Genomic DNA, 288,358 nt, shown 5'->3' on the forward strand with positions numbered 1-288,358 from the left:
TTAAAAATATACAATCTGCAAGAAAGGATTACAAGATAAAGAAACAGGAAGTGATGCCCAATGCAAAGGAAGAGGAAAAAGCAAGCAAACAAACCAGAAAACATAAAGGAAGACCAGACTTTAAACCTACCAAACAAAGACTTTTTAAAATTGATCTTTAGTATTTTCAAGGTGATGGAGGAAAATACAGTGAAAGAACTAAAGGATATGAGGAATATAGTTGATATACTCAAGGAAGTGAAGGAAAATACACAGAAAAAACTACAGCAATTAAGGAAAATAATGAATGAACAATATGAGAAGCTCAATAATGACACAGGAATTTTAAAAAGGAAACAACAGAAGTACTGGAGTTGAAGACCACAATGAATGAAATGAAAAATTCCAAAGAGGGTTTCAAGAGCAGATTGGAGCTGGCAGAAGAAAGAATCAGCAAACTCAAAGACAAGATAGTTGAAATGAGTTAGGCTGAGGAGCAGAAAAGAGAATTCTAAAAAGTGGAAATAATCTGAGAGACCTGAAGGGTACTATAAAGTATACCATAATAGACATTATGGGAGTCCCAGAAGGAGAAGAAAGACAGAAAGGGGCAGAAAGAATATTCAAAGAAATAATAGCAGAATACTTGCCAAACTTAGCAAAAGACATGGATACACACATGCAAGAAGTCCAGAGAACACCAGATAAGATAAACTTGAACAGAAATATGTCCTGACACATACTGATCAAGAGTTTTAAGAGGTGCAAGAAAAAAGCAGTGTTATGTATAATGGATTACCAATTAGATTAAATGCTTATTTCTTGTCAGAAACCATAAGGCAAAAAGGCAATGGATTGCCTTAAAGGACCGAAAAGAAAACAGTGGCAAACCAAGAATTTTATATCTGGTGAAAGTTTCTTCAAAAATGAAGAAGTGATAAAGATATTTGTAGACAAACAAAACTGAACAAGTTCAACAGCACCAGGCCTGCCCTACAAACAACGCTAAAGGGAGTTCGTCAGACTGAAAGAGGTAGTGGTTCTAAGTGGCATAGAGAAATAAAGACTTCTGGCAAAGGTAACCATGTGGATAATTGTAGTATTAGTACTATTGTATTTTGGGGGATGTAACTCCACTTCTTACTCCTTACAGGTGTTAAAATGCAAAGGCATTAAAAGTAATCTATGGTATTGAAATACAATGTATGAAGATATAAGTGGTAAAAAGTACAAAAAAAGTGGGAGAGCCTAGGGCATTAAATAAGATTCTACAAAGGTTCCATGTGCTAGGATAACTTTCCAGAAAACTGCAACCTCCAGATGGGGTGCTAGACCAGATAAGTCCTGAAATGCAGAGGAGCCAGCCTCTTCAGAGCACCATCTAGTTCCATTCCTTTATCTCATATTATCAACAGCCCCTTCCAACATGAAAAAGTTGGAATAGTCATAGCCCAAATATCCCTAAAGAGTGGGAGAAAGATCAAAGTTGATAGTGGATTTAAACAGAGAAGGTAGGGTTTAACAAATAAGTATGATTGCTGAATCATTATATTGATTTTTTTTAGTCTCCGGTATCTTGCAGCAGCTAGAAGTAAAAACTTAAAATTGTGGATATACCATACCAAACTCTGAAATCTGTTCTACAACTAATGGTTGCGATGTGCTTTGAAATTTGTTGCTTTTTTTGATGTATATTATTTTTCAGAAAAAAGAAAAAAAGTTGATTGTGATGATAAAAAAAAATTTCTTCTAGCCTCAGTGTTCTGGAGCAGCAAGAAGGGAAAACCTGAGATGATGGAATGGTAGCCCAAGACAAACTCTGATATCTGTTCTGTAACTTCTTGTTGAAGTAGTTACTTTGAAAATGATTGCTTTTTTCTTTCTTTGCTTTGTATATATGTTATATTATACAACAAAAAATTTAAAAAAAAAGAGGACTCCTACCTCTTACACCATATACAAAAATGCACATACACACACGCAAAAAAAATCAACACAAAATAGACCAAAGATGTAAATATAAGAGCTAGAACTATAAAACTCCTAGAAAAAAGAATAGGGAAGGATGTTGTGTTAGGCAACGTTTTCTTAGACTTTATATCCAAACACAAGCAACAAAAATAAAAACAGATCATTTGGACCTCATCAAAATTAAAAATATTTGCACATCAAAGGACTTTATGATTAAAATAAAGTAATAATCTACACAATGGGAGAAAGTACCTGGAAACCATATATCCAATAAGGGTTTAACGTCCATAATATATAAAGAAATCCTGCAAGTCAACAACAAAAAGATAAATACCCTTATGGGAAAAAAAGGGTAATAAACAGATAAATTTGGATAAACGTCTCCAAAGAAGATATTTTTTTCCAAAGAGAATATTTAAATGACAAAATAGCACATAAAAAGATGCTTAACATCATTAGCCATTAGAGAAATGCAAATTAAAACCACAAAAAGATACCATTTCACATCCACTAGAATGGCTACTACTAAAAAAAAAATGCAGAAAATTACATGTTGAAGAGGATGTGGAGAAATAGGAATACTTATTCATTGTTTGTGGGAATGAGAAATGGTGCAGCTGCTATGGAAGACAGGTTGGCAATTTCCAGAAAGTTAAGTATTAAAAAACAAGCAAACAAAAAAGAAAAGTAAAAAAAAAAGGAAAAGAAAGTTAAGTATAGACTTACCATATGACTCAGCAATCCCACTTCTATGTATATATGCAAAACAATTGACACAAGGACTAAAACAGATATTTGCAGACCAATGTTCATAGCATCATTATTCACAATTGCCAAAAGATGGAAACAACCCACATGTCTATCAACTGATGAATGGATAAATAAAATGTGGTATATATACACACAATGGATTATTATTCATCTGTAAAAAGGAACGAAGTCCTGATGTATGCTACAATACAGATGAACCTTGAAGGCAATATGCTTAGTGAAAGAAGCCGGATACAAAAGAAAAAAATCACATGATCTCACTGAGAGAAATAATTATAATAAGCAAATTCAGTGTCCAAATTTAGACTATGGGTTATCCAGACCTGGTGGGGTAGGGAATAGGGAATTAAGGCTTAAATTGTACAGAATTTCTATTCAGGAAGATGCAAAGTTTTAGTGATAGATGGTGCTAATGGTGGCACAACATTGTGAATGTAATTAACAGCACTGAATTATATATTTGAATGTGGTAAAAGGGAAAATTGTAGGTGTGGTAGTTAGATTCAGTTGTCAGCTTGGCCAGGTGAAGTGCCTAGATCTATTGCTGTGGACATGAGCCAATGGTATGTGAACCTCATCTGTTGCTGATTACATCTGCAGTCAGCTAGGAGGCATGCCCACTGCAATGAATGATGTTTGATTTAATTGGTTGGTGCTTAAATGAGAGAGCTCAACATAGCACAGCCTAAGCAGCTCAGCATACCTCATCTCAGCACTCTCAACTCAGCCCAGGCCTTTGGGGATGCAGAAAGGGAATCACTCTGGGGAAAGTTGTTGGAACCCAGAGACCTGGAGAGAAAGCCAGCAGAGATCACCCTGTGCCTTCCCACATAAGAAAGAACCTCAGTAGAAAGTTAGCTGCCTTTCCTCTGAAGAACTAATGAAATAAATCCCCTTTAGTTAAAAGCCAATCCATCTCTGGTGTGTTGCATTCTGACAGCTAGAAAACTAGAACAGATTTTGTTACTGGAGAGTGGGATGCTGCTGCAGTTTGCAAATACCAGATATATTGGAAAGGTTTTTTGGATGGCTAAGGGAAAGATTTTGGAGGAACTGTGAAGCGAATGATGGAGAAGTCCTGGAGTGCTTGAAGAGACTGTTGGTGTAAATGGAACCACTGCCAATCTGGACAAAGTGGGACACAAAGGGATAAATTGGAGTATGCAGAGTGAGAACCATGGAAGCTCAGGTCTAAAGCCAAGGAACCTCGGCCAGGAGAGTGGACCCACCCATATACATGGAGAGGGTGAGTTTGCCCTGAGGGCAGAGGACGTCTCCCATTTCATTAAAATGGAAGAGTTGTGCCACTTCAGGCCTTGGAAAAAGTATAGCACGCTCCTTGGGGACTGGGGAGAGCCTGGCTGCCACCACATGGAGGGGTTCAGCATGTGCCCTGGAAATGGCAGAGAGCCCAGGGGTGGTCCCGGTGCCAGGAAAGGGTGGAGCCAAGAAAAAGGTGGTCTCCTCAGTGTTCCCCAAGGTTGATTTGGAAAGAGGCAGGCCACTGCATAGGCCCTTGGAAAGGGTGAGACTGCCACTTTCTAAAGCTGAAGGATAAATGACTTTCAAACTTCAAAATCTAGTGGTGTTTGCGCTGCAGGTTTTCCTTCCAGTTTCTCCCTGTGGATCCTGTGACTGTCCCTATTTTGCATATTGGCACCAGATATCTTATTTGGAGATTCATAGGTCCACAGCTAGAAGAGACCTTTTAAGATGATGTGTGTAGTTGCCAAGTTGACATGTGTTAGTTAGATTCAGTTGTCAACTTGGCCAGGTGAATGTGCTTAGATCCATTTCTATTGACATGAACCAATGGTACGTGAACCTCATCTGTTGCTGATTACATCTGCAGTCGGCTAGGAGGTGTGCCTGCTGCAATGAATGATGTTTGACTTAATTGGCTGGTGCTTAAGTGAGAGAGCTCAACATAGCACAGCCCAAGCAGCTCAGTATACCTCATCTCGGCATAGGCCTTTGGAGATGCAGAAAGAAATCACCCCAGGGAAAGTTGTTGGAACCCAGAGGCCTGGAGAGAAGGCCAGCAGAGATCACCCTGTGCCTTCCCACATAAAAAAGAACCTCAGTTGAAAGTTAGCTGCCTTTCTTCTGAAGAACTAATGAAATAAATCACCTTTTATTAAAAGCCAATCTGTCTCTGGTGTGTTGCATTCTGGCAGCTAGCAAACTAGAACAGTAGGTTTTATGTAATATTATTAGAATAGAAATTTTTTTTAAAAATCCATGGGATTGTACAGCACTAACAGTGAACTCTATGGTAAACCATGAACTAAAAGTTAATAGTATAATTATAAAAATGTACTTTCATCAATTGCAACAAATGTACCACACTGTTGCAAGGTGTTAATAATAGGATAGCATGGGGAGCCCTCTGTTTTATGAATGATTTTTATGTAAACCCACAAATTCTCTAATTAAAAAAATCCTTGTATGAGTAAAAAACATCAAAAATAAAAGATAAATAAACTTGAAAATATATTGAACACACATAATGTAAGAATTTGGGAACTTTATATAATACACGGAAGTGAGAGAGGTGAAATCAAGACCTGATAGCTGAAGCCTCCAAGCTGGATATCAAGTGGTTTTTCTGAATAAAATCACTGATTTTATTTTGTTTTTTATTGATTTTTTCTTTTTTTCCTTTTGCTCATCAAAAATCACAGATTTTTAAAAAGACATTATTGTAGCTTGTAATACTTAGAATGTCCTTATGATTTCTTTACAAAGCACTGCAGGCTTAACTACCAAAGATGTCAGAAGTAAAATGAAAAAATTAGGCAGGCAAAGATGAAGCAGAAAAACGTTTAAAAATCTGCAGTTGCAGGTTAAATTCAGATAGCTGCCTCATACTTTTTATCTTATATCTTATGTTTTTAAATCAATAAAAATTCATTTACATGTGTACCAGGGGAAGGTTATCAGAAGCACAAACTTGGTGTCAAAGTTGGATCCAAATTCCCACTCTGTCATTTATTGGCTGTGTGATTTTGGCAAATTACGTATACTATCTCATACTCAATTTTTTTCAGTAAAATGGGAAAGTTTTCACCCACTTCACAGTAAGACATATATATTTTTATACACGTTTGTAAAATGCCTGTAGTAATTGACCAATTAATGGAAGCTTAAACATTAAAGAGTTTCATTTTTCATAACATTAAAAAAGATTAGAAGATTTACTACTATGTGATAGGACATTAGTTAAATTCCTAGCTATGATTTTAGCAATTCTGATAGGCTCTGCCTATGGATAAAACTTGGGTTAGAATTTAAATGTCACCACTGAATCTTTAAATTTCTGTAGGAAACTAATTCTGATTTGTCATTTAGAAATGTCAATCCAATTTCCATGCATTTGGGTTCACTGCTTCCCCTCTGACTTAAAAAGAAAATGGCAAACTGAAAGTTATTTATTTGTTTTTCATGATTCTACTCAAATCATTTGGAATATCTGCTTTCTATCTTCTCATTCATTCCAAAATTCTCTCAAACAATCTTGAAATATACAGTAACTTTTAGCTTGCTTTTCCCAATTCAATGATCAGCTCCAGAAATACAGTATTGAGATACAAATACTCAAATACAAATACAACTAGCAAGCATATAGACATTCTACAACTAATCATTGAAAAAGCACTTTAAAACTAAATTTAATTTCCTTAAGCAGCGATAATATAATTGATTTTAACAGTTCCAAAAATCAGCAAGATCCCTAGTACTCAGCAAACATGCTGTCTTTGATAATATTTTGGCGATGTTCATACTGAACAAAAAGCTTTGTGCAAGTGGGAAAAATACCTTAGTGTCATTATCGGAAGTCTTTTTTTTTTTAACCCAAAGAAAAATAACAAGAAAGCACAACAGAAACATGATAGCTTTAGTTTCAAGAGCTGTTTTTGTCTCAAAATGGAAGAAAATCTGTAGGTTTACCCACAGTTGACAGATCTCCATCATTTAGAAATGAGGGCAAAGGTATCTGGTGAAATGTGATTTCAATGAGTAGCTTGAGGCATCCAACAAAATATTCTGACTTTACAGCATCTCCTTCAAAGTATGCTGTGGAAGTGAGAATTTTTTTCCACAAAAGACAAAACCAATCACTGTACAAAACCAACATGGTTAGGTTGAAAGTATCAGCAACATCTGTGAATTTCTCCGCAAACCCATCAGGAGAAACAGGAGGTAATTTAACAACCAAATAAGCAAAGTAAATGACTCTACAGAGAACTCCTTTATAGAGGATGGGCTATGGGGGTTGGTGCAATCAAATTATTCAAGCTATCCCACTGAGTTTACAGTTTTCTTTTCCAAATAGAATGCCTGCCTTTGTGGCTGCTGCTATTACTACCTATTCTGAATGTCCCGTACTTCCTATCACCCATCTGCTGCTCAGAGCAGGTGTCTTCACATTATCCAAATACATTATGAATTTGCACAGCATCTCATCTTTGCTCCTGCTGTTTCCTCTTTCTGGAATGACTAGCACCTATTCCTTCCCCTGGAGACAACGTACTCATTCTTCCAAGTCCAGCTCATAATGTTATCTCCCCTCGGAAGGCTCTCTAGACACACTGCCTCCTGCAAGTCCATTACTGAACAGTTAGTCTTTTACTTGTATAGCTCCCCCCTTAAAATGTGGGTTTCCCAAGATGAAGCACCATGCCTCTGTCTTCACAAAAAGTTCCCACTAAATGCTCATTGAATGAATAAAAGTGAAGATGAAGGGGAACCCTGACATGGATTTAAGAAAGCATTTAAAGGAGTTAAAAGCATTAACAGAAATGTTGACCCCTCTTTTCATCCCAAGGTTTAGAAATCGTCTCCTTACTTTTTTGCTCATTGCAAATCTGATTTTTTAATTTAAAATTTAATGAAAAATTCTTTAATTTAATAAATGATTTCAAAATGTGCAAAGAAATGATTGGCAAATGCTGTTACTCTCTCTCTCTCTCTTTTCTACAACCATTGTTAAGAGACCAAAGAAAAGACCTATAAAAATACCTGAAGAGCTGAACTCAGCAAGTAGTCCTGCCAATCTAAAAAGTGAATTATAGTTAACATTATGTGTCCTATAAATATTCCAATCCTACACTCTGAAAATACCAGCCCTCTGGTTAGATTAGAAAAATCCTGAAATAATTGCTTAATTCTTCACTATTATATGCCATTTCAAATAAACTAAGATTTATATAATCTCTATTAACTCCCAAATGAGCATTGGGATAACTGTGAGTCATAGGAATGAACACTGGATGTGGAGTCTGAAGGTCTGTAATATCCATTTACCAGTGGAGGAACTTGGGTAGGCCACTTCACCTCTCTAAGACTCCCTTCCTTCAATGTGATAGCAAGTCTTTATATTAGTACTCAAGTTGTGGTTCAGCTGTAAATATCAAATCAGGTAATATTTATGAAAGCAGTTGATATCATATAGGTATTGCTATTAATTATACTTGCAAATAAACCATGTTTTACACCAGGCTGATTGCAAAGATCTCTGTGCTCCAAATCTACTTTAGGTTTTTACTTGGGATGTAGTTTCCTTCTTACATTTTACAGTCAGTACACCAAGTCTTCAATTTACAAGGTATCGCTCTCAGTACAAGTGCCCTTTAAGAGCCAGAAAGTAGAAAATCTACCCTGCTTTCCCCTAAATTCTCTCTTCTATCTGAGTTAATACCAGGTTGAAGAAGAAGAACTTTCCCTGGAGTGGTGAACCCGCCCTGCTGACACCAATGCAGTTCGCTTCTCAAATAGAAATCACTTCCAATAATGATATTTAAATAAAAAAGATCATTTGCATGGCCATTTTCACTTATTGTTGCATGTTTATTTGTGATTTATTTGACTGAGCAGGTTGCAAAACTGCAACATTAACAAAAAAGAGTTAGTGAATTACATGAGTCTATCATTATATAACACTTGTAACTATCAGGACATGTTCAATAAAGATGCAGTTATATGGAATCCCCAAATCTTAGTGGCTTGTAACAGTCCACGGTTTACTTCTCACTCTTGCAGCATGTCCAACCCAGGTCTGCAGTGTCTCTGCTCATTACAGACACCCAAGGACTGGACTACTGTATCAGCTCCTATTTTGAACAAGGCTAGTCATCGCTCTGAAAATGAAATTCCTGATCCAGAACCACATAAGTTACTTTTCACAAGTCATTGGCCAGAACAAGTCACATGGCCCCACACCCAACCATAAGGGGTAAGCAGTGCCATCCTACAAGCACCTGCAAGGGAAGACAGCAGAAATATTTTTTAAAGCTTACCCCAGTACTTAGAGCATAACCTTACATTGGTATCAGCTATATAAGTATAGAGTGAATGAAATTATTTATTCTTTGCATAACAAGGATATATTTTTGAGATATTAAACCAGCATACTTTGCTTTTCAAGTCTCTAGTTATCCCATGGCCTCCCCTCCCATTAATTAATAGCACTCAGAATCTCTAGGGAGGACAGATGTTGTCTGCATATGAGCCTAAATATGACTTATTTGTGTAGGTAGCATGGCAGTCATTTTGAAAGCCGACTTTCTTACAAAAGGGTTTTCTGCCCTCCAAAAGCCAACACTCATGGACCTGGATCATAGCCTTTTATTATCACTTAGAGGAGTTAGCATAAGAACTTAGTGCAACACGAAAGACAGGGGTGTAAACAATAAAATGTATCACATTGCAGCATTTCTTATAAGTAAAGCATGCCATGGAAATGTAGATGAAAAGGCAGTTAGTTCTGTCATGATCGGGGAGGTAGTATATTTGGGTAAATTTTCATAGAGAAGATGATATTTGAGCTAACTTAAAAAGAAAGCATCTTTGCTCATGATGTTTCTCCTGTAGAATGCTTTGTTGCTGCCTGGATATTGCAGGATAAAGGATGCTTTGGAAGGAGAGATGCAGAGGCATTGTAAGAAATTGCATTCCAAGTAGAAGAAAAATCACAGTGAAAACACAGGTAATATTTTGTAAAGTATTGGCAATTTTAGTGAAAAGTACTTTATAGGAAAAACAATAAGAGATATAGCTAGAAGGAAAGTTAGGACTAGATTGTGAGAGCCATTATCTGCTAAAGGAATTATAGGAGGGTTTTGCTGCAGGCTGAGATATAATTAGATTTTTATTTTAGGCCAATAAGTTACACTGTAAGTATGAAAGCAAAGAAAATATAAGGCTTTTGCAATCACCTGGTCAAAAGATAAGGAAGATTTGAAACCAGGGTAGCAGAACAAGAGTAGAAAAGAAGGAATGTGTTTGAGAGATAACCAAAGGTAACTAGACCTGGATTGAATAGAAGAGGTGAAGGAGAAAACAGAAACAAAGAGAATTAAAAAGTACCCTGGGGTTTCCATCTTGGAAGTCTGGGTGGCTGGCAATCTAACTAATAAAGACAGAGGACAGAAGGAGAACAAGACTTGGAGGGGGGTGGTAGGATCATACCAAGGTATGGTGCATTTGAGTTGCCTCTGGGGTGTTCAGAAAGATCTGTCTAATAAAGAGCTAGACACGCAAAAACTAGTAATGTGCTTTTCCAACTCTATAGCATCTAGGACACACATCTTTGAGGAAGAAGCTATCAACCAGGTACTCCTCCCACATTTGATTTGCAGGGGAGTAAAAAGAACATACCTTGAGGAATCAGTTCTGGCAAGAATAGTGGCACCAGCTATTTGGTGTACATAATTTATGGGGGAGCACTTATTTTCCACTCCCCATGTTTCCTTCCAAATGTGATAAACATCACACTTCTGACTTCTCACTGTTTCTTCACTGCCTCCATCCCAGGGGAGGTAGAATGTTCATTCTGACTGGTAAATTTGGGAGAGGTAAAGTAGGCATGCTGAGTTCCTCTTTTCCTCTTGGGTGTGAGTCTGTCCACAAGTCCCATGAGTTCTCCATGGCTTCTCCTTGGGCAGGTTCTGTTCTTGGTGGGGAGGCCTGCCCTGGCATGATGGTAATTGAGTGGGTAAATCATCCTGATTCTGGGGTTTAATTTATAAGCTCATTTGGCTCTCACATTAAGCTCTCTACTCCAACTTAGCTATTACCAAATAAAAATAGTTATTCCCCAAGAGCCACTTCTTGGTTTTACTTTTTCAGAAATAAGATGTATAGAAGAGATCGTATTTATTGGGCCACTTTGAGATTGCATTCATAGATTCTGTGCATAGATAAGCAGTGGGTTTTTATTCCAGGAGTAGCAGCAATTGGGTCTCTAGTCCTACAAGATAATATTTGTATTGATCCTCGCTGAATGATCTTCAAAACTGATCCATGACCTTCTTGGGAATTCTGTAAGCTAAAAATATAACTTTAATATGTCTTTTCTGCATATAGTAGTTGTAAATGGATTTGCAGCTAAGCCCCTCACCAATACACATAACACAGTAATTTAGAGTGCCAAAACCATGCTCACTGTTTTTAGAGTAGATAAATGGTGAGTTGCATGAATTTTCTTTGAGGGTACAGGACATGGGGACAGGGATGGAATAGAGCTAAGGATATCATGTCCTGGGGAGAGAATCCCTTTAGTATCAATACAAGTTGATTGACAGCTATAGCCTATAAAGAAAATGGGTAATGCCAATTACTGACATTATGATACAGTTCCATGAATTATTTTCCAAAACTCTTTGGGCAGATACTTCATGTCATGGTCAGGTTCATATGTCAACTTGACCAAGTGGTGGTATCTGGTGGTGATAGCTTGTTGTTTGTTTAGTCAAGCAAGCACTAGGCTGTTGTTATGAGGGCACTTCATGGACTTAAATCATGACCATCTTGGCAGCATCCACAGCTGATTGCATCAGCTAAGGGGAGTGTCTTCTCTAATGAGTGACCCTTAATCTAATCACCAGAAGGCTTTTATGGAGGACTCTGAAGAGATAATCATTCTTTCAGCTTCAGCCAGCCAGTCTCTCCTGGGAGTTCATTGAGCACCTTCATAAGAACTGCTGGCTTGTGGCCTGCCCTTTAGACCTTGGACTCTTACATCCCCACAGTTACATGAGACATTTTCATAAAATTTATGTTTGCAGATATCTCCTGCTGATTCTGTTTCTCTTGAGAAACCTAGCTCAAATACACTTTAAAATTAAGATTTTCTTTTTATTTATTTGAGCAAGCTAATGGGGAATATATGCCATATGTTATCCTTTGACCCCAGCAGGGTCAAGGGCAAAATCTATAATTGAACATCACACTAAGTGGAATAAAGATTATAAATAGACTCATGTCAGTTTACTTTGCTGCTGAGTTGTGTCATCAAACTTTTGAAAAATACTTGCAGTTTTCCAAAGTTTGGGATTTTGGGAATTGTGTTTAAGAAATGGTGTACCTATGATAAGTTTTTCTCACCTCTACACAGTAAGCAAGTTGCTGACCTTGATTTCATTTCCCAAGTAAGCTTTCCTACTGGTAGGAGAATGAGATGAAAAGCTAATAACAGTGATCCAATAGTTTGGCAATAATATTTACCAGAGTAAATTTATGTCTTTGGTTCCTATCTTGACATTAAAGAATACATCTATTTGACTGTCTCCTGGACATCTCTAATGTATATCTAAAGGCTTAGAACATTTAACATAACCAAAATTGAATTTTGGGTTTTCTTCTCACCTGTTCATCTCACAACCTTTCCCATCACAATAAGAACATCATCACCCATCCAGTTGCCCAGGCAAAAACTACAGGGCCCAACCCTGATTTCTCCCTTTTGTCCTATAGTGGGTTTGTGTTATACTTTGAAAAATTGTCCTCTTTCCAAAATTATTCTTAAAATTCCCACTTCATCTTTCTCCTTATTTATCCCACTGGAACTCAAGTCAATCATCAACAAAATCCTCTCTCTCCTCAACCACTTCTGTGTATGTTGTCTTCACCTTTGTGGATCTCTTCTGAGGATCTGCCTTACCCGCAGCCCTCTGAGGCAGTGACTTTATTCTCTCCTATAAACTTCATGCCACTGGGTCTTGAGGCTACGGTGACACCCTCCATGCTCCACAAGGCTGCCTCCAAGTCACCCTCTCTCCCACTTCCCTAAAACTCCCTAGGTTTGAATTTTATGTCATTGGATAATACTTTCTCTGCCCCCATTTCTCCTCCTTGTGGCCACCATTCATTGTTCCCTGGGACATTCTCCATAATTCCTTGAAATTTTTAGTTCCTCTTTTACTATTTGGTCTCTGTACAATAGTCCTGTCATAATTCAATATGCACACAAATAATCCTTCTAATGTGCTCTCAGTTCCTTGACCTTCCTCTCCTATGATTTTCTTGTCTTTTATCCTACTCAAGAATTCACTTCCATGGCTCTATTCTTGACCTTGTCATAACCATTAACTGGAAGCCTTTCTATTCCTTGACCATCATCCTCTGTCTTTCTAGACTGTTCTCTCTAGTAGTCTTACTCCAACAATCCTTTGACCCCTCCCGCCCCCCAGGACCTTCAACCCATCTATCTTACCACCACCTCTCACTGTCTCTCTTTCTCTCACATCTCTACTTTCCTCCTTGCCTGGCTTAAATTCCATGATCTATTCACTATCAGCACTTCCTTGCACATACTGTTAACCTCCTTGCTCCTCTCTTGCTTAGTTATACTTACTTGGCTGAGCCACAATCCTGGATGTGAGTAGAATAGGAATTCCAAAGTACACAAGGCACATATTGGAAAAACTGAAAGGAGTTACAGACTTGTCAATAGTAATAGTGGGAGACTTCAATACACCACTCTCTGCTATAGACAGAACAACCACACAGATATCAATAAGGAAATAGAGAACCTAAACAGTAAGATAAATGAACTAGATCTAATAGACATGTATAGAGCATTACATCCCAAAACACCAGGATACACATTCTTTTCTAGTGCACACGGAATGTTCTCCAGGATAGACCATATACTGGGACATAAACTGAGTCTGTGTAAATTTAACAAGATTGAAATTATTCAAAGAATTTTCTCTTATCACAATGGAATAAAGTTGGAAATTAATAATCAGTGGATCAAGGAAGAAATTGCTAGAGAAATCAGTAAATATCTGGAACTGAATGATAATGAGAATATAACACATAAAAACTTATGGGATGCGGCAAAGACAGTGCTGAGAGGGATATAACATAATACAGTACATTAACAAATCAAAAGGGAAAAAAATCACATGACATATTGATTGATGCTGAAAAAGCATTCACCAAAATCCAGCATACTTTCCTGATAAAAACATTTGCAAAGTTAGGCATTGAAGAAAATTTTTTCAATATCAGTTAAAGGGCATATATGAAAAACTCATAGCCAGCATCATACTTAACAGTAAGAAATTGAAAGCATTCCCCTTGAGATCAGGGATGAGACAAGGATGCTCATTGTCACCACTATTATTCAACATTGTATTAGAAGTACTAGCTGGAGCAATTGGACAGGAGAAAGAAATAAAAGGGATCCAAATAGGAAGGGAAGAAGTAGAACTTTATTATTTACAGATAACATGATCCTATACTTAGAAAATCCTGAGAAATCTACACTAAAACTATTTGAGCTAATAAATTCAACAAAGTGGCAGGATACAAGATTAATGTACAAAAATCAGTAATGTTTCTGTACACAAGCAATGACTTATCTGAGGTGACAACTAAGGAAAAAATTCCATTCAGAATAGCAACCAGAAGAATTAGGTGTCTAGGAATAAGCCTAACCAGATGTGTCAAGGACTTATACACAGAAAATTACAAAAAATTGCTAAAATAAATTTAAAAATGGTGTAAATTGATGGAAAGATATTCCATGCTCATGGATAAGAAGGTTGAATATTGTCAAGATGTCAATCTTACCCAAACTGACCTACAGATTCAATGCAATATCAATAAAAATTTCAACAACCTACTTTGAAGACTTGGAAAAACTGGTTATCAACTTTATATGGAAGGGAAAGAAATCCTGAATAGTTAAAGATATCCTAAAAAAGAAAAGAAGAGCAAACTGGGAGGTCTATCACTTCCTGACATTAAATCTTACTATAAAGCCACAGTGGTCAAAACAGCATCATATCGGCACAAAGACAGAAGTACTGACCACTGGAATTGAATCAAGAGTGCAGAGACTGACCATCAAATTTATGGACATTTGATCTTCAGTAAGACCTCCAAAGCCACTGAATTGGGATAGAATAGTCTTGTCAATAAATGAGTATGGGAGAACTGGATTTCAATAGCCAAAGAATGAAAGCGGACCCCTACCTTAAACCCTATACAAAAATTAATTCAAAATGGATTAAAGACCTAAATGTGAGAGCCAGTACCATAAAACTTCTTAAAAGAAATGTAGGGAAGTATCTCTAAGATCTAGTAGCAGGAGGTAGCTTCTTAAACTTTACACCTAAAGCACAAGCTGTGAAAGAAAAAAATAGGCAAATGGGAACTCCTTAAGATCAAGAGCTTCTCTGTCTGAAAGGACTTTGTTTAAAAAGTGAAGAGATAGTCAACTCAATGGGAGAAAATATTTGGAAATATCAGATAAAAGCTTGATATCCTGTGTACATCAAGAAATATATATGCATATCAGATAAAAGCTTGATATCCTGTGTACATCAAGAAATATATATGCATATCAGATAAAAGCTTGATATCCTGTGTACATAAAGAAATTATACAGTTCACCAACAAAAGAGTAAACAACCCACTTATAAAATGGACAGAGGATATCAATAGGCACTTTTCTGAAGAGCAAATGGCTAAAATACACATGAAGAACTGCTCATCTTCATTGGCTATAAGGGAAATGAAAATTAAGATGACAATGAGATATCATCTCACACCCACAAGAATGGTTGCTATTAAACAAACAGGAAACTATAAATGTTGGAGAGGATGCAGAGAAATTGGAACACTTCTTCACTGTTGGTTGGAATGTAAAATGATTCAGCTGCTGTGGAAATCAGTTTGGCAATTCCTCAGAAAACTAAATATTGAGTTGTCCTATGACCTGGCAATACCAATACTCAGTATATACCCAGTAAAGTTGAGGGCAGTGACACAAACAGACATTTGCACACTAATGTCCATAGTGGCACTATTCACAATTGCCAAGAGATGGAAACAATCCAGGTGCTCATCAACAGACAAGCAGATAAACAAAATATGATATATACATACGATGGAATATTATGCAGCATTTAGACAAAATGGTGTTCCGAAACATATGACAACATGGATGAATCTTGAGGACATAATGCTGAGTGAAATAAGTCAGACCCAAAAGGACAGATACTATATGATTCCATTATTATGACTCTGATAAAGCTGCCAGTGTTTTGGAGCAGCTAGAAAGAAAAATCTGAGTTGAGGGCGTGGTAGCCCATGACAAACTCTGGGAACTGTTCTGTAGCTGCCTATTGAAGTGTGCTTTGAAAATTATTGCCTTTTTTTTCTTTGTATATGTATGTCATATTTTACAACTAAAAAAATGGTTAAAAAAAGACTATAGGCAGTTATAGTAACTGTTTATAAAGCAAATTCCTGAAATAAAAAATTTGAAAATATTTAGTAACATAGCTCACTACTATAGCAAACATACACAGTTTTATAGTTAATCAAATGGTATTTAAGATATCGTTTAATATTTATAATTCAAGTAACTCTGATATCTGTATTTATAGATTTTTTTCCTTCCTTGCTTTAATTTTAAATTGGTTTATGAAGCATATTGTATAAATAGGCTTTACGACAATTACTTAGGTTTTTTTTCAAAATATGCCTATGGATAAGCTAAGTAAGATATCCATTTTAGGTGATTAAGATTTCCATATGTTAATTATAAAAATATTTGTATATTCATATTTTCCTGAAATCAGGAAAATATTTAGCAACATAGCAATGCAGATATTTGTAAGAACTTTCTACTTGGTATTTTGAGAACATTCACAGTTTTGGCAGCTTATCAAATGGTATCTATGTTAGTGCTTAATACTTAGAATTTAAGAACTTTGCTATCTGATTTTTTTCTTGTTGTCTTATTTTAAATTAGTTTATGAAACTTACTGTGCAAACACAGGTTTTTACAATGATTATGTGGATACCTTATTTAAATATGCCCTTGGTTAAGCTAAAAAAACAGAAACAAACAAACAAACAAAAACATGAGACTAGATGAAATTGTTCAATAAATGAATAAGAAAAAGAAACAATTTGAGGACTGCAAGAGGTAAGCCTTGGGCACTCCAGCATTGAAGGACCAGTGGAATCAGCAAAGAACAGTGGCCAGAGGGACAGCAGAGGAAATCCAAGAGCGTTGGCTATCTTAAAAATCAAGTGAAAAGGTATTTCAAGAATGAGAGTAGTCAGCTAATTCAAATGCTGATGATCAAACTTTCTTTAGGTTATTCTGCAACAAATAAGCACCAAGTCTCAGTGGCTTGCATTAACAAGGGTTACTTCTCTTTCATATTAATATTGTCTGTATGGCAGATATAGCTCCAATCTAAAGTATTTTGTAATTGCATATCTGCTTAATTCCAGGATCAAGGCTGGAGGAGCACCCCCCATCTGGGACATTCCATTTTCATGACAAAGGGAAAAGGATGAACTGGGAGAAACCACAAGATGCTCTGAAATGTCTGCTTTGAGTTGAGTTCCCGATACTGCTCCCCTCTGCTGTGGGAAAAACTTGGTCACTGTAAGGGGAGACTGGGAACATAGCCCAGCCATGTGCACAGAAGAACAGAAAGATTTTGATGAATAATTGTCAGTTTCTGCTCTTTATACAGATTAATTATTTTTGATGATAACTTTTTAGCGATCTCTTTTTTCTTGCTGTTATATCAAAATCTTTAAGTTTTTGTATACTGAGTTTGCTTACAGTAACCTTGATAAACTCTTCACCTTGTAATTTATTTATCTTTAATCTTCACCTTGTAATTTATTTATAGTTTTTTTCAATTTCTTACATACAGAATCATCTCAACTACAAACAAAAATTGATTTTTTTTTTTCCTTATCCAATCCTTGTTTCTTTCCTCCCTTACTCTGCTGACCAGGACTTCTGCTATAATGGTGAAAAGAACTGGTGAAAGCAATAATTTCATCGTGTTCTTGATCTCTAGGGAAAAGTCCTCAACATTTCAACTCTAAGTTTTTTTTGTTCTGTTTTGTTTTTCAGATGTTCTTTATCAGAGTAAGGGAGTACTCTTCTATAACTAAGCTAAGAGCTATATCATGGATAAATGTCAAATTATATCAATTGCTTTTCTGCATCTCTTGAAATGAGGGCAATTTTTCACTTTTAATCAATTATTATGGTGATTTACATCGATTTTCTAATGTTAAACTGATGGAATATTCTTACGAAAACTCACTTGGTCATATTGTATTATAGTTTTTAAATATTACTAGAATTGTCTTACTTATAATTTCCATCTATATTTATAAGTAAAATTGGACTATAATTTTCTGTATGTCTTTCTCAAATTTTCATGTGAAAATTACACTGACTTTCTAACATCTCTTGGAATGTCCCCCACCCTTTTTCTATTCTGTGCAATACTCAGTGTAAGATTTTAATTATTTTATTAAGTTCATTACTTTTATCTAAAGAATAATTTATCTACAATAAAACTCACAGTTTTAATTGTACAAGTCTATGATTTTTGCCAAATGTATACTGTATAAGCACTATCCTAATCAAGACACAGATCATTTCCATCTTGCCAGAAGGGTCTTTTGCGTTTCTGTGTAGTCAATCTCCAACCCGAGCCCTGCTCCAGGGCACCACTGATCTGATTTCTATTACCCTGGGTAAGACTGGCCTGTCCTAGTGGTTCACATAAATGGAACCACACAGTATATACACTTCTTTCACTGAGCATGATGTTGAAGGAGGTGAGTTCTTCCAGGATTTCTTGCAGGAGGTTTTTGTAGGGGCCACACCAAAGCCATATTGCAAACGAGAAGGAAGTATCCATATGGAACAAGTTGTGTGTGTGAGTCAGATCTTTAAACTTTGATTCTTCCACCTCAGAGTGCAGAAGGGTTGGAGACCGAATCCGACCCCCACAAAGCCGTGGTCAAGCCCCACCCCAGCTCCTATGGGTGTGAACCCATTTTGAAAGAGGACCTTTAAAGATGTTATTACCAAAGATAAGGCCAAATCCAATGAGGTAGGTCTTAATCCATTATGACCGGAGTCCTTTTAAGGAGATGTCTGAGCAAAAGAAGTAGAAAGTCAGAGGAGGAGATAGAAAGAGAGAGCTGGCTATGCAATGGAGGCCGAGAGAGAGCTACCACCAGATCGCTACAGACTTTGGAGAAAGCATGACCTGCTGATATCTTGATGTTGGACTTCAAGCCTCATCAAGGCCTGTTGTTTAACAGTGAGACAATGTTCTCCTGTTGTTCAAGCTAACGCATTTGGTGGTACTGTTATAGCAGTGCTGGCAACAGAACGGGACCCCTTTCCTTCATGCTGCCCCATGCTCTGACTCACTTCTTCGCACATGCTCCCCACCGCTGAGTCCAAGTCAGGTTCAAAAAAACTCACACCCACTGTGCCAAATAAAAAGGTGTTGCTTTTGTCCCTCAGAGTATAGCATCACTTTGGAGAAATAAGCTCTTCCAGCTAAAATCCACACCTGTGGGACATCCTGTCTCACCCATAGCAAGTGTTAGAGGGTACGTCTTCATATGCTGTGGTTTAAAGGAAGGGAGCTTAAGATGCAGTTTGTGGGTTTCCTTGTTGTTGTTGCTGTTTTCATTGTTACTTTTAGGTGATTTCTGCTAAGAGAAACTAAAAAAGCAGCACAAAGCAGTATGCTGCCATTTTAATACTAGAAGTCTAAACCTTAGTATCTTAGATTAAAGCTTGCTGTTCTTTCTTCCTGGAAAACCCTGTGGCCTCCATCCTTCCCCCTAAGTATTCAAATGGCTGAGCTTTACTCTCATTCAGGTTTTAACCTAAGTGGGTCTTTTTGTCTCACTAAGGCTTCCCTACATCCCCTGCACCCAATCTCCATCATATCAATCTATAGTACTTTCTTTGTAGCATTTATTGTTATCTGAAGTTATTATGTTCATTTATTGGTTTACTTGATTGTAATATCTTCTCGATTAGAATTTAAGCAATGCTTTGAAAGTTCCTGGTACCAAGAAGGATTTAATAAATATTTGTTGAACGAGTGGAATAAAAAAATTATAAATTGATCTTCTGCTTCATAAATCCTTCTCCTGCAAATATCTTTAACATAAATTGGTCTCTTAGAATCTGGTCTTTCTTGATAAATTTTAATTTAATCAAAACCATAAATATGCAAGGGGATCATATCTGTATAGGATCTGATGTTAATCTAAGAAGCCACCAGTCTGTCTCTCTCTTTTAGCCCAAAGTTGTACCTTGATGAAAATTTGAATCTGAGCAGAAACATATTTTAAGATCCTTCAATGGCAGTTATTTTCTGGGTGAATAAACTACCCATGGAGGAAATATTTTTCTGAAACTGTCTAAATTACGAATATGTACCTGTAGTAGGCAGAATGGCCCCCAAAAATGTCCATGCCATCATCTCCAGAGTGTGTATGTTACTCTACAAGTTGAAAGGGACTTTGCCAAAACCTTTGGGGCTGCAGACTTTAAAACAGGGAGGTTATTCTGAATTATCTAGGTGGACCCAATCTGATCACATACATCCTTAAAAGCACAGAACTTTCTTGAATTGAAGGTAGGAGATGTGACAGGAGAAGTCAGATTCCACGTGTGAGAGGGGCTGGAAATGGTGTTGCTGGCTTTGAGATGTAGGGTCCATGTGCAGGGTCCATGTGCAGAGAGAGGCTTCCAGGAAGGGTGGTGTTCTAGCTGACAGTCAGGAAGGAGGGAGGCTTCAGTTCTACAGCTGCAGGGCTCTGGGCTCTGCCAACAATCTGAATGGGCATGGGAGCAGATTCTTCCCAAAACCTCCCAACTGAAGCCGCACCTTTCTGAAACCTCTAGTAGAGAAACCATTGCGTCAACACAGACTTTGGACCTAGACAACTGTGAGATAAATTTGTGCTGTTTAAAGCTACTAAATATGTGGCAATTTGTTATGACAGCAATACAAAGCTAATGTAGCACCCCATCTGAAAATAATGATTACTTGACTCAACAATAACGGAGTAATTATCAAGTAATAACATTTTTCATTATCTTAGTATTGATTTTTATGGAGATGATTTGATTCCAGTTCTCTGAAAAGATATTCCGTTTAAAGTGAAACACTGGTTCTTTATTTTCATTTGAGAATATATTAAAGTCTTCTTATGATGTATAAGGACTCATTAAATCCACAGCTATTCAATTACTTTTGCATAAGTATGTAAGTGAATACATTCATAGACATGTAAATTTAGCGTGATTAATTGCATTCATTAATTCATTCACTTACCCAATATTTATTGAATGTACTATGTGCCAGATACTGTTCTAGTTGTTGGGAATACCACAGTAAACAAAACAGAAAAACAAGCTTATGTTTCAGAGAGGTGACCACGAAGGATGGAAGGAGGGGGGAAGGGAAGGAGAACACAGAGGAAATCTTAGGTATGCATGGATGGAGGGTGCTTTGGGGCTGCAGTTTTCAACAGAATGACCCTCAAACATCACTGAGAAGTGATGCTTCGGCAAGAACTGAAGGAGGCAAGGCAGCACAGCCTGCAGGGATGAAAGATGAGCATTCTAAGCAGAGGGTCAGCAAGTGCAAATGTCCTGTACATAAGTGTACTTGCCTGGCACATTAAAGAACAGGGAGGAGGCCAGTGTGGCTGGAGCTGAGACTGGGATGAGTCAGGGAGGTAGCTGGGGCATGGGGGCTGGGACAGATGGTGTAGTGCCTTGAAGCATTGCTCCATGAGTAAGGAGGGAGTCACTGGGCAGATGGAGCAGGGCAGAGGCATTTCCATTGTGAGCTTTAACGGGATCCCAATGGGTGCTTCCCAAACGTAGAAGCAGGAGCACCCTTTTGTATTCATACAAATGCATGCTTTACTGTCTACATCTGCACTTGTGTATAAACACGTACACACTGATAAAATCTTGCTTGTGGCAGATAAAAGCTTGACAGTTGTAGAACACTTCACTTAGCTTACTTGTTGTAGACATGTTATTTGTCCCTGTAAAACTGAACACACTGTGGAAAATCACTTGTATTTGTCCCTCTTGATATAATGAGATGTGTTACTCACAATATTGGTATTTGTGATCTATATGGCAAAGGAAGGGGAAAAATAAATTGCTCTGTGTTTATTACTTCACATACATGTTTTTCTCTTGCAGGGTTAGTAGATGGTTTTTTAAACCAATGTATGAGATTTAGTAATGAGTGTATTTTTCCTATGATCAGGTATTTCAAAGTTAAAATAAGTGTCTTATTAAAACAGAATTTACCTAAAACATGCTTCATATCTCTGATAATTTTGATGGTTACGTTTTAGAAAGCTCAAACGACTTTTTGTTTGTATTTTAAATTTGTCTCTGATTCACTATGAAATCCAAACATATTCTCACATCATAAATTTAGTTGGTGCTCTTTAAATATTTATTGAAGAACTAATTAGTTTCAGATCCTGAATAAACTCAGCTGATCACAGTGGAAGACAGGACCAGTTGCTGAAAATAACTGTGATGGTAAAGTGCTTACAGAGGAAACGCTATTTTGAACAGACCAATTTTCATCAAGAAAGGGTCCGTTAAGAGATATTCAGAACTATTCGGGAAGTGGGAAGGGTCGGAAAGACATTTTCCCCATTTTTTCCCCAGACTTCGGATTAGAAGAAAATAGTGGCTGTTTGAGAACATAATGGGGGATTGAAAATGCCTGAAGTTTTCACAGTTGTTCAAATCACAATTCAATTCTAATTCCAGCATCAGATGCAGTTAAAGCCTATTTTCCAACAACTTTTGAAAATTGCAACAAGTAACAATGCTCTTCTCAACAGAAAACTCTTATAACATGGGTTTTCTTATTGAAAGCAGAAAGGAACTCCCCACAAACACTCTTTATGAGCTACACTTTTTCTATTTTCTAGTGGAAATTATAACCACAGGTTACCATGCTTTCTTTCCTGTGTTTGAAAACCGCATGTGTTTTAGTGAAAACACTACAAAGAATAATGAAATGGAAGGCTTTAAGATGTAAGGTATCTGTCATTGGAAATGGAAATATCTTACTTACTGCTTCCTCTACTGCAATAAATTCTAGTAAGATGAAATTGTATTTTTGAATCAATCAATCTCAGTTAAACACAAGTCATGGTTAATTATCCAGAACAAAGAAAGTACACATATTTGTCAGAGCTGTCAGAGTTATTTTATACTTTATGGATTTTAAAGATTGAAAGGGGCGTTATCTAGTCTACTGCATGATTTTCCAGCTGAGGAAACCAAGGCTCAGAGAGATGTTGTAAGTTCCCCAAATCCACACAGCTTGTCAGTGGTGGAGTCCAAACTTTCACGGCTTAAATCTGTAAGCTTTCCACTGTATCAAACTGCCTCTAGTCTTACTATAGCAGATGATATTAGGAAAGAGCGCTGCACTGAGTGCTAACCAGGACCTTCCGATGTTTTATTTCAATTCACTCTTACCAGTGAGCTAGGTAACTGGGAGGAGAGGGCTGTTATGAAACTAATCGAGCACAGCCCCTGCCAACGGTCAGGAAGAACATGATGTGGTTCTTCACGGTGAGGGTCTGGGACAAAATGAATTAACATTTACATATCTCTACGAGCCTAGTTTGAAAGTCCCACCCCACCCCCCACCCCACCCCCACCCCCTCCGCCACCCCTATTTCTCTGACTTTCTCAGCAATAGGAGGAGTATCCCTGAGGACCACAGGCTGACCTAGTGCCAGCCCACTGTCACAGATGCATCTTGACACCTACAGGTGTCACGAACCAGGGCTGAAGGTGCAGCTGGGTCACGGTCAGTTGGAACCTGAAGGCCATTCTAGCCTGGCCCGCACGGACTCCAGTTCCGTCCGCTCCACTCTCTCACGTGGTGTCCCTCTCTGCTCACCACACAGCTGGCTTTTGGGGGACGAGCCGCTCCGAGTGGCTGCTCCTGGAAAGAGTCCTATTCCAATGCCTGTTTCTGGATTTGACAGTCTTAGTGACTCCTTTTTGTCGGGGCAATCGGTATTGGATGAAGAAGTACGCAAGAGGCAAGTCTGTTACTCGTAACAGAGGGTCTAACTCTCATGATAACCTGTCTTGTTTCATTTAGGCTCAGAGACTGAAGCACCGATCAGAACAGATCTTGGTGAACAAAGTGGATTATATGAAGCTAATAAAGGCTAAGCATTCTGCATTTTAGCAATATGTAATTTTCAAGAAAAATTTTCAGCTCCTTATGTAAATAGGTGCTATTAAATCTAGTTGAACAATATGGGAGACAAGTTGACAAACTCTCATCACCCAAACATTCCTTGAAATAATGCTTATTAATCCCTACAACTTCTGCCATTAAAACTTTATCTTGGGTGGTACAATGGTAGCTCAGTGGCAGAATTCTCACTTGCCATGCAGGAGACCTGGGTTCGATTCCCAGAGCCTGACCATGCCAAAACAAAAACAAAAGACCTTATCTTTACTTCAAATTAAAGTTTCCAGATGATTCTTTTTCACTTTTCTCTCTATATATTTTTATGGTTGTTATTTCATACTTTAATCTCCTAGACATGCTATCTCCCAAAAAGCAATGTTGAAAAGGTCAAAACCACTTATTTTATTTTGTGCAGTCTAAAAAAAAAGATTCCATTTAGGAATTATTATTAACCATCCTTGGTCCAAATTAGGATGCATTCTATTTTTAAAACATTTGAGCCTTTTATCCACTGACTAAAATGTGAAATTCAAACTTTTATTTACTGACAGTTTTCCTTTATAGAAAAATATTTTTTTTTATAATCTGCTCTGTACAAGGCATTGTGCTAGGAAATCAGGGGAAACATGCGGAAACACAAATCTGTGGCTGGAAAAGTGTCAATAGGCCACCACTCTAAGCAGGAGTGGCTTGGAGAGTGTTGTAGGAATTTCAAAGATGGGGGAGATGACTTTTTGAAAAGCTTTTATGAAAACAAGAGAGGAACCTGAAATCCTAGCAGTGAGAGGCAGAAAGGACTTGAGTTACTATCATATCTAAGGCCTTATTTAGCATAAGAAAAAGGGGATTCAGAAAATATTATCTGTTTGAGGTTACATTGTTGTTAAGCTAAATTTGTTGTCCTACTGAATAACACAGTGAAAGAGAGAGGAGAGAGAGAGAGAGAGAGAGAGAGAGAGAGAGAGAGAGAGAGAATGAGAAAGATGGAGAAAATGAACATCTCTGCTGTGTAATCCCCACTCATAGAACTCTTGAACTCTTGATGGACTCTCCATTACCTAGGAGATTGACACTACTTCTGGCCAGTCAGAAGATATATATATATATATATATATATATATATATATATATATATATATATATATATATATTTAATTTCTAGATAATCAAATTTATTGAAGTTGGTACATACAGAAAAGCACACAAATCACAAATGGACAGTTAGATGAATTTTTACTAAGTGAACATCCCTATGTAACCCCCTCCTACATCAAGAGATAAAACATCACCAAGGCACCATAAGCCTTCCTTATGGCTGCCCCTTCCCAGAGCGTCTGGAGGTGGTTTTGCCACCCGCCTCCCCAGATGGAATCACTGCTATCCTGACTTTCCATGCCATAAATTCTGTCCCTTTTTGAAATCATAGGGCATGTCTTCTCTTGTGCCTAGCTTCTTGCAATCAACATTGTGTTCATTGAGATTCGTTCATGCTATGGAGCATAACAATAGTTTGTTGATTTTCATTGTTGTGTTGTGTTCCATTGATTAAAATACCACAATTTCATTATCTAGTCTACAGTTGACAGGCACTTGGGTTGTTTCTCATTTTGGGCGATAATGAAGAGTGCAGCTGTGAATATGTTGTACTTGTCTTTTAGAGCATGTGCACACATTTCTGTTGGTTGTGTTGTACACTTCTGTGTGGAATGCTTTGGGTTGTGTGTGTGTGTAGGGTGTATGTTCAGCTTTCGTAGAAAATGCCAATTGGTTTTCCAAAGTCGCACTGGGTTTACAGGAGAATTCTGGTATCTCTACATCCTATAATGTACACAATGAGCTCACTTTCTCCAGGGGGTTACAAAGTGGATTGTGGGATTTTTAGAATTTTCTTTCATAGCTTAGAAATAAAAGAAAGAATTTAAGCTGGGAATCATGAAAGACATATCCATTATGTTCAAATGAAACTGCAAGAGAAAGAGAAAATTGTGCTCTGCAAAAAGGAAGCAGATGTAGAGGGTTTGGGTAAACCAATGCATGCAGACTAATTTTTAAAAATTTGGTTTAGTGCATTGACATTCTCTGAAACATTCAAAAAGCCATGTAGGACTTCAAGGACCTACATTTAAAGACTTTAAATCTATTTATTGTTTAGTTTCTTTAGTTCATGTTCTTACTATGTTCCTAAGAAAAAAAATGGAAGCTTGGGAAAAAGGTTGAAGTAGCTAGAACGTGCTGCACCTTGCTGAGTTTTGCCCAGAAGCCTTTTTAAGTTCTTAAGTTTTTAACTCTTTTTAAGTTCCCTTGGCAGATCAGGTCACATGATATAAAGGTTCAAGGGAACAACTGTCTTGTCTTTTGCTTGGATGAAACTTTCTTAGTGAGATTAAAATTTAACACACACTTCAGATGCCCCCTGCCAAATTTTGTAGCACACATATTTAATTACTTAATCCTGCAGTTCAGTATCAATTGCTTTAGTCTGACCAAAAACGCTTTTTCCTGTAGTTAAAGGCACATCACCCAACTAGTAACAGAGAGTTGGTGGTTTTTCTTTAACTCTACAGTGGAAACTGCTTAAAACAAGCTACATTTGAAGAAAAAAAAACGCTTTTAAAGTCATTCCATAGAGTTTTAAGGGCAGATTTTTAAACAGTATCATTATTCATTCTTTGAGGTATTTTTTTTGTGGGAGTAATCTTTGTTCCACAGTAAAAAGCAAAGTAACTAGTACTATTCAGAGCAAACAGAACATTCCAATCATCTGCCTAAAAATCATATTTGCAATTCCTTGAAAAGCAAAGTTTCAACAAATAAAGCAAAAATCAAGCAAATGATTTTTTTAATGATATTGTGGATTATAAACTATAAATTGTATAAGGTAGATACATTTCAGCTCAGTTTTAGGATATGTGATCACAGCCGCAATTAAGGCAAGATACGAAAGCATAAATAGTTAACTTTATCTTTTGCAATTATGAGCGATTTAACTGCCTTTCATAAAAATGTTTATATTTTCCAAATTTTCGTTGATGAGTGTTCATTATTCATAACCTGGAAAACCACTAAAAGTTATTTAAAAATAATTCCAAAAATTTCGCATAGATAAGAGAACGTAAACACACACACACACACACACACACACACACACACACATCAATGTTGACCATCTTTGGGTTGTAGAATTATGAGTAATTTTTCTCTTCTTACTTTTCCCCAATTTCTAGTTGTGTGTGTATGTGTGTGCATGTGTATATGAATGCATAACTTTTAAGTAATTTTTTTAGTTTTTAGAATTTTATTGCTTTTGTTTTTTTATTATTTGTTCTTTTTCGTTTTAAATGCATAACTTTTATAAAAGTAAAAACAAAGCATTATTTCTCAAAATCTGCATGTAGAATAAGACCCTTATATCTAATCTCTTGAGGTTGGCACACAAAATTCTTGGAGACAGTTTAGCATTGGCTCTGAATGTGACCTGCCTGGGTCCAAGTCCAAGATCTCTGCATCTGTGGACGCCGGGGGGTGGGGTGGGGGGTGGGGAAGGACCTTCCCCATTCACCCTGATTTTACCCTGAGAATTTAGAAACACAGTACAGGTTTATTTGTGTTAACTCATATTCACAATAAAACTGCATTGAAAATGTAAAACCCTTCACTGTCTGATTCAGATACTTTTAACAATTACAGTATCTTTATTGGCTGTGATGACTTTAAAAATCAGAGCCTATGGGATTTCAGAAGTCACAACTAAAAGAAGATGGTATTATTGTGTTTTGCTAATACCCTCACTAGTTTTTTTTTAATAAAAGGAGCATTTTCATGCTCAATTTCATTCTTTTAGGATGCAGTAATAATTGATGTTAAGGAACAAAATGATCCTTAGGATTAGATACTCTAAATATTTTGCATCATTAAGGATTAAATTTTATTTTATTTCATATGATTTTAACACCAAGTGGGCATTTTGATACATTGTAATTGGCCATCTATATATAGTTGTGTTAACTCTTTCAATATCAGAATACTCTATTAATCAAGACATGTTTAAACAAAACAATTCTTTTATTTTTCTAGGGATCAAGCTACAATTTTGGCTTAGATCTTGGTTCTGTGTGTAGATGGTAAAAAACATAGGTTTGGGGGTTAACCAGACTGGACTTCAAGCCCTGACCAACTAATTGGCCAGGTGACCTTGGCAAGTCATTCATTTAAATTCTCTAAGTTTTGGCTGTCTCACCTGTAAAATGGAACAGATATTACTCATCAGAAGGGATCGGTTGTAATAATCAAAGGCGATAATTGAAATAAGGTATTTAACCCCATAGTTACCCACATAGTAAAGGACAATAAATATTAACTAGTAGTTGTTTCACTCATTATCCCTTTGGGGGTCTCTTAAATATTGAAATGAACCCTACCTCTTCCAATTTGCCTAAGATTTAAAAATTAACATTGCCAAGCATTTATAATAAATATTTCAAATGGCTGAAAAATTTTAAATATCATATTATGAACATTTGTTCCTATTTTTTTTTTTTACCTGGGTAGGGTTTGCATTCACCTTCCGCATCCCTCTCAAGGTTTGGAAGAATTGACATCGATCTGATTACATCAGTAATCAAGGCCCAAGTGGGCCAGCTTTTGCTTCAGAATTGAGAGTGCTTTTCTGGCAATAACAACTTCTAACTTGTAATTTATCCTCTTTCCCACCTGAAACTCTAAAATTGGCTAGAACAACAACAAAACTCTCTTTCCTTCATTGAAACTGTGAGTTTAAAACACCTGATATATCTTCGCACTTTTGTCAGTTCGACCCACAGCTCCTAGGTTAGCTTTGACATTTTCTGAATAAATCTACTCTGGAGTTCACATGCAAGTTAGGTCTTTGTTTAGGGTCGCTCATCACCCTCTAATTCCATGTCAATTCCTGTGGAGACCCAGGTGGACCATTTTAAAAATAAACCGAAAGGCCTTTGGAAAACTTGACAGTCCAGTAGTCAGACTCCTCACAGAATGGTACGAACTGGTTTCCTCCAAGTTTCTGCAGAGATGGAAATGCCTTTGTTAAAAAAAGAAAGCGCTGTACTCAAATTGTCTAAGTTTAACATGTCCTATTTCTCCCCAATGAGCACCCTTCTCCAAAAGTGAGCTCAGAATAAGAACATTTTCGTTCTCATTTCCATCCTAAATTCTTCATGGAAGCTCAGTCTCACAGAAGGGTGCAAGAGGTGATCTCTTGGAGATAAAGCGTTAACTGCCAACTAGGTCCAAAAAAAAAAAAAATGCCAAGTGATGTCTCGGGCTTCTTTTTCCCTATGCCAAGATGAAGGAAAATGGGTTGAGGTAGCTCCAAGAACAAGATTTACAGGAGTTACTCATCCAAAGCGGGAATCACCTCACCCAGCTGAAGTAAGTTAAAGCAGATGCTCCACTGTCTGCACACAGCACCAATCCAGGAAACTTTAGAGCAGACACTGAAGGTGGGAAAGAAGTGCATTGAATGTAATGAGTGGGACCTCACCGCCCACATGCCATCCCCTCCAGGAAATGCCATTTCCTCTTCCAGGAAACAAAGGTGTAGAGAACTTTCAAGCAGCAACACTGTTTATAAAACAATGAGACTGTCTCATATAAAATAGTAATATCTTATAGCCTGGGAAAGGTAAAGGCTGGTCATAGGGTTATCCCTATGGGATGCTGGGGTCAAAAAGGTCAAGGAGTGTCCCTTCCACCTAACGTATACCAAGAACAGATTCAGACTTCTTTTCTTTCAGATGTGATTTTAAGCAAAAAAAAAAAAAAAAAAAATTCTCTTTTGGACATATAATAAATATCCAGCCTCAGAAAGATCCAGCCTTCAGGTTAATGGGTTTTTTAATTGTAAGATTATAGAATTAGGGTTTCATGGGTCTTCAGAGACCAATTGTCCAAAAGAGTGAAAGAGAGAGAAGCAGAAAACTGAGGATTTAGTCGGAAGAATGGTAGCATTATTTAACAGTGTTGGAGAGGGCCACTTCAGGAGTTAGACTGACCTGGGTTTGAGTCCTGGTTCTGGTATTTATTAATTGTGGGATCTCAGGAAAGTTACTTAATATTTCTAGGCCTCATTTTTCTCATCTGTAAAATAGACATTATCATCGTAATACCTAGCTCATAAATTGTGGTGAGGATTAAATCAAACAGTGCATCAAAAGTGCTGGTATATATATGTGCATACTCACCACACGTATGTTATCATCATCATCATCATTGTTACTTGAAACTTTTTAAAGCCACTACTATCGATGAAATTAAAAAGACATAAATTTCACTTGAACTGCTGTGAGTACTTATGCTCCTTCCATTCAATAAAAAATCCAGAAAGGGGGGAATGCCTGAGTTTACTATCAACACTGAGAGCCACTGAGAGTTTTACCCTCTCCTCCTTTCAAGGCATTAGGCTCCATTTAAGGATGGTTCCAGAAAAAGTCAGGAAGAAGGCATTCTGAACTAGCTAGGGAGGTTTCTCTTTTATAGTCTGCAGAGAGAAACTGGGCCTCACACCTTGCCCTGCCACCTTGGGATCAGCCAAAGATTCATTTTCTGGCCAATGTTCAATAGCAAATATTTAATGAGCACTCGCTATGCAGCAGACTCTGGTGGAATAGTGTGCTGGCTACTTGGGAGGTATGGTCTGCTCTCACACCACCTGGTTTGAGTCTTCCTGGAGGTAGCGGTCTTTATGTTATACGATCCCAGCTTGAGGGTCAATTCAGCAATACTGTTAGATCTTAATAAGTGAGGGAGGAGGCTATTAATAATTTTAATACCTCCTTAAAAGGTATGTTGTGTTTGCTTTGCTGGATTCACACAAATAAAGGAAAAGAATCAGCATCCCTGCCTTCCTCGCACAGCTCTGACACAGGGAACAATGTGGATTTAATCACCACCAAGCCTCTCTGGGCCTCAGTTTCTTCATCTGTAAATTGAAATTTGGGGACTATCTATATTTCAAGGTCCTTCTCAGCTTGGACATGCTTTACTTTCATGATCAGAAACCTGCTAATCCAAGGCTTGGCTTTTAAAAAATATGACTTTAAATTAAAAAAAAAAATCACTGTTTTATTTCTGAAACTAACCTCTTCTTAGTACATTATAACAACAAAAGCCTTAACCCGAGCAGTTTAATCATCTAGCATTATAATCGAAAGGAAACAACACTGGAATACTACTGGTAACCAGGCATAATTTTCTAAGGTGAATACAAACTTCATTCTGAGGAATACACAGGGAAAAACCACCCCACTATCATCATCATCTTTATCATCGTCATTTTAGTATTACCAAAAAGGCATAAAATTCCAAAGTTACAAATGTACCATAATGACAAGAAGTTATAGCTTCAAGGGATGTAAAGATGAAAGCAGTTGAACCTTGGAAATCGTATATTTAAAGACAGTTGATATACATCAAAATCAAAATCATAGATAGGAAATAATCAGAAAAGCTTGTCCACGGGACAGAATTGCACCTAAACCTCCTTAGGTAAGTAATTAAAAGAGAGAAAAAGTGTTCAGGAATCCTGTCTAGCGTGAAAACAGACCAACTTTTTTTTTCTACTGAATGACCTTATTCCTTCCCACTGCAAGGATAATTTTGATTTTTAAGTTCATTAGAAATAGAAAACATGCACCATCCGTCAACGCCTTTTCCTTACACTCAGAATATCGCTGAGGATCAGGCCCACCTCTGAGGCTTCCCTTGGGCATCACCACCACTGTCCCATCACGCCTGGTCCAGGTCCCTGGAGGCTTGCCAATATTCGAGTTAATCGTGGAGAAAGCAGTGTTAGGCAAGGAGTGAGAATGGAGGGGAGCGGAAAAGAGGAAGACAATAGGAAGAAAACAAAGAACTCAGTGATGCCAGCGTGGGACTGAGCGCAAGGGTTTAAGGGTGGGTGTTTCGGACTGCCCCCACACGGGGCCCTTTCGGGGTCCTGAAGGCTCTGCAGCGCGAGGCGCTCCCACTCGGGGCGCTCAGGCGCAGCGCCAGTCTACTCGCCGCCGCGGGGCAGCAGCACGGCCGCCGAGGAGCAGCACCACGGCCGCCGAGGAGCAGCACCGCCACCGCGCTCGGACCCCGCGGCGCAACGCGCAGCTGCCGGGCGGTCACCGACCAGGTAGGATCTCTCCGCGGTCCCAGGCTCGTTGCCTGCGCCTCTGAGTTGGGACTGCGGGCTCTAGAGGAGCGAAGGGAGTGAGAGACGGCCTGGGATCCGGCACGGAAGGGTCGAGAGCTGGGAGGTGCAAGGAGCGGGTGTGGGGAGGGGATGGCACACACAGCTCTCCTTTTGAGATGTTCCAGGAAGAGGGTTGAAGGCTGCGGGAAGCGGGAGTGAGAACGAAATTGAAAAGATGAAAAGAGAGCTCGATAAAAGAAAACTTTTTGTAATTGTTTTCTTTTGGTTTCTTGTATGTTGATTGCACAGGATGCTGCCAAATTAGGCTCGGCCCTTTGGAGGCCAATGAGTTTAGGGGATAGAGAGATGCCTCCTTCCTCCTTGCTTTTTCCCTCTCATTTGAACTGAGGAAGAGTGAGGAAAAGATCAAAAGTGTCCGTGTTCTTGGCAAAAATTTGTTAAGAGAGATATTTTATGGAGATATCAACCTGTCTTCAGAAAGGAATCACCAGTTTTCTTGGAATTTGTTAGAACAGGGGGCACTGAGCAGTTTCCAATACTCAGGTCTTAGTAAACCAAGCTTCTTTTCACACTTGGGGGTAAGCTGGGCTGGTCTTAGATCACTATATATATTTAAAAAAAAAAAATGTCTGAGTACTCAAACCTGTAATCTGAGTGAGAATGGTTCGCAGCCTTTGGAGCCAAATGTTAAAGTATAGTTAGAAACGTCTGTTTTGTTGGGTTTGTACCACTATCAGCATTGTGAGACTGACTGTTCATGCCAAAGCCTTAGGATTCAGAGGGGACAGTGCTTCCCCAGCATGAAAGAAAAGCCCAAATGCTGGTTCAACAGGGAGAGTCTGATTACTTCTGCCAGGAAAGCACCACAGAGCCTCCTTGTCCCCCTGTTGCTCTGCAAATATGCCGGCCCAATGTGATGCTAATAAAAGATTATTCAGTCACTGCGAGAGATGCTGTGGAGGGGGTTGGTGATATGAAGAGAAGAATGAGAACTCACTGAACTTTCTCGGTCACGGTGAAAATGAACCAGAAGCATAGTGTCCAGGTCTGCTAAGTTCCAGGTGCCTTTGCACATACCAAGCCTGTTGAATTGTTTTATGAAACGCCTACAGTCTCTGAGGAGTTTATCTCTCCTGGTATTTTGGACCTTTCTTTTAGCGAAGAGAATTCTAAAGCATTGGGATTCAAGGGGACTCTGTGAAAGAAACAAGAAATACAGCAGCTTGTCTGAGTTGTTGCTTTTTCCCTGCATTATTTTTTAAAACCCAGGGCCACCACTGGACATTTCCTGGCCAGGGGACCTTTTGTAGAAAGAGTCATGTATAATCTTGGATCCCAACCCTGTGAATCATCATGTTCATTTTTATTTATTTATTATTTTTTTACGTGAGCAGGCACCAGGAATTGAACGCGGGTCTCCGGCATGGCAGGCGAGAATTCTGCCACTGAGCCACTGTTGCCCCATGTTCATTTTTTTTTTAAAGTTTATTTCAGCGTAACTATGCTTGCAGAAATATACATCGCAGTTAATAGAATGCCATTTAAATTTAATTTATGCTATACAATTTGAAACAAAAACTTAGCACATGGTTTAAGATTTAAAAAAGAAAGGATTTTCAATCAGATTTTTTTTCATCTACTGCAAATGTATAAAAGATTCTATTGTCCCTCAAATGCTGCTATTAGAACCCTGAGAAATTTACCTTTGGTTTGCTTCAGAAAAATAACATACATCGCACTGTAAAAGTTTTAAAAATTGATGCAACAAAACATTGTTGTAATGTTTCAAGGCCAGCGTACAAACTTGTATATGTATATGGGGGAAGAGGAGTGGGTAGCTGTGTACACACAGTAAAACTGCAAAAGCTGTCTGATTTTGTTAATATTGACCGTCGATTGAAAATCTGCGCAAATCATGTTAATTTTTCCTGTCATTTGTAGCTCATGTAAAATGGCAGACTTACTGGGATGCTTAATCTCTTTTAAAAATGCTGTGTCTAGTGGGAAGGAGGAAGATACTTTTACTAATTTGGTTGCAAATTACTTCTGAAGTTTTTGTACAGCTGTTTAATGTCTCTCGAATATCAGTGCCATTGTTCGATGCAGGTGTCTGCCACAGAATGATCTTGTTAGTCCCTTTCTTCTGCTGATTGGATGTACATATATTTAAAGACACAGCATAGGAATATCTTCTAAAAACTTCAAAGCCTCAGCTGTGAAACTCTTCTGAGTTAGCAGTTAAATCTGAATTAAGATTTTTTTTTTTTTGGCTCTCATACTCTTTTATCTCTGATTTCAAGAGTAACCTGTGTTTGGCATCCCAGCTTTTGTTTCAGCCTGCTGCAGTTGTCTTCTAGACTTTCAAAGTGTGCATTTCCAGGGAGGGCTCTTGTTACCATCGGTTTGTCATGTTCACTTCCGCCATAGTCCTGTGCTATGGTGGCTCAGGGTGGCAGGTATCGCGAGGGCCGCTTCTACATTTATACCCTGCCAGCTTTACCTGTTCTCAACAGAAATGCTCTTAGTAAGTCTGCATTTAACATACAGGGTGCAAATACCAGAGCTTTGATTTCTCTCACTGATGTTTCATTTCTCTTTCAGTTATTGCAGGGATATTGCTAAATTATTCACACCTCAGTCCTCTTTATTGTCTCAAAGACCCTTTCAGCACTACCGTTCTATTTCTCCTGTTCGTAGTAAGTATTGGAGGGTCCCTTGAATAGCCCATTTGTCCTTGGCCATTTCTATAAAGGTTCCTCATTCAATTGTAATACATTCTTTCTCTTTTGTGGAAAAGACCGAATTCTTCTGTATAATGAATCAGATGTTTTATCTAAAATTCCCTGTGGGCTACGTTCAAGATTTTCTTTGGAGAGTGTGGGCTTATGGTACAAGTCTGTAGCTGGGATTCAGTAAACCTCCACGGGCAAATCTCCTTATAAGATTGAATTATAGGGCATTTGTCTTTCTTTAAAACAGGTATTAGAATTCGTACTTTCTGTTTTTAATGCACTTGGTATTTTAGAGTTACTGATTATGTTTTGTCCCCAAAATATTGTCCATGTGAACAAACCTATGTGACAATTTATTATCAATAAAAAGTTGAATATATCTGAATTCATTCAGGTGAGTTCTTTCTTGTAAGGTTCGATCTTTTGTTTCTTTTTTCCCCAGTGTTTCCCAAAGTCCTTTAGAATAATATTGTTAAGTGAGGAAATATTTCAGAGAACACAGGCATATCCAAATATCTATAATTTCATTTTCCCAATATTAAACCTGTAATTAAAAGCAGGGAAATTAGTCTAATGATGACATACATAGTATTAAAATCATTCATTGTGTTTCTGTCCATTATTTTACAACTTCAAGTGTCTCATTTTCAAGCAGCAATACATCTAGCTTTGCTTTTCCATGCCTGTTCTAGTTGGTAACATAGAAAACATAACTGAGAAACTCATAGGAAAACATGTTGTTGAACCAGAAAGGTGAATTTAAAATGTTCCCTTGTAACGATGGAAATATTTATTTTAATATGTCAAACAAAACATTTATACACAGTCAAATTAAGATTGTTCTGTCATCTAAACATATTGGGTTGAAATAAGAATCAGAGATTTCAGAAATTAGGAATAGTTGACCTGAGGTGAGAATCATAGCTAAGCTGATGCAGTAATAAAGATATTTCTTATTATCCTATTATCCACTCCTTTGCAAGCAGCATGTCCTTCGGCAGGTTGCTATAGGTTGATGTTATTTTGAATTGCACTAATGATAATAATAATTAAGCTAATAATAATTGTAGCCAACAGAAACAATAACAAATGGTTTATTGAGTAATTATTACTTACAATTTATGTGGCAAATATTATACTCAGATTTTTATTTATTTAAAAGAATTTTATCTGTTTACTTATTTAATAAGCATTGCAGTCTGATTTAGTCCTTACAAAGCCTTTATACATTAGATATCATTATTTGTATTATTACCCTCATTTTATAGGGGAGGAAACTGAGGTTCAAGAAAGGTGAAACACTTGTCCACATCATACCACTGGTAAGTGGTAGACTCAAGGCTCTTTCCAGATCTGTCTGACTATTGCTATAAACCATTTGCTGTCAACCACAGGGCAGTACTGGCTATCAATTAATTTTTATCAAATTATTTGGTGCCTGATGTCAGGAGTCTATGGGCTAATGTTACTCCTGAATGCACTGGGTCTTTTTTTCCTATCACACCTTCTGCCTAGATGCCTTTCGCTAATTCAGAATCATTGGAAGAATTATACTCTAGCAGCCCTGAAGGGCAGGAGAGATCCTAAAAGATAAACAAAATGTCCCTGTATTGGGATTGCCCCACCTACATGAAGGGTCTCATGATTTAGAGATGGGTATAGAGAATCAAGTAAATATAGCATTCATACTAATAACTCTTAGTGAGTGGGACAGACTCTTTGCAGAAGATGAGTTGAAGGTTTAATGATCTTTTGTGTATTATCAGCACAAGACAAATTCCCAGGACAGTGGAGAGAACAGAAAGGGAGAAGATTAGTCATTGATTCATCAGGCTTTCGTTGTCAGCCTCAGACCCACACATTGTACTGTATAACTCACTGAGTAGATGTAGTCAACTAAATAGGAAATTATAATGAAGTATAATGATTTCATCGTGAGCTAAGTAGTTATTTATCAGTTTATGATGCTATGGTGTAGAAATCTATTATATATGTATTTGTTTACTTCCCGTCTGTTTTCTCCTCTAGAATATAAGCTGTATGAGGGTTGAGATTTTTGTCTGTATCTATATCCCCAGCTGCTACAACAGGACCTGGCACATAGTGGTTCCTAAATAAATATTTGTGGAATGAATGCGAAAAAACCAGTGCCTGCTACACAGCCTGTTTCTATGTGTGTGGTTGTTATTGTTCAGAGACACTACAGAGGTCACCAGGCCAGATCATACAATGTCTGATAAGCAGGAGAATTGTACTTTGTCATCCAAAGTGGGACACTTTCGAGAGTGTAAGGGGATTCTTAGTTATCATTAATAGCTAGACTGAGGTAATCAGTGTAAAAACAGACTGTCCTATGCAAACTAGTATGTAGACTCAACCATTTTCAGTCATGTTAAACCCTTTCCTAAGAACAGGAAGAACTCTAATATCAACTCCATTCTAGTATCGCCAGCATTGCAGAGAGTCTTGACAGTCTGTATGATTTTTGCTGCAAATAAAAGAAAAGTGTTTTTTTTTTTCTTCCTTTCTAAGTTTTTGCTGAGGATACAACAGTTCTAATTACAGAAAATCTCAAAACAAGGAAACTAAATTTTCCAGTTGTTGATATTTCCAATGTGTGGTATACATCTCAGTGATCTTTCACTTACCCCCTTTCCCTCTGTACCCCAAGGTATATTGTCGCCAGACCAAACATCTGGGTTTAGCCTAAGAGGAAACCAAATCCCTGGAAGGCTTTGAAAGGCCTGTCTTGGGTTGTCACATAAGCTGAGTCCTGTAAGATGCCTGACTATTATCTCACCAAAGCACTTTTCCACAGAAGCTTCCTATCTCTTGGTTTTGAAGGTGAATGAGGTTTGGGCCAGTTTAACAATATTTTGTAAGAGCACAGATTTGAGGTCTTGAAAATAGAGATGCGAGGTTTGAATCCCACCTTCAGGTGGGGCCTTTGGTTCAAAGCCTCAGCTTCTTTCTTTGCCTGTTACACTGTGTTGCAGCGAGAATCTGGTAAAGTCATGGGAGTATGAATCTCAGTGGACTTGGCCATGACAAAGCAGTAGCCACAGTGTACCTGATGTGGTCCAGCCCTGCCAGCAACCCCTGGCCTTAACACTGATAATGTCAGTTGTTAAAAAGCTCTTTGGAGCTAGAGGCCTGGGTTTCACTCTGGCTCTGCCAGTGACCAGCTGCACAACCCTGGCTGAGTGAGCCTCACTGAGCCTCAGTTTCTTAGCTGTCATATGGGGAGAATAATGCCCCTCTCACAAGATTAGGACAAACACAAAACAAGAGAAGCCAGATGCTGCTTCTAGTGCTGGGCATAGACAGTGGTAATTTCTAAGCAGTGTTTGCATTCATTTCCAAGTGATACGTCTCCCCTTCCCCTCCTCTTTCAGTCACCCTGCAATGCTTCTGACTTACATAGGCTGGAAGCTTTATTTTTTCCAAGGATATTTGAATTTTGACAGAAATTGATGTGTCAATCTGAAGGAAATTGTGTGTTGTTGGACTCCCATGTTTTAATTTGTAAATGGGGAATGATTGCTTTTTTTAGTTTTTTTTCCATGATGATGGAACATTGTACCACCCAAAGACCTTCTCATCTTTACACCTTGCATTATTCAAAGCTTGAACCTTCTGCCTTATAAGATGTGCAGTAAATATTGCTCAGACCTCAGGACAGGACTTCTCTCTGGCCAGTCTGTCCCCATTCCCTTCTAATTGTATCTGCTATATACAGTCTGTATGGTGTACTCTCTTATAGTGTACTACCTACATTATCCGCTGTAGTGTTACGAAATAGTTAATAATGGTTAATAGCCAGTGTTTGGGAGGCAGATAGGCCTGGGTTCCAATCCAGACTTCAATTTTCTTAAGCAGTGTGACCTTGGGAAAGTTACTTAATCTCTCTGAGCCTCAGTTTCCTTATCCATGAAACTGTCATAATAAGCTACTATAGAACTGGCATAAAGAGTAAGTAAAATGTACAAATCATAGTAAGCAGTGAACAAAATTGTTTCTTTCTCTAAAGACCTGGTCCTTTTTTGAGACAGTCTAAAGTAGTATGATAGAGCTACGTAAATAAAACACAGGTTTGGAGAAGAGAAAATGGTTTAAAAAAAAATCAAAGGCAAGGGGAAGAGACCTAACCCACCATACTGGCCCATTGCTGCTTCTAGCGATTTCCCTTGTGATATGATTCTGCTCTACTTCTATATCCTAGACCATTTTAATGAGTTAGTTTTGGGGGCTTTGATCTTGTTTTTTACAAGCCAACACTCATGAGTTAAAAGTGCCAAGAGCAGACCTTTGAAATCCCTTGGCTAACTTATCCTTCTCCCCACCTCCTTCACCCTGACTTGTTCACGCTCTTTGGGTGCAATCAAGAGTATATGCCCAGGAAGTTGCCTGATGCCAAGGTATGGCTGAGTTTCCAAAGCAAAGCAAGTCCTGTGACTGGGTAGGTCAGCTTTCCTCAGTCCAAGTGCTGAAGAAGCTGAGTTTTCCATTAAAGAAAATGGAAATATTGGGAGAAGTTTTGGGGCTGTAGTTTTCCTTTTTGTGCTGTAGTCTTCCATGTTTTCTCATCTATGGTCCTTCTATATGTTTCCACTCTAGAAAAGCAGGCCCCTTACATAGTGTTTTTCAAATGGTAATACACAGTCCATTTGTGGTCATGAAATTAATTTATTGGGTTGTGACAAGCATGTCTTAAAAAATGAAAGGGACGAGAACAGAAAATACTGGAGTGGATTTCATGTAGTAAGGGGTAATTATTTAATGAACTTTTTATTGTGTGGCTTGGGGCATATTATAATCTATTTCTTACTTGAACATTTGAAGATCATAGATTTATGGCATTTAGTTTTCTGTATCTCTCCTTGAAGCCATGGAACCATATAAGTTTAGGGCTGGAAGGAGGAAGGAGGAATAAAAAGGAAAGTAAATTTTGTTGGGACCTGTGCTAAGTGTCCTGGATACGTTGTGTTGTTTCTCTTAAAGCCCTGTGTCATGGATGGTGTTTTAGTTTGCTAAAGCTGTCAGAATGCAATATACCAGAAATGGAATGGCTTTTTAAAAAGGAACTTATTAAGTTGCAAATTTACAGTTCTAAGGCCATAGAAATGTCCAAATTAAGACATCCAGAGAAAGTTACCTTAACCCCAAAGAAGGGGCTGATGAAGTTTGGGGTTTCTTTCTTAGCTAGGAAGGCAGATGGCAATGTCTCTAGCTTTCTCTCCTCATTTCATAAGGCTTCCCCAGAGGCATTTTCTTTCTGCATCTCCAGATATCTCTGGCTGTGTAGGCTGCCAGCACCTTCCAAAATTGCTCCCTCCTAAAGAACTCAAACAACTTCACCTTGAATGGGTGAAGTCATATCTTCATGGAAACTACCTAATTAAAATGTTACCACTCACAATTAGGTGGGTCGTATCTCCAAGGAAACAATAAAAAAGATTCCACCCAGCAATATTGAATGAGGATTGAAGAGCATGGCTTTTCTGGGGTACACAATTGCTCACATTTTAACAGATGAGATGCTGAGGTTCAGAGAAGTTAAGCGAATTGATCAAGGGTCACACAGAAAATTAGTAGCACAGAGTCCTGGTCTTTTGGCTCCTAATCTATTATTTTTATGCTTCTGTGGGTTGTATTCCAAAAGTTTTAATAAGTTGGTTGGGGAAGATATTTTCCCAGGGGAATAATGTTTCCTCACTTGCCATTTGTTTTCCTCATTTGCCAGGAAGCATATAAACTTTTGGCCCCTTAAAGAACTAGACTGGTTTCTAAGAAATAGAATTAATTGAATGGACTAGAGATTTGTCAACCTGAAGTAGAAAGAGATTAAAAATGACCACCTTTCCCTCTACTGAAGCTTTCCCTTTGCATTTCCTAGAAGCACAGGCATTGGCCTGTGAAGTGATGTGCTCCCTCAGTGTGATGTCACCAGGGCCAGGAAACCAACTGTCCACTCTTTTCCAATGTCTAGACGTAGACTGGTGGGTTCTATGAAAAAATTGTGCAGCTTTACAAATTCAGGATGCAGTACTTCCACAATTTCCAACTTCACCTAAGCTCTCAGGCTTTCCTGGCTACCAGGTCATTTGCCCTGATCAGCTCTCCATTGCTTTCTATTTCAGACCTTCTCCCTACCGCATCCCCTCACTCTCAGCAGATTGTCTTGCTTCCTGCTTCATTGAGAAAATGCAGGTTTTCCAGGTGGGAATCACCCTGACCTTGTGATCACAAGTCCACAAACCTAACTTTGTCCTTCTATCCTCTGGGTTTTCCCTCTTTTCACAATGGATAACGTGCCTCTCCCCTTGGCTCTGGAAGTCGTTGCTCCCTCATTCTCAGGAATTTTATTCTCTCTATTGTCTCGTCTCTTACCTTTATTTTCCTTCTCTCCAACGTTATAGCCGTTCTCACTGGTATAACATGTCCAAGTACCCCCCTTCTTTGAAAGGAAAGGCTGTCCTTTTGTGTCCCCTTCCAGCTTCTGCTTCCTTTCTTTCCTCCTCTTCACAACCTAAGTCCTTATAAAGTATTTCCTACACTTACTGTCTCTATTTCCTCACTCCACATGTCTCAGCTGGCAGACATCTGGTTTTGCCTCTACCATCCCTCAGTATCACCCCATCTCCAGACTTATTGCTAAATGCCAGCCTTACCTTATTTGACTTCTCTGCAGCAGTCCATGCTATCGAGCATCCCTGCATTATGGGGCATAGTCTTCCTTTGATCCCCATGGTTCCTGTCCTATTTTCCTTCCTCCTTCCTTCCCTGCACTTCCTTTGCAAGCCCCTACTCTTCTTTCTGTCGCATGGGCAACCTCATCCATCACTGGCTTTCCCTACTGTCTACTGCTTACCCAAATTCCTACTGGTCCTTTCCCTGATAGGTCACGTGTGCATCTAACATCTCATGTCCAAAACTGAACACATCCTCAACCCCTTCCTCTTTCCACAGATTTCCTCCTCTCTTTTCAGTATCTAGCAAAGGCAAAAACCAGGATTCCTCCTCCTTCACTTTTTTTTTACATGGGCAGGCATCAGGAATCGAACCCGGGTCCTCTGGCATGGCAGGCAAACATTCTTGCCTGCTGAGCCACCGTGGCCCGCCCCTCCTTCACTTCTTTAGCTCGTACAAATCGAATTCTATTAGTTCTTGCTCCTGCTTATCTCTTTATTCCACTGACTCCCACCCCCACTGCCTCTACCCTGTTTCCAAGTCACCAGCTATTCTCTTCTGGATTGCTGCTACCACCTCTGAACTCTTCTCTCTTACAAAGAAATGTTCTCACTGGAGCTGGAATAATCCTGCTAGAACCCAGATCCATACATGTCACTCGTCTGCTTTAAGTTCTTCAGTGGCTACCCAGTATTCTTGAAATGAAGCCCAGACTCCTTAACATGAATTAGAAGGTTCCAGTTGATCTACCTTCCCTTATCTCCCCATCCTCATCTCCTCACATCACATTGCAGTCAGACAGAGTCTATTTGAGTTCCTCACCAGTCCCACACTTCTCCTTGCCTCATGGAATGTTCTACTCGATCTCTGAATTCTTTTGCTAATTCTTTTGCTAATTCCTGTACATCTTTCAGTCCCCATTTTACACATCTTTTCCTCTAGAAAGTTTTCCTGTTGCTCCAAATCAGGATTTGGTTTCCTGCAGCATGTTCTCAAAGCGCATATGAAATAATCCACATTTAGTGTTTAGTATCCAGTGGCACATAGTAGCAAACAATAAAGGTTTGGTACATATTGCCACTGTTTGCTTACTTTTAGACTTCACCAATAAATTGCAAAATTCCATGAGGTCAGAATCCACACTCTGCTTCTTTTAGTATCTAGCATTTAGGCCCTGACACATAGCAGGTGCTCCATAATTATTAGTGAATAAATAATTAAGTCCTGAATTTTAGAACCTGTAATGCCTGAGGGACAGCATGCTAAAGGGTAGGAGAAAAAAAAATCCCAATTTAGTGATTTAAATGTGCGTAAGTAGAATCATTATCACCCTGGGGAGTATTTTTCTGTGGTCTCTGGAATTACTGTTTCTAGATAAATTTGAGAAAAAAATCAGAGCTGAAGGTGATAGGACATATTTTTTAAATGCTGGAAGGGGAAAAATTCCTAGCTCCCCTTTTTTGGTGAGCATTCTCCACTCCTGTCATCCCTATGGCTTTCGCTTTGCTGACCATTATAATTCCTGTAATAAAAGGGGAAAAAAGATAAAGAATGATCAAGAAATATAACATCAAAATATTTTAAAGTATTCTAGAAGCAAAAGCATTAGGCAGTAAGTAACCAATAAAATAGATATACCAGGGCCACGGTGGCTCAGCAGGCAAGAATGCTCGCCAGCCATGCCAGAGGACCCGGGTTCGATTCCTGGTTCCTGCCCATGTTAAAAAAAAAAAGATATACCAGAACCCAGAAATTATTTTGATAAAGAGAAAAGATTAAAAGATTGAAGAAGCAAAATAGTTTTAAATTAAATAGCAAAAGATTTTAAGAGTTTTTAACAACAGAATAAGTTACTCTTGAATTTTTGACAGCAGTTAAGAGTAAGAGTGGTAAAAAGCAAAAGGCTAAATTTGAAAATTAGAAGGATAAAAGTATGCCAAAAATAAAATAAGTATTAAAAGAAAAATACTTTTAAATAAAGAGATGGTAAGCTGTTTAGGAGACTAAGTTAAGTGGAATAAGCAAAAATACACAACTGAAAGAAAAAGCATAATTTTTAAAGACTAAAAATAAACCCCGCAGTCCCCGTGGCTATCAACAGATGAATGAATAAACAAAATGTGGTTTATCCATTCAATGAAATATTATTCAGCCACAAAAAGGAATGAAGCTCTGACACATGCTACAACATGGATAGACCTTGGAGACATTATACTGAGTGAAATGAGCTGGGCATAGAAGGACAATAATGCATAATTCTACTTATCTGAAGGATCAAGAATAGGCAAATTGACCATGGTTCAGTTTCCAAGCTTCTAAAACAAATACTATGCAACGAATTAGCTTAGACAATGGAAATTTATTGACTCACAGTTTTGAGGCAAAGAGAAGTCAAAAATCAAAGCATCATGAAGGCAATGCTTTCTCCTGGAAGACGGTGGCACTCTGGGGCTGGCTGCCGGGGTTTCTCCATCCTTGGCTTTTCTGTCCTGTGGCAATGTACATGGCAATCTCTCCTCACTTCTCCCTTCTCTTCCAGGTTCCATGACTTCCGGCTTCTGGTTACTCCCTCTTGCTTTTTCCCTCTCTGTGGCCATCCTTATAAGGCCTGCAGTAATAAGATTACGACCCATCCTGATTCAGTTGGGCCACACATCAACTGAAGTAACCTCATCAAAAGGTCCTATTTGTAAGGGTTCATACCTGCAGGACTGGATTAAGTTTAGGTACATGTTTTTCTGGGGTGCATAGCTCCAGGCTGCCACACAGAGGGACAGAAAGTAGATTAGAGGTTACTAGGGGCTAGGGAGAGGGGCAAAGGGGAATCACTGGTTAATGGGTACAGGGTTTCTCTTTGGGATGTTGAAAAACTTTGGTAAGGGATAGTGGTGATGGTAGCACGACATTGTGAAGGTAAGCAGTGCCACAGAATTGTACAATGAAGCTGGATTAAAATAGTAAATTTTATGTTATATATATGTGTTACCACGATAAAATTTTTAAAATAAAAGTAAATCCCAACAATAATAAAAGAAAATGGGCATTTAGTATGGGTTCCTGACAGCATGTAACCACACCTAAAACAGGTTAAAATGGATGCTTAGGTCTCTAGCTTTGTATCACAAAAATCCAATTTAAGGGTGGGCCACGGTGGCTCAGCAGGTAAGAATGCTTGCCTGCCATGCCCGAGGACCCAGGTTCGATTCCCAGTGCCTGCATATGTAAAAAAAAAAAAAAAAAAAAAAATTCAATTTAACTGCTATGGGATGTCCAGGACAGTTTTCAGAGTATACCTTGCTTCCTGAATGGCACTGTGTGTCAAGGAAAATGACTGTGAGCTATTTGTGATCTGTCCCTGCTAAGAAGTATCAGCATGGCCAAGTAAGCACAAGCAAAAGAGTTATTCTCTCTTCACTTGCAGAATAAGGGTGACGTTCTTTCTTTGTAAGACTCGGCATGCTCTGCATTGCCCCTGCTAGTAGGAAAGTAGATGGAATCATAAATGCCGAGGGCATGCCTACCTTGGTTCATGAAGACATCTTTTCAAATGGAACACCTGTGCCCTGTTCATGAAGTCCCTTTTCCAAACAGAATGCTGCTTATCTTTGCTACACATTCACCATTTTTTTAAAACTGTCCTTTCGGGTCATTTGCCTTTTCCATGTTGTTGATCATGTATTTACTTTTGCTCTAATGCTTCCTTATTTCTCCAAAGTGTTGCAGTTTCTATCCTGCTCATTACTGGTGCTCAGTAATGATATCGTCATTTCATTATCAGCACCTGAGTAAGCCTGTATATGGGCAGAGACCAGGGCTTATATTTCTTTTTCTTTCTTTAACCCTTGAAACAGAGTTCAGACTATAGCTTCAGTTCTGGAAGCTCACAAAGCCTCCCATAACATATTTTCCAGGAAATATCTTTTATTTCCTTCTAGTCTTGAATATAAATGCTTCTAAGCATAAATATCAAATTTTCAAGGCCTAATCATTAGTGTGAAGTGTACTGAGCACTCAGTCCTTGTCCATATTGTTAAGGTGAATGAAGGATTTGCTGACTATGGGTGGTTTTTAGGACCAGATACCCAGAAACCCTTTGGTGCGTTGACATCTGTCTAGCCAAGTCTCTTCACTCTGTTATTTGCTGCTCTCCTCTCCCCCATGTTCTATGGTGCCATTTCCTCCACCTCATTGTCATTTAATTTCCCTGCCTGTAAAAAGGGACATATGATAGTTGGCATAGAAGGGCATTAATGGATGTTTTTAGGAGGAAAGACTGAATGGAGGCTACAGAGCCTTTTGTGATATTCCTTTGGCTTTTGGCTTTCTCCCCATGATTGTGTCCATCCTTTAGAGCCTCCCACCCTTGTAGACAGATAGGGTCACAGACATGGGAATAGGAGATCAAAGGTCTGATTTCAGTTTTTCCACATTGGCCCTAAAAATGAATGAGTTGGATTGGAAGGTCCTAAGCCTGTAGCTGCTTTTCACGAATTCTTCATTGCCACACATGCTCCAGGTGGTTCAGAATTTCACCTGGGCAATGAGGGTGCCTGAGTATTGGTTAAGTGCCAAGGATTCTGGGTTGTGGTCCTTCCCTCTTACTTCCTGTTGAATAGCCTGTGTGATTAGAGAGTGTAACTAACAGTGCAACAAGAAACTTTTCCCTCAAAAGCTCAACCACCTAAACATGTAAGTCATTCAGCTACATTTAGCTTGGATTTGGGAAATTAAAATGTAGTATCTGGGAAATTAAAATGTAGCATCGTAACAATAAAATGACAGCAACACAACATTTTTCCTTCTGATGTGTTGGTGATGATGATAATGCTAGGAATGTTAGAACAATCCAGTCTTCTCAAAATATTGATTCTCAAACAAGAACAACTTGATTTCCTCAGGCCCCCCCCTTTTTTTTAATAGAATGATGAATAATAACCAAATGGAATTTGCTCTCCTCTATGAGTTGGAATTCTCTTAATTTCTGCATTAGACATTCAAAAAGAAAAATAGATTTGCAAGCATTTTATTTGGAACTTATTCAGGCTGTACTGAAGGGGTGATATCAGCAGTCACCATATATAAACACTTTCCTAAGACGAACTTGAATGATGCCAACCCCTACCTACAACTGAGTCACTCTAGATGGTTTTATAAAAACCCTTTTAATGTGGATGGAAATAATTCAGCAAGAAATAACTTGCATAATTCTGAATTCTAAACAGAGGCAGTGTAAGTATTTGCCAAAGGCATAAAACACAGAACTTTCAACTTCCTTCCTCAATTTAAATAAAAAGAAAGCGTTCCCTGTAGGGATTCAGTCCTAGTCCCTGGTGTTGAAATTAGTTACTATTTATAGTTCACTTGAGATCTAGGACTAAAAGTGCTTTGAAAGAGTAAAGCATCTGAAACAGTAGGAAAGTGCTTTTTGTCACTTATTAAAATTAAACAAATGCAACTTAGTTGACAAAAAAAATTGTTAATATTACTAAGCAGAAATTAACACATTGTTTTTAGAGATTAATGCAATAAAACTCATCCATTAACAATTTCCCACAGGCAGAGCTGACAGAGAGAAATGTCAAGACACAATGTCATATTTGAATTTTATTATTTCGATAGAAAATGAAAGAAGATCAAGCCCCCTTCTCTTCAGAGAATAGACGAGAAGAATTCACAGCAGAGAGAATATATTTGTGCAAGTGTACAAAATTAATATTTCCCTGGAAAAAATATTCTAGATATTTAAAAACAATACCAAGAAGATGATTAAATGATTAGTTCAAATACTGTTCTATTTCAAGACACTGCAATATAGCTATGAAGCCAAGGTATAAAAAATCATTAAAGTTTCTGCATGAAGCTTTCCATTTGTGAAGCACACATTTATTAAGGTATTTTGTCTTAATGTTACCAATAGGAAAGTTCAAACTGAATTCCAGAGAATTTTAATCTACATACCACATGTTCTTAATCTTTTGCAAAAGAGAATCAGAGGCTTACATTTTCTAAGCATCCCTCTATGAAAAGCTTGAGCACTAATCAGTTAACTATGAAATAGTCTTGAAATGGGATTTGGTGGTAAGCAATTAAGGATGTAGTACAATTTGGCATCTGTTGACAATGGTCCAATGGTAACTGCCCTGAAATTCTCAAGGCTGCAATTTATAATTTATTTGTCATGTGTTCATTTGACCAAGAGTATTGCTTTGGATAGTGACTGCTGTGTAACAAACCACCCCCAAACCAAATGGCTTCACGCCATTTTATTAGCTCATTATTCTGTGGATCTGGTATTTGGCGGTTCTGCTCCTCATGATGTCAGCTGCAGCTTGAGATTCCAGTCGAGTTTGAGATGACTTCACCCACGTATGGAATGCCTTAATGTGCATGACTGGAAAGTTGGGATTTCCTCCCCCCAATATGACTATCGAGCTTTTCTCCATGGTGGCTGGATCCTAAAAGCAAGTGTTTTGAGCACACAAAAGTGTAAGTTCCAGGGATTGGGTGGGGGTGGGGAATAGAGAGTTAATGCTTAATTGGTATGGAGTTTCTGTTTGGGGGTGATGGAAATGTTGGGATAATGGGTGGTAGTGAGGGCGGCCCACCATTGTGAATGTAATTGACACCACTAAATTATACAATTGAAAGTGGACGAAATGGAAAATTTTAGGTCATAGATACTTTACCATAATAAAATTTAAAGAAAATGTTCTAATCTCGTTAAAGCCCAAAGTTACCCAGCATCGCTTCTCTATTCTATTGATTGAAACAAGTCACAAGCCAGCCAAGATTCAAAGACAGGGACAACAGACTGCACCTCTTGGTGGGGGCATGACAGAGGGGCATTTCAGGACAGTAGGTGTGATGGGAGATGCTCCTGTAGCCGTCTTTTCAAACATAGCCCAGCACAAATATTTATGTTATTGATATGATCACATTTTCTAAAAATGACTTCATTTATGTTCTGAAATTGAGCCCCTGATCTCAATCTTCTCCTCTTCTGTTCACCTTATTGACAGATGGCTCTCTCAAAAAGTAGAAATCTAATTGTCACTCTCCACTTAAAACTCTACAACTGTTCCACATCACCTACAAAAATAAAATCCAGACCCTCAGCATTGCTTGCAGGGGCCTTCATGGATTGTCCCTTGGTGCCTCTCTAAACACATCCTACTTCAGCACCAAGGGTTTTAGGCGTCCTTCAGTGCTTTGTAGATCAAGTGTAATTGTGTTTCTACAGCTCCACTCCAGATCACATATTTGAAATGCACTTCTTCCCATCTGAATCGTCACTTTGCTAACCCCTCAGAGGTTATCTCTTCTGTGAAGACTTCCCCTGAGGCTGTGTTAAAAATTTCCTTCCAAATGTAAAATGTGCAGCTACTATGGAAGACAGTTTGGCAGTTCCTCAGAAAGTTAAGCATAGACTTCTCATATGACCTTGTAACCCCATGTCTAAGTATATACCCAGAAGACTTGAAAGAAGGGACTTGAGCAGATACATTTTTTAATATTTTTATTGATAATCTTAACACACAAGCATTCTATACATGGTGTATGTGCCAGTTGGAAGGGATGCATGTACCTAAGAAAAGCCATGTTTTGATCCTAATCCCATTTTATAAAGACAACCATTTCTTCTAATCCCTATTCAGTATTGTATGTTTGAAACTTTAATTAGATCATCTCCCTGGAGATGTGACTCAGTCAAGAGTGTTTGTTAAACTGGATTAGGTGGAGATGTGTCTCCACCCATTCCAGGTGGGCCTTGATTAGTTTACTGGAATTCTATAAAAGAGGAAACATTTTGGAGAAAATGAGAGATTCTGAGAGAGGAGAGAATGACATAGCCATGAGCAGCAAAGAGTCCACCAGCCAATGACCTTTGGAGAAGAAGAAGGAAAATGCCTTCTGGGGTGCTTCATGAAGCAGAAAACCAGGAGAGAAAGCTAGCAGTTGATGCTGTGTTTGCAATGTGCCTTTCCAGATCAAAGAGGAACCCTGAAGGTGTTTGCCATGTGCCTTTCCACTTGAGAGAGAAATCCTGAACTTCACCAGCCTTCTTAAAAACCAAGGTTATCTTTCCCTGGATGCCTTAGATTGGACATTTCTATATACTTATTTAATATTGGGACATTTTGTTGGCCTTAGAACTGTAAACTTGTAACTCATTAAATTCCCCTTTTTAAAAGCCATTCCGTTTCTGGTATATTGCATTCTGGCAGCTAGAAAACTAGAACAGTGTACAATCAGTAGCTCACAATATCATCACATAGTTGTGTATTCATCACCATGATCATTTTTTAGAACATTTGCATCACTCCAAAAAAAAAAAAGAAACAACTCATACTTAGCATACCTCTTACCCTTCCCTCTCATTGGCCACTAGTATTTCCATCTACCTAATTTATTTTAACCTTTGTCGCCCCTATTATTTATTTTTATCCATATTTTTTACTCATCTGCATGTACCCTAGATAAAGGAACATCAGACACAAGGTTTTCAACAATCACACAGTCACATTGTAAAAACTATATTGTTGTATAGTAATCTTCAAGAATCAAGGCTACTGGAACACAGTTGAGTAGATATTTTCACAGTGATGTTCATAGTGGCACTATTCACAATTGTGAAAAGATGGAAGCAATCCAAGTGTCCATCAATGAATGAATGAATAAATAAAATGTGTTATATACATACAATGGAATATTATTAAGCCATTGTGATGGTTTGTGTGATGGTTTGAAAGGATGTATGACCCCTAGAAAAGCTATGATTTTATCAAAATCCCATTTCATAAAGGTAGAACAATCTCTACTCAATACTGTATGTTTGAAACTGTAGTCAGATCATCATCCCTGGAGATGTGATTTAATCAAGAGTGGTTGTTAAGCTGAATTAGTGCGACCTGTCTCCACCCATTTGGGTGGGTCTTGATAAGTTTCTAGAGTCCTATAAAAGAGGAAACATTTTGGAGGATGAAGGAGATTCGGAGAGAGCAAGAATGCTGCAGCACCACGAAGCAAAGAGTCCACAGCCAGTGACCTTTGGAGATGAAGAAAGAAAATGCCTCCTGGGGAGCTTCATGAAACAGGAAGCCAGGAGATAAAGCTAGCAGATGACGCTGTGTTTGCCACAGGCCTTTCCAGATGAGCAAGAAACCCTGACCGAGTTCGCCATGTGCCTTCTCACTTAAGAGAAACCCTGAACTTCATCAGCCTTCTTGAACCAAGGTATCTTTCCCTGGATGCCTTTGATTGGAGATTTCTATAGACTTGTTGTAACTGGGACATTATCTTGGCCTTAGAGCTGTAAACTAGCAACTTATTAAATTCTCCTTTTTAAAAGCCATTCCATTTCTGGTATATTGCATTCAGGCAGTTAGCAAACTAGAACAGTTTGAAACTATGAATCCTAGAAAATCATATTCTTAAAGTTAACCCATTCCTGTGGGTGTGAACCTATTTTAAGACCTTTTGATTAGGTTTCCTCACTTAAGGCATGGCCCAGGGTGGGTCTTAATCCTTTCGTGGAGTCCTTGCTAAATGGACGGAGAGAGAGAGAGAGAGAGACCGAGAGACCTCAAAACTATAAGCTTGTAGCTAATGAATTCCCACTGTTAAATGCCAACCCAATTTGTAGTATCTGCTTTGAGTGGCTTTAGCTAAATGGAAAAGTCATTAAAAAGAAAGAAGCCCTGATATATATTTATGACAACATGGATGAATCTTGAAGACATCATGTTGAGTGAAATAAGCCAGAAACTAAAGAACAAATATTGTATCAGAATCTAGAATACAGGTTACCAAGGGCTGAGGTGGGAAAAAGGAATGGAGAGTTAATGCTTGATTGATGCAGAGTTTCTGTTTGGGGTGATAGAAGTTTTGGTAATGGATGTGGTGATGGTAGTAATATTGTAAATAACACCAGAATTTTATCTGAATGTAGTTGAAAGGGGAAATTTTCGGTGGCACATACATTACTAGAATAAAATTTGAAACAACAACCATAGGACTGGACCCAACACAAACAGTAAACCCTAATGTAAACTATGGGCTACAGTTAATAGTACACTTATAAGAATATTCTCTCATCAATCGTAACAAAGGTACCAATGTATGCAAAATGTTAATAATGGGGGGCAGGTCTGTGGGAACTCTGTACTTTACACATGATTATTCTGCAAATCACATCTTTTCTAAGAAGCAAAAAGAATAAAAAGTCCCTCCCCCGTTGCCATAGCATCCTGTCACATAGATGTCCCAGCATGTGTAATGGAGTAATGGCACGCCATCACTTCTCACCCACTACCCTGTGAGCCCCTTGAGGGAAGAGATCTGTCTCTATTTGTCTCTCCAGTTTAGAACTTGCCTTCAGCAGAGAGTTCCACATGTGACAAGTGCTTAGTAAATATTTATTGAACGTCATTGTCCATTTAGTACAAGCAAATGACAGAGACCAGAAAACCCCAAACAGGAAGAAGGCGTGGTATGATGAAAGGAGTCAGAGCAGTGGAGAGAGAGTAGTAGGGTAGAAACAAAGTGGTGGGTTCAAAACTGCAAAATCAGAGAATTAGATAAATGAAAGACAGTTTATCCAGTGTAGATGTAAGAGAGAGCAGGGCACATCTCATGGTTCAGAGAGAAGAAATAGTGAAAAGGTAAGTCTTCCTAACATCAGGACTGGCCATGAAGTATTCTCCTAGATATGGGAGAGGAGCAGCACAGTAAGGCTTTCTTGACCTGAAATCAAAAGTGGGAGAATCTATGTAAGACATAATCTCACACTTCCAGACACTGTGGAGCAACCTCCAGGTGATTGGTCTACCAAGGAGAGGAGAAGAGTGAGAAGTGAAGGGAAGTATGCTTCTTTCCTGGGAGGAGTGAAGAAATACTCCTAAATCCAAGCTATCACTCACCACACTTGATTGAGTATCTTTACTCAGGAGCCAAATTGACTAATAAGGTGAAAGTGAAACTGATTCTGTGTGCTTAACCCTATTCGACAAGGAAGCATAAAATGGCATTACTAGAAATGTGACATGATAGTGGCCCACAGCCAGCCAGGCAACACCCACCTTGAAGTAACCCATAGACATCTTTTGACAAAGTAACTATGGTGAAAGTAATCATTGTGGGAAAATAGTTCTTCCACTAAATACTGAAAGAAGAAAGTATAATCATCATTATTTTTACTCTATGGAATATTTTAGTATTAATTTATAACTAAAATACATTGAACTTCTTCTGTATGCCAGGTAATATTCTAATCACTTCACATCTATTAATGTATTTAATCCTTATAACAAGCTTTGAGGTAGGTCTTAAAAGCTTATGGATATTGAGAAAGCGAGGGGTAAAGGGTACGGTATGTATAATCTTTTTTTCTCTGTTATCGTTTTATTTTTTTTTCTGTTGTCTTTTTATTTTTTTTTCTAAATCGATGCAAATGTCTTAAGAAATGATGAATATGCAACTATGTGATGATATTAAGAATTACTGATTGTATATGTAGAATGGAATGATATCTTTATGTTTTGTTTGTTGTTAATTTTTTTTAATTAATTAAAAAAAAAAGTCTTATGGATAGGTCTTATTATCCTGATAGTAAAGATGAGGAAACTGAGGTTAAATGGCTTGTTGAAGGTCACCAGCTATTAAATGGCAGAGCTGGAATTTGCAAGTGCCCAAATTTGGCAGTATACTGTAATTACTGATTCATTTTTTAAAATATTACTTATCTCTCACAACTATGGCCAATTGAATTCGACAAGTGTGCCAAGTCCACTCAATGGGGAAAGACTAATCTCTTTAACTGTTCTAACTTGGAAAACTGGGCAGTCACATGGGAAACAATGAAAGTGGACCCCTAGCTCACATAACATACAAAAATTAACTCAAAATAGACCAAAGACTTAAGTATAAGAACTAAAACTATAAAAGTCTTAGAATAAAAGATAGGGGGGATATCTTCAGAACCTTTAATTAGGCAATAAAATCTAAGATTTTACACTGAAAGTACAGGCAACTAAAGAAAAAATATAAATTGGGCTTCATCAGAATTAAAGACTTTTGCGTTTCAAAGGACATTATCAAAAAAGTGAAAACTCAACCTACATATTAGGAGAATGTATTTAGGAACCATGTATCTGATAAGCATTTAATATCCAAAATATATAAAGAATTCCCATAACTCAAAAACGAAAAGACAAAACCCAATTTAAAAATAAGCAAAGTACTTAAGTAGACATTTTCCCAAAGAAGATACACAAATGGCCAATAAGAACATGAAAAGAAATTCAGCATCATTAGCCATAAGAGAAATGCAAATAAAAATCACAATGAAATACCATTTCACATCCACTAGGATGGCTATCGGTAAAAAAAAAAAAGGAAAATATAAGTGTTGGAGAGGAGATGGAAAAATGGAACTCTCGTTGATTGCTGGTGAGAATGTAAAATGATGTAGCTGTTTTCAAAAACAGTTTGGCAGTTCCTCAGAAAGTTAAGTACAAATTACCATATGACCCAAAAATCTCACATCTAGGTATATACCTAGAAGAATTGAAACCTGGGATGTGAACAGATAGTTGTACACCAATGCTCATAGCAGCATTATTTGCAGTAGCCAAAATGTCTAAACAACCCAAATATTCATCTACAGATGAATGGATAAAAAAAATTATCGTCTATACACACTATGAAATATTATTCAGCCAGGTCAGGCATCAAGATGAAATCCTGATGCATACTGCAATATTGTTGAGCCTTGAGACATCATGTGAAGTGAAATTATATAGACACTAAAGGACAAATATTGAATGATATCACTTAAGTGAAATAACAAGAATATGCAAATTCATAGAGACAGAAAGTAGAGTACAGGTTGCCAGGGGTAGTGGTAGAGGTGGCGAATAGAGAGTTAATGCTTATTGGGTACGGAGTTTCTGTTTGTGGTAATGGAAAAGTTTTGGAAATGTTTGATGGTGATGGTGGCACAACATTGTGAATGTGACAAATGGCGCTGAATTGCATACTTGAAAGTGGTTGATATGGGAAATTTTGTGTTGCATATGTGCTACCACAATAAAAGGATTTTTTAAAGTTTTTTTTAAAAATTACCTGTCATTAGTTTTAATTCTGAGTGAGGTGTTTAGTGACTTTCTTCCCTCTTTATGTCTCATCTTCCTTGTTTTGCTGCCCAGTATGGTACTCATTTTAGTGACAGGGAAAACAGTCACTCTGATTTTGCCTCAGGAGCTCTTCGTAGACCTAAAGTGCTTCATGGGTCCTTCCCCAGGGCACTCTCCACTGAGCCCTGCCTGGTCACCTCTGAATCCCAGGATCTGAAAATTCAGAGAGATCTTAGGACAGGCTCTATATTCTTTTGCTAATGCTCCTGGAATTCAATATACCAGAAGTGGAGTGGCTTATAAAAATGGAATGTATTACATTACAAGTTTACAGTTCTAGTGCCAAGAAAATTTCTAAACTATGGCACCAACAAGAGGTTACCTTCACTTAAGAAAGGCTGATGCCACTCAGAACACCTCTGTCAGCTGGGGAGGCACATGGCTGTCATCTACTGGTCCCTTGCTCCTGGGCTCTGCTGATTTCAGCCTCTGTTTCCTATGAGAGTTCCTCACTTGGCATCTGTGGGCCTTCACTTAGCTCCTCCAGGACACAACTCTGGGATCTGGGTTGCTTAGCATCTCATGGGAAGACATGGTGACGTCTGCTGGGTCTTGCATCTCCAAACATCTGGGTCTCATGTTGGCTTTGTCAGCTCTGAAGCAATTATTCTCCAAGAGTCTGCATTAGCTCAGCTATGTTGGCTCTGAACTTTCTCCAAAATGTTTCTTTTTTTACAAGATTCCAGTAAACTAATCAAGACCCACTTTGAATGAGTGGAATCACATCTCATCAAAAAGTCACACCCACAATTGGGCATGTCACATCTCCGTGGGGATAATCTAATCAAAAGTTTCTGCCCTACAGTATTGAATCAGGATTAAAAGAAACAGCTGCCCCACAAGATTGAATCAGGATTAAAACCTGGCTTTTCTGGGGTTCATAATACTTTCAAATTGGCACAGGCTCAGATACTGCATGGAACTCTCCTAAGTTTTTGTCTCTCTAGGGTAAGCTTGACAGGGAAGGAGGAGACTGCCACAGGGGTTTGCTTTGGGTTCCAGCACTGACTGAGTCATTTATAAGACTTCATCAAAGTGGAATGGCATGATGAGACCTGTAAGCAAAACTGGCCTTATTTGTCTGGTCCTCCTTTCTTCTTGATCTGTACCTCCATCCTACCTCTTCCCTGCCGTGCACTTTTCCTCGCCAATATATCCAGATACCAAATTCAGCATTCCATGCATTTTCTTTCTACTAGCTGTATTTCAAACCTAGATTATTGTAAATAAAAAAAATATGTTTTAAGTAAACCTAAAAAATATGCAACTTTACTTTAGAATCCCAATTCATTCTTTCCAGACCCTTCTTAATCTCACATCTCAAACTCTCATTACTCCTTCCTTGAACTTTTCTGCTTATCTTTATTTTTCTTTCCTGCATTCTTTTATGCCTTTAATACTACATTTAATAACACATTAAAAATGTGTTTACAGATTAAAAATGTCAAGTTCTATATACCTTTACACACACACACACATGCACACACATAATTAACTATATATTTACTGACTGTTGGAATTTACAAAGAGCTTTTGTGAAAAAAATTTGTTTAATTAAAATGAGTAAGCACTGCAGCCGGATTAACATTCTTTACTAATAACTTTGAAGTTTGAACCTCAACATTGTGAGTTATTCTGGGAATTAGAAAAATAATATACCCTGTTATACCTTGAGATACTTTTCAGAAAATGCCTAATATTCTCAAATCAGTAATAATTTTCACCTTAAATTTATTATGCTTTTGGTATACTATTTATTAACTGTTGTTTGGCAAATTCTTGAAGCACACGATTCCAAAATGTTCAAAAAGTTAGCTTTATTCGATAAAATGTTTTCTTTTGTCAATAGTTTGCCAGTATTTTTGAAAGAAAAGTTTTTTAATCTTGAAAAATTAACATTTGTCTGGTTTCCAAAATATAAACTAAAAAATATACTAGACTCTTTGTGTTTGAGCAAATAGATGATTTTCAGAGGTTGAGCAATTCATTGACAAGAAATATTAGCCTAGAAATTAAATAAATAGAAAAATTATAATAACCACAAAAATATAGACTATCATGGCACACTCATGTTATACTTTTTCAGGGACAGAACAAAGTATCCATGCCGCATATGGCTTCAATTTTAATCTTATCATCTTATCCATTATGAATTCATGTGCAACTTTCCCACTGGCAGCACTTTTATAGGACTTATAGATTCAGTCAAAGGAAGGGAAGAAGCTGTTAAAAAAAATGGGCACACTTCAGAGGAATTTTTCCTCTTGGAGCAGACTTCCCAGCAAATCAAGCCTGACTGTACTTAGAATGTCACTCTCCACATGATCAAAAAATATCCTCCGTTATGCTGCCAGCAAGTTTTCACTTCACTTTATTACAGTGCATGGAGTTCTGCCAATTAGAAGACCATTTTGTTTATGAAATACAGATCCTCTGAAAAATGTGAGTGCTGTTGAGAGTTCCTTCATACATTAGAAGTAGCTTAATCAGTTATTAAAAATGGGAATTTTTATGGCGAAGGAAAGACTGTGCTTTATTCAGTCAACAAATATTTATGAGCAAAGCACCGAATATGCCAGACATTGTTCAGGGAAGAAAGAGGCACTTGGACTCTGCCTTCAGGTAGCCTACTTTCTTTTGGAGGAGAAAAACTGTAAAATAAGATAAAAAGGCAACAGCCACAAATAAGATAGTCTTAGACAATGGCAAATACTATAAAGAAAAAATACAGAGAGTAAAGGACTGAAGCTACATATGAATTTCTGGAACCCAGCCTAGTCTTAGATTTGTAGATGGTTTCATTTTATGGAGAGTAAAGGAGAGAAAAATATCTGATAAGTACCCACTGCCACAAAACCATGACTGAAAACAATGGAATGGTCAAGACAAGTTGTCAGGTGGCATAGGTGTGTTCTGTCCTTCACTGGGTCCCAAAAGATGTCCAGTCCTTGTCTTCTCCATTCCTTCATGAGAGTGAAGGAACCACTGTGTGTCTTTGCCTGTTACAAGCCAGGCACTCAGTAAGTGGACAACTAATATATGTTTCTAGGTAGATATGGATAATGAATCTGACTGTTATTAAAATTCTTATTTATAATGAGTATTTATACACATTCTGACTGCTATAATTCTTATTAATAATGAGGATTTATACACATTTTTAAAATTCTTAACATTTTGTTGCCCATTATTGCAGTTTCAGCGGGTAGGCAAATGAGTAGAAGAAACCTCAAGAACTGGCTAATTAATTCCCACTCATGCAGCCCAGACCAGAAAGCTTTCACTTCCTCTCCAGCTTTTAACTTCCACATATGTCACTTCTGAAAGAACAGGCAGTGAGGATGCACTTGGTGCTCTCTTAATAATGCTTTTCTGAAAAAAGAACAGCCTTAGTTAATTTCTAAGTAGAATTCTTCTTTGCCCCCCTACCCCGCTTCTTACATCTTTAAGATAAAGCCTGTCCCCTAGGATTTTCCTCAAATCTTCAAAACAGAGATAAAAATAAATTTTTTTTGCAAGCTCCAGCAATCAGTAAATACATATTTAATTATGTTTGTGTATACAAGTATATAGAACTTGCCATTTTGAATCTGTTTAATATTATTAAATGTAGTATTAAGAAATAAAAGAATACATGAAAGAAAAATAAAGATAAGCGGGGGAAGTTCAAAGAAGGAGTAACGAGTTTGAGATTAATAAAGGTCTAGAAAGAATGAATTGGGATTCGAAAGTAAAATTTCTTATTTTTTAGGTTTGCTTACAATATGAATTCTATTTACAATAGTCTAGGTTTGAAATACAGCTATGGAATTTTTGCACTTAGGTATAAATATGTTATTCTGTCCAGACCTCTCATTTTAAAAGCAGGGAAACTGGGGTCAGAGAAGTTAAGCAGGATGTTTAAATCACACAGTGTTTTGGTGGTAGAGTCAAGACCAGACTGAAAGGCTCATTACTCCCAGATCATGCTCCTTCCCCTAAGCTCTGGGTCTAAAGCAATGTTAATAAATTCCAGTGATCTTCTATATCAACCTTAAAAATTTAACTTCAACCTAAAAATCATATTTCTGCTCCTGCATCAAGGTGACTATGTCCTAACAAGGAAAAGTACTTAGCCGCATAGATGACACTATTCCAGCAAGCAGCTTCCTTTAAACACATTGTACTCTCAAGGAGTCAGTGGAGTTGAAACTCCAAGCTTTCGGCTTCAATGTCACCTCCCAGATCTTCATGTTACGCCCATGATGTTTACTTGCTAAATCATCAGCTTCAGTTATTTACTCCATATCTTTTATCTCAGTTTTCTGGTTGCATTTTATCTATGTCATCTTTACCTTAGTTGAGCTAAAGCTGTGGTTTTTCTATTTAAATCAGTTGTGGGTTTCTGCATGTATCTCTTCCATGTGTTTAGTAAGCTTTTTTTTTTTAATTAGGCATATACGTCTGTTTTTGTCTTTATAGTTGTATGAGGAAAAATTTGTTTTGTTTAAGGTTCTTTTAAACACATTTAAAGCTATTTAGAACACACTTTAAGAAGCCAAAACACTTTTTAAGGTCTTGTTTAACTCCTACCGTTAGCTATAATTGATTCCTTTAAAGTTTGCCCACAGTTCAAAAAGTCATATGGCTCATGGGCCTGGACTTTATACTTTAAGCAAAGAGAGGTTGTTTTATGTTTTTTAAACAACAAAGAGACTTTTAGAAAGGCGACATTTGTGGCTAATGTGAAGGGAGAATGGACAGCGTAAAAAGACAAGAGGGTGGGTACTAATGAGGAAGGCATTACAATAATTTAGATGAAATATCCAAAGTTCTCAAGCAAAAAGACTGAAGAGAAGTGATCAAACACAAAAGAAGTAGCCAGATAAAATCTGTGTGACTTGCTGGATGGTTGGATATAGGCTATGAGGACAAAGGATAACTCATGGTTGATTCCAGTATTTATAGCTTGAAAGACTCAGCAGATGGTCATTCCTCTGATCAAGATACGAGTTAGAGGTGCAGCGTGAGCAGTGAGGAAAGGTAGAGTTTATATTTGCTTTGGTTGTACTTGAGGGACTGGTGGAATACCACTTAGAAAGATCCAGTACATAGATGGAAATATGAATTCTATTTACAATAGTCTAGGTTTGAAATACAGCTATGGAATTTTTGCACTTAGGTATAAATATGTTATTCTGTCCAGACCCCTCATTTTAAAAGCAGGGAAACTGGGGTCAGAGAAGTTAAGCAGGATGTTTAAATCACACAGTGTATTGGTGGTAGAGTCAAGACCAGACTGAAAGGCTCATTACTCCCAGATCATGCTCCTTTCCCTAAGCTCTGGGTCTAAAGCAATGTTAATAAATTCCAGTGATCTTCTATATCAACCTTAAAAATATGGAAATATGGGACTGTCTCAGTTTTCCAGGCTACTATGAAAAATACCATGGAATGAGCTGGCTTAAACAATAGGAATTTATTGTCTCGTGGCTTCAGAGGCTCAAAGTCTTGCTTACTCCTAAGGGTGATGGCATTCCGGCTGGCCATGGGCAATTCTTGCAGTTCCTCTGCTTGAGTCCTTGACTCACGTCACATGGCAGTGTCCTCTCCTTTCTCTTCTATTGACTCCCGGCTTCTGGCTCCTGCTTATGGCTTTCTCGCTCACTCGTTCAGAATCTTTTCTGCTTATAAAGGACTCCAATAATCCAGACTATTTAGTTGAGCCAGAAGCCAGGAGTCAATATGAGTCCCAACCTCATTTAGTTGAGCCACACCTTAATTTAAAACAACATCTTCAAGAGATCCAATCTACAGTGGATTCACAACCACAGGAATGAGAATCAATAACAAGTCTATATTGGGCTACTTAATCCAATCTACCACAGGATTGAAGGTGAGTACACTTTTGAAGTTATCATTAAGTAGAAGATCATTGAAGCTGTCAGAATGGGTGAGGCTGGCTGGAAAGGCCAGGTAGAAAAGAATAGTCAAAACCTTGACATATTCCTTGATAACCAATAGAATAAATTGAAGAGGGACCAAAGAGATGGAATGAGAGAGGAGGGAAGAAAGTAGTCAGAAGCATCAGAAGGCGGCCAAGCATAAACCAATGTATGTGGAAATTACCATGTCATACAGTGACCTTTGAGAGAGTAGAATGATCAGAGAGGTGGGTGGTGGAAGTGAGTAGAGGAAGTGAGGAAGGGAAGATGGTTCAGGAAGCTTGTGGTGAAGGAAAGGAGGTAGAGCCCTATCTGTGGGAGAAGGAACATTAGATGTTGCTAGAAGATGGAAAAAATGAACAGATTTGTAAATGGGAGTGGGAAGAGGTTGGAATCCCTAGAATGATAAGGGGTAAAGGAAAATAGCAATTCTGGGATGTGCACAGGAATACAATTGGAGGCCCGGCGTTGCTCAGGGAAGAATAGATGGAGAGAGAGAAGAGCCTAAACTCAAGGGCAGGAAGTTGGACAGATTTCTGTCTTGTGACTTCCATTTTCTGTTTAAAGTAGACAAGGTCCTCTGCGCAAGACAGAGAAGGCAGAGTAATAGTTTTTGAGACTTAAGGAGAATAAGCTTGGTACAGCCTGTATCAAAAACGAGAAAAGAAGGAAACGAGGAATGAGATAAAAATGTTAAGATAGTTAGCAAATTCAGTAATAGATCAAATGCTTACATTATTTGTTCCTTTTAAGGCATGCTTCATAAAGTAGGAAAAAAGGAGGGATTAACAAGAAAGCACTAATTCTTACTATAATGTTTTATAGATGGAGACCATTCTTAAAGCATACCCTATTTTTATTTTAAATCTACTCTATGGTGTCCACTTATAATACATTATTCCAATGCTACAAAATTGGTATACTCCTTATATGCTAATCCTTGTATTAGTATAATTGATATTTTCCTTAAAGTCACTCAAATTAGCTGCAGCCTTTAACATCCTTTGATGCTTATTTATAATATACATACACTTTAGGAGATACAATTTTCCTCCCTCCAGATGTCAAGCACAGAATTTTAGTTTGGTAAATTTTTTTTTCTGTTCAGCAGTCTGTTTCAGAGGCTTGCTTTATTCATTTGCACTTATGCAGTCTGAAATAGGAGTTCCTAAAAACAGCTTATATATTGTTCATTTAGAATGATGAGGTGTTTTTTACTACTCATCTTTCTATGCCAACAAATAACCACACTGCTTTATACCAGTTATGAGTGATAGAAACAGATCCTTATTTCTTAAGAGGAGATTCAGATGAGTCACTATCACATAAATGATTTTTCTTTCCCTGTGAAAGTAAATTCTAATAAGAGACTTATTGGAAGAATTGTCTAATATTACAATCATCTTCTAATCGCAACTTCCATTTTCAATTTCTGTGACCGGCCCAGCAAGGATTGTCAAGATTCCTACAGAAGGAAGAGTGAGATGAGATGTGCTCCTTCCCATAGCAACAAATAGTGACGTGGGCTTACCAGATAGCTTCTAAATTTAGGGCTACAGAGAGAAATGTCATCAGCCATTTACCCCAGCCCTGAAGCTAGCCAGTTCCCTCTAGCTATTGCTCAACCAAGCTATCAAAAAAAGGGAACCTTTTTCATATTGCCTTCCTTCCCCAAATTTCTCTCCCCAATGAAATTCCAGCAGCCCTTCAATTTCCAGCTCTGAGCCCCATTTCTCTTGGGATGTTACTGCTTCGGAGTTCTCCTGCTCCAGAACTGCAAGCTTCAGTAATCCATGTGGACATCAGTGCCACTGACCTATGTTTCTTTGTGTCTGAGTCCTGTGTCCCAGGGAGACTGTAATCTTGAGGACAATGATTGGGTTTTAAGTCATAGAATCACTAAATCTTACCATTTTACTGATGAGGAGATTGGACCAAGAGAGATGAAATAACTCTCTTAAGTCACACAAGTGAATTCAGCAGAGAGGTGGTTGAACTAGACATTTAAAAGGATGCAGAGGGAGATGGGGCCTTCTTCCCTGGAACTACTTGGATACCCCCTGCCTGCATTTGTTTCTGTGACTCTCTTCTTTTGCTGTCTCCATTGCTAACCGGGACCTTTCTGTCCAAGAGACTTTTCTCCATGCAAGATGCAATTCCATACTATTATGCATAATTAATAATAATTTGTATACATTTGATATTATCACATTTAAGGTCCTGCCTCCTAGAGATCACCTTGATTGAAGTTTCAAGTCTCAGATACTATTCAGTGGCATAATTGCACTCTTCGTTCATTCCTGCAGATTCACTAACCACAGCTGTTGCGCTGTGGATTTTGCTTGGTTCACTTTGAAAGCTGTCTTTTTACACTCTCTGGTGGGACCTTTACTGCTACATTTGCTTTTCTTATGTGATCTTCTCCTCATTGCCTTTTTAGAAGGGAAAGAAAGGTATAAAGAAGTTGGTTTGGTTACACTCACATGGGTCTTATAAAAAAACTTTGACAAGGAAAGGCAAAACCAATAACTTACAAGATTATAAATGTTAAAAAGCAATGTGACACTCTTTGCTAAAGATGAGCTGTGTAATTCTACTATTTTGTATATAATCTATAGAAACTCTTAAACATACATCCAAGGAGATAAGTACAAGAACATTTGCAGCAGCATAATTTATGAAAGCCAAACAACAACAACAAAAAACTTGAATGTATATCAACAAAAGAATAGATAGATAGATTGTGGTATATTCATTTCAGCAGAATATTATGGAACAGTGGTTCTCAAAACGTGATCTAGGGAACCTTAAAGATCCTCAACACCCTTGCAAATTCAAAATGGTTTCCATAGTACTAAGGCCAAGTCCCTCTTTTTCCTTTCACACTCATTCTGTACAGAGGCTGCAGCTGTATGATAGCAGCAGATTGAATGCAGAACCAAATAGAAGAATCCAGCTGTCTGGATGTAGGGATGTAAAGCAACCACTTTTCTCACAATTTTTTTTACCCTGGAAAATAAAAATAGATATAAATACCACTTAAAATCTTTCATTTATGTCAATATGAAATGGGCCTAATATTGATATTTTTAATTAATTACTAATTATTTTAGAATTTTCTCAGTCTTCATTTCTAATACGGTAAATATCACTGGGTATAATTTACATCAGCAGAGGCTCTTTGGAGTTTTTAAGAGGGGAAAGGAATCCTGACAAAAGATTTGCGAACCTCTGCTGTAGAGCAATGAAAATGAATAAACTGGACTACGTGTATCAGCAAGAATGATTCTCACAAACACGACAAATGGAGTTGCAGAAGAACACAAACAGTGATTTATATAGTGTTTCAAAACTACCAAAGCAGGCTGCATAGAGATGGTATATGTATAAAGAATTCCTGAATGTATATTACATGTACAAAAAATAGAATGAAAAACTCCAAATTCTAGACAGTAATTATCTTGGAGAGTAGTGGGGGTACGAAAACAGAATACAATCATTGTGGGGATGTTGGAGACTTAAATATATTGGTCATGTTTTCTTTTAAAATTTTTGTTGTGGGCAAAAAAGTGGCCATTAAATTATTTTTATATTTTTGTATGCCTGAAATATTTTTTAAAACAAATAGCTATAACAAGATTTTGTACGACCTAGAGATTTTCAGATTCCTTGTTACACTCTAGTTATCATAGAGAGTTTACTATTTCTGAATTCCTTAATTTAATACCTTGCTCAGTCTCCCTACTTCAGGCCAGCCTTTGATGTTGATTTATATTAGGCTCTGCACTTGCGGAATACCCTTTACTTCCTCTTCACCTACTGAATCCTACCTGAGGAGCTCTGATGAACCCCACTGTAAGGTGCCCAACTAAGAACTTCTTCCTGACACACTCAGAAACCACTCTAGGTAGCGCAGGTCTCTTGTGCCTTGAGAATTCAGTCATACTTATTTTGTGTGCAACTCTTTGTCCATTAATCATACAGAACCTTACATTGCTTCTTAATTGTCCAGAGGTGTTTGACCACCCCAACTAGAATTTAAGCTCTTGGAAGACATGAACCACTAAAACATATAATTGTTTATGTATGCCTTTTGCACAACTTTGCATATAATCAGCACTCTTGAAGTCTGGTGAATGAATGGATGGATGGATGGATGGATGCATGGATGCATGGATGCATGGATGCATGAATGCATGGATGGATCAGTGTGATTTTTAAGGTATAACTGACTGCAGTCATAATTAAGTATAAGGTCTATACAGAAGTACTATAGCTTTTGTTTCCCTATGCTTTACTTATTTATATTCCTTGCATCAAGCCCCACATTTCCTCTCCTCAACAACCCACCCTACTTCTACACGAAGCCTGGATAGAATGTGGAATGAGGTGGTCTTTACTCCCTTACCCTGTCCCCACTGCCACCTTCTTTGTTTTTGCTGTCCTTTTCATTTTAAGGGCTTTACCCTTCATTGATAGAGAAAAAACAGACTGCAGATAACAAAAATAATAAATATCAGAGCCTGTATAACATCATAAAAGTAATGCCTAGTATTTGATATTAGACATATCTGAGCTCAAATACTCACTACTCTACATACTAACTGGGAACCGTGGGACGCTCTACTTTAATCTTTTTAAACCTCAGTTGTCTCCTCTGTAAAATGGAATCAGAACATCAGAGCTTGTTGTGAGAATTTAAGGAGATGGTGAAAAAGTATGTAGAGTGCCCGGCACACTGCTTCAGCCCTTGGTAGGTAGGCTAAGTTATTTCCCTCACTTCCCTGTGTAAATTATAGGTTACATGAGAACCAGAGGCAAGAACTATGCCTTTCTCATTCTCATATTTCCATGCCACAGGTTACATGCTGTAAGTGCTCAATAATTATTATATTTAATTGAATTGGAGAATCTTATTTAGTAATTTAGACACCAGGTCCCAGAGTTCTAGCATTGTAAATATGGTCATCTCTTTCTCATTTCCTCACTACTCCCTCCCTTATAAAGCGATAATGTAAGGTGAATAATTGCAGACACCTTCACTTAGAGAAAAAAAAGACATTGTTGCTGAACTAATAATTGTGGGAATGGAGGTCTAATAGCCGAGGTGAGGGAGGAGGTTGATATGATAAATTCAGATACTGAATTTATCTGAGATAAATGAGTGAATCAAACTACAAAGTAAAGACCCAGTTTTTAGTTATCATGATGTATGTTATCATCTTTGGCCTAACTCAATTAGAGTTAGTCACTGTGTAGTTAATTATAGTACAGTTTCTTGCTAACAGTTTATTCAGTGGTCATTGTGCTATTAGAATGAACAATCTGGTACTTAAGATCACAGAGTGAGTGGGTCATTAAAAAGGCAATTCTGGATAATGAAGAACTTTGTGATGCTGAGGTTGATTTGGCAGGAAACACAAAGCCGTCCGTGAACTTTCCAGAATGGATGTCAAGTCACACGGATTAAACTTGGAACTGTGACTCTGCAATAAACAGTTTAACTACTTTCAGACTGATTTTCTCCACTGGCAAAATTTCCTAATGAAATTCACCCCACTTTCTCTCTTATTTTTACTTTTTTCATAGCAGCTTTATTTATTTATAATAGCCCAGACAACCCAAATGTCTGTGAACAGGGAAGGGATAAATAATTTCTGGTATATTTATGTAGTAGAATGCTGCATGGCAAGAAAAAAGAATGTGGTAATGAATACTGATAACTGGAACAGCATGGACATACCTCATAGACATTTTTTTCATCACATAGTTGTATATTCATCATCATGATCATTTCTTAGAACATCTGCATCAATTCAGAAAAAGCAATAAAAAGAAAATGGAAAAAAATTCATACGTACCATACCCCATACTTCTCCCCTTCACCGATCACCAGCATTTAAATCTACTAAATTTATTTTAACATTTGTTCATTTTCTCTTTTGAGTCTTAAAATGTTGTTTTACTCAAACCTCTTTCTAGTGTTCCTCAAAAGATGGTAACTTAATACACAAGATGTTTGTCTTGAGAATTTCTTCTTTCTTTAATACGGATGGATTACCCTACCCCCGCTTCTTAGCAGCAGTGCTCTCAGGGAGAAACACTGAGTTTTTAAAATCCTGCACTTTATTAAATGAACCTTGCCCATCTATACTGAGAAAACAATGAGTTAATATAGAAGATACAGAAGATAAATATAGAAGATAATATCAACTCTTTTGTTTTATTGTCTTGGGGAAAATTAGACTGGTAAGAGTTTACAATGCAGGATTTTTATGAAGCACATAAACTAATATAGGTTTGCTGATTTGCTTAAAATAAATATCTCTTCCTCTTTAAAAAATGGGTCTCAGAATGTTGTAGAAACATGCACTACTTGTTACAGGGAAGTCAACCCCATAATTGATTGAAAAACAAAAGAATGTTTTGTTTATGCTATATTAACCCTAGAAAGCAAAATAACTTGTAGATCTTACAGAGTTGGGTATCTGTATAAAAATGAAGAAGAAAAGGAGAAACATAATGAAAAACCAACTTTGTACTTTATATTTGTCATTTTATATGTATATATGTGTGTGTATATGTGTGTGTTTATAAAATTTATAATATCTTTACTTTTTTCCCAGGATCTTACCCATAAGGGTCACATAAAACCTTTCTAGAGGGCAAGGCAATTTAACAATTAGGCAGCAGTTGCTTTGGAGACAGAAGACAGCAGTGCTAGCTCTCTTGGGCAGAGGAGGTAAGGTGCAAAAGTGCTCAGATTTTTAGATAAGTCTCGCACATAGGTTAAAAAAGAAATTACCATGATATTGATAATTTTGCAGTCTTGCCCTTTTCCCAAAATATAAGCAGAGAGAGATTGTCACCTCTTTGTATTTCAGACACATTGTAAGAAAGGTAAGTGTGAAATAGTAAAATTTCTGGACCATGGAATTGTTTTAATTCCATTGTATTAACTTTTGAATATATGTAAATTAATTTAAATAGTTAAAAATAGTTCCTCCTAGGTAGTCTGAAATGCACCTGCCTTGAACAATAGAAGCAGACAGCGTGGGGTAGTGGAAAGGGCCTCCGGTGTTGAATCCTGGCTCCTTCCCTTTTTTACTACAAATTACCTTCAGCCCAGTTTCTTCCCTTGTAAAACAGGGCTAACAATTTCTACCTGGCAGAGCTGCTATGGACATTTTTTTTAGGTGGGTATAATGCATCTATATATACCCAGTAAATAATAGCTACCAATAATACTTCTTACTTGTATTTTCATTGTAAATATTTGCAACTTGTGCCCTTGAACGCATCCACTTAAGACTTAAAATAGTCTTTGTGACAGTGCTTAGCAAAATCTTCACCAAAATATATTTCCCAAAGGTACATTTTAATCTATCACTTCCTCTTGAAATTTAATACGTATTCCAAAGTAATCAGGGATGAGGAACGTACTGAATTAATGAATCGGTAGGTTTTGCTGTGGTACCCTAAGTGATATGATCAGTTTTATTTACCTGAGGGAAAAATGGCCACCTACTGTGAAGCTGCTTACAAGCCATCTGAAAAATGTATGACCCTCTTAGCCTTATGGGGTTAGAAGATATTTCTCCTCATAATTGGAAGGTCTGGCACCCTCTGCTATTTTCAGTCTTGAGAGCTGCCTACACAAAGCATCCATGAAACATAGTCGCTGTTAGGGATTGAATTGCATCCCCCAAAAAGAATATGTTGAAGTTCTAAACCCGGTACCTGTCCATGTGAACATATCTGGAAACAGGGTTTTTGCAGATGTAATCAAATTAAGACGAAGTCATGCTAAAGTAGTGTGGTCCATAAATCCAATATGACTGATGTTCCTATAAGAAGAGGGAAATTCAAGCAAACAGACAGACATCAGGAAGCGGCCATGTGAAGTTGGAGGCTGACCAGAATGATGTGTCTACAAGCCAAGAATCGTGTGGGGCTACCAGAAGCTGGAAGCAAAGAAGGAATCTTCAGAGGGAGTGTGGCTCTGTCACCACCTTGATTTTGGACTTCTGGCTTGCAAAACTGCAAGAGAATAATTTCAGTTGTTTTCAGCCATCCAATTTGGAGTGATCTGTTATGATAGTGTCAGGAAATTAAGATAGCCACTGTCGTGTAAGGCAGGAAAAAGGCACAAACTGAAACTGCCCTGTGCTTTGCCATGTGACAGAGGAGCCAAGGATTGCCAGCAGCCAGCCCAGAATGCCACGGTCTTGGGGAGACAGCATTGCATTGAAGATGCCTGGATTTGCACTTTCTCTTTATCTCAAAACAGATACTAGCAAAAAGCAGTGAAGACTTTTATTCTTCCTGGAGACAAGCTAGCTGTGATAAGCAAACATCTGAGCGACCATCAGGTGTCAGACACTTTGCTGAAGATACAGGATTCTAAGCTAATTAATAAGCATAATATGGGACATAACTCAGTGCTTGCGAGTTACTTGCTGATTTATGATTTGTAAAGAATTATGCATTGCACGGGAGTATTGTAATCCCAGTAAAACAACACCTGAAGTTCAGTAGCATTACTTTAATGTAACTTCCTTTATCTTTATGCCAAACCAAAGCATTTAGTTGCTGGCCCGTAACAGACTTCCAGCTGTGTTACCCCTTGGCTTGTGAGAGGAAATATTACTTGGCATAAAGAGTCCTGTAAGAAGAACAAAAAGACTCACATTCAGTCCCTAGCTTTGCTGTTTTCCAACCATGACGTTTTAAAATGTTTTTTCAACTTCAACTTCACATTGTTCACTTACAAAACACTGCACAAGGATGTCCGTATCATCTATAGAAATTAATACATAGTCTCTTTCATATAGTGTTGAATTATTCATATAGATTTTAAGTATTATTAATAGCGGAAAAATCCAATTCTAATTTATAGTCATGTGAGCATGATGTAAATACACTAAAACTATGTGCTATACTGTAGAGGTAATAAAAACTACAGAACCTATGAATTCACATTATAACAACTTTGTGAAACATATCACCTAATTATGTCATATTAATATTATAATTCCATATGCTTATAAAGGGGGGAAAAGAATGACTGAAGGGAAGGGACATGGGGAGAAAGCAGAGCCAAATTTCCAGATCTCCCCACATCTGTCCCTGCTCTGGTGGGAACAACTCTGCCCAGTGTCTCTCTTGAGAACAGCTCCGTGGTGCGTAGAGAGGCCCTGCCAAGGTGTCTGCTCTGCTAGGAGATAGTGTATTTGCTCAGTGATGACAGTGTTTAAATGCTTGGAGTGTGTGTTTGCTTTTCTTCTGTAACCACAAAAGAGCGGTTAGTTTCTCTCTAATAGGAAGGGGTGACAGAAATTGCTGTTGGCTTTAAAATGATGTATGAGCTCTTACTCTGAGCATGACCTCGGTGACTTTGGTCATGACAGATGTATTTCTTACTTTTTCCTCTTTCACCTCTTCCCCAACACGGCCCTTCCCCGTGTCATTTTTTCTCTTCAGATTGGAGTTAGAAAGAACACAGCTGAGGCTCAGCAGAAAGTGACAGGAAGCATGTGCTGCTGATGGAATAGTCCACCTGTGTGACTTTTTTTTCTTTCCTTTTTAAAAGTAAGTGCAGCAGGATGTGTGCACACCAATTACTGAGCACACAGCAGTACAGGAACCGCTGGGCCAACAATCATGACATCCAAGGACAGTGCCCATTCAAACAGCTGTGCTCTCCCCTGGAGGCTCCACTGAGCTGGCTGACTTCCAGCCCTGGACTCTTCTTTGGCCCTAGGAGAAGGAACTCTACCTAAGGGGAAGGACAAGTTGGCGGTGACGGAGTCCTCTAGCTTGGGGACCTTCCACACCCAAAGCAGAAAAAAATATTTTAAATTTTATTTTATTTAATTAGTAGAAACAATAAGAGGATGTGATCTTGATTTTGTCATTTCTTACAATGTAAGGGTCATATATTCCTAGAAATAGCTAAGGGAAGTTTGATGTAAGTAGCCCTTATTGCCTCCATTCTTTTAAAATAAGGAATTTGAAGTGCAAAACAGTTAGAGACTTCCTTAAAGTCAAGGTTAAACTGGTCTTCTGACTTTCTAGTGTGTGTGCCCCTGTACTACAGTCTGACATTGCAAAACAAGTGGGAGCATGTCCCTGGTAATCTAACTGCTGAAATAGCACCAGTTTGGCTTTTGTCTTAGAATGAAAGATGTTAGCTTTTAAGTTATAGGTGCTATATTATAGATTATTCCTATTTCCATGAATAATCTACAAAACACAAGAACCGGCCATATAACTAAAACCACAGTTCATCAACCCATGCATGCAGGGCTCCTGCCTATAGGGAACAGGGTGAAAAAGTATGCTTGCGTCCTTAACTTCAACTCAATAGCATAGAAATGCCTTTGTGCTCAGCATTTGAATAACTCTGTATACAAATCAGATACTATCCAAAGAAAACAATCATTTAAAATTTGAATGTGAAGACTTTTTGGAGAAAAGAGTAAAGAGTAGATATTACTTCACATGGAAAAGAGAAGGCTTGGAGGTGATATTAAAATGTAGCACCAATATATGAAAGATAATTGAAGAGAATCCTAACTAGCAATTTTCCAATCTTTACTCCGAAGAGGAAAATAGGTTTTTATTATAGAGGGAGAATTTCCATTTAGTAATAACATGAGTCAGCATAGGCTTGCTAGCAACATATCAAATTAAGATGATACTAAATTATTCAATTTTCACTTTTGTAGAGCTACCAAACCAGTGGATTACTCAACTGGTAAGAGAGCATTTTGATTTCAATAAGCTATTTAGCAGTATCTCGTAACAGTCTTGTTGAAAACATGAAAAATGCCTACCTAGTATCCAGGGAATACAAATCAATTTCAAATCCAGGGAAGAGGGATCTTTAATGGCAGGTCACAGAATTCTGAACTTCGTTCTGCCCTAGTCAGCATTTTTAGAAATAAATTATCCTGAATGGAGACTTTGAAGAAGGCCACATATACAGCTGGCAACACAAAACTGTTTGGGCCAAAAGAACACAGAACCAAAAATGATCAGACTGAAGGATAGACCAACAAACTGAGATCTAACCTCAGTAATCATAAAAGCCTTCATGTAGATTCAACAGCTTACCTGGTCCGAGGCAGGGTGGGGAAGAAGTGACATTAGAATGATTATGAAGAAAGGGATTCGGAGTTTTGGTTAACTACTATTTCTATGTGATACGACAGTAGAAAGCAGCGTTCACAAAAGGCAGTTCCCCATTATCCTGTGTAGATAAAACTCCAGTGTTGGATCATAGCACACTACTGTGTTGATCAGACAATATCTGGAGAGTATTAATTACCTCGGCATTTTTAAATGTGTATTTACAAACTTTATCATGTCTGTGCAAAGGTGACCAAGACGAGGGGTCTAGAATTGCTGACACACGAAAGAAATAAACAATGTGGGGACATTTACTACCAGAAAGAAAAGGCAGAAGAACCTGTTAGCTGTCTTTGACTAGCTGAAAGGCTCTTCTATGGAAAAGAGATAATGCTTATTTAGAGTAACCTTAGGGACTTCTGAAGAGGTAAATTTCTACTCAGTACAGAAAAGATCCTCTCTATATTTTTAAAATATTCAAAAGAAAAGAATGCTCTGACTATTCACAACATTGTCAAGAAATAACTCTTCATGCAAATTGCAGTTCAGAGTGTTGTACTATAGGATTAATTATCCTAAGGGTTAACAGATGTACTTATCAGTGTAGAAAAATCAACACGTGCTGCTGTTATTCACTGGTGAGTCCTAAAATTGTAGTGAAACAAAATATTAGAACCAACAGAAAGGAAATTAGGGCTCCAATGATCACATTCACTAATATTTCTTTCCTAGTCCTAGAGAACCATAGCTTGATATTTAGGCATGGCACTTTAAATTATTAAAAACAAGTTAAAATATTTCCTTTGTAAGACAGTGCAATGGTGGCTAAGTGGCAGAATTATTGCCTGCCATGGAAGAGCCAGGTTCAATTCCCGGAGCCTGCCTATGCAATATGTATATATATTTCCTTTATAGTTAGTTGGGAAATAGTTAAGTTACAAATTGATAGCCTAGAATCTGCAGTAGGAAGTTTAGTCTTGTTCCAACTCTCATTTTCCAGAGTCCATGATTCCGTGGGAAGAGAATGCTCTCTAAGATTCACCTCATCTCGGTGACATCAACGTGACATCGCAGCCAGAAGGACTTTCTCAGGTGTTCTAGTACTGGCTAGTGGGAAGGCATCTTGGTTTTAAAGAGCTTTATCCCGTGCCCTTCAGTCCTAGTCAGGCCTGTAGTGGATCTTTAAAAAAAAAAAATGTTGGCTTAACACTTCCCAATGGAACAGCTTCTATAAAATGGTTCACCTTTCTCAGCCAAGAGGTCATCCCTATCTAGTTGTCTTCTCCCTCTGATTGGGCAACAGCCCACTGCCCTTAGCTTACTAGAGGTCTAGTAAGGGAGTAAGTGGACTTGGTTGTAGAAAGTTTGGATCAGACTCTCATGTTCCTTTCCCTTTGATGGTCCTGCCGCCAAACTCATGGCTGCCCAAGAGGCTGAATAGCCATAACAGAGCACAGTAGGCCTTCACCCTCGCGCAGTAGGCTTGCCACAGGGGCACCATAGCAGTTAGGCAAGTGGAGAGGAGTTTCACAGGAACTGAAAGCAAAACTTTGGGGAAGCTAACAGAACTATGGGACCACTTTCTTCCTAGAGATGGATGCATATAGGAAAATACATACTCCCTTCCTTCTTCCTTCCCCTTCCTACTTTGCCCAAAGGCCAGATGTTCTATTGAGGTCACTTGTCCTTCATTCCTCTTCCATACCCAGGGAGGAAGCACTGCAGTGCTGAGACCTCCAAGGAGGAAGTGGGGAAGGGTAGCGGCACAGTGGAAGAGGAACCAGAAAAAGCAGTATTTACTCCCCTTGACCTGACTTTGCAAATACTGAAAAAGGAAAAGTATGGCTTAGGGGTGCATTTGTCTCTTTGAGGGGTGTAAAGAAGCATTAGATGAATAATACCTTTTAATCATCGTGTCTCTAGAGGAAAGACCAGCAGCAGGGAACTCAGTTGGAATCCAAAGCTGTTTGACAAAGCGCTGCATAACTCACTCAGTTAAATGTAATTAAAAATAATTACCTACAGCACAACACATAGCTGAGAGGAGATCAAGGAATTATTGGGCTTTCAGAACAGATCCAGAGAAAGCGGAGTGCATTTACAACCGACAGCTGTCAACTTAGCATCTATGAAACTTGAGTTCCAGTTTTCACACTGCAATGATATTAGCAGTGCAGCCTTAGACAACATCTTCACCTCTTTATAAACTGTGAAAAAGATATTAACTTGAGTATGTCACAATGCTGTGGCATTGAGATGCAAAAAAAAAAAAGATATGTGAAAGCACTTTGAATAAATGTAAGATTTTAGTATTCCTCATTTTCAACTCATTTCCTTTAAAAGTAAACTGAGGTATATAGTAACAAAATGCTTTATTGCTTTGAGTTCTTTTGGAATAAGATGCAATTTTTAAAAGCAAAGCAAAGAAAGGCAATCTGCAACTTTCCTACAGCCATTCAACCAATACCTGTTGGTGAAGAGCCAAGAAAAGTGTTCAGTTATCCAACTCCTTCCCCGGCCCCTGCCTTCCTCATCTCCTACCAATCCACCTGCCACCCCAGTGCACCCCAGATACCTGTCCCATATTTCTGTCCCTGAAACATACACACTTGTTCCTGCTTCAGCCATGCCACCCTCATGCCATCCTGAGCCCCTGAGCTTGAAAGATGGGAGACTTAGATTTAAGAGGGGTATTCCCAAGGTATTGTAGCTTTTTGCTTTGTTGTAAGGAGGAAAAGAGTGTGCATCCAGAGTAGAGCCTTTTTCATTTCTACAAGGTTTTCTTCTAGATAACAGATATGCTAGATGCATAAATGCTACCTTCTGCTACCTTCCCATAGTTCTTAACCAGGAAAACAAATTTGAATGTCATATTTTTAAGCCTCAGGAAAACTATTTGTGGCTAGAACTGGATATTGAAACCTAATGCCCATTTGGTTACCATCATCACATCTTCTTTTGTTCCTCTGAGAACAGAGAATTGGCTGACTAGTTTGAAGAAGGGAAAGGAGGAAGACGAAGATGAGGAGGAGGACAGAGAGAACTTTTTAGAGTACACTAATAAAAATTATATTTTGCTGTTAAGATAATTCTTTACCCTTCAGAAAACTTTTTCAGTTATATGTTAACTTGATTCTTACTAAAGTCTTATGAGGTGTAATATGGGTCAGGTTATTTGTTTGGCTGCTGTCACAGGGCCCCAAAGTAACAGTAGCCTCAACAAGTTAGTTTATGCTTCTCCCACCTGCAAGGGCTCAGAGAGCCCAAATATCGCCAAAGTGATTCAACTCCACCTCTTCCACGTTCCAACCAGTGGGAAGTGGGTGGGCCCCACCCACAAGATGCTTATGGCCCACTGGCCACATCCAGTTGCAAGGAAATGGAAGATAAACGTATCTGGGACAGCTCTCAGTCCCAGTGCAGGTGGTGAGGTTTGTGCCATAGGCTGCCCAGACCTTCTAATGCTGTTTGGTGGGAGACCACCAGTTGTATGCATTCCTTTTTACCACTCCTGTGGACTTCTTGCCTTCTAGCTCACCTTTCCTGGCATCACTGAGAACTCTCTCAGTGTCCTAGTCTCCAACCCACTCACCCTCACTAGTGTCTCCATTTATCAGAGAAAGGAGAGAAACAGGGAGGCAGACATCACCTGCAGGGTTAATTTTTATGCATAGACAGTCATCTCCCCACTGCTGAACCATCTTACTCAGGCCCTTAATTCTCCCTGGTCTAAGACTATTGGAAACTCACAATGGGAAAGGCAAGTGAGCTAAAGTTGAAGAAAGATCTGATCTCCTGCCCCTGCTCAGGAGGGAGGAGGAAAAGAGCCCGGATTCTACTGCCAAAGGCGCCCTAGGCTGCCCAAATGAGAGGTTTGGAGGCTTTTCCCAGGAAAACCATTGTAATCCATTGTAAATGGGTTCAGAGCACTATGTAATACTTTTTAAATGTACCTGTGTGGGGGATGCGAGGTTAGTTCAGTGGTAGAATTCTCACCTGCCATGCAGGAGACAGGGGTTCGATTCCCAGCCCATATACTTCCTAAACAAACAAAACAAAGAAACCAGCAAAGCAAACAAAATTCAACAAATGGTGCTGCAATAATGGACTCCTCAGATGGAAAAAGAATGAAATGTGACCCCACCATACAGCATACTAAAAAAAAGGTACCTATCGAATTCAGCAGCATGGGTAACATTTCTGGAAGGGTGGGGGTGGGTGGCAGGGAATGTGTTCCTGATCTAAATAAACTACTTATTAGTGAAACTGCATACCATTATTGTTTCCTAAATTCAGAAACTCTTGTTATGCTGAACCCAGCAAGACTGTAGGATTCTTGGAATCAAGAGCGATACTTAGATGTCTAAATACCCTCTTAGTCCTTTCTACCTACTTAAAACCCCAATCAATTGATGATAAGGGAAGGAGTGACTGGTTGAACTAGCAACAGCTGACAAAGCTGGGGAGCTGAATGGGTGGCACTATGAATGCAGGAACACAAGTGATACACTGAGACCAGGTACATTGAGGGGTTTGCAGTGGGAGGGGACTGGGTTTGGAATCAGAAGACTTGGGTACATCAATTACAAGATCTGTAGCCTTGAAGAAGGTGTCTAAACCTCTCCAGGCATCTATTTCTCCCTTCACTACTAATTCAAAATTATTAGGAGTGGAAAATGAATCAATTCACAAAATTATTAGGAGTGGAAAATGAATCAATTATGAAAAGCAATTTTCTTTTATTTGTTAATTGCACAGTAACGTTTTTGTAAACCTCCTGCAAATAACCATTAAAATCACCCAAAATCAATCTTGACTAGAGCTTGAGATATTATTGTTTGTATAGATTAGTGTGATGCCCCAATATATCTCAGAGTAATTTGGGCAGAGAATAAAAAAGTATTGGTAAAGCCCCCTCATAGGGACTTGGGAGAAAGAAGGAAATGTAAAACTTCCCCATCTGGGGAATTCCTGATACTCTCGCAAGCAGTGAGGACAAGCAATTCAATTGCTGAGCCCTCAATCTTGGGGCTTGCCCCTATAAAACTTATTCCTGAAAAGGAGAAGCTAAGCCTACTTATAATTACACCTAAGAGTCATCCCAGAGGACCTCTTTTGTTGCTCAGATGTGGCCTCTCTCTCTAAGCCGACATGGCAAGTGAACTCACTGTCCCCACCCCTCCAACATGGGACATGACTCCAAGGGTGTAAATCTCCCTGGCAATGTGGAATAGAGCTCCCAGGATGAGTGGGACCTGGCATCATGGAATTGAGAAAACCTTCTTGACCAAAAAGGGAAAGAGAGAAATGAGACAAAATAAAGTTTCAGTGACTGAGAGATTTCAAACAGAGTTGAGAGGCTATCCTGGAGGTTATTATTCTTATGCATTATATAGATATCCCTTTTTAGTTTATGCTATATTGAAGTGGCTAGAGGGAAATACCTGAAACTGTTGAACTGTGTTCCGGTAGCCTTGATTCTTGAAGACGACTGTATGTATAGCTTTTACAATGTGACCATATGATTGTGAAAATCTTGTGTCTGATACTCCCTTTATCCAGGGTATGGACAGATGAGCAAAAAAATTAAGGATAAAAAATAAATAATTGGGCGGGCCACAGTGGCTCAACAGGCAGAGTTCTCTAAATAAATAAATAATGGGGGGTTAAAGGGTAAAAAATTGGGTAGATTGAAATACTAGTGGTCCATGAGAGGGAGGAGTATGGAATGTATGAGTTTTTTCTTTTTATTTCTTTTTCTGGAGTGATGCAAATGTTCTAAGAATGATCATGATGATGAATGTGAAATTGTGAGCCACTGATCGTGTACTATGGACGAACTGTATGTGTGTGAAGACTTCTTAATAATAATAATTTAAAAAGAGCCGGAGACCCAGGTTTGATTCCTGGTGCCTGCCCATGTAAAACAAACAAACAAACCCAGAAGACTCCAATAGGTTAAAAACCTTGCATTACTAAATGATGCTGATCAAATATGGCTGCCCCCAAGAGGTTCTAACTGTACCAGGAGGGGACTCTTCCCACCCCCAGCGTGGATGTCAGTGATATCTCTGGGAATCGTGCCCTGAAAGAGTGCTTTTACTTGGTTTGTATAAGAACTCAAAGCATAAACCGAATTATTATAGTCATTATCAAAAGAGTGATTCTAATTCTGGTCTGATGATTCCTTTTCTGACTTCAATCTAAATTGTTTTCTATTTTTATACGTAGAAACTGTTTTAAGCTGGTCAAACACCCATAATCTAATCTCTACTCCTTCACCTATCAAAAATTTAATATTTAAGAAAAAGTTTGAAAGAACATAATAAATTGGTTTCTTTTTTTCTAAAAACAAACAAAAACACCCAAATCCAATTCACTCAGAGATGACATTTTGGTGTATTGTCTTCCAATTTTTTTCCCACTAAAATTTATACCTGTAAATTGATAAAGTTTTTAATGCATTCATATTACATATACTAAAATTACTACATCTCTTTCCAATTTGACCACATTCTTTATTTCAGTAAGTAAAACTAGTTATAAATTATTTAGCTGTAGTAATAAGCCATAATATATTTTAATAATATCTTATTTTTAGACTTTGAAGCTGTTTCCAGTTTTGCTATTCTTGCATGTACATCTTCATACACTTGCCTTATTAATTTTAAAGTTATTTGTTATATATGGCTCTCATAAAGATTGTACAGGTTCCATATTCAAATGATTATGCCCATATCTGTTTTAGAATTCACACTTTATGAAGGTAATACAGTGATACATTTTATATTATAAAATATACATCTGTGTGTTGGTATGGTATGATAACAGTTATGTTCAGTGTGATAAATAATCTCACATCAGTTTATGCCAGATTTTGCTGCAAAACTAGTATGCATCATAGAATAATTTTTTTTTCTATTTTCAGAGCTGTTTGGATTTTGAAATTGCAGACAAGGAATCATGGACCTATATTTCTTTTAGTTCTAGTGAAATTGAACTTTTTTCATGTTTTATTGGCCTTCTGTAAATTGCCTGCATTGGGGCTTTATCTATTTTTCGCTAGATGTTTTGTCCTCTTTTTGTTAATTTTTAGGAGCCATTCACATATTTGTCAGAGATCTTACTAAATATTTTTATAATGATGTTCCCATTTGTCATTTTTCCTATACTTTTGTTAAATTTTTAAACATACATACATTTTTATGTGAAATAGTCTCTAAATGTTTTCCTTTATGGCGCTTGCCTGTGGAAGCACATTTGCAAAGCCCTTCCAAAGAGATATGAGCATTAATCTATATTATCTTCTACTTTTAGTGGTTTAATGATTTTATTTCAACATTAATATCTTCAATCAATCTGAATTCATTTTGATGTTAACTATAAAGTAGGTTTGCACCCAGTTGGTATCATCCCATTTATTAAACATTCCTTCCTTTCCTCACTGACTTTAAATACCAACTTCATTATATGCATATTTGTATCTGTTTCCAGAGATTCTGTTTTGGTTGGGTGAGCACTTCAGTTCTTCTGCTGCCAATACCACACTATTTCCATGACTGTATTTTTATTTTAATATCTTTTAGGGTTAGCAACCTCTTCATTGTTCTCATCTTTGAAAAGTGATTTGTAAACTGTAAAGTCCTCCATGCTTTATTAGTTATTTGCCACTAATCTGCAAATAGATGCCTTGTTAAAATGAAGGTAATTCTAAAACTGTCTCCTTAAAAAAAAAAAGACATAACATATACATCCAGAAGAGGCAAGTTCTGTTCAGGGACTATTAGCGTAACATTTGCTATTAAAAATCTGAGGAACACAGTCCTCTGGGAAGATGGGGTGGGTCGTTGAAGGGGAATGAGAGAGAGAAAGGAAGGGAAATGTCATTCAAAGAGTAATTTTACATGCCATTGGCACAATTCAGTTCCAGAAAATATTAAAGATTAAAAAATAGAAAGTAAGCATAAAAACAAACACAAAAACAAAACTTTTGAGGCCTGTGCTGGTTTGAAAGTATTATGTACCCCAGAAAAGCCATCTTTTAATCTTGATCCAATCTTGTGGGGGGAGCTATTCTTTTAGTCCTGACACAATATTGTTTGGGAGCGGGGGGAGGACTTTTGATTAGATTTTCCCCATGGAGATGTAGCACATCCCGTTGTGGATTTGACTTTTGATTAGATGGAGACGTGGCTCCACCCATTTCAACTGGGTCTTGACTAGTTTACTGGAGTCATTTAAAAGAGGAAACATTTTGAAGAAAGCTCAGAGCAGATGCAAATGCTTGGAGAGCAGAAGCGGCAGAGCCAACATGAGACCCAGACAGTTGGAGATGCAGGGCCCAGCAGACGTCACCATATGCCTTCCCATGAGAAGCCAAGTGAGGCCAGAACCCAAAGTTGTGTCCTAGAAGAGCTAAATGAAGACCCACAGATGCCAAGTGAGGAACCCCCAAAGGAAACAGGTTGAAAGCAATGGAGCCCAGGAACAAGGCAACAGCAGATGCCAGCCATGCGCCTTCCCAGCTGACAGATGGCTGGCAGCCTTCATTGAGTGAAGGCACTGTGAAGCGAACCCAGGTCTCTGGCATAACAGGTGAGAACTCTGCATGCTGAGCCACCATGGCCCACCCTACTTATCTCATTTTAATATCTTCAATCACAAAGGCTGAATAGGGTATAAAAGCTTCTATGAGCTCTGAAAATCATTCATTTCAACGTACGGGTATTGAGACTCTCCTTTGTGCTGGAACTACAGAAATGAAGACAACTCGGACACTGTCTCAATGATATGGAAATGCCCCCTTGGTCTTTTCTTAACTGAATTAATCGTGTCAGTCACTTCAGATGTCTCTATACCAGGCATCAGTAACATGACTTGAGGAGATCTTTAATATTTTCTTATGCTTCTTTTCCAATATGGGTATCATTCTTTATTATCCACTGTATATGTAACCTAAAGTTTTTGGTTTTTTTTTTTAAGTTTTTTTTTTAACATGGGCAGGCAGCAGGAATCAAACCCGGGTCCTCTGGCATGGCAGGCAAGCATTCTTGCCTGCTAAGCCAGCGTGGCCCGCCCATAACCTTAAGTTTTTAATAAATGATTTACTCAGATAGGGTTCTAATAGATAGCATTGAATTGGTAGTTATTGCTACATATTACATTTTTCATCCATTCGTTTAAAAATATTTATTGTGTAATGACTTTGTGCCTAGAATGTGTCTGGGTACTGGAATATGTAGATGAGCAAGATAGAAAAGATTCCTATTTTCATAGAGTTTATATCTCATAAAGGGGCAGACAATGAACATAAAAAAAAATGAAGGTAATTATTCACTCCGCCTACCATCTACTCTAGAGAACAATTAAATTGCAATTATTAAATGCTGTGGTGTCTTCTTACAAGATTGTTGTTTATAAGAACAGGCTTATAAAGCAATGTCTCTGCCCACATAATAATAATCTTAATGGCTCACTAAAAAGTCACCGAGTAGAAGTTGGGCATTTGCAAGAGATATATACCCGGGGCCAAGTTCTTTTGTTTATTTACATTTTTTACAATTTTTTTTCCCCCGAAAGAAGCAAAATGTTTCATCTTTTCACATAACGTGTATAATGATTCTAGAAAAGCCCTCCCTGGAATGTAAACAAGGAGTAATTAGCTAGGTTTGCTGCTGAAGTGCTGGCCACCACGCTGAAGGCCTGGGCTCTTCAAAGTCAGCAAAATCGGTGCATGTCACAAATACTCAGTATGAGTGGGCCACGAGACCAACATCTGACTGCTAACTGCATTCACCTGAGCTCCAGATTCCTCATCTGCTATAGCAAAGACCGCGTGATTACTGAGGACCCTTTCAGCTTTCAAAGAGGAAAGAAAGGAACAGAACTGCAGATGTGTTCACTGGTTTATTCGTTCATAGTTGATGCGTCCATATGGTTATTCAAAACACACTTATAGTGATCATATTTTATGTCTATTCCTGTGCTACTCAGAGCTCCCAAATGAGAAGGGAATACAGGAAAGAGGGAGATAAATCCCCCCCACATCACCATAGTCCCTTCTGGTTGGGAGCTAGGCTTTGCTAAACTGGAGGAAATCATAGGAGAGAGGCATGGATTAAAATATTCTGGGCATCACCACATCTAGAATAGGGTTTCTCAACCTCGGCACTATGGACAATTTGGGCCGGGTAATACTATGTCATGAGGATTGCCTGGTACACTGTAGGATGTTTAGCAGCATCCCTGATTTCTACCTGCTAGATGCTAGTAGCACCTCTGACCCCAACTGTGACCACCAAAAGCATCTCTGGGCATTGCCAACTGTCCCTTGGAGCCAATATTGACCTGGCTGGAAAGCACTGATTTAGGACCTCCTAAAAGCCAGCACTTTGCCAGGTGCTGAGCAAATAAAGTTGGAAAAGGCCCAGGCCTGCCCTTATAGGGTTTACTCTAGTGCAGAGCTTCTCAACCTGGAGCTTGCAGCAGTGGCGTCATGGATGTACTCATACTCAGATGGCTGAGCTGCACCCCTAGAGTTTCTAATTGGGTGCATGGCTAATGAGTTTCAGGTGATGCTGAGGCTGCTGCTCCAGGGACTCCACTTTGAGAACAGAACCTCTGAGCTAGGGGACTCCCATCTTATAGAGTATCCAGTGCAGCAGCTATACGTTAGCTTAACACAGTAAAAAGAACGTTCCCTGAGAATCCGTGTAATTCATGGTTTTTATATTCAGAAACTAGGCTCAAATTGGGCTATAAAACCCACAATAAATCTAAAATATCAGGCAGGCTACGGTGGCTCAGCAGGCAGAGTTTTCGCCAGCCACGCCGGAGACCGGGTTTGATTCCCGGTGCCTGCCCATGCAAAAAAATAAAACCAAAAATGTCACAGGTAGACCAATAAGAAGAGACTCCCATAAGCTGGAACAATAACAATAGGTGATCCATTTTATAAATAAATTTGGTCTCATTCTGAATTAATACATTTCTAAGTTTATTAATGGGCTACTCTAAGGAACCTAAATATTTACCAATTCTACAGTTTCTTTGGATCCTAAGGCTCCAAACAATCTATTGCCAACAAGCTTTTGCCACCCACTTATCTGTAGGTTGCGGCCTTTTCTGGGTGCTGCACAGAGACCTAAACACACACATCCACCCTAGGTTATCTGACTCCCATTCTGCCTCCTTCGTTTCCCTCCCCTGGTTCACGCCATCCCTTCAGCTGCAGCATCCTTCGCCGGAAAGACACTGATCCCAGCTCTGTGTGTTCCCAGCACGTGGCCAGCCTATGATGTATTCTGCAGATACTGTTCTGTGCAAAGTTCTCAGTTCATTATGGACTGAATTTTGCTATTTCCGCTTGCTGTGGTGACACTACAAAATACTGTCTTTTCTTTAAGAAGTGTTACACACCTTCAAGAGGAAGTGGCATGTGGCGGTTCAAGCAGCACTCTGAGGACAGGGGTGTTTTTGCTACTGGAGTGCCATAGAGTGGCAGCTCAGTTTGTGTTTGTTGTTTTCTCTGTCTCTAAAGTGAAGTCCACATGACTGCCCATGACACTTACTTCCTTGGATACAAGGGCAGGAAACCAGAGCCCAGGCGCCCAGAGCCTCCTTCTCTGGCCCCCTCCAGCAGGTATGACCCCCTCACACACTCTGAGGTCCCAGGGCTCATTTAGAACAGGGACCACGTCACATTTTTTTATCCCAGCAGTTTTTTGTGTACAGAGTAGGTTTAACAAACGCTTGTTGAATGGTGGCAAGAAATAAATGTGGGGTGCCTTCATCTGTCTGGTGAGTTAGTTTAGGTGTGGTTTAGGGGTGTCAGATAATTTAATGAGCAGACCACCATAACATTTTCCCTAGGTAGAACGTCTAAGGATATTTTGGAAATGTCTCATGTGACAAAATTGTTAATTTTCCCACCAAACACTGTTAAAAGTCTTCTCTGTAAAACTTCATTTAATCCTCCATGGGCTCTATGAAGGGGTCTATTATTTATGGAAACATAGCCACAGGGAGATTAAGTACTTTGCCTAAGATTGTATACAATTGGTGAATGGTAGAGATGGCTTTTCTGCTACAGCAGTCCCATTTCTAGGCCTGTTATCCGTGCCACTCTACTGTGTCTCTAAGCATTTTGGTATACTGTGATGCAAAGAAAAGGATAATGGCAACCCCTGTCCAGGGACTTCAGCTTCCATTGTGGTGACTTTTGACCACAGTGCTCTTTACCTTGGCTCTGAGTTCACGCTGTCATTTCAGGGAGAAGTGATTTAGCCTGGTGCATTGGGAAGATTTCTAAGTATCCAGGTTAGAGCTACTCAGTTGATGAAACTGTACAGTCAGAGAAGATTGTGGTTTGTTTTGTTTTTATTGTAGTAAGATACTGTCCTTGGCTTGCCAGGCTGCTATGACAAGTACCATACAATGGCATGGCTATTAGCTCAGTCACAAAGACCACCCTTTCTCCTCAAAGTCTGTAGCATTCTGGTGTTGGCCTGCCGCAATCTTAGGACCCTCTGGCTTGCATTTCTGCCTCCCATCACATGGTGATCTCTCTCGATCCTTGTGTCTGCTCTCTGTGTTTCCCCTGACTTCCGGTTTCTGGCCCTTCTTTATAAGACCTCCGGTCATATGTACTAAAACCCACCCTGATTCAGTTGGCCACACCTAAATAGGACTTCTGAAGATCCTATTCACAAATGAGTTCTATACTCTGACTCACCTTTGCATATTTAAATAATACTGTTTACAAATGGTTTCCCACCCACAGGAATGTGGATTAAAATCAAGAGCATGTCCTTTCTCAGGGTACATATTCAATCTACCACAGATAGACATAACATAAAATTTACCATTTTAATGCATGCATTTCAGTGGCATTAAGTATACTCATGATGTCATGCAGTCATCATCAACACCACTTAGTTCCAGAACTTTCCATCACTCCTAACAGAAACCTCCATTCATCACACCCTCACCAGTAATTCCTCTGCCCCAGATCCTGGCAACCTCTAAGCTACTTTCTTTCTCTATGAATTTGCCTGCAAGTAGAATCATACAATAATTGTCCTTTTGTGTCTTGGCTTCTTTTACTCAGCATAATGTTTTCAGGATCCATCTATGCTGTAGCATGTATCACAATTTCAATTCTTTTCATGGCCAAATAATATTCCATTTTGCAGATTTGCCACATTATGTTTTTCTGTTCATTGTTGCTGAACATTTGACTGTTTCCACCTTGTGTCAATTGTATATGTTGTTGCTCTGAATAGTTGCAAAGATTATTTTTTGAGAGTAACTTTTGACTTAAGGAACAGAGTCATGGTTAAATTTGCTTCACATATGAGGCAACGTCTTTGTACTCAGTAAGTGTTTACCCTAATTTTGGTCAGAGAAATGGAGCAAGGAATCCAAATACTTTCCAGCTTTAGATGAAGCAGTTAGTTTTCTTCTAGATTTCGGCCCTAGAAATCCTCATGGATTCCAATCGCTAAAGACATAAAAGGTGAAAGCCTGGAAATAGAATAGCACAAACTGATGATATGCTGGGGAAATTACCCAAATAAACAGCCCTGACTCCACATCCAAAGAAAGCTGTGTTATTCCAAGATGCTCCAACTCTGTTTATATTACCCACTTTTTAACTCTCCAAATTATACCATGAGGAAGAAAGATCATTAAACCACAAGTACTAACAAACAGAAACATCAAATTAGTGCTTAAGATAATCATTATCTTCAGTAGTTAAGACAATTAAGCAAAAAGACAACATAGAGGCTGCTGAGAAAGCCTGAGCCTACGGTTATAATATATTGTTGTATTTAGGAGCTGTTAGAGCGTGTAAGGAAATCGTCACATTTGCACTTCCTCCCTGACCTAACCTTAAAGCAAAGTTTCTAACAAAAAATAATTGACAGGTTTCAAAGAACGCTTTGTAATCAGTCGGAACCAAGGCTCAAATCCAGGCTCTATGACTTCCGGGCTATGTGATTTTGGGCAAACTGCTTATTCTCCAACGGCCCAGTTTCCTTACTATAAAATGGAGGCAGTTTTACCTACCTCATAGGCTTGATGTGAAGATTTAACAATATAAGCCACTTAAAGCTCTTTGTACAATTCTGGGAATTGCAGAGGACCCAATAACTAGCCCCTCTAATATTTGCTTGTGTTTGGAACAAATTGAGAGAGGGATCAGGAAATGGAAATAAAAATATCAACTCAATTATTAATAAAGTTTGGACTGGTGGATGTGGCTAAAGTGTTCAACCAAACGGGTTGGTCACTGTTATCCATACTGACATGAGCAATGCTGGACCACAGCAGGCCTCCCCAGAGGCAGATCCTGCCACATCCTGCTAACCATTCTCGGAAAGTTGGCAGATCCCCCAAAAAGGGAGGAAGGGGCTCGGCTGGAAAGGCACAGTTTATGCCTCTGAAACTCACCCTTAGGATAAATCACCCCTGTTCCTACAGAGGGAGTGACTAGGGGGCATGGAAAGGCCAGGAGTATTAGCCCTGGTGAGCTCCTCTATTTGAAAACAGGGAGAGAAAATATGAACCTCCCACTAGCAAAAGGATTAGTAAGTGCTTATAAATGATAAGTACCTTTATCATCATCTTCTTCTTCATCACCACGTTATTCAGTTTTTCCCTCTTACTCTGCTTTCCCTTCTCTAGATTATATGGCTCAGACTTTTCAAAAACCCGCTCCCTTTATTCTCAACAACTGTCTGAATTTCTAAGAAATTTCAATTCTTTGCAGCTGAAAGTACAACATTTATATCTATAGGGCATTTTTTTCTCTCATGCAAAACTATTTTTTAATTTCTACATTTAGTCACTATCATTGTACACTCTAGGCATTCCTAGATTATACCATCTCAGTCTTTATCGTCTATCTTTCCTTCTGATTTCATTTGTGCCCCCAGCCCTCCTCCCTTTATCATTTTCACATTCAGCTTCATTCAGTGTTCTAACATTATTGTATTACAGTTACGTAGTATTGTGCTATCCATTTCTGAATTTTTACAATCAGTCCTGTTGCACAATCTGTGTCCCTTCAGCTCCAATTATCTACACTATTTCTATCTCCTGATGGACTCTGTTCTTAACTGAAATTCTCCAAGTTCATTCACTAATAGGAGTTCATATCAGTGAGACCATATGGTATTTGTCCTTTTGTTTCTGGTTAATCTCACTCAGCATAATGTCCTCAAGGTCCATCCATGTTGTTACATACTTCATAATTTTATTCTGTCTTACAGCTGCATATATATTCCATCATATGTATATAGCACAGCTTGTTTAGCCACTCATCTGTTGATGGACATTTGGGCTGTTTCTGTTTCTTGGCAATTGCAAATAATGCTGCTATAAACATTGATGTGCAATTGTTCATTTGTGTCTTTGCCCTCATGTCCTCTGAGTAGATACCTAGCAATGGTATTGCTGGATCATATGGCAATTCTATACTCATCTTCTACAGGGCATTTTTAAAAATCCTTTGGGTACGTATTCTAATTCTTAATTGGCTTTAAGAGATCAACCCTCTACTACACATCTCAAAGTTAACGGGTGTCCTAGTTGCTAGCTGCCAGAATGCAATATACCAGAAACGGAATGGCTTTTAAAAGGAGGAATTTAATGAGTTGCTAGTTTACAGTTCTAAGGCCAAGAAAATGTCCCAGTTAGAGTGAGTCTATAGAAATGTCCAATCAAAGGCATCCAGGGAAAGATACCTTGGTTCAAGAAGGCCGATGAAGTTCAGGGTTTCTCTCTCATCCGAGAAGGCACATGATGAACACGGTCATAGTTTCTCTTTCATCTGGAAAGGCACATGACGAACACGGTCAGGGTTCCTCTCTTATCTGGAAGGGCACATGGCAAACGGCATCATCTGCTAGTTTCTCTCCTGGCTTCCTGTTTCATGAAGCTCCCAGGAGGCATTTTTCTTCTTCATCTCCAAAGGTCACTGGCTGGTGGACTCTGTTTCTCGTGGCTGTGTCATTCTGCTCTGCTCTCTCTGAATCTCCTCATTCTCCAAAATGTTTCCTCTTTTATAGGACTCCAGAAACTTCTCAAGACCCACCCAAATGGGTGGAGACATGTTGTCACCTAATCCAGTTTAACAACCACTCTTGATTAAATCACATCTCCAGGGACATGATCTGATTACAGTTTCAAACATACAATATTGAATAGGGATTATTCTGCCTTTCAAAATGGGATTTTGATTAAAACATGGCTTTTCTAGGGGACATACATCCTTTCAAACCAGCACAACAGGTCTCACCTCGAACCCCCCATCTTCCATTCCTAACCAGCTGCCCCAGTATTCCCCATCTCAGCAAATGGTGTTGGCGCTCTGCCATTTGGGTTATCCTTGCTCCTCTCTTTCTCTGCACCTCACATATACTCCATTGGTGCCCTTGGCTGTGCCATCAGAATATATCCAGAATCCCAGCCACCCTCACTACTTACATGTCTGACACCTCAGTGCCCACCACCATCCACTCTTCATTGGAATTGTGAAGTAGCCCCCAAATGGTGTCCTTTTCTCTGCATATTCCCTGCCCCACAAAACAATCCTTAAGCAGTGTAAATAAGACCATGAAGCTCCTCTGAACTCAAAGCTCTGTCATAGTGCCTCCCCTTTACTCAAAGTTCTTACAGTGGCCTAAAAACAGTCTCCAGTGATCTCTTCAGCTTATCTTTTTCTACTCTACCCCTTGTTCACTCCACCATGGCCAGACTGATCTCCTTGCTGTTCCTAGAGCATGCCAGGCAAGGTCCTCCCTCAGACCCTTGCATTTGTTATTTCCTCATCCTGGAGTATCTGTACAGCTGGTTCCCATCCTTCAGATCTTTATTCAAAATCGTTCCACAGAGACCCTTCTTGATCAGCGAGACATTCCCTGCCTTCCCACTCCCCACCCAGCAGTCCCTGTCTCCACGCTCTGCTTTATTTGTCTACACAAGACGCCTTATCACCATCTGACTGATTACAAATTGTACTCATTTATTTTCTTGTCTGTTTCCCTGCCTGAAGATTTCTGCATGAGAAATGGGTTTTGTCTGTTTGGCTTATTGCAGCCACCCCAGCAACTAGATTACCTTGGCGTCTACTAGCCCTAATAAGTGTTTGTTGAACAAATGAATGAATGAAGGCGTGCATAGTCACTATAATAATAGAAATCGTAGTTACTATAATCACAGAAAATTAGGAAAAAGATAAATACCAAGCAGCTTGAAGAAGAAGGAGAGTATCCACAATTTGGATAATCATTTTTAAAGTTATGGTACATTGTTTAGCAACTAAAATAATAATAGACACTTATACAGCACTTACTACATGCTAGGTATTGTTCTAGATGTTTTCTGTATGTTAACTCCTTTAATCTGTACAATGCACTTAAGATATTTTTTAAACCTGTTTAACTATAGATAAAGTCACGATGTTGAGTTTGGTACAACATTTATTCTTTTCATTTACAAATGAGTTTGTTAAGATTAAGATGAGGGCAATTAGCACTTTGGCATAAAGAAGCAAAGGGTGCACCGGCTGAGGCCAGGCCCAATGGTTTTGTAGAGTGGGCAACATGGATCCATCCTCGCAGGCATCATCAGGGTGGCCATGTCATTTTTCACATAAACCAGAAAAAGAGCTCAAAGTATCCTTCAGAGGATGCCTATCAAAACTGAAGACAACTCAGAGACCTCAACACTCAGTGCCTATCTTTCTATAAAGAGGACCCCAAGCCCTGGCCCACAGCAAGCCAAGTGCCCCTTTGCCTCATCACACTCCCTTCCTGCTGAATCAGTAGGTCATCATCCTATTAAAATGACAGCCTGGCTATGAAACCATCATAACTAATTATTTCCTATTAAAATGACAGCCTGGCTATGAAACCATCATAACTAATTATTTCCTAAATTCTTTTCTCGCCTTTTCCTACCTACTTCTCAGTGGTTTTTTTTTCCCTTTACTCACCATTAAAAACTTTAAAATTTTCTTACTCCATGGGTACATCCCACAACCATGAGAAAGTGACAATTAAATTACATTGTTACAGTCTGTTGGTGTTTCAGTTGCAAAATGCTTATTTACCTATTTTGTCAATTTTATTCCATGCATCAGGTATTAATTTTGCTTCCTTATTTTGAAATCTTTAGTAATTAACTTTATTAATTGGATTTTCCATTCTCTTACCATTCTTTTCTTGTGCCTTCAGATCTAGATTTTTTTTAAAAGGCCTTTATTCTTCCTTATGTTTCCAAATCCAGAAAGTCACTCAGCATGAATCAAGAAGTAGTATTTGAAAAATGGGAAGATTGTGAACAGAATTGCCCAAGCTTAAGGCATGCTGTCTTAACTAAAATTTGAGTATAATCTCTTTGTTTCAATTTTCTGTTAAACACTGCTCACAGCTTTTGTGTGGGAAAGGGGGTTGGCTTCAAATGCCGATTTTGGTATCAGATCTGCTGTGTTCTTAATTCTCATCAGAATTAGGGAATTTGCCATCCTGTGCATTTATCAGGACAGGAATGCTCTTCAGCTGTAGATAAAATCGCTTAAATCTGCAATTCCCTGAGATTTCTTATAATTCCAAGGGTCTGTTGTACTCTGGGATGTCATCACCTCAGACTCCTCTCCCAACCCCCCCCCCCTCCTTTCTCAGACCTGGAAAAGAAGCTCAGCTCTCATCAGTTTTCACAATAAAAATCCAGTCATTCCAGTCATTTCCAAGTAAACAGATTTTACTGGAAATTTGACATTGAAAGGAGACCTCTGAAGAATAAGATCACCTTGGTTCCTGCATAGCATAGTGTTCTGCCTTCTCTGGTTTCCTCTCCCTCTCCTCCCCTCTGTTTCTTTCCCCTCCCCTTCCCTTCCCACTTCCAACGCTCTCCTGCACCCACTTGCTTCCTTCCTCCTTGCCCTAGGAAATTCCAAATTCTTCCTTCAGCTGCAGAGCTGCTTCCTGGCCTCCAGTGTCTACTGACAGTCAGGCTCAATGGAGAAAAGGCAGAAAAAAGACATTCACATTTTACCCCAAGAAATTTTCTAAGTATTTTTCCCAGCTATTATAGCTCCCACCCTGTGCTGGGGGAGCTCTTCAATGCCCCAGGCCTCCTTCTGCAACAGAGCCTTTGCCATGCTGTTTCCCTGACTAAAGCTCTCTGCTTCTACCCACCACACTCGTCACCTGCTCACTTTCAGTTCTCAGCTAAATGTCACTTCCTCCGAGAAGCTTTCCAAACCAACCTCTCGTCCAGGATAAGTTTTCTCTTTGTCATGTCCTCTCATAGCCCAAGGTATTGCTTTTTGATGGCACTTGTCTCTGATGTATAGTTGCACTTACCTTTGATGTGATTTTGTTGTTGATATCCAGCTTTCTCCCACACTGAAATCTTATGAAGACAAGGATTCCCTATTGTTTGCACCATTCAAATCCCTGTTCCTAGCATAATATCTAGGATATGGCCAGCACTTACATACATTTGTTGAATAATTGGATGAATGAATGAATGAAAGGAACAAGCAAATGCTGGTGGCAACTATAAATGTAAAAATAACTTCTCTGCCTCTTTACTTAGCAATAATTGGAGACATACTGATGCATCAACTGGGCTTTTCTTAGTGCATTCTATGTCTTCTGGTTTCTGTAGGGTTTATTATTGCCTCACTTTTTCCCCTTGTACTGTCAGTTTTCCTTTGGGACATTCCGTAGGAAAGAATTATCTGGAATTATCTAACGATAGGCCTTGAGAGCTGAGAAGGTCATATGTGCCCTCTGGTGTTTTCTACTATTTTTCTCTGGAGGATTTTACACGAGAGTCCCATTGCCTATGACTAACTCTTTTCTTTCCTTCTCTAATGCAGTCTACTGGTCCCAAGCTGATATTTACACAACTGCCTTAAAATCATTAGGATAGATAGCCCTCATGCTTATAGTCATCTAAAATCAGGTGCCCTAAATGCCTGCTGGAGATAACACAAAAGGTCTGCCGGCTGGTTCCAAGCAGGTCCTCCAGCACCTGGCTTTCCTGTCTAACGTGGCCCCTGTTCTAGTTTGCAAGCTGCTGGGATGCAGTATACCAGAAATGGAACAGCTTTTAAAAAAGGGGAATTTACTAAGTTGCACATTTACAGTTCTAAGGCTCCGAAAATGTCCAAATTAAAGCAAGGCTATAGAAATGTCTAATCTAAGTCATCCAGGGGAAGATACCTTGGTTCAAGAAAACTGATGAAGTTCAGGTTGTCTCTCTCAACTGGAAGAGCACGTGGCAAACATGGTGACATCTGCTGGCATTCTCTCCAGGCTTTTTGCTTCATGAAGCTCCCCTGGAGGTGTTTTCCTTCTTCATCTCCAAAGGTCTCTGGCTGCTTAGGCTCTCGTGACTTCATGTCTCTGAAGCTTTTTCCAAAATGGTTTCCTCTTAAAGGGCACCAGTAAGCAACCTTGCCTTGAATGGGTGGAGTCACATCTCCATCGAAACCTTCTAATCAAAAGTTACCACCCACAATTGGTGGGTCACATCTCCATGGGAACAATCAATATTCTCACCCAGCAATATTGAGTGAGGATTAAAAGACATTGCTTTTCTGGGGTTCACAACAGATTCAGCCCCCAAACTGAAAGTGAAGGTGAAATCTACATTTCCTTTTTTTTTTTTAATCACTTCTCATTTTACCTAATAGTTTAATAATTTTCTTTCCACATTTATGTGAGTTTTTATATTTTTTCATTTGTTCCCTCACCTCTCCTTCTCCCAAATTTGTCTCTGCAAATTTGCTGTTTCTGAACATCTATAAGTGACATCCTGCAATATTTGTCCTCATGGATTTGGCTTATCTCATTGAGGATGTTTTTAAGGGTCTTCCGTGTTGCATCAGATCTCAGAACTTCTATCTCTGAATAATAACCCACCCCTGCGTCTTTGAAGCTTCTCTTACATTTGTGTATTTTTGAGGTTAATTGAATCCCCTTCCTCTCTTATTTTTGTGTGAGCTCTCTGAGGGCAAGCACCGAGTTTTATTTATTTTTGAATCCTCCTCATCAAGAACAGTGACTGACTGGCACAGCTGATGAGTTCTCGATTTTTAAAAGGATATACTTTTTGCTTTCTACAATTTTCCTCATGTCTTCCTTCACAATCCAAAGAGGCTCTGCCAACTCCTTGTAGATGAAACTACCTCTACATTTGAGCCCTACAATTGCAGCAGCAGCAGCAGTAACCAATCTTAGCTCGTAAAGACTAGCGTGGAATAAAAATGCTGGGGAAACACACTACATCTCACCTGTTTTAACATCCTGCAGTTGGGCTGCCTCTGCCCTCGCCTGGCCAAGAAGCTTTGCCCTAGAGCTGTCACTGCCTGTGCTGCAGCAGCTCCCACGCACACCTTGAAATCAGGTTTCCTTTAAGAATCACAATGTTATAGGCATCGTACATCCACGACTAGGAGTCAAAGGTGATTTAGCAGCCCTGGAACTCTGAGTGGGAGTAAACATTTTAGGAATAACTTTATCATATGATTTCATGGTATATATTTTTAAATAAGTATACATTTTTAAAATATGCATACAGCAGTGATCCTAAAATCCATGTTGAACCAAGTCTAAAATAGCTTTCAATAAATATAAAATAAAAATGCTAAGTGCTAGCAAAGCATTGGGTTTCAGTTTAATCGATAGTATTTTATTTCTTTTATACACATAAAATGATGCATCAAGGGCGATTTAGTTTGGATAAACGATTGTATAAAAGTGAATGAGGTGAATATTTCACAGAATCTTGGAGTTTTCTCTTACAGGTAGACATTGTTATCCTTGTGTTACAGAGGGGCAGACTTGGGTTCAGTGGCCTTGGGTGTGTGCCTCTACTACTAAGAAGTCAATGTGTGGGTAGTTACAGAATTCTCAAGGACCCCACCCCTGGGCGGCTTCATGCAGGAGAGATGGAGTGTAAGTGAGGAGTTAGGAGCAGGAGAAGGGTCAAGACTGCCTGCCAACATTTTTACTTATAGAGCTTTGGGAGTAGAATTTCTCTAAACTGACATTTTGTGACCTTCAGTTAGAACTCCCTCAAGGACACCAAATGGAGAACTGATCTCAGATGAGGGAGAAAAGAAGCCAGTGAGTCCTTTTATTTTTATTTCTTCTCTTCTCATGCACTTAAAACAAGAGCGTCTGGGGCATCTCAGTCATACTTTTTCCATTTTATCTTTTGACACCGTAATCAAATGATTTTTAAGGCACTCATTGAGGAATTTGTTTAGAAATCAAAATTAGTTGTAATGGGGGTGCACAGATAGTTCAGTGGTAGAATTCTCACTTTCCATGAGGGAGACCCAGGTTCAGTTCCCAGCCCATGCACTCCAAAAAAAAAAAAAAATTCAACAAATGCTGCTGTGATAACAAGCTAGTCACATGGAAAAAAATGAAATGAAATGTGGCCCCCACTGCACAGCATACAAAAAAAAAAATCTAGTTGTAATGTAGTCTCCTTGACCACTAAAAATATAGTTAGTCCACACACTACAGAGAACACTGAATCAATGTAAAATGTACATGGGAGAATGGTTAAATTGGATTAGAATCTTTGGTGAAGAGTAATTTGGGTAGTGAATAAAAAAGTATTTACAAAACCCCCTCCAGGGACTGGGGAGAAAAGAAAAAATATTAAACTTCTCCATGTGGGGAATTCCTGACATTCTCACAAGCAGTGGGACAACCAATTCAATAGGCTGAGCCCTTGATCTTGGGGTTCCCACCTATGAAACTCATTCCTGCAAAGGAAAAGCTAAGCCTATTTATAATTATGCCTAAGAAAATACCCCCAGAGAACCTCCTTTATTGCTCAGATGTGGCCTCTCTCTCTAAGCCAACTTGGCAGGTAAACTTAGTGCCCTTCCCACTACGTAGACATGACTCCTAGGGGTGTAAATCTTCCTGGCAACATGGGACAGAAATCCTGGACTGAGCCAGGATCTGGCATCATGGGATTAAGAAAACCTTCTTGACCAAAAGGGGAAGAGAAAATTGAGACAAAATAAAGATTTAGTGGCTGGGCAATTTCAAACAAAGTTGAGAGATTATCCTGGAGGTTATTCTTATGCATTATATAGATATCCCTTTTTAGTTTATGGTGTGTTAGAGTGGCTGGAGGGAAGTACCTGAAACTTTTGAGCTCTACCCTTGATTCTTAACGATGACTGTATAACTATATAGCTTTTACAATGTGATTGTGTGATCGTGAAAATCTTGTGTCTGATGCTCCTTTTATCCAGGGTATGGAAAGATGAGTAAAAAAAAATATGGATAAAAAAATAAATAAATAATAGGAGGGGTTGTTAATTTGAAAGATGCTGGAATGTGATATGCCAAAACAGGAATGATGAGGGTTTTTTTTTGTTGTTGTTGTTGTTTTAGGAATAGTTTTTGAAAACGGGAATTAATAAGTTACAGGTTTATAGTTCTAGTCCTATAAAAATGTCCAAACTAAGGCATCCAGTAAAAGATACCTTAATTAAAGGAAGGCCAATGGGTCAGGAACACGTCTGTCAGCTGGGTAGTCACATGGCTGGCATCTGCTGGTCCCTTACTCTGGGCACCATGGATTTCACCTCTGTTCCTGTGGGGGGTCCTCATTTTGTATTTTGGGGACTGGCTTTCAACTCTTGGCTCTCTCCAGGTTCTGGCTTGCTTAGCATCTCATGGTGATGTCTGTTGGGCTCCAAGCATCTCCAAACATCCATGTCTCTGTTCTCTGAACTTAATGTTCTCCAAGCATCTATATCTACTCTCTCTGTTGTCTCTGAAGCTTCTGTTGTTTCTAACTCTCTTCAAAATGTTTCCTCTTTTAAAGGATTCCTCTTTTAAAGGATTAGTAAACTAATCAAGATTCACTGGAATGAATGGAGTCACATCTCCATCTAATCAAAAGATCACACCCACAACTGGGTCTTGTCACATCTCTGTGGAGATAATCTAATCAAAGGATTCCAACCTACAGTGTTTGAATCAAGACTAAACAAAATGGCTGCTCCCACATGATTGGTTCAGGATTAAACCACAGCTTTTCAGGGTGCAAGGGTGGTTCAATGGTAGAATGCTCACCTTACATGTGGGAGACCTGGGTTTGATGTCTCGACCATGCACCCCCCTAAAAAAAAAACATGGCTTTTCTGGGGTATATAATACTTTCAAACAGGCACAGGGGGATAAGAGGTAAAATAAATTGAGTAGATTGAAATACTAGTGATCAATGAGAGGGAGGGTTAAGGGGCATGATGTGTATGTGGTTTTGCTTTTTCCTTTTAATTTCTTTTTCTGGAGTGAGGCAATTGTTCTAAAAATGATCATGGTCATAGACACACAACTATGTGATGATATTGTGAACCATTGAGTGTACAGCATGCAGAGACTATATGTGTGTGAAGATTTCTCAATAAAAATATTTTTAAAGCAAAGAATTTTAGTGAATTTTAATTGAATAATAATTCTTGTGGCTTTTACTACAATTCTGCATCTCCTGCTCTCTCCCTCAAAAAACCCACAGCCAATCTCAAAAGTTACTTAAAACATCGTTTTTAAGTCAATATTTGGGACTCTGAAAAATACAGAAATCTTGTAATAATGATGTGTTACCAAGGTAGGCAATAGATATCTAGCATATGCATGGTAGTTCAGCTATAAGATGAGTTAAAGGATAACAGGAAGTCTAACCCCCCCTTAAACCTGTGTATGTGACTGTATGAACTCCGCAGTACACAATGAGGCATGACACACACTCATTGAGAGTCTGCCTCCTGCTATGGCTTAGAGGCATCTACAGGTACTAGAAGTGCAGGGAGAAGAGGCGTAGGTGGACACAGGAGCTGGAAGATGTGGAGCAACTGGGGCTGCTCATGCTCCCAGCTCTTGGTAAACCCACTCCCTCCTTACCCACCTCGTTCCCAGGATCCTCCTCAAACCCCTGCTCTGTGCCATATACAACCTTCTCATCCTCTAGCCTCCTAAATCTGGAGCACATATTTGGTCAGACTGGATTTTTAAAAACTCACTTTTCTAGCTGTCCTTTTGCTTTTCTACTTCTTTCTCTCTTTCTTCTTTCTCTCTTTCTGCTTCATGTCAGTAGCACGAATGGCAGCTTCCTGAGCTGAAGAAAAAATGACCAATATGCAAGCTCAGGGGACATTTGATTCCCAAATGACCCTGGTGAATGGCCTGTCCTGTGTAAGGTAGCCCTTCACATATGGAGGAGGCTGCCCATAGTTGCCCTCATCTGAGCTTGTGAATGGAGTGAATTTTGGAAGGAGACAAGTAAAAGTGAAAAGTAGATAAGAAAAAAAGCATGGAAGGTGATGCACTTAGAATACTCTTTGAGAGCTCTTAATTCAAACAACAGGCAGCAGGGGGCAATGGGATGGGATTTGGAATCTGAAAGCCTGGGTTCAAATTCTGGCACTCTAGTCAATGCTTCTTGACCATGGGCAAGACACTGAACCTCACTAAACTTCATCTGTAAGATGATAACATTGAAGTAATCATAAGATTTGTTCTCACTACATACCAGTTATTGGGAGAATCTAGAGATCATGTATGTGAAAGTGTCTTTAAATATTAATTACAATGATTAATGTCATGACAGTTTTTCATATCAGGCAAGTATCTAGAATACCTGTTCTGCCTAGTAGGATTTTTTAGACGGATTTCACGAGATAAAGCACTGTCAAGTTCTTTATAACAGTAAATGCTATTATAACTGTGTCAGTTTTTGTTGTTGCTATGGTATATGTCTAATCCAGAGCTTCACAAAATGTGTTCAAGGACCCATCTGCAGAAGAATCACCGAGATAGCTTTTTAAATCCAAATTCTTGGTCCACACCTCCATACCTACCAAATCAGATTCCCAGAAATAGAAGCACTAGGATCTGCATTTTCCTATGTTCTCTTCCACTGAAGTTGGACAGCAGCTAGTTTAGAAGTATCACTCTTGGATCTAACACTAAAATCTGATTTTCCACCAAAAGTTGTCCAGTGGACTCATTTAAGTTCAATAAATATCTGATTGTCTACTATATCCAATACTCAGTACTAAGCATTTTGGAGGATAAGCATGGTAATATATTTTAAATGACCACAAATTATTTCCAGGTCTCCTAATCAATAGGTAAACTTTATTTTTCCACCCCTTAAATGGAGACTGGCCTCTATATCTGCTTTGACCAACAGAGTATGGCAGAAGTGGTTTGTGTGAGTTCTGTGTGTGGCCCTCAAAAGGCCTTGCAGTTTCCTCTCTCACCCCCTGGGAACAGTACTGCCTTGTAAACATGCCCAGGATAGGTCCCCAGAGAATGAGAGACACCAAGGAGAAAAATGCTCAACTGCCCAGCCAGCCCAGCCATCTCAGTTCAGGGCTCAGATCTGAAAGAGCCCTGACACAATATGGAGCACGCATGAGCCATCCCAACTGAGCACAGCTTAAACGGTCAGCACAGAATTGTGAGCAAATAAATGACTGGTGTTTTAAGCCACTAAATTTTGGAGTAGTTTGTTATATACCACGTGTTCTAGTTTGTTAGCTGCTGGAATGAGATGTACCAGAAATGGAATGTCTTTTACAAGTGGAAATGTATTAAGTTGCAAGTTTGCAGTCCTAAGGCCATGAAATTGTTCCAACTAAAGCAGGTCTAAAAGAATGTACAAATTAAGGCACCAACAAGAGGTTACCTTCGCTCAAGAAAGGCCAGTGAAGTTCAGGGTTTCTCTCTCAAATGGAAAGGCACATGGCGAACATGGCAATGTCTGCTTGCTTCTTGTTTCATGAAACTCCCTTGGGGGCGTGTTCCTTCTTCATCTCCGAAGGTCTCTGGCTGCAAGGGCTCTTGTGGTTCTTGTCATTCTGTTGTGGCTCTGCACTCTCAGAATCTCAGACCTTTTCCAAAATGCTTCCTCTTTTAAAAGGTTCCAGTAAACTAATCAAAACCTACCTGGAATGGGTGGAGTCACAGCTCCCTCTAATCCAAGGTTAATATTGCCAGCTGGGCATGTCACATCTCTGTGGAGATAATCTAATCAAAGTTCCAGCCTACAATACTGAGTCGGGATTAAAAGATGCTGCCGCCACAAGATTGGGACAGGATTAAACATGGCTTTTCTAGGGTGCATAGTCCTTCCAGAACAGTACATCACGAAAGGTAAATGGAACAGATTAATAAAGTGCAGCTATTGGTAGGAACCTAAGTCCATGAATCCCTATTCAGCTAAATATATGCAGTCCTATAAGAAATAGATGTTACCCTTCTTTTGTTATTTTATTGTGGGAAAGAACAAGGAGAATTATTAGATCCAGTTGGGGAGTAGGAAAGAATTTCTGAATGAGGCAGTACATGTGTGAGGTCCTTGAGGGATGAGAAAGATTTTGAAAGATGGCAGTTGTACAGGGGTGGAGATGGATAGAGCATTCCTAACAGAGGGAAGGGAATAAACAGAGCCATGGAGATGGATAATCAGGGTGTATTCAGCAAACAGAGACAAGACCACATTGGCTGACACTTCTGCTGAGATGGGTTCATAAGATGTAGTATGATAAGGGCAAGTTGAAGCCAAACATGGAGGCATTTAAATAAGTTAAGTTATGACTTAATCCAACAAGGACTGGGACATGTTCTTGAGTATTAGTGTAATTTGATTAGAGCTATGTGTTAGTGGAACTATACACTCATGTCACACATTAAAATTATTGTCAGGATGTTTATAGTATTATTCCAGGTGCATTATTTTCTCTATTTCAGTATTTATTTAATTTTTACACTATTGTTCATTTTGGAGGGTCTTGTAGGAGAACAGCACTAGCTTTGCCAACAAATCATGATATATTACTAGTTCCAGCAGATGGTCTGATGTTAGCTTTGTGTTTCTTTCCTCACCACAGCCCATATTTTAGGGGTTATTTTAAAATATTATCTTCGGTTCTACTCATTATTTTAATTCACTTTGAGACCATATTTGTGGCTGAGAGGCTAATATTTAACCAGATTCGTTGTAATATATTACTTTCTTGAAGTCTAAGCAACTGGGTAATACAGTCTCTGATTATGCAATCTTTCACTAGCTACCATCTTTCTTCTGTGCACATCCCAAGGCAAGTTAATTTTTATTATAGGTGATTTTAACAGCAGAAGGTCATTTTATACAGCAGTCACTTTTACCTAAGAAATCTTTCTATATCATAAAGAAATGTAAAAGCCTTAAGTGTAGCCTAATTTCCCAAAAATTACCAAATTTTGGCTGAGCAGATGTATTCATAAAACCATTAAATGCTTTTTTTCATTCCCAAGTTTGCTATCGATTTATTTTTGTTCTCTCTTCTACATATTTAAGGTATTGATTTCATGATAAATTGTTGACTATTTTATTTTCAGGAGACACTCGCTCTGTCTCTGAGCCTTCAACTGCATCATAGCAATACAAATGCGGTTCAATATTTTTTTTTTTTGGTTTAAAAATGGAAATTTATTAGTTTATCATTTTGAGCCTTGGAAAATGTCCAAATCCATGCATCATCGAGGCAACATTTTCTCCCCAAGACTGTGGCTTTCTGAGACTCACAACTGGAAACCATTGTTCCTTAGCTTGCCGTATGGCAAGACGCATGATGTTTCCTGATTTCTTTCTTTTCTTCAAGGTTTCATCAACTTTGGAATTTTATACCTATGGCTTTTTTACCTCTCTCTGTCTGAATTTTATTCTCTTATAAAAGACTCCAGTAATAGATGAAAATCCATCCTGCTGAAGAAAGGACACAACTTAACTAAAGTAACCTCATCAAATTTAATACAAACAATTGTTCACAGGTGAAGGAATGGATTAGATTTAAGAATATTCTTTTTTTTTGCAGTACATACAGCTTCAAACCACTATCATGACTTAAAAAGCATATAACTGTTGAAGGTCAGCCTGGGGAAAATTACCTGGAACATAGAATATTGACCATTTTTCACCATCAAAGCCAGGATTGGACATGAAGTTATCCAAGACAAATCTGTGGAAACTTCTTATGTCTGATGGACATGATCTGAGACTATTTTATAGAAAGCCAATGAAAGTGTTGCAGGAGCTATGTAAAAAGAACCACTGGCAGTCAGAACAGAGAGGGACAGAGAAAGGACACATTGGAGTAAAAATAACTTCAAAGGTAGAATCATGGAGGCTGAGGTCTGAAGTCAAGAAGCTTCAGGCTAGGAGAGTAGACCCATCCAAGCATGTGGAGAGGGTGAGTTTACCCCAAAGGAGGAGGATGGGGAGTTTACCCCAAAGGAAGTTTACCCCAAAGGAAGTCATATGTATGACTGATATTTCTTTTTGGTGAATTAACCCTTTTATTAATATATAGTGTCTTTCTTTGTCCCTTATGATTTTTTTTTATTAATTAAAAAAAATAAACTAACACAACATTTAGAAATCATTCCATTCTACATATGCAATCAGTAATTCTTAATATCATCACATAGATGTATGATCATCATTTCTTAGTACATATGCATCGATTTAGAAAAATAAATAGCAAGACAACAGAAAAAGAAATAAAATGATAATATAGAGAAAAAATAAAAATAAAAATAAAAAATACAAAAAATATATAAGAAAAAAACACTATAGCTCAGATGCAGCTTCATTCAGTGTTTTAACATAATTACATTACAATTAGGTAGTATTGTGCTGTCCATTTTTTTTTTTAGAAATCATACCATTCTACATATGCAATCAGTAATTCTTAACATCATCACATAGATGCATGATCATCGTTTCTTAGTACATTTGCATCGGTTTAGAAGAACTAGCAATATAACCGAAAAAGATATAGAATGTTAATATAGAGAAAAATATAAAAGTAATAATAGTAAGAACAAAACAAAACAAAACAAAACAAAAACCTATAGCTCGGATGCAGCTTCATTCAGTGTTTTAACATGATTACTTTACAATTAGGTATTATTGTGCTGTCCATTTTTGAGTTTTTGTATCTAGTCCTATTGCACAGTCTGTATCCCATCAGCTCCAATTACCCATTATCTTACCCTGTTTCTAACTCCTGCTGAACTCTGTTACCAATGACATATTCCAAGTTTATTCTCGAGTGTCGATTCACATCATTGGGACCATACAGTATTTGTCCTTTAGTTTTTGGCTAGACTCACTCAGCATAATGTTCTCTAGGTCCATCCATGTTATTACATGCTTCATAAGTTTATCCTGCCTTAAAGCTGCATAATATTCCATCGTATGTATATACCACAGTTTGTTTAGCCACTCGTCTGTTGATGGACATTTTGGCTGTTTCCATCTCTTTGCAATTGTAAATAACGCTGCTATAAACATTGGTGTGCAAATGTCCGTTTGAGTTTTTGCCCTTAATTCCTTTGAGTAGATTCCCAGCAATGGTATTGCTGGGTCGTATGGCAATTCTATATTCAGCTTTTAGAGGAACCGCCAAACTGCCTTCCACAGTGGTTGCACCATTTGACATTCCCACCAACAGTGGATAAGTGTGCCTCTTTCACCGCATCCTCTCCAGCACTTGTCATTTTCTGTTTTGTTGATAATGGCCATTCTGGTGGGTGTGAGATGATATCTCATTGTGGTTTTGATTTGCATTTCTCTAATGGCCAGGGACATTGAGCATCTCTTCATGTGTCTTTTGGCCATTTGTATTTCCTCCTCTGAGAGGTGTCTATTCAAGTCTTTTTCCCATTTTGTAATTGGGTTGGCTGTCTTTTTGTTGTTGAGTTGAACAATCTCATTATAAATTCTGGATACTAGACCTTTATCTGATATGTCGTTTCCAAATATTGATTCCCATTGTGTAGGCTGTCTTTCTACTTTCTTGATGAAGTTCTTTGATGCACAAAAGTGTTTAATTTTGAGGAGTTCCCATTTATTTATTTCCTTCTTCAGTGCTCTTGCTTTAGGTTTAAGGTCCATAAAACTGCCTCCAATTGTAAGATTCATAAGATATCTCCCTACATTTTCCTCTAACTGTTTTATGGTCTTAGACATAATGTTTAGATCTTTGATCCATTTTGAGTTAACTTTTGTGTAGGGTGTGAGATATGGGTCTTCTTTCATTCTTTTGCATATGCATATCCAGTTCTCTAGGCACCATTTATTGAAGAGACTGTTCTGTCCCAGGTGAGTTGGTTTGACTGCCTTATCAAAGATCAAATGTCCATAGATGAGAGGGTCTATATCTGAGCACTCTATTTGATTCCATTGGTCGATATATCTATCTTTATGCCAATACCATGCTGTTTTGACCACTGTGGCTTCATAATATGCCTTAAAGTCAGGCAGTGCAAGACCTCCAGCTTTGTTTTTTTTCCTCAAAATGTTTTTAGCAATTCGGGGCACCCTGCCCTTCCAGATAAATTTGCTTATTGGTTTTTCATTTCTGAAAAATAAGTTGTTGGGATTTTGATTGGTATTGCATTGAATCTGTAAATCAATTTAGGTAGGATTGACATCTTAACTATATTTAGTCTTCCAATCCATGAACACGGTATGCCATTCCATCTATTTAGGTCTTCTGTGATTTCCTTTAGCAGTTTTTTGTAGTTTTCTTTATATAGGTTTTTTGTCTCTTTAGTTAAATTTATTCCTAGGTATTTTATTCTTTTAGTTGCAATTGTAAATGGGATTCGTTTCTTGATTTCCCCCTCCGCTTGTTCATTGCTAGTGTATAGAAAAGCTACAGATTTTTGAATGTTGATCTTGTAGACTGCTACTTTGCTGTACTCATTTATTAGCTCTAGTAGTTTTGTTGTGGATTTTTCCGGGTTTTCGACATATAGTATCATATCGTCTGCAAACAGAGAGAGTTTTACTTCTTCCTTTCCAATTTTGATGCCTTGTATTTCTTTTTCTTGTCTAATTGCTCTGGCTAGAACCTCCAACACAATGTTGAATAATAGTGGTGATAGTGGACATCCTTGTCTTGTTCCTGATCTTAGAGGGAAAGTTTTCAATTTTTCCCCATTGAGGATGATATTAGCTGTGGGTTTTTCATATATTCCCTCTATCATTTTAAGGAAGTTCCCTTGTATTCCTATCCTTTGAAGTGTTTTCAACAGGAAAGGATGTTGAATCTTGTCAAATTCCTTCTCCGCATCAATTGAGATGATCATGTGATTTTTCTGCTTTGATTTGTTGATATGGTGTATTACATTAATTGATTTTCTTATGTTGAACCATCCTTGCATACCTGGGATGAATCCTACTTGGTCATGATGTATAATTCTTTTAATGTGTTGTTGGATACGATTTGCTAGAATTTTATTGAGGATTTTTGCATCTATATTCATTAGAGAGATTGGCCTGTAGTTTTCTTTTTTTGTAATATCTTTGCCTGGTTTTGGTATGAGGGTGATGTTGGCTTCATAGAATGAATTAGGTAGTTTTCCCTCCGCTTCGATTTTTTTGAAGAGTTTGAGGAGAGTTGGTACTAATTCTTTCTGGAATGTTTGATAGAATTCAGATGTGAAGCTGTCTGGTCCTGGACTTTTCTTTTTAGGAAGCTTTTGAATGACTAATTCAATTTCTTGTGATTGGTTTGTTGAGGTCATCTATGTCTTCTTGAGTCAAAGTTGGTTGTTCATGTCTTTCCAGGAACCCGTCCATTTCCTCTAAATTGTTGTATTTATTAGCGTAAAGTTGTTCATAGTATCCTGTTATTACCTCCTTTATTTCTGTGAGGTCAGTAGTTATGTCTCCTCTTCCATTTCTGATCTTATTTATTTGCATCCTCTCTCTTCTTCTTTTTGTCAATCTTGCTAAGGGCCCATCAATCTTATTGATTTTCTCATAGAACCAACTTCTGGCCTTATTGATTTTCTCTATTGTTTTCATGTTTTCAATTTCATTTATTTCTGCTCTAATCTTTGTTATTTCTTTCCTTTTGCTTGCTTTGGGATTAGTTTGCTGTTCTTTCTCCAGTTCTTCCAAATGGATAGTTAATTCCTGAATTTTTGCCTTTTCTTCTTTTCTGATATAGGCATTTAGGGCAATAAATTTCCCTCTTAGCACTGCCTTTGCTGCGTCCCATAAGTTTTGATATGCTTTGTTTTCATTTTCATTTGCCTCGAGGTATTTGCTAATTTCTCTAGCAATTTCTTCTTTGACCCACTCGTTGTTTAGGAGTGTGTTGTTGAGCTTCCACGTATTTGTGAATTTTCTGGCACTCCGCCTATTACTGATTTCCAACTTCATTCCTTTATGATCCGAGAAAGTGTTGTGTATGATTTCAATCTTTTTAAATTTGTTAAGACTTGCTTTGTGACCCATCATATGGTCTATCTTTGAGAATGATCCATGAGCACTTGAGAAAAAGGTGTATCCTGCTGTTGTGGGATGTAATGTCCTATAAATGTCTGTTAAGTCTAGCTCATTTATAGTAATATTCAGATTCTCTATTTCTTTATTGATCCTCTGTCTAGATGTTCTGTCCATTGATGAGAGTGGTGAATTGAAGTCTCCACCTATTACGGTATATGAGTCTATTTCCCTTTTCAGAGTTTGCAGTGTATTCCTCACGTATTTTGGGGCATTCTGGTTCGGTGCGTAAATATTTATGATTGTTATGTCTTCTTGTTTAATTGTTCCTTTTATTAGTATATAGTGTCCTTCTTTGTCTCTTTTAACTGTTTTACATTTGAAGTCTAATTTGTTGGATATTAGTATAGCCACTCCTGCTCTTTTCTGGTTGTTATTTGCATGAAATATCTTTTCCCAACCTTTCACTTTCAACCTATGTTTATCTTTGGGTCTAAGATGTGTTTCCTGTAGACAGCATATAGAAGGATCCTGTTTTTTAATCCATTCTGCCAATCTATGTCTTTTGATTGGGGAATTCAGTCCATTGACATTTAGTGTTATTACTGTTTGGATAATATTTTCCTCTAACATTTTGCCTTTTGTATTATATATATCATATCTGATTTTCCTTCTTTCTACACTCTTCTCCATACCTCTCTCTTCTGTCTTTTTGTATCTGACTCTAGTGCTCCCTTTAGTATTTCTTGCAGAGCTGGTCTCTTGGTCACAAATTCTCTCAGTGACTTTTTGTCTGAGAATATTTTAATTTCTCCCTCATTTTTGAAGGATAATTTTGCTGGATATAGGAGTCTTGGTTGGCAGTTTTTCTCTTTTAGTAATTTAAATATATCATCCCACTGTCTTCTAGCTTCCATGGTTTCTGCTGAGAAATCTACACAAAGTCTTATTGGGTTTCCCTTGTATGTGATGGATTGTTTTTCTCTTGCTGCTTTCAAGATCCTCTCTTTCTCTTTGACCTCTGACATTCTAACTAGTAAGTGTCTTGGAGAACGCCTATTTGGGTCTAATCTCTTTGGGGTGCGCTGCGTTTCTTGGATCTGTAATTTTAGGTCTTTCATAAGAGTTGGGAAATTTTCAGTGATAATTTCTTCCATTAGTTTTTCTCCTCCTTTTCCCTTCTCTTCTCCTTCTGGGACACCCACAACACATATATTTGTGCGGTTCATATTGTCCTTGAGTTCCCTGATACCCTGTTCAAATTTTTCCATTCTTTTCCCGATAGATTCTGTTTCTTTTTGGAATTCAGATGTTCCATCCTCCAAATCACTAATTCTATCTTCTGTCTCTTTAAATCTATCATTGTAGGTATCCATTGTTTTTTCCATCTTTTCTACTTTATCCTTCACTTCCATAAGTTCTGTGATTTGTTTTTTCAGTTTTTCTATTTCTTCTTTATGTTCAGCCCATGTCCTCTTCATATCCTCCCTCAATTTATCGATTTCATTTTTGAAGAGGTTTTCCATTTCTGTTCGTATATTCAGCATTAGTTGTCTCAGCTCTTGTATCTCATTTGAACTATTGGTTTGTTCCTTTGACTGGGCCATAGTCTCAATATTCTGAGCGTGGACAGTTATCTTCTGCTGCTGGCGTCTGGGCATTTAGTCAGATTTCCCTGGGTGTCGGACCCAACAAAGTTGTAAGATTTTTCTGTGAAATCTCTGGGTTCTGTTTTTCTTATCCTGCCCAGTAGGTGGCGCTCGTGGCACACGTTTGTCTCAAGTGTTTGGAATGGATCCCCCTGGTTACCGATCTCCGCCCCTGGGGATTTCCGATCCAATTCTCTCCGTTGGTTCAGGGGCCGCACGAGGTGGGGGCGTCAGCTGCCGCGGCTTGAGGGGACCCAGTGGCTGGTCTCCGGCCACAGCAGGCCCGGGGAATTCACCACCGGACCAGGAATCTGCCCGCGGGGGTGTGGGGGCCACCGCGGCTTGTATAGCCCTCTGATCTGAGACTCGTAGCCGTGGACTCGAAGCCGAGACTCGAAGCCGCCCGCAAAAGAGGGGCGCCGGCCCCCTCGGCTTGGGAAACTTGCCTCTCCGAGACTCTCAGCCGGCCCGGGAAGGGGGGAGGGAGTAGCTCCGACCACCGCAGCTGCCGCTGCTCGGGAAATCGCGCGCCGCTCGGGGATCTCACCGCAGCCGAGTCTCGCAGTCAGACTAGCCAGTCCAGACTGGGATACACTGTATGTCCATTCCCTGCCGTAGCCCCGGGAGCTCTTCTGCACTGTTTCAGTTCACCTAGTAGTTGCTTTGGAGGAAGAGGAACTAAGACGCACATACCTTACTAAGCCGCCATCTTGGAACCGGTTCAATATTTTTTCAAGTATTTATATGCGTTTTTATTTCACTTGCTGCGGAGGATGAGAACTTGTGATACTTTTCAGATGATGCGAGTCTAGAACACTTTTGCTGCTTTCTGTTGGTGTAGAATTAGCCCCCATCATTTTTGTTATGCTCAGTGACCCTTCCGACTGAAAGTGCTTGGTGGATTTGAATTGCAGCAGGCAGGGCAGCCTAAGAAAGTGGATGACCCAAAGACTAGTACATCAGGAGACCAGCATTCTCTGTTAAGCACTCCACTGAGTTTGTGTGATCTTAAACTCCTAGCTGAGCAATTACACCTCATCATCTACCTGCGTCCCAGCTGCATGCTGGAGACAAACAAGATCATCCTTAAGCATTGAGCCCATCAAAGCAAAGCTTCTTTACAAATGTAAAGTGCATATTATGATGATATTTTGCAGCAGCGATAGCAAAAGTATGGAAGATTGGGCAGACATAACTGATAGTCTGTTGTGATAAGTGCCAGAATTAAGATGACTGTATTAGAGGGTAAAAGTACTATACAAGAGATGGATGTAGGGTTTTATGGGCGTTTGGTAGCTGAGCACAAAGGAAGGTCACATAATTCAGCCTAGATACGCTACTAAAAGGCTAGTTCAACTCTCCTCCTGCTCTTTTAAGTACAAACCAATAAAGTCAATAAGGTCCATTACAAAATGTACCAGGGTAGTAATAGTAATAATAACTAACATTTATCAGTAGTTTACCCTGGGCCAGCCATCTTTAAGCACCTTCCCTGCTTTGCCCATTGAATCCTCAGATCCCTTTGAGATGGGAAAAATTATCATCATTTTCCAAAGAAAACAAAGCTTAGAGAGGTGAAATAACTCCAGCAGTTGGGCTTGTAATGACATTGATCCCCTGCCTATAACGAGGTGGGGTTATTTCCTTGGCCATTGACCTCCTCAATCACTGTCTGTTGCTTGACAGACTCTGAGTATATCCTTGCAAATAAAAGACATGTATGATGACAAAGAGAGTACATAAAAGGTTGCTTTTGAAACGTAGTTCACATCGCAAAAATGCCACAAGCAGCCACTATACATTGGACAGGGGCCTTGGCCCTTGGAACTACAAAGGTGATTAGAACTGAGACCTGAACTCAGACTCCACCATCTCCTTAGGGGAGGTAAACAGGAACCCACACAATACAACAGTGAAAGTGGAAAAGAGTAGTGTGAGCACAGACACTCAGACTCTTCCTCCATCCCAAAAGTTGATGGAAATGACCCACAGAATGTGACAACAGAAAAAATCCTTTTTCCCAACTGAGGACCACGAAAGTATGGTGGACCAAGAAACTGTGGATTTCTACTAGGGCGAAATAGATTGCCAATGAGGACACAGGAACCTTCTACAGTTTGAGTCACAAACCCCTCTTCTGAGTATGTTGTAGTATCTCAAGAATTAAGTACGAGAAATCCTGGTGGGGTCCTACTGAGTCCCCCAGATTTGAGAGCTGAGAGCTAAAGAGAAAGACAGAGAGTCACAAGAGCCACTCCACTCAAGCATCAGAAATGGCAGTGGCACAATAGGCAGCTACCTGGCAGGGGGTCCCTGAGGGACGGCCAAGTGCATCCCATCCAGATGGGTTGGAGAGAGCAAGAAGAAAGTCTTCAGAGAGGATGTGGAGACTGGGCAGGAATTTGATAGACAAGGTAATGGGGATTGGGCAAGCGGATGGCAGATGGTGTCAGTTGGAAGGCATCATAGGGAGAGGGGACAGTGTTACTAAAAGGACAGAGACTTAGAGAAGCTGCAGGAGCTCTGCATGGTCATAAGAAAGAACATTGGAACTGCAACAACCAAGAATGCGAGGGCACCAGGACTGGAGACAGAGAGGCAGGGTAAGTTGCTGTGATGGGTCAAGCCAGATATTGCAGAACTAAAAGGTGGTAATGAAGGAGGGAGGGAAAAGGCAGGAGATGGGGCAGGTCTAAGAATGCTAAGCCAGGAGTCGTGAAACCAGTCACCAACTTTAAGGAACAAGAGAAGGAACAGATTGTAAAGGGAAGTTGGTGGCCCAACGAGTTGAAGACCCCTTGGAGATCCCCAACAAGCAGTTGAATATATGAGTTTAGAGCTCAGGGGAGAGGTCTGTGGACCCTCCTTCCCCTGCCCCAGGGGGACAGCCTGGCCAGTCCTCTTCTTAGGGACCCATTGTTCATTGTAAATTGTGGGGCTACCATGACCAAGAGGGAAAGATGAGACTGTAGGAAATTTGCAGCCCACAGGGAGACAGGTGGGACGGCAGATTCACAAGCTCAGTCCTGATACATGTTATTCCAGCACAAATATTTTTGTACGCAAGGAATTCTCCTTTCTATTTTAGCACTCAGGGAAATCCCCCTTCTCCCTTACCATTAGTTCTGAGCACGGAAAAAACAGCCCACAAAATCTTAATTTCATCCTTGTGGGCAAAAAAGCACTTACTAAGCATCCTTTGGTTTCCTTATATATATGTACACACACATATATCTTATATCTTATATATCCTTGTATATATATATGTATACACACACATATATCTTCAAAAGAATTGTGGAAATGCACACACCAAGAAGCACTATAAAGGTGTCTGATTCCTGTTATCCTTGCCAGCATTAGATAAAAGTGGTTCAAAAATATTTGCTGATTTCACAGGTAAAAGAAATATTGTTTCGTTTGATATTTTGTTTTTCTTATTCTTTATTATTATAGCTTAAATTAAGACTTGAATATTGATCCTCAAAGAAAAAATGTTATCAAGGTCTAATGTCAATTATTTTACTTATTTATGAAATACTTTTTCTCAGCTGTTTTCACCTAAATGCAAAATTTCAGCAGTTTAAATATCACAGAGTAAAAGCTGTTTTTCTAAGGTTCTATTTCTTTTTCATAATTTGAGACTTTTGATTCCTTCAAGATCTGTAATTAATCTTTTATTATGTTAATTCTCAGTTTTCTAATGTATATTATTTGTATTTTAACTACATAGCCTCTGGAGCTATAATCCATGCCTCATAATGCCAATAGCATATATATACATATATGGATATGGATTTGTGTGTGTTTAAATTGTCATAAAGCAAAATTGTTTTGGGGGTACAATTCTGTGAAGATGCTTAACCATCAACATGATAAAGCTATAGAACAGCTACATTTCCCCAAAACATGGCCCATGCTTTCCCTTTATAATCATTCCCTACCCCAGCCACTTGTAACCACTCAATTATTCTCCATCACTCTAGTTTTGTCTTTTCAAGACTGTCTTATAAATGAAATTACACAGTACTTGTTTTGTTTTGTAGTTCTTGAATTGCTCACAGGCCAAACATTTTCCCATGTAACCCACTGCAGTTATGCTTTTGTGTTTTGAATGGTTTGGTGTTATTGCCAGTTCTTTACTTGGGTTGTTGTGAGTGTTTTGTTTATTCTTACGAATTTGTAAAACTTATTATATAATAATGATTTTAATTCATCTATTGCATTTGACGCAGCTATTTCTTTTGTTGGGTCCTTGCCCTTAAAGCTTGGTACTGTTTTTTTGTTTGTTTGTTTGTTTTTAATGTATAAAGTCTTACAAATAGTAATATCATCTGATCCAATAATACTAGGGTATTTCTAGTGATCTAGTCTAATGTAATATTCCCAAACATAAAAAAGTCTTAAAGGGATGCTGCTCATCCCATCATATCTAGTATGGAGAAACTGGGAATCAGTCTAAATGTATAATGATTAGTGTTTAGTAAGGCAGATCATGGAGCTGACCCTCAACAGAACGTTATGTAAGAATAAAAGGATGCTTATAGAAATGACATAAGTTGGAATATGTTTATGATAAAATGTCAAATTAAAAAGCTAGATTTGCCCATGTATACCATATGGTCACAGTGTGTAAAACAAAAACAAAACACAGCAGCATGAAACCTGCTCTTCAAAATACTAGAGGAAAGACATCAAAATGGTAACTGATTTTCTTTCATTAGTGGAATATGGAGATTTTTCACCAATTCTGTGTATTTTCTTCATTTTTTTTTTTTTTTGGGTATGGTCAGGCACCGGAAATCGAACCCAGTCTCCAACATGGCAGGCGATAACTCTACCTGCTGAGCCACCGTGGCCTGTCCTCTTCATTTTTTAATAGTGATCACTTATTACTGCTACAAGAAGGAGAAAGATTATGAGTAATTCAGGAGTAAAAATGTGCCCCTGAGTTTGAGGCTTTATTAAATGTTGTGTGATGTTAACCACCAAATGCCAATTCTTTCTTCTAGGATGTCAAAATGCATATCAGATCTTATCACTGACTAGAAGTTTAGGAGAGCTAGTGACTTAGGTATCAAACAGACATGCACTGGGTAAATCATAAAAATGCTATGTGTGAAGTAATAGTACAGATAAACTGCTAAAATAGCAAGTGAGCATTTGGGTTGCTAATTATATAGAAAACCAGCTTATGTCCAAGCAAGACCTCGGGGAGGAGGAGAGTTTCATTGCAACTTTCTTGTGTACTATAATAGAAACCCTGGCAACCCTAGAAGTTTCTGTCTATTCCTCCGACAGCTTTTCCTGTTGCATGCTGTTCTGCTATCACTTGATCAGAAATCCAGCCTGGGAATAGCAGAACAACGTGTGGCTAAAGGTTAGAGAAGATATAACTCAGGCTTTGTGAGTCACTGAGCCCTCCAGCACTTAAAGCGGATTTGATTGCTTACCTTTACTTGTATTGAGGAAATTTTCAAAAACCCATACAAGTAAATGCTCCCACAAATAAGGATAGCTCTCAGTGAGTTTTCCTGGCTAGTCAAGGAATATAGACTTGTCTGGAAAATCTGTGTGACCCAGGAAAGAGGGGCTTTCCATGAATTTCTCTTAGAGAACTGCCAGCCATTAACCTGGCTTCTGCCCTTGATTTCCAAATTCAGATAGTGAAGGCTTCCCCATCCCCCCCTCCCCCACCAAAGTCAAATCTGGAAGTCATCTAGGGCTAATTCATCAGTGTGACATATACAGAATGTATTTCAGAAACTAACACCCAACAAATCACGATGTTTACATAACCATTTCCTTTAACTAAACCTTCCAAATTCTGCCGGAAACTAAAACTTTTTCTCAGTACCCATGAACTTAGCAGTAGAGGTCAAGAGCCCTTATCGCTCTGTATGTCCAAAAACTACCCAAAGAGCCCCAGAATTCCAGAGGACTGGAGATATCTTATGGCTTTTCCAGATTAGGTATTACAGACCCAAAAAGTCCAGTTGGGTTAATGCTCGTCACTTCTGGGTTTCTATTATTCTAAATAATTTTCTTTCTTTATAACAAAGATAGAAAAGACAGCTAATGCTTTGTTCTTGTCATCTTTGGTTTATGGAAGAAAGTTTGGGAAAGCTCATGAGAAGGAAATAGTTCAAGAAGGGAGAGGAAGCAAGGAAGTAACCTTTTCACCAAATACCAGATAATAGTTTCAAAATAACGGAGCCTCAGGGAAAAGTAGGTTAAGAAATAAAAGGATGAAGGTGATTAGTTAAAGTAAGTGGACAGAGCACACAAAGATGAGGAGAGGCAGATGGAGAATCAGACTAGATCCCCAGATTTGTCACCAACACTACAATAATTCTCATTTAAGTCTCTAGGAAAGCATAATTATTAGTAAATTGGAATTTATGAAGTACTTCATTTATCTTAGAGGATAAACACTGTTTAACGGTGATCATTGATTTAGGGCTTTTTAAGTGACTCATAAAGTTCAAAGGCTTATGTTTATTAATATACAAATGTCTGTGAAGAGAGCAGACCTTTGTGAAAACATCTAAAGTAAATAAAGATCAGCTGCTAAACGCCTAGAGCCAATTCCATTACACACATAAATAGACCATGGAAGAATTTTGCGGTGTCATATTTAACTGGTGTCACTGAAATAGACTCACTCTTTCTAAACTCATTTTCTTGTTACTCTCTGTTGTTTCCTGAGCACAACTGTAATTAACAGAAGAAATAAAAATATATGTTGGAAAAACCAGTAAATAGAACTCCATAAGATTAAGAACGGAATGAACTCTTTAGTTAATCCTAACTGACGAGGTTGAATGCAGATTTTCCAGAAAGCCTTGCACGGCAAATCAGTCTGTGGTTTTGGGTGAGTCTGACAGTACTCGGCAGAAGGGGAAGTAAACGTGTTTGCTCAAATGGATAATTGAACCATTTGAGGCTCTGGCTGTGGATGATAAAGCCCTGGTTACGTGGGAATGGGATGGCAAAAAAAAAAATAACTTATCTTAAAGCTCCCAAGTAGCGTTTGTCTTCTGTTATTTTCCAGAGAGAAGCCATGTCGCCATTTCTTCGAATTGGCTTGTCCAACTTTGACTGTGGGTCCTGTCAGCCATGTCAGGGAGAGGCTGTTAATCCTTACTGTGCTGTGCTTGTCAAAGAATTTGTTGAATCAGGTAAGCTTGAGTGGGTTTTCCAGGTGGGGGAGAAGAAGGAAAATCCTGCCATGAGCTAGGAACCCAGGCCAGCAGTGACCTTCCAGGACCTTCAAATTGGCTCAACCCAATTTGACAGTTCAGGAAACAGGTGCCCAGAGAAGCAGAGTGTTTCCTACAGGGCACTTTGGTTAAGTGATGACTCTGAATCTGAACCAGGTCTCCTGATACCCACTCAACCTCTTGTCCTATTCCACTGTGCCATTTTTGCCAGCATAAGCAAAGAAAAGGAGCGAGGCTCACTGAGAAAGTTATCTGAGGCATTAAGAGGAAAAAACATTTGCTAATGAGCTAGAGTAGAACATGGGACCTGTTTGCTAAGCCTGTATTTTAGGCGATTATGGGTAGGTGAAGTCTGCAGAACTCGAGGATCAAGTGTAAAGACCAATGGCTGCTTCTTTTGCTAAGCTTAGGTGAATGTTACAAAGAATATATCATTGGCCACTAGAAACCAAATTTCAGAAAACATACTTTTGCATCTGCTAAGACCCTGGATGAATAAAAAAATAATCATGTTTTGCCAAATTTAAATACACATAAGCAGTTCATGGAGAGAGGGAAAAGTGACAGCCATCTAAGATTCCTTTGTGGATTTAGAATAAATTAAAATAATACTATCGTATCAGGAATCTTTCCATGGTCTCTTTGACTGACTTCCATCTTCTTTTGATACCTCCCCCTGGACTTTAAGATTTTTATGTTCTCTCCAAAGGAAAGGTAAGAGAAAGTATATATCCTAAGACTTTCCCAGCCTCACTACCTTTCTCCATTTCCCTATCTACATTTCTTAGTTTAGCAGCTACTTTGAAGAGAACAATGATTATCATTGATGCAGTTTTGCAGTGTATATAGGGAGCATCACAGTTCATTTATGCAAAAAAAAATTTACAGTACCTACTGTGAGGATGCTGGGGCTAGAGCAGAAGGGAGTAAAGAAAGAGAAAATCAACAAAACCAAATAGAAGTCCCTTCCCTTTAGAACTTGTGTTATAACATCTGACTTTAGGAAGGCAAGCAGTAATCAAAAATCGAGGGCAGAGGGAATGTGTATTACTTTACATAGGGCAGTCCTAAAAGGTCTTTGATGGCCTATAAGGGGTGACATTTGCAGATCCAAGGTGACCCTGGCTCAGCATTGGAGAATCTTCATCTAGATATTTACAGGTCAGAATTTCTGAGGTTCAAAATCCCATTTGCTTTTTTCCTCCTCTTAAAAGACTTTTTGCTTCCTGGATGACTTCATCTTTCCAGCTGCTCTCAGAGCTTCAAAGCTGAGACTGTCTGAAGCATTCTGATTTCTCTCCTTCGCAGACTTCTCTCCCATTCAGTTAAAAGTGAGAAGGCCACTTGCTCCCAGTCTAAAACCTTTCAAATGTCACAGAAATCTTTGAAGTGTAAAATGTTGGAGTTTTTCAAAGCCGCTTTGACTTAATGGGCCTCCTGGTTCCAGTACTCTTTACCACCACAGGTATCACTGACATTTGCCTCCTGAGAGCTTTTTTTCCCCCCATTTGGCCTTGCTTTTGAACTTGGTCTAATCAGTCATGTGGATCAGGAGATCTTGTCAGAAAAGAAGAAAACTTTGTTTATCCAAAAGGTTAGCTTGTGGAGTTTTGGAGATACTGGTTTTGTTCTGAAAAAGAATCACTCTGAATATTATAATTCATGTAATATAATTCAAGTATAATTCATTGATAGACCCTAAACAACTTTTATTCCCGGAGGCATAGGGCTATATTTTCCATGGTGAGTCAATAGAATGGAGACTAAACAGAACAAGTGCTATCGAAACTGCAAAACTCCCTCTCCAAATAAGTAGGATCCTGGATTCTAGTCCTCCTTTTTTTGGTAATTACAAATTTCATGAATAAAAGGGTAAGAAAAATGCCTTGTGGTGAGGACTTTTGCCGTTTGGGGGCTACCAAAGGAAATTGCGACAAGGGGAGGCTGCAGGAAATAAAATTCATGAAGCTCATTAATGTGGCCATCCTCAATCTTTTATCAAAGCTTTACTAAGCCATAAAAATATTTATCTCCCTGTTCCACATTTCACTATGTCATAGTTTATATCTCTAACAGCCAGGTTCACCTAAAATTTGAAGTTTTAACTGACTCAACTCCTGTTATACTCAAGTAACTATTAACAAATGTTCCATGCCTATTCTGTTTCAACTTTGTACAAGGGAGGGAGGGAATAAACATAAAACCCCACTATCATTCCCCACCCACACCCAACTGTGTAATAAACTCCATGCCCTCAGGAGTTAGAACAGCCTTATTTCCTTGCTTTAAGTGGATTTTCCCTTTTGCTTTATCAACATCTTTGAATTATTAAATCTGCCACTTAAATTGCTTATTATCACAAGAAACAAACACTCAAGCTACAGTTTTCAGGTTCTGCGATGATTAAAGAATAAACACCAGAGAAAATCCAGCATGAATGATAGACATAAGGAAGGACTTAATCTCACCAGTAAAGTCTTATCAAATCATCTGGCATCTTCTGGGGAGGTTTCCCTTATACTGGTAATCCTGTCTGTGGTTATCTTTACTAACCATTTTCAGGTTGCCCACCTGCTTCCCTGGACCTGGAGTGCTCCAGCCCTTTGTTGGTCAACCACTCTGAGTCACTTGTCAGTTTGGGTAAAGGTGCATGGTATCTAAAAAAATGCTGTAATCTCATTTGAGAAATAGAAGGAAATAATGGCTCATTATTTTTGAAAGGCTATTGCCTCTTAGTGCATTTACGTCAAATGGAAAAAAAATTAAATCTTTTTTAAAAGTTTATTCATTATAAGCCTCAAAATAGGATGTTGTGTCTTTCAGATGAGCACAGGTAGTTAGGTTATTGACTGTTCCTTACCAGAGGCAGTGGAATTAATAACACCTGTGATCAACCCTGTATAGATTACAAAGAAGGATCTCAAAAGGCATAACAGTTTAAAATGTGTAAGAATAGGATCTGTTATCCTACCCTACCAAATACATCAAGTTTGGCCTCCTGAGTTCTTTTTATTTGTTCAGATGTTCACTCCCAAAGTGAAACCAACTAATCATTGACTAGGAAAAGAACACTGCCAGTCAAAGGCAGAGCTCAAGATTTGTGTTGCTTGAGATTATCCAGTGACTATTAAGTGTCACTTACATCTAAGGGTCACTAATATGTAGACCTCGGAACCGTCTCATTCTGTCCTTAATTGCCTTTAATTGTTGTGTGCATTATTTTGTTTATCCAACAGAATTATGTATCCTAGAAAGCAGAGCAACTGGGTGCTACCTTTGGGTTCACGTGAGTTATTTTCCAGAGCTGGCTAAAGGAGTGATAAGAAACTGTCTTTCTGTTCATAGAGAATGGGCAGATGTATATACAGAAAAAACCAACCATGTACCCTCCCTGGGACAGCACATTCGACGCCCATATCAACAAGGGAAGGGTGATGCAAATCATTGTGAAGGGAAAAAATGTGGACCTGATATCTGAAACTACCGTTGAGCTCTACTCCCTGGCTGAAAGATGCAGGAAAAACAATGGGAGGACAGAAATATGGGTAAATATCATGAGCTTTATTTAAATTATAAGTGCTATTAAATAACAAGCACCATGTTTGTGTTACCAGGAAAAAGGCAGTGGATTATTTTGCCCAAGGCATTCAAATGACCAATTCCTGAGACATCGGGGTTTCAAGTACAGAAAAAGTTTATTATTAGGTATATAGCAGGAGATCAGATGGACTATCAACCAAAAATCCATCTCCCTGAACTGCAGTACTTCTGATAGTTTTGTAGAATTAAAAGATGGGCAGGCTTTAAGATAATGAGCACAGCTGGCCCAGATGGTGCAATTAGAGCTGATCCAATTATTGAGCATGTGCAGATGATTACGTACGTAGTCATAGAACATGTGTAAAAAATGGCAGTGGTATAGGTGACTTGTAGGTTAAAGTCTAAGCTACTGTGCTTGTTAGGTGTGCCCATCTTGGTTAGATCCAGTCTTGGTTATCAAGATAATTTTGAACATGAGGTGGGTTAGTTCTGGGCTGATCCAAGACCCTGCATTGATAAATATTAGGGGCTCTCTTTAGTGATTACAAGGCTCTAAATCTGAAAAACTGGATAAATGGGTACAAATTAAGGTTAGTCACAAGGTTTTTACAATCACAGTGGCAGAAGATAAAGGCTATACAATCATTATCAGAGATCAAGACAGCTGGATTATAATTTAGAAACTTCAGATATTTCCTTCTGTCTACTCCAAAAAAAAAAAAAAAAGGAATATCTATATAATGCTTCAGTAATCAGAATCATCCCTTAAATCCCAATTTCTTGGTTATATTTGCTGAAGATTAGTTCGAAAGTTGTCAGTGTCATCCTAAAGATAAATTATACTAGTCTTGAGTAAACAGACTCCCAGACACTTACTCACTGATAATGAGCATTGACTATGGAGTGTATTTGCATATTGAAAGGTCCCTTAAGCTGTGAAAATCTGTCATTGATTAATACCTGCTAAGGTACTTTCGGAAAATATCACAAATACCGCTTAGTTGGGAACTTAACAGTTATCTGTTTTATCAAGGGATCAGAATGTGAGAGGATAGAGCAAAAACCCAATTATTCAACAATGTTTTGATCTTTGTTTTCCATGTTTTGTCAATCTGTATACACTTTCTTCAGCCACAATGTTTACAAATAGCCTACTTTGTATTAAGAAGTGCTTCATGTACAAACTACAGTAGCATACCAGGTTTTTGAAAACTTAGATTTTAACTCTGTTTCAATAGCAAATGTTGAGAAATGATAAAAGGAAGCATAAAATATGAAAAATTGGGGGAGATGAAAATCTATGGGGCTCAAAAGGAAAGAGAATAGAGCAGTAATAACTATGCTTTTATATGATCTGAAACCCAAAACAGTGTTTTCAAAGGTTTATATCACTTATGCAATGGAGAGTATCTTCATTTCACCATCTTTCAGAGATTACCCATTTTGCTGTGTACTCTTTACAACCCCAAATTTTAAGAAATCCACTGAAAGATTTTCAAGTCATAGCTTTCAAAATAGGGATGATATAAGCCTAAGAATACAATTTGGTGTTTGTTCTGTGATTTTGACCTCAAAGGAAAAAAAGCATAACCCAAACAACAATTTTTTAGGAGAGTATATAAACTTTTGCTCGTGTTATTAAAGTAATCTTTAAAGTGAAATATATGCCAAGATAAAAAAGGTTCCCATACTTTGGTATGGGTAATTTGGTTTAGTAGAATCTATTGAGCACTCTGAGCTCAGCTTGGGAAAGGGATCACTGTTAGCAAAGCTCTTCTTGGCTTGCTGCTTAAACAAGTAGGAAGAGGTTAAATGATTGGATAATGTCACAGAATTTACTCAAACCATGTAAATGGAAAGGGCGAAGCTTGATAGAGTCTGAAGTAAGGGAGTATTTCAATAGGTTAGAAAGAAGAGATAAGCTAGAGAAAGCCTCCTCAGCCCCTACTCCAGGCACCAATTATTTTCTGCTCTATACTTAATTTCTGGGAAAAAAAAAAAAAAGAGTCACAAAATCCCTAAATTTTAAATAGCAACTTTCTCAACTAATGAAAGGATAACCTGTTTTTTAATCCTTGTCTTAGACTTCATTGATATACAGATTGCTTTTCTATTTATATCTTTTAAAGTTGCATTTGATTTCTTGCCTAGGCTTTCGCCGATTTTATTCTTCATACTTTTTGCTTTGTGTTCTCGAGTTATTTGCATGAGTACTTGGTTGAGTTTAGATCCTTAAATGGTTACTTCTTAGCTTACTTTTATTTTATAGTAAGGGCCACAATTGTTTTTGAACTTATACTTTTAATTGCTTCTACTGAAATTTTTTTTAATTCGTTTTTCCATTTTCACATATATTTTTATCAAATTTGCCTTTCACCACCATAGACACCATCTTATTTCTAGACACCATATTGAGATCTGCCCCCATCCTTTGCCACCGTCTTGACTATTTGTTGGCATAGTTATCTCCTATTCATTCTCAAAAAGGTGATGGAATATGACTTTCTACCCTGCATAGTTTTTCTAGTAGCTAATTAGTTAAATTTCCTCCATGATCACTAACTCCAAAATATTGATAACTTTATGACTACCTGTTATCAATTTTCTGCTCTACCTTTGGGAATGAATCCCTTTCTGTTCTTGTTCCCTCCTGCTATCCACTTACTGCTTTCACCTCCTGCTTTTCCACTTACTCCAGGAGCTAGAGAACAGCGGAGTGTGTGTTTGATGTCAGAAGCACTTCTCTTTTTATTAATCTGTATAAGCTTGTATGGGAATTTGTAGTTGACCTGGCCAAGCACTGCAAGCTTATCACAGAATACCAGTCGTAGTGATGCTGTGATGGAGGTATTGCTTTCATTCCAGTTTCTCAGAGAGCTCAGCAAGATTAAGTGACTTGCATGACGTTGCACAATCAGTAAATTATTGAGCTGTGATTCGAATTAAATCTCGTATTCAACAGGACCCTTATTGTGACTTCTCAGTTATTCTAATTGGCTCATGGCTGTAATTATCCATCATGACCTTCAATTCCTTCTCTTCTTTTTACTTTATTAATGATGTTTTTACGGTTTTAGTACGTTAGTGATAGTACCCATGTTGTCTTAGATTTGCCCTTTTCCCCCTTAATTCACATAACATGATATCCTACACCATACCTGAAAATGTCACTTCATTCTGGTTTGACATAATCCTGCTGAAATATATTTTGATCCCCTCCCAGATCATTCTAATTAAAATGTCCTAAAGTAGATAATCCAGTACTTTCCCAAGGAATCTTTCCTTGTGAAAGAAAAGACCACTCCTACTTAATACCCTGACTAGCATAAATGACATCCCACCTGGAAGGAAGAAGCTTATTTGGAGGAAGCCACACTCTTCCTTTCCCAAAGCCCTACTTTTTCCCCAGCTGAGCTAGTAACAGAGTCTTTGTGATCCTTTGTAAAGCTAAGATTTGAAGCTGCCCTCTTAGAACTCTTCAGATAAGCAGCCCAGCAGGGCAAGCAAACCAAATAGAATTGCTTTAGAATGTTCTTTCTTCCATCTGTATTTTGATCTCCAAGTAAAATTAATGCCTCAATGAAATGTTTCAAATATGAGCAAGGGCTGTATCCATGGATGCTGGGTTATCTTCTTGGAAATGGAGTATGAGTAAAGAGAGAGGGAACAGTGATTGGATTCTATACTGGAAGTCTCCTGTCAGTCATTAGACTAGCAGTTATTATGTCATGAAACTCAGCGTTTTTGTTTTTTTTTTCACTCTGACTGATATCTCTTTCCTTCTCTCAACCAGCTAGAACTGAAACCTCAAGGCCGAATGCTAATGAACGCAAGATACTTTCTGGAAATGAGTGGCAAGTGACATTTCTTCTTCCTGTTTGGGGGTGAGGAGGGCATGTCCCTTCTTCTCGTGTGTAACTTATTTGGCTTTTGCAATATAAAAGAAAAGCATTAAGGGAAAATGGAAGCAGCAGGGTTTTTCAGAAAATTCCCAGTCATAGGCTTGGTATAAATTGGAAATACTATCTCGGTTAGTATAGGTACTAGTATAGTATAGATAGAAATGCTATCTGGGTCAGGTAAACAGAAATATAAAACATGCATTGCGTTATTTTCAAATTGTGTGAAGCCTAGTGGTCAGTGCTTTTATAGACTGTCTTTATCATAGTTTGGGAATTTAATGTAAATACAGAGGGCCCTGTTTATGTGCAGCTATGTGCAGATACAATGTATGTGTATAAATGAGCTGATAGAACAAGCTATCACACTAACAATAGAGGACAAAATAAACAATAAACAAATAAATATTTCCCATGAAACTCATGGCAAATGCTAGTGGTAAATCACCTCAAATCCTTTTAGAAACAAGGGAGGTTATAAAAAAATGCATTGCAAAAAAGTTTCGGTTCCATGTCACAGACTGGCTTATGGCACTGAAGTTGTAGTCAAGCAGAGAATGCTTGGTGCCTGTGACAGCCTGTCAATTCCTCATGCTGCATTTATATTCTGAATGTTGAAATGCTGCTTGAATGAATTAAATGTTACTTCTCCTAAAATCCTAAACCCTAGAATCACATACGAGCTTACCGGTGAGAAACTGATTTCATTCTTTCTTAAATGAGTTTTACTGCCAAGAAGCAAGTTTTAGTTTAGAGATTAATTGTGCTTTCCAAATTTTTGCTTAAAACATGGAATTCCTCTGGGTTCTGATTCAAACAAATACAATGAAAATATATATATTATTAGGTAATCAAGGTAGCTTGCCAAATATTCGATATCAAGAAATTGCTCGTTTTTCAAGTGTAATAATGGTATCATGGTTATCTTTTCAAAACTAAGTCTATCTTCTTTACAGATATATACTGAAATATATATAGTACAATAATATGTTATTGGAGATTTGCTTCAAAATAATCCATTGGCAGGAGGCAGGGGAAGTGAATGGGGAAGTATTGGATATTGACTGCAATATCTTCTCCACTTTAGCATGTATTTGAAATTTTCTGTAAGAATGATTTTTTAAAAAGAAAGAAAAAAGGTCTTTAGGAAGAGGGGTCAGTCTGAACCTTTTTCTTCTTTTTCCTCTTGGAAGTTCTAGATAGGTGGTATGTGTGCTTGAAATGTTTTTGAGTTAACTAAATGAGAGAGTGTGTGATTGTAAAGCGTCTAAATGACTGGGTTTACATAAAACTGAAAGTGTTGGTCTAAATGACAATGCAAATAATGTTTAATGGGAAAGTGTACTTTTCCCATCTGTTTAAAAAAATGGCCCCATGTGGATTGAAAAGTACTCCAACCGAAGTCTTTTTGGTAAATAATTTAAATATCTCTGCTTTGAAAAATAGGTCCATCGATATTCATATTATGAAACTTAAATTTCCTATTAGAATGAGAGAGAAAATTCAGATAGAACCAAACCAGTGAGTTTTCACGAAGAGTGATTGCACAAGCTGGGGAACTGTTTAAAGAATTTTTGAAGTATATGAAAGTTTCTTATCTAAACTCAAATTGAGACTTTATCTTTAAATTTTTATATATCAAAAATACCCTAATTTTCAACAAGTATTCTGGAATAAACTGACTAAAACTTCCTTATTCGTGACACGAAGAAAGGTGCAGGATGCCATTCAATTTTAAGGATATTTATTATTATTATTATTCTATTAGAAGAGTTCTCTGAAGGACTCAAAAAAGTCAAACATGAATTCTTATAGCAGGAAACTTAAGCCAAGATTGAGAGAAGTAGGCAGGCCATGGTGGCTCAGCCGGCAAGAATGCTCGCCTGCCATGCCAGAGGACCGGGGTTCGATTCCCAGTGCCTGCCCATGTAAAAAAAAAAAGAAGTTTGGGAGAAGTGGCTGAGCTTAAATGATTAGAGAATAATTCAATTCTAAGTCATATAAATACTAGTTAACCAAGATATTACCGTGGACTGCATTTATTCCATAAAATTCCATAGCGTGGGCATTAAAGGATAGATAGAGTTGAATTGTGCTGAGAAGAAAAGAGTCTTCTAGAAGGAAGAGCAAATATATGATGTGGGCTCTGAGGAGACAAGTTTTGGTGGATCAGGGGGCCCTGCTAAAATTAGGATAAAGAACCAGGGACAGATCTCAGAAACCAGGCAAAGGGAGTGTATAAACTTGGGGAAATCTTTTTAGCAACAAGGAGTCATTGTCATATTCTTGAGTAGGATATGACATGGTGTACTAGTTTGCTAACTGCCGGAATGCAACACACCAGAGACCGATTGGCTTTTAATAAAAGGGAATTTATTTTGTTGGTTCTTCAGAGGAAAGGCAGCTAACTTTCCACTGAGGTTCTTTCTTACGTGGAAAGCACAGGATGGTCTCTGCTGGTCTTCTCTCCAGGCCCCTGGGTTCCAACAACCTTCCCCGGGGTGACTTCTTTCTGCATCTCCAAAGGCCTGGGCTGAGCTGCTAGTGCCGAGATGAGGAATGCCGAGCTGCTTAGCTGTGCTACATTGCGTTCTCTCATTTAAGCACCAGCCAATTAAGTCAAGCATCACTCATTGCAGCAGACACGCCTCCTAGCCGACTGCAGATGTAATTAGCAACAGATGAGGTTCACATACCATTGGCTTATATCCAACAAGACTAGATATGCTCACCTGGCCAAGTTGACAACTGAATCTAATCTAATGTAGGATAGAGCTGGAGAAGGAGATAGATTAGATATAGAGGGATCTTATAAAATGTCTGTTGTGTAGCAGAGAGGTGATAAAAATCTGGGCTTAGGGTATAGCAATGAGAATGAAATAAAAGGAGTGGTCTAAAAACTAAAACATCTCGTTTTCCCAGCAGTGTGGATGAAAAAGTATACCTATGATAAGTACATAGTCAAGGTGCTTTACTACTCTTCAAAAATGAATATTGAATGAAGGGATAAATGTTGACAATGAGTTTTAAAATAGCTAGAGGGGGGAAATGATCATAGGAGTGACAGAAACTGGGAATATGGGAAGAGAAAACAAATTGGGGAATGGATTTAAGGAATTCTATCTTAGATATGCATCCTTCTTTAGTGGAAAGCCTCTTCTCTACCCACAGGGAAGTAAGTGGCTCATTGCTTTCCACACTCAAATCACCACACTCATTCTCTTTTAAAATCCCCATTCCTTTATTTCTGTGCTGAAATGACCTTTTCTTCTTCCACTCTTCTCCTTGACACCACTCTTGGTAGCTTCGCATTTCATAGTGACCATCTGACACCCCAACCTCATATTTTCACATTTTCCTATACTTTGTCTTTATCCACTAAATACACTACAGTCACCCACAAACCATCACTTGAAATTCTTTACCTCCAAAGTCTCAAGGTCAAGCATTGCTTTCTCAGAGCTCATTCTCCTATGTCAATTCTTCCCCCACCCCCAATAAATATTCGATTTTGTTCTTATCTAGTTTCTCTTATACCCCACTTACTAGCCTACTTTTATCTAACTAACCTGGATCCCAGGATAAGCTCTTGCCAGTATTCTACTTTCTCCAAGGCTTTGCTAGAAAAAGTCATCCAGCCAAATGCATTACCACCTAATGATACTTGATAATGTCCCGATGTTTCACACCCACATATCCGACCTCTTAATGGACATCTCCAAGTAGATTTCAACATGTCCAATATTGCACTCACCATTGTCACCAGTAATCTATTCCTTTTTTTGCCTACTATCCTAGTCAATTTTATCCTTATCCACCCAGAAATCTGGAAAGCAATCTTTCTAGTCTCCTTTTCCTTCACCTCCCACATTAATCAATCATCAGGTTCTGCCCGTGTTGTGTACTTGATATTTTTTCAGTGTTGTCCTCTACCTACATCATTATTACGTCTTGCCATATTCTAATCATTCCTCTATGCTATTGTCAGAATCAACTATGGAAAGCACCATCTGACCATGCCACTCTTCTCCTCCCTTTGCCCCTGCCCCTGCCTATAGTCTTTCACTGTTTGCAAACCATCTATAAGAAGATGGACCTTATACTTGCCCACCTTCTGGCATCACCTGCTGTGCTTACCTTTCATGCTTCACACTCCACACTCTGGAAATACCTAACTGCTTCAGGACCTCCACATACATCCCTGAAGTACATTCCTTGTGTAGTTTTTACTCATTCTTTTCCATCTAGAGAGAACACCTTTTGCTTTTCCTATCATACTCTCTTCCACACATTAATAGGAATTATTTATCCTTCAGAATTCAATCAAAAATCACTTCTTGTATTAATTGTCTTGGCCACTTTCCTCTCTTCCTCACCACTGCTGACGTATACCTGTATTAACTGGTGTAGGTGCCTCCCCATAGCATCCTGTGAATATTCCTGATATTTGCCACATTGATTGTTTTTCCCTCTGGATTCCAGACTCCTTGTAGGAAAGCCGTGGTTGAACCACATCTTAATTAGGCTGTGTGCTAGGCTTGTAGAAGGTATTGAATGTTTTTTAAACTGCTCACTTGGACTCAAACTGGCATTTATCCCTTTTATTTCCTTTTGATGTTCACACAATGGCCAATCCATACATTACCCATGCCTCCACTTCCAAGAATACCTTACTTTTGTCCCACTCTTGCAGGATGACCCTGCCCTCAGTAAATTTGGAAGAGACTTTCATCTTCTGTCCATCTCTGCACTTCCCAGTGTGGCTTCTTCTTCTTGCATTCTCTTTCTACTCTTCTGTCTCAGAGGAGAACCTTCCCTTTCTTCGTCTCAGTCCTCTCATCTCCAGCATTCCTGTTCCAGCAATCCTGCTTCTTCTCTAGCATCTTAAACTTTTCTGTCTCTCTTTTATTTCCTCCTTGTTGCCAAGACATACATAGCTATCTTCACTAGTCTTAAAAAAGATTTTTTTCACCTTTTCTATTACCATGATCTTCTCTTTCCTCTCTTTCATGAAAAAAGTAGTTTATATTGATTAGTCCCTGCTTCTTCACTATTTCCTCATTTCTTAAATTCCAAGAGTCTGGTTTATATTTCTTTCAATCAGCTGAAATAGTTTACTCCAGGATTTTGAATCTTCAAAACAGATTCCTGTTTCCTAGCCTCCAATTTCTTTGACATCTCTCTGTATCATTCAATACAGAAAGCACTATTCTTTGTTTTGCCTGATGTGATGTTATCCAAGTTTTCTTTTTAAATTTTCATCTGTCTCTCCTTGGTCTCTTTTATAATTCTTTTTCCTACATCCTAAAAAGTATAGCTATAGTCACTAAATATATATATAGTGAACTAAAATTTACTAGTCTTATATATATAAAAGTCTCATTTCCACCATTATTTATTACCTCTTCCAGTTAACTATTCTTTGTGAATGTGTCATATCTGGATTTTTATCTGCTCAAAGGCTAGGGTTAATGTCTCATCTTTCTTTAATTGCCCAGGAAACATTTGTGATCTGATTACAAACAAGTGATAGATCAGACTAAGTAAATAAATAGGCGCCAGTAAGATAAAAGTAATAAGCAAGGATATAAAAACCAATGAGCTTACTCAAACCAACAAATAAACAGAACAAATTACTTCAGAAATAGACACAGTCAATACCAGAAGAATTCAAGAAATTCTGTGTTCTTTGGCATTTACTCTCATATAATGATAAAAATGGTTAGAGGATAAAGGAAATCACAGGAAGGAAGAAAAGGGAGTTAATTTACTTCTACTACTTTGTGATATACAGACTACTTAAAAAATATATTTTAAAAATTTGCAGTTTATAGTCTAATGCACAGCCTACTTACCATATATATATTACAATTAGGGTTCCCAGATTGCTTTAGTTTTTAGTTTCCTAAGCTGCTCAAGCAAATACCATGAAATGGGTTGGCCTAAACAATGGGAATTTGTTCGCTTATGTTTCTGAGACTAAAAGAAAGTCCAAATCAAGGCAACATGAAGATGATGCTTTCTCCCTAAAGACTGTGGCATTCTGGGGCTGCCTCCCAGCAATTCATGGTTCCTCTATCACATGGCAAGATACATGGCACAGTTTCATGGTCTCTCCCTTTTCCTCTGGCTTCCATTGCTTTAGCTTCTTGCTTCCTATGACTTTCTCTCTCTGTTAGAATTCCATTCTGTTATAAAGGACTCTAGTAACAGGATTAACACTCACCCTAAATGAGGTGGGACTTACCTTAACTAAAGTGACTTCATCAAAAGGCCCTACTTACCGTGGGTCCACACTCACCGAAATGGATTAAATTTAAATATATTTTTCTGGGGTACATAAAAAACTGTTTTGTACTTTTTTTTAAGTTTCATCTCATTTTATCTGGACCAAAATAGAAATGGATCTAAACTTACTAATAAAGTCACAAATTAGAAATAGATTTTCACATTTATACCAGAACTGGTGCAAGAAGGCAGTTGCCTTACTAAATTTAACCCTTCATTCACCATACCTACTTTATTTACAGTCCAGTTCCAAATAAAAACACAAAATTCACTAGCCTTAAAATGTTGGTCTGACCTAAGGTGATGCCCTACCTGTGGAACCCTTTGGATGGTTATACAGGGAATGCTCTTTATCTGGGGTACTGGGGTTGCCACCATACATCCCTGTGAACCACAATAGAGAAGACATAGAATGACAGTATGTTCTGGGACTTTGCTGAACTCCTGGGGAAGGTCTCCATCTGTGCATGTCTTCCCCCACTCCCAACTTTCTTTGTCTGTCCTCTGTGTCTCTAGCTCAGCGGCAATTAGGGATATGGAAAATAAACATTGGCATAAAATGCATGTCAAACCTATGCTCATATTTAGCTAGAATGGAAAATTCATGGTTAATTATTTATATTTGTAAAATATAGCAATCTCCCCCTTTCTCTAAAAGTCACCCTTTTTGAATTTGTAAAGCTAGAACTAAAAAAAGTATAATAATCGAAGAATTTTCAAACTATTAACAAGTTATGATTTTAGGAGTTGGAACCATTAAATTCATTATCCTTGTTTTCATCAAAGTCACTATTTTTTGTCTTTTTTTTTTTAATGTTCTCCATTCTCATTCTCATGCTGGAGTTTTCATCATGCTGCTTGAACAGGAACAACTTAGCAGTGTGTTTTCTTTGGGTCCAGGTTTCAGCCATACCATCCCTATGTTCTCATAAGTCTACCATCTTACAATCCATTCACCTCTTGGGAAGATGCCTGCTGGGCAGAAGGGCACTGTACAGTAACTTCAGTGATTTCCATAAGCCTAGGGTGAACGGAATAAATGATTTGATGCAGATAACTAAATACTATCCAGGATTACCTAGACATTAAAAAAAAAAAAAAAGCAGTGATCTGTTGATTTTCTTGCCTTTCCCCCAGTGAGCAGTGCAGTCTAGAACTGGTGTAGCAGGAACTAGAGCATAACAAACACCCCAAGGGTTTTGGCTTTATGCAAAATTCTGACATATCTTTCAGTCTGCTGTACCCTGTTTAAAAATGACATGTCCTGGGCCCTAGAAGATACAGTTTCCAAGTTGCTGCCAGTAACCACATTATTCTCTAGAAGTACAGGCAGAAAATTATTTGCCACTTCCTTTTTTCTCTGGCTGGCTCATCATTAATGTTGAATTTTAAAAAAAGTTGATACATACCTTGAAAGTTGTGATCTCTGGTTTCCAAAATTGAAAGAGGAGTGAAGGATTAATCCAACTTCATTGTTTCAATCTATAGTAATATACCTTATGATAATTCTGTGTTATAAAATGAAGGTCAGACGCTCAGTATTTTAGCAACCTTAATAAATGCCTAGGATTTTAACATTCTGGGTAGTCAATACCTGTCTGATGCCTTGCCCCACTCTGTCTCTTATCCATCTCACCACCCATCACTTTTCTCCCTGTTCTCTTCCCACAGACACTAAGGACATGAGCGAATTTGAGACTGAGAGCTTCTTTGCTTTGCATCACCGCCGAGGAGCCATCAAACAGGCTAAAGTCCACCACGTCAAGTGTCATGAGTTCACCGCCACCTTTTTCCCGCAACCTACTTTTTGCTCTGTTTGCCACGAGTTTGTCTGGTACAGTAATTTGACATTTCCCTTCAAGTTTGAGGTCAGTGCACTGCTTAATCAGTAGGAGTGTGCTGGGATAAGTACAGTATGAGAGTTTTCACTAGTGACCTCTCCTACATTGAGAAGGCTTAAGGGGTTGTAATTCAACAAATGTTTTCATAATGTGACTCCTGTTGCAAAAGAAAGTCAGGTCCACTCAGAAAAAGGGTGAGAGAGTCTTAGTTTCTGATTAAATGGGAGACTGCTGGGTGGGAGGGGAGGAACCAAAGAGGAGGCGTCTTTGTTTTAAGTAAAGTTTTACAGTAAAAACTGTAAGAGCCCAACTTTCCTGGCATGGCTGTTTGCAAGAGGCAGCATTTTCTCATTGGAACAAATGGGTTTAAACGTTTACAAGTCTCTTGGGTGTCTTTGCCTTCAAACAGAGATCTGTATAAGCCTCAGTAACCACATTGCAAAGGCTATGGTAGAGTGGAGACTGGAAATGACTCCTATTTCTGCTTCTCGGATTTTTCGACTCTTAATGGAATGTTTTTCCCTTTGGGCAACTACAGGATCTACTTATGCACAACCCCAGCTTAACCAGGGTAGCGAAAGGTCAAATAGGCTTTGGGTGGACTTCAATAAACCTGTTTCCATCTAATTACTTAAAACTTTTTCCTTTCTAATTACGAGTGTTACTCAAAATTCAGTCTGAAGCTCAGGACTTAACTCATTACAAATATCCTCAGACCCTCAGAAAGAAGAAAAAAATGCTTCAGAAATGTCTTTGTTCATCTATAGTGAGCTTAGTGAACAATGGGTCTTTTTAAGTGGGGGACAAGGAAATTTGCTACTAGGAGACTATAATTCACTTTCTGTTGAGTAGCTTCATCTCAATATATTTGTTTGGGAAATGCACAAATGAGAAGGAAACCAGGAGCTCCTTGTTTATTTGATACTCAGAATTTTAACAAAGTGGCTTAAGATTAAAAGCACCGTGTTTACGCTCTTGGCTAATGACACACCACGGCTGCTGATCAGAAAATGCCCTGTGGTGGTAGAATTTAAGATCTCATTCACCTTTTAATTGGCTTTGATGCTGCTGTTGACTTTGCATCCAAATAAATCAGTTGTGTGATTTATTGCAGGGGCCTGAACAAACAGGGCTACCAATGCCGACGTAAGTAAGAAAAAATTCCTGTATTATCGGCGTTCTTTGTGTGTAGTTGTTCCTTAATGTCTGAAAATCTTAAGACGTACTTATTTCCTCTCAGAATGCAATGCAGCAATCCACAAGAAGTGTATTGACAAGGTCATAGCTAAGTGCACTGGATCAGCTATCAATAGCCGAGAAACCATGGTATGTATTTATTTATCTGCAATACAGTTTTAACCATGACATTAAATTTTTTCAACTTTTTTATTCCAAAATAATTTGAAACTTACAGAAAATTTGCAAGTATAATACAGAATAGTCCAGAGCATTCCATATATCTTCTACCCAAATATCCACATTTACCAACTTTTAACATTTTGCCACTTTTGTTAGATCATTCTATCTATCCACCCATTCATCTAATCGTCTATTTATATCTCTATCTATCTAGCTATCTATCACTTACTAAACCTTGAGAGTAAATTGCATATATCATGTTCCCTTGCCATTTAATACTTCGTCATAACTTTCCAAGGGAAAATCATATTCATTTATGTATAATTACCAAGTTCAAGAAATTTAACATTGCTATAAAGCATATGGTATATATTCCAATGTTTTCAGTTGTCCCAATAATGTTCTTTTGGACATTTTTTCCTCTGTTATTAGCTACATTCCAGCACCATGGATTTCATTTAATTGCTATTGCCTCTTTAATCTCTCTCATTTTTAATTGTGGTATCAAAAATACAACATAAAATTTCCCATCTCAACCTTTCCCAAGCATACAATTCAGTAATATTAATCACAATTCACAATTTTGTGGTATCATCAGCACCATCCATTACCGAGTTTTCCCATCATCCCAACAAAGACACGGCACCCTTTATGCATAAACTCCCCCATTAGCCCCCCCAACTCCTTGTAGACTGTATCGTACTTTATCTGTATGAATTTGCATATTTATCTCATATAAGTAGATTCATATATATCTGTCCTTTTGTGTCTAGCTTATTTCACTCAAACGATGTCTTCAGGGTTCATCCATGTTGTAGCATGTATCAGAATGTCGTCCTTTTTTATTACTGAAAAATATTTCATGGTATGGTTTTATCACATTTTGTTTATCACTCTTCTGTTGATGGACACTTGGGTTGCTACCACCTTTTAGCTAATGTGAGAATTGCGGCTCTGAACATTTGTGTGGTGTACAAATATTTGTTCAAGTTTGTGCTTTCAGTTATTTTTTATCTATACCTAAAATGTGGGATTGTTGGGTCATATGGCAGTCTATGTGTAATTTTTTAGGAACCATCAAGCTCTTTTCCACAGCAGCTACACCACTTTACATTCCCATTAACAACAGACGAGTGTGCCTATTTCTCCACTTCTTCACCAGCATTTATTTCCTATTTTGTTTTTTTTTAGTAATAGTCATTCTTATGAGTATTTTGAGAAGGGAAACTAAGCTAGAAAGTCAATCTGTCATTGTGAAATATTTCAACTTAAATTTTAAAGAGTAAAGAATATATACACTTTAAAATAATGCTGCAACTTAAACCATTAAGCTTATCAATGAACTTCTTATCAGCGAACCTCTATCTCACTAAATCCCTTTCCTCTTCAATAAACACTGTAACTGCGTTACCAAAACTAGGGAATGAATAAAGAACATAATGAGAATTTTAATGGCTCTAACTTTTCCCAGAAAATTATTCAAGAAAATGGCCTGAAAGCATAGTTCTGATTAATGACATGAGAACTAACTTGGCAGCATCTACAGCTAGAAGTGAGAGTTAAAGAGTAAATAAATGTCAATGATTAAAATATATGAGGATATATGAGCATTCACAAGATTAGTAAAGATGCTAACAGCAGTATAATTCTTAGGTTGAGAGGCAAAATCTTTCTTTCAGAGTGACTTTTAGATGTACTCTGAGGACAAGTTAGGTATCATTCCATGGAGAAGGAAACTAAGCTAGAAAGTCTGTCTGTCATTGTGAAATATTTCAACTTCCTCTCCCACCCTTTTTTTTCTCAGTTCCACAAATATTTATTGTGTATCTAATACATGGAAGATACCGTACTGTGTACTAGATGTACAACAGAGGCAAACAGACATGGCCCCTGCCCTTACAGACTCTATAGTACAGCTGGAGGAACAGATAGTAAACAAATAAGTATGTGCAGTTTCCATTTCTATTAAGTGCTATGAAGAGAGCGAACAAGGGGCAGCGATTGAGAATAACCAGGTGGCCTCCTTTGTGTCACGGAGAAAGCATTTACGCTGGAGCTGAAGGGGGAGAGGAGCCAGCTATGTGAAAAGCAGGAGTAAGAAGGCTCCAGACAAACCGAAAGGCCCTGAGATGGGCAGATTCACATGGGACCAGTGTGGCTAGAGCAGCAAGGGGCAGAGAGAGAGTGGAAGACAAAGTGGGAGGATGAGCAGCACCCGGATCAAGGGAGCTTTTTGAGACCCCAGAAAAGCGATTGGGTTTTTTGTTTTGTTTAGGACTTTTTAATATTTCATACAGCGATTATGGTGCATTCAAGAACCTAGCCCCCTAAACCCTAAGAGGGCCCCCACTCCTGTCCTCCTTCTCCATTTGAGGGCCCCAGGGTTTAGGGTGGAGAAAGGGAAAGGAACCACCCTTCCAGGGACTGACCCCAGAGACTGTTCCTGCCCTGCCTCGCGCATCCCAAGGGTAGGAGGGTAACCCCTGGGCACAACTCCCATGCGTTCCTCTCCTGTTTGTGCACATATGCACACTATGGCTCCTCAATGAGTTCGTCAGTTCCTGGCAGGGCCCCTCTGCAACAGCACCAAGTGGGATGGGGGCAGAGGGCTGGGCTAGGCTGGGGAGACCCTGAGAAAGAAGGAGGCCCTGGCTATGGGACCGCTGGAGGGAAAGAGAGGGACCCCTTGCCTCAACCATCTCCCAGAGGCTCTGGAAGTCCCCAGGTCTTCCTGCAGCTGGGGATGGCAGATGGGAGAGGAGGGCAAGTGGCTGAGGCATGCTCTCCTTTAGCTGACCCCAGGGCCTGATGATGGTCAGGGTCTGGCTAGGGGCTATGTCACTGCCTCTGAAAGGCTGGGAGCAGGACTTCATTGCACAAGATACTGTGGGAGGACCCGCACATGGGTGGGACTGAGCCAGTCTGTATATAGATGTTGCATTTAAAAAAAATGTAAACCTCATTTGAAATCATTAAGAAACAATGAATGAAACAAACAAACAAAAAGGACCACACAACATGAGGCAGGCGGGGCAGACAGGAAAGCAGGCAGGGAAGCCTCAGACCCAGGGCATTGTTGCTGTCGTGTCTGAGTCCAGACCCCCAGTCTGGGCTGGCTCCATGCGCCTGGCTGGCCAGGGGTTGATGGTCCTGGAGGAGGGGTACGATGGGGATGGTTATGCCTGACCTTAGTTTGGGAGGCTGGCATGGCCATGCTGTCCACCAGCAACTGCCATGACAGAGAGACAGAGAGGGAAAGAGAGACAGACAGACAACACAGACAGACAGACGAGGCAAAGGAGTGATGAGATCTTTGTTAGCACCAAATGGGTGGGCCAATAGGAATCAAGAACCAAGGCTACTGTACATAGTTCAACACTTTCAGGTTCTTCCCTCCAGCCACTCCAATACACCACAAACTAAAAAGGGATATCTATATAATGCATAAGAATAACCTCCAGGATAACCTGTCAACTCTGTTTGAAATCTCTCAGCCACTGAAACTTTATTTTGTCTTATTTCTCTCTTCCCCATTTTGGTCAAGAAGGCTTTCTCAGTCCCATGATGCCGGGTCCCAGCTCATCTGGGAGTCCTGTCCCATGTATAGAGGGGGAGATTTACACCCCTGGGAGGCATGTCCCACGTAGAGAGGGGGAAGGTGTTCACCTGCCAACTTGGCTTAAAGAGAGAGGCCTCATCTGAGCAACAAAAGAGGCTCTCCAAGGTGACTCTTGGGCATAATTGAACAGGCTTAGCCTCTCAATTATGAATAAATTTTTTAGGAGTGAACCCAAAGATCAAGGGCTCAGCCTACTGAATAGGTTGTCCCCAGTGCTTGTGACAATATCAGGAATTCCTCAGGTGGGGCAGTTTAATATTTTGTCCTTTCTCCCCAGTCTCCCAAAGGGTCATTGCAAATACTTTTCTATTTTCTACCCAAATTACTCTGGGATATAACAGGGCATCACACCAACTTGTACAAACCAACAAAATCTCATGCCCTAGTCAAGGTTCTGTGCAAATATGGTGTATAAACTGACAAAACAAGTTAAATTAGATGATCCACAACCACAAATATAAATTTTCCACCAAATAACAATTCTCCCTTTGCTCTCACACAGAAGTAGAAATTTTGAAATATGAACCATATCATCCTATACCCAGTATTCTGTTTTACCTTATTTCTATCCAGATCAGCTCCAATGATATCTCTAGTTGAAGTCTGATCACTTTTTCAACTCTTTAAACAATTGTTGTATGGGGTAATGCTGATTCTCATAGCTTCAGAGCTCTAACTCAGAGTCTCAAGTGTCACATAAATACCTGAAGTTTCAGGGAGCAATGAGGTTACACATAAATAGCTCAGTATCTCAGAATTTAGACATAACAGTTACAACTTCTGAATATATGTGACTGCTGTAAGACCTTACAATCTAGGGCCCTTTCAATAGGCCCCAACCTGATAACCCATGTTCTCAACTTCAATTCTCCAAGTTTATATATTATAGTTAGCCCATATGAGTGAGGCATGATCATATTTGTCTTTGTTTCTGCCATTTCATTCAACATACTGTCTTTGAGATTCATTCACCTAGTTGCATACCTCACACATTCATTCGTTCTCGCATCAACTCAGTAGTCCGCTATATATATACACCACAGTTCCCCCTTCCATCCCTCAGTCATTGTACCCTTGGGCTACCTCCATCCATTGTGAATCGCAAACCCTGCCTCCATACACACCAGTGTGCAAATGTCCATTCGTGTCCCCACTATCAGTTCTTCCAGGTATACACCTAGCAACAGGGTTGCAGGATCATATGGCAACCCCACCCCTAGCCTCCTGTGGAACCACCATGCTTTTCTCCAAGGAACTACACCTCTCATTTTCCTCCTAACAATGAATAGGTGCATCTCTTTCTCCACATTTTCTCTAGTACTTGTTTCTCTCTGTTCCTTTTTAAAGTTTTATTCACACATCATACAATCCAACCTAGATAAATAGCCATGCCTTCCCCACCATACTTTATATGAAAACAGTTCTTATTCTTCCGCAAAGAATCCATGCTCCTGCCCCACATCCTCCACTTGTTGACATTTAGTTTTGGCATAATGCCTTGTTACGTTCAGTGGAAGCATATTACAATGTTAGTGTTGACTATAGGCCTTAGGCTGCACTGATTGTGCTTTTTCCTGTATACTATCACATTTTCAACACCTTGCAGCATTGATATTCATTTGTTCTCCCTCATGCAATAATGCCTTTATATTTGTACATTTAATCAACATCATTGTCTACTCTAGGCTTTCCTGAGTTATACTGTCTCAGTCTTTGCCGTCTATTTTTCCTTCTGGTGTCATTCATGCCCCCAGTCCTTCTTCCTCAGCCACATTCACATTCAACTTCATTCAGTATAACTATTCTTGTGCTACCATCAGATAGTATTGTACTGAATTTTTATAATCAGTATGCACTATTTATGAATTTATACAATCAGTCCTATTGTACATTCTGTATTCCTTCAGCACCAAATGCCTAATCTCTACCCTCTTTTTATCTCCTGATAACCTGTGTTGTTAATGTTAACTCTCAAATTTCACTCATTAATGTTAGTTTATATTTGTGAAACCATACAGTATTTGTCCTTTCATTTCTGCCTAATTCTATTCAGCATTATATCCTCAAGTTTCATCCACATTGTTACATGCTTCATGACTTTAGTCTGTCTTGTAGCTGTGTAATATTCCATCATATGTATATACCACAGCTTGTTTAGCCACTCATCCACTGATGGACATTTGGGCTGCTTCCATCTCTTGGCAATTATAAATAATGCTGCTATAAACATTGGTGTGCAAATATCTGTTTGCGGCTTTACCCTCAGTTCCTATGAATATATTTCTTGTAATGGGATTGCTAGGTCATATGACAATTCTGTACTTAGCTTCCTGAGGAACTGCCAAAGAGTTTTACAGCGTGGTTGCACCATTTTACATTTCCACCAACAGTGGATAGGTGTGCCTCTTAACCCACATCCTCTCCGGAACTTGTTGTTTTCTGTTTTTGTTTCTTTTTTATAATGGTCATTCTAGTTGATGTGAGATGAGATTTCATTGTGGTTTTGATTTGCCAAATAGCCAGTGAAGTTGAGCGTCTTTTCATGTGCCTTTTAGCCATTTGTATTTCCTCATTTGAAATGAGTCTATCCATGTCTTTTGCCCATTTATCAATTGGGTTGTTTGTCTTTTTGTTGTTGAGTTGAGAATCTCTGTATGTATTTTGGATATTAACCATTTATCTGATATATGATAATGTTTCTCCCATTGCATAGGCTGTCTTTTTACTTTCCTGACAAAGTTCTTTGATGCACAAAAGTGTTTCATTTTGAGGAGATCCCATTTATCTATTTCTTTTTTCATTGTCTATGCTTTGTGTGTAAGGTCTAGGAAACCACCTCCTATCCCAAGATTTATAAGATATTTCCCTACATTTTCTTCGAAACGTTTTATGGTCGTATGTCTAATGTTTAGGTCTTTGATTCCTTTTTGAGGTAATTTGTGCATAGGGGATCAGATATATATCCTCCTTCATTCTTTTGCATGTGGATACCCAGTTTTCCAAACACCATTTATTGAAGAAACTGCTCTGTCCCAGGTGGGTTGGCTTGACTGCCTTATTAAAGATCAATTGTCCACAGATAAGAGGGTCTGTTTATGAATACTCAATAAGATTCCAATGGTCAGAATATCTATTTTTATTCTAGTACTTTGCTATTTTAACCACTGTAACTTTGTAATATGGTTTAAAGCCAAATAAATGTGAAACCTCCACTTCTCAGGATATTTTTAGTTATTCAGGGCACTTTCCAAATAAATTTGGTTATTGTATTTTCTATTTCTTTAAAGTAAATTTTTGAGATTTTAATTGGTATCACATTGAATCTATAAATCAATTTGGGTAGGAGTGACATCTTAACTATATTTAGTCTTCCATTCTTTGAACAAGGTATACCCTTCCATTTGTTTAGATGTTCCATAATTTCTTTTAGCAATTTCTTATAGTTTTTTGTGTATAGATCTTTTGTATCCTTAGTTAGATTTATTCCTAAATATTTGATTCTTTTGGTTGCTATTGTTAATGGGTTTTTTTTTTATTTCCTCCTCAGATTGCTCATTACTAGTGTATAGAAACACTACTGATTTGGGGGGTGATCTGGTACCCTGCGCCTTTGCTGTACTTATTTATTAGCTCTAGTAGCTTTGCTGTAGATTTTTCAAGATTTTTAATATATAGTATCTTGTTATCTGCTTGAGAGTTTTGGTCCTTCCTCCTTTCCAATTTGTATACCTTTTATTTCTTTTCATGTCTAATTTCTCTGGCTAGAACTTCTGGTACAATGTTGAATAACAATGGTGAAAGTGGGCTTCTTTGTCTTGTTCCTAATCTTAGAGGGAAAACTGTCAGTCTTTCCCCACTGAGGATGATGTTAGCTGTAGGTTTTTCATATATTCCCTTTACCATGTTGAGACAGTTCCTTCCTATTCCTATCCTTTGAAGTGTTTTCATCAAGAAAGGGTGTTGAATTTTGTCAAATGCTTTTTGTGCATCAATTGAGATGATCATGTGGTTTTTCTACTTTGACTTATTGATATGGTGTATTACACTGATTGACTTTATGTTGAACCAACCTTGCATACCTGGAATAAATCCCACTTGGTCATGGAGTATAATTCTTTCAATGTACTACTGAATTCAATTCGCAAGAATTTTGTTGAGGATTTCTGCGTCTATATTCATTAAAGGGATTGGTATGTAATTTTCTTTTCTTATAGTATCTTCGTCTGGTTTTGATAATAGGGTGATGTTGGCTTCACAGAATGAGTTAGGTAGCTTTCCTTCCTCTTCAATTATTTTGAAGAGTTTGAGCAGGATTGGTACTAATTCTTTCCTGAATGCTTGGTAGAATTTACGTGAGGCCATCTGGTCCTGGATATTTGTTTTTTGGGAGCTTCTTGATGACTGATTCAATTTCTTTATTCATCATTGGTTTGTTGAGGTCATCTATTTCTTCCTAAATCACTATGGGTTGGTCATGCCTTTCTACGAAGTTGTCTATTCATCTACATTTTCTAGTTTATTAGCATGTAGTTGCTTATAGTATCCTCTTATTACCTCCCTTATTTCTGTGGGGTCAGTGGTTATAGCTCCTCTTCCATTTCTGAGTTTGTTTATTTGCATCCTCTGCTTTTTTTTTTTTTTTTTTTTTTTGTCAACCTAGCTAAGCATCTATCAATTTTATGGATTTTCTCAAAGAACCAACTTCTGGTTTTGTTGATTTTCTTACCTGTTTTAATATTCACAATTTCATTTATTTCTGCTCTGAACCTCATTATTTCTTTCTTTCTGTTTCCTTTCAGATTAGTTTGCTGTTCTCTCTCTAGTCTCCCACACAAAAAGTTTATGACTCAATTTTTGCTCTTTCTTCATTTTTATTTTATTTTATTTTATTATTTTTATTTTTTTGCATGAGCCAGCAATGGGAAATGTAACCCAGGTCTCCAACATGGCAAGCAAGAACTCTGCCTGCTGGGCCACTGTGACCCTCTTTCTTCATTTTTAATATAGGCATTTAAGGAAATCAATTTCCCTCTCAGTACTGCCTTTGCTGCAACCCATAAATTTTGATATGTTGTGTTTTCATTTTCATTTGCCTTGAGATATTTACTGATTTCTCTTGTATTTTTTTCTTTTTTTAAGAGTGTATCATTTAACCTCCATATATTTGTGAATTTTGTGGCCCTTTGGCTGTTATTGATTCCAATTTCATTCCATTATGATCAAAAATTTATTGAGACTTTCTTTGTGACCCAGCATGTGGTCTATCCTTGAGAATGATCCATGAGCACTTGAAAAAAAATGTGGATCCTGCTGTTGTAAGGTGTAATGCTCTGCAAATGTCTGTAAAGTCTAGTTCTTTTATTATATTACTTAAAATCTGTTTCTTTATTGATCTTTTTTTTTTTTTACATGGGCAGGCACCGGGAATCGAACCCGGGTCCTCGGGCATGGCAGGCAAGCACTCTTACCTGCTGAACCACCGTGGCCTGCCCTTCTTTATTGATCTTGTATCTAGATGTTTTATCCATTGATGAGAGTGGGGAATTGAAGTCTCCAACTATATGGTAGAGGTGTCTATTTCTCCCTCAGTATTGTCAAGGTTTGCCTCATATATTTTGGAGCACTCTGGTTCCATGCATAGGTTATGTCATATTGTTGAATTGTTCCTTTTATTAATACATAGGGTCATTATTTATCCCTTTTAATTTCTTTACATTTGAAGTCTAATTTGTCAGATATTAGTGTAGCTACCCCTGCTTTTTTCTGGGTTGTTGTTTTCATGAAATATCTTTTCCCAACCTTTTACTTTCTACCTATTTTTGTCCTTGTGTCTAAAATGAGTCTCCTGTAGACAGAATATAGATGGGTTCTGTTTTTAAATCCATTCTGCCAGTCTGTGTCTTTTTTATTGGAAGTTTAATCCAGTAACATTTACTGTTATTACTGTAAATTCTGTCATTTTGTCTTTTGGATTTTATATGCATATCTAAACTTTTTTCTCCTTTTGTACTTATTGATAGTCTTCATTTTTGCACTTTTCTCTAGATTTCTCTCCTGTGTTTTCCTATCTGCCTATAATGCTCTCCTTAGTATTTCTTGTAGAGCTGGTCTCTTAGTCTCAAATTCTCTCATTGACTGTTTGTCTGAAAACATTTTAATATCCCCCTCATTTTTGAAGGACAGTTTTCCTGAGTATAGAATTCTTGGTTGGCAATTTTTCTCTTTCTGAATCTTGAATATATCCTACTACTGACTTCTTGTCTCCATGGTTTCCAGTGAGATACCCACACACAATCTTATTGAGCTTTCCTTGAATGTGATGACTTGCTTTTCTCTTGCTGCTTTCAAAATTCTCTCTTTCTCTTTGACAGCTGACAATCTGATTAGCAAGTGTCTTGGAGTATGTCTATTTGGATCTCTTCTGTTTGGAGTATGCTGCACTTTTGGATCTGTAATTTCATGTCTTTCATAAGACATGGGAAATTTTCAGTGATTATTTCCTCCATTAGTCTTTCTGCTCCTTTTCCATTTTCTTCTCCTTCTGGGACACCCACAACATGTATTTCTGTGCACTTCATGTTGTCTTTAAATTCCTTGAGACCCTGCTCATATTCTTCCATTCTTTTCCCTATATTTTCTTTTGTGTGTTGGATTTCAGATGTCTAGTCCTCTAGTTCATTAATCCTTTCTTCTGCCTCTTCAAGTCTGTTATTGTAAGTCTCCATTGGTTTTTTTGTTTATTTGTTTGTTTGTTTCATTTCTTCTATTAGGCTTATCATTCCTGTAAGTGCTGGAATTTTTTTTTCAAACTTTCAAGTTCTTCTTTATGTTCACCCAATGACTTTATGTTGAATAATCTAATCAAGTTTCCAACCTACAGTACTGAATAGGGATAAAAAGAAACAGCTGCTTCCATAAGATGGATCAGGATTAAAACATGACTTTTATATCCTTCCTCAACTCATTGATTTGATTTTTGATGAGATTTTGCATGTCTGTTCAAACAGCCTGGAATAGTTGTTTCAAATCCTGTATCTCATTTGAAGTGTTGGTTTGTTCCTTTGACTGGGCCATACCTTCAATTTTCCTAGTATGGATCATTATTTTTTGCTGGCATCTACACATTTGATTTCCTTAATTAGTTTATTCTGAAGGTTGTTTTCACTATTTTACTTAGGGTTTTCTTGTTGGATGGCTTTGTTCTCTGTCTGATCTTGGAATTCAGCTCAACTTATTCTAGACCTCCAATATAGGCTCTGTTTAACTGATCAGAATTTTTCTGTTCTTGTTTTTCTGTATCTTGCCCTGCTTATATGGGGTATTTTTTTTTTAGGAGGGCATCCTCAGATACTATTAACCCCAGTCAGACTTTCCTAGAGCAGACAGGCCCTCATCTCAGGAGGAGAAAGTGGCAAGTAGCAAATTTCTCTAAGGGTGAGACCCAGCAGATTGTCTAATCCATTTACATTTAAAACATTACTGATGATGTGACTTTCTTCAGTCCTTTTGCTATTTGTAGGTCTTACACATTTTTTGTCCCTCAACTCCTCCATTGATGCCTATTTTCGTATTTATTTATTCGTTTTTTTTGTATTGTACCATACTGAGTTCCATTTCCTTTCCTTCTGTATTTATTTCTGAAATATTTTCTTTGTGGTTACATTGGGCTTGAATTTGACATCTTTAATCTATAACAATCACAATTTGATTATGTACCACATTAACCTCAGTAGCATACACACGATTCCTATGTCCCTCCATCCCAGGGGAGGCATTTTTTAACATTTTCCAAAGTTTAAAGCACTATTCTGGGCTTAATGAGGTAAGGAAATATTTATATTAAAATAGGAAGGAAAGTGAAAACTTACCTAGCTCCCATTAAAATAAATAACCTTAATCCCCTTTTCCTGGAATGTTAGCTGGTCTTGGCTAATGTCTCAGACTTCAGCTATCTCTAGGTTAAGTGATATGTATGTATCAAAAACTTGTTCCTTATCCAGAGCAACTAATGTTGTATGCTTTCTCCAGATGTGACTATAATGCTTGACAAATAAAAGTTATTATTTAAAATATGTGCAGCCCCAGTGTTTTTTTGTTATTTTAAATGACAGACATGCTAAAGTATCAGCTTAGACATCTGAAGTGGAGTACCCAGAGGCATGCAGAGTTACAGGTTCTCCCCTTTCTTTCAGTTCCACAAGGAAAGGTTCAAAATTGACATGCCACATCGATTTAAAGTCTACAACTACAAAAGCCCAACTTTCTGTGAGCACTGTGGGACCCTGCTGTGGGGATTGGCCAGACAAGGACTCAAGTGTGATGGTGAGTCTAATCTTTGGGAAATGAGCATTGTCCCAAGTAAGGAGCCTCCTAGGAGGTAAGTTCACAGTCTTTATGGCAGGCATAGGGAGAATGTGAGGGAGGGAATTGAAAGCAACCCAGGAAAGCTACCATAATTATGATCGGGCAAGCAATGGCCTGACCATTGCTGCAAACGTATTTCTTGGCTGGCTGATAAACTGGAAGGCCGGTGTATGAAATCATCTGTCAGTTGATTGCATCTGTGGCTGATTACATCCGTGATCAGCTAAACCATTTCTCCCACAAATGAGATAACCCAATAAGTTGAAGGCTTTTAAGGAAGAAGAGAGACTCTGTCATTGCTTCTTCAGCCAGTGAGCCTCTTCTGTGGAGTTCATCCAGACCCTTCATCAGAGCTGCCAGCTTCACAGCCTGTTCTACAGATCTGGACTCTTCCTTTCCCATGGTGGTGTGAGATACCTTTATAAATCTCATATTTACAGATATCTCCTAATGGTTCTGTTTCTCTAGAGAACACTGAATAACACAGCACCCAAATACTCTCATTCCAGAAAAATACAAAGACATTCAGCCTCAAGATCAAGGCTCCTGCCTTCTGTTGTACCATAACCCTGGTGTTCAGTTTGTTACGTTTCCTGTTCTAGTTTAAAAGTTGCTGGAATGCAATATACCAGAAATGGAGTGGATTTTAAAAAGGAGAATTTACTGAGTTGCAAGTTTATAGTTCTAAGGTTGTGAAGACATCCAATATTAAAGCAAGGCTATAGAAATGTCCAATCTAAGGTATCCAGGAAAAGATACCTTGGTTCAAGAAGACTGATGGTGCTCAGGGTGTCTCTCTCAACTGGAAAAGTGCATGGCAAACATGGCAACATTGGCTGGCTTTCTCTCCAGGCTTCTTCTTTCATGAAGCTCCCTATTAGGGTGTTTTCCTTCTTTATCTCCAAAGTTCTCTGGCTGCATGGGCTCTCGTGGTTCTTATGACTCTGTTGCTTTAAAGATTTTTCCAAAATTGTTCCCTCTTAAAGGTCTCCAGTAAGCAACACCACCTTCAATGGGTGGAGACATACCTCAATGGGAATCATCTAATCAAAACCCACCACCCACAATTGGTAGTTCACATCTCTGTGGAAATAATCTAATCAAGTTTCCAACCTACAGTACTGAATAGGGATAAAAAGAAACAGCTGCTTCCACTAGATGGATCAGGATTAAAACATGACTTTTCTAGGGCACATAATCCTTTCAAACCAGCATACTGCCAGAATGCACTGTACCAAAAATGGGTTGGCTTTTACAAAAGGGATTTATTAAGCTGAAAGTTTACATTTCTAAGTCCATGAAAATGTCCAAACTAAGGCATCCAGAGAAAGATACCTTGATTCAAGAAAGGCCAGTGGGTCCAAAACATCTCTTTCAGCTGGAAAGGCACTTGGCAATGTCTGCTAGCTTTCTCTTCTCATTTCATAAGGCCTTCCTGGAGGTGTTTTCCTTCTGCATCTCCAAAGATCTCTGGCTGTGTGGGTTTTGTCAGCACTAAAGCTTTTTCCAAAACGTTTCCCTCTTTAAGGATTCCAATAAGTGACCCCACCTTGAATGGGTGGAGACATATCTTCATGGAAACCATATAATCAAAGTTACCACCCACAAGTGGATGGGTCACATCTCCATGGAAACAATAAAAAAAAGATCCCACTCAGCAATATTGAATGAGGATTAAATAACATGACTTTTCTGGGGTACACAACAGATTCAAACCAGCATACCTGAGGAGAAATGCAAGATTGTGCTTATCCTATGACTGGTCCCTTTGCCAAGAATCCCACTAACTCTGGCCTGCCCCATTGTTACCCCATTTGCTCTGGGTCTGACCTGCACTATTCAGGCATGTGCAGCTGTGCCATGCTTCTGCTCTTCTCCTTTGCATCAGCAAGTAAAATTCTCCTTCAAGTTCCACCAAGGAGCAGGCCTAGCATGTGGATTTGGCTGATGGCCCTGCACAAGGGACATTCTGAGATCTAAGGGTGAGAGCTGTGAATTTCAAGTGCTCAGGGAGAGAGTGGCCAAATCCAGCTCTGAAGCCTATTATTCTTCTCATCAGGTGAGACTCCTGTGTTGGTCTCATGGTTGACAATTTCCCTTCCTGTAGCCGGTTACCCACTTGCTGAAGTCGAGCTGGTCTAATGAGTGTGATTCTAGTGTTTCCGCTCTCCAAGGCTTAGAACTTCCCTGAGGATTCCTTGGCATTATTTCACGACTCACAGTCCACTGTGTTCTGTTCTTCTTTTCTAACATTCTTTCTTTTTCATTCTCTTCTCTTCTGTTCTCTTCTACTGCCTTTAAGTAGCTCCCCCCCCCCTTTTCCCCTTACCCCTTCTCTGTTCCCCTTTTCCTTCCCTCCCTCTCCTTCCCCCTTTGCATTTTCTACTTTCCCTCACTCCTCACCTCCCTTCTATCCTCAACTCTGTTTACCTCCACATACTTTGTCTTCAACTCTTTTCTTCTTCTCTTTAGTTCTCTTGTTTCTCTTTCTAACTTGCCCTCTCATCAAACATTTCTTAAGTAGGGCCCCCTTTTGTCTTTAACCCTGTCTTCTCTCTCTCCACTCTAATTCCTATGAAAATAGTCATCAAAAGCGGCTTTTTACACTCACAGAGATCCTGTTACCACCTGATAGGTTAGTAACAAAGATCTGAGTAAGACATTATCCAAGTGGAGAGAGCAGCCACCACTGTGTGTCAGAGGCAAGCACAGACCAGGCTTGATTTTTTTAAGATATATATATATATATATTTTTTTTTTTCATGGGCAGGCACCAGGAATCGAACCCTGGTCTCCGGCATGGCAGCCAAGAACACTTTCTGCTGAGCCACCGGGGCCCACCCCTAGGCTTGATTTTAGAGAGCAAAGAAAAACCTCAGTCCTGCCATGCTAGTCCTTGCTGACTGCCTCACTTTGCATTGCAGGAATGAGTAGGAAAATGAGTAGTGCTGCCCCCTCTGTAACTTAGACCAACAACAGAGTGTGAATCCTGTTGACAATGCAGAATTTGGAAGGGTGGAACACCTGTACTATATTAAAGATTTTTATTATACACAAAAGATTTCATTCCAAGTGAAGTTTCATGAATGTACCCACCCATATATTCTGGAATGAGGAATAATGAATACTAGTGGGCATAGAGAACCTTGTTTTGTTTTATTATAATCTAAAGAAGAGCAGACTACTTAAAATTACAGGAGAAGACTGCTAAAGTTTCACCTAAATATTTTAACATGGTTTTTCAATGTAATAAATAATGAAGATGAACGAGATTTTGGATTTGTTGAGCACCAGCTCTTAACCCAGGAACTGTGCCAAATTCTTTGCGCCTTTGCACACAAATGTGCCGATAAACTGGTAAGATTAAAATTGCATAATTATGTAGCTTCTACTGTCTAATTCCGTTGTTACAATCCCTGTTTATGGTTTTGCTGAATTGGATGTTACTTGAGATGAGAATTCAGTCAACTTAACTTTGGACATCTTTAGGTTACATATTTTTAATTGTGATGGCAATAATTCATAAGCAAAATTTAGACTTTCTGAAACTAGTGACATAATATTATATAATAGCTTGTCTTTATAAAGACACACACACAAACACACACATGCACATTTAGGAAGTATCACATGGACACAGTCAGTGGAGTTTAGTCCTCTAGTGTGCTGTTTCCAGGACTAAGAAGTCAGATTTCTCCTCCAGTCCTGGCATCTTGGAGCTAGGAGCCTAAGGATTTCTAGATGGCTTAGTTCAGTGCTACTGGTCCGTAATCTCAAGTCACAGAGAATGAGCATCTTGCTCAAGGTCCCAGTATAGATGACAGCACAAGCCCACGCATCATCTCCCTCCTACTCTTGCCTCAACAACTTGCTCCTTTCAACTATTTCCCACTCATTTACCTTTGGTGAAATTGAATAACATCTTATGTGACTTATAAAGATGAAAGAAGAGTTGGGTTCCTTTTTTTAAGCTTCTTTCTATAATTATGTAGTATACATGGATTTAAGCCATTAATACAGATGTGCAAGAAGTATCACTCTCTTTATGACTTTTAAATCAACTTAATCTGGGTTCTAATGCCCAATCCTGCTGGTGGAAGATTCCATCTAATAATTATTAGGGACCCCTGCCCTTCCTATAATCATACAAGATTTGAAGAGTTGCGTATATACCAATGCCCGAAAACTAGGTAAAAGCTTCAGCCCCTGGCGCCCACTGGCATCCTTGTTGCCCAAGCTACAGTAGCACTGAAGCCTGTGGTTTTCTGTTTTTCTGCACCACATCTGGGATTTTGTTTTGTTATTTTGTTCAAGCTTGGGACCCATGCTTGGGATCCAGTGTCCCTCTTTGCATTATGCAGTTATCTTTCCTGGCATTGCAAATTAGTAAAAAAGGGTTTCCTGGCTCCAGGGTCAACCCACCATCCCTCCCCTAGTCCAAGAATGATGGGAGACACTTCTACCCCATTGTCCCTCTCTCTACTGTTCTCAGAAGCCTTTGCCCAGTCCCCTCCCCCAATGCTGCCTCACCAGTGACCCCACTCAATTCCCTGAGGCAGGAACAACATAGCCTGGCTTGGGGAAAAGAGGAGGAGATCAGGGAAGGAAAACCACTCAAGGAGGTAAAAATGAAAATAGTATTTCAGCAAACTTTATAGCCACAATGAGAATATATAATAATTTTTCTGGAGAGGTAGGTTCGTTGGTTTTTGATTGGGTCATCAATAGATTTTGACATCTTTAAGGCACAGGGTCCCATCATAACTGAACAATCTCAATTTGCCTTTCTTCACTTTTGTGGTTGCATTGGACGTAAAAAATATAGTGGAGCATTTTTTGTTATAAAAAAGGTTTTGATGAAGGTAAAGCTGTTGACAGAAGTAGGAAAAATCAGAAGCGCAAAGGAGGGTGCTGCAGGGATAATAGAGGGAAAAATGTCCTTTTTCCTTTGTCAAATCCTGTTGTCTTGCTCTGAGACAGATCATTCACACCCAAGCAAGGGTAGGTTGCTTAACGGCAGTAATTTACATATAAAACTGTCTTATAAAATCCCAGGGAGTGGGGAGAATAACAAAAAAAACCTCAATATTTAAATGCTCCCACCTTTTCTAGTATTCCTTGTTCCACAGAAATTATTCACTTTGGTGTCTTCAAATGAGTTTTAGAAATAAGTATAACTCCTCTGTGTGTCAGCCAGGCATTCGCTGGGTTCCTCCCACCTTCTCAATTCTGTTCCCAGGAGACCTCCCTGACTTGGCTCTCCTCCACCACCCTGGGCTCATAGCTGTGCCCTCCCTTCATCTTTATGAAATTGTGGCCTCTTGTCCACATTCCCTTCTCTCGCCATCATCCCTTAACTGGACACATACACATATAGTTACACCATTTCAATTTCAGTTCTGTAAACTTAGACTGCCTCTCCCCCTCAGCCTCTCCAGAGAGGTCAGAGAAACTTTTTGCAGCTCAGGTGGGAAAGGTGGAGGCTGGGCTAGGAGTGCTTGGGCTCCAGTATGTAGAGTGGGAGTGGAAGTCCTTCCATCTTGGCCTTTCAGATGACCACCAGTGACAGCCAATATTGACTTTTACTCTCAGCAGTGGTACCATCTAAACTCATCCTGAGAACAGACCTCCCCGGTAACAAGTCCCTGGTTGTACCTGGAGAAGGAGTCATTTCCATTGTTGCACTGAGGAGCATCTGGTCTGTGTACAGATTGCAGGGAAGGAGAGATGGAGGATATGGTGGCTTCCTAAGAAATACAGCTCTGACTAAATTATTTTTATTTATTCAGTGTCTTCCTGTGATGAGAAGATGGGGCTGGGGATTTGCCAATTGTCCCATCTACATGTGCATGCATAAAACAGATCAGGTATTTAAGCCATGGCCCCTGGTTCTGTTACTCTTGCTCACTGTGTCGCTTTCTTCCTTGCAGCATGTGGCATGAATGTACATCACCGATGCCAGATGAAGGTGGCCAACCTTTGTGGCATAAACCAGAAGCTCATGGCTGAAGCCCTGGCAATGATTGAGAGCACTCAGCAGGTAGGAAAGGCTTTTGGATTGGCAAACACCCAAAAGTTCAACTCAACAAGCTACTTGAGTCTTTGTGCTCTTCATTCTGTAGCATCTCTACAGGATAGCATGGAATATATTCCTGAGTGTTCTTCTAGTTCCTGACTTCAACCTTCATGCCCATATGTCCTCTTTGAGACATTCAAAAAGAGTGTTGATAGAAGAGCTTGGGTTATCCTACGCGTTTAGGAATCTTAAACAGCTTTTACCTCCTTGGACACAAGCTGAGCTGTCCCGTCAGTGATGGCTGGACTGACTCTTTCTTTGTAATCTAGGCTCGCTGCTTAAGAGACAGTGAACATATCTTCAGAGAAGGTCCAGTTGAAATTGGCTTCCCATCCTCCATGAAAGATGAAACAAAGGTGCCTTATTTACCAGCACCGGGAAAAAAAGGTGGGTGTTCTGAGTCACAGGAGAATCACTGTCCACAGTTAATCTTGATCAACCCTAACTCAAGACCTTCAGATTTAAGTTCTCAGTTGACCTGATCTGATAGGCGATGCTTTATTATTATTTAGGATTGCAGGCCCAGCTACCAACTAAGAGGGTGCTACTTCTTAAAAGTGAAGGCATATGGTGAGGAATAAATTGACTTGATTGAAAAAAGAAAGATTTAGATTAGATATAGAAAGGATCTCCAGCCAATAAAGTAGACCATGCCTCAGTGATTATCAAAGTAGAGAACAACATCTTCCTCAGGAGATTATGATGGACAATACAGTTCAGCACTTTCACAGCCCACTTGACTTTCATTTCCCCGTCCCTCACACTGGAGTCATGGGATTTGACGTTTCTGTGGTTGTGATCCAGGCAAATAAATGAGGTTCACTTTCCCTCAAATTTGATTAGAATGCCCATTTTGTCTATGATTTGACATCATCTTTCTAAACTCTCATTCGTTTCTCATACAGGGTCTTTTGCTCATTGAAGTATGTTTCTTAAGTTTAAATATTTCTCTGTCTATTGAATATACAAAGAGACATAGTCCACGCCCCAAATGCCAGAATCACAGACAGGAAATGTGGCCCCCACAGACAGAGAGGGAGGCATTAAAGCTATCTTGCCATGCAGGGTGCCGTCGCCCCCAAGATCTGATCTCGGAAGGGGAAGTAGAAGAGAAAGTGTATGCTCTCTGAGTAGCTAGAATGACCCTATTTCTATCTGTCTGCTTTTAATCACTGGCTTGTCACTTTCAGAGCCTCAGGGAATTTCTTGGGAGTCTCCAATGGATGGGATGGATAAAATGTGCCACCTTCCAGAACCAGAACTGAACGTAAAAAGACCATCTCTGCATATGAAATTCAAAATTGAGGATTTTATCTTGCACAAAATGTTGGGCAAAGGAAGTTTTGGCAAGGTATGATACCATGGTATAGAATTCTACTGACTAAATGCTAGAAGTGGAAAAAAAGCTCCTGGTCAGTGGAACTAAACTTACGGGGGTCAGAACTCTGTGTGGGTATGCAGAGAGAGGCTTCCTTAGTATTCTGGAAGAGGGTCAAAAGATCTCTGAATATAAATTGGAATCTGAGGGACTCAAGGACAACAATAGCCTCTGATTTCTGGGAATCTTTGTTCCTAAAGCCACTTTGCTTTGGAGGGGTACATCCCACACCCTTATAAATTTGACATCTTCAGGCACCAAAGGAATGGGAGATGCGTCAGCCCCATTCTAGTCAAATTTGTTTTTTTCCCTTTTTGTTACTTTCTCAAACCCAAGAAAGACGATGACATCATTTAGAAATCATCATCAATTGTCAGTGATGGCAGAACATTTTCAAGCTAGTTGTCACAGAGGAATGATATGGAATATAGATTTTGGAGCTATTTGAGATATTTAAGGGCATCTGATGTACTAATTGTGCCCCTAGTTGTTTTAGATGCTTGGATACAACTCCTGAGGAAATTTTAGCCAGAAATCACTGTTCCATGAACTTGTGAATCCAAAGCCAACATTTTGCTAAGCACCTGCTCACCAGACTTTGGCAGGAAAATGTGTCCAGTTTATTTATAATCAACTAAAATACAACTGAGCATCCACTGCAGCTGAATAATACTGTTTTTCACTTGGGGTTTGGATTTAAACTCCAGTGCATCACCTTCCAGGAAGTCCACTCTGCCCTGCAAACTGTGGCTGATGCCCATTAATTCTTGTAGTTCGTTTCTGCAATCATATGAACCACAGTGGGCTCATTTGGTGTTAATCTGAGTATAATAAGCAATTTTACAGCCAGTCTTCATTGTAATTTAGTATCAATTAATGTGCATTTATAATCTGTTACCAAAATTTGAAAGCACATTACGTAGATGGAAATTGCTTTTTCAGCTTCTTTATGGCTGGTTTTGCAGTGTTTGATTGAAAGAAGCAATCACCAAAAGAGTACTTTCAGTTGTTAATGAAATGTTTATCTTTCTTTGATCCCACGTGAATTTCTACCCTTGAACAAGGTTAATAAGAAAGGTATTAAATTAAACCTACCAGCCTCCAGCAAAAACCCAAGGGACCACTGAGAGCTTGTGGTAGCCTTTGCCTCATGCTCAAAGCTGTATGCTCCTCTCCATCAGGACCCCGGGTCCTGCACCAAGAGACCTGGATTGTAGGGTTTGAGCAGGGAGGGGACTTCAAACAAGATGGGACTGCAATTCCTCTTTCTCACAACACAGAGAATACTCCAAGTTTGTCTTTCTTCTTTCTTTTGGCTCCGTAGAGGAACTGTGGTTCCTTGCTGAAAATGTAGCCTTATATATTTTTGTTCTCAATCTGCTTTAAAGCCCTGAAGAACAAATTGCAGGTTTTCTGGGCATGCTCACATCATTCATTTACCTGAATTCTCCTCTCAGTTGCATCCCCTCCATCAAGCCAGCCACCACAAAGCTATGACCCTGCACTGTGTTTATTATTGTAAACCTAGACACGTGCGTTTTTCAGGCTTCAACATTCCCTAAAAGCCAATAAAAGGAACAAATGACAAATCTTCCTAATAGCTGTCATTTGGAGAGCATTTTATAGTTGACAAATCACTTTCCCCTGTGGGTTATCTCATTTGATTCTCCCAATAGTCTTGTGAATAAGAGAAGGTAAGAATCGTTATGTCTTTTTCAGGTTAGAAAACTGAAGCCTAGAGAGGTTAATTGGTTTGCCCAAATTCACAGAGCCCATTAATGGCTGTGGGATGGGATCGGGTTTGGAGTTGTTTGTCTCCAAATGCCGGCCTCTTGCAACTGTCAAGTCTGTTGCTGTATCATTTGCAAAAACCAAAGTTGTTGAACTCTCCATTCTATGCCATCTGGCATCCTTTTATATAGGATTCATTAAATCAAGTGGAAAAAGTAAATTTTGGAGTCAGCTCTTCCACTGAGTACCTCCATGAATTTGAGCAAGTTATGTAACCACTTTGAACCCAATTTTCTTATCTATAAAACAGGAATATTACTATATATCCTGCAGAGTATTAGGATGTGTGAATTAAATTAGACCATTAAATTAGCTCATGTACACAAAGTACACCGCATATGCCTTACACATAGTAGGGCCTGAAAATGTTATTCGTTTCTGTAACATCTTCTTTAAGAACTATCCTTCATATATTCTTTTTTGCCTTGAAAAGCTCTGTAAAATGTAGAGCTAAGTTTTGGGTTCATTTGTCATAATGTTTTGCTTCAGCCATCCTTCTTCTCCACTGCTTGCTTCTTGATCCTTTGGTAAGCCTTTTGGCCCTGTGAATTACTCAGCTTCTTGGACAGTTGGAGCACACAGTTTTTTTGTTGTTGTTTATTTTTTAAATTTTTATTGTGTTAACACATGTACAGCATAACATTTTAACCATTTTCAGTCTACAATTCAGTAGCGTTAATTACATTCAAAATGTTAGGCTACCAAGACTTTTCAATTATCCCAACTAGAAACTGTGTACCAGGGCATATGATTTTAAATATAATTTTTTCATGTACTGAGCATAGCCCATCCCATTGCACCTTGGTGTTGTGAAACACTTTAAAACACTACAGATAGGATGAAACCACTAGATAATATCCTAAACTAGTGAAGTGCTTATATTTTGTCTCAGTAAAAGAGGTGATGGAAAAATGAATGAAGAGAAGGAATCCTCTCTTCTCAACCAAGACTTGGTCTCTCACGACTTAGTCTCTTTAATGAATGTGATTCCAAATTCTAAAGAAAGTTACTTCTTCCCTTTCCTTCCAGGTCTTCCTAGCAGAGTTCAAGAAAACCAATCAATTTTTCGCAATAAAAGCCCTAAAGAAAGATGTGGTTTTGATGGATGACGACGTTGAGTGTACCATGGTAGAGAAGAGAGTCCTTTCCCTAGCCTGGGAGCACCCGTTTTTAACGCACATGTTTTGTACTTTCCAGACCAAGGTATGGCTTCAACCTTTCCTGCACCTCCAAATGTGGTAAATCTGCCTGTCCCAAGTGGCGTGACTCTGGCGCCCTCATTTGGAGACCTGCAGTACTGTCTGTCTCTACATGTTCTTCACCTTTCTTCCAACTTTCCTTGTATCCAAACAAGTTTCATTTCTTCTATACATCACTGAGAGATTACTTAGAATTTTTTTTAATGTAGTCCATTGAGAACGGGCTTTATTTCTGGATTTGTTTGTCTATTGGCTTGTTTTTTAGAATTTGGTTTAACTTAGCATACTAGCTGGGCTTCTAAGCAGTCCATGACTTGCTTGACAAAGCAGCATGCCTTGGGAGGGGAAATGTGGTACCTTTGTGCTCATCTACCATATGCATCTTGAAGAAAGTTGGAAAATAGACTGAATGTTATCTTCCATTATAAGGCCCACAGGAGAGCAGTCTTTAGATTGGGTTTGCTTTGTCTTAATCAGTTTCTGTCACCCCGCCAGTCGGGCACTGAGCAGGGAGATGAGAGGACAAAAGGGAATCCCACTGCCATTCAGCACAGGGCTCCCTTAGCTACGCTGGTGTTGTCCAGAGGCTCTCCTCTTCTCATCTTGGTTTCCTTTTTACTTAAAAACAAAAAAAAATCATGTTTTCTTTCTGATTCTAGTTATTCAGCATCATTTTCGAAAATTTGGGAAGTTGTTATGAGCTCAGAAAAGAAAATAATTTATAATCCCACGATTTGGATATACTCACTGTTAATCCTTTGAAGTTTATCTTTTTGTTTTGTCTCCCCAATAGATTTTTGAAAATAAAAATGGTATCCCATGGTAAATACCTACAGGTCTATAGGTAGTAATTTTAGCACTATGCAGCATATGTTTTCTCACATCTGTAGCTATTCTTCTACAACCCGATTTATCTAATTAGAACTGTTCTAAATTTCTATTCTGTATTAAATAACTCGGAGGTGAACATCTCATAGATCAATCTCCATGCACAGGCATTGTTATTTTCCATCTCCATCATCTTCTCTTCCCTTCTATCCCCAACTGAGCATGGCCCAGAATAAAGGCCAGACTCAGATGAGTGGTTCAGGTCCAAAGTGCATGAAGGTCGAGTAGTTTAGTGGTTAGAATGCCCGCCCTTCATGTGGGAGACCCGGGTTCAATTCCCAGACCATGCACCCAAAAGAAAAAAAAAGTACATGAAGGGGTGAACTTTATTTCAAGCCTCAAAGATAGTCTGATACCTTAATACAAGTGACAGAGAGCCTTTCAGCTGCCTTCTGCCATGGATGGAATTAAAGGAGAAGGTTCAGAATTGCCAGATAAAATGTGCAACACCTAATACATCCTCAGCAAGTGTTTAATGAATGCACTGGCTGAAAACAAAGAGAAACCCAACCAGAAAAAAACAATTATTGAGCATACACTGAGTTTGGAGCAGGCAATGCATAATACAGTTCCTAAAAGAGGCCTTGTTGATCATTCTAACAAGTAATTAACAAGTGTTAAACTGTGCGAAATTTGAATAGACAGAAAGGAAAAGGGAGATGATAGGTGGGGGTATGGGTATGGGGTGGGTTTGGGAATACATGTGAAAAAGCATGAAGGAAAGGAGTGCTAATGATAAACTATTTAAGAGAAAAGAAACTTAAACTGCAGCAAAGGTATTTGGAATTTCTGATAATGAAGGTGTGTTAGTTTGCTAGCTGCCAGAATGTGATATACCAGAACTGGAATGAATGGCTTTCCTAAAGGGGAATTTAATAAGTTACAAGTTTACAGTTCTAAGGAAGTGAAAGTATCCAAATTAAGGCACCAACAAAAGGTTACCTTCACTCAAGAAAGAAACCCCTTTGTCAACTGAGAAGTCATGTGGCTGGCATCTGCTGGTCCCTTGCTCCTGGGCTCTGTTGCTTTCAGCCTCTGTTCCTGTGGGGGTTCCTTATCTCTTGGCTTCCCTTGGCCCTCTCCAGGTTCTGGCTTGCTTAACATCTCATGGTGATGTCTGCTGAGCTCCAAGCATCTCCAAACATCCGTGTCTCTGTTCTCTGTGTCAGCTGTGCTGTAAAGTGTCCGTCAGCTCTGACGCTTCTGTAGCTTCTCTAGGCTTTGTCTTTTCTGTCATTTTTATCATTTCTGAGGTTTCTCCCAAATGTTTCCCCTTTTAAAGGATTCCTGTAAACTAATCAAGACCCACCTAGAATAGGTGGAGTCACATGTCCACCTAATCAAAGGTTAATACCCTCAATTGGTGCATCACATCTCCACGGAGATAGTCTAACGAAAAGATTCCAGCCTACCTTATTGAATCAGGATTAAAAGAAATGGCTGCCTTCCCAAGATGGAATCAGGATTATGGCTTTCCTGAGGTACATAATATTTTCAAATGGGCACCAAGGATTAGGGATATATACTCAGCACTTTCTCCTGGAGATTGGACATCCCCTCTATTCTGGGATGACGGCAGTTCATGACCCAAAGATGAAGTGAAGACTTCGGCCTGGAGCTGTTTTTCATCTCTCTTTTCCTCCTGTGACATTGGGAGACTCATGTCAAACTGCTAAACACACTTCAGAGGAGGTTTCTAGGAGTTCTTAATGTAAATGAGCTTAACTTGGCACCATTTCCCCACTTTGCTTAATGTTTGTGTGATATATTCTCATATCTTCTGGGGAGGGCAGTCATAAATCCCACTTTATAGAAAATCGGTATGTTCCATTCTTTTGCTTGTCTGCCAGAGCTTCAGGCAATGTTCACTTCATTCCTTTTTACGGGAGATTCTCTCCAAGGTTTTATGCAGCTCTGATGCCCTGCAAAGCTCTGAGAAGTAAATTTATCAGAAGTGTTTATGCCATGAGGAAAAAAGTGGCAGAGAATGTGCAGATCACACATCATGAGTGTGACTAGTTTCAATACTTAGATTTTAAGGAATTGAGTACTTTTAGAAAGAGGGGAGGGGGAACTAAAAATCTTGCATTACACTTTCCCAACAACCCTGAGTTATTGTTTGTGAAATGTCCTAATTTATTACTTCAGCTCTTGTGTGTCAAACAAAGTAACAATACCACTTGTGAATGTAAAACAACAATTTATGTGAATGATGATTTGCTTTGAGGACATTTGTGGAACAGCTGTTCTTGAATGCACAGTTATCTTTGCAGACTAGTTGAGATATTAGATAAGATAAATTAACTATTGACTTTTCTAAGAAATTGTTAGCTTTTGGAGAAAGCTATTCATTTGCTTCTCTTCCTCCAAAGAGCCTTCCTGTTGATTCCCAGATTATTCAGATGGTTTAGAGAACTTGTTCACTTGTTAATCCACAGGGACATGTGGATTAAACCTTTAAAAGTTTTTTTTAATAGTGAAAAATAGCATATATACAAAAAAAACAATAAATTTCAAAGCACCTCACAATTATTAGTTATAGAACAGATTTCAGAGATTAATATGGGTTATAGTTCCACAATTTTAGGTTTTTCCTTCTAGCTGCTCCAAGACACTGGAGACTAAAAATGATATCAATATAATGATTCAGCAGTCATACTCATTTGTTAAATCCTATCTTCTCTGTTATAACTCCACCTTTGCCTTTGATCCTTCTCCCAATCTTTAGGATTATTTGGACTAAGCCCATTTTAACTGTTTCATGTTGGAAGGGGCTGTAGAGAATATGTGACGGGGGGATAGAACTAGTTGATGTTCTTGGAGAGTCTGGCCCCTCTGGGTTTCAGGACTTATCTGGCCTAGGAACCCATCTGGAGGTTGTAGGTTTCTGGAAAGTAATCATAAAGCATGGAACATTTGTAGGATCTCCGATAGAGCCATAGATGTTCTTTAGGGTTGGCAGAAATGGTTTTGGTTTTGGTTTGGCCAGCCATAGTAAATAGCAATATCTAGTTGAAGCTTACATAAGCCCCCAGATTAGCCTCTTGGTTCTGTTTGAACTCTCTCAGCCACTGATACCTTTTTTTGTTACAATTCTTTTCCTCCTTTCAATCAGGATGGCATTGTCGACCCCAAGGTGCCAGGGCCAGACTCATCCCTGGGAGTCCTATCCTACACTGTCAGGGAGACTTTCACCCCTGGATGTCATGTCCCATGTAAGGGACAGGGTAATGTGCAAAAATATCAGTTGAATCTGAACTTGAATCTGAATGAGGCTGAAATTAATTCTCTTTTGTGATAGATCAAGATGACTTTGCACATAATTCAGACTGGGACATAAATTTGTGGAATCAAAGTGTCAAGTGCAGATCAACATTATGAAGGGTTGTTGTAGCAGTAGGAGGAAATGACTTTTTATTCTAGTCCTTATTTTTTTTTACCAATAATTCTTTTTTTATATTTATATTTTCTTTCACACATGAAAATCCACAAGGCTTAAAATTGGATTTCTTCCCAGTTATCAATTCCAAGGTAGGCGCCAGTCAACTTTTGCACTGCTGGATTTTAAAGCAATGTATTCAGAACCTATTTTTTTAACATTAACATTCAAAAAATAAAAATAGAAAAGACCATAGTAAGATTTTATCTTCAAGAACAATTGTCATTAGTGTTTCCATTGTATTTACTTACAATGAAAAAACTATTAGTAAAAATAATTTACCATAGGGCAGGCCACGGTGACTCAGCAAGCAGAGTTCTCATCTGCCATGCCGGAGACCCAGGTTCAATTCCCAGTGCTTGCCCAGGCAAATAAATAAAAATAAAAATAAATAGTTTACCATAAAACCTTGCAAACCCAATTAACAAATTGCTTTCTTAAATTGTTATTAAATTAATTCAAGAAATAATGTTCTTTGGGGCCTTACTACTTGTAAGTTCTGTTTTTTTTTTTTTTCCAAAAAAGAGGCAAGACTCTAAAACTGTATGGGGTTTAAATCACAAACTATTTCCTTTTCCTATATAATTGTAATTAGTAAAAAAAAAAAAAAATACCTAACTTGGAAGAATAATATTCTGTTTTCTTGGTTTTAAAATATCATTAATTATTAGAGTAACTTAATTTTCCTAATAAGCATAACAAAATACCAACAAAATCACAAAACAGAATTATCTAAGAACTGTATTTATTAGACGCCATCTCCAAATCTCAGAATCATCTAAATGTGAAATAAGATGTGAGTCAGAAATTGCATGTGGCTGCTAGTAACAATGACAGAAAATAACTGTGGCTTAAACAAGATGCAAGTATTTCTCTCTCTCATATTAAAAAAAGGGAGATGTGTGTGGTTGAGAGGAGGTACAACAGCTCCATCATGTTATCAGAGTTCCAAGCACCATCTGTCTCCCTTTTCTACACCCACAGCACTGGACTTCCAGCCTCAAGGCTAACTTTGAGTCCAGAATGGCTGCTGGAGCTCAGCCATCACAGCCATATTCTAGTCAGGAAGCAGGCAGAACAGAGGAAGGATTAAAAAAGAAAGCCAATGGAACAGTCTAGTCTATAAAAGTACTTTTCTGTAAGTCCTACATCTCTTTGATTTCCCTAGCTTCAAGGAAATCTGGAAAATTTAATCTTTCAGCTGGGAGCATTGCCATTCAGAATAAATGTTTTACTAAGAAGGAAAGGAAAAATGAATTTCAGGTAGACAACCGGTCATCTTTGTTTCAATGTATATTTTAAAATAAAGAAAATATAACAAAAATCTACCTTTATTTGATGGCTTATTTTGTGCCAGATAGCTTTCTGGGAACTTTGAATATATTATCTCATTTAATTTTGATGGTATTCACCCCATGAAATAATTATTATTATTCCCGTTTTAGCTATAGGAGAACCGACGCTCAGAAAGATGCACTTGCCTAAAGTAACTCAGTTGGTAACAGAGAATAATGTCAAATCCCAATTGGCTCTGAGTCCACATATTGGCCTCTTTTTTTTTTCTTTTTAAAATTTTTTTTTATTAATCAAAAAAAGAAAAGAAATTAACACAGCATTTAGAAATCATTCCATTCTATACATGCACTCAGTAATTCTTAGTATCATCACATAGATGTACGATCATCATTTCTTAGTACATTTGCATCGATTTAGGAAAAGAACTAGCAAAACAGCAGAAAAAGATATAGAATGTTAATATAGAGAAGAGAATTAAAATAATAATACTAATAAAAATATATATATATATAAAAAGTAAAAAGAAAAAAACAAAAACAAAAGATACAAACAAACAAACAAACAAAAAAACTATATTTCAGGTGTAGATTCATTCAGTGTTCCAACATAGTTACATTACACTTAGGTATTATTGTGCTGTCCATTTTTGAGTTTTTGTATCTAGTCCTGTTGCACAGTCTGTATCCCTTCAGCTCCAATTACCCATTATCTTACCCTATTTCTAACTCCTGCTGGTCTCTGTTACCAGTGATATATTCCAAGCTGATTCTCGAAAGTCGGTTCACATCAGTGGGACCATACAGTATTTGTCCTTTAGTTTTTGGCTAGACTCACTCAGCATAATGTTCTCTAGGTCCATCCATGTTATTACATGCTTCATAAGTTTATTCTGTCTTAAAGCTGCATAATATTCCATCGTAGGTATACGCCACAGTTTGTTTAGCCACTTGTCTGTTGATGGACATTTTGGCTGTTTCCATCTCTTTGCAATTGTAGATAATGCTGCTATAAACACTGGTGTGCAAATGTCCATCTGTGTCTTTGCCCTTAAGTCCTTTGAGTAGATACCTAGCAGTGGTATTACTGGGTCTTAATCCATTCTACCAGTCTATGTCTTTTGATTGGGAAATTCAGTCCATTAACTTTTAGTGTTATTACTGTTTGGATAATATTTTCCTCTACCATTTTGGCTTTTGTATTATATATATCATATCTGATTTTCCTTCTTTCTACACTTTACTCCATACCTCTCTCTTCTGTCTTTTCGTATCTGACTCTAGTGCTCCCTTTAGTATTTCTTGCAGAGCTGGTCTCTTGGTCACAAATTCTCTCAGTGACTTTTTGTCTATAAATGTTTTAATTTCTCCTTCATTTTTGAAGGACAGTTTTGCTGGATATAGAAGTCTTGGTTGGCAGTTTTTCTCTTTTAGTAATTTAAATATATCATCCCACTGTCTTCTAGCTTCCATGGTTTCTGCTGAGAAATCTACACATAGTCTTATTGGGTTTCCCTTGTATGTGACAGATTGTTTTTCTCTTGCTGCTTTCAAGATCCTCTCTTTCTCTTTGACCTCTGACATTCTAACTAGTAAGTGTCTTGGAGAACGCCTATTTGGGTTTATTCTCTTTGGGGTGCGCTGCACTTCTTGGATCTGTAAATTTAGGTCTTTCATAAGAGTTGGGAAATTTTCAGTGATAATTTCTTCCATTAGTTTTTCTCCTCCTTTTCCCTTCTCTTCTCCTTCTGGGACACCCACAACACGTATATTTGTGCGCTTCATATTGTCATTCAGTTCCCTGATCCCCTGCTCAAGTTTTTCCATTCTTTTCCCTATAGTTTCTGTTTCTTTTTGGAATTCAGATGTTCCATCCTCCAGTTCACTAATTGTAGCTTCTGTCTCTTTAGATCTACCATTGTAGGTATCCATTGTTTTTTCCATTTTTTCTTCTTTGTCCTTCACTCCCATAAGTTTTATGATTTGTTTTTTCAGATTTTCTATTTCTTCTTTTTGTTCAGCCCATGTCTTCTTCATGTCCTCCCTCAATTTATTGATTTGGTTTTTGAAGAGTTTTTCCATTTCTGTTTGTATATTCAGCATTAGTTGTCTCAGCTCCTGTATCTCATTTGAACTATTGGTTTGTTCCTTTGACTGGGCCATATCTTCAATTTTCCGAGCGTCATCCATTATTTTCTGTTGGTGTCTGGGCATTTGATCAGATTTCCCTGGGTGTGGGACCCGGCTGGTTGAAAGGTTTTTCTGTGAAATCTCTGGGCTCTGTTTTTCTTTTCCTGCCCAGTAGGTGGTGCTCGTGGCGCTCGTCTGTCTGCGGGTCCCACCAGTAAAAGATGCTGTGGCTCCTTTAACTTGCCAATCCAAATCTCGCAGTCGGCCCGGGAAACCGCGCGTGGAGGGGGGGTCGCCGGCTGCCGCAGCTTGGGGGAGTGCCAGTCCAAATTGCCCAGCTGGCCCGAGACGCCAAGCGTGGCGGAAGGGCCCCGCTATCCAACGTTCCCAGTCAGACCGGGGAGCCACGTGCATGGAGGGGACCCCAGTCGCCAGCCGCCCCGGCCAGGAAAACGTGCACCCCTCGGGTATCTCACCGCAGCGGATTCTCCCTGCCCGTTCAGCCGTTCCAGAATGGGGTACGCTGTCTTTTTGGTCTCTGTCGTGGCTCCGGGAGCTGTTTCATATTGTTTCTGTTTCTTTAGTTGCTGTTCTGGAGGAGGAACTAAGACCCGTGCGTCTTACTAAGCCGCCATCTTCTCCAGAAGTCCCCCATATTGGCCTCTTATATATTCATACCACGTAGGCATTTTCATGATATGTCATTTCTGTCATAACTAAATGTTCACCTACAGAAAAGAAAAATCGCCAAGAAAAGTTTTCCTTTCCTTGTAACTATGCTAGAGTAAAAGAAAGATGTATAGTCCAAGTACCCCAAAGTTCTTTGGTCTGTCTCTCATAAAACTGTGGCACAACAAGAGGGCTCCAGAATTTATTTGGAAAGGAAAGATGCAATTAAAGCTGTGAGAATGCTTTTATTTTTTAAGGAAATGTTTCTTTAAAAATTAAAAGCAAACCGAAACCTACCTTCATCCGTATCCTTTTTTGGATTCTGAAGGATCTATTTGAACTCAAATCTAAAAATGTAATTTGAGAAGCATTCGCATTTCACACCTAAAAGAAGTTTTAGATTGTGCAAGAACATCTCAGGGTTCTCAGGTTGAATTTAAGCAAAGGCAACTGCGGTTTTGCGCAGCCACAGATGTTGCCACCCCAGTGTGGTAGCAGGAGGCAGAAGGCTGGTGCCAAAATATTTGTACTGCTTCCTTTGACTTCCGCACTCCCAAGCCCAGCCAGTCTAACATTCTTTGTCAATATTACTTTAAAATTTCTCTTTCATGAAACAGAAAAAGCGAGTTTCGCTTTCTATTTCTAGAAACAATACATAAAGCTTAACTTCCTGGCGAGAGGACCCCCCCCCATTCTCATTCTCCTCAGGTCCTGGCTTGAGGCCTTGGAGTCATCACTGGTTCCTAGTGTGCCTTTAAACAAGACACCCACCATTTCCTTGTGACATGTCCTAGTTGGATCTCCTTTTTTGCCTCCAAAAGGGTAGTGTTAAAAAAAAAAAAAAGGACTTGCAGGGAAGTTTGAATCCTTTGTGGAGAAAGTATCCATAGTTATTGCAAGATATTATTATTAGTTGAAATGTAAGAAAAACTCTTTCCCTATGGTCATTTTTTTTAAGTATGTCATTTTGGTTCATGGTTTGAAGGCAAAATCCATGTAACCTTGCCAGAAGGTTTTTAATTCCAAGCATTTTATTCCGAAACTGCCTCAACTGCAGCTCTCAAAAACAGTGCAGATCGTAATTTTTCCATTTGAGTTAGGAGCACTGGAAATTGCTAAGCTTTAGCAAGGAAAAGGAAAACCACATAAACACATCCTCAAAAAGAATTTTTTTATGTCTTCCCTATTTGTAGTGACTAATAGGTTTCTTTTCTTTAAAGTCCTCCAGCAGTTTTCTGATCTTACAAAAGCTTAAAATGTGTCATTTCAAGAATCACGCATCATTTAGACAGACTAAAGATACCATTTCTGTGTATCTGGGAGATGTTAGATTTGCAGTACATGTATGGGAATTGTTGCATTTACAGAAGATTGATAGTAAATTAATGTTGTACTCAGAAAAGTTCGATTTGGTTTCCCTGCCCAAAGACAATCAGCAATTAATGAACAATATTCATGAACTCCTTTACTGTAAGCATTACGTGGTGAGTTTAAGATGCTATATCATTCTGCACTGCCTGCTTTGGAAGCTCAAATATTTTCTCACCTTTAGGTGGCTTCTGTTAATCCTTCTTCAGGGCTCATGTGCCTGTATCGTCAGTCCATTCCCATCACCTACTCTCTCGAAGTCCCAAAAGTATTGTCACCAGCTTCCCAAAAGATGTGAACATTTTACATCTCCTTCAAGACCATACTGTAGGAAAGTGCCTCTCATCTGTGGATCTACTCTCCCTCCTTTGCAAGGTTTGCTCAGAAACCATCTCCTGCATCAGTCATTTCAGATTCACTAATTCCTACATAGTCAAAATTATCCCTTACCACTCAGCTTCTCAGTTTCCAAGACCCAGAGAGATCACTTTTTGTATTGCTCAACCTTTTCTTTTAATATCACTTATTCTGTTTCTTCATTTAGATACTATATTCCTTGATCTCAAGAAGCATCTTGTTCTGTTTGATTATTTGTGTGTTCCATTTTCTCCCACAGAATCCTAGCTAATGTTCAAGGGAATAAAAAAGGAAATAAAATAGTCTTTAGTAAATCATATTGACTATAGCTTCTCTACCACATTCCCAAGTGCCAGAAAGAATGGTCCTGAGCAAAGTAGAGGAAAAGATGATGTCCATCCTTGGTCTACCCTCTTCCCACACCTCGGAACCCTTCAGTCCCATTATTTCCCTCTTCTCTCTGGAGTCCCAAGAATTTATATGCACGGTCTAAGCTTTCTAGACTCTAACTTCACACCAGAATCATTCCTATCTATCTCCTTGTCTCTCCCCATTAAAACTTGTACTTGAAACTTCAATGCTATTTTCTCAGTTAACAGTCTTAGGGGATACGTGATATGGTAAACAGCATATGGCAGCTTAATGTGCATTGTTCCCAGCAATAATTTCTTCTTAAAATACAGTAAATAAGAATTCTAAAATTGCCTCTGGCCTTCTCAGTCATTATAAAAGCATATTTCCCCAGATATCTATAGAAATACAGGAACATAAAACATGTTTAATTTAATTGTTGGTGACCTTGATTTATAACAGTCCGATTTTTAAACATATGGTTTGGAATCTCCACTTGTCCTTTTGTCCCAAACCTTGCAAAAGTTGAGGTCGGCCTTGTTCTGACTGTAATTCAACTTGATACTTTTCCTCCCTGTGTGACAAAATAATAACAGTACAGGTAAGAAAGGTAAATATGTAATGAGTTCTTACTGTATGCCAAGCGCAGGGCTGAATAGTCTATGTGTATTGTTTCATTTAATTTTAGATCTGGACCAAAGCTCCCCATTTGTTCTTCAGAATGAGCTTCTGTACTCTTTCCACTAACTGTAATAGGCTATATCCCAAAGCAGAGTTGAAATCTAGTCTCCAATTTCCATATCTTTATACTATAATCTTGAACATTATAGCATTTATCGCATATGCTTAACATATGATATTCTGAAAGGGATATGGTATGTTTCAATATTTTAATCCTAATTTTATATCTTCTTCATAGATTGTACACTTTTTCTTGTACAAATTCACTGTATCAGTTTATTAACCTTTGAAAAAAAGCATACCTAGGGAAAAAAATATCTTCAATTGTTCTTTTCCTCTACCTTATTTTCCCCAAGAGGGTGTCTATATACCTGACATTTTTTGCATGACATTGGCCAAGTTTTCCATGTATTTTCAAAATTAATTGTTAATGATTTGATAAAACCAACAGCTAAATTATTTAATGCTATCAAGTTCTCATCCAAACATATGGACATTTGGGAACTGTCCCTTATTTACTCAATAACTAGCTATAGCAATAGTTGTCATTACTTAATAATTTGCTGTGTTCTGTATTTTCATTCTCTTATTGAAAAAGGATGTAATCTTTCTAGGGACAAAGCAATTTAGAAACTAGGTCATATTAAAATAACTTTTTTTATATTAAAATAACTTTTGAGCCCACCTTTACAATTCTTACTTCATTATGTCTAGAATATTCACAAAATATCTTATTCCTCTCTTTAAAGAATTATCTTGTTTTAGATATTGATACGTTTTGACAAACCCAAAGACTTTTAACTTTTCTAAATGGTACTTGTCTATGCAAACGCTGTCCTGTGAGAATTATACAACAGATTTTGTTGAATCTATCACTTTAATTTTATATGTAATCATCTTTCCTTCAGACTGTGACTATAGATTTTTATTGCACTGATGCCTCCCTTTTAGATCTTTCAGTTATTTCTAATTTTTTGAAAAATCACTCCATTTGTATTATTTTTATAAAAATAGATTTTAAAGTTAATCCTGTCCTATGCCTTTTTATGCTTTCTTATAATGTTGAAGTCTGCTAGTTTCAATTTAGAAGCGCTAAGAAAGGTAGCATCTTATTTTGCATCAAACACTTAAATTTTCAGACCAGTACTACAAATGGCAATTCTATTTGAATCTACCAATAAACCAAAGCCTTTTTCTGACTCCTTCTTTGAAACTGTCATATTAACTGGAATAGAAGTCCCCAGCTCTGCCTTGTACTTTTGAGAATTTCCTTTTCAGCAGGCTAAAACTGAACATGAGTAGCAAACCTCCTTGGCAAATGTTGAGACTCTATATTATATAAACACAAGAGTGATAGCCTCATTGAAGAAGTAAATCACTCATTATACTTTTGAGAAGTAATATTTTCCCTAATTATAAAATAGTTACATCGAAAATATACTTTGAAAATCAGTAAATATACAAAAGTATTATAAAATGACAGAACTGTAGTTATATCATTCAAAAGCATCAGAGGTAACATTTTTTAGTATTTCCTTTTATCTTTTTTCTCTATAATTTAAAATGGTGATCATTTAGATCTTCATCCTAATAAGTCATCTTAATGCCAAAACCAGATTTCTAAACTATTGCTTTTTTTTTTTTTTTTTTTTTAATGCTTGTCTTTTATGTTAAAACTCAGGGCAGTGCGATGGTGTATAAGTGGCAGAATTCTCCCCTGCCGTGCTGGAGACCTGGGTTCGATTCCCAGTAACTGCCCATGCAAAAAAAACCCCTCAAACTATTACTATGATCCTTCTGTGTTTGTGAATATATATATATATTTCAACTTGCATATAAATGTGTATGCTATATATTAATTGCAGTGATGATGATGATGATGAAGTCGACATTTATAGAGACACCATATTCTAGGCATCTTGCATTTTTAGCTCACTTAATCTTTATGACAACCCTATAAAGTAGACACTGTTATTATCCCCATTTTATAGATAAGGAAGCTGTGGTGGCCCTAAGAGGATCAGGCAGCTGTTATTAGGTTGTGGAGTCAGGATTCAAACTTGGGCACTTTAATAGCAAAGTCCATGGGTCTAATTTAATACCGCCCTTCATTACAGACCCAGCCATCTCAAGTGAACTGTTTTTAATTTCATGGAATTGAGTCCTGTTGATACTTCTGTTATGAAAGAAAACAATTTGTTAGTTAATGCAAGAAGACCCCATGAGACAATTAAGCTAGTAAATAACAACTGAGCCTGAGTCCCTGGGGCAGGCTCCAAACCTCTGGAAAGTCAGGCACATTGTTTCTGACACATACTAATGAGTCTAATGAAGGCAGTGAATTTTACTAATTACAGCTTGCAGTAGAAATGTAAACAGCCCCTAATGAATGAGTTTGCTGGCTTTGCAGGTAGCCAGTGCACACACACACACACACACACACACACACACACACTCCAAGTTTAGACATACAGAAGTATACACATGATTATCTGTTGTTGTTTTTTTTTATGGTGTATCCTTTATGAAAAAGGAAATAAATTGGTTTTTCATTTGTGACCCAATCTAAAATGAAGAAATAACAAGGTGCTCCAGATTCAGAATAAGATTACAACGGACCCAAGAAGTTGAGTGTCTGTGTGTAATGTAGGGGTGGGTGAGTGTGTCGGTGGGTCATTTGGGTGCACGGCCCTGGCCCCGCCCATCAGGGGTGTGGGAAGCCGCCGTCAGGGGACCTGCAGCTCCACCTCCCACCGGACGCCCAGTTCCCATAAGGCACCTGGCCTGGGCATCATGACCCAGCTCTGTGGTTTCTTCACAGCATGCGGCGCCTCTCTGGTCACAACCACAGAGTTGAGGAAGTTGAAAAGGGAGCTCTTGCCGTTTGTAATTCTCAGCTAAAACCTTGCTTTTGGGAGACAGTCCTACAAGATGATCACTTAGTTTTTCTCTTTAATATGAAGAAAGGAAAATGTAAACCTTGATTGTGGAAGTCCACGCCCTGAAAGGACTCCTTGCCTCTACTTCAGACAGTAATTAGACTCAGTGTTTTCATGGCGTAAGTTAGGATGAGAGTCACCAGAGTAGGGATTCAAAGACTATTCTTGGTTAAAGTCAGACCAAAAAGTTTTCAGGCATTCAGCTTGGAAAAGTAGTGCATAACAGCTATTACTTGAAAAATGACATGACTGATTAGTGCAGTTCTTCGATGAACAAATTGTTTAAATGTTTTTAGCTTTGTATACAGTTTCTCCTTCACTTCCTCCTTCTTACCAATATAAATCATTTTTACAGCTACATTTTGCATACATACTTAACAAAGAACATGAATATAAAGGAATTTAGATTTTAGAGTCCCCCTGAAGTGAAATCATATATTTTTAAGTACATAGAAGAACAAGATCTATAACTCCTTCAGTCAAGTGGTGAAATATATTTGTGAAAGCTCTAGAAAAGATAGTACTTTGAACACAAATACGTGAAAATCTTTGCAAAGACACTAGGCTGCTTTGGAGTTTTGAAAATTTTCAGTATATATATAGTGTATACATATATATATATATATGTATATATATATATATATATATAGTGTATAATGAACACCATTTTTAAAAGCTAAAAAGTGAAAGAGCCCAAGTGTGATCACTGAGAAGCACAAAGCTTTGAGCACTCATCTATCTCCAGAACATCAGCATTGATTATTGCCTTCAGTTGTCTGAAAATCACAGCAAAGCCATAAATAACTGTGACTTTCTCATTTTTATTGTCCGGCATACAGAACAGAATGCCATGAGTATGTTTGTAAATTGGAAAGTTGATAGATAAATTAATGTTATTGAATGTTGCATCAAATGTTTTTCTTGTAGCCAGAAGTACTTCAGCACTATTCAGTGATTAGCTTCTACCAGTGACCCTCATGTTGTACTGTCAAAGCCCAGCTAGAAATCACTTCACTTACAGAAAGGAAATATGTTCAGTGTTTCATTGTATCATTAATAAAACTAGTGAATGCTGGAAGGACATGCAGAAAAGTCACTTCGAAGTCAATTAGTATGAAGTCTTACAGAGACACCCTCTGTAAATATCAGTCTATGTTTGAGCTGACCCTATTAGAGCTTCTAAGAACCTTAGTGAGTCTCCTGCCACAGGAAACTGGTTAAGAAAGGTAACCTCCTTTTTATAAAATTTGCTTTTTCCAAGGAATTACTTGACAATATTTTATGCTCTTGTCACCTAAGGAAGAGAAGTGAAAAAACCCATTGGATGCTTGAAGTAGGAACTCTAGAGATCAACAAGCTTTACTCCCTTGTTCCTATTCTTTTACAAAATCTGAGATAGACACTTTTCCATGCAAGCCTGCTTTAAGTCTTTATAAGAAAATGACACACATTTCAGAGACAAAACACAAAGACCAACATGAAGGTTATTTTCCTACCACCTCTTTTATCTACTCAATGCAGCACGAAGTCACATTCACATTCTGTCATCACCCATTCTGCCTTACAGCCCCTGGTCCAACGTGGAATTAATTTAACTTTTAAATCAGTTCAGGACCCTTCAGACCTTAAATATCAGTGTAGACACAGACGTATTTGCCCCCAACCAATAGTTGAGGTCAGTGGGCATAAGAAGAAGACTGCTTACAGGGAAGGAAGCCCTCCGGCCTCTATTTTATAACCTCATGTGAGATAGAAACAGTGGGCCATATGGAACCCAGACATAAAGGTTACTTCCTTTGAGGAAGGATCAATGGGAAGGCTCATCTCTATCTTTTAACCAAACTTCAACAAACATGATTTCTGGGCAAAGATGTGTCGTAAAAATTTTGCAAGCATAGCATCTTCTCTTATCAATATTTATTGTATCATCTTGGAAGTACTATATAGTCTTGATGTGGTGCTTAGTAGTCACTATTTATTAATTTTATCTTTTCCCCAAGAAAAGAAAATCAGTAAATGTATGGTGAAAGTCAAGGGGATTGTAGGCTACTAAAAGAGAATTTGATAAAAGACCTCATTGACATGTCTCATTTTGAAAAATAAGAAATTGAGGCCCAGGAAAGGTAAGATTTCTTTGGTCACACAGCTAGTTAGTAAAAAAACACAGAAAGAATTTCCACTCAGCAAATTCTGTGCCAAGAGCTGTTGACAAATGCTAAGGCTGGGACAGATTTAGAATATCCCATCCCCCAACATCAGTGCAACTTTAATTCTCAGTCACCCAAAAGAATCATTTGCATCAGTTAATGTATTACACGGCATAAAGAAGTAGATCTAGACTAGTGGGTGGTTGTGCAAAATTAACCCGGACAGAAGCCCATGTTCCCCCTCGCTAGCCTGCTTTGCATTTTCTCTCAATTGGTGATCACAACAGAAAGGACAACACTGGAGGAAATAAAACTCTGTGTTTTTCTCTTTGTTTCAAGGGCCAGGGGGCTATTCAGTTCCTTTTTCTGGGAAATATCTGCTGTATTTTGGCTGGCTTTCTAACTGGATCCTATAATGATATTAACTTCCACTTATCAAATGCATACTGGGTGCCAACTCTGAGCTAGATAGATATGATCTCAGACCTTCCATATGTGATCTCATTTAACACAACAACCCCATGAAGTAGGAATATTATTACCTTCATTTCACAAATGAAGAACATGAGACTTGGGAGGGGTTAAGTCATTTGTCCAAGGTCACAAATAGTTGGGATTTGAGCCCAGGTCTGAATAAGGACAAAGCCTATTCTTTTAACAATTACCCTGAGTCTCGTTCTTCTTGCTTGATTCTACCCTAAGCCAGTCTGGAGTTTTTCTATGGGCAGACTTTTCTTTTTCAAAATGATTCTGCAGAGATCCAAGTCAGTTGTTGATCATTTCCAACCCTGAGCACTCCTCCAGGCTTTATGAAAGTTTAAACCTATTATGTTCACATTTACTTTTATGACTGGGATATTAGTTTCTACTTTTAAAAAAATCATGATTCTCAAAATGCAGACTCCAGTCTGCACGATTTGTATGAGCATTCATTTAAGCTAATTCCATCACAGTACCATTTCATTGGGTCCAGACAAGAGTCCTTGGATTAGTGATTTCCCACACTTTCCAAATAGCTGTCTGGGAAGAGGTGAACAATCCTCAGAACAGCAAATCTTCACATCTTGCCCACCCAAGCTGACTTTCAGACTTTCTTGAAAAAGCCCAAGTTTAAGCTGATAGTCACCTAAACCAAAGGGCTAGACTTGAAGCAAAACACCATCATAAATGACAAAAGACAATCAGTTGGTTTTCCAGTGCCCCTCACTAAACATGAAATTAAGAACTAAAACTAAAACAGACTATTTTGAAAGACTTATTGTGAAACCATAAAATACTTTGGTAGGATTAGATGCAACAAATCCAATATGCTATAAATAGGCATTACTATTTAACTAATAATCACCATGGCAATATAATCTTAGAATTTCCTTGGTAGTAAACATTAACTGAGCTTTGTGATTTCTTTTTGTGTGTGTGAATTATGATAATATATTTACACGGTAAATTTTAACGTTTTAAGCGTTTTAAGTGGCATTAACTGCATTCATGTTGTGCTGCCGTCATCACCACTGCTCTCCAAACGTCTGTCCATCATCACAACAAACCCGTTAATCATTGACTCCCATTTCCTCTCCCCACCATCCCTCATCCTTTCTAATCTACTTTCCATCGCTATGAATTTATATATCCTAGTTATCTATTATAAGTGAAACCATACAATATCTGTCCTCGTGTGTCTGGCTTATTTATGGTCAGTAATATTCCATTGTATGTATAGGCCACATTTTCTTTATCCATTCTTCCACTGATGGACACTTGGAGTGCTTCCACCTTTTGGCGATTGTGAATAATGCTACTTCAAATATTGTACAACCCTTTATCTGTTTCCAGAGCTCTGACAAAGAGAATTCTGCCAGTTTTTGCTATTGTTTAAGACTTTGTGGAAGGACAGAACCCTGAAGCACCTCATTCTGCCATCTTGTCAACTTCTTCCAAGCTGTAGTTGACAATTTGTGAATTCTGAAATGTCAACCTTCTCTTTAAGCATCCTCACACTTAAAAGAAACTTTTCATCTGGACATTGTTAATAATTTCTTTTATACCTTTAGCTCTCCTGAGTCCTTCAAAGATGATTTCACTATTATGTGCAAGGCTATTAGAGTTAGAAGCTATAACCTTTACCTTTCCATTATAAGAACATAACTTAGACAAGCGGATGAGAAAGCAGGTGTGTGCAGATGAAGCAAATGATTAATCTCAAATTATGTTTGAAATATCAATGCTGAGTTATAATTTCTTTGGGCTGAGAAGTTTTCTTTCTCCATAAAAAGAAAAGATACATGGATCCAGTAACTTTCATCAGAGGTCAATGTTGGTAAAAGCAGGGTGGCACCTACCTTTACCTGAATCATTGAGACAAGTGCCACCATACTTGGTTTCCCCTATTATGGAGACCTAGCCTCCACACAGATGGTAGGCAATGTCTAGTACTTTCAAACCAGATTGCTGTGTCGACCATTACCTCATATGCCCTGGGTCTCAGTTAATTTCAAAGGGAAATTTAAAAATTAATTCTGTTTAAAAAGTCACCCAGGTGAGGTTTTCAGGTATAAAGTCATGCACAGACATGCCAAACATCTCCATGCTTCATGGATCACTAATTCTGTTCTTCATGAGGACCCTTTTAAAGTCAGGGTTCAGAAAGCATCATTGTTTTAGTTTGCTAGGTTGCTGAAAGCAGATATCATAAAATGGGCTAGTTTTTAACAATGGGAATTTTTAACTTTGTTTTCTTCCAAAGACATGGCAAGGCATGTGGCAGTGTCTGCTTGTCTCTCCCTGTCTTCCAGGTTTCGATGATTTCAGCTTCTTGCTTCCATGGCTATCTCTTTCAGTCTGTATTCATTCCACTTATAAAGAACTCCAGTTAGAGGCTAAAGACCCACCCTGAATGAGGTGGGTCACATCTTAACCGAAGTGGCCTCATCAAAAGATCCTACTTACAGTAGATCTTATAAGAAAACTCTACCCACAGAAATTGATTAAATTTATGAACATGCTTTTCTGGGGGTACATACAGCTTCAAACCACCACAGTCATGAATCTGCTGATCGATGAAATATCGTCTCATATAGTAGAAGTGTAGGCTGGTTGGAAGCACATAGACTTCCTTTTGGCTACTCCCACCTGAGCACCCAGCTCTAACAACATACAAGATGTTTTCCTACAGAAGCAACACTCTCATAAACTGTGGCTTGCTTCTGCAACAGGCGATGTCTATACTGAAGAGAAATGAGATTATATTTGAGTGTAAGCACCCTGAAGGCAGGAATTGTGTGTCATTCATCTTTGCACCCCTTGTGCTCATTCTTCTCCTAGAATATGCTCAGAAACTATCTACTGAATATCAAATGTTTGAACGATGTCTTTGAGCCCTACTTTTGGAGTCAGAGTCCCAGACTTCCAAATGTCCTCTCTTTCCCACCCTACCCACTGTCAGTTTCAGGAAGTGTCTAATCAGCACCCACTGGGTGCTCTGCACCATCCAGTTGTCCTGTGGGCAAGTCCAGTTGGACCCTCACTCATGCCATGCCCATATGGGCATTTTGACACAACCCTTCATCAGATTCTCCCTCTTTCTTTGGATTCACAAATGCTGTGTAGATCAGCTGAATTACTTGAGTCTTCTTAACAATGATGTCAAGGTAGAATTGGTTCTTCTGGAATTATCTAGTACACATAAAAAGTAATCCTTGTTTTCTTTTTTTAAGAAGCTAAAATTTGTGATTGTTTTTTTCCTTAGGAAAACCTCTTTTTTGTGATGGAGTACCTCAATGGAGGAGATTTGATGTACCACATCCAAAGCTGCCACAAGTTTGATCTTTCCAGAGCAACGTAAGAGCCTTTTAAAGGATTTGGTGTTTTGCCATTGTTTTTGTCAGTTTCTGTATGTCCAGTGCCCAGAAGAGACTTTTCCCATATGGTGCCATTCTTGTTTCCCCACTCAGTATGTCTAAACCTCAAAGCAAAATAAACTCTTGGGAAATATATGAAACAAGGCAACACTTTCCCAGTTTGTGAAACAAATTCATGTCAGTTTTGTTTTATTTCTCCGTGTTTTGAAATCAGCTACTTAGTTCTTAAGAAACCACCCCGATGCATCAGGCTTGCAGACACTCATATTTCTAAATCATCTGGGCCTGGAAACCAAACTTGCCCTTTGCAAAGAAAGCAGTCAAATAGAGCACAAGTTTTAAAGATGGTCACTGGGGATGAAGCTTTTAGCTGGGACTTTTAGTGAGAAGTTTGGTGTGAATGCAGAAAGCATTTGACTTGAGGGACCTGAGAATGAAGAAATTAGAAGAGGCAGTTAGTCTATGGGAAAATAAATCAGCTTCTTTGACATCAGGCAACATTAGATGCAGGCTGGCTTTTCTGGTCCGCAGTCCCACAGAACCTGATACTCCCCCTGTCTGCCACGCTTCCTCCCATGGGTGTTGTAGCCTAAGTGGTAAAACCACATTATGAAATTCAAGCAAAAGAAAACTGTGCCAGTAGCTCATTTTTAAATGATTAATACAGATTGGCTTTCCTTGCTTCGTGCTCAATGATTTTTCACTCACCACCGAACAAATGCGTTGGTTGGTTTAGATGAACTGGTCGATCAGCTCCTGCATAAACCCTGGCTAAAGCTGCTATTTTGCAAATTGTAGTGAATAGTGCTCCACTAATCCCCTCACCACTAGCAAAGTGCCTAGAGACAACTTTTATCGGATTTCTGCAGCTCAGAAATCATCAGGCATTTTTCGTGCTACAGAGGAGTCAAGCAGTCCACTGTCTTCTCCAATGTTCGGTAGCACATTTAAGCCTGCTTGGACACATGAGATCTATTGTGTCCTAAATGCTTCCCAGGAAGGAGATTTTTGAAATCTAAGGGACTCAGCACACATCACTTCCAGGAAGGTCTCCTTTATCTCTCACCTTAATCCCACTAGTAATAATGTAAACTCATTTCCTTGAAATCCATCGTCATTGAAGATGAAGAGTAACTTATCACCTCTCATCTTACAATATCCTTTCCTCCTCCTCTCGGCCTGCATTTTTGTCAGGGGATAAATTTTATCAGGATGAAAGTAAACAAGCCAGGTCTATTCAACATGGCTCTGCAAACAGGTCTTTGGGCTGCTCCAAGCAGTTTATAAAATAAAAGGAAAAACTTTTCCTCTATGTATAAATTACACATTGTGATTGCATTTAATTATTTGTGTGTTTTGTTAAGAAAAATGGGCAGTTTGAGCATTGTAGTTTAAACTATAAGAAGAGGCATTGGCCACAGATAGAAATAGCTTACAATACCAGCCCTGCTTCACACTCTCTATGCTAAGACTAGATGTGGCTGAGCCTCAGTTTTTCTTATGTGTAGATCAGGCAACATCTTCCTTTTGTTAAGATTAAATAGACTAATGTTTATAGGACATTTAGCCGAGAACTGGCCACATAGCCCTTGCCACCTAAAATAGAAAGTGGGTCTGGAGATTTTCTTTTGTTCTGTTCATGCACTCACATTGAACACCGGTTCTCCTTTCTTCAGGTTTTATGCTGCTGAAATCATCCTTGGTCTGCAGTTCCTTCATTCCAAAGGAATTGTCTACAGGTAAATTTTGTTTTTTGGAAACAAATGTACGTACTATGATATATATACTAAGGTCTCCAGATTTCCTGGTCCAGTTAATTAGTCACTGTACGTTAGTGATATGAAATAGCCGGCGTGCTTTGTTGGTACACAGTTCCACTTTCTCCCCTAGTGAAAGCACAGAATGGAAGATGATTCAATAACAACCAAGTAAGGAATTTCAGTCTCAAAGGCAATAAGGTTTTAACCTCATTCTGTCTTTTTCTCTGCGCCTTACTTTTACTCTCCCTTCCAGTACTCCTTTTCTCATTTCCTTCCATTATTCTGTTTTCTCTTTGGCATCTTGTTGCTTTCTCTCTCTTCCTTTGTTTTTGTCCCCTTTGTACATCTTGTTTTTTGCTTGTCTTTGCTTTGGGCAATCTTAGAAATGCTTGTGAAATTTTCTCCTTTTGGGTAGAACAGGAAGGGAGCCCTTTCTTGAATACTCAGATATACCTGTGACAGCTTGTGACCCTAAATCATGTAGAAGCACACAGAACATCGCTCTTGGGTGTACTCTTACCAAAATTTCTTTACTGTACTGTGTCATTTCACATTCTTCTATCAAAGCCCTTAGATTAAAGCTCTTATTCTTCAGTCCCCTTACTTCTTTTCTCCAAAAATTGTTGACACTAATTTAACATAAAAATCTTTAAAGGCTTGGTTGTCTGGTTTCCAATTCACTGTTGATTAAGGAAAGAAAAAAAGAAAGCACATTAGTGAAGACCCTGGCAGAGGTTCTGCAAACTAGTCCAGTGAATGCAATGGGAAGTGACAGCTGACAACCTGACATGAAGGGAAGATGCAGAACAGCTAAAAGGCTCTGGGAGAATGGGATTATGTACTCCTTTGTGGCAGATGTTCACAGTAATGACCTGGAGTCATCAAGGAAAGTTAAATTAGTTCCACACCGATTGTTTAAGACAGCCAGACTTGGCACACTACGTTCAGAATGCATTCCATCAGAGATGGTTAGCATCTCGGCGCTGGTGCTTGAAGAGTAAGCGGCCATTATCTGGAAAACGTACTTAGAGAGGACCCCTCCATTTCCAGAGGATGCAGTCAAACGTGGTGGTTGAATCTAAAGTCCCAGAATTAAAGGCAGCAGAGTTTGGGGAAGTCAGTCTTCTTGAGAAGCCTCTTTGGCAATGAACTTCTTTTGGCCATTCCCAACTCTGATTTCTGAGTTAGTTCACAAAACTGGTGTATTCATTTACCAGAGCTTCAGTACCAATTCACCACGAACTTGATCACTTAAAATCACAGTTCTGGAGGCTGAAAGTCCAATTCAAGGTGTCAGCTGGGCTGTGTTCCCTCCGAAGGTTCTAGGACAGGAATCCTTACCTGCTGCTTCCAGCTTCTCGTGGCTTCAGCTGTTCCGTGGCTGAGGGCGGCATAAGGTCAATTTCTGGCTTTGCCTTCTGTGGCCTTCTCTCTGCTATGTCTCTTCTGTGTGTGTCTTTATAAGGACGCATGTCACTGGATTTGAAGATAATCCAGGACAGCCTTCCCATCTCAAGATCCTGAACTTCACAACTGCAAAGATCGTTTCTTCAAATAAGGTTATACTCACAGGCTCTGGGGGTCAGGATGTGGACTTACATTTTGGGGGGTGGGGGTCGCCATTCAACCCACTACCAGAAGGAACATGGACTGAGAGTCCACTGAATGTACAGCCCTTGGTTAGGCATTGTGGTGGGCACAAAAGATCAAGTCCCAAGGCCTATATACCTAATGAAGCTACTTTCTGCATTTTTTTTTTGAAGTAGAATATAGGTGTGTGAAAAGACACAAGCAGCAGCACACTTAAAAAAAGGCCAAGTGAATACAATTCCAATTAAAACTGTAAGTTCTGAAGAAAAGACAAAGATATTGTCAGGATCGGATGGGGTATGCCAATAAAAAATTCCTACTAGAGAAAAAGAAGGGTATCTTAATCTCTTTTTGAGTTTTCAGTATCAGAATTTATGGTCTGCATATAATAATATATTACCCATATTCACAGTACATAAATAAAATTAAAATATATAAACAAAAACAAAACAAAACAAAACAAAAAACACCGAATGTTAGAAGGGTAAAGGCACTGTCAGAACAATATATCCCCATATGGGTATGAGAGGCCAGTAAAGAAATAAAATGATAACAAATTAAAAAAAAATTCCTACTAGCAGTTAGATTTTTTAAAGGAGAGGGGCATTGCTGATGGAAGAAATTACTTCAGAAAACACACAGGACTGGGAGTAAAGAGGTCAAGTGGAGGAATTGGAAGATTATTGATTGTAAGTGTCCAGCTTCAGTGCAAAGACTGTCGTTGAGGAATAACAAGTAATGAAACCAGCTGTAGAGAAGCAGGTGGCAGCACCACCATTTACCGTCTGATCTACTCATGGAATGTTAAAAAGAAGTAGCAGCTTAAAGATGTCTTAAGCTCTGGTTTGGGTTAAATTGCAAAAGCAAGGACCTGGAAAATATGCAGATAGGGCAAAAGAAGAATCTAGAATCTCAAATCTTAGAATTCTAAAACTGAGAGGGTCCTTCAGATTATATTTTATCGATGACAACATTGGGTCCAAGCTATCTATTTGAAGCCACTTACAAATGATTTCACTCAGATGATCTCATTTGATGGTCACGAGGACACCGTGTGATAAGCAAGGCAGGCATCGGTGGACCCATTTTACAGATCAGTAATGTGGGGTTCAGAGAAGGAAGTGACCTGGCTGAGCTGATTTGAAGTTAGTTTGAAAGCCAATTCTTCTGACACCCAGTTCTCCCAGGGGAGTTCTCTCTTTATTCTGCCACTTCCCAAATGGAAAAGCTTTGCGTATATTGACCACACTACTGAAAGAAAGGCTTCCGTGTAATTTTCTGTTACACATCATGCACTGATGTGCTGCGCCCTATGGGCAGACCCATGCCTACCAGAGTCAAACCAGGACAGGCGGACTGCCGAGTTCTTTCCCAGGACTTGATGTCCTGGGAGGTGTATGGGAGGAATAAAGAGCATAACTTGTCAGAGAGAGGGCTTGGCCTCTGTGCTCTGTGGCATTTCCAATTGGCTCCAGGAAACCGCTCTATTTTATTCAGCCCTCATCCCCTACCCTCGCATGGTAGGCGGTTTCTGGACCTTTCCCATTCCAACTTAGATCTTTCAAATCTTCAATGACTTTTTCTCTCCCCACTCCCAAGCACTGCCTCACACTTTTTTCCTCATGCAAAAAGATTTTTTAATTTCTCCATTTAGACACTATCGTTGTACGCTCTAGGCATTCCTAGATTATACCATCTCAGTCTTTATTGTCTATCTTTCCTTCTAGTTTCATATGTACCCCCAGCCCTCCTCCCTCTATCATTCTCACATTCAGCTTCATTCATTGTACTAACATTATTGTGCTACAATTAGGTAGTATTGTGCTATCCATTGCTGAATTTTTACAATCAGTCCTGTTGCACAGTCTGTATCCCTTCAGCTCTAATTACCCAAAATCTACCCTATTTCTATCTCTTGATGACTTCTGTTTTAACTGAAATTCTCCAAGTTCATTCATTAATGTTAGTTCATATCAGTGGGACCATACAGTATTTGTCCTTTTGTTTCTGGCTAATCTCACTCAGCATAATGTCCTCAAGATCCATCCATGTTGTTACATGCTTCATGACTTTATTCTGTCTTACAGCTACATAATATTTCATCGTACATATATACCACAGCTTGTTTAGCCACATGTCTATTGATGGACATTTGGGCTGCTTCCATCTCTTGGCAATTATAAATAATGCTGCTATAAGCATTGGTGTGGAGATATCCATTTGTGTTCTTGCCCTCATGTCTCTGAATAGCTATTCAGAGAATATTCCAGAATGGTATTGCTGGATCATATGCCAATTCTATACTTAGCTTCCTGAGGAACTGCCAAACTGCCTTCCACAGCAGTTGTACCATTTTACATTCCCACCAACAGTGGATAAGTGTGCCTCTTTCTCCACATCCCCTCCAGCACTTGTCACTTTCTGTTTTATTAATAATGGCCATTCTAGTGGGTGGCAGATGATATCTCATTGTGGTTTTGATTTGCATTTCCCTAATAGCCAGGGAAGTTGAGCATCTTTTCCTGTGCCTTTTGACCATTTGTATTTCCTCTTCTGAGAAGTATCTATTCATGTTTTTTGCCCATTTTGTAGTTGGGTTGTTTGTCTTTTTGTTGTTGAGTTGATCAATCTCTTTATATATTCTGGATACTAGACCCTTATCTGATATATCATTTCTGAATATTGTCTCCCATTATGTAGGCTGTCTTTTTACTTTCTTGACAAAGTTTTTGATGCACAAAAGTGTTTAATTTTGAGGAGTTCCCATTTATCTATTTCTTTCTTCAATGCTCATGCTTTGGGTGTAAGATCTAGGAAACTGCCTCCTATTATAAGATTTATAAGATATTTCCCTACATTGTCTTCTAAAAGTTTTTTGGTCTTAGACCTAAGGTTTAGATCTTTGATCTATTTTGAGTTAATTTCTGCATTAGATCTTTGATCCATTTTGAGTTAATTTCTGTATAGAGTGTGAGATATGGATCCTCTTTCACTCTTTTGCATATGGATATCCAGTTCTCCAGGCAACATTTATTGAAGAGATATTTCTGTCCCAGGTTAGTTGGCTTGACTGCCTTATCAAAGATCAATTGTCCATAGATGAGAAGGTCTTTATCTTAACACTCTGTTCTATTCCACTGGCCAGTATATCTATCTTTATGCTAGTACCATGCTGTTCTGACTTCTGAAGCTTTGTAATATGCCTTAAAGTTAGGTAATGTGAGACTTCTGACTTCATTTTTCTTTCTCAGAATATGTTTAGCTATTCAGGGCACCCTGCTCTTCCAGATAAATTTGGTTGTTGGTTTTTTTTATTTCTGAAAAGTAAGTTTTTGGGATTTTAATTAGTATTGCATTGAACTATAAATCAATTTAGGTAGAATTGATATCTTAACTATATTTAGTCTTCCAATCCATGAACACAGTATGGCCTTCAATTTATTTAGGTCTTCTGTGATTTCTTTTAGCAATTTCTTGTAGTATTTTTTGTATAGATCTTTTGTATCCTTAGTTAAACTTATTCCTAAATATTTTATTCTTTTGGTTGCAATTGTAAATGGAATTTTTTTCTAGATTTCCTCCTCAGGTTGCTCATTACTAGTATAGAGAAGCACTACAGATTTTTGAGTGTTGACCTTGTAACCTGCCATTTTGCTTTACTAATTTATTAGCTCTAGTAGTTTTACTGTGGATTTTTGGGGGGTTTTCGACATATAGTATCATATCATCTGCAAACAGTGAGAGTTATGCCTCTTCCTTTCCAATTTTGATGCCTTGTATTCCTTTCTCTTGTCTAATTGCTCTGGCTAGAACTTTCAAGACAATATTGAATAACACTGGTGACAATGGACATCCTTACCTTGTTCCTGATCTTAGGGGGAAAGTTTTCAGTTTTTCCCCATTGAGGATGATGTTAACTGTGGTTTTCCATATATTCCCTTTATCATGTTGAAGAAGTTCCCTTCTATTCCTATCCTTTGAAGTGTTTTCAACAGGAAAAGATATTGAATTTTGTCAAATGCCTTTTCTGCATCAATCAAGATGATCATGTGGTTTTTCTGCTCTGATTTGTTGATATGGTGTTTTAACATTAATTGATTTTCTTATGTTGATCCATCCTTGCATACCTGGGATGAACCCTACTTGGTCATAATGTATAATTCTTTTAATGTGCTGCTGGATTCTATTTGCAAGAAGTTTCTTGAGGTGTTTGCATTAATATTGCTGGCTTCATAGAATGAGTTAGGTAGCCTTCAATTTTTTTGAAGAGTTTGAGCAGGATTGGTAGTAACTTTTTCTTGAATGTTTGGTAGAATTGACATGTGAAGCCATCCTGTCCTGGACATTTCTTTTTGGGGAGCTTCCTAATGACTAATTCAATTTCTTTACTTGTGATTGATTTGTTGAGGTTACCCATTTCTTCTCGAGTCAATGTTGGTGGTTCATGCCTTTCTAAGAAGTTGTCTATTTCATCTACATTGTCTAGTTTATTAGCATAAAGTTGTTCATAGTATCCTCTCATTACCTCCTTTATTTCTGTGAGGTCAGTGGTTATGTCTCTTCTTCCATTTCTGATTTTATTTATTAGCATCCTCTCTCTTCTTCTTTTTGTCAACCTTGCTAAGGGGCCATAGATTTTATTGATTTTCTCATAGAGCCAACTTCTGGTTTGGTTGATCTTCTTGATTGTTTTCATGTTCTTAATTTCATTTATTTCTGCTCTAATCTTCGTTATTTCTTTCCTCTTGCTTGCTTTGGGGTTAGTTTGCTGTTCTTTCTCTAGTTCTTCCAAGTGAACAGTTAATTCCTTGATTTTTGCTCTTTCTTCTTTTTTGATATAGGCATTTAGGGCAATAAATTTCCCTCTTAGCACTGCCTTTGCTGCAGCCCATAAATTCTGATATGTTGTGTTTTCATTTTCATTTGCCTCAAGATATTTACTGATCTCTTCCTTGACCCACTGGTTGTTGCCTAATAGAACTCCCACCCTACAAGTTCTGTCTTTGTACTTTTCCAGTATTTACCACCCATTGCTCACTAGCCTATATAATCTAGAAACAAAGAATATTCAGAGCTCAGACTTTGGGTGAAAGTCCTCTGGGCCTGCCAGCCATAAAAGTTTTGTCCACTTCAAAAAATAAAAAATAAAAAGAGCTTAAGTTGGTACGTTGTTTTATGTATTTCCAGGTCCTATGTGCCCCCTCCTTTCCTTCAGGGCCCAGACCTCTTCAAGTATTTTGTCTTGTCTGATCCAAAAAAACCTCTGTTTTTTTTTGTTCTTTTGTTTTTCTTTTTCCGTCAGCCTTGTCCCCTCCACACCAGGGCAAAAACCAGCAACCTCAGCTTTTACTCGAGGTTCAGCTGAATGGGGGGTCTATTTTTAGTAGTCAGAATTTGTTAATTAACTCCACAATTGGAATTTGATTGAGCTCAACCCTTGCTGTTAGTAAAGTCTCTTTCCTTTACCCTCTGGGACGCAGTCTGTAGGGGAGGGGCGCCGACGTCTGCAGCCTGGGGGACTCCTGGTTCTGGGTGGGCTCGCAGCTGGTCCACCTTGTCCAGGCTGGTGTACACTGTGTGTCCAGTCACTGATGTGGCCCCAGCAGTTATTCTGGACTATTTCTGTCTCACTTTTGAAGGCAGATTGGAAATTTAACATTAAGCTTTTTCTCCTAGCCAGAGGCCTAGGGAACATCTATTTTTAGAATCAGTTAAAATGCACCCTTATGGTGACAGAAAACTCAGGACCCATTTAATGAGGAAAATCAAGTGTGTTTGGTATCTCTTTTTTAAGGGGATGTAAAGGAGGATGAAGACTGGTTTCATCCTACTGGCTGGCTCTGTGACGTAGAATAAATCACAGAACACTAAGAATTGTTTTTCCGTTGGGAAAAAATGGAATTAAAATAATAGTAATTCCAGAACAAATGAATCAAATGACAAAGTGCATGTGAAAGCAAGAAACTCAGTGCAAATATTACTGTTTTCATTATTCTGATAATCTATGTTCAGCACTGGATCTGAGTATCTAGATCCCTAGTGAGGCCCCAAAGTCATCTTTAAAGCCAAATTTATAGAAACATATGTGTGTGACTCTAAATTTTGCATATATACGAGATATAGCAGAAAGTGATATCAATATGACAAAGTGTGGGTTAAAAATGAACCTGAAATTTTAGCATAAGCATTTAAATATGACCTACAATTGGACTTAAGAATATAATTCATAAGCCACAATAGAACAGTGTATTTAATTCAAATGAAAGATCAGAGAGGCAGGAAGCTATCACTGTCTAATGAGAAGATTTAGACATATTGGAAGTCTTTAGTGCTTGAGTTGGAATGAGAGAGAAACAGAACTGATATGACTGAGACATAGCCCAAGCTTCCCAGCCAGAGGTGGTTGTGATGCATTCATCATGCACATTCCTGAGCCGGCCCCAGATGGAAGATGTCAACTCTGGGGACATCTCCTAGTCATCTCACTCCATCAAAACAGAGCCGTATTCCATTCTCAATTTCCCTAACTAATTTACCCTCATAGAAGGTAGAGAAAGTAATGAGAGGGAGAAGCTACTCAAGCTTAATTGCAACTAATAATGACTGTTTGGTGAAATGGAAATAATGAACTTATGCAGCAAATATTTATCAAATGCTCAGTCCATGCTAGACTCTTGTCAGAGCAGTACAGCGTGGAAGACAACAGGCACTGTATAGGTGCACTCTCAGAAAGCTGACAGTTCATCAAGGGTGAGTGGCAAAACAAACAGTGATAGGAACTTTAGAAGAATACGAATATTTATTTGTCTAAGTTTGATGACAAGTCACATAAAACCACTCAAAGTTTTGCTTTCTCAACAAGCAAGCCTCATTAAGAGACTGGAGCCAAGAACCACAGACCCCTAGGAACTAAGGTAGCTACTGCCTTGTTGACTGTGTTTCTCCTTGGGTCTATATGGTCTCTTATCTCTGCTCTTGGCATAACCCTTTCATTTTTCCCTCCTTTTAAAAAATAGCTTTCTCTGCTTGTCCAAGGAGAAACATGCCACAGGGTATCATCTTGTTCAAGCACCTAACCAAGCAGCTTAGTGTTCCCGTCTTGCAATTCCTAAAAATCCCAAAAGACAAAAACTGAATGATCCAGCTTGAGTCAGGTGACCACCTCTGGGCCAATCAAGTAAGACTAGGGGGCATGGCTGCTTGCCAAGCCCTTTAGGAGCAGAATCTTTGAGAAGGGAGATTAGAAAATTCCCTAAGAGGAGGTTAAAAAAAAGGTTATCCATACTCTATGATAAGTCATCTTAGATAACTAAGGAAGATAATGGTAACCATCACCAACTGCAGAGTCTAGACTAAAAGAAAGTAGATTTCAGAAATTCATGGACAGATAACAAAGGGAAAGAAAGCTGATGCTATATGACAAACTAGAATTCACAAAATTCCATTTACTAAAATCAATAAGATAAAATTTTAAAGAAAGTGATGGCAAGTGTAGAACCTAGATTTTTTTTTAAATCAATTTCACAAATACGAGAGGAGAAGAAACTGGTATAATCACCATTGAGTAGAAAATAGTAAAAAGTGAAGGTTTTGGTTTACAACAAGCTCAACGTCAACCGTAATTGCAATGGGGCTACTAAAGCAACTAGTGCAGTATCTTAGGCCACAGGGTAAACAGTGAGAAGATTCTATCAGAGGCTAAGCATGCCACTATATGCTGCAGAATATGTATCTAGAGGGTGTTGGCTCCATTCTGAGAACCGTATTTTAAGAAGAAAATGGAAAAATTCAAGATGTTGGGGTGAGGTAGTAGCTGAGATATTGAAGAGTCTGAAAACCATGTCATATGAAGCAAAAGTTCCTGACTATTGTAAAAGAATGACAAGATAAAACTTGATGTCACCTTTCAAACATCTGGGATATTGTGTTCTAATAGAAAGCATCTTTGAATAAGCAAAGGGAGGCATAATTTGGATCTTTTTCTTTTAAAACTTTTTTATTGTAGTAACATTTATACATAACTCCAAATTTCCCATCATGTTCTTTTTAAAAAATCTTATTATCTGTAACATTTAACTAAAAATGGAATGGTTGCTTTAAGAGGATACTGGTTCTCTAAGGAGAGGGGAGCCTGTGGACATGTTATTTTGGTTTCAGATGGATTCTGGTTCAAGAATTATGCTTAGTTAGGAACAGCCTTCTTCAATTGATCTTGGAATTAGGTGCGATATAAACAATTCATTCACAAAAGCACAAACAAATATGTAGAATGTAATAAAATGTGAGCATAATTTTTAGGCCTCTCCTCCCTCCCCATTACCCCTCAGGAGAGGTAGTGGAATCATATCTTTGATCTGTGCTCTCATCCACCTTTTAGTGAGCTGTGCCCCTTGGTAAGTCAGAAAGAGGAATTAGTGGCAGTCAGTCGTTCCTTGAGGAGTCAGCTTTCTCTCTTTCCCCACCCTTTAGGCAAGTGGGTGACCCTGTTATACAGTATTAGATATCCCCCTAGACCACACCTCACCAATGACCAGCCCCTGCTAACATCTCACCCACTGTCTCCTCACACCCAGGCTTTGTGTCTTGAAAGCCCTCTTAACATTGAAGGGTGTTACCTTGGACGTATTAAAGACGTTAACCTTTACTCTCTCTCTCCCCATCTACTCAGCCATTCATACAAAAGATAGGGTTGAGTTCCAAAGATGTGCCTAGGGCTGCACTGGTCCTGGAAGAGACAAATATTTCTTAGAGGGTCAGACCCTGAGAAGGCTGTACAGGGGCAAGAGGGGCCATTGGGAAAATCCCAAGCATGAAACACCAGTCAAGACGTGAAGACCAAGGAGTAGTGCAGCAGCGAGCACACTGAGCAGAGTTTTAGGTTAGTCAGTGTCGGGAGGGGGGAGAGGAAGGACAAGCAGAGCTCCCACTCACCATCGTCTCCTGGTCTATCATGACACTAGTTCAGCTACCATGCCTCATTAAGTAATTTTAACAAACTTGTATCGATTAAAAGCTTTGCTTTTGTTTTTCAGGGACTTGAAACTAGATAATATCCTGTTAGACAGAGATGGACATATCAAAATAGCGGATTTTGGAATGTGCAAGGAGAATATGTTAGGAGATGCAAAGACGAATACTTTCTGTGGAACACCTGACTACATCGCCCCGGAGGTAGGGATATACCACCGTAAAGAGCCGGCAGCCAGCGCTCCCCCAACTCAACACAATCCTGAACCAAGCACTACCATTTCTTCCACCCCTTAATATCAGAAGATTTTAGGTATTGGGGTTATGATTTATGTTTGGTATTCTGAATATTTCATAAATCCAGCCATAAATAGCAATAATGAGTTGCTGTTAGTATTTGTGGGGGTTGAGATGCATACTAATTACAACATATCCAAGACTTGCATAGGTCAGCACTTTCAGTCCTGGCTTCTCCCCACCACCAGCATGAGAATCAACCTGTTATAGTCAGGTTCATGTGTCAACTTGGCCAAGTTTTGGTACCTGTTTGTCTGGTTGGGCAAGTGCTGGCCTGTCTGTTGCAATGAGGACATTTCATAGAATTAGATCATGATCACATCGGCTGCATCCACAGCTGATTCCATTTGTAATCAGCCAAAGGGGAATGTCTTCTGCAATGAGTGATGTAATCACAGGAAGCCTTTTAAGGAGGATTCAGAAGAGACAGATTCTATTCCTGCTTTGGCTGGTGAGCCTCTCCTGTGGAGTTCATCCAGACCCTCCATCGGAGTCATTGGCTTCAAAGCCCGCCCTGCAGATTTTGGACTCTGCATTCTTGCGGTCACATGAGACACTTTTATAAATTTTATATTTGCGAGTGTCCCTGTTGATTCTGTTTCTCTAGAGAACCCTAACTAATACACAACCCAAAGGAGAAACTGGTTGTATCACTCAGGGTTTTCTAGAGAAACAGAACCAACAGGAGATTTCTATAAGTATGAGATTATATAAAAAGTGTCTCACACAACTGTGGGATGCATGAGTTCAAATTCCATAGGGAAGGCCGCAAGCTGGCAGCAACGATAAAGGTGGGTGAACTCCACTGGGGAGGCTGACGGAAGAAAAAGTAAAAGCTCTCTCTTTGCCCTTAAAAATCTTCAACTAAGTCTTCAGTTAAATCAAACTGATTCAATTCTCTCATTGTGGAAGTCACTCCCTAATTGACCGTAGATGTTATCAGCCACAGATGCAAACAACTGACTGATGATTTAATAAACCAGCCTTCTAGTGTATTAATGAGCCATGAAATGTTCTTGAAGTAACCGTCAGGCCAGTGCTTGCCTAACCAGACACCTGGGCACCATCACCTGGCCAAGTTGACAGGAGAACCCAGCCATCACACTAGTGAAGAACCAGGTGGAAACAGACAATCTCACAACTGTCCACATGAGTAAGTCAAAGTCACGTGGCTTGATTTTAGGATCAGAAAATTTGAATTGAAGTTTCCAAGCTGCCATTGTGTGAACAACAGACAGAGTGCTAAAAATCTCACCTTGCTTCATTTTCCTCTTCTGTAAAATGGAGGTAATAGTTACCTCACAATGTTTTTGTAACCCTTAAACGAGCTAACATATGAAAGTTAAACAACCAACCCCGTAAAATAACAACAACAATAATACTAAGGCACCACTATCGCTATTCTGGGCACCTGGAAGAATGGCACCTGCTCAGAAGGCATCACCGACCCACCTAAACCTACAATATCCCCTTTTTAAGGAATGTCCTCAGCTTCCCACCCCAAGAAGATTAGATACTTCCTTAACGCTGGGTCCATCCCACATCCTAACACCTAACACTTAACATGATTACTTTTTTAGTTTTGAATTGTCCTGCCTACTTGGTAATAATTATAGATTCACAGAAAGTTGCAAAAATAGTACAGATATGTCCCATATGTACCTTTATGGGTTACATAACTATGATGTAATATCAAAACCATGAAATTGACCTTGGCACAAGGTGTGTGTATAGTTCTCTGCCTTTTTTTTGGGGGGGGGGCGTGCATGGTCCAGGAATCAATCCTGGGTCTCCGGTATGAGAGGCAAGTATTCTACCACTGAATCACCCATGTATCCAGTTTTATGCCATTTTATAATTTGTAGATTTGTGTAAAATCTTTTTCATTTTTATTTCCATGGATCTAGTGCAAGACTTGGCACATTGAAGGGCTAATAAATACCACTTTTGAAGAATGAATGAATGAATGAATGAACAAATGGCTTAATAATGTGTGAATGGGTAATGGTTGTTTGATAAAAGACAGTGAAGGACAACTGATTTGCTGGGTAAAACAAATTTAGCAGCAAATCCACATCATTGCCAAAGTAGCTATGGCAGCCTGAGTCTAAGAGATACGTGGCTTTGCCCTGTGATGATGTGGTATTTAATTTTAATTTACCCTTGTTTAAATGCAAGCTTGGCCTTTGTTCAACAAGAAATTATTGCTTTTAACTTTCAAGGAATTGCTTAACTCTATTACAATTGGATTTGGCTCACTGATTTAATAACTTTCTGGTATTAGAAGTCTATGCTACATTCAGATTAGCAAAAATATGGATATGCGTGTGTTAAAACTATTTCCAGTTTGAAGTGAATCCAAAGCTACTTAAGGCACAAGTGAAGGCAGTCTCAGAGGAGAGACTCAATTCAGTGGTGGAATTCCCTTTACTAATAATTTAAATGCATCCACTCTGCTTGGACGACCATCCCTGTCATTCTCAATAGATGTTTCCTCATGCAAGATACCTCAATTTCTTTCCTCTCCACCTTTTTATCTTCTTCCTATACATTCTTTATTAGCAACTTAGTTTATGCCAGTAGGTTTAAACCACCCACATGATAATTCCAAGACCAATATGCTCAACCCAAACTTCTTCTCCTTGCTCTAAACCTACAGGTTCATTCTCTTGCTTGAGACCTCCACCCAGACATCACAGTCATCAATGCTAAATTCCAGTATCACAGGTTATAGCTCCCTTTCCCCGTGAGCTTGAGCTAGCCTTTTTCCCTTCCTTGGGGAATTATACTACCATCCATCCAGTTTCCAACCAGAAAATGAGGAGTTATCCAAGTTTTGTCCTTCTTTCTTACCCAGCCCCACCCCCACAAATCCAATCAAACACCAAGACTTTCTAAATTTGGAACTCAAGTACTTCTCATGGCTAATCTCTCCCCAGACTTGTGACTGAATGAAGAATCCCTCTTGATTCCTTCTTGTTTTCAAAATGTATCCTTTTGATCTGAACCCGCTCCCCCCAAATATCAAATTCCTCCCCTTCCCCATCCTTGTTGCTCGCTTGGTCTGGTCCTTAGTATCTCTCATCCTGGACCCTGTGATACACTTTTAACTGCTTTCTTCTCTACCACCACCCACCTCCCAGAGTATGCTCTTTACACATGCTCAAACTTTTTGATCATGCTCACTTGAAAAAAAGAAAAAAGCATCCCCAATATCTGTGTATTTATTTACAAATGAATCATTTGCATCACCACCATAAATGCACTCTATGCGTTCTAAACATGCACCCAAAGCAATAAAATCAGGTTGAGCTAAAGATGAAAAAGCACTAGTTTTAAATGACTAAATTTTATTGTATTTATCAATAGCATAAAATACTTATGTTCTCATTAAAATAATGAAAGTAACTAATTTTTTTAAATCTTGTTTTGACATGTCACGATGCTGTGATTCTTTCTAAGGTCTGATAAGTTTGGTTGATTTCAGTTCTGCGTTTTAATGGCGATCAAAGCTGGAAAAAGATTCCTGACAAAGGCATTATATAATACAGTTTACAATAGGTGCTTAAGGCAAGACCCATCACTGACAACAGTGGGTATAAGTCCAAATTTCAAAGCAATAATTTTGCTGCGTTCCACTTTTTTAGCCAAATTCTTGTCAGCACTGATGTGATCATCACGGCTTTTAGCCTCACCATAGCGTGGACAAAGAGCTGGTACCAGGTGTCGGCTCTGCATTTTCCTCCGTTCTGCTCGTGTTGGCCTTAATTGCTGTTTTCTTCTGTCTAAGCCTCTTTGTAGATCATCTTTTTAAGTTACATTTCCATTTTGTGAAAATTAGTTTAGTTAAAGCAGAACCCATCAATCCACTAATTGGGCAACAGCACAAACTATAGTGCACCTTACAATACACATTAAACAAATGACCAAGCCAGGTCATCACCAAGCTTCTGAGGTGGTCTTCCCGTTCTCCGCTTGGGACACCTGGATTTCTGATTAAATTTCTCATTGAGGACATCAGCATCAGTCTTCACCTCAAATGTTCATAAAGCCTAAATTCTTTCTCTTTCTAGACATTAAAGAATTTGCATAAATACAAGTTCCACTCTTTTCTTCCTACATCTCATCGGGTCATCTGGTTTACCCCTGGGGCATGTGTACCGTTTTGAAGTCATCATTCTATCAAGCCACCAAATTTACCTTCCATACAAGCCTGTCACACCAGTGCCTTCAATTCTTCATGGCATCCCCGTTATCAGCTGGATATAAGCCACAATTCTGAGCCTAGGTCCTCACTAGCATGTCCCTCAACTTCCAGCTTGCCTCCATCTCTCACATTCCTTACTGCACGCTCTGTGTTCAAGACATACTAAGTTGCTCACCTTTCCTAAACATGCCATTCTATGTTTGTCTCTACCATCACACACCTGATTTCCTTGCTCTGACTGTTCCCACCTCCAAAGTCATCTCTCTGAAGATGCCCTTGCTCCTTAGGATAATCTGTTGCTTCCTCCTCTGTGCTACCATGGTGTGTGTGTCTCTGATTTACCAATAAATGGAGCTTCTCATGGTGCAGTCTCCTTTCCCATGGTTCAGAACAGACACTCAACAAGTGTTTCCCGAATGAGGCACACACAGAGTATCTATTTCTGAGCATGTACTGAATTTGCCCACCTCTGTGCCTCTTTTATGCAATGATCCTATCTACCCTCCCATTCTAACCTCAAAATATTTTTCATTTTTCAACACTGCGCTCGCATGCCGACTACTTTGTCAAGTTTTTTTTTATCTCATTCATTGCCTATTATATTCTCCCCACCTCCCAAACCAGAAAGAGCTAGAGGAATGCACTCCTTTCTCTGAACTTTAATAGCAATGGAATATTCCCTTACTCTGAGGGAACATTCCAAATATAAGCTGCCTGTGTTGTCTCTTTGTGTATTCAGGTGCTCTCTCCCCTCTTAGAATGTAAGCTCCTTTAGGAACAGAGTTGCGTGTTACCTCTATGGCAGACCAAAAGCACATTAGCCAAGGTAAGGAATTTTTAAAAAAGACACAAGAACATGAAACAGCTAGGATTGAGCCAGCAAGCCCATCTGCCAAGACACTGATATGTGCTTGTCAGGAGAACTCAAATTGTGCATGGGCAGTGGAAGGAAAGCGCATTTCAGAGCAGTGTCAGGAGTAACGCCCGGAAGGCAGGCTGCGCTCCCTACAACCAGGGAACAAACTCACAGGTGGGGGTCTACTCAGACCTAACACTCTTCTTCAAAACGCTCCTGTTCCTTATGCCTTCCAGTTATAGGAGAAAGGGTCTGAGGTATCACCGGAGGTTCAAGCTCATTTTGACCAATAAGGAAACTTACTTACTAATATATTGTAATAATATGTACTAGTGTGTACTAATATGTAATAATAACCAACCCACTTACTACTATGTAATAACCACTCAGTAAATTCATATGGGATTTCAGTATAGAGAGGCAGCTCCCTGGAAAAAGGAGGAGTCACTTGGAAATCAAAACTGTAGAGGCACCGGGTGTTCACTTAGTAAACAATAGCAGTACTTCCTCGCTGTGGCGTCACCATGGTGAGCCTTGTACAGACTTTAACCCACGAGCTCTATGGGCTCTCGCTCCAAAAAGCAGGTGGCATTGTAGCCGAGGTCTCTCCCTAAGGGAAAGAGAGAAACCCTGAAGTCCATTGTGTGGACCAGGTGCTGGTTTCTCACTTTTGGAGGTCGCTTTCAGAGCCCTGCATCGGAATTCTTTGAATAAAGATGGAGCAGGGAAGGGAACGACCCAGAAAAAGAGGCCATAGTAAGGCACCATAGGTGGAGACAGAAAAGGAGCTACTCCAGCCAGGTTTTCTCCAACACGATGTCTTTAAAACTTAGAAGAGTGTAAGCATGACCACTTTAGGTGGAGATTTAAAACCAGGAGACAACCTTATATAATTAAATTAGTAATCTCCTATAAAGCCAGGGTTCAGGACACAGTTTTTCATTTACTAACTGGGAGACCTTAAGTAAGTCCTCAACCTCCCTAAATGCAATCATCTTCCTCTGTAAAAGAGGGTTAGCAGTATCTGCCTAAGGGGGTTCTCATAAATAAAAGAAGCGATGTATGAAAAATACCTAACACACCTTAGTACTTATTAAGCAGCCGTTGTGTTCTAAGTGTGTAATTGAGTGTGAAATTTGCATTTTGCTTCTTCCTCCTCACTTGAGACGAAGTACTTTTTATTAGTATCACCTAACCTAGAAGATTTAATTTCTAACACTGCCGTCTCCTGCCCAAATTTCTTTTCATACGTCCTGCTAAAATGAAGTTGTTTACAAAGATGTGGTGCTCAGAGCAGTTTCTGGTTGCTTTGGGTTCCCCCTTGTGGCATATTTCAGGAATTACATGTGAATCTGGCCCCACCTAAGGCAAATTTGACTGAAATAAGACTGTGTATAATTACGTACATCTTTATTTTTCTGTCATTCTCAATGGATCTACCTTTGGATTATTCCTTAAGAAAAAGTTAATATTTTCTAATTTTCAAGGTAAAAATTGAATTAAGGCTAGTGGCAGATTTCCAGCTCCTAAACTCTGTTAACAACTTGCTCTTTATTTTCACAAATGAGTAAAAGTTCATCAACATATATATTTATCATAGCACATACATAGTAATTTTCAGTTGATAAAGCACGCTGTCTTTCCTACTTTTCACTGGATCCTTACAAAATCCCTGTAAGGAGCTAGCCTGATGTCATAACGACTTTTTACAAAGACTTAACAGGGTTTAAGCAATCTGCCCCAAACTCATGATAAGTAACTAACCCAGAATAGAACTGACAGCATTTTGTTCCATCAAAATTGCTTGTTTGACAAGTCTTGTATTATTGACACTTTCACAGGATTCCTGAGGCTCACCCACTGCCACACCCATTTCCCAGGGATAAACCCAGGAGTGGGGGAGGGGTCAGCTGTGCCCATTATTCTGTTGCATCAAGATGTTCACCAGCATCAAAATATGCAGCTTCCCTAGAAAATACTGGAATGTCTACAATTGTAGTTCTCTATTTTTCTCTCCCAAGATCATCACTGCTATAGTTCTGCCATTCATTCCAGATTCCAAATTCTGCCATTTAAGAAGAAAGGGGAAAATTCCATTTCACACGAGGAACTCAAACAGCAAGATGACCTCTGTGTGTGTGTGTGGAAGGGCTCACACACACACACACCAGACTAAGCCCAGGACGAATTGCAGGTAGAAAGGATGGCCATCCTGACTGATCCCAGTCTTGCTTTTTTAACTTAATGCTTTAATACCATTTTTCACCATCCACTTTGTTTTAAGTAATAAGGAAGCTGTATCCTAAACCATCCTGGAAGGAGCAGCTGCGAAGTGGCGAGGATTTTTCTCCCTTCTCCACTGAACAAATTTTTATTGTGCACCTACTATGTACTGCCTTAGAGAAGCCTGTGGCATCATTTGTTGGGATGATGAGCATTGAACAGAATGACGTATGCACTCTCTGTCATCCAGTATTCCAACAAGGAGGTTGCTGAAAGGCCAGAGTACAAAGTCTTTTACCAGGAAAGTTAAGTGGCAAAAGGGTAGAAATATTTTTTAAAAGTTGGGTAGGAATTCAGTCTTTAAGTCTATTTCCCTAATAGGTAGAGCAGAGCAGTTGTACTCATAGCATTGATGTCAACTTCCTTTGTAGCTCTCAGAGATCTCTAATTTCTGGACTGGGACAGTTTGTTATGCTAGGCTTTCTCTACGTATTGTTGCAAAATTTGACTCTTCATAAGGGTGACTACAAATGTGACTCCTGAGTTGGCCAACCAAGATTAGCTTAGGCTTTAAGGAAGTGATTTGGTCAGTTGATCTCACTGGGCAATGGATTACTTACAGAAATTTCATGCAAAAACTCAGGACAGTAGAAGTCATAAAAACACAGGGGCTTGATTTAGAGGTTCTCATTTGGGATACTGGAGAAATAAGATACAGACCAGCTTTCTCAGGTCTGAAGTCTGCCACCCAACCCCTCCCACCACAGAAAGGAAAATGAAGACCGACAGCACTGTTCAGTTGTTTTGCTTAAGGTCAGAAGAAAAGTAGAAATTGAAACTCAAAAATGTTTACTTGATTTTGGCCTTGTCCACTCATTTCCGCTGATTCCATAGCTTGTCAAAAGATACAGTTTTCAGTGTGATCTTTGCTAAAACCACGTATCATCACCATCAAGTATTTACCATGTGGCCTGGGGAAGTCCATGAACAATCTTCACTCATTTTTATTCATTGCCTCTCTACCTTCTATTCACACAGATCTTACTGGGTCAGAAATACAACCATTCTGTTGACTGGTGGTCTTTTGGTGTCCTCCTCTATGAAATGCTGATTGGCCAGTCACCTTTCCATGGGCAAGATGAGGAAGAGCTCTTCCACTCCATCCGCATGGACAATCCCTTTTACCCACGATGGCTTGAGAAGGAGGCCAAGGACCTTCTAGTGAAGGTAAGTGAAGAAGCCAAGAAGGGCTTCAAGAGGTTAGGATTAGGTTTTCTAATGAGTATTTCCATTCATTTCTAGGTCCTTGCATACACATGGTAAGTAAACAATAATTATATCTCACAGGATTGAAATGAGATCTTCCCCATCTTTTTAAAAATATTTTTATTGACAAAACTTAACATACAAACATTCTTAACATATAACATTCCACACATTGCATGTACTCAGTGGCTCACAACATCCTCACATAGTTGTACATTCATCACTGTGATCATTTTTTGAACATTTGCATCACTCCAGAAAAAGAAAAAAGAAAAAACTCATACATACTGTATTAGTTAGGGTTCTCTAGAGAAACAGAATCAACAGGGAACACTTGCAAATATAAAATTTATGAAAGTGTCTCACGTGACTGTAGGAACGCAGAGTCCAAAATCCACAGGGCAGGCTGAGAAGCCGATGGCTCCGGTGGATGGCCTGGATGAACTCCACAGGAGAGGCTCACCAGCCGAAGCAGGAATGGAACCTGTCTCCTCTGAGTCCTCCTTAAAAGGCTTCCCATGATTACATTTAGCATCACTAATTGCAGAAGACACTCCCCTTTGGCTGATTACAAATGGAATCAGCTGTGGATGTAGCTGACGTGATCATGACCTAATCCTATGAAATGTCCTCATTGCAACAGACAGGCCAGCGCTTGCCCAATCAGATGAACAGGTACCACAACTTGGCCAAGTTGACACCTGTCCCTAACCATGACACATACCATACCCCTTACCCCTCCCTCTCATTTACCACTAGTATTTCAATCTACTCAATTTATTTTAACCTATTATTTGTTTATTTTTATCCATATTTTTTACTCATCTGTCCATATCGTAGATAAAAGGAGTATCAAACACTAAGTTTTCACAACCACACAGTCACATTGTAAAAGCTTTATCATTACACAATCATCTTCAAGAAATACTGCTACTGGAACACAGCTCTATAGTTTCATGTACAGCCACTCCAATATAACATGAACTAAAAAGGAATATCTATATAATGTGTAAGAATAACCTCCAGGATAACCTCTTGACTCTGTTTGAAATCTCTTAGCCACTGATACTTTATTTTGTCTCATTTTTCTCTTCCCCCTTTTGATCAAAAAGTTTTTCTCAATCCCTTGATGCCAGACCTTAGCTCATCTTGGCATTTCTGTCCCACACTGCCAGGGAGATTTATATCCTTGGAAGTCAGGTCCCACATAGAGGGGGCAGGCATTGAGTTCATTTGCCATATCAACTTAGAGAGAGAAGCCACATCTGAGCAACAAAAGAGGTTCTCTGGGGGTGACTCTTAGGCCTAATTTTAAGTAAGCTTAGCCTATCCTTTGCAAGAATAAGTTTCATAAGGGCAAACCCCAAGATTGAGGGCTTGGCCTATCGATTTGGTTGTTCCTATCCCCATCTGTTTTAATTGAGTGTCAATACAATGAAAAGTAGATATCAAACTGAATGTACAATAAGTTCTTATTTACAAAAGAAATGCCCCAAAACCAGTTCCATGTCTCATCCACTTTGAGATGTAATTGGTACTTTGAACAAGAAAATTTGTGGCTTTAAATTCAACTTTTAATTTCCCATAGACCCGATAAAATATACTCAGTAGGGCTGGTCTTCCTATGCTCCTGGTTGAAAACCTAGATAGGATGCATCCAAGTTGACAGGGCTTTCTGATGACTCTTAGGTAAAGGACAAACTTATTTTCACTCTAAGTCATAAAACAGAGTCTCAATTGAGAAATTGAAGCTGTTCAGTCCAAAATATTAATCATCACATCAATCCTAATTGTAAAGCTAAGACTCCTCCTCCCTCTCCTCTGGCCAAAGCCCGTGGGAGGCAACTACTCACCTTCGGAGAAGGGGATGTGGTTATATTGTGGTCAAATGTCTCCTTGACCTCCTCTTCCCCAACTCTTAGCTTCTATTTCAGACCCTGCTGGGTTAGAAGCAGAGGAAGGATGGAAGGGCAAGAACTGTTCTTATATGGCTGGGTAGCTTCACACTCTGAGCCAGACATGGTTTAGTGGTTTCTTTGGAGAGACCTATCACTGGGAACATTTTGGGCTAAGATTCTTGAGACACCAGCTATTCAATCCATTCCCTGGTCTGGCTACTCCTTCTACCCAAACTCTTGTCAGCAATACTCCATCTCACTGAGACTCTCACTGTCTCTTGCTGTCATGCCAGCAGATCCTCTTAGGCAGGAATTCACATAGATACAGAACAGCTCTCCTCATCATGGCCCAGCTGTTGTCTGCTGAAAATACTGATATATCCTTCACCCTAGAAATTCTAAAAGTAGGGGTTGTTACCATCTCAGCAGCTTTCTCCAGGGTTTACCACCAAAGCAGCAGTCAGGCCCCAGTCCAGCCCCAGCCCGTGTAGGACAGAATCCACTGAAAATCAGTATACAATGATGCAGACACAAAACACTGGCCATAAACCAGGAGCTCCCACGCAGTCAGTACAGAGAGATAAGAAGCATCAGGGAGTTGTCATGAAAGATTTGACAAACTCAGGCAAAGTCTGAGTGTGTCTTTTTTGAAGAATACAAAATACTATCCAGAAGGCATACATGTGGCAAGTTGTAAAAAGTGGGAAAGAATGATGCTAATGCAGAATGCTAATTACATATGATGATAATAAGCAGCTACATTTACTGAGCTGTCTTAGCAGATATTTGGATCAAAGAGTCCCACCAGTGGAAACAAGAGCCTACAATAGGACCAATAGGTCTGTTTCTATTGGAACCAATAGAAACAGACCATGAATACAGGTGTTTGGGACAAAACAGTGTTTTCCATTTTCTGCGATCTCATATCTTAACTGGCTAAAAAATCATTTGAAGGAATAATTTTTAGACTTGATCTTGCTATATTGAAGATGGGAATAGAAGCTCCTCTCAGATTAGAAGCTATCCATGGGTTTTTATATCTAAACTTAAGATAGTATCAGACCTTTTTTCACTAGTCTACTTTTTTTTCTCTCATGGAGAACTTCTTGGAGTTAAATTTAAAGAGTATACACTTCTGCCTCTCTAATACAACCAACAACCTGTTTAAAGTATTGGAAATTTTGAGGCAACTCCAGAGTTCTCTCTGAGGAATCAAAATCTTGCATCTAAAGAAGTGCTGACAAAGTCCTCACAGGATACCCAGCCCAAGGTTAACAAAACTGGTATTAAAAATCTGAGCCAGTTCGTCTGAATGTGATCCAAATAAATAAACTTAGAAAACTCCCTAAATGACCAATTAAATTCACTTTTTTTCTTCCCTTCCTTATCCCCTGGCAATTTATGTTCTAGATTCTGACTCTATAAGTTTGTTTAATTCTAATTATTTCATATGAGGGAGTCATACAATATTTATCCTTTGTGTCTGGCTCATTTCACTCAACATGATTTCTTCCAGGTTCAGCTATGTTGTCATATGGCATCAGGACTTCATTCCTTGTCAGGTCTGAATAATACTCCATTGTGTGTATCTACCATATAAATTCGCTTTTAATGACTGAACAAAACATATACAAAATGAAAACTAATTTCAAAATTAACCCATACAAAAGAAAAGAGGGCAACAGTGAAAATGATTAGCAGGATTTGAATGTAAACAATCCTACTTTACATAAAGTCACCTTCAAACATTTCTACCAGCACTGCGTCTGTTTTACACCATCTCTAGAAGGACTTACTGGGAGGGTCCCATTGAGAAGGCTGGGCCAACAAAATGCACAGAGAAGGGAAATGAGGCACAGGGGCAGTCAGTACCATTGCAGGGGTGAGAGTGCTCTCGGGTTCAGGGCCACTTTCACGGAAGTCACAGTGTGGGACCCTGGAGCTGAGCTCCAGGTGCCATCAGCCTTCACCTGTGATGCCTCAGAAAGCTGAACCAGCCTCCAGGCTGGGCTTCCCAAACCCAGCTCTACCTCACCACCCGGACATCTTCGGGTTGACTGAGGCCAAGGGAAATAAACCCATGAAGTCTGTCTTCGCTTGGAAGGACGTGGGGAGTGATGCTTGTAAAGGAGAGACAGACACTGGGTAAGAGGAAAAGATTACTTCTAATTTGAAGAGAAAGGATGGCTAGCCATGTGCATGGGCAACAAAAAGGAACAAATTATTGATACGCAAAACAGGCTGAATAGATCTCAAGGGCTGAGTGAAAAAAAGCTCATCTCAAAAGGTCACATGTATGAGTCCATTTATATAACATTCACGAAATGACCGCATGATAGACATGGAAAACAGATGCATGGTTGCCTGGGGCTTGGAATGTTGGGGTAAAGGGGTTACAATTGAAGGGGCAGCACAGGGAGAGCTCTGTGGTGATGGAACAGTGCTGAATCTTGATTGTGGTGGGGATGACACACATCTCCACATGTGATAAAATGGCACATTGTAACCAACGTCAGTTTCCTGGTTTCAATGGTGTACTCTAATTACGTAAGGTGTAACCATTGGGGAAAACTGGGTGAAGCGTACACAGGACTTCACTATACTATCTTTGCAACTTCCTGTGAACTTATAATTATTTTAAAATAAGTTTAAAAAAAACTAAATCTAAATGCCAAGCAAATTAAAAAAAAAAATTCATCTGCAGAGTTTCAGTGGCAGAACTAGATTTGCTATGAGGAGAGATTAATTTTGTTTCAATATAGCAGACCAAGACAATTAAGAAGAAAGAAGAAGAAAGGAAAGACTAGTTGATAAAAGAAGCTTTAAGCCCACATAAAAGACTTTGGGGTGATTAATTCCAATGAGTTAGTAAAAACTCCATGTCTTTTCTCCATTTCTCCATAAGGAAAGTGGTTTTTGCTCACATTCTAGCAGTCGAACTTGGGTAGAAATTAGTTTTTATTTTTGCTCTACTTTCATCTCTGCTTCTTGTTTGCTTTGTAACTTTAGGCCAATGGCCCCTACATCCTTGAGGCCCTTTTTGCCAAAATCAAAACTAATACCTTTTCTCAGAAACTTCTTGTAGGGAATTTTGCATAATGATGTGAACTCCCAAAGTAACGTGTCTTTTGGAAAAGCTTAACAAAGCAGCATTTCGTGACATCCTCTGCCAGGCTCGATTTCCTTTAGCCTTCCATGGAGCATTGATGCGTCCAGTTAAGTGGACAGTTGTATGTCAGAGGAGGCTGGACTCCATCCAGAATTACAACTGGGACCCTGCTGTCCAGTTGCCCATGGCCAAATAAACTCCCTCTCTTCCTCGTTCATGCAAACAGGATAGCCTGCCCATTTACTTGGAAAATGATGGGAAACTAATGATTAAGAACAGAAACATGCCTTCTTTTTATAGGAAGATGTATCTGAGGAGGGGGTGAAAGGTGATGAGCACTAAGCCCTGGTGACAGAACAGCTTTCTTGCCGAGACAGTGGATAAATTAAAACAACCTCCAACCGCATCCCAGCCATTTATGTAAGAGATGTGCTATTTCCTATAAACGTAAACACCCTCTGGCAGCATTTATGGACAAAAGCAAGTCACGAACATTCACGAACATTCATTTTCCTCAGTACAGCTTCTCTGCCACAGATCTGCTGATGCGAGTCACGAGTCATTCTCGGAACCCCTGGCAACTTGGTCTGCTGCAGGGCAGAGTCGATAATAATTTAACACTGTGTAAGACTAGAAAGAATATGAAACCTAGAGACTTGAGATCATATTATCTTTTCATTATAAGTTTACTTTTAAAATCATACTTTTAAAATTTCACAGGTACATACACCTGGCTCAGAAGCATCTTTGTATGATCCCCTAGGTACAAATGCCACATTTGTTGAAAAAAAAATCTAAATTGAAAATCTAGCATGGGTGTACACTTTGCCTTAGGCAGTTATTCCAGTGTAATTCCCCAAAGCATTTCATTTTAAATAGCGTTTGCTAGTTTGGGGCCTATTCTTGAGGCACTTATACTTTATGTCTAATCCCTTTCATCAAAAGGTCCTTAAGAAGTGGAGATCCGTCCTTTATTATGATCATTTCAAGGAAAGAGATATGAGGCTAGTGACTTATTCCCTCTGCTTCTCAAAATCAAATCAAAAATCAATCTGCTTTTCCTTCTGTTGATTCACGCTGATTTTTGAGTCTACAGAAAAACATATTTCACTGTGAACTGGGTGGCTTTTCTTCCTGAAGCCAGGAACTATTCTATATGCTGAAAGCAAGAAGCTTGCATAAGATGGGGCTATAAAACATATGATACTGCAATAAATAAAGGAGAAAGATAGGTAATGCACTTACTCAGAAACACTGATTGAGCATCTATCTCCTCTGTGCCTGGCACTGAAGGAGGTACTGTTAAGAAATAGAAAGATAAATGCTGTCTTCCCACTACCACTAGAGCTTACAGTCTAGCAGCAAAGTGAGACTTGGAAAAAATGCAGTTTGCTAATTTCTCTAATGGGGAGAAGATGTTCTATGTTCTGTGGAAGACAGAGGGAGAATAACACCAGACATGGGGAAGAGCCTGCCTATGATTTAGGCTCTGCCACTTACTGGATTTGTGATCTTGAGCAAGTTACTTAGGTGCTCTGAGCCTTGGTTTCCTCCACTGACAATTGGAATAATGATACCTACTTTGTAAATTTGTTTTTAAAATCAGAGTGATAACTATGAAACATCTAGCACAGTGCCTGACACAGAGACAACTTGTTGGAACAAATGATTCCATCAATTGTTTGACTGTCATTGTGACTTTGAGAGGAAGGAGAGTGCACCATGAGTCAAGGTCATCAAAGAAAGTTTCACAATGAAGATGGAATGTAAGCTGAACCCCCAAAGATGGGACAGATACAAAGATGAGACAAAGGAAATGGGAATGGAATATGGGAAGAGGATTCTCTTTGCAAGGTGTAAATGTCATGAGCAAAGAACAGAGGTAGAAAAGGCATGTGGTATATTCCACAAGGGGTTATGTTTGGACAAGAATACAAGGTTACAAATGGGTCAGCATCAGACCACAGAGGGTCTCAAATACCAGCCCAGGGCTCATAGGAAGTGAGAACTCCGGTTTCTTAGGGGTCATACAAGTCATGTCTTAGTTTCATAGGGCTGCTATAACTAAGTGCCAAAAACGGTGTGGCGTAAAACAACAGAAATTGTTTCTTTCATGATTCTAGGGGTTAGAAGTTCAAAATCAAGGTATCGACAGGTCCATGCCTCTCCCTGCAAAGGTCCCAGGGAAGGATCCTTCCTTGCCTCTTCCAGCTTCTGGTAGCTCCAGGCACTCCTTGGTTTGTGGCAGCCTGATCACAATCTTGACCTCCATCTTCACATGGCCAACTTCTCCTTGAGTGCCTCCTTCACACAAGTTCTCTCTTTCTGTCTTTTTTTGTGTCTCTTGTCCTTTTCTTATAAGGATACCAGTCAGACTGCGTGAGAGACCTCCTAATCCAAGATGTCCATAACTTTACTCAATTATATTGACAAAGACTCTACTTCCAAATAAGTTCATATCCACAGATACTGGGGGTTAGGATTTCAAAATATCATTTTGGGGGACACAATACAGCCCATAACAGGCCACCTTGTCTAATCCTTCATTTTACAGATGAAGAAATTAAGACTCAGAAAACTCACCCACGGCCATGTGGATGGTTAAGTCACTTGGATGACTCCAGTGTCCTTTCCACTGTACAGCGGTTTTCTAACCAGGTGCTTTGAATCCCAAGTTTCCCCAGAGAGTCCTCAGCAGTCACCATATGGCAAAGGGAACAAAGAAGTCAGGGCCATGGTGACTAACCAGCTTGACATGTTGGGTGGCTGCATGAATGTTTCACTTGGGATTTTAAGAGATTCTCTCTCCTACTTATGAAAAAGAGAATGAAAATTTCTACTTTGCAAATCTTCACCCTACAGCATACTGTTTGGTCTTTGCTTCCTTGGTAGAGTAGAGCCTTTGAAGACTTTCAAGTAGTAAGATAATGTATATAAAGCAGGGTTTTAGAATAGTTATAATGCCTGATTTTTAAGAGGCAAAAATAAAAAAGCAATCCCTGAAACTCAGGTATGAATAGAGGTCAAGTTCTTTCCAAATTCTCCTGGAAAATCACTGTATTTCACCATGTTTTCTGTTTTAAAGATCCAGAACCTCCTTATAAATATCTTATAACTAGTGGTTACTTTAAAATAAACATCTAGCGGATGTAAGTAAAATGAGTAAGGACTCCCGATACCCAAGGGATCTGTTATTTTTGTAGATTTAATGTTTAGATTCCTGTTCCTTAATTCCTTTGACACATTTTATTTAAGTTTGGGGAATTTCAAAGCTTCTTTTCTGCCCTTGCCACTGTTCTTTGGGACCTCCCAGGAGTGTGACTGAGGGACAGTGCAAAGAGGAGAATACATATGTAACAGCTCAGAGGTTATAAAAGATTACCTTAGAATTAAATATTACTTATCCAGAAGGTTTGCAGGAGTCCAGGGTGATTCTTGATATTCAGGTAGCCTATTAAAATCCAGTGCTGACATCTGGAAAGAATTGTGTTATACCTGAAATAAGTGTTTCCTTTTATCTAGAGTCCCCACAATGCTGGCCCTCCTAAGAAAGTAGCTTTGTAAGAAATCAGACTCTTCAGTAATGAGGCAATCAATCAGAGAACAAATCAATTGACCACTTACTCAGCATTATAGTGTGTATAATGGGAATTATAGTGTGCAAGTGTGTGTGTAATAATTTCATTTCATCTTCAGAATGTAAGTGCCCTATGAAGAGGGCACTTCAATCATTTTATAGGTGTGGAAACTGACTTGAGGACTCTGTAACTTGCCCGAGGGCACATAACTAATAGCAAAGGCTAAGATTTTACACCACCTCTATATGACCTAATAGATAGTATTTCTTAGGGCAAAGATGTAGAGAGCAAATGCCCAGACTCAGGAATATTCCAAAAGGCTCATTCAAGAAAGGGTGTTGAGCAGTTCAATTCTAATCATTCATTTATAAAGGTAAGAAGAAAAATAAGATAAGAAAAGCAAGTGGCAAAGGGGTTCCCATTCTAGGCTAAAGTGCTTGACTCCACTTTATCCCTGTGGAGTCGAGCACAATAGGTCACACACCAAGAAATAAAACAGCCAGCAGGCTAATCCCTTGGGAAATAATCTGCTCCCTTTCTGCTCTTTTTCAGCTCTTTGTAAGAGAACCCGAGAAGAGGTTGGGGGTGCGGGGAGACATCCGCCAGCATCCTTTGTTTCGGGAGATCAACTGGGAAGAACTTGAAAGGAAGGAGATTGAGCCACCTTTCAGGCCTAAAGTGGTAGGTACTCCCCACGGGGACCAGTTCCTTTCAGCCCTCCCTGCTTTACTCACAGGTTGCCAGGCAGAGCCTCACCCCTGCCCCAAGCTAAGGCAGTTCTTTGTAGAATGTACTTCTTCAACCACGAGGTGCTTGGATGGTGGGGGAGAGGGAAGGGATGCTACTCTTGCTAGGAAAATCTAAGCTCTATAGTCAACCTGTACCAAAACGAAGGATGGGTTGCTGGGTGGACGTGCCTTGAGCTGAACATGTGTGTACATTGTTGACATCAGGTGCAATGGAGGTTTTGCACATGATTCACACATAATTAAAAGTCACACCCCGCATGATCCAAATTCATACATAACCCTGCATCCTATGTCAAGAATTTTAGAGTCATTATTTTTCCCATTGTATTTATTGACATTTACCCTAAAGTTTGTAATATGTTACATGTAATTTTACACTCCCTAATGGCAATTGTTAAATGTTCTTCCATTTAAAGAAGAAAAAGGAAATCTGGCACTTAGGGAAAGACAGGTCTCTAAATTCCCATTTACTCATTAGCAAAAGGCACTAACCTGCCTCGGGAAAGGCAGACCAACCTGGTTCACCTGGAGGACAGGACACTGTAAAGTGAAGAGGAAAGCAAAGCAAAGCAAAGTTGGTACATTTGCCAGCTCTACTCCTTCCCTGTGATTCCTGGGGAGTATGGTGGTAATTACCTTGGTAGGTGGAACAATCGGCTGTGTCTTTGTACAGAGAAACCATTGGCTCTTGGATTTCACAGCAGTGTTCACTCTAGAAAATAGCCACTGTCAGGAGCTATCCTAGAAAATGGCCAAAAGAAGCAAATGTGCCTTGAGCCCAACGGTAGGGTAATTATTTTCAACATTTGCCCCAAGCCCTGGAGATTTTCCAATAATTCTTCAGGCTCATCTCTAAGACTCTTATTATTTGTAACAGTACAGATCTAATACAAGAATAAGTAATTTGTTTGGGATAAAATGAACTTTTATTTTGTTTTGACTAAGCAGAACAATTTGATTCATATTTCAACTTCTACTTCTGATTAAAACTGATTTGATATTTTCCATATAAAAAAATAAGGGCTTTGATCTAAGCTTAACCTGTAGGCTAATTCCTGATTCCACCTTTTGACTGAGCAGCTGTTTGTAGGCACAGACCACAGCCCATTGAACTCACCAGCCATGGGTCTTTTTGAAGGAAGGAAGAAGGATCCGAATCTTAAATATGCTCACATAAATAAGGATGACTATTTTTTGTCTCTTCATAAATACTGTTCAGTATGGTGTACAGTTCCGCTTTCTAAGGTTAAGAATAATCTTAGGAATTGTACACCCTACTGAGCAGTACTAATGAAGAACTGTTGGTTTTTACTTTCTTTTTTTCTTGTCATGGAGACTAATGGATCAGGTGATTTGAGGGGAACTTCTCCCAGTCTGTGCAGTCTGTGGAAGACAGTCCAATATGTTTAATAATAAAATAACATAGGTAGGGAAATCAAGGAAGCAAAGGACATTGATAAAAAAAAAAGCAGTATGTAATTTGCAAATTTCCTTCCCTTTTTCTTTCTTCCTCTGCACCCTCTCTCCACTCCACCCTAAGTAAACTAAAAGGGCAGAGGTCAAAGTTGTGCTTACCACTTTTTCAAAGGTTGCCAATTCTGCTTCATGTAGATTATTAACTAGAAGCACTAAAACCTATTTGCATGCATACAGTGGAATCCCATTATATGAATTTAACTATACTATTGATAAAATGATTCCTTGTCATAGAGATGCTTGATAAGAACCTTGCATAATGGTCATGTGTTAGTTACATCACTTTACTTTATCTGCAAACACCAGCACAGTCGAACACAGATTAGAGCCTAGATGACAAACATTATGATAATGAATTGAGTGGCTGATTTTCTTCCCTTTTTTTTCCCCTTACCCTCTTACCAAGAAATCACCATATGACTGCAGCAATTTCGACAAAGAATTCTTAAATGAGAAACCCCGGCTATCATTCGCTGACAGAGCTCTCATCAACAGTATGGACCAGAACATGTTCAGAAACTTTTCCTTCATTAACCCTGGGATGGAGAGACTGATATCCTGAAACGTGCCCGTCCAGGGACACGAAGGAATTCGCCTTCTTTCTGGGAACTGGTTGACGCGACACTTCTTGGGTTCCTTTTTTAACTTGGAAAAGGAAAGAAACACTCAACTATAAAGCCTGAGACCTCTTAGCTCCTCACGTGACTTTTTATCTGTAGCAGAAACCAACTCAACTTCACTAACGATCGCGCCCTTTGGTTTATCTCCTGCATCTTTCACAGACACTTTTGAAGCTAAGTCATTTGAGGGAGAACTGGCTTGTGTTCAGATCTGGCACTTCAGACCCAGCACCAGGGTAATTTACTTGAAAGATGGTTCTCCGCACTGTGAGAGATTGAAAACTTAATACTACTCTAAATTATGGTTCTTCACGGAGGCACCAAGTGCAGATCAATGAAATGCTTGAGGAATCAAGGCACAAACTGAGTATAAACTTCTCAAGACTAAAACAGCGTATTGCCAGGTAGATTGTGGAGTTCATTCAGCCGCAGAAAGTAACCACTAACTCATTTTGTTCTCTTCATATCTGTGGAAGTGTAAATGGCAGTGGGGAAAGCCCTGAATAGTTACAAGGTTTTTATGGGAATGCTTCACAATAAACATGACTTGTTACTTGAGATTGACAAATCCATTCATTCTGATTAGCCGTGAACTTCACAGGAAAGAGAAAAATGGTAAGTGAGAAGAGTTCATGTCATTCATATGGAAAGTTTAATAGAACACCTACTCTGGTTGTCTAGTCAACATAGAAATTAAATTTAGAGTCCACCAAGATAGTATCATTTTACTCCTGCCAATAAAACCTTTCCATCCATCTATTCTCAGTTGATTTCATTACCAGTGGCAGTCAGTTATTTCCATCCTGACATTATAACAAGAAGAGAAATGAAGCACATAATTCATCTAAGAGAAAAGAAAACCTATCCCTTATTATACTGTTATTGATGGTTTGATGACCCGTAAAGTCTCTTTAGGCATCCTTCAAGGTAAAAGAGCCATGCATGTCATTTGCAGTAGTCAATCTTGTTTAATTGGAACTCTAGCTATACATTTTGAAAGTATCTGTGCTGTTTGTATATTGTAATAAAATGTTGTGACAATACAAAGAGGTGGATGCGTAAAAACAATAAAAAGAAAAGAAAAGAAGCCTCTTAGTTTCATTCCATGCATATCCCCCAAGAACTCGGTTCTGTCAGCAAAATGTGGCTAGCATTCAGTTGCTGTTTTAAAATTGGAGAATCTTTAAAGATCTACCAATGGGTGAGAGGTCAAAATACCACTCACGTATTGCTATTATATTTCTCTTTCCCGACACCACAAGATTTCTTGAAGTAGTCTGACCTGGTTGCCTCTATTTCTCTACCACCCAAAGGTGGCTTCTGCCACTTAGTTTATGCATCCTCCAGGAGCAAGCTCCTTGCCAGCCCTAGGGTAATTTTCTTTGTCCTCATCTACCTTTCCGCAGCATTTTAAACAAGGAAGCACCCTGTCTTTGATATTCTGCCCCCTTGAATACTCTGAAATTGCATTTTCTTTTTTTCCCCCTTTCAATCATTGATTGCTCTTTTACTGGCTCCTTTTTCTCCTTCTATCTCAAATCTCTTTCAATGCTTCTTTCCCCACTTCCCTTTCACTTCTCCTTGGTATTCTGTTCCCACTTTGTGTCTTCAATTGTTAACCCCACACAGATAATCTCAAATCCACATTACAATTCTAACCTCCCTGCCAGGATTCCAAGCAGGCTCCTTTAACTCAGGATGTCCCCACATGGACTCTTCCTATTCTCTTACAATCTTCCTTTTTCTATTGAATCCCCTATTTCTGTTAGGCATCATCATAGTCCCAGAGCCACAGACCCACAAAGCCATCATTTCTACCCCTCTGCCTCCCTAACCCTTCCAGTTGCTTACCATGTCCTTCCAACTCTGCCTGCGCATTCTCTCTAAGATACACAGACACACACGCATTTCTACTTTCTCTACTGCCAAACTTGCCTGGATTATTTAATAACCTCTGAACTGGTTTCCCCATCTTAAGTCTCTTCCTACTTTAATTTATATTGAGTTTTCTCCAAATCTTTTGTAATTTGAAATCCCCACCAAGGCAGTCAATCAAGCCTCTAGTTAGTTACATTTGACCCAATTGTAAAATAAGCTCTTCCTGCCCTAAATCCACACCTATAAGACAGACAAACTCCTGTCCACTCAGAGGGACTCATAAAACTTGCCTTTTATGTCTATAAAACTCACTTGCCATCCTTGGAAGCTCAAAACTCCTGTTCTTGCTAGTCATCCAGCTTCCTTGCTGGAGTAAATTTTTGATGTCCTGAAAAAAAAGCTGCAGTCTTCAAACTTGACTCTGCCATGTCTTTTGACATTCTCTAAGCTGCAACAGTCTTATGCTACTCTGTTCCTTTCTTACGGTGCTCCCCGTTTCCTATTAAGCTATAAATGTGTATGCTTTGCCTGCCCTTCCAAGTTGTAAAGACCTTGAAGGTGGGATCTCTGTCTTATTCTTATGCCTAATGGTACTCAACAGTACTTGTTTGATAAAGAGTTATTAAATTAAGGCACTGGGTAATAGACTGAATGCTGTTCCCCTCCAAAGATATGTCCACCTGGACTTGTGAACATGACCTTGTCTGGAAATAGGTCTTTGCAGATGTAAATTAGGATCTCAAGATGAGATCTTCCTGGATTATCCTGGTAGGTCCTAAATCCAATGAAGTGCCCTTCTAAGAGAAAGGCAGAGGGAGATTGGGACAGACACCAATGAAGACCATGTGATAATGGAGGCGGAAATTGGAGTGATGGTGCCACAAGCCAAGAAGTGCCTGCAGTCACCAAAAACTGGAATGGCAAGAAATAAGGGTTTTTTTCTCAGAGCTTCTGGAGGGAGCCCAGCCCTGCCAATACCTTGACTTCAGTCTTCTGGCCTCCAAAACTGTAAGATAACACATTTTTACTGTTTTTAAATCAGCCTTGGGAAATTAATACATGATGTTAAATGTAATTGGGGGTCCTTTAGGAGTAGAGTTGCCCTGGGTCTTGGCTGCTGTGAACCAAACAGGAGGCATTGCATTCCTAAGGGAGCCCACACAGCTTTCATCTTGTAACTTAACTTCCCATAATCACCCCACTTTTTGTCCATGTGAATTTTCCCTTGAAGTTATTATTCTTAGATTTCTCTCCCTTATCTAATTTCCTTCTCCTGATTTTTCCCTCACTTGCTTCCAGCATCCTTCTCTTTGACTGCAAAGCTCATGGTTTATCTAAATGAGGGAGAAAGCCTCTCTCCAGGGTTTCATTTGTGAGTCAGCAACTGTTTCTCTCTGAGGTGAAGCAGCTATACCATGGTTATGCTATATAAACGTGTCTCAGTATTTAGAGTCCAGGTCGTAGTCTTAGCATTTCAAGGGCTTTTGGATTATGAACAATTCAGCTTCCCTCCTGGGGTCAACACAGCTTCCCTACAATCCTAAAGATTGTCATCCATCCTGCTGTGAATGCACTTATTGAGAAGAACCTGTGATCTACAATCCCATCTGTGAATTGAGATGAGCTGGGGAGGTAAGGCTGTGCAGTGGTCCAGAAAGAGGACAGGTTTGGGAACCAGTCAAACCTGAGTTTAAATCCCTGCTCAGCCATGTGTAAATAAGCTTTGCAACACCTGGGAAGTCACCTACCTACCTGGATGACATTTTCTTACCTGTAAAATGGAGCCCTTCATACACACCAAGGGCTCATTGTACAACCACAATGGGTTGGGTTGTTGTGAAGATTAGAGATGTTGTATGGAAAATGCTCAGTATAGTGGTGGGACCTTAGCAAAACCTCAACTAAACAAGAGTTATGGTGATATTCTCAAGTTGGTCATGAACCTGTTGGAGGACATACACACACACACACACACACACATATACTATAATATAGAAAGAGAAAGAGAGATGTCTGATGTGTCTTATAATTCAGATGAACAAGAGAAACAATATTCAGTTGCACATGCTAAGTAGCTCTGATACAACCTCTGGGACCTTCACCAAAAGTTCTATGACCTGTCCACATGAAGTCATTAGACAAAGAGCACATAACGCATTTAGTTTAGTGTGAGGGAACTATTGTAAAAATACATGTCTCCTAGTTAGCAGATGCTCTTAAAGTTCATAATAGATTGTAGGTGGAGTCTTTTCATTCCCACTGCCCACCCAGAGGACACTTTTGGCAACTTAGACTACATCTCTTCCAAATAATTACAGCCCTAGCCAGCTTCTGCTAGTGCTCAATATAAGAAGGTAATTTGGGAAAATGAAAGGAGAATTCTTTTGACTCCCTACCTTGAAGAAAGATATATCAGGTCAATTCAATTTATCCTTGAGGTAACCTCACCTAAAAACCATGCTAATAATTTATTTAAAGGCACCCCCTTGTGCTTCCTTCTAAAGCGTTATAGGAAGAGATGAGAAAACTATTCAGAAAGTCTGTTATTCATTGGATACTTATTTACTCCTTGATCATAAATTAATTTCACGAATATTTATTGTCTCCTACTATGTACATTTGTCTTTAGTATCTGATCTGAACTTTCTGAATTTTTCTTTCAATTCCCTGTTCCATCTAAGGTGTGTGATGCTCAAATGACACCCAATGTTAGTTAACTGTGGCTATCAGAGACATGATTTTTTATCCATAGGTTTTTTTTCCCCTTAGACTAAAACCTTTTTTCTTAGATATTCCTCCAACAATTCTCTGGAAGCTTGTCTGGAGCTAAACCTGCTGTTTCCTTCTAGAAGGTACCCTTTGCTTTTAGTTCTAAGGCAAATGCATCTCTGCTACCTAAAAGGCAAAGATGGTGGATTAATTAGTTTGTCCTCAATCAGTTTTTCTTTTCCTTGCAAACACTGCACATGCCTTCAGGGAGCAGTAAGCAAACTAACTGACTAGCTATAGCACATGAAGATAAAAGACCAAAAAATAAATTAGAATCATATTTCCAGTTCACGAATATTTGGTTAAGGAGTTCGAACATCAGTCTGTAGGCAGAGCGGAGCTACTGAAATGATACAAGCAAACCACAACAAATTCCTCAAAGTATAGGTATCAAAAGTACAAATCAAAAACACTGAAGTATAAAAAATATGAAGCAAATAATCTCTCTATATGAAACTAGCTTATACATGTTTCCCATGGCTTCTTGTTTTGCATGAGTCAATTTCCTTTTAATGATTGAAGAAACATGTTCATCTTCCAGTTCCTTACAACAGTAGGTCCCTCCAGCACCAATGCCAGGAAAGTTGAGAGTTAGCCATTAGAGATGGAAGATGCTAAGAGGAGAAAAGCATTCACCAAGAAGATGGCGTAAGGGAGCAGCTAAGCCAGAACTTAGAGTTCAAGCATTTAGCAAACCCAATCCTTGTGTCCTCCAATTTCCCAGCCTTTTATGATTAGGGCAGCTTGTTGACAAAGAGCTTTTTGCTGTTCCCCAATGCGAAAACCAAGACGGACGATTATCTGAATGAGGAAAGCCTAGCAATCTGCTCTGCACCTAGAGGAAGCTCATTTCTACAACCCGGGGAACAAGAACAAGTAGCTCTTACTCCTCCAGTGGAACAAAGATTTGTGATAGTCCCCTGTGTACTTCAGCCTGGGAGAGAGAATCAGCCAAAGGAGACTCGGACTGGTTTTCAGCATTTTAATCCATTTGTGGTGTTGATTTTTAGAAATAACTAAAGGCCAGTTTTCCTTTTGGGCAACACCACATTCTTAAACTTTTCAGAGGAATTGAAATACCTTCTGAAGGAAGAATGTGATAAGACTTCTAATCTCATGCTCATAAGCTTATGGTCTCATAGTTACAAACTCATCGTCTCTTCTAAACTAATCCCTATTTTTTTCCTGAGATCCACATTTGATATTATCATAAATCATATATACTTTCCCTCCAACTGTGTATAGGCAACACTGAGAATGAATTTGTGTTACATTGGCTTCTGTGATGACTGTGTGATCAGCAAAGCAGCTTCAGTGACAAAAAGCATATTTAAAGCATTTATATATACTCATATAGTCTATTGAGAGCAGTATATTATGACACACAAAATTGTTACTATTGATGTGTTTTTTTAAAAAAAGAATGAAAGTGCTCTGTTAATTTTAAACAGATTCTAATTTCCAGCATTCTAACTCTTCCAGCTTTGATCACTGGGCTTCAGTTTTCTTTTCTGGGTCTCCTATCTTACTTCCAGAAAGAAGATATAAATGCAGATGACCATGGCCTCCTAAGATAACAAAGGTAACGCTTCATAGAATTTCAGAACTGGAAGACACTTACCCACCCACGCCCCTCAGTTTGCATTTGAGGACAGGGAAATCCCTGGAAAGTACATGGCATGCCTATGTCACAGCTGGAAGGTGACCAAGGGGAAGCCCATTCCAGAGTTCCTTCTATTGGCCCATAAATGTCTCCTCAACAATCTAGAACTAGGTAAGAATTCGAAACTTTCTCTACCAGAGGAAAGTAAAGTTGGATAAAGAACCAAGATTAAGTACCTGATATGCCAGAGGAGAAAAGAGATACACAAAATAACTCCTTGAGTTTGGTGTTATTATAGTTATTCCCATTTTATAGCCCTACCTGACCACTCAAAGTTACACAGCTAGTGATTAGCTATGCTAGGATTTGAACCCAGATCTCTCTAATTACAAAGCTCCAACTTTTATCCCTGCAACAAACTTTTCTCTGTACTTTGAAACAGAACCATCCATATTCTTTCCATGAGAGGGCCCATGTCCCCCCTCCCATATACTGTACCTTTCTGTTCCTTTGCTGAACCTGCCTCCCCCCTTCTCAGGACAGGTGCAGCACACAGAAGGGTCACCATCACTGTCCTTGGGGAACATAGAATTCAAAAGCTACTCTCCAGCAACTTCTTTTTTTTCTCCACCACCCAGTGGTAAAAGCAGAGGCAGGCAGATATGGGTCTGGGGCTGCAAACAATTTTACACTGGCTCCATACTCGAGTTTCTTTGGCCATCATCTTGCAAGTCCATCTATTTCCAGAGGCTGGGACAATAAGAAAATGTGTAGGCTACCATGACTTCACTTTTCTTCCCATCTAGACTAGGAGAACATAAGCAATGGCTTTGAGAGCAGAGTGAGAAACAAAATGGAGGCCACACAGCATCATTGTAAATGTGTTGCCACATTATGTCATGGGGGACTCAGACAGGGATTATGGACTGGCTGTATGAATCTCACATATTCAAAGTTTTGACATTTTGATGTGAAATTGTACAAATCATGAGAATTATTTTCCGTAGTATTGCTTTGCTGAACACTTGCCCAACCACATAAAAGAAGGGTTCCAATTTAATTCATCCTCCTAGAGCTGAATGTCTCTGGCACATAATATGGGGAATTATTTGCTCCTCAGTCTTCAGGGACAGACATTAAGTTACCCAAGGATGAGATCAGAATCCTCTGGTCACACAGGTTACTACATTCTTAACATATAAACATTCCATACTTGGTGTACAATCAGTGGCTCACAATATCATCACATAGTTGTATATTTATTACCATGATCATTTCTTAGAACACTTGCATCACTCCAGAAAAGAAATAAAAAGAAAAAAGAAGAAACTCATACATACCACACTCCTTACCCTTCCCTCTCATTGACCACTAGAATTTCCCTCTACCCAATTTATTTTAACATTTGTTCCTCCTATATTTATTTATTTTTAATCCGTATTTTTTACTCATCTGTCCATACCACAGATAAGACACAAGGTTTTCACAATCACATAGTCACATTGTGAAAGCTGTATCATTATGCATTCATCTTCAAGAAACATGGCTACTGGAACACAGCTCTACAGTTTCAGGAACTTCCGTCTACCCTCTCTAATACACTTTAAACTGAAAGGGGGATCTCTATATAATGCAAAAGAATAATCTCCAGAATACCCTCTCGAATCTGAAATCTCTCAGCCACTGACACGTTATTTTGTCTCATTTCTCTTTTTCCCCTTTTGGTTGAGAAGGTTTTCTCATCCCTTGATTCGCTGAGTCCCAACTCATTCTAGGGTTTCTGTTTCACATTGCCAGGAAGGTCCACACCCCTGGGAGTCATGTCCCAAATAGAGAGGGGAGGGCAGTGAGTTTGCTTATCATGTTGGTTGAGAGAGAGATAGGCCACATCTGAGCAACAAAAGAGGTTCTCTAGGGGTGACTCTCAGCCTAATTTTAAGTAGACTTAGCCTATCTTTTGAAGGGTTAAGTTTCATATGAACAAACCCCAAGATCGAGGGCTCAGCCATCAATTTGGTTGTCCCCACTGCTTGCAAGAATATCAGAAATTCTCCAAATGGGGAAGTTGAATTTTCCCCCTTTCTTGCCATTCCCCCAAGGGGACTTGGCAAATACTTCTTTACTCACTGTTCAAATCACTCTGGGAAAATACCTAACCTTGGAGCTTGACTTCCATGGGAATGTCAGTGTGAGGTTCCAGGTGCCATTGCAAAGCCTATAAATCAAGGCAGTCCCAGCCTTAGTAATTGGTGAAAGGTTCATGTCCATTGTTGCCACCACTATGGCAACAGTGAAAAGACCATAGTTGTTGACTGGTGAAGCAAAACATCACATACAAAACTACCTTCAATTGAGTGCTTAAGACTATCTTCATTCATTCATTCATCAAACATGGAGCATTTTCTCTATCGTATAAATCAATCCCACAAATATTTAGTGTGTGCCTAGTATAGGTCAAACAGTGCTAGGTACGAGGGAGTGAATCAAGGAGAAAGACACACACATTTTACCTTCACAGAGCATGCAGAAGTTAAACAAATCATCATGAACCATCATAAACAAAATGGGAAACACAAAGTAGCCTGGCAGTGGACACAGAGGTGTTCAATTAAATAGGAAAACATGAAAGGCCTTCTTAGAGATGTGACATATAAGGTGATATGTCCAGGAGGTATAGAAGAATGAGGAAAGTATTCCTAAAGCTTGAAACTGAGGGAGAATGTGGTATATTTAGGGAATTGAGAAAAAAAGAAAACAGTAAATCTGGAGTGACAAGGCAGGGATGAATACAACAGCCTATGCCTGAAGATGTAGTCATGGTCAGAATACCACTTGGAGTTTAAACTTAATCCAAGGAAACTGAAACTGAGTAATAGGTCTGAAGCAAGGAATCAAATGATCAGATTCAAAGTCAAAGAAAACAAGGTTAGGAGAGATGCTAAGAGAAAGAGAGAGGACTCTTTCTGAATGTCTAGTATAGAACTAGAATCAAAATTCAAGGGTGTTTGTTTCATTTCACTGGCTATTATTTGGGGTTTAAAACTATGTAGATAAAATCCGTGATTCAAAGCCAAATTATTACCAAAAACCAGTTCAAGATATATTCTCCTTACTGCAAAGAAAAAATAAAGATCTCTATGAATTTATATGGAGTGCTTTCCAGCAGTGAAAAAACACAAAGTGCCAAAGAGCATATATAGTATATTTTAGTTTTGCAGGCTTCTAAGACAAATATCACACAATGGGGTGTCTTAAACAATGGGAGTTTATTGTCTCACAGTCTCAGAGACTAGAAGGCTTGCTTCCTCCTGGGGTCAGTAGACTTCTGGCTGGGTGACTGGCAATCCTCAGGTTCTTTGGCTTTCAATCACATGATGATGTCCTCTCCTTTCTCTTCTGGGTTCCCACTGTGTTCCTGCTTCCAGACCTTCCCCATGGCTTTCTCTCTCTCTCCGTGTATGAATTTCTTCCACTTAAAAAGGACGGCAGTAATCCAGATGAAGGCCTATCCTCATTCAGTTGAGTCCAAACCTTAACTAAAATAATAGCTTCAAGAGATCCCATTTATAGTGGGTTCACACTCACAGGAATGCAGATCAAGATTAAGAACATGTCTAAATTGGAGTGCATAATTCAGCCCAACACAGTATGCAAACTTTTCTGTAAGAAAGAAGGGGGAACAAAGCCATGCATCTGTTTGCTCATCATTACAAAGAGGAAACCAAGAAGGCCAAGCTGGAAAGCACTGACGTTAGTTCCCTACAAGTGGGGAGAGAGTGATGGAAGGGATTTGGGAGGAAGTAGCACTTCTCTGGGAACATATTTCTTATAGTTCTTACATTGACATATAAAAAGTAAAATGTTAATATTTTACATGTCAAAAAATTTAACTAAATCAATACGAATAGGAAGCAGGATAAAAAACTGAAAGGCCTAAAACAAATGAATCTAATGAGCAACATAACCTCATTGAAGAAGAAAAGAAGGAAAGTAGGAAGAAGAAAAGAAGGGGAGAGGAAAAGAAAGAAAGGAAATAACCTAAATAATATGGGCACAGTATTTGACTAAATGCACTCAGTTTGGTCAGGGTGGAGGGAAGAATTTCTATAAATCTGAACTCTTTTAGTAAGTTTGTTTATTGTAATAGTATGGGCGATTGATTCTTGAAGATGATTGTATAACCGAACAGTTTTTATGGTATAACTGTGTGACTGTGAAAACCTTATGACTGAAACTCCCTTTATCCACTGTATGGAAAGATGAGTAAGAAAAAAAAAGATAAAAAAATAAATCAATAATAGGGGGTGATAAGGGGTATGAGATGTTCTAGGTGTTATTTTTTATTGTTATATTTTTATTCTTTTTCTTATTCTTTTTTTGGAGTAAAGAAAAGATTACAAAACTTACTGTGGCAATGAACGCACAGCTATGTGCTGATACTGTGAACCATTATCTGTACACTTTGGATGATTATACGGTATATGAACGTATCTCAATAAAATTGCATTAAAACAATATCGGCAAAGCAATTCTGAAATTGTTTCAGATGTAACGCAGGATTGAGACAACGATTAAATGTGCTGATGTTAGCAGCCAGAGTTCTCACTGTGGAAGAGGGAGATACAATTACGGAATGGGGGAAGGAAAGAAAGACGCTGAGTTGATAAACTGGCATTGGAGGAATTAGCGTGGACTCCTGATTTCTGAACTGTGCCTATGCTCAGGTATAAACATGTTTACACACTTTTGTATGAGTGCATATATGTATGTGTGGGTGTGTATACGAGTGAGGATGTATGTTTTTTATATACATGTATTCCCTAGTCTTTCTGCTGAAAAGGCCAAGAAGCAAAGACATGCAGTAGCAATGAGCACATCTAGCACGTAGGTCTTAATATTTTCTACCATCCCTCATTAAAGGAACTAAGCCTCCTTGAAAAATGGTTGACTCCCGGCTGGAGGCAGGTAGGTGTGAAGTGAGCCAGGGACATCTTGTATACCAGAGATAAAGCTGCGCTGCACCCCCACCTCGAAAATAAATGATGGGGTATGTTACAGGAAAGTAGCTAGAAGGGAGCTAGTTCACTGACAGGGACAAAGTGATCACAAAAATAAGTATTAATAGTTACAAACCACTGAAAAAATAAGAATGTGGGGCCCACATCAAAAATAAATAGAAAAAAAAAGGAAGGAAGAGGACTTTGCTTACAGTGGAGGGAGTGCTGGAATTAGAAAATCATCATTTGGATAAAGCAAGAATCATCTATAGTTGTTAAACTAGGGGGACATTTTGATGAGGAGCAAGACACTTGCATTATCTTAAAGTGTCTTTCCACGAACTGCTTGTGAGTTAGTTGCAAGGGAGGGAAGTAAAAATATAGTAACTATACCATGCAGAAATTGAGCGATACCTTGTTCAGGTAACCAAAATTTATGTCACCAAAGAGGGACAATTGGATATTGTGTACCTCCAGATGGTATATCCTAAAAAGGACAAAATACTACCTATATAGTATTCCAGACAGAATGCCTAACCTCAATATAATCAGGAGGAAAAATCTGATGAGTACAATGTAATCAATATTCTATTTTTAAAAGTCAGGGGTTGGGATGTTTTCTTCAAAAATATAAATATCACGAAAGACAAAGAAAGGCTATGGAAATGTTCCAGATTAAAGAAGGCTTAAGAGTCATGACAAATAAATACAATATCTGCCCTAGACTGGAGTCTGTCCAGGCGGTCAAAAAAATCCATAAAGGACACCATTAGGTCAAGTGACAAAATTGGTATATGCACGGTATGCTAGATAAAATGCTGTATTGATGTAAATTTATGAAGTTTATAACTGAATTATGATTATGTAAGATAAGATTCACATTCTTAGGAAGTATATGATGAGGTATCCAGAGCTAAAGAGCCATAATGTATGTTACTTACTCTCTGTATTAGTTAGGGTTCTCTAGAGAAACAGAATCAACAGGGAACACTTGCAAATAAAAAATTTATAAAAGTGTCTCATGTGACCGCAGGAACGCAGAGTTCTCACTGGAGATCCAGGTTTGATTCCTGGTGCCTGCCCAAGAAAAAAAAATGTCTTTGGGGTCCTCCTTGACACCTCCTTCTCTCACCCTCATCCTCCCCCACACATGATATCTTAAACCCCAAGTCTTGTCTGGTTTGCCTCATAAATATCTCTGATGTCTGTCCTCTTCCCTCCATATGCACTGCCATAGTCCTCGTTTCCTCCTGCCTGGATCAGTACCAGAGCCTCCCACAAGGTGTCAACCCCTCCCATCCCTCCTCATGGCCATCTCTATGCAAGATCCTTCTAACATGAGATCTTCCTACCAGACAAGCCCTATTGTGTGATTTGTTATACCACTTCTCCTTCTTTTAAGTTTCTTTTAAGGTGGTTCTGACCTTTTATGAAAACAATGTGTCACAGATCTTCAAAGGGATCAAAGACCCCCTGAAGTATCTCTACCAAGCCTAGATTAATAACCCAGTCTTATGGTTTCCATTCCTTCAGGATGAAATCCCATCCACAAAGCAAACCCCGTCCTCCACATCTGAGTCCTGCCACCCTCTCTCGCCTCATGTTCAACCTTCCTCCTCTCAGTCCTAAAGTCACAAGTCTGTGAACCTCTTGAGGAAAAAGACATCGTATTTTCTGTATCCTTAGTAAACCCAGATACTGAGGTTAACATATCACAGGGGTGAGTGCATGAATGAAATACTAAATAGAAGTATTGTCATTAAGACACCATCCTTCTCTCTTCCCTTTCTCCAAAGAGGCTGTGGTAAATAATCAATGACGATGTAAAGACAGAAAGAACAATATAACTAAAATGCTGATAGGAGCCAGAAATTTCATCTTACTCATTTGCTTCATTCTTCTTGCCCAGCAAACATTTTCCCCCAAAGCTTATAGAAAATATCATCAAAAGACAGAGTCTCCTGACTCACAGACTCTGATGGAGATGGCCCTTGAAGAGAGACTGCAAGTAGCACATTCAGGGATCAGGAAAGATAATTATACTGGCTTAAGAAAGACCCCTCGACTTAATTAAAGAGGTCGACATAGCAAAGCACTAGCTGAATCAGAATCACTGCTCTGAAATGTGTAAGATACTTGAAATATCAATAGGTTCCTTAAACCCAAAGACATGTTCACTTATTCATGGGAACAGGGAGCCTTCATGAAAGCACTGTAGAAGTTTTTGAATAGTCTTTGCAATTTGCTCATTATTTATCCCTAGGAAACCTAATCATAAGAGTAAGGAACAGTGAAGTAGCCAAAAAGTAGACAATAAAAGGAAACTGGAAAAAAATAAGAGACAACAATTTTTTGGTTAACCTTATAATCATAGCAGATTAGAGTGAGAGAATGCACAAGATTTAAACATATTTTTTAATGTAAGAGTAACTACCAAAAGACTGAAATGGGATGTTTTACCTCCAAACAACTAGAAGGGAAAAATAAAACTAAGAAAATAAAGAAACAATTAAAAGGAGACATGGTAAACAAAAATATAATAAAGGGGTGAAATAAATTTGAACATGACACTAATCACAGTATATGTCAATGAAGTAAATATTTCTAATAAAAAAAGAAAATGTCAGGTCAAGCTTTTAAATCTAGCTATATATTATTTAAGAGGGGTACACAAAAAATAATAGCAAGGGCATTTTGAAAATAAATGGATACAAAAAATACATTAATCAGATGTAAGAGAATGGTAAAAGAAGGGAGGAAGGAAGGAAGGGCGGGAAGAAAAGAGAAGGAAAGAGGGAGGGCAGGGAAGAGAGGAGAGAAAAGAAACAGAAATCACAAATATAACAGTATAATGTCAGACAAAATGCAATTAAAATAAAGACATTTAAAATTGGAAGTAAAACATCGAAAATACATGTCAAGTGGGAGAAAGATCAAAGGTGATGATGGAGTTATACAGAGAAGGCAGGGTTTAACAAACAAGTATGATTGCTGAATGATTATATAGATATTTCTTTTAGTCTCCAGGATCTTAGAGCAGCTAGAAGTAAAAACCTAAAATTGTGGAATTGTAACCCATACCAACCTCTGAAATCTGCTCTACAACTAATTGTTGTGCTGTGCTCTGAAATTTATTGCTTTTTTTGTATATGCTCTATTTTTCACAAAAAAGAAAAAAAAAGTTGATTGTGAGGATAAAAATATATATATTTATTCCTTCTAGCCTCCAATGTTCTGAACAGCTAGAAGGAAAAATCTGAGACAATGGTGTGGTAGCCCATGACAAACTCTGGAATCTGTCCTGTAACTTACTTGTTGAAGAGAGGTTTGAAAACTATTGTTTTTGTCTTTCTTTGCTTTGTATATATGTTATACAATTGGAAAGTTTGAAAAAAATAGAAATTCAAGAAGAGCTATAAATCCGTCATCACGGTGGGAGATATTAAAATGCTCCATTCAAAAACCAACAAAATAGAAAAAACTAAGAATATTGAATATTTGAATAGCATAATTAATAAGCTTGAGCTAATAAATAAATAACTTCAAATTCAGCAGACATTAACTATAGAGTTTCCAAGGAAAAAATGTACCCTACCTAACCATAGTTTTTATGAGGATGAAAGAAGTTAAGCTATGGAAAAAATGGAGAGCAGTGTGTGGCCTATAGTAAACCCTCAACAGGGGTATTATTGTGATTCTTAAAATTTGATTAAAGAAAAAAATCCACAAAGCAGAAGTTATAAGGCTGCACTCACTGACCACAATTAGAAAGTAAAGGCAAGAACAACAAAATTCTTACTATTTGGGAAGTTTAAAACACACTTTCAAATACCTTTAGATTAAAAAAGAAATCAAAGCGTAATTTGCAAACTATTTATAAATGAATAACAGTAAGAAAACTACATATGAAATTCTGTGGTATGTGGCCATAAAAATACTCAAAGAGCAATAAGTAATCATAATTTCAAATATTATAAAACTGGAGAGAGCCAAAATAAGTGAACTTATGGTTATGTTGAACACACCAACAAAAAAAGTCATTATCTGTTAGCGATATAAATGGAAGTATTTAAGGGTGAAGTAATATGATATCTGGCATTTTCTTTAAAATACTCCATATTGAAAAAACAAAAGTCTGGTTAGAAATGAAACAAGGACAGCGGAAAGTTGATGGCTGTTAAAACTGGGTGATCAGAGATACATTATAACAATGTCTCTACTTCTGTGTATATGAGTATTTCCAACTTAGAAGTATTTTCAGGTGAACTAAACAAAAGTGGCATCAGAAAAATGGTGAGTTAGCACCTTCAAACTTCTGTCCCTCTACAGAAACACTGAAAAAGAAATCGTCAGAACAAACTTTGCCAGATCTCTGGAAAAACAGTCAAAGGTTTATAGCATAGAAGCAAATGCAGAATAAAAAAAAAAAAGGCAATTTTAAAACAGTGAAAGAGCTTTAGGCATTTTACTTGCCTTCATCTCATGCCATGCCCCTGGCTAAGAGGCAGGCTGCAAGATGGTAGCCACTGTTCGAGAGGGAGCCCCTGGTTCCAAAGGGAACATAACAGACCTTGTTGACAAACTAGTGTACATGTATGTTCTAACCTGTTTGGTGGTAACCTGAAGAGCAGATGCAAAATACTACCTTTGTTTCACCTAATTTGGAATCTACTAAGGGCAGAAAAGCATTGGGTGCTACCTGGCAAATTAAAAAAAAAACATCCAGGACAAAGGATAACTGTTGAGAAACGTTTATAGTTACATTATCACAATAGTCAAAATGTGGAAGCACCCCAAGCAACAGATGAATGGATAAACAAAATGTGGTATATCCATATAATGGGATATCATTCAGCAATAAAAAGGAATGAAGTTCTGATGCATGTGACAACATGGGTTCTCCCTGAAAATAAACTGTGTGAAATAAACCAGAAACAAAATGACAAATATTGGATATTTTTGATAACATGAAATACCTAGAATAAGTAAATTTCATAGGGACAGATAGCAGATAGTAGGTCACCAGGGGTGGTGGAGGGGAAGAGAGAGATATTGCCTAATAGGTGCGGAGTTTCTGTCTGAGGTCATGAAAAAGCTAAAGTAATGTATCTTGGTGATGGTGTCACAATACTGTGAATGTAATTGTACTCCTGGAAAGGGTTAAGATGAGAAATATTTAGCTGTATATATGTTTCTACAATAAAAAATTTTTTTGAGAAACACCTTCCACAAAGTAAAGTCTGGAATGGGAAGGACTCATTGGTGAATTCTACTAAACATTTAAAGAAGAATTAACAACAACATCCTTTTCAAATTCCCCCAAAAAAATTTAACAGGAAGGAACACTTAACTAACTCATTCTATATGGTCAGCATCACTCTCAAACCAAAGACAGATGAAGACACCTCAAGAAAATAAAACTACAGAACAATGTTCCTTATAAATATAGATGCAAAAGTACTCAGCAAAAATGCTAGCAAACAGAATCCAACATTATATTGAAAGCATTATCCGCCATCACCAAGTAGGATTTATTCCAGCAATGCAAGAGTGGTTCACCGTACAAAAAACAATCAGTGAAATGCATCACATTAATGGAATAAAGGGAAAAAAGCACCATAAGCATCTCAATTGATGCAGAAAAGGTATTAGACAAAAATACAAGGCCACTTCATGATTTTTTTTTTTTTTTTTTTGCATGGGCAGGCACCAGGAATCGAACCTGGGTCTCCGGCATGGCAGGTGAGAATTCTGCCTGCTGAGCCACCATGGCCCACCCCACTTCATGAATTTTAAAAAACATTCAGTAAACTAGGAATAGAAGGGAACTTCCCCAACATGATAAAGAAATTCATATATAAAAATCTCATAGCTAACATCGCACACAATGGTGAAAAACTGAACATTTTTTCCCTAAGATTAGGGACAAGCCAAGAATGTTTGCTCTTGCCATTTCTATTCAACATAATATTAGAAGTTCTATCCCGAGCAATTAGGCAGAGAGAAAAAGGAAAGGAAGGGAAGGGAGAAAAGAGACCCAGATTGGAAAAGTAGAATTAAATCTATCTTTGTTCAGAGATACCATGATCTTGTATATAGAAAACCTTAAATAATCACATGCAAAATAGTTGTCAGAACTAATAAACAGACTCAGCAAAGTTGCAGAACAAAAAAAATTAAACTGTTGTATATCTATACATTAGCAATGAACAGATGATGAAATATTTTGAAAACAGACAGTAGTGATGGTAAAACAACATTTTAGATGTAATTAATGTCACTAAATTATTTAAAATGGCTAAAGTGTTATATTTTACTACAGCAAAAATTAATAAAGAATAAAGGAACTAATCATACAAGAAGTCATAAATATAATGGCAAAGAAACCTTAAAACTGGAAAGTGGAAAATTATAAATAGTAAAGATAAAAACCAGAAATTTATAAGAAAAATAATGCAGTATATTTTATCAATAAATCCAAAATTTGACTTTTTAGATATACTCTTTGACTACTTGTTAAGAAAATAATTAAGAAGACATTAATAATCATAATAGGAAAAGCAAATGGGAAAACTATTGATATGAAAAGTTATAGTAGTCTATTAAGCATAATTTATGTCAATAAATTTAAAACCTAGATGAAATTGATAGTTTCCTAGGAAGTTACCTTTTTTAATTGTCTTAAAGAAACATTTTTTAATACCTTATCCCAAAACACTGAAGGAAAATTGAGAAAGTAGTCAAACATTCATCCACTTAAAAAAAAATTCAAGCCCAAGTAATTTTTTTAAACTTTTTTCTTTTTTTAATTAATTGATTTATTTTTTAAACCTAACAACATACAAACATGAACATTCTTACCATATGATCATTCCATTCTTGAAATACAATCAATAACTCACAATATCATCACATTGTTGTATATTCATCATCATGATCATTTCTTAGAATATTTGCATCAATTCAGAAAAAAAATTCATACATACCATACCCCTTCCCCTCCCTTTCATTGATCACTAGCATTTCAATCCACTAAATTTATTTTGACATTTGTTCCCCCTATTATTTATTTACTTTTAATGCATATGTTTTACTTGTTTGTCCATAAAGTAGATAAAAGGAACATCAGATACAAGGTTTTCACAATCACAGTCACACTGTGAAAGCTATATCATTATACAATCATCTTCAAGAAACATGGCTACTGGAACACAGCCCTACATTTTCAGGCACTTCCCTCCAGCCTCTCCAATATACCTTAACTAAAAAGGTGATATTTATATAATGCATAAGAATAACCTCCAGGATAACCTCTCTACTCTGTTTGAAATCTCCCAGCCATTGGCACTTTATTTTCTCTCATTTCTCTCTTCCCCCTTTTGGTCAAGAAGGTTTTCTCAATCCCTTGATGCTGAGTCCCAGCTCACTGTAGGATTTCTGTCCCACGTTGCCAGGAAGGTTTATACCCCTGGGAGTAACGTCCCACATAGAGTGATGGAGAGCAGTGAGTTTGCTTGTTGTGTTGGCTGAGAGAGAGAGGTCACATCTGAGCAACAAAAGAGGTTCTCTAGGGGTGAATCAGGCCTAATTTTAATAGGCTTAGGCTATCCTTTGCAGGTATAAATTTCATATGAACAAATCCCAAGATTGAGGGCTCGACCTATAGCTTTGGTCGTCCCCACTGCTTGTGAGAATATCAGGAATTCTCCACATGGCAAAGTTGAATTTTCCGCCTTTCTCGTCGTTCCCACAAGGGGACTTTGCAAATACTTTTTGGCTCACTGTTCAGATTACTCTGGGATTTATCGAAGCCCAAGTAATTTTATGGATATTTTGTTATATCATTAAGAAACATCTAACATATATTTCATAAATTATTCCAAGGTGGGAACTTATGGTAAGCCTCCAAACTCAATTCTATGAATTTGGCATAATCCCAGCAAGTACAGCACACCCACGAAAAAGAAAATTTTATATCAATTTTACTAATTTAATTCACTTAATTAAAATTCTACCATGCTATTGACTATAATCCAGAAATATAATGGAGGTCTCAAGAATTCAGAACAACTCCAGCTGAGGATGGCTGGAAAGCCTGGCAAAATGTAAAACTAATTTCCTTAAAACACTAAAAAGCTAAAAAGGCAGTGAGGACTTACAAGACTGAGATTGAGAAGAAGAGGGGAACACCGAGGTGTGCTACAGCCTATTTCCTCTGGGGGTATCTGCTGATTCTGAAAAGGCAGCTGAGAGGCCAAGAAGTTGAGCAGTGTTTTTGACGATCTCATGGTGCTGGGAAGGAAAAGTGGTAATCTAGTGCCTACTAAGATTGGAGATGTATAAACCCCACACTTTGATTTGGGATGCTAAAATCACACCTTCAGAGTAAGAGAGAATGAAGAAAACTGGCCCTAGCAGGGACCAAAACCCAGCTTTAAATCATCTAAATTTTTTAAATTGGATGAAGATAATCCTGGAATGTTAGTATCTCTACATGACTGCCAGAAGCAACTTTAAATCCTCTCTTGAGGAAGACAGCATTATATTAAATCTCAAATTTTCACTGTAGTTTTTCATATACAATATCCAATGCTCAGATAGGGAGATTAGAAAACAAAAACAACATAATTAGCCCAACCTGGCCCAATTAATATAAATAAAACACTTCACCAAACAACTACAAGATTCTCGAGAAGTGTCTACAGAATATTTATGGAAATTGAGCATATGTTGGACCACAATGTAAATATTAGCAAATTTCCCAGGTCTAAAATCACACTGACTATGTTGTCTTATCACAGTGCAATGAAGTTAAAAATCAATAGCAAAAGAATCATGACCAAATAGGGATTTTTCCAGGAATGGATGAATGGTCACCATTACAACAATGATTAAAACAATTCACTACATTAATAAACTATATAAAAAAGGACACATAATTCTCTTGATAGTTGCCAGTAAAGTATCTGTTAAATTCATATCCATTCCAAATTAAAAGAAAAATATTAACGAACTAAGATACTGTATTAGTTAGAGTTCTCTCGAGAAACAGAATCAACAGGAAACATTCACAAATATAAAATTTATATTTTATATAAATATATACAGTGTCTCATGTAACTGTGGGAACACAGAGTCCACAATCCACAGGGCAGGCTGTGAAGCCAACGATTCCAATGGAGCATCTGGATGAACTCCACAGGAGAGGCTCACTGGCCAAAGCAGGAAGAGAGCCTGTCTCTTCTGAAGCCTCCTTAAAAGGCTTCCAGTGATTAGATTAAAGCATCACTCATTGGAGAAGACACTCCCCTTGGCTGATTACAAATGGAATCAGCTGTGGATGCAGCTCACATGATCATGATTTAATTCTATGAAATGTCCTCATCACAACAGACAGGCCAGCACTTGCCCAACCAGACAAACAGGTACACCTTGGCCAAGTTGACACATGAACCTGAACATGACAGATAGAAACTCTCTTGATTTGACAAAGTATACCTACAAAACAAATTAAAGAAAACCATACTGATATTGAAACTTAAAACCATTCCCAACATTAGTGATATCTCCTCAAAAAAAGAAAAACATTCCCATTAGAATCAAGAGCAAGATAAGAATGCAATTTATCATGGTAGCATTCTGCATTATGCTATTTACTCAAAAAGATAAGATAAAGACAACATACATTTTTAAAACTAGAGAAAAAAAGCCACTACTTTCAGATAATATAGTTGATTAACTAAAAAATAAAAAATAAACTATTAGATGTAATTTTTTACAGTTTAATAAGGTTGCCAGAGAAAGTACATCAGAAAATTAATACTTGTACTTTCATAAACAAATGTCCAACACTATTATAAGGACTTAATAATAGAAGGGTATGTAAGAAAATGTGCCTATTTCAAACTATAGACTATAGTTAACAGTAATATTTGATATTCTTTCATCAAAAGTAACATGTATCACACCAATATGGGTCAATAATGGGAGGGGATAAGGGGTATCGGAAGATTTTGATTTTCTTTTTCATGTTTATTTCTTTTCTGGAGTAAAAAAATGTTCCAAAATTGATCTTGGGGATGTAAGTACAACTATGTGATGATACTAGGAGCCAATGATTCTATTCTTTGGGTGATTTGTATGGTATGGGAATATATCTCAGTAAAACTGCATTTTAAAAATTAATAGCTTTCCTGTAAATAAGCAATGACCAATTCAAAAATGTAACCCAGAAAATCCCATATGTCATATTCATAGTATCAATGGAAACTGAAATACAGCAAAAATAAACTTAGAAGAATACAATGGAAATTCAAATAAATGGAGACAGATTTCTAATCAGGATGGGAGGACTCAAGAATTTAAAGTTATCAGATATTCAAGCCTAATCCTTAAATTGAAGGCAATCCCAATTTAACAAGTTGATTTCAGTATTCCTCTGGAAGAAAAACTGTTTAAGATGAGCCAAGAAAATTAAAAAGAAAAAAACGATAATAGAGGAAAACCTTATCAGATATCAGAGTACACAATGAAAATATAGTACTTAGTGTAGATATGGACAAATGGGATAGTAAAAACTTTACATATAAGACTCTAGTAGAAGATAGATGAAACTTTGAACAATGATAAAATATGAGCTATTCAATATGACAGCTTTCTATTTGAGGGGGGAATTAAAATTAGATTCTTCCTTGGACTGTATACGAAAATAGATTGCAGGTGCAATGCAGAAGTAAATATGAAACAATCGCATAAAATGTATTGAATAGAATATAGGACTATTCGATAGTGACAGAAGGCCTTCTAAACAAGAAAGAAAAATAATGCCAAATCCAAAAAGGCAAAGATAAATTTAACAATACAAAAATTAATAATTCTGTTTTATAAAGTACATTAAAACAACATGAGAGACAAGCAAAAAGGTAGGGGAAAATATTTACAGCATATACAACAGAGAAAGCATTATTATTTGCTCTATATAAAAAATTGCATAAAAGAAAAACAGCCAAAAATTATAAACAGGGAATTGGGGGATCATGAAATAAAAAGGCCAGTTGAATTAAGATGTTCTAGTTCACTATTAACAAGATAATTGCAAACTGAAACAATAATAAGATATTTTTCAATCTTCAGAGAAGCAAAATTTTTAAACATTGCTAATATCGAGCAACACTGAAGGTGTGGGAATATGAACATTATAATGTGACATATAAATTTGTAAAGCTTGGGGAGAGCAGTTTGACAGTACTTTTTTTTATTAGAGAAGTTGTGGGTTTTCAGAATAATCATGTAGAAAATACAAGATTCCTATTACTAACTCTCATGATTCAGAGCTGTATGGACCCCCAGAAAGGCATTCCTAAACCTCATCCATGCCTGTGGGTGTGAACTCATTGTAAGTGGGACCTTTTAATGAGGCTACTTCAGTTAAAGCATGGCCCACTTCATTCAGGTTGGGTCTCAACCCTATTACTGGAGTCCTTTATAAGTGGAAGCAAGACAGAAAGAGAAATAGAAGCAAAAAGCTGAACTCAACTAAAACCCAGAAAAGAAGAGAGAGACCAGCAGATGCCACCATGTGCCTTGCTATGTGGTAGAGGAGCCAAGGAAAAATGGCAGCCAGTCTTCAGGATGAAAGCATCATCTTGGTGATGCCTTGATTTGGACATTTTCCCAGACCCTAACCATGAACAAATAATTTCTCTTTGTTTAAGCCAGATCATTCCATGGTATTTTCTTTATTCAGCCTAGGAAACTAAAACACTACCCTATTATTTTTTTTTTCCTTGATGTGTATTATATATTCACACACCATGTAATCATCCAAAGTGTACAATCAACGGTTCACAAAATCATCACACAGCTGTCCATTTATCATCAAAACTGACTTTTTTCTTCTTTTTTGTGAAAAATAACATATATATAAAAAAGCAATAAATTCCAAAGCACATTGCAACAAGTAGTTGTAGAACAAATTTCAGAGTTTGGTATGGGTTATAATTCCACAATTTTAGGTTTTTACTTCTAACTGCCCTGAGATACTAGAGACAAAAAGAAATATCAGTATAATGATTCAGGACTCATACTAATTTGTTAAACCCTACCTTCTCTGTCTAACTCCACCATCACCTTTGATCTTTCTCCCATTCTTTAGGGGTATTTGGGTTATGCCCATTCTAGCATTCATGTTGGAAGGGGCTGTTGATAATATGATAATAAGGGGATGGAACTAGTTGATGTTCTGGAGAGGCTGGTCCCTCTGCATTTCAGAACTTATCTGGTCCAGGGACCCATCTGAACATTGTAGGTTTCTGGAAAGTTACCCTAGTGGATGAAACCTTGTTGAATCTTACGTAATGCCCTAGGTGTTCTTTAGGATTGGCTGGAATGGTTTTGGCTGGGGTTTGGCAAGTTATCACTGGTACCAATGTCTAACTGAAACTTGCATAAGAGTAACCTCCACAGTAGCCTCTCGACTCTATTTGAACTCTCTCAGCCACTTATACTTTATTTGTTACATTTCTTTTCCCCCTTTTGGTCAGGATGGCATTGTTGATTCCATGGTGCCAGGGTCAGACTCAACCCTGGGAGACTTTCACCCCAGAATGTCATGTACCACATAGTGGGCAGAGCAAAGATTTCACTTGCAGAGTTGGGCTTAGAGAGAGAGAGGCCACATCTGAGCAACAAAAGAGGTCCTCCAGAAGTAACTCTTAGACATACCTACAGGTAGGCTCAGCATCACTGCTACATACATAAGCTTCACAAAATCAAGCCTCAAGATCAAAGGCTTGTCCTATTGATTTGGGTGTCCCTAATGTTTGACACAGTATCAGAAATTCCGCTGGTGGTAAAGTTTAATAGTTCCATATTTTTTCTCCCATTCCTCAAGGAACTTTGCCAATACTTTTTTATTATATATTTGATATACTCTGGGATTTTTGCAAGCATTACATTAAGCTATGCAGGATTAAAGGCCCTCATTCCTATACGACCCTGTTATTAACACCTTGTGGTTAATAAATTGATGAAATTTATTTGCTAAATTGATGAAAGCACATTTTTACATTTGTACTATTAACTATAGTCCCTGGTTTAACTTATGGTTCATTGTTAGTGTAGTGAAGTTCCACAGAATTTTAAAAATTTTTCTATTAACATAAAATACATATATAACATTTCCTCTTTCAACCATATCCAGATATATAATTCAGTGCTGTTAATTGCATTCACAGTGTTTGCTACCATCATCAGTATCCATTACCAAAACATTCCCATCATTCCAAGTAGGAACGCTGTACATTCTAAGTCTTAACTTCTCATTCCCTATTCCCATCCCAGCCCCTGGTAACCCACTAGTTTCTGACTCTATGAATTTTTGCTTATTTTGATTATTTCATATCAGTGAACTTATACAATATTTTTCCTTTTGTGTCTGGTTTATTTCACTCAGCATGATGTCTTCAAGGTTCATGCATGTTGTTCCATGAATCAGAACTTCTTTCCTTCTTACAGCTGAGTATTCCATTGTGTGTCTATGCCACATTTTGTTTATTCGTTCATCCAATTTGGCAGTATGTTTTCAACTTTTCAATTACAAATATCCTTTAATCCAAAACTTTTATTTCTAGGTTCTGAACAAATACTCACATCCATGCAAAATAAAAAGGCTTGTGGAGGAAGTTCATGCAGTATTGTTTATAAAAGAAAACACCAAAAAGAGTTTGAATGTGTCCATCGGTAGGGGCTGGTTACATAAACAACGATGCTGTCCGTGTCCTTTTTTTAATACTGAAACTCAGAAAAAATACATTTTGTAGTGCACACACAGTTATACAACTGACACCAAAATTGTACAAAATGACCCCCATTTTATCTACACTGTGATCTAGCCTATTCAATTCTATTCTTTCTATTTTTTAATGTTGGTAGCAACTCTTGAAACATTTCATGATCCATAAATGGATGGTAAGTCAAATTTTGAAGTACTGAACCTATAAAATGGTTAATATGCACACACAGTAAAAATTAAGTTATCAAACAATATAATAGTATGTTTAAACACAAAAAAATCAAAATTAATGATACATTTCTGTGACTATTGTAGCTAAAGGCTCAAGGGTATGAATAGATATGTTCTAATCTGATAACAGAGATTACTGTTAAAGAGAGAAGATTTAGGGATGGCATGGCGCAAAGAGAATATTTACATTATTAATGTGTTTGAATTATTTCACTAAACTCTGTTCACACATTACTTGCAAATTTTAATAATAACTTTTAAGGAAAAGAGTTTTTTCTTAAATTTTTATGTTTATCATGATAATACAATTTGTACTAAAAGAAAAAACTTTGGAGACCTTAAGCCCATTCTCTGATTTTTCACTATTCAGAGGCAGAGTTCAGACCAGAACCTACATCTGATTCTCAGCACTTATTCTGCAATGAACTGTGCACAAAGCTCCCTATTAACCAAGAATCACAGTCTAGCTTAGCTGTTCCACTTAGGCTTAAAAGACATCTGTTTCAGGGTCATTTATTTCTTTTGAGCCCAGATTTCACTTGGGTTTGGAAGCTTATTTATTTTAAAGTTTGTCTGCTTTTATCAGAATTTGACTCTTCCAGCTATATTGACTGATCCCTTAAAAGTGCTCAAAGTCCAAAGAGACACAGAAAAACCTGTACTTATTATTGACACTTGCTCCAATGGTTCAACAAGTTAGCTAAAAGGTACTCTGGATCCTGCAATAATTGAAATTAAGAAGAAAAAAAAGTCCCAGATACCTGAAACAATTGGCAGGGATCTATGTCAACCATTGGCCTTATAGGAACGTATGTCCAAGGATGACTCAAAATAACTCTCTTCCTGGAAGCCAAAATGGCCAGGGGTTTTAGTTGCAGGTGTGACCTGGGCCACAGGATCTCCTCAGTCTGTGCTCCTGTAAGTGGGTTTAGTCTTCTGACCCTCCTTGCAGACATCGCAAAGGGAGCACAGTGGACTGTAGGAAGAGATGCCACCCACATGTCACCTAGTCCTGGGAACCAGTTGCTACACAATGAAACTTATGGAGGCTGTGGCTGCTGGCTCCCAACATGCTCCACGCCATTTCTCTGAAATCATATATGAATAGGACAGAAGGAAAATCCTGCTTTTTCTCACTAAAACAAGAGACTCAATAAGGCAACCATCATAGAGCTTTTGGAGCAAAACTCTACAGGGACAGTATTGATCAATAACACTCTTTAAATACCCTTATTTATTTCCTTTTAACATCATTGTTAAATGAAATTTGCTATTTTAACCACTTTTAGATGAACTATTCAATGGCACTGCCTACATTCACAGTGTTGGGCTACCATCCATCACCAAAACTTTTTCATCACCTCAAACAGAAACTCAGCACCCATTAAGCGTACCAATATGCACATTATGGGAGCCGCAGAAGGAAAGAAAGGGAGAAAGGGGCAGAAAGAATATTCAAAGAAACAATGGCAGAAAACTTCCCAAATTTAAAGAAAGACATGAGTGTGCATACTCAAGAAGACCAACGAATCCCAAACAGGATAAACCTGAGGAGAACACTCCCAGAAACATGGTCATCAAGTCGTTGAATGCCAAGGACAAGAAGAGAGTTCTAAAATCTTCAAGAGAAAAGCAATGTTTTATATACAGCAGAGTGCTAATAGATTGCTGATTTCTCATTAGAAACATGGAGGCAAGAAGACAGTAACACACAATATTTAAAACACTAATAAATAGCAATTACTAACCAAGAATTTTGTATCCAGAGAGATGAGAAAGGCCAACATTATCCTAATACCAAACCAGACAAAGATACAAGAAAAGAAAACTACAGACCAATATCCCTTATAAATATAGATTTAACATAAGGAAACCAAAACCCACAGTATATTAAAAGAATAATACACCCTGATCAAGTGGGATTCATCCTAGGTAGGTGAGAGTGGTTCAATATAAGAAAATCAATTAATGTAATGCACAGCATTACTAGAAAAAAGGGGAAAAAACAGGTGATCATTTCAAATGATGCAGAAAATGTATTTAATAAAATCCAGCACCCCTTCTTGATAAAAACACTCAGAAAACTATGAATGTTCCTCAACATTATAAAGGGCATATGTGAAGAACCACAGCTGACATCAGACTCTGTGTGAAAAACTGAAAGCTTTCTCTCTAAGATCAGTAACAAGACTTATGTGTTACCACTGTTACCCAACATTGTACTAGAAGTCTAGCCAAGCAATTAGGCAAGACAAAGAAATAAAAGGCTTCTGAATTGGAAAAGAAGAAATAAAATTTTCCTATTTGAAGATGGCATGATCTTAGATACAGAAATCCTGAAAAATCCACAACCAATCCTACAGAGCTAATAAATAGTAAAGTGGTAAGGTACAAGACCAATATGCAAAAAATCAGTAGTGTTTCTATACACTAGTGATGAACCATCTAAAAAGGAAATCAAGAAAAAAAATCCCTTCACAACAGTTCCATTTACAACTCAAAGAACAAAATATTTAGGAATAAAATTTACCAGAGATGCAAAGGACTTCCACGTGGAAAACTACGAAACTTCACCGAAAGAAATCAAACAAGACCTAAATAAATGGAAAGACATTCCAAGTTCACAGACTGGAAGACTAAACAATGTTAAGATGTCAATTCTACCCAAAGTGATTAACAGATTCAACGCAACCCCAGTAAACCTTCCAACAGCTTACTTTGCAGAATAGGAAAGCCAATCATCAAATTTATGTGAAAGACCTCTCTGCTTCTCCAAGCTTGACAGCCTCATCTTTTTGTACAGTGCCAGATGCATCTCTGAGGCATGATGGTGAAGGTTGGAGTAAACAGATTTAGCCGTATTGGGTGCCTGGTCATCAGGGCTGCTGTAAATTCTGGAAAAGTGCAGGTTGTTGCCATCAGTGACCCCTTCATTGACCTCAACTACATGGTCTACATGTTCCAGTATGATTCCACTCATGGCAAGTTCAAAGGCACCATCAAGGTTGAGAATGGGAAGCTTGTCATCAATGGGAATCCCATTACTCTCTTCCAGGAGCAAGATCCCACCAACATCAAAAGGGGTGATGCTGGTGTTAAATGTGTTATGGAGTCCACTGGTGTTTTCACAACCATGGAGAAGGCTGGGGCTCACTGGAAGGGTGGTACCAAAAGAGCCATCATCTCTGCCCTTTAAGCCAATGCCCCCATGTTTGTGATGGGTGTGAACTAAGAGAAGCATGACAACTCCCTCAAGATCATCAGCAATGCTTCCTGCACCACCAACTTCCTGGCCCCCCTGGCCAAGGTTATCCATGACAACTTTGGCATCATGAACACCATCCACACCCTCAATGCCACCCAGAAGACTGTGGATAGCCCCTCCAGGAAAATGTGGCATGACAGCCATGGGGGTGCCCAAAATTTCATCCCTGCATCTACCAGTGCTGCCAAGGTGGTGGGCAAGGTCATCCTGGAGCTGAATGGTATGTAAAAATATTGTGTAAACTCTGAAGTGTCATGCAAATTTTAAGGAGGTCACCACGTCCAATGTGTCCATCACAGATCTGACCTGATGACTGGAGAAAGCAACAAAGAATGATGACATCATCATGTGTGAAGCAGGCATCAGAGGTCCCCTAAAGGGCATCCTGGACTATACTGAGGACCAGGTTGTCTCTTGTGACTTTATCAGTGATACCCACTCTTTCCACTTTTAATGTTGGGGCTGGCATTGCCCTCAACAACTATTTCATTAAGCTCATTTCATGGTATGACAATAAATTTGACTACTACAAGGTGGTGGACCTTATGGTCTACAAGGCCTCCCAGGAGTAAGAGACCCTGCACCACCAGCCCCAGCAACAGCATGAGAGAAAGAAAGGTTGTCAGCTGCTGGGGAGTGTTGGTCCCAATTCAATCCCCCAGTGCTGAGAAATGCCCATCCACCACAGCTTCCATCCCAGACCCCCTGAAGAAGGCAGAGCTTGAGAGCCCTACCTTGTTATTACCATCAATAAAGTATATCCAACCAAAAAGAAATTTATGTAAAAGAGTGAGAGGCCCGAAAAGCTAAAACCATCTTGAAAAAGAAGAATGGAGTTTGAGGACTCACACTTCCTGATTTTAAAACTTATTACAAAGCTACAATGATCAAAACAACTTGGTACTGGAATAAGGACAGCCATATAGAGCAATGGAATCAAATTGAGGATTTATAGATAAATTGATTTTTGACAAGGATGCCAAGTCTTACTCAAGGGGGAAATAAAATTATGCTTGGAAAACTGGATATGCATATGAAAAAAAATGAAATTGGATCCCTACTTCACAACACATACAAAATCTAACCCAAAATGAATCAAAGATTTAACTATAAGATCCAGAACTCTAAAGCCCTTAGGAGAAAAGAGAAAAGCATCTTCAGGACTTTGATTAGGCAATGGTTTCTTAGAGTTTACACCAAAAGCATAAGCAACAAAAGAAGAAAAAGGTCAATGAGACATCAACAAAATTTAAAACTTTTGTGCATCAAAGGACTTTATCTTGAGAGGAAAAGATAACCAACTAAATGGGAGAAAATGTTTGAAAGCCACACATCCAGTAAGAGTTTAATATTCATAATATATTTTAAAATAATACAACTCAACAACAGAAAGAGAACACAATTAAAAATGGGAAAACATGGGCAAAAAAACTTGAATGGGCATGTGTCCAAGGAAAATAAACACATGTCAAAAAGCACAGGAAAATATGCTCAATATCATTAGCCATTAGGGAAATGCAAATCAAACCCATGAGATATCATTTTACATCCACTAGAATGGCTACTATTGAAAAAAATGGAATATAATAAATATTGGGTAGATGTGGAGAAAAAGGAACACTTTTGTTGGTAAGAATGTAAAATGATGTAGCCAACTATGGAAAACAGTTTGGCTGTTCTTCAGAAAGCTATTTATAAAATTACCATACGACCTGGCAATCCCACTTCTAGATATATACCCAAAAGAATCGAAAGCAGGAACTCCAACTGATGCATGCAGAGACCCATGGCATAACAACATTATTCACAACTGCCAAAAAATGGAAACAGCCTGAATTTTCATCAACTGAAGAATGGATAAACAAAATGTAATATATACATACAATGGGATATTATTCAGCCATAAAAAAGAATGAAGTTCTGATACACACAACAACATGGATGAACCTTGAAGACTTCATATTTAATGAAATAAGCCAGACACAAAATGACAGATACTGTATGATCTCCCTAAAAGGAAGTAATTAGAATAAGCAAATTCATAGTGTCAGAAACCAGAATGCAGATTACCAGGGACTAGGGTAGGAGTAGGAAGAGGGGAATTAATGCGTTCATTACAGAATTTTTGTTTGGGATGATGGAAAAGTTTTTATAATGAATAGTGGTGATGGCAGCAGAACTTTGATTGTAATGAACACCATTGAACTATATACTTGAATGTGGTTAGCAGGGAAAATTTTAGTTTGTTTATATGTTGCTAAAATAAGAGCTAATAAAATAAAATAACAGGAACTGTGTAACATAAACGGTGAACCCTAATGTGAGCTATAGACTAAATTTAATAATAATTTAATAATATTTATATTATTACTTAATATTTGATAATATTATTTCATCAATTATAGCAAAGGTACTACACTAATGCAAGGTGTTGATAATATACAGGGTATATGAAGACTCTGGATTTTTTGCATGAATTTTCTATAATCTTATAACTTCTCTAATTAATAAAATTAATTTCAAAAAATTGACTCACCTGGTTCAGGTTCATCCCTCACTTACCTGTTCCAGTCCTAGGGAAATCTCTGCAAGGAGAAAGTCTCAGGGAATAATTGGCCAGGTCCTCTCATCATCACCCCAATCTTCTCCCATTTTGTCCTTTTGCATGGATTCAATCTTGCCAGCAGAAATTAGCCCAGTCAAAGGTGATGGAAAAGACAGAGATTGGGGTTTCTTTCATTAAGAAACTCACTGAATCTTTGGCTGTTCTCATGATCCCTCATTCTTCTACACTTCCAGACAAATGAGATACGAATATTTCCTCTCTACAAGGTGCAAGTCACTGAGAGAGCACAATCCAGGGCTCTGCTGACCAATGCATAAGAGGCTGAGGAAGAAGTAAGTCAGAGCAAAAGAGATGTCTTTGTCCATCTCAAAAGAGCTGCAGATGGAGATGTCAGCATTTAGGAATGAGAGAAAGCATCCACTTTAAGCACCTGCAAGCCCAGAAAGTGCCAGAATCCATTTACAACAGTCTAAGCCAAGGAAGACTCCTATCCTTTTACTTTTCATCTTTCCCCATCTCCCAGTGTGTGAGAAAGGGGCTGGGGGCAGAAACCATGGTTATCAAGCTGGAAAGGGAGAGGACCAAAGCACGGGACAGTCGGGAAGAATGAAGAAGCTGACCACCTCCCACCACAAGCAGCCAATATACAGCTATTTGAAGTAAAGGAAAGGAGAAAATTTAACTGCAAATGAATTTTGTTTTATTGCATAGGGCTGGACATTTAAGCTGCTGAAATGAGACTTTGAGGGGGTGAATTAAAAGTGACTCGAGGACATTTTTAACAACTAAATGATTTAAACAAGAGGAAATAATTAGCAGGCTTGAATGGATAGTAAGCAAAAATAATAAAGATATATTTTTCCCATTTTATCCTCAGAGTCCTGCTTATCTGCACACAAATGTATATTGAAGCTGAGATTATAGTTGTTCTTGGTCCACAGCATTCATGAGAGATTATGCATGCGTAGGTCACCTTTATCTCTGATCCCATCACCCTGAGAAGTCTCAACAAATACTTGTTAATGAATGATTGAACTGGATTATGGATGAGCACCTCATTAGGATAGTATTTCTATATATGGGCTGGCCAATGAGAAGGCCAGTTTGGTGAATGCTTTGTCCAATAAGCACTGCAGTGATTAACTTAATTTTGGTGATTCGAGTCCCCTCTTGGGAAATTTTATGCAGAGGCAGAAATCTGTTGACCAAGAGAGACGGCAGCAAAAGAGTTTGTTATCAGAAGCCAGAAGGTCAAGAGGAAACACTGAAGCAGGGACAGAATTCTGTCACAATAACAGTGAGACACTAGAACAGGGATCAGCTCCAGCTACTTCTGGGGCACAGAGGGTTACTCTACAGTTACTGATAAGTCCCCAAAACCGCTGGGGAGTGGTAGAGGCAACCCTCAAGTTGCTCCTATGTCCATCCTCTGTGAGGGCATCATCCTGGAAGAAGTGGGAAGCACTTCCCAAAACAGAGAGCAGGCCGGGAAACTGAGGTTCCTGGATGCATTCATCCCTTCAATGATACCTGTCCAATCTCTGTGAGGTTTAGCAGTGAGGTTGAGAGCCTTGACTTCCGTTTCACCATGTGTCCTCAAAGCCCTAAGCTCAGAGGCAACTTGAGTGTGTCTCTTAGTGTGGGTGCATGTGTGTGTGTGTGTATGTATATGTGAGAGAGAGAGAAATTAGCCAAACTACTTCAAAATGTACCACACAGCTTAGTATCAGATAGGTTGACTCATTTTTCCCTTCATTCTTGATATGTATTCCTGTCCCAGAGTGTTGCTCATTCTGTCCTACCAGCCTGAAACGTCAGCCCAAATCTTGTAAACAACCTTCAAATCAACCCACTCCCCGAGGCCCAGCTAAAGCTTCCACCACGTGCAAGAGGCCTTTGCTGACCACAACAGCTGACACGGTGGTCAGTGATGCTTCCCTTCTCAGTTTGTCTTTTAAAATGACAATAGTTAAGAGCAGGACCACATCCCCAGAGACCAAAAACATTTAGGAATAAGGTACATAGCCCCAAGGTTTTTATTGTGTAGCTTTCAACTCATTGTCAGGGAATCACCCTGAGATGGGGAAAGCAACTCCCAGAGGGAATCATGTGAAATGATATCTCACTAAGGAAATGGAAAAGGAATGCCCCTGGGAGAGAAACTATGTTCTGCCTCATAGCCTGCTACAAAGGCTACATAATTTCTATTGTTAATAAAGCTTTGGCTATAAAACACATCAATAGGATGCATTCACTTCATTAACAGAAGTAGTTATTGGGCCAGGCCATAGCTGACAAATAGGGAATTAAATATTTCCTTATGGGAAAGTATTGCCAAGGCTCAGGCACTGTGCTAAGTGCTTTATGCATAGCATATTGTGTTAGTTAGATTCAGTTGTCAACTTGGCCAGGTGAGCATACCTAGTTTTGTTGCTGCGGACATAAGCCAATGGTACATGAACCTCATCTGTTGCTAATTACATCTGCAGTCGGCTAGGAGGTGTGTCTGCTGCAATGAGTGACGTTTGACTTAATTGGCTGTGCTTAAATGAGAGTGCAACGTAGCACAACCAAAGCAACTCGGCATACCTTATCTCAGCACTAGCAGCTCAGCCCAGGCCTTTGGAGATGCAGGAAGAAGTTACCCAGGGGAAAGCTGTTGGAACCCAGGGGCCTGGAGAGAAGGCAGGCAGAGACCATCCTGCGCCTTCCACGTAAGAAGAACCTCAGTGGAAAGTTAGCTGCCTTTCCTCTGAAGAACTAACAAAATAAATCCCTTTTTATTAAAAGCCAATGCGTCTCTGGTGTGTTGCATTCCGGCAGCTAGCAAACTAGAACATGTATCATTTAATACCTACAACAACCTTATGAAGATGACATTAAAAAAATGCTCCCTTTTTTTAAATAAGGACTCTGAAGTTTAGAAAGGTTAAATAACTTGTGCAGAATTACAAAAAAGAGCTGGGATGAGTGCTCAAGCTTGTCTGGTTTACAATGACCGCGTCTTGCATTGCTTTAAGCATCAAGGATGAACATTAGGTTCTGGAGTCAGACTGCCAATTCACGTCCCACCTTCATGATGAGTGACCTTGGACAGGGACCTTAAACACCCTGTGCCTCGGTTCCCTCCTTTCTGGAGTGAGGATGATAATAGTGCTGGCCTCATAGAGGCATTATGAGAAGTGAAAAGGATAATACATGCAACACACTTAGAAGACAGCCTAGTGTATAATGGGTACCCACTGATATATCAGAGTATTGTTATTATACTAGTATATCCCAATATAGATAATTTAGAGACCTCTTTTATAGGAAAAAATAATTCCATCTGATCCTCAAGAGGGAGGGGTAAAATTTAATATGAACAAGCAAAAAATGAATAAATAAATAAAAAAAACGTCTATCTTATTGCTCTTATATAGCTATAAAACAAAGTAAATATACAAAGTTAGTACATATAAAACTACAGAGTAATCATATTGAAATTACCAATATTAAATTTATGTGTCAATGATATTGTGAGGCTGAAACTATACTACCAATCCCAAAATAAATGTGGCCTGATTACCAGGGGCAGATCCTTTTGAGTTTAGCATGTTTAGATGACCATACATGATGTGATGGCTCCTATTTTGAGAAATATCACATTATATTATACTGTGTTCTTTCTGTTGGGAAGAGTCACTCAGATCCAGCCTTGAATGCCAGGGTCTTTAGTCCCTTAGAGCAGAACTGGTAATGGGTTAAGGACAAAGCAGAGAATCTAAGAGCAACAATAATGCCATATTCTAAAATTACCAGGCCATGCCAAGAGTTGTAGTTCTACATTTTAAGAGCTCAATCTCCCTCATGAATATATATACAAAATCCTCAACAAAATACTTTAAAATACTTAACAGCTCATTAAAAGAATAGACATCATGTTCAAGTGGGTTTTATCCCAGGTATGCAAAGGTGGTTCGACATAAGAAAATCAGTTAGTGTAATACACTACATTAACAGAACGAAGGGGAAAAAACACATGATCATATTAATTGATGCAGAAAGGCATTTGGCATAATCCAGGATCCTTTCTTGATAAAAGCACTTAGAAAAATAAGAACAGAAGGAAACTTACTCAGCAAGATAAAGAGCATATATGAAAAGCGACCCAACCAATATCATAGTCAATGGTAAAAGAATGAAAGCTTTCCCTTGGATCTGGAACAAAACAAGGATGCCCACTGTCACCATTGTTACCCAACATTGTGCTGGAAGTTCTAGCCAGAGCAGTTAGGAAAGGAAAAGAAATAAAAGACATCCAAATTAGAAAGGAAGAAGGAAGACTTTCACTATTTGCAGATGAGATAATACCATCTATACAGAAAGTCCTGAAAAATCCACAACAAACCAATAGAGCTAATAGACAAATTTAGCAAAATAGCAGGGCACAAGGTCAACATGCAAAAATCGAGTGTTTCTATGCACCAGTAATGAGCAATCTGAAGAGGAAATCAAGAAAAAAAATCTCCATTTATAATAGAAACTCAAAGAATAAAATATCTGAGAATAAATTTAACCAAGGACATAAAGGGAGTACATACATAAAGCTATAAAATTTTGCTAAGAGAAATCATAGAAGCTATTAGAAGCTATTAAATGGAAAGGCATTCCATGCTCACGGATTGGAAGACTAAATATTGTTAAGGTGTCAGTTCTACCCAAAATGATTTACAGATTCAACATAATCTCCATCAAAATTCTAACAGTCTATTTTGCATATATGGAATAAGCAATTATCAAATTTATTGGAAAGGCAAAGAGTCCTGAATAGCCAAAATCATCTTGAAAAAAACAAGGAAGTTGGAGGACTCACATCTCCTGACTGGAAAGCTTATTACAAACCCACAGTAGTAAAAAGAACATGGTACTGGCACAAGGATCGACATATGTACCAATGAAAACTAATCGACAGTACAAAATTATGCCCTTACCTTTATGGCCAAATGATTTTTTTTTTTTTGCTATGCTGTATGGCAGGGGTCACATTTCTTGCTTTTTCCATGTGAATATCCTGTTACTGCAGCACCATTTCTTGAATTTTTGTTTGGTTGTTTGTTTTTTGGGAAATGCATGGGCCCTAATTGATTTTTACATGCAAACATCTTAATTGCCACTAATGTAGCATAATCACATTTCTTCTACCAGAAATTTAAATCAGAAAGGCACAACCTTTCTGAGGAAACTTTTCCTTTACCTGAGGAAAAATATGAAATCTTATTACAAGACATAAAACCATTGTTCAACGTGACAGTGTGATTGTGAAAACACTGTGGCTGACACAACCTTTATCCAAGGTATGCACAGATGAGTAAAAAAAATAAGGACAAAAAATAAACAAATAATAGGGGAGCAGATAATGGTTGAAAAGAACTGGGTAGATTGCAATACTAGTGGTCAATGAGAGGGAGAGGTAAGGGGTATGGGATATATAGATTTTTTCTTTTTCTTTTTATTTCTTTTTCTGGAGTGCTGCAAATGTTCTAAAAATGATCATGGGTATGAATACACAATTACGTGATGACATTGTGATCCATTGCTTGCATACATTGGATGGATTGTATATGTGTGAAGATATTTCAATAAAAATATTTTTCAAAAAAAGCCATTATTCAGAGACGAGGTAAGTTTACCACAAATCCTAGATTTCCATAGCAGCTGGGATTTATGGTGACCTTTTGTAGTGTCACACATCTCTGGCTTTACTTATTAATTTTTATTCTGCCAAACACTGTAAAAGTAAAATTTTCTGTGAAAGCCACAGGAAAGGAAATGACATTTAATCTTGATCTTAATTATCAATGCCATCAGGATGCACAATATTCTTTTTAAGGAGCACTTTGATTATTGTAGAATTCTAAGTAATTCTCTTTGTACACAAATACAATAGCATGAATCAGATAGGATATGCATTAACTATTCCAGTAAGACTATCCCAACTCTCTCTCCTGGACTAATTTTTAATGAAAGTAGCATTTTAAATTTGCCATTCTATTAACACAATGGTCATCTACAATAAATAATTTTATTTAGGATATTCCTTTATAAAATAGAAATTCCTTTATTCCTTTGTATCTTAAAATTAATTACTTCATTTTAGTCTCAAAGCATCCAAAAAAAATTTTTTAGCAAACAACTCATTGGGTCTTGAGTCCATTCCTAAAACATACTGGAGTTTATAATTCCATTTCCAGTTTGGATAAAGTACAAAGTTAGGTAGTCAAGCACAGATAGAGGCTATCAGTCTTCCTGTAATAACCAGATGACAACAAATTTGTACAGATACCTCTTGAAATCTAGCCTGATGCCCTTATTGCTTTTCATAACTTCAGCCAGCCACTCCCATAGAGTATTATCACTGCTGGCTTCAGGAGGATGGGCCATGACTGGTTGGCCATGTTTTGCTCTGTCACTGGGAAGGACATCAGCCTCTATCATGTGAGCAGTACATTTCAGTGCTCCATTCATCTGTGTCTTGTGGTTAGCTGCATGATACCAGATTGTCTCAGCCACATCTTCTATTGTAATCCAGTTATGTCTCAGAAAACATTCCAATATATTTTCTCTCCAAGACCCTGTTCTTCTGCATTTCCCATTCTCCCCTAATTCCCAAAGAGGAACCAGATTGAGCAATGATCTACTCGCCTTGGGGCAGGGGTGCCTCTGTTTATTCCAACTATGACCTTTAAAAGCATTTTTCCTGCCATTTGCATAGCCACAAACTCAATCCTGTAACGCCCATCCTGAGAACCATCCTGTCCATGGTAGGCACTGCTGAGAACACCCACCAGGCTCCATCCCCAACCAGGAAAGGGTGGGTTGCTGTTAGGTGGTCTTTCTAAGCTCTCTCATCTTGACTCAAGAGGCTGGAGAAAGAACAGGTGGCAAGCTAAGTCACCCTCCCCAGGTGGTCCTGCCACGCATTGGCACGGAGCTGGATCCCTGGCAGAAAGGCAAAGGAGAGGGCCGCTTACTTGGGAACCCAGGGGTGCTATTCCAATTGATTTTTGAGAAGGCTGTGGCTTAACTGGGAAAGAATAGCTTCTGCAACCAATGGCTGGGACAACTGGATATCTTTATACGAAAGAATAAAGTGAGAGAACCACTATCTCACACCATGCACAAAAATTAACTCAAAATATATAAGAACCAGAATTATAAATCTACTAGAAGAAAATGTAGGGAAGCATCTTCAGGATCTTGTATTGGGTAATGGGTTCTCAGACTTCGTACCCAGAGCATAAGCAATGAAAGAAAAAATAGATAAATGGGATCGTTTCAAAACTAAAAACTTTTGGGTGATGTGATGGTGGCTCAGTGGCAGAATTCTCACCTACCATGCCAGAGACCTGGGTTCATTTCCCAGTGCCTGCCTATGCAAAAAATAAAAACTAAAATCTTTTGTGCATCAAAGGACTTTATCACAAAAGTGAAACAACCTACTTAATGGGAGAAAATAGGTGGAAACCCAAATGTTTGATATATGATAAGAGTTTAATACCCAGAATATATAAAGAAATTCTACAACTCAATAATAAAAAGACAAACAACCCAATTTAAAAATGGGCAAAAACTTAAACAGACATTTCTCCAAAGAAGATATATAAATTGCTAAAATCATGACAAGATGCTCTACATCATTAGCTATTAGGAAAATGCAAATCAAAACCACAGTGAGATACCATTTCACATCCACTAGAATGGCTACTATTAAAAAACACAGAAAAATACTAGTGTTGGAGAGGATGTAGAGAAATATGAACATGCATTCATTGCTGGTGGGAATGTAAAATGGTGCAGACTGTGGAAAACAGTTTGGCAGATCCTCAGAAATACAAGTATATAGTTACCATATAACGTAATGTCTTAGTCAGGGTTCTGTAGAGAAACAGCACCAACAGGAGATATCTGTACATACGAGATTTTATAAAAGCACCTCACACAACCATGGGGATGTAAGAGTCCAAAATATATAGGGTTGGCTGTGAGCTCCAATGAAAGTTCTCAATGAACTCCCAGGAGAGGCTCGTTGGCTGAAGTGGAAAGAGAGATTGTCTCTTCTGAATCCTCCTTAAAAGCCTTCAGGTGATTAGATTAAGTGTTGCTCATTGCAGAAGACACTTTCCTTAGCTGACTGCAGATGTAATCAGATGTGGATACAGCCAAAGTGTTCATGATCCAAGTCCATGAAATGTCCTCACCGCAACAGATAGGCAAGTGCTTGCTTGACCAGACCACTGGGCAGTATCACCTGGCCAAGCTGACATGTGAACCCAACCATTGCACCTAGCAATTCCTTTACTATGTATATATCCAAAAGAATTGAAATCATGGGCTCGAACAGATATTTGCACAGTGATGTTCATAGCAGCATTAGTCACAATTTGCCAAAAAAAAATGGAAATGACCCAAGTGTCCATCAATGGATGAATGGCTAAGCAATATGTGGTATATACTTACAATGGAATATGATTCTGCATAAGAAGGAATGAAGCTCTATTATATGCAATAACATGGATGAAACTTGAGGGCATTAGGTTGAGTGAAATAAGTCAGAGAAAGGATGAATATTGTATGATCTCACCAATATGAACTAATTATAATAAGTAAATTCATAGAGTTAAAATCTAGACCATAGGTTACAAGGATATAGAATGAGGGTCAAGAATGGGGAGTACGGGCAGGCCACGGTGGCTCAGCAGGCAGAGTTCTCACCTGCCATGCTGGGGACCCAGGTTCGCTTCCTGGTGCCTGCCCATGCAAAAAAAAAGATAGAATGGGGAGTAGATGCTTAATTTGTTCAGATTTTAATTAGATAGAATACAAATGTTTGGAAATGGAGAGAGGTGATGGTAACACATTATGGTAAGAACAGCAGTGAATTATGCATGTTTTGGTTGAAAGGGGAAATTTAGGGCTGTGTATGTCACTAAAAGGAAAGCTAAAGATTAAAACCTGGGACTGTATAACACAGCAAACCCTGTTATGGACTATGGCTGTGATTAAATGTACAAATATAAGAAGGTTCTTTCAGAAACTAGAACAAATAAGTGTCACTATTACAAGAGGTTAATAATAGAGTGATACGTGGGGGAAACGTACCTAAGACAAACAATTGACTACAGTTAACAGTAATATTTAATATTCTTTGATTAACGAGCAACTATACCACAGCAATGCTAAGGCTCAATAATAGAGGGGCATAAGAGGTATGAGGTTTTTCTTTTTGGAGTAATGAAAAAGTTCTAAAACTGACTGTAGTGGGTGATGAATGTATAACTGTGATTCTACTGTGACCCATTTTTTTGTATATTTTGGTGTGTGAATATATCTCAGTAAAACTTCCTTAAAAAAAAAAAGGAATGAAGTCACGACACAAGCAACAAATGGATGAAACTTGAAGACATTATGTTGACTGAAATTTTGTTAAAGAACAAAATTGTATGATTTCACTGATGCGAAACAATTAGAATAAACAAACACGTAGCATTAGAATCCGTAATATGTTACTAGGGGCTGGGTGGGGGGTTGGGAATGGAAAGTTAATGCTTAATTGGTATAGAATTTCTATTTAGGTTGATAGTATAGTTTTGGAAATGAATGGTGATAATAGTAACACAATATTATGAATACAATTAGCAGTACTGAATTATATAAGTGATTGTGGTTAAAAGAAGAAATTTTAGGCAGTACATATGTTGACACAATAAAATTTAAGGGATAAAACATAGGAAAGTACAACATAGTGAACCCTATTTTTAAAATTATGATCTAAATATAATAGTACAATTATAAAAATGTTCTTTCATGAATTATAACAAATGAACCACATGTTCTAGTTTGCTAGCTGCCAGAATGCAGGATACTAGAAATGGAAAGGTTCTTAAAAAGGGGAGTTTAATAAGTTGCAAGTTAACAGTTTTTAGGCCATGAAAATGTACAAATTAAAACAAGTCTACAGAAATGTCCAAAGTAAGGCATCCAGGGAAAGATACCTTGGTTCAAGAAGGCTGATGAAGTTCAGGGTTTCTCTCTCATCTGGAAAGGCATGTGGTGAACATGGCATCATCTGCTAGCTTTCTCTCCTGGCTTCCTGTTTCATGAAGCTCCCCAGGAGGCATTTTCCTTCTTCATCTCCAAAGGTCACTGGCTAGTGGACTCTCCACTTCTCGTGGCTACATCATTCTGCTCTCTCAGAATCTCCCGCAGTCTCCAAAATGTTTCCTCTTTTATAGGATTCCAGTAAACTAATCAAGACCCATCTGAATGGGTGGAGACATGTCTCCACCTAAACCATCTTATCAACCACTCTTGATTCAGTCACATCTCCAGGGAGATGACCTAATTATAGTTTCAAACATACAGTACTGAATAGGGATTAGAAGAAATGGCTGCCTTTAAAAATGGGATTAAGATTAAAACATGGCTTTTCTAGGGTACACACATCCTTTCAAACCAGCACTCTACACTAATGCAAGGTGTTAATAATAAGGTGATTGTGTCAGTTTGAAACTGTTGTGTACCCAGAAAAGCCATGTTCTTTAATCACATTCATTATCACTGACGGGATCCTTTGTATTGTTTACGTGGAGATATTACCTACCCAATCGTGGGTGGTAACTTTTGATTAGGTGGTTTCCTTGGTGATGTATCTCCACCCATTCAAGGTAGGGTTGCTTACTGGAGTCCTTTAAGAGGGAACCATTTTTGGAAAAACTTCAGAGACCACATAGCCAGAGACCTTTGAAGAGGCAGAAAGAAAATGCCCCCGAGAAACCTTATCAAACAAGAAGCCAGGAGAGAAAGCTAGCAGATGTTGCCTTGTACCTTCCCAGCCGACAGGTGTTCCAGACATCATCACCCTTTCTTGAGTGAAGGTAACCCCTTGTTGGTGCCTTAATTTGGGCTTTTTCACAGCCTTAGAACTGTAAACTTGCAACTTAATAAATTCCCCTTTTAAAAGCCATTACAGTTCTGGTATATTACATTCTGGCAGCTTAAACTAAAACAGTGGTATATTGGGAATAAAAAATACACCCCAATGTGAACCATGGAAAATTGTAAATTACACAATTATAATGTTCTTTCATCAGTTGTAACAAAGGTACCATTGTTGAACAATGTTAATAATAGGAGTGGTATGTGGGAACACTGCATTTTACACGATTTTTCTGCAAACCTGCAATTTCTCTAATTCAAATTTTTAAAAGAAAAAAGGAGAACTAGAAGATGGAAGAAAAAAATAAACAATTTAAAGTTTCAGTCCAGAGGCCCAATATCCGAACAATAGGAGTTACAAAAGAAGAGAAAAAAGAGATCAAAGGAGGAGGAAGTCGTGGAAGAAATATACTAGAAAACTTCCAAGAACTGAAATACCTAAGTTTTCTACTCAGATAGACTATTTGGTTGTCCAAGACAAAGAGTGAAGGAAATATCCCCACCAAAGCCCCTGGATCTAGGCTAATCAAGCACACGATACAACCACTTTGTCAGAGACTTTACTGTGGGTTTTCAAGCACCAGGTTCTTGTTTTTACAGAATCAGTCCCTAAATCTCCCTCTAAATTCTCTGACTCTGAAAGTAACTGTAGAAGGTTGAATGGAAAGGGGCACTGGTAGCTCTTGAACTGTGAGGAAGGGGCAGACGTTGCCTGGGGAGAAAGTCCTGTAAGGAGTAACAGACAGGATTTCCTTCCCCTTTAACTGTGGTAGCTCAAGGTCTAGAAAGAGCAGTAAAGGAAAGGACTCAAGCAAAGAAAGGAACCAGACTTGCTTTGCTTCCTAACTGGCTGCTCGGGGAAGTTAGGGACAGCCCAGACTGATCCGAAGGAGCTGCAGATTTCCACCAGGCAGTAGTCTCTGCTTTCCTGTCAGTTCTTGGTAATTCGTAAGGGAGTCCTTCTGGTAAGAGACAAATCTCAAGAAATGTTAGTGATCTAAGAAATTCTCATTCTCAAAAGCTGATTCCGCCTTGGGGGTTTTAGAGGCACCTTTTCCTTTCTTTGTAATAAACCCAAACTATAGTCGGTTCTTTGAATTTATACGTGGTATTTTAAAATGTGAACTGCAGCATTTAATTAATTTGAGAACAATGACCTTGTATTTGGAAAAAGTCCGTTTAAAACTTTTCCTGCCAGATAGTTGTGCAGAAGAAACAAGTTACGGAGAAGCATAGGGGAAGCTCTGTAAGACACGGAAATGGGTATCTGGGAGATGATGAAAGTAAAGGAACCCTTCCCGGGAAGAGAGGGGTGTTGAGAAGCCAAAGACTTAAGCATGACACTTAAGATCTGAAACTACCTTGGCCAAAGGGCAGGGGCGGGTGAGAGGAAGGACTCCAGCCCACTCAGAGGATTGTCTCGCTTTTCCCAACACATGTCCTGGCTCACCCAGCCACTCTACCATTCAGCGGAGGTGACCCTGAATGCTTAGATTCGGAGCCAGGCACCAGGGGAGTGGGCCAGCACAAGCACAGATCGATTTAAGGGCTGGGAATCCAGCCCAGAATCATTTTAATTGCCTGAGTTCTACATATCAGAACAATCACTCAAGTACCTCCATCCAAATTTTGGATTATCAAGATAAAATCCAAAGGGGAGGAAAATTTCTCTGCACCTGCATGCAGCAATTACCTCATGGTTATTATTTTGTTCTCTTTTTTCCAGTGCTTCAGGCCTTAAGAAGCTTTGGATGACCAATCAAAGATATAAATCTGAAAAACAAGTGGAAAATCTAAGTCCAGCAAAACCTACTCAAATTTCAGTTAGTATTTCAAAACACCAACAGATGACGTCCACTCAACAAAAACTAGAAATTACCCATTTTGGACTTCCGCCACATCCACACAAATTTTCTCACTCCCCAATCCCACTCTCTACCACCCCAGGGACAAAACACCCACTAGTTGTTGCCATGGAAATTGCACTTTTAAGATTTTCCTGTTACGTGTTGTTTGTAATGCAGAGACCTCTAGTGGCTCAAAATTGTATTTCCCGCAAGATAAATTCTGTTGGTGTTTATGATGGTGAATTTATCAAGAGGAAAATTCATCCTACTAGTTGGGTCTGGTTCTAAAACAGTTGAGCCCCCAAGTGCAATAAAAATAAGAATCTTCTGTACTTTGTGCTCATTTTATGTCTGGTCAACCATATGAAGAATCCAAGCAGCTGCATCATGCTGAACTTTTGACTCCCCTAGAGCGCATATCTGCCAAATAGTCTATAAACTGGTCCTATTCTTTTTTTAAAGGAGGAAAACCTTAGAAGCAATTGTCAACGACATAGCTCCATCCATACTCTGACTCCACCAAATGCAGAATAATACGTGGGAAACCATCCTTTTTTGAATAGAAACCTGGATTCTCAGCATAAAGGGAATGTTATAGATGGCAATAACTGTACTTTAACCACTGAAGTACAATGCGATTTATCATCTCTTCCTCATCATAAGCTCATCTTCATGGCTTCACCTTCTTAAGTAAAATCAGAAAAATCTTAACCCAGGGTTCATGAATAAACTGAAAGTTCACATAAATTTTGAGTAAATGGGTATATATTAATTTTCTTAGGGGGCAGTGGGGGGAGACAAAGCTGTAATCAGATTCACAAGCTCATCTGTGATCCAAAAAGATGTTGAGAAGCATTGATGTGAAATTTAGAGGTAAAAAAAATAGAGAGACAGGAATGAGCTTGGGCTTTTAGAAAGAGAGGGTCATTTTCATTACTCGATCCTCTCTGTACACTTAGTTTGCCATGGTTTAAAGTAAAGACAAGTCCCTTTGTGGAGAATTTGAAAAGAAACATGAAATGATATATTAGTAGAAATTGACAAGAATCAATTCTACTAAGATCTGAAGTTTATGCCAAGATTCTATTGGTGTCAATTAACATGGATTCTTCTCTCTAAGTACCCTCCAATTATCCTAATATAAAAAGAAAATAAAACTACATTCATGACGATGCTCTGGCATGACAGCATGATAATTCAATATTTTAAAAGTTTCTTTGCTATTTCAAAAAGGAATGTATGCTGATTGTTTAAATTAAAATAATTAGGTGTACAGAGAATAAAAACAGAATGTTCTCCCTTCATTCCCTTCCCAGTTTCTTTACTTTTCCCGGCAGTGTCCACAATGAAGTTTGTTATGAATCTTTTCAGGGTTTGTTGTAAACATACTCAGAAGTTTCTTTACATAAATTGAATCACATTGTAGATATTATTTTGCTATTGTGCTCATCTAAAAGCATTTTAAGTACATCTTTTCATATCAACAGCTAGAGATATACCTAATTATTTTTACCAATTTCAAAGAATCCCATAGAATATGTGAATCATAATTTATAGAAACATCGCCTTATGGATGAGCATTTACATTATTTACTATTTCACACTTTTATAAACAATGCATTTTGGGTTATATATGTATATGTGCACATTGATAAATATTTATGTAAAATAGATTCCTAGATCTGTAATTCCTGGGTCAAAAGTCATGTACCTTTTAAGTGTTGACTAATACCAGCAAATAGCCCTCCAGAGAACCTATACAAACAGCACATTTATTTCCTATTTCTCCCATCTTCATCAAAATTGGATATATCAATGTTTTTGGTTATTCTGAAAGCAAAGAATAAAAAGGTAAAAATAATAACTAGTGATATTGACAGGCTATTTATGTGTTTTTATGTTTATTGCTGATAAACATAAATTTAGAAGTACGTAGTACATATTTTATGTATTTCTTCTGTGAATTGCTTATTCATCACTTTTGGCTTATACATCACCTTTGGCTATCTTTTTATTAGGTTATTTGTCTTTCTCTTATTGACTATAGAAGTCCTTGTTACATACTAGATAATAAGCCCTTGCCTGAGATAGATATTTTCTCCTAGCCATATGAGTGTCTTTTTGTTTTGTTTATAACTCCCTTTTATGGCAGAATATGCTTATGGCTTCTGAAGTGCCTTTAGGGCTTCTTGATTGATTTCATGCTAAGATGGTCTTCTTCACTCAGAGTTTATGAGAATATTTTCTTCTACCACCTAAAAAATTTTAACAGCTTTATTGATGTATAATTGAATAAATTAAACTGTGCAGATATAAAGTATAAAGATTGATAAGTTCTGACATAGGTGTATGTGATGGTTTAAAGCAGGATGTACCCCAGAAGAGACAGGTTCTTAAAGTTAGTCTGTTACCATGAGTGTGGGCCCATTGTAAGTAGGACGTTTCGAAGAAGGTGACTTCAATTAAGTATGACGCACCTCCGTCTGAACGGGTCTAACTCCTCTTACTGGAGTCCTTTATACAAAGAATGAACACAGAGGGATGGAGAGAAAGCAATAGAAGCAAGAAGGTAAAATCAACATATCCCAGAGAAGAAAGAAGAGACAACAGATGCCACCTTGTTCATTGCCCTGTGGCAACAAAGCCAAGGATTGTCAACACCCAGTCTTCGGGAAGTAAGCCACACACTGACGACGCCTTGGCTTAGACATTTTCTTGGCCTCAAAACTGTAGGCTAATAACTTCCCACTGTTCAAGCTGAACCATTTCCTGGTATTTGCCTTAAGCATCCCAGTAAAGTAAAATGGTATACATCTGTGAAACCATTACCGAAGGTTTCCTCGTGTTCCTTTGTAATCCCTCCCTTCTTCCCCTCCCCACCTCTACCTCCAGGCTGATATCAGTCACTATAGATTAGTTTGCAATTTTAGAATTATACATAAATGAAATAATACAGTACATAATATTTGGTCTGGTTTCTTTCATTTAGCATAATTATTTTTATAATTATAAATAATTGTTTGAGAATCATCCAAGCAGTTAAATATATCAATAGAAAAAGAAAGGGAAAAACCTATTAAAATTGTTATTAAAAAAAGAGAGAATCAAAAAAAAACCTATTGAAACAAAATTCAGATGGTTTTGGGAGCGGGCAAGGGACACAGAGAGGACAACTGAGCTATGGTTATATTTTATTTCTTGGCCTTTGAGGTGGGTACAAGGATATTTACTTTGTTAATGCCTTTTAAACTGCACATCTGTTTTTTCCTATATTCTGTGGTATGTATACTATATTTTAAATTTGAGGGGAATAAACTAAAATATTTTACCATCAACACAACACCAAACATTATACCACCATGTGGTTTAAGGGGAACTATATGTTAACTAATTACATCATATGACAACATATGCTAACCAGGAGCTCACTTAATTTCCATAGGACTCCTAAACACTGGAATCTTTAGATTTTTTTTTAATGTCTTACTTTTTCATAACTTGTGCAAAGCCTTCATGGAATAATTCACTCCAGAAAATGGAGTCTTTTTGACCTCTGAGAGTTAATCATTCCAATGCTTGTAGGAATTACAATTGTTTTTAACAGAGAAATCTGGAGGTTGTTCTGTGCAGTTCCCTGAATTAGAGTTTAGTTTGTCTCAATGACTAAGTTATCATTATAAGCCTCAAGTACAGTGAACATGTTTCCAAATGAATTGTAAGTTATGATTACATTGAGAATCATGTGCTGAAAAACTACCTCCAACAATAGTCCCCAACTTAATTAAGAAAGAAATGAAAAGAAATCCCTTACTTGTGAGGTTTTGATTAATTTATTCAATAAAAATATATTGTGGTGATGAATGCACAACAATGTGATAATACTGTGAGTCACTGATTGTACACTTTGGATGGATTGTATAGTGTGTTAATATCTCAATAAAATTGCATTTAAAAAATAAAAAATTACAATACATTGTGTGCCGTGGCAGAGACTGGCTATATGTTCTCTAATATCCATTTCCTCTTCTTTCTGAACGGAATGGTGATGTTAAGTAGGTGGACATCATACAATCCTGGAAATTAGAAAAAAGGTTTGGATTGGAAACAATAATTGGGAGTCTTCACATATGTATCATATTTAAAGTCATCATAAAGGATAGATCACCTATAGAGAAAGATGAAGCACAAGAAATTATTGAATTTAATAGTGAAGAAAACTGGGAAACAGAGCCTAAAAGAGGGAAGCAGGAAGCAGAAGCATGTGGAATCACCAAAGCTAAAGAATAAAGAGACTGCTTCAAATGGCAGGGTGAGGTCAGTTGTGTCATTTGCTGTTGAGAGGTCTAATAAAATAAGAACTGAAAAGTGACTATTATGTTTGACAGCTTTGAGATAATGAGTGTCTGGCATGAGCAGTTTTTATGGACCAATAGAAGTAGAAACTAGATCAGACAAAGTAGCAGAGTGAATAGAGACACAGGAGAATAAAATCTGTGCGGACAGGAGCATCAAGATACATGGGGTTTTCTCTTTTACTAAAATGAAAGTGTTATACACACTTTGATGCATAGTTTTCTCACTCAACAGTTCCTGATGGAAAGTACTCCAAGTTATCTGATAAATTTCTAATTAATTCATTTTAATGGTTGCATAATATTCCAAGGCAAATATTCATACTTTTTTCAACCATTCCCCCTTTAATGGGTATTCAGTTTGTTTCAATTCTTGGAAACAAATGTTGTAATAAATACAACAGTACAACAATTACAGCAATATTGTAATAAATACCCTTGTGTATTTGCTTTTATTTCCATGAGAGATATTCATAGGGAGAAGTGCTAGGTAAATGGCTCTTACCACACTGTATTTAAAGCATATTAAAATTAATTATAAAATAGTCCAAATATTGCTAAAATTAAGTTTAGGCAGTGGCTTAATTTGTCAGGCAGGTGTGGTCAAAACTAGAATTGACATTAGTCTTTTAGCATATGATGCAATTTAACCAATTAATGGTGATGCTAACTTCATCACTTGATGTTTCAACTCAGTTCTTGAAAGGCTCAGGTCAGTACAGAACTAAGACTAAAGAATACACTAAGCACAGAATCAGGCATGATATTTATTAGGACTCATGAACAGGAGAGGGTCTCGTCCAGAAAAAATGGAGACAGCAGTCTGTAAAGGCGAGAGTGCAAAGGGTAGCTCATAAGGGTTTAGGATAAAGACATTCCATAGGGTATGGAGAATAAAGTTTCAGCAGAGTCTCCCCAACTTATCAGGGAGAGGACTTTTAATGCTTTACAAGATAAGTGGTTTAAAATATTGTTTTAGTTTGCTAACTGCCAGAATGCAGTATACCAGAAATAGAACGGCTTTTAAAAGGGGAAATTTATTGAGTCGCAAGTCCACAGTTTTAGGCTGTGAAAATGTTCCAACGAAAGCAAGGCTAGAGAAGTGTCCAATCTAAGGCATCCAGGGAAAGATACCTTGGCTGATAAAGTTCAGGGTTTATCTCTCAATTGGAAAGGCACATGGCTTCTTATTTCATGAAACTCCCCTGGGGTGTTTTCCTACTTCATCTCCAAAGGTCTTTGGCTGCATGGGCTCTAAAGCTTTTTCCAAAATGGTTCCCTCTTAAAGGGCTCCAGTAAACAACCCCACCTTGAATGGGTGGAGACACACCTCCATAGAAATCATCTCATCAAAAGTTACCATCCACAATTAAGTGAGTCACATCTCCATGGATAATTTAAAAACTCCCACCCAGCAATACTGAATGAGGATTAAAGGACATGGCTTTTCTGGGGTCCACCATAGATTCAAACTGGCATAAATACCATTTGTACTTTGTTCCTCCCTGAAGAGATCTGTTGACCTTTAACTTCTATCCCAGCCGTAGAGGTGGCTCTGTGCAGCAACTTATTCTCAATATGGAGAGGAAACACAGGCACTGAGTCTCCACAGTCCATTTCCACGCAGCAGCCTACATTGATTATGGGACAGACATTGCATTTATATTCCACAGCAGTACAAGAGACAACAGAACACTAAGAGTCGCCCACGCCAAGATTAACAATCCTACACGGAGATAAAAATTCTATGGCCAAGAAAAGGAATTAAACCATTTAGATAAGAGGTCTACTGATAATTGGCTAATATCATGTATGTACTTTTACATATGATTTGAAACTTGTGAAACATTGCATGAATGATTAGGAAAATATATGCAGCACTGCACGTATTTTAAGGCACAGGTGCCACCTTGTGTGGCAATGAGGATATCTAAGGCCATTCTACCCTGTAAAACTACTTTTTTAAGCTGTGTGGTTTTTATCATTTAGCAGGGGCATAGTTATTTAGGAATTATTGAGTGCTTGGACAGTGTGATTGGCTAAAGCTGCCACATGTTTTCAGTAGCTATTGCAGTTCCACTTGGTGCAAAAAAGGCTAAAAGTTAATATAAGAGAGAGTGTATTTTATTTTGTATTTAGCTTTAACCATTTTCCAGTAACTAAGAGTAAGGGTGAAGGGTTATATAAGGTAGTGGATACATAGGGCTGTCCCCAAGTACAAGGTCACGTCAAGTTATAGGGTAAATGGGGCCAACTCTATTGCCCATAGGTCCATAGGCATGCCTTAGGGGAAGAACATGTCCTGTGTTGGTTGGAGATATTTTGTCAGTGCAAAAGACTATTGTTCTGTAGCTTAACAGTAAAATTACACAATTTGGGGGGTAGCTAATGCACATCATGAGTTCCATTAAGTAGTTCCATACAGCAGGAGCCACATGGTCCACTGTTAGAGCTTCTGCCATTAGCTACCTTAAACTAGCATATGCAGCATCTCCCAGTACAGGTCAGGCCTTGTTGACCTGTTCCTGCCCAAGGGAGAAGATGCATGCCCTGGTCTCCTTATGGGAAACTAGCTGGGTTTCAGTATTAAATGAGAAGATTCTTTTTCAGATTTTTCAATGTGCTGAATTCTGCCAGGCCAGCAGGGTATTTTATGCAGTCCAATTCACTGGGTTTACAGTACCAACGAAGACCTTAGCATCCAAAGATTGCAAGTCCGTGCAAATTCAACATCGGGTTTGATTGTGGGCATGAGGTACCACTGAAGCTAGGTAGAAAGGTGCTTGCTAGGGCACTACAGGTGAAAAAAAAAAAGATGCTTATGGGGACCCATAAGGGGTCATTCCTACTTGATTTAATAATATAAATGTTAGAGTCTATTGGTTGATAATAGGAAACCAGGCAGAGAAAACATTATGGGGATATTCTTCCTTTGCAAATTCTGAGAGTCCTTTACTGTTATATTAACTGTTAATTTGGGAATAAGAAGGATCTACATAGTCATGCATAAGGTTTGGGGAATAGGGGGCTCCAGATTGGTGATAAAGATTTTAATAGGCATTTTCTGTATAAACTGAGGTCTTATTATAATATTTTGGGTGACTCCTAATCCCAAGGATTTAGGATTCCTAACCCATGCAGCTGCACAGGCCAACCCCAAGACCAACTGACCTAATTTTCCCCATTTTGTATGGTCTGAGGCTCAGGCAACAGCAAATTATTATGATTTCTCCTTGTCAGCTGCAAAGCAGTGGGCCCTTTGACTTGAATTCTCAAGGCCTGCATTGATCCAGCCATCAGCATCTCAACAGGGGCAAGTACAACAGCATGCAGCATTGCATTTAAGTGAGTTAAGGCCTGAGAGAGCCTCTTAGACCACAGCTACAAAGACCCTTTAGGATCTTTTAGCTGTTCTTTTGACAAACCATTTATTATTTTATAAGGCCCACAACTGTGGGATTGGAGGGCAGGTGGAACGTTCACATGACGTCCTGATCCGTGGCCCAGGATTGGGCTATTTTCCCCGTGAAAGGGGTCCCCCAATCATTACCTATCTGTGTAGGTACACCTACATAGTGCTCGCCCTTTTCAAACAGCAGATGGTGGCCCGCTGCTTCACTTTCCCCACCGGGAACACTAACAAAAGTCCTATAGCCATGCCCATGAACAGGAGAGGTCTCTGATAGCAGCCATCCAGAAAAATGAAAGCAGCGGTCCACAAAAGTGAGAGTGCAAGAGGCAGCTTAAAAGGGTTTAGGACAAAGGCATTCCATAGGGTATGAGAACAGAGTCTCAGCAGGGTCTCATGACACAGGGGTCTGGAGATTTGTTATCAACAGTGATCTGGGGGAGGAGTTTTAATGCATTACAAGATAAGTGGTTACAACACCGTTCGTACATTCATTCCTCCCTAAAGTGCTCTGTTGACCTTTAACTTTTATCCCAGCCAGATGGGCGGCTCCATGCAACAACATATTCTCAGTGCAGAGGGAGAGCCCAGGCCCTGGGTCTCCACACTTGGTGAAGGTGGTAATCTGCCAGTTTTCTCCATTGTACTTTCCTTTCCTTTCTCTTTATTTTTTATATTCATCTAAGTATTTATTTGTGTATTGATTTATATCAGTATGGACTTCATGGATCCTTATTTTATTTACAGAGATATAATCATCTACTGTAACTATGTATATTGATGCTCAAATTGCCTCAGACTTGGTCAGTGAAAGCTCATTCAAACTAGCTTCTGTTTTCTATTAACATGTCCCCATCATTCTTTGAGCACTTCCTTACTTTCTGGCAAACATGGTACCCTCGGTTGATCATATACTCTCCCTGATTTTGACCAGGAATCAACCTTTCTCCAAAGACCCTGGTTCCTTTAAGTGGAGAATGGTGTTTACAAACCACCATTTGGGACTGGGTATGTTCATTGTCACTGTGGTTTCATTGCTTCTAGACCTCATTATATATATAGGAGATACATAATTTAAATAAATGAATTCATCCAATATATTCATTTCAACATCTGCCTATCTATATCTACATGTATAAGTTTTAACAAAGCATGAGTTTATGATACAATTCCAAACCAACACCACAGGGTTCAATCTGTCCCTCCCTCTCCCATATTGTAACTACCTTTTCCAATTGGAGAAAATCAGTTGTTTTTCTCCAACAAAGTGAAAAACTTTGTTCTTGTTATCTGTGCTGGTTTGAAAGGATGTATGTCCCCTAAAAAAAAGCCATGTTTTAATCTAAATCCCATTTTGTAAAGGCAGAATAACCCCTATTCAATACTATATGTTTGAATCTGTAATTAGATAATCTCCCTAGAGATGTGATTTAATCAAGAGTGGTTGTTAAGCTGGATTAGGTAGAGGCATGTCTCCACCCATTTGGGTGGGTCTTGATAAGTTTCTGGAGTCCTATAAAGGAAGAAACATTTTGGAGAATAAGGGATTCAGAGAGAGCAGAGCAGAACGACATAGCCACAAGAAGCAGAGTCCACCAGCCAGCGACCTTTGGAGATGAAGAAAGAGCATGCCTCCAGGCAGCTTCATGAAACAGGAAGCCAGGAGAAGAAGGTAGCAAATGATGCTGTGTTCACCATGTGCCCTTCCACTTGAGAAAGAAACCCAGAACTTCATCGGCCTTCTTGAACCAAGGTATCTTTCCCTGGATGCCTTTGATTGGACATTTCTATAGACTTGTTTAACTGAGACATTTTCTCAGCCTTAGAACTGTAAACTGCAACTTATTAAATCCCCTTTTTAAAAGCCATTCCATTTCTGGTATATTGCATTCCGGCAGCTAGCAAACTAGAACATTATCCATAATAAATCTATTTATATCCTCAATCCTAGATTAAACAAAAGTAGTCTTAGAATGCTAACTCTTGCTTCAGTGATTAAAAGAACCACTAACTATTCATTACTTGTTTAGTGTTCTCTGCCTTTAGCCTGAGAGCATATAGTTCGTGTAACTGATTCTTCATTCTTTTCCATTTGTTTGGTACTAGCATATTTCAAATACAATTGATTTTTGTATATTAACCTAGTATCCCACCACTTCACTTAATTTGCTTACTAGTTCTAATAGTTTTTTTTAATTTCTTAAGGTTTTCTATTTAAACATCATGTTATCTGCTAATAACAACAATTTTACTATTTTGTTTGCAATATTTATGCTTTTAATTGCTTTTTCTTGCTTCATTGCACACTGCCTAGAACCTCTAGTACAATGTTGAATAGGAGTGATGAGAACATCCTTTTCTCATCAATTTTAGTGGAGAAAAGATTCATATCTCACTATTAAATATGACATAGGATTTTTGTAGATGCCCTTCATCAGGTTGAGGAAATTTCCTTCATTTTCTACTTTCTTAAAGAATTTTTCACATAAATGGGAGTTTAATTTTATCTAATGCTTCTAGTGCTTTTATTGAAATGATTGGATCCTCGTTCCCCTTTATTCTTTCATAAATAGCATTAATTGATTTCCATATGTTAAACCAACCTTGCATTCCATGGATAAACTCCATTTGATCATGATGTTCTTATGGATATATTTTTATATTTTCTGGCACAATAAAGTGTTGAAGATTCACTGGGTACTTTCTCCACTTAGCTTTGTGCATTAATTTCTTGTGGTTGCTGTAACAGATTACCACACACTCGGTTCTTAAACAACAGAAATTTAATTTTTCACGATCTTGAAGTCAGAGGTCCTAAATCAGTGTCACTAGACTGAAATAAAACTGTCATCAGGGACAGATTTCCTCTGGAAGCTCTACAGTAGGGCACGTTCCTTGCCTCTTCCAGTTTCTGGTGACTTCCAATATTCCTTAGTGCGGGGTTGCATCACTCAAACCTCTGTGTCCGTGCTTACATTCCCTTCTCTCTTCTGTCTATGCAAAATCTCCCTCTAACTAGGACACATGTGATTGCATTCAGGGCCCACTTGGGTAATCCAGGATAAGCTCCCCATCTCAAGATCCTTAACTTAACCACATCTATAAAGACCTTTTCTTTTTGCCATATAAGATAACATTCACAGGTTTCAGGAAATAGAACATGGATATCTTTGGAGGCCATTTTTCAGCCTACTACATCAACTTTGACTTTTTTTTTTTCTTTTAGCACTTTAAAGACATCATCTATTTTCTTCTATCTTACAATGTTTCTGATGACAGGTCAGCTGTTGTGTTATAGTTTTTTCCTTTTACTTAATGTGTCCCCTTTTTTCCTGGCCTATCTTTAAGACTTTTCTTTATCTCTGGTTCTTAGCAATTGACTATGATATGCTTTGGAATGATTTTCTTTGTATTTATCTTGCTTGGGGTTTGTTGAGTTCTTTACATCCGTAATTCGATGTTATTCACCAAATCTGGATAACTTTTGGCCAGTATTTCTTCAATTACTGTTTTTATCGTTTGTATGTGGTTTTCTAAATATAATGCCATTATCATAAACAGTTTATTTCATGGGTAGTGGGACAAAAAAATAAACAAAGACAACAATGAGAGATACCTTCAATTATATCTAACTAGATTACTTATATGTTCTTTGTCTTCATGCCTTTGGTTTGAAGCAAGCCATTCTATCTATCTACCTATTTTCTATCATTGGTTTATCATTTTTCCAAATACACTGTTTACTGAATGATACATGATAAATTTATTTAAATTTTGGTGTTTTTCTTTAATCCCAAGAGATCTTCCCATCTGAATACCCCTACAATCAATAATTCCCATTAAAAAACCAATTTCAAGTATATATTACAAGCATTTCCTAATACTTACAGCTTCTCTTTTTTTTAACTTTTTTATTGTATAGTATAACACATATACAAAGCAAAGAAATAAAAAAGCAATAGTTTTCAAAGCACTCTTCAACAAGTAGTTACAAGACAGATCCCAGAGTTTTTCCTGGGCTACCACATGATACTCTCAGATTTTTCCTTCTAGCTGCTCCAGATTATAGGAGGCAAGAAGACTTAATTATTTTTTTATCATCACAACTGTTCTAGCTTGCTACCTACTGGAATGCAATATACCAGAAATGGAATGGCTTTTAAAAAGTGGAATTTAATAAGTTGCAAGTTTACAGTTCTAAGGCCGAGAAAATGTCCCAATTAAAACAAGTCTATAGAGATGTCCAATCTAAGGCATCCAGGGAAAGATACCTTGGTTCAAGAAGGCCGATGAAGTTCAGGGTTTCTCTCTCAAGTAAGAAGGCACATGGCAAATACAATCAGGGTTTCTCTCTCATCTGGAAAGGCACAGGGCAAACATGGCATCATCTGCTAGCTTTCACTCCTGGCTTCCTGTTTCATGAAGCTCCCTGGGAGGCATTTTCCTTCTTCATCTCCAAAGGTCGCTGGCTGGTGGACTCTTTGCTTCTTGTGGCTATGTCATTCTCTGCTTTCTCAGAATCTCTTCCTTTCTCCAAAATGTTTCCTCTTTTATAGGATTCCAGTAAATTAATCAAGACCCACCTGGAATGGGTGGAGATGTGTATAATCCAGTTTAACAACCACTCTTGATTGAGGTGTATCTCCAGAGAGATAATCTAATTAAAATTTCAAACATACAGTACTGAATAGGGATTAGAAGAAATGGCTGCCTTTACAAAACGGGATTAGGATTAAAATGTGGCTTTTTCCAGAGCACATACATCCTTTCAAACTGGCACAACAATCAACTTTTTTTTTCTTCCTTTTTTGTGAAAAATAACATACATACAAAAAAGCAACAAATTTCAATACATAGCACCACAATTAGTTGTAGAACATATTTCAGATTATGACATGAGTTACAGTTCATAATCTGAATTTTAGGTTTTTACTTCCAGCTGTTCTAAGATACTGGTGACTAAAAGAGAAATCGATTTAATGATTCAGCACTCATATTCATTTGTTAAATCCCATTTTCATTGTATAACTCCACCATCACCTTTGATCTTTCTGTCCCTCTCTTTAGGGGTGTTTGGGTTATGGACATTCTAAATTATTCATATTGGAAGCCTCTGTCACTAATATGGGGTAGGGAGATGGAACTATCTGATGGTCTAGAGAGGCTGGGCCTCCTAGGTTTCAGGACTTATCTCAACCAGGGAACCGTCTGAAGGTTGCAGGTTTCTGGAAAGTTACTCTAGTGCATGGAACCCTTGTGGAATCTTATATATTGCCCCAGGTGTTCTTTAGGATTGACTAGAATGGTCCTGGTTGGGGTTTGACAGGTTATGATAGGTAGCAAGGTCTACCTGAAGCTTGCATAAGAGCAACTCCAGAATAGTCTCTCGACTCTATTTAGACTCTCTCAGTCACAGATACTTTATTAGTTACACTTCTTTTCCCCCTTTTGGTCAGGATGGAATTGTTGATCCCACAGTGCCAGGGCTGGACTCATCTCTGGGAGTCATCTCCCACATCACCAGGGAGACTTTCACCCCTGGATATCATGTCCCATGTAGGGGGAGGGCAATGATTTCACTTGCAGAGTTTGACTTAGAGAGTGAGGCCGCAACTGAGCAATAAAAGAGGCCCTCCAGAAGTAACTCTTAGACATACCTATAAGTAGTCTAAGCTTCACTGCTACCTACATAAGCTTCATAAGAATAAGCCTCAGGATTGAGGGCATGGCCTATTGATTTGGGTGTCCCTAAAGTTTGACACAGTATAGGGGATTCTTTGATAGTAAGGTTTAATAGTTTAAAAGTACATATAAAACAGTTTCTCGAAATCCGGAAGTAATAATCAACACTCCGGACTTAATGTGTCTGCTATAAAAGCTTACAGTCTAAGCTCCTGTTTTTTTATAAGCATTTTCTAAAGGAGACCATACCAATGTTCTTTTGTTTCTGGCTCATTTTGCCTCACCAGATGTCTCACATATTCATTCACATCGTTGCATGCGTCATGACTTTGTCCCTTTTTATAGTAGCACAACCTTCATTCATAAGTAAACACCATTGTTTGCCAATCTACGTCTCAGTCGGTGCGTCCTTCAGCCATCTGTATTCATCAGGCAACATATGTAGTGCCCAAAGTCCAAGTCCATCAACATTCACAATTTTACATAATTTCATTGTTCCCAAGAGAAAGAAAACTGATAAATACACCCTCACCAAATGGGAAACCTAAACCTCCTCTTAACTCTTGTCCCTCCCCTCATTATTTACTTCTGCTGTTGCTGTGGTAGTGCTGGTAGTTTCCTTTTGAACATGGTCCATAGTATGCAGTAGTCCCCTGTACTCTGGACTTAAACACTCTTTGTACATGAATCATATCTTTGAAGTAATTCTTGCAAGAACTAATTCATATTTCTAGTGTTAATCAGTGGGACACATAGGTCTATACAATCCCTTTCAATCTTGTTCATCCTCAATATGGTGATATTACTAATAGACCCACTAGAGAAGCACCCTCACTTCTTTTTATTCCCTTTCATTGGAGTTCAACCTCATTAGTTAACCATTCACCCATCTCTAGCTTCTATGTATCTCTAAGTCCCCTATATTCTGTATTAATAAGCCTCTGATTATACCTTTATGCTGGTCATAAAATTGGAATCATACAGTATTTACCCTTTTGTGTCTGGCTTATTTCACTCAGCATTATGTCCTCAAGTCTCATCCATCTTGTCATATGCTTCAGGACATCATTTTTGCTGCATAATATTCTATCATTTGTATATATCACATTTTGTTGATCCACTCATCTGTAGATGGGTATTTGGTTTGTTTCCATCTTTTAGCGATCATAAATAATGCTTCTGTGAACATCAGTGTGTAAATGTCTTGTTTGTGTCATTGCTTTCAGCTCTTCTGGGTATATACCAAGTAGTACTACTGCTGGGTCATAGGGCAACTCGATATTTAGTTTCTTAAGGTATCATCAAACAGTCTTTCATACTGGCTGCACCATTATACATTCCCACCAGCAGTGCATAAGTGTCTCAATTTCTCCACATCTCCAACATTTATAGTTTCTTGTTTGCTTAATAGCAGCAATTCTTAAAGGTGGGAAGTGGTATCTCATTGTAGTCTTGATCTGCGTTTCCTTTATAGCCAATGAAAATGAGCATCTCTTAATGTGCTTTTGAGCCATCTGTATTTGCTCTTTGGAAAAATGCCTATTCATATCTTTAGCCCATTTTATAATTGGGTTGCTTGTTCTTTTATTGTTGAGTTGTATGATTTCTTTATGTTTACAGGATATCAAACCTTTGTCCGTTGTGTGATTTCCAAATATTTTCTCCCATTGAGTTGGCTGCCTCTTCATCTTTTTCACAAAGTCTTTTGAGGAACAGCAGCATTTGATTTTGAGGAGTTCCCATTTATCTATTTTTTCTTTTGTTGCTTGTGGTTTGGGTGTACAGTTTTGGAAACTACCTCCTGTTACTAGGTCTTGAAGATGTTTCCCTACATTTTTTTGTAGAAGCTTTATGGTGCTAGTTCTTATATTTAGGTGTTTGATCCACTTTGAGTTAATTTTTGTGTAGGGTGTAAGATAGGGGTCCTCTTTCATTCTCTTGGCTATTGACATCCAGTTCTTCTATGCCCAATTATTTAAAAGACTATTTTGTCCCAGTTGAGAGGATTTGGGGCTCCTTGTCAAAAGTCAGTTGACCATAGATTTGGTGGTTTATTTCTGCACTCCCAATTCAATTCCATTGGCCAATGCTTCTATCTTTGTGCCAGTACCATGCTGTTTTGACCACCGTGGCTTTATAATATGTTTTAAAGTCAGGGAGTTTTAATCCTCCCACTTTGTTCTTCTTTTTTAGGATGCTTTTAACTATTCAGGATCTCTTTCCCTTTCAGATGAATTTGGGAATTAGCTTTTCCAAGTCTTCAGAGTAGGTTGTTGGAATTTTGATTGGTACTGTGATGAATCTGTAGATCAGTTTGGGTAGAATTGACATCTTAACTGTAGTCAGCCTTCCTATACATGAGCAGGGAATGTCTTTCCACCTACTTAGATCTTCTTTGTTTTCTTTTAGCAATGTTATGTAGTTTTTCTGTGTACAAGTCCTTTATGCCCTAGTTAAGTTCATTCCTAAGTACTTGATTCTTTTAGTTGCTATTTTGAATGGAATTTGTTCCTTAACCGACTCCTCAGCTAGGTCATTGCTTGTGTATAGAAATGTTACTGATTTTCGCACATTAATTTTTATATCCTGCCACCTTGCTGAATTTGTTTATTAGCTCAAGTAACTTTGCTGTACATTTCTCAGGATCTTCCAAGTAAGTATCATGCCATCTGCAAATAATGAAAGTTGTACTTCTTCCTTTCTAATTTGGATGCCTTTTATTTCTTTGTCCTGCCTGATTCCTCTAGATAGAACTTCTAGCACAGTGATGAATAATTGTGGTGACAGTGGCATCCTTGCCTCATTCCTGACCTTCAGGGGAATCTTTCAGTCTCTCTCCATTGAGTATGATGCTGGCTATCAGTTTTTCACATATTCCTTTTATCATATTGAGGTAGTTACCTTTGATTTATTTTGGAGTGTTTTTATCAGAAAAGGAGGTTGAATTTTTACAGCTTCTCTTTTAAATTTGTTTCTGGGCTCTTTTGTTTAGAAAGGTTTTTACTTTTAATGTTATCAAATTTGCCAGTCTTTTTCTTTATGACTGAGGATATGATGTGACATTCTCCTATATTTTCCTAAAGACTTCAAAATTCTAATCCATCTGGAATTTCTTATGATATAAGCAGAGTTCTAATTTTATTTCTTTTTTCTATTTGGAGAATCATTTAAACCAGGACCATTTATTGAATGGATGATTCTTTCCCTACTGATTTATAATGCCACTCTATCATATAACAAGTTTCTATACATAGGTGGGTCTGTTACCAGCTCTCAATTTTATTACATTCTTTTTCTTTCATTCTCTCTTTCTTCCTTCCCTTCTTTCTCCCTTTTTCATTTTCTTTGATACTACACTTTTTTTTTGGCATGGGCAGGCACCGGGAATTGAACCTGGGTCTCCGGCATGGCGGGCGAGAACTCTGCCTGCTGAGCCACTGTGGCCCACTGGATACCACACTTTTATAATGTGTCATGATATGTAGTTTCACAAATACCATCCCTCACACAATCTTGCTCTTTTTTTTCTTTTTTTTTTTTAATGTTCTTGTTATCCTTGTCCCTTTAATCTCAATATGCATTTTAGGAGAAACTTACATCAAGTTTCATTTTTACTGTAATAGAATTGAATTTATGGATTAATGTGCAAATAACTGCCATGTTTGTGGTATCAAGTTTCCTCATCCACAATCATTATTTCATTTATTGAAGTCTTCTTTTTTTTCACCAATTCATTGTTTCCATGATTTAAAAAAATTTAATATCTGTACTGCTGCTTAGTTAACATTTACTCATTCATTGAATGCTTACGGAGCACTGATGACTTATAGTTTGATTCCTATAAATAAGGATCTCATATTTTCTAAGTCATCAAAATATTGCTTCAAAATTCCTTGATGGCTCTTCCATCATTTTAAGGTAAAAATATTGACTCCTGAGAAAAGCATAGTTCCTTCGTGATTGTATCACTGCCTGCATGTACAGTCTTTTCTTTTCTTTTCTTTAGTCACCTCCTCTGATGCTTTAAGTTACAGGAGTACAATGCAAATTTTAGTTCCTTAAAGATGAAATCTTACCTCTTGCTTTCACACTTTGAACATGGTGCTCCTCAACGTTGGCTCCAGTGTCATCTTCTCTGGTACTCCCTGACTCTCACAGGAGGACTTAGTTATTCTTAGCTTCCTGTTGCTGCTTCATCTTCTACTTATTATAATGTTCATTATCATGTCATCATTGTACACATTTGTCTCTCCAATAAATTGTTAGTTCTAGGAGAACAGAAGTCATACACTTTCATTATTTTAATCATATCAAAAAGATTCATTTGTACCAACATTATTAGGCTTATCTAACATATCTAACATACCATTACTTTGATGTATTAAATGGTGAACATGTTCTGCAAATAATGCTCAAGTCCACCAATATGTTTTATAAATTTTTCCATAAAGATATCCTATGTCTTTTGTCAAATTTATTACAAAATGCCTTATGTCTTTTATAAATGATGTCTTTTCTTCCTCATACATTTTCTAAATGGTTATTGTTGACCAATAGAAAATCTATTTATATTTACAAATTAAACTTGTGTCCAGATTCATCACTAAAATTTATTATTAGTTCAAATAGTTTTTCTGTAGCGTGCTTTAATTCTCTGTATAAGCAATCATAGTACCTAAAAACAATGCTTTTCTGTCCCCTTTCTTTTCTAATTCTCATAAATTTTTCTTCTGTTCCTTGATTTTTAATGTAGGCTAGCACCTGTGGTACAACATTGAATAATAGGTATGGCGGAGTCTTTTGCTTCTAAATTTAATGAGAATGCTTTTGGAGTTTCATCATTAAATATGATATTTGCTGCAAGGTTTTATCAGATTAAGGAAGTTCCGTTCTGCTCTTGTTTGCTAAGAACTTTGTTTTGTTTTATTTTATCATGAATAAGTACTGAATTTCACTGAGAACTTCTTCTGTATTTATTATGGTGATCATATGGTTTTTCTTCTTTAATATGCAAATGAAGAAGATAACATTGATACATTTTCCTGAAATGGAAACATACGTACATTTCTGAGACAAATATGAATTGATCATAGTATATTTTTAATACATTGAAAAACTTGACTTCTAATGTTTTTGTCTCTAAATAAATAAGATGTGTATGTAATTATCTTTTCTCATACTTTGTCTGTTTTTGTTTTATACTAGCCAATTTTATACTAGTATCATAAAATGATGTATCTTTTGCTCTTTTTTTAGTCTCTGAAAAAAATTAATAGGGTAGGAATTAGCTCTTCTTGAAAGGTTGGAAACAATCTAGACATTTGTCTAATAAATCAATTTCATCAATAACTATCAATTAATTCAGAATTTCTATTTCTGAGGAAGTTTTATTTTATTAATTTATTTTTTCTAGAAAAATTTTTATACCATCTTTGCCTTCAAATTTGTAGGTACAAAATACTTCAAAGTATACCAAGTTCTTCAGGATATTTAGGAGTAAAAACACCTCTTAGGAGCGAGTTAAAGGCAGGCTTCCTACTTGGAAACTGGGTCTTGATGAGACCTCTCATCTCATGACAACAAGCCAGAACTACAGAGCTACCTATCCCATAATTAGCATTCTTTTACCATATACAGGATTCTATGATGGGCTAGTGAAAGAAAGACATCACCACGGGTAAAGGTTTCTCACTGGAAAAGGTATTTTCTACCACCTATGCAGTCTGTCATTGCTTTTGCTTATTTCACTTCTGTTAGGTTTATCATCTTTCTAGTAGAAAGACTGGTCTTTCAGGAGTATCAGCAATCAGTCAGCACTCTCCTTTCCTCCTGAACAGTGAATCCACTAATAACATATTGGATATAATTTTTCCATTATTGACTATTTTTCCAATCTATTACATTTTGCTAGATCCTCAAAGACTACCCTTATATATATTTTTAAATGGGGTAGGGGTAGTGATTTGGGGGTTATTTGACTGTTTATGTCTTTTTTAATATTTCTTTTTCTTGAAGGAAAATATGAGAGAATGTTTTAACTGGAAGGGACATGGCGGGGTGGGGCAAGGATAACAGCGTTACTTAATTCTTTTAAAAATCTGAAAGGCAAGAGTTATTTGAGGGAAGCCAAGACTTAGCTATAAGTTTATTGTTTGATGGCTGTACACTTGTAGGCTTGAACATTTTATTGATTGGGTAAGATAAAGTTATCTTATTTAAAAGTTATCTTATTCTTTAAAGGAGGACCAATATGTTTACAGAGAAGTGGACACCATTGGATTTCCACATTTACAGTCCTTCACAAATCCATCCAGACTAAGTAAATTCTTTACCAGGGTGAGTTACCTGGTAGCTTCAACCTTATCTTAAAACAAACATCATGGAATGTCAGAAGGTATTATTTGGCATGTGTAAGGAAAACAATTTATTTTGCACACTGACACTCACTGAGTCCTGGATCAAAATGTCAAGGGGGATCTGGGGGTAAGATGGCAGCTAGTGAGGTGTGGAATCTAATTCATCCTCCAGAGCAGCTAGTAAATAACCAAGAATAGTACAGAACACTACTGGGACCACATCGGTGACAGGACACAGCATACATCAATCTGGACAAACTGACCTGGCTGTGACCCCACATAGAACTGTAAGTCCCCCAAGCCATTCAGGTGGGTGCCCCTCCCCAAAGGGTACAGCAGCCTGGTTCCCCAAGGGGAAAGGAAGGAGACTTTACTAGCAGCACGGGCTTAGCTCAACCAAGCTCCAATTGCAGAATTAATTAACAAATTCTCACTATTGAAAATAGGCCCCCAGCTCAGATAAACCTGGAATAAATGCTAAAGGTACTAGGAGTTCTTACCCCTGGCAGAGAGGGCTGATGGAAAAAAAAAAGGAGGCTTTTGAGTCAGACAGCACAAAATAGTTGAAAAGGGCTGGACCCTAAATAAAGGGGAGATAGATCCTGGAGATATATAGAGCAATGTACCAACTCAAGCTCTTGATTAACCTGAGGAATGCGGGTCCTGCTCTGAAAAAGATTTTTTTTTTTGCTTTATTTCTACTACTTAACAGCTCGTTAGATAGACTACAAGGCTTCTCAGGCTCCAACTGCCCCAGTCAAGGGCAGAATTAATCTTGTCTGAGAGATAAAGTGGATATCAGGTGAAAGGAGTTAATTCCCTAGAGACTGTGCCTTCCCCAGGAGCGGGTAGGGCCCAGCTCAGGTGGAATCCCTCCCTCAAGGAATTCAGGCTCCAGGGACTGGAAAACTGAAGCATTTAATGCCAACCTGCAACCTCACCTCTGTCTCCACCATGCCCCCAGCAGAAAGAGTCTGCTGAAGTTAGAGGCACTGCATCACTTTATGCTCTGGCCTTTATGCTGTGGGACCCACAGGCAGACAAGCACCAGGATGGGCAGGGTGGGAAAACACAGAGTCTAGAGGCTTTGTAGGAAAGTCTGTCAACCTGCTGGGTCTCACCCTCAGGGAAACCCGACACAGGTGACTCTTTCCTTCTGAGAGGAGGTCAATCTGGTCTGAGAAAATCTGACTGGGGTCTATTTGAGTAGACTCTTTTGAAAAAAAAGAAGAAAAAAGTTTCCATTTAGCCAGGGCAAGAAACAGAAAAACAAGAACTGAAAAATTCTGATTAGAAAACAGAACCTATGCTAGAGGTCTAGAATAAGATGACCTGAATGTCAAAGAACAGATAGAGAACAAAGCCATTCAGCAAGAAAATCCTAGAAAAAAGAATGAAAACAATCCCCAGAATAAACAAGGAAATCAAATACCTAGATGCCAGCAGAAAATAATGAGTCATACTAGGAAAATTGAAGATATGACCCAGTCAAAGGAACAAACCAACAATTCAAATGAGATACAGGAGTTGAAATAATTAATTCAGGATGTTCAAACAGATGTGGAAAATATCATCAAAAATCAAATCAAGGAACTGAGGGAGGATATAAAAAAGGCAAGGATGAACAAAAAGAAGAAATCGAAAGTCTGAAAAAACAAATCACAGAACTTATGGGAATGAAATGCACAATAGAAGACACACACAAAAAAAAACAATTGAAACCTACAATGATAGATTTGAAGAGGGAGAAGAAAGGATTAGTGAACTGGAGGACAGGACATCTGAAATCTGACACACAAAAGAAAATATAGAGAAAAGAAAAGAATGGAGAGTCTCAGGGAATTGAATGACAGCATGAAGTACATGAGTATATATCCTGTGGGTGTCCCAGAAGGAGAAGAGAAGGGAAAAGTTTATGCCAACTTATTATTTTTTTCTGGTATTTGTCATAATGACCCTGGAAAACTAAGACACACAAAAAATAAGCAAAATACATTTTCACATCAGATTGGCAAAGTCAGACAATTGTAAGCACTGATGTGTATATGAAGAAATAGATACGCTCATATACTATGAGAAGGGATGCATATGGGTTAAAATTATTTGGGAGCATAATTTGCATGAAAGATGCATCTATGCTGTGAATTAGCATTTCCATTCCTAAGTGTATACTCCAGAGTAATTTTCATATATGTACAGAAAGAAAGCTGGGCAAAAAATTTAGGTGGCATTTTTATTGCTAGAACAAAATTTCTAGCAATATAGCAATATTGCTAGAACAAAAATTTTTAAAGAAATGAAACATAGGACTGTAAACACAAACTATGAACCCTAATGTAAATAAAATTTTAGGTGACATTTTTATTGCTAGAACAAAAATTAAAAAAAACAACAACATAGGACTGAAAACACAAAGTATGAACCCTAATGTAAACTATGGAGTATAGTTAATAGTACAATTATAATAACATTCTCTCTTCAATTGTAACAAAGTTACCACCTATGCTGGTTTGAATCTGTGGTGGACCCCAGAAAAGACATGCCCTTTAATCCTTATTCAATATTGTCGGCTGGGAGCTTTTTTACTGTTCCTAAGGAGATGTCACCCACAATTGTGGGTGATAACTTTTGATTAGATGGTGTTCTAGTTTGCTAGCTGCCAGAATGCAATATACCAGAAAAAGAATGGCTTTTAAAAAAGGGGAATTTAATAAGTTGATAGTTTAAAGTTCTAAGGCCAAGAAAATGTTCCAATTAGAACAAATCTATAGAAATGTCCAATCAAAGGCATCCAGGGAAAGATATCTTGGTTCAAGAAGGCTAATGAAGTTCAGGGTTTCTCTCTCAAGTGGGAGGGCACATGGTGAACACAGTCAGAATTTCTCTGTCATCTGGAAAGGCACATGGTGAACATGGTGTCATCTGCTAGCTTTCTCTCCTGGCTTCTGGTTTCATGAAGCTCCCCAGGAGGCATTTTCCTTCTTCATCTCCAAAGGTCACTGGCTGGTGGACTCTGCTTCTCGTGGTTATGTCGTTCTGCTCTGCACTCTGTGAATCTCTCTGAATCTTCCTTTCCCCAAAATGTTTCTTCATTTATAGGACTCCAATAAACAATCAAGACCCACCCAAATGGATGGAGACATCTCCCCTAATCCATCTTAACAACCACTCTTGATTGGGTTACATCTCCAGGGAGATTATCTAATTATACAGTATAGAATAGAGATTATTCTGCCTTTAAAAATGGGATTTTGATTAAAACATGGCTTTTCTAGGGGACATACATCCTTTCACAACAGCTCAGATGGCTTCCATGGAGTTGTGCCTCCACTCATTCAAGGTGGGGTTGCTTACTGGAGCCCTTTAAGAGGGAACAATTTTGGAAAATGCTTTAGAGTCATGAGAGATCCATGAGAGCCAAGAGCCCAAGCAGCCAGAGATCTTTGGAGATGCTGAAGAAAATGCCCCTAGGGGAACTTCATGAAAGAAGAAGCTGGGAGAGAAAGGTATCAGACACCGCCATGTTCGCCATTTGCCTTTTCAGTTGAGAGAGAGAAACCCCGAACGTATCTTTCCCTGGATGCCTTAAATTGCCCATTTCTATAGTCTTGCTTTAATTTGAACATTTTCACAGCCTTAGAACATGTAAACTTGCAGCTTAATGAATTCCCCCTTTTAAAAGCTGTTTTGTTTCTATATATCTCTTTCCGGCAGCTAGCAAACTAGAACAGATTTTGGTACAGGTGAATTGGGGTGCTGCTGTGATTTGCAAATACCAAACATGTTGGAAAGGTTTTTTATATGGATAAGGGGAAGATTCTAGCAGAGTTATGAGGAACTTGATAGAGAAGGCCTGGAATGCTTTGAAGAGACTGTTGGTAGAAATGTGGACTCTAAAGATACCTCTGATGAGGCTCTAGTCAGAAATGAGGTGTGTGTTATTGCAAACTGGAAAGAAAGTGATCCTTGTTTTTAAGTGACAGATAATCTGGCAAAATCGACTAGTAGCTTTGACTGGAAGGCAGATTTTAAAAGCCAAGAACTTGAATATTTAGCAGAAGAGATCTCCAAATTAAATGCTGAAAGTGGCAGCCTGGTTTCTCCTTTCAGCTTATAGAGAAATGTGACAAGAAAGAGACAAGCTGAGATCTGAACTCTTAGGCACAAAGAAACCAGAAATTGATGTTCTGAAAGATTCTGGGCTTCCAGGAAGGGAGACCCCAGAGAAGAGTGCACCATGTAAGGATTAACCAAATGTGGAACCAGTCAGCCAGTTCAGAAAAAGTCAGGATTGGAGACAGAGTTATCCAGGAAGGCCTTGTGGAAACTCCTTCTGTCTGATGGGCATGATCCTTGCTTACTACATAGAATGCCAACAAGAGTGTTGCAGGATCTGTATAAACAGAGTCACTACCAGTCTGAACTGAGAGGGACTGGAAAGGGACGCATTGGTGGAAAAATAACTTCAGAGGCAGAACTATGGAAAATAAAGTCTAGAGTCAAGAAACCTCGGGCCAGGAAAGTGGACCTATCCAAGCACTTGGAAAGGGTGAGTTTGCCCCAAAGGTAGTTTGTCCCAAAGGGTCTTCCACCTCTTTGCAGTGAAAGAGTGGTTCCGTCTCAAGCCTTGGAGAGAGTGGAGCACACTTCCTGGGAACTAGGGAGAACCTGGCTGCCACCACATGAAGGGGTTGAGTGTGTGCCCCAGAAATGGCAGAGAGCCCAGGTACAGCCCCAACGCTTAGAGAGAGAGAGGAAGAAGCCAAGACAAAAGTGGTCTCCGCAGTGTCCCCCAAGGATGCATTCAGAGAGAGGCGGGCCACTACGTAGGCCCTTGGAAAGGGTGGGACTGCTGCTTTCTAAATCTCAGAAGGTAAATGACTCTCAGAGTTTCAAATCTAATGGATTTGCCCTGCAGGTTTTCAAAACTGCTTAGGTCTGCGACCTCTGTTGTTCCTTCCAATTTCTCCCTATGGAAATGTATCCTATGACTGTCCCTCCTTTGTATATTGGCAGCAAATAACTTCTGAGTTTTTCAGGTCCAGAGCCAGAGGAGAATTTTGTCTTAGGACAGACCATGCACGAACCTGACTTTGATGAGATTTTGTACTGTTTCTGACTTTGTATTGCATTTGCATTGTTACTGAAATGCTGGAAGGTTCTGATATTATTATGGAATGATTTTGCACTTGAAAAGAACATGTCTTTATGTGACCCAAAGGGTGGAATGCACTAGTTTGAATCTGTGGGGTACTCCAGAAAAGCCATTTAATCCTTGTTCAACATTGCTGGCTGGGAGCTCTTTTATTGCTCCCATGGAGATGTGACCTACCCAATTTTGGGTGGTAATTTTTTATTAGATGGCTTCCATGGAGTTGTGTCTCTACCCATTCAAGGTGTGGTTGCTTACTGGAGCCTTTTAAGGGGAACCATTTTGCAAAACTCTTTAGAGCCATGAGAAGTCCACAAGAGCTGAGAGCCCATGCAGCCAGAGACCTCTGGAAATGCAGAAAGAAAGTACCCCTGGGGGAACTTCATGTAAAAAGAAGCGGGAGCTTCATGTAAACAGAAGCTTGGAGAGAAAGCTAGCAGACACTGCCATGTTCACCATGTGCCTTTCCAACTGAGAGAGGAGCCCTGAACATCATCAGCCTTCTTGAACCAAGGTATATTTCCCTGGATGCCTTAGATTAGCCATTTCTATAGCTTTGCTTTAATTTGGACATTTTTACAGTCTTAGAACATTTAAACTTTCCTCCTTTTAAAAGCCATTCTGTTTCTGGTATATCGCTTTCCAGCAGCTAGCAAACTAGAACACTACCCTAATGTGCAATGTTTAAAATGGGGGTGGGTGTAGGGAACTCTGTGATTTTTGTATGATCTTTCTGTAAACCTACAACTTCTAAAATAAATAAATAATATATACACTAATAAATAAATAAATGAAATTAGACACAGCCCACATGTCTAACAGTAGAGGGCAGCATAATTACTCAACAGATCACTGCGTAACAGTGAAAATTAATTATCTAGAGCTACACATATGAACATGCGCTCTAGTTTACAAGCTTTCGGAATATGATATACCTGAAACAGAATGACTTTTAAAAAGGGGGATTTGTTAAGTTGCAAGTTTACAGTTCTAATGTCCAAATTAAGGCATCCAAGGAAAAATACCTTGGTTCAAGAAGGCTGATGATGCTCAGGGTTTCTCTCTCAGCTGGAAAGGCACGTGATGACATCTGCTAGCTTTCTCTCCAGGAATCTTCAATGGCTTACCAGGGCTCTGTCCATTCTGTTGACTCTGTTGGTCCATGTGGCTCTAAAGTTTCTTCCAAAATAGTTCTCTCTTAAAGGGCTCCAGTAAGCAACCCCACCTTGAATAGATGGAGACACATCTTCACGGAAACCATCCAATCAAAAGTTACCGCCCACAACTGGGCAGGTCGCACCTCTATGGAAACAATCAAAAAGGTAACACCCAGCAATACTGAATGAGGATTAAAGGGCATGGCTTTCCTGGGGTACACGACAGATTCAAACGGACACAACACAGGAAACTTAAAATCATAAAATTGAATGAAAAAAAAATCACAGAACGACACATACAGCATCAACCAGTCATTTTTTCTGGCAAAAGAAAAATACCACATTTTGTCTTTTCTGTGGTAAATGCATATGAAGTAGAGAACAATATGCGCACATTTCTGGGTGGTGGTGAATTCTAGAGAAACAAAGACAGCAATGGGAACGTACTGGTAAGTAATGAAAGAAAGGCTTGTTTAAAAAGTAAAATAAAATGTCAGGGGTGCAAGTTCAGTTCAGTGGTAGAATTCTTGTCCGCCACGCGGGAGACCCAGTTTCAATTCTGGCCCATGCACTTCCCTAAGCAAACAAACAAAAAATTCAACAAGCAGTGCTGCAATAACAGGAAACTCACATGGAAAAATAATGAAATATGACCCTGCAATACAGCATACAAGAAAAAAAATTCAGGTCAGATTGGCTTCACCATCTTTAATAATTTATTTCCTATTTTTAAAAAGCTAAAGCAAATATGTCAAAATGTTAAAGTGTGATAAATCGTGGTGCTATGTACATAAGAGTGGCATATTCTTTATTTTTCTGTGTATTTAAAATACTTCTAAATAAAATGAAAATACACCATTCTTAAATTTTGTATTTTTGAGTTTCTCATAAAGGCAATTCATTCATTTATTTAAAAAAAAATAGTTTTGGCTATTTGGGATTTTTTTGTTTGGGGTTTTTTCTTTAATGAATTATCTGCTCCAAAACTTTGTCCATCTTTTTTTTAACTAATTTTAAATAAGTCTTAATATTAAGGGTTCTGATACTTAATCTGTTACTATGTTGCAACTTTGCTATATTTGTTCTTTGAATTTCAATTCTACTAGACTTTTTACATTGTCAAATCTATTATATTTACATTTGTGTCATCTGCCAATACTTTTCTTTTTAAAAAGACTTCCTATAACACCACTTATATTTCTCTGGCTGTTTATGGTTTTGTCTTTTTACATTTAACTCTTAATCTAAAATTAGTTTATCTTAGTGTGGGTTGTGATTTCTCACTATATCTACGAAGTACTTTTATGACAAGCAAAACATATATTTTTGTTTTGTTTACTGTTTCTCTCCTCTCTAAATAGGAAAAATCCATGGGCTCATTTCTGGAAAAGTATGGAAATAGTAAATAACTAAATTTAGTAAAAAGAAGGTTTATGTTGCACAGGAATCCTTTTACTTTACAACTCTGTATAATGAATAGAGATAAGAACCCTATGCTAAAAACTTGGAGGGCGGGAAAGCACAGAGAAAGGAAACACATGGCTTTTCATTTAAGGAATTTACCATCTAGCTGGAGATACAAGATATGCATAAAGAAAATCAGAAAGTTGACTTATTAATGCAAGAGAATAAAAAAGTATTCAAACAATAGGCTTAGAAGATGAAGAAATCACCATAGGCTGGTCTGACCAGGAAGATTCATGGGGGAGATGAGGGTGGAGCTAAGCCTTAAGAGTGAGTTGGCTTTGGATGGCAGGAAAGGAGGAGATGAAATTGCAGGTGACGCAATAACAAGAAAAAAGGCCCAAAAGGTACTTGTGTTTGCTCCAGAGAACAGTGAGGAATGTCCCCTAATTACTGACAATGTGGACAAGGAAACAACAATTTCACTATTTGCTGAAAGCTTGTGGGCCAATCGTTTTACATTCATTATATCATCTAAAATGTAATCACTGTGTAACTGTGGAAGATAAATCTCATTGCAATCCAACTTTCTGCCTTGGTATGAGCTGCAATGATAATTTCAGCCACCAGGGGGCGATTTAGGTTTACATTATTTTACAGCCAAATTTTTACAGGGTTAGAATTCAAAAGAACACCGGGGCCCACAGTTAGTTAGATCACGGCACCGTGGTATCAACAATTCCATCCTGACCAAACGAGGGAAAAGAAGTATAATTAATAAAGTATCAGTGGCAGAGAGAGTTCAAATAGAATTGAGAGGCTACTCTGGAGGTTGCTCTTACGCAAGCTTCAGGTAGACCTTGCAACCTATCATAACCTGAGAACCCCAACCAGGACCATTCCAGCCAATCCTAAAGAACACCTAGGGCAATTTATAAGATTCCACAAGGGTTCCATGCACTAGAGTAACTTTCCAGAAACCTACAGCCTCCAGATGGGTCCCTGAACTTAGCCCAGCTTCTCCATAACACCAGATAATTCCATCTCCCCATAGTAGTGACAGACCCTTACAATATGAAAAATTTAGAATTGCCATAGCCCAAACACCCCTAAAAAGAAGGATGGAAAGATCAAAGGTGGTGGTGGAGTTTTACAGAGAAGATAGGATTTAACAAATGAATATGAATGCTGAATCATTAAATTGATACCTCTTTTAGTCTCCAGTATTTTAGAGCAGCTAGAAGTGAAAACCTAAAATTGTGAAATTGTAATCCATGTCAAGCTCTGAAATATGTTTTACATCTAAATGTGATGCTGCACTTTGACATTTATAGCTTTTTTATATATATGTTATTTTTCACAAAAAAAGAAGGAAAAAAGTCAATTGTGATGATAAAAAAATATTTAAGCCCTCTAACCTCCTATATTCTGGAGCAGCTAGAAGGAAAAATATGAGAGGATCATATGGTAAGCCCATGGCACACTCTGGGATCTTGTCCTGTAACTACTTATTGAAGAGTGCTTTGAAAATATTGCTTTTTTATTTCTTTGCTTTGTATGTACGTTATACTATAGAATAAAAAAAAGTTTAAAAAAAAAGGTACTTTAAAACAGTCCTAAAATATAAAAAAAGAACACTGAGGCTCATAGTTAGTTTGATCATACGACTGGTCAGTGGCAGGGTTGGTGTAGAACCTAGTGGTGAATTTGCAAAGAATAATCTTAGGATGATGCTTGATATAGGAGTTCTTAAATGTCTCCAGTTCTCAAATAAATCATAACAAAGATTTTCTTTGTTTTTTTTTTTTTCTTTACAGGGCAGGCACCTGGAATCGAACCCAGGTCCTCTGGCATGGCAAGAGAGCATTCTTGCCTGCTGAGCCACCGTGGCCAACCCATAACAAAGATTTTCTAAAAGGTTTTGCATTTTTTAAATGATGTTTTAGACTTTGCTCTTTTACAAACTAATTTTAATTCAAAAGATAGAATGATCATTATGTTTTTTCTCCACTTTGGTAAAATATGAAAAGCCTTGGTCACTACAAAGGTTCAAAACAATGGCCAAATTGCCTTCGTAGGTGGACAGTTTCAGGCCCACCTGAAACTATACCAAAGGTGATATCATCTCAGGGGTCTCTGAAGGGCAACACTGGTGCCAGAATGCTAACTTCCTGAGCTGTCACTGTTCTCCATGAGCACAACAGGCAGTTTCATAAAGTAGCTAGTTCTCCCACATTTTTTGTTCAGAGCTTGATACTTCCAAGAGTAGCAATTAGCCCACCCAACTTCCAGAATCACAAGAATATCCATTTGAAAGAAAAGAACAAAGAACTGAGCCCCCTCCTGGGAACAACTTAGGAGACACCAAGCAAATCACCTCTTCCAAAATTTACGCCATCCGGCCCCACCCTTGTAAAATTCCACTATTAAAAATTTTATTCTTTAGATCAGAAGAATTTACAGGCATCTGGAGTTCCCCAGTGAAAATGCCAACAGCTCTGGGAGCTGCTAGAAGTGAAAACCTAATACTTTTCTTTTTAAAAAGACTTTCTATAACACCACTTATATTTCTCTGGCTGTTTATGGTTTTGTCTTTTTACATTTAACTCTTAATCTAAAATTAGTTTATCTTAGTGTGGGTTGTGATTTCTCACTATATCTACGAAGTACTTTTATGACAAGCAAAACATATATTTTTGTTTTGTTTACTGTTTCTCTCCTCTCTAAATAGGAAAAATCCATGGGCTCATTTCTGGAAAAGTATGGAAATAGTAAATAACTAAATTTAGTAAAAAGAAGGTTTATGTTGCACAGGAATCCTTTTACTTTGCAACTCTGTATAATGAATAGAGATGAGAACCCTATGCTAAAAACTTGGAGGGTGGAAAAGCACAGAGAAAGGAAACACATGGCTTTTCATTTAAGGAATTTACCATCTAGCTGGAGATACAAGATATGCATAAAGAAAATCAGAAAGTTGACTTATTAATGCAAGAGAATAAAAAAGTATTCAAACAATAGGCTTAGAAGATGAAGAAATCACCATAGGCTGGTCTGACCAGGAAGATTCATGGGGGAGATGAGGGTGGAGCTAAGCCTTAAGAGTGAGTTGGCTTTGGATGGCAGGAAAGGAGGAGATGAAATTGCAGATGACGCAATAACAAGAAAAAAGAAAAAATTCACCACTAGGTTCTACACCAACCCTGCCACTGACCAGTCGTATGATCAAACTAACTATGAGCCTCAGTGTTCTTTTTTTATTTTTTAGGACTGTTTTAAAGTACCTTTTTTTTAAAACTTTTTTTTATTCTATAGTATAACGTACATACAAAGCAAAGAAATAAAAAAGCAATATTTTCAAAGCACTCTTCAATAAGTAGTTACAGGACAAGATCCCAGAGTGTGTCATGGGCTTACCATATGATCCTCTCATATTTTTCCTTCTAGCTGCTCCAGAATATAGGAGGTTAGAGGGCTTAAATATTTTTTTATCATCACAATTGACTTTTTTCCTTCTTTTTTTGTGAAAAATAACATATATATAAAAAAGCTATAAATGTCAAAGTGCAGCATCACATTTAGATGTAAAACATATTTCAGAGCTTGACATGGATTACAATTTCACAATTTTAGGTTTTCACTTCTAGCTGCTCTAAAATACTGGAGTAGTAACAATAGGTGATCAACAGTTAAACTATTATCAACAGGTGATCTCAAGACCTGCCAGAAAAGGAAGCAGGTGGGAGGGGTCAGTACACAAACAGGAAAAAAGCTCATAAAATTAGAAGTGATAGAAGTGGAGTTGGATAGTATATAGAATAGGATAGTATATAGAAATAATGCAATAAATGCAAACTAGAGTCTAGACTAACAGTATAAAAATTTGTCATTAATTGTAGCAAAAGCAATATACCAAAGCTAAATGTCAATTACAGGATATAATGGAAAGATATGGAATTTTTGTTGTTATAGTCATTTTCCCTTTTTTTCTTCTTCCTTCTTTGCAGAAGAAATGAAAATGTTTCCATATTGATTGTGGTGGTGAAATGCATAGCTATGTGATTATACCAGGAGCCACTGATCACACACTTAGAATGGATTATATGGGGTGTGAATAAAACTGTTTAAAAAATAAACAGAAAGATGCAAAGGCTGGAGAAGATGTGGAGAGAGAGATACCTATTCACTGTTGGTAAGGTGGTAGGATTGTGCAGCCCCTCTGGAAGGCAGTGTGGTGGTTCCACAGGAGGCCAAATACAGGCTTACCATATGATCCTGCAACCCAGTTATTAGGTATATACTTGGAAGAACTGAAAGCAGGGACAGGAATAGATATTTGCACACTGGTGTTTAAGGCAGCATTATTCACGATTGCCAATGAATGGAGGGGACTTAGGAGTATATCAATGGAAGGGCAAACTGTGCTATATACAGAATATTGTGTGACTACAGAAAGAAATGAAGTCATGAGGCTGCAACTAGGTGAATGAACCTTGAGGACATTATGGTGAATGAAATAAGCCAAAAATGAAAGGACAAATATGGTATGGTCTCACTAATATAAACTAACTATAATGAGGTAGAAGTGGGCAGGGCTTGGGCACTTGATGATTAAGGAGCACAGAATGTTCAATAGGACTCATTGCGCAGGTTCTGAGATTGTGAGCTCTTGCAGCAGTTACATCTATTCCTGAGTTTATTGTTATTTCTAAATTGTAAGTTGCTGTGCTCTCTGTGTATATCCTGGTTGTTCCCTGGGACTTTAGGTATCTGTGCAACACCCAAGACACTCAGATTTAGAGTTCTGCAGCTCTGAGAGTCAGCATGACTCCATATAGCAACTGTTAAACAAGCTGAAAAAGAGACCAGACTTTAATTGAAGAGTAGAAGCAGATATGGTTAGGTTTAAAGTAAACCAGGGTAAAGAATGATATTGTCTGCATTTTGAAATTTCAGCTTCTATGGGAGACCCAAAGAAGAGATGTTTATTTTGTTCGAAATTTAAATTTTCTGCAATATACTATCCAATTAACATGTCTAGGGTCAGTTTATTTAAACAATCTAATCACATAGAACCTAGATTAAAGAATGAGATCTTGTTATCCTTTACAGGTTAATGTAATACCCTGATACATTCTAGAGTATTTTGAGCAGAAAATAAAAAGTATTTGCAAAGTCGTGTTGAGGGACTGGAGAAAAAATGTGGGGATGCTAAACTTCCCCATCTGGGGAATTCCTAATATCCTCTTAAGCATTAGGGATTCCCAATTTAATAAATCAAGCTGTCAATCTTGAGGCTTACTCTCATGAAACTTATTTATGCAATGGTGAAATTAAGGCTACCTATAACTATGCCTAACAGTCCCCCCAGAGAACCTCTTTTAGTTCTCAGATGTGGTCTCTCTCCTTAAGCCAATTCCGCAAATAAACTCACTACCCTCCTTGCTATGTGGGACACGACTTTCAGGGGTATAAGTCTCCCTGGCAATGTGGGACATGACTCCTAGGAATTTGCCTGGCCCCAGCAACATGAGATTGAGAAAGCCTTCTTGACCAAAAGGGGGAAGAGAAATGAAACAAAATAAAGTTTCAGTGGCTGAGAGATTACAATAGATTTGAGAAGTTATTCTGGAGATTAGTCTTATGCAAGCATCAACCAGATATTTCAAATTGCCACAGAATGCCAAGCCCCAACTAACAGTATTTCTGAAAACCCTAAAGAATACCCTGGGTTCTGTCTAACTCTATAAAAGTTTTACTTAGTACATTTATTTTTTTCGGAAACTTAAGGTCCCCAGATTGTTCCTATGCCAGGTAAGCCCTGAAACCCAGAAGAGCCTGTCTCTCCAAGAATATCAACCAGTTCCCTTCCTCTACTCCATAATGTCAACACTCCTCTAAGCATTAAAAAGTTACAATGTCATTACCTAGATATCCCTGAAGATTGAGAGAAGGATCAAAGGAGAGAGAGGAGGTGTGACTGAGAAATTAGGATTTAACAAATGATTATGAGTACTGACTCATTATACAGGTATTTCTTTTTAGTATCTAGCATATTAGAATAGCCAGAAGGAAATATCTGAAGTTGTTGAACTGCAATCCGGTAGCCTTGATCTTTGATAATGATTGTATAACTATATAACTTTTATTGTGTGACCTTGTGATTGTAAACACCTTATAACTGACACTCCCTTTTTCCAGTATTTGGGTAGAGACATGCATGAAACATATTAAATACAGACAATAATAATAATGGATCTGGAATATGGGGAAAAATACCCTTATGTAAACTATGGACAATAATTAATAGTACTACTCTAATACTCGTTCATCAATTGTAACAAATGTAACTACTGCTAAAAAAATAATAGAATTACAAAATAAGTATCACCATCAATTTTAACAAATTTTCCACACCAATGCAAATGTTGGTGAGAGGGGTGGTGTATGGGAAGCCTGCATTTTATGCATGATTGTGCTGTAATAATAATTTTAAAAGAACCAAATGTTGCAGAGGTTAATCATTACTCATTTCTTCATTCATTAGTGAAATAAGCAATTGCTGAGCATAAAACTTGGATGGTAGAAACAAGCCACCTGAATCCTTATGTAAAGGTAACAGTCTTCCCTTCTTTACTGTTTTCTAGGAGTCAGGACCGCTTAGACTACTGCTTTGCCTTCTTTTCACCAAGTCAGGCAAGAAGCCTTCCAAGCAAGTGGCTAGTAGCAAATTCCTTAGGGTTTGTTTCATTATCATGTCATTGAGAAGTCTAAATCCTGCCCCACTCCTGTCTCTGAGTATTTATTCTCTGCAAATGCTGGAGACTAGATGTTGTAGAGACGAGCAATCTCTTTAGGGTTGCCAGCAACCAGGAGAAGTAAGCAACGTCCAGTTGGTGTCCCTGGCTTCCTTGCTTAGAACATTGATTGGCAGGGGAGACAAATCATATAAGAGAAAGAACTTGTGAAAGAATAAAAGAGTAGAGAAAGAGAGAAAAAATTAAAAGCAGGGGAGATAGCAACGAAGGAAGGAAAGAAGAACTAACGCGGTCAGGACATAGCAGTCTTCTGATTTAAAAAGTGGCCATATCCCTTTTAAGGAAACCTCAATGCCTTACATAAGAAAGAATGGAAACAGAGAGATTAGTTATTTCTGCTCTTCTGTGAACTTTTAAATTCTTATTGTTTCTTCTGATACAAAAAAGTATTGCCAAAGCATCCTGAGAGGGTTTTATCTTTGTCAGGCTCTTATCTTTGTGTCCTTGGTTTTTAGTACAGTGTTTCCCATGTACTAGGCATGAGAGAGGAAAGGAAGGAAAGAAAGGGCGATAAGTGGATAAGGGTCAACTTTTTTATAGCTTCTATGTTCTTGCAATGAGAAATGAAAATAATAATTTCGGACTTGGGCCAGTAGGGGGAGCCAGAGGAAAGTGCGAAATGCAGCATCGCCTGCTACCACCAGAAAGGACTGTCTTACACTTCCTCTGAGAATGGATGTGCCTCATTGAACAGGCAAGATGGGAAATCCAAGGAATTCAATGATTCTACCCTCCTTTTAATTCAAAATGTGTATCCTACCTTTAATCTGAGCACAAACGATGTATCCACTAAGAACTAATAAGGAAAAAAAGCTGCTCGCAGTAGAGTAATAAAGACTTCTTGAGTACAAGTCACAGGAGGGGACTCACTTGTCATCTGGCCAGCAGTTCTTAGCTACACTATCTCAGCATACCGTGTGACTCAACAGGAAAGTGTGTAAGAATCAGAGCGACAGACCAAGGTTATCTAGTTATATAACCTTAACCAAGTTATTAATCGTCTTGGACACCAGTTTCCTTATCAGTAAAATGACAACAATAAGTTTCTACCTTATCATGTTGCTATATAAAGCATATAAGCTGATCAATGAAAGATCTCCTCATAAACCGCCAACCAATATATGAATGTAAGCCTGATTATTAACATTATCCCCATGTTAAATTCATGAGGTTGCCTACTTAATAATATTCTTCAAGTTCTCCACATTTTATAGAGCTCACACACGATAAACTCTGGGAAGGAGAGTTCTATGATTATTACTCTGAATGTCTAATATGATATTTGGTACATAGTAGACCAGGTTTTCTTTTAAGTTCCTTAAATGAATGAACAAAAATACTTTTATGCAGGAAAACCATGCAAGGTATCATCCAAACCAACTGATATTTTGAAATGAAAAGAAGCACTATTAGTAATTAGTCCAGCATAATCAGGACTGTCCCAAGCCAACTGGGGCATGGGACATAAGGTCACCCTACTTATGGCTGGGAACTGCCCTGAACATATTACATGGATTGTCATTTAATCTTCGCAAGAGTCCCAGTGAGGTTGGTACTATTATCAACCATATTCAACAAATATTTATTGAGCACCTACCATGCATCCCAAATATTCTAGATACTTGGAACCCATCAAAAACTAACAACCACAGAAACAAAGATTTCTGTCCTTTAAAAGTTGGGTGGGGGGCAGTGCAACAGTGGCTCAGTGGCAGAATTCTGGCCTCCCGTGCTGGAGACCTGGGTTCGATTCTCAGAGCCTGCCCATGACTAAAAAAAAAAAAAAAAAAAAAAAAAAAAACCAGTAGGGGGAATGAGGGAGACAGACAGCAAACAATAAACATAATAAGTAAATTGCATAATATGCTAACAGATAAGTCTGATATAAATAGAAGGAAAAGCGGATTAAAAGGAATCGGTCATGTTGGAATAAGAAAACTAAGATATGGTTTGAAAGGATGTATGTACCCTAGAAAAGCCATGTTTTCATCCTAATCCCATTTTATAAAGGCAGTCGTTTCTTCTAATCCTTATGCAGTACTGTATGTTTGAATCTGTAATTAGATCATCTCCCTGGAGATATGACTCAATCAAGAGTGGTTGTTAAACTGAATTAGGTGCACTCCAGGTAGTTCTTGATTAGTTTACTGGAATCCTATAAAAGAGGAAACATTTTGGAGAAAGCTGGAGATTCTGAGATTGCAGAATGATGTAGCCACAAGAAACAGAGAGTCCACCAGCCAGCGGCCTTTGGAGATGAAGAAGGAAAATGCCTCCAGGGGAGCTTCATGAAACAGAAAGCCAGGAGAGAAAGCTAGCAGATGACTCCATGTTCACCACATGCCTTTCCAGACGAGAGAGAAACCCTGACCATGTTCTCCATGTGCCTTCTCACTTGAGAGAGAAACCCTGAACTTCATCAGCCTTCTTGAACCAAGGTATCTTTCCCCGGATGGCTTAGGTTGGACATTTCTATAGACTTGTTTTAATTGGGACATTTTCTTGGCCTTAGAACTGTAAACTTGCAAGTTATTAAATTCCCCTTTTTAAAAACCATTCCGTTTCTGGTATATTGCATTCTGGCAGCTAGCAAACTAGAACAATCATGTAAATGCCTAAAGTCTACTGATCCTAACTCAGGCAATCTGGCTTCAATTTCTGCTCTTAACCTGTATTATTATTTTCTCTTTCAGTTTTGATGTGCACCTAACCTTGCTACATATTCAAATTCATTTCCCCCACAAGTGGCCAAGAGGAACACACAAATCTGGGTGTTCCTTTCTTGAGCTCAACTCATCTATGCAGATGATAGCATCCCCATCATCTGCATAGATGAGTTATATCCCCATCTATGGCAGATATTTGCCACAACTCATTACTTGATTCAGGTCATGGCTGAGTTAGCACTAGACATTGGCCCTGAAATGCTTGCCTACCTAGCAGGAGGGGAGGGCACATCACTGCCCCATGTAGAGAAAACGTTTTGTTCATAAATTTGAGGAAATGGCCACATGAACCCACCAGACAGGACTAAACAAATGACTCTGTGGGGAAGGGCCAGGCTTCCCGAAAGTCTGTATTGCTCGTTAGCATGTTTGAGCCATTTAAACTTCATGGTGTTGAACTTCCACTGCCCTGCTTTCTTTCTCCATCTCAGCTTCTGTTCCTTCCTCATCTTGTGATAAGTTTGGCAGAACTCCAGGGTGGTTATTCAACCTGTCTCCATTGCTCTGAGCCAACAAAGAAAGAAAGGGCAAGTGCAGGCCCCAGGGCAAGGACTTTTGGGCTCAGTGAGACAGACCCTGCCAAGAGCAAGGTCAGTAGCTGGAGGCTGGGCAGTAAGCAGAAAGGAATCCTTAAATCTGAATTTCAGCCTGCAGAATTAAGCATATTCTCAACATTCTGAGACTGCACTCCTCCATTCAGAGCATACTCTGAGTCTGAACTTCCCCAGTTAAATGTTCCAATCACTAGCCTTCACACCATCTCGTAAACAAATCATGGCGCACATTTATTGAGGGATTAGATATGTGCAAGACCCTGAGCTCATAGTTATTTCCTTGTATGGACACTATAGCTTTTACCTGAATGCCTGTCTTTCTCTGGGCTTCCTTTTCATATTTACAAGGCAAATGAGTTGGAGTTGACAATCTCCAGGAAATTCAGCTCTAAAATTCTGGCTGGTACCTTGCTGAGCCGTGAGCATCCTGAAAACAGAAACTGTGCCTCATTTGCCTTTCTCTTCCCGGTGTTTAGCACAACCCATGGCATATAGGAGATGCTGGTAAACAAATCAAACCTTATTAAGGCTTTTCAAGAAGCTTTCAACAACTAGCCAAGGGCTGATGCACTTGCCCATTAGACATGTATGAGAAAAT

At 38.4% G+C, this 288,358-nt stretch overlaps 1 protein-coding gene and 1 pseudogene across 4 annotated transcripts; both read left to right on the forward strand.

Moving 5' to 3' along the window:
* Positions 1-32,163: 32,163 nt before the first annotated feature.
* PRKCQ (protein kinase C theta) lies at positions 32,164-206,783 on the forward strand. Of its 4 annotated transcripts, none has more exons than XR_013179426.1 (18): positions 32,164-32,247; positions 113,989-114,115; positions 117,503-117,702; positions 121,491-121,551; positions 129,556-129,718; positions 130,840-130,871; positions 130,966-131,051; positions 142,896-143,025; positions 148,998-149,107; positions 149,413-149,530; positions 150,334-150,494; positions 153,342-153,515; positions 173,518-173,609; positions 175,306-175,368; positions 186,012-186,150; positions 194,568-194,756; positions 201,409-201,568; positions 203,933-204,061. XR_013179426.1 is itself a non-coding variant. In XM_077169476.1 (18 exons), exons 2-18 carry the CDS (start codon positions 113,998-114,000, stop codon positions 206,165-206,167), a joined length of 2,121 nt encoding a protein of 706 aa, XP_077025591.1. In that variant the 5' UTR covers positions 32,164-32,247; positions 113,989-113,997; the 3' UTR covers positions 206,168-206,783. The 4 variants fall into 4 exon arrangements, 3 of the variants coding, with proteins under 3 accessions (XP_077025591.1, XP_077025593.1, XP_077025592.1); XM_077169476.1 differs by lacking the exon at positions 201,409-201,568 and adding an exon at positions 206,012-206,783; XM_077169477.1 differs by lacking the exons at positions 32,164-32,247; positions 201,409-201,568 and adding exons at positions 113,571-113,808; positions 206,012-206,783.
* A 27,539-nt stretch (positions 206,784-234,322) lies between these two features.
* On the forward strand, positions 234,323-235,332 carry LOC143689687 (glyceraldehyde-3-phosphate dehydrogenase-like; annotated as a pseudogene).
* Positions 235,333-288,358: the final 53,026 nt, after the last annotated feature.

The sequence above is a fragment of the Tamandua tetradactyla genome, chromosome 7, assembly GCF_023851605.1.
Source record: "Tamandua tetradactyla isolate mTamTet1 chromosome 7, mTamTet1.pri, whole genome shotgun sequence".
Taxonomy (NCBI): Eukaryota; Metazoa; Chordata; class Mammalia; order Pilosa; family Myrmecophagidae; genus Tamandua; species Tamandua tetradactyla.

Coding starts and splice junctions, on each gene's coding strand:
- PRKCQ (XM_077169476.1), top strand. CDS start 113,998: ATGTCGCCATTTCTTCGAATTGGCTTGTCCAACTTTGACTGTGGGTCC. Junction 121,552..129,555: donor ATACTTTCTGGAAATGAGTG/GCAAGTGACATT, acceptor CTCTTCCCACAG/ACACTAAGGACATGAGCGAA. Junction 131,052..142,895: donor TCAATAGCCGAGAAACCATG/GTATGTATTTAT, acceptor CCTTTCTTTCAG/TTCCACAAGGAAAGGTTCAA.